Below are 205122 nucleotides of genomic sequence, written 5' to 3' on the forward strand. Positions count from 1 at the left end.
GCTTGTCCTTATTTTATCCTAACAGGTGAACTGGAACCTATGTAGTGAGGAGGGGTACACAGTGGATTGGTCACAAGCAAAGCATGTGGAATCTAGAGACAAACATTTTCCGTCATTCACACCTTTGCACAATTCTCACTATGACTGTGGTTAGTGTCTTTCAACAAGAAAAAATGGAGACACAAAGGCAGCTGTTGAGGCTGTTGGTTGTAAATAGAACTGTAAAAGACTGCGTCCCGCTGTCTTGCTGAGGCTGAACAGCAGCGTCTATTCGCAGGCGCGATCCTACTAGCGAGCGGCACGGGGGCTTTGACCTGCTCCGTTCCCGACCTGGGCCGGTGCACCCCTCCTTAGGTGACCTGGCGGTCCCGAGCTCCCCCGGGATCACCATATCCATACCGAATTTAGCGCGGACACCCGCTCCACATAGTCCGCTGCAGCCCAGAACTCCTGAGCTCAAACGATCCGCCAGCCTGGGCCTCCCGGTGACTTGGACTACAGGTACGCGCCACCGCACCCGGCGACTGCAGAGGACATCACTGACCGCTTTGACTTCGACGAAACTGACGTCATCCGTTATACGGCAACATCGAGCGGTCCTTACAGAGCAAGCCCGAAAAAATAAGTAGCTTCCGTCAGGAAGAACGTACAGTATTGCAAATCTTATTCATTCACTTTTCTTTCTTTGTTTTTTTTTTTTATTATTTTTAACGAAGGACCCCTCCCCCCAAAAAACAAACAAAAAAAAAACTGCCAAACAAATGTTAGTTACTCGCTAGTGACTCCTATGTGACGTTTAAGTCAAAGCTGTCAGTGGTGTCCTCTGCAAATGCCGGGTACGGTGGCGCGTGCCTGTAATCCAAGTCACCGGGAGGCCGAGGCTGGCGGATCGTTTGAGCTCAGGAGTTCTGGGCTTCAGCGGACTATGTGGAGCGGGTGTCCACGCTAAATTCGGTATGGATATGGTGATCCCGGGGGAGCTCGAGACCGCCAGATCACCTAAGGAGGGGTACACCGGCCCAGGTCGGAAACGGAGCCGGTCAAAGCCACCGCTCCGCTCGCTAGAGGGATCGCACCTGCGAATAGACGCTGCAGTTCAGCCTCAGCAAGACAGCGAGACGCAGTCTTTTAGACTACAGCTTTATTTACAACAATGCACACAGTTTCTTACTATCAAAAACCTTCGTATAATTTACTCCGTATCTTCCTTCACAACATCAATGTTTGTTCTAAACTTGGAGGAAGTAAGTAACTCCAAAATGTCAGACACTCCAGTACAGTGAACTCTATCTCTCCATTTTTCACCCCGCTTACCCTCACTTTAATAAACAATAAAGTGCCTTGCCAACGTTTTTAATATTTAATGTATCAAGCCTGGCAAAATGACCTTTCAATTAGGCAAAAGGTATTCATCACTTTTTCATCTATGAAACAACAACAACTAGTGTGGAGAGGCATGTCAGTTCAGGCATGTTTTTTGCTGGCATCAAGCATGGAAAACAATAGTGTTGCAACTACTGCTGAGGGGGGCCAACTAGCTTCTGACAAACTGGCCAGAGGCTTCACAGAAGCTGATGTCTTTCAGGGGCTGTTCAACACTGAAGCCTCACGCCCCCCACCCGTTCAACTTCAAATTGTTGGGGCCAAGTCGTCGCTTTGCAAGTGTCAAGTGTTTGCCCTCTAGTCCGGAGTCAAGTCCAAAGCCAAGACATGCAAATCCTACGCTTTTGAGTTTCATGTCCTTTCAAGTCATTTGAATACAAAATGCAAAATATGTTTGTATTGCATTTACATGTCTGCTATATATTACATGCTGCATTTATAAATGTGATGTATTTTAAAATACACATTTAGTTATGAAGACAAATGTGATAACCAAGTGCATTGAAAATCAAACTTTATGCACCTTCAAAGCCAATCGTCAAGGAGGGGGCTTTGTTTATTGTTGTATGAACATCTACTTTGGACATGTTGATGTTCTTCTGAGAGGGACAGACTGCCCATAAATACTCCCAGGAAGACAGTGTGAATAATAATCAAGATAATACCAGAAGTCAGTGTAGAACAAGCAGACATTCAAAAATGACACCAGAGAAAGTGCTACTGAGAAACAATGAAGTAACTAAAATGCAACATTTAATGTTAAGTGTACATTTACTGCTTTGGCCTGGAAATGCATCAGAAACGAAAAGTGGAAAAGGATTGGTGATGTCAGTGTGTCAACAACCGGGTACAATTTGCCCCACCGTTCAACTTCAGGAGAGGGTAACCCAATGTTGAAAATGTGCTCCAAACTAGCAGCCATGAGTTGTGTTTTAGGCAAATTGCAACATAGGTTGCGACTATGTGAACAACGTTCTAGCAATCAACAAAGGCAATGTGCACTTACCACCATGTTTGGGGAAGTTTTCAGAACAGGTGAGAGTTTCCTGTGGTTCTGTCAAAGATAAAAATGTTCCTCAGAAGAAATTGATGCAGTTTGAACTGTTTAGTAGTGCAATAATCTGGGATAATGTCAACCGTACAAATGGTGCAGATGCTACTCCGGTACATGAGTGGCCAGTATTGGTCAGCAAGTCTGAAGTCACCAAGATTGCTCTCAGTTTGGCCAGGAAAATCGAGCGGATTCCGCGATTGAAAAATCTGAAAATGGGCTCTTTATACATTATTTGTTCAACTAATACGACTAACGGATGGGCTTTTGGATACTAGTTTTGGAATCAAATCAAGCGGAATGGCTTCTTTAATCATTGTTTATGTTTGGCAACACAAAAAAATGTATACAATATCGCAATGTTATCGTTCATGATACATGGTAATTTGAAATTTTGGCACAGATTTTCACAAGAATCATGGAAATTGACAGATGATTTGCCTTCACTGGCAACATGAAATTATGTGGTGGGCCAGATCTGGCCCCGGGCCTTCAGTTTGACACCGTGTCTATAGCAATGCCAACGACATTGAGTGAAAGGCCAAACAATTAAAGGCTCTTCCACGAGATGGCAGAAGTTACATCGTCAATCCCTTTCCCCTTTTTGACTTTTGTGCGCTTTTGCTTGTTGGGCAGTGTTTTGTTTTTTGTTTTTTTTTTTTACCCCCCCATCGCTCATGTAAAATAGGTACCTTGGCCCGATGAATGTAGGGAAACACTGGACTACGCTACGGCTGACTGCGGAAACAATTCTTAATGACTTAAATGGGGCTCTTTTCACTCCAAAGCAAAGTTGGATAATCTTTCAAACGGTAAAACGGTGTTCTCTGTGACGGACGACAAAATAAACAAGAATGCTCCGTCCAGAGTTTAACTGTGCTTTGGGACGCTTTTGACCTAGATCTAAAAAGAACATGGATGCAAATTTGATGTGGACGAACTTTGATCCAGTGCGTTGAGGTGTCTGCACATATGCAACGCGTGCGCAGGCCCTTGCCTACTTCCGGAATCCGCGTTAGCTTGCAGCTGTGTTGTGTTGTGTTGTCGATATTAGCATAGCGTGTAGATGACAAGAGAGCCGAGACGTCAAGCAGGCGCTTTGGAGGTCACTTTCCTTTGTCCTGGCTCAAAAAACAAGTTTGTCGCTGCCAAAACGTCGTGACAACATGGATTACTGGGTATGTTGTATTTCCTTTCTCGCTTTTTCTGTACATTTAGACTCTGTTAGTCTGGCAGTTTCTCAGTATTGACTGAGCTATTGATCTCATGTCTTTTTATATCGAGGATACTCTTAAGTCTACCGGCTGTGTTTAGCTGAGAACTGTGACGTAAAAAGTATCAGGGTTCGATTTATTGCTAGTTGCGAAACCCTTTGCACGAACACTTTGAGTGAACTGTTGCCATACTCAAGACAATGAGACAACCGTGCTGGGCAGCGCATGCACTCCAATATTGAATCCAGTATTTCTCATTTTAAACTTTAACATCTGTGATTCTACAGTCGACCCTTCCTCTGTAAAAAGCTGCATTCATTCAAACAATCGTTTATTGTGGCACCCGTAGCTTAAAATGAGAGTTCCTGTTCAGCTTGAGCCCGCAGGAAGTTTTAAACAAAGCTTTGGCGACATGAGCGATGTGAAGAAAGTGTATGTGTTAATGCGGACAATGAACTCGCGACAAAATACGCAAGTACACTGTACAGAGATAAAACTAAGCACCAGAGGGTAGATCCTCTGACACAGATCTGCCATGGGGACACAGTTGACCATAGCCTGACCTCATCTACTTACTGTACATCAGCCGCTCAATGACGATTGTTCAATCATTTTATGACACAGTGAATTAAACGACTTATTTAACAAAGTTTGTGAACTTTTGATCAGCATCTATCTATGTGATCAGTATCTTTTCACGACTTCACAAACAGTTGATTTCCTTGAGAACCCGGCCTCCCCTTTGAGCTAACAAAAAGCGTGTACATTGTTCAGCGAGGGGGAGCAGCAGTGTGTAAGACAATACTGGCAGTCTTAGGTATACAGTCCCCTCCGAATGTATTAGAACAGCAAGGTCACTTCCATTGTTTTTGTTGTACACTGAAGACATTTGGGTTTCAGTGAGATGTTAAACAACTGAGTGCGGGGCACCTTTTGTTTGAAGCCACACACTTTTCAAGTGAGCAGGCTAGATTGGATTTTGCAAAGAAAAATACTGAGAAGAGTCATAAAAGTTTTGGAACAAAGTTTTATGGGCTCATGAGACCAAGATTAACTGCTAACAAAGTGATGGAAAGGCCAAAGTAGGGAGAAAGGATCTGCTTATGATCCAAAACGCACAAGCTCATCTGAGAAGCATGGTGGAGTTAATTTCATGGTTTGGTCTTGCATAGCTGCTTATGGAACAGCTCACCAGTCTTTATTGATTTATTAATGGTAGCAGCACAATGAATTCTGAATTCTTCAAAAATATTTTGTCTGGCAATTTTGTCTTTTATTCAGATTCGGGCATTACTACGTGTCTGTCTGAGATGGGTTGTCTGCCTCACAAGGCTGCAGTTTTTTTTTTTTTTTTAATAACTTTTGGGCAGTCAGGTATTTACAGTTCTACATCAAAAGATGTGAGAAGGCTAAAAATAAACTTGTTTTTATATGGATGTTTGAATCCAAATATTTACATATAAAACTATTGTTCTATTTTGATTTCTTGTAGTATCTGTTAAAAGTAGGGCGAAATGATTTTGGGACAGACTTAAAAATGGAATTAAAAAACACTGGCAAGAAAATCAAAGTCAACAAATGTTATTATAGTCTCTTGATGGAGCACATAAAATGATGTTTTTGGCTGGATTTGGCCCCTGCACCTCCTGTCTGATTATAGTTTAGTGCAGTGGTTCCCAAAGTGGGGTCCACGGACCCCCAGGGGGTGACAAACGTCTTTCCAGGGGGTCCGAAACACAATGTCTGAGACAGAGTAATAATCAAATATTTTTCTGAAGAAAAGAACAAAAAATTTTTTTTTCTTCTGTCTCGCTATGTCTCACATCCTATCTATCCTATTTTGAGCCCAGCCCAGATGAGTGATTCAGGCATCGCCACGCCTCAGCCCTACAGTGCCGGTAGCTTAGTGGAGAGAGAGAGAGAAATGATAACTTTGCTTATTTCCCAGCACTTAACAGCCTCGATCTAAGAGAAGCTGATATCAAAGAAGAAATCCAGCAGCATTTGAAAACACTGTGGGGAAGTTTTGACCACTATTTTACACCTGATAAATTGTCCGGAAAAGAAGAATCACAGGTTCAAGATCCTTTTGGCTTGAATCTTGACACGATGCAGGACGACGATGACGACGACGACAGAAAGGAAGAACTCATCGAACTCCGTCATTCAGAAGCCATCCGTCAACAATTTGAGAACAAGTCAAACAGCACCTTTTGGTGTGAGGGGTTGGAAGCGTTCCCAAATCTCGCCAAATCAGCCGTGGAATACTCTGTTCCCTTCGTTACTACGTACAAGTGTGAAGCGGGGTTTTCAACTCTATTAGATGTGACGACGGAAAAAACAAAATCGTCTGGAAGCTAATCATGATGTGAGAATTGCCCTTTCTAGTGTTGAACCACGTTTTGATTTATTGTGCAAAAATAAAAAGCAAGTGCACATGAGCCACTAAAATTGAATATTACTTTGTACCAGAATGGCATAGCTGTGTCCAGCACTACATTATTGGGCGAAAGTTGAGGTTGGGGGTCCGGGAGCTTTTTGAACGACCCACTGGGGGTCCGGGGCCAGGTTAACTTTGGGAACCACTGGTTTAGTGAATGGAACAGAGAGAAAATCGTGTGTGTAAAAGTGGAAGGAGTTGCCTTTTGAACTGACGTGAGATATGCTGTAATCTCTTTTTTTTTTTTTTTTTATGACAGAATGAGCTCTGATGTGCAGGACATGCACCTCTATCTTTATAGACTTAAACAATGATTCTCAACTGGTTGGTCGGACCCAAAATGAGTTGGAGGCAAGTGCTAAAAATTTCCTCTGTTTTCGAAAGTACTGACGTATGATGTTTTGACCTTACCAACGGCGTGTAATGAACTAGTCTGCAGAGTGGCACCAAGCATATGTGGTCACGTAGTACAAGATGGCATGCACAGTTCGTCCCACACTTACTGTTTTCATTGTTTTCTTTTATATTAGTTGTCCACGTCCATTTTCCAAGGTGTTTACCGGGCATTTTAGAGTCTCCAAGTAATGCATATTCTGGGATGTGGGAGGAAAGTGGAGTGCCCACGCAGGCACGGGGAGAACATGCAAACTCTACACAGGTGGGGCTGGGATTGAATAATTATGGTAGTCTAATTTTGGGTGGAAAAAATACCCAATTAGAATGTGTTTTTTTTTTTTTTTTTTTCACTATATATATATATATATATATATATATATATAAAAGCATAAAAAGACCTCATGTAAGAAGAATGTTTTTTGTGCATTTTCCTTATGCTAAGTTGATTTAAGTAGGTGTTTTTATCTAACTTTAAAATTTCATTTTTACTTTTGTACTAATATACATTTCCAAATGTTTTTAGTTTTTTAACTTAAGTGAATGACTAGAATTAGTAATTCTACTGTTTTTAAGTGTATGGACCTCTAATTAAGTATAGACTACAGAGTGCGACTACTCCCACCTGTGCCTGAAACAATGTGAACTCTCTTGTCAACGTGGTCTCTGTTAGCAGCTCATCTCCTTCTTGATGAGGCTGATCTTGCCAAACCTGTCTGTTATCTAAATAGACAAGTGTGACAGCAGCATTTTGTTGGGAGCCCTCTACTCTTTATTTGTTCAAACTCCATCTGCTTTTAATATAAGAATTGTCATCACTTGTAGCTGATGCATCACTGACTTTAAGATAAGAAAATAAATATACAACTTGCCCAAAGTGCGCCGTTGTGGAGTGTTCTTACCGTTGAGCAGTTTGTGATTAGTTAAGATGTTATCTTTTGAACCTTAAGCTTTCCTCTGTTAGTAGTTGAACTGGATGCACAAGCATGTATGCTATCAAACCTATTGCGGTACAAAATCTGTACTGATTTGACAAATGACATACGGAATCTTACATTGTTTTTTATTAGTCACTTTTTACTTTGAGAACGTTTTGCGGTCTTGGGCAGGTAGATTAAGTCTCACTATGCCATTGGGCGGCTGCATGTATCGATTGGCAGTAGGACTGCAGGGAGGAGTCTGTGCTGGTAGAAGTTGAGTCAGCTGACAAAATAGCTCACTCTTCTGTCTGGAGAAAGAAACGTAGGGCTGAGCGTGAGCCTTGAGCAACTCGGCAAAGTGCTGACGGTGTTTGTGTGAAGGAGAAAACTGATCTCTCGAGCGAATGATGCCTAGCGACGTAAGTACATCAGCAGCCATTGCATTCATGAGTCATTATGTATTTACATCTGTGTGAATGGAAAAAAAAAAAATCTTCTGGAGCTCTTTGTACTGTATAATAACTGGATCGCTCATTGAAGAAATGTATATCTGACTGGCAGAGGAGGGGTTATTAATAAAATGTGATCTTGATTTCTTGGGCTACTTAGGTGTATTGCTTTATATGAGTGAACCATTATGCTTGGATGGATATATACGATACAGAATGATGAAACAATCCAAGGCACTGGTCAACCAACAAATGGTTTCTACACTAGTTTTCCTAAAGGAAATAAAAGCGATAGAATAATCCATGGCTAGTTCGGATATACGCCAATACAAAAATCCTTATTAACATCAAGGCAACATTTTAGCATTTCACATTTTATAACTGTCTTGCAAGTATAAACTTAACCACTGTTAATATTCAGACATAAATTGTTGAAGTAATCTAAACTACAATGGTGAATCACAAAGTTGGAATGCGAAGATAAGAGAAGTTGCACGCGATATCCCCTTGTTGTGTAACATCATGCATGACGGGGCTTTGTTCAAGAGTATTGCAAATGTTTGGTCGGATTCTGAATTGTATGATCTTGGCAGTTCTACCTTTTAAGAAGCCTGTGACAGAGACATTTCTCAACCTGTTCTGATTCAATCTTCAAACACATTAACACTGTCTGTGTTAGTGTTACTGATACTGCCTGACACGGTGTGCTGCCTTTCTGCATTGTGCAGTGCGATAATAGGGAAAAAAAAAAAAAACAAAGCTTTTGTTGAAAGAAATTAGAGGATGTTGGGGAAAAGTGGTGTTGTCCCCTCACCCTCAAAGGTACTGCTTCTGTGCACTTGACCTATGAGTTACTGATACAGAACTTCTGTCTCGAGAAAAGGTGCACACGGTTACCTTGGAATTCTAAAACGTGTCAATTACAATTTTAGGACAGGGATGGAGTCCTATTGTACAAATATTTCTAGTACCGCATTGTGACCTTGAAACCAGAACTAAGTTGATATGTCTGTGCCTGTATGTTAATCCAGAGTGCCTCGGAGGTGTACAAGGAGATGGTGGTCCTCTACCTGGAGGAGGGCCGGCAGCAGGTCAACTCGTACTGCAGGGACTTGGAGCCATGGCAGATTATCGCAGTGACACTTGTCACCACACTTGGAGCAGTCTGGCTTAAAGGATTCCTCTTCCAACAAGAAAGTGAGCACAGAGTAACATAAATGATGTTCGAACTGCAGTCAGTGTTGTACCTTCACCAGTACCTTTCGCATTGATTTTGAATAATAATGCACCTGAATTTGTTTGTAGCAAACTCGATTACGACCATCGTATTGCTGAGTGAAAGTGAAAGAAATAAACCAGTTGGGGTTCTGTTTTTTCTTGACACGTGATTAAGTGTCATAGTCATCTCTCAAAGGTTTGTGGTTGTTGAGGTGCCAGCATTCACCAAAGCTCCTTGTCTCCTTCTTTTTGGTTTTAGGTCTCCTTTCCAGAATGAAGAAGCAGTTCTTTCGACTCATCAGAAAAATACCCTTTGTCGGCGGGGCGGTATGTCCAGACTGACTGTCATCTGATTCTCTTATGAGTCATGACTGACTGAGCGCGGAGGTGGAGCCCTTTGGCACACTTAACCTTGTGCACTGCCGATAACATTAACACATTTCTTGTCATTATCTTAACAACAAATTGAGATGAAGCTTTGAAACACTGGACATGATATCAAATCAGCTACTCTGATGAAGGCCTTTTATCTGTCACCCAGACAATGTTCTAAATGCAGTTCTTCTGCTCTCATCATAGATCCAGAGCCAACTGAACAAGGCTTTAGATGACATGTCTGCTAGTCTGTGCACTCTGAAGAATGGCATGAGTTACACTAAAAAGCTGCCTTCAAAAGGCCTCTCGCAGAGCCAAGTCCTTGACAAGATCAGCGAGTATCAAACTCTGAGTAAGTCCCTGAAATGTTACTAATTTGGCCATCAGTCTTTCAAAATGACTGTGGACTGCTGGTCTGAAGCAATGATGTGTTGTTGTTGCAGACGAAGTGCAGTGGCAGACTGGCTGTGTTTCAGGTGCAGTGTACTGGGGTGATGAAACACTGACTAAACTCCTGGTGAAGGTATGAATCAGGGCTCCACTGCCTGAGGAGTCACATTTTGTTTGTCACAATCAAAGGAGCTCAGTTATTTGCAAGGAAAACTTTTGTGGTGGGGAAAAAGTTAGTGTTAAATTGTGAAACTTAATGGAGCAAATGGACTGGCACAATGTGTTTGTCATAAATGCCAGCCAAGGTGGTGAAACCTGAGCATCTGTGTTTGGTTGAAATGGCGCGAAATAAATGGTGACTACACATTAAAGACAACAAATGGAGAATATGGCTACGACGTCAGAGGGGATAAATGGGTAAAAAAGAAGAAACGTCCGAAAGCGTCAGACGGCCGTAGTTAAAAAGGTGAACACTGGTGTTGCAACATGTCTCTTAGTCAAGACAGACACAGTGAGGTGGAAGAGTCAAGATTGATGTCGCGCAAATCATTTAGTTTCACTTTGATGCAGTACAGTAATGCGACGGGTTAAGGGTTGTAATGTGGAGGGCTAAGGCTTTTGTTAATTATGACTGTTGTCATATTAATGGCCATTTTATTACAATGCTGACAAGTAGAGTATGTGTATGACTATAGGGTGACTTCATTCATGGTGCTTGTCATAAGGGACAGTTTTGCTCATCAATTCAAGCACAGTAAGACACATGACCAGTGTGGTAGCATCGTATCTATAAATGGCTACATTTTGAGTCAAGTACTGTCGGGGGAAAAACATAATTATTGTGAGTAGCTAAGTTTGTCAAATGTTATTGAGGTAATACAACATAGGTGTCAAACTCTGGCCTGCGGTGTAATTATATTTGGTCCGAGACAATTTCAAATTAATATTGGTTCCATATTAACAGGTTCATTTGTTCAAACTTGGTCCACGCTTTCTTCAATTTAAAATTTTGGCCCACTGTGAATTTGAGTGTGACACCCCTTTAATACAGTATTCATCGCTTCTATTTTATTATGTTTTGGTTAGTCTGGCCTAAGATCTAATTGCTCTTCAAATAAGTCTTCTTCTTTTTCTTTCGGTTTGTCCCGGTAGGGGTCGCCACAGTGTGTCATTTTTTCCATTTAAGCCTATCTCGTGCTTCCTCCTCTCTAACGCCCACTGTCCTCATGTCCTCCCTCACAACATCCATCTGGTCTTCCTCTCGCTCTTTTGCCTAGCAGGTCCATCCTCAGCACCCTTCTACCAATATAGTCACTCTCTCGCCTCTGAATATGTCCAAACCATCGAAGTCTGCTCTCTCTCACCTTGTTTCCAAAACATCCAACTTTGGCTGTCCCTCTAATAAGCTCATTTCTAATCCTATCCAACCTGTTCACACCAAGCGAGAACTTCAGCTTCTTCATTTCTGCTACCTCAAGTTCTGCTTCCTGTTGTTTCTTCAGGGCCACCGCCTCAAATCCGTACATCATGGCCGACCTCACCACTGTTTTATAAACTTTGCCCTTAAACCTGGCGGATACTGTTCTGTCACATAGAACATGCTCTTCAAATAAGTAAAAAATGTAATTGATCTGAATTCAAGAAAAAATTAATATGATACTCTCATGAAAATATTTGACAGCAGTAAAGTAGAGAGAATCCTTTGCTGGCTAACACGAGCTCTTTGTGAGGTACACTTGAGTCTTGGATAATATGCTGCTGTGTTGTGTGACATTATACATAATGGTGGTACATCTTTTTTAGTACCGATACGTGTACCCCCCCCCCCCCCCCAAAAAAAAGCAAATGACATTTCATTGATTCAAGCTGAACAAAATAGCCTCATATCTCATGTGACCTCATGGTAGCAGTGCATACTTTGAAATTTGTTTATGAGGCTTAATATGTTTTGTACCAAACACTTCCAAATTATTTTACCCATGTTAGTGGCTTACTCAAATCTGACCATTCCTCACAAGAAATGACCATTTTCTCAGTGTCCAACTCACGCTTCCTTTTGTTCAAAGGTGTATGGAGATTTTGCATGGAGCAACCCACTTCACCCAGACATCTTTCCTGGTGTAAGAAAGATGGAGGCAGAGGTCGTCAGAATGGCTTGCACGCTTTTCCACGGTGGACCCAACTCGTGTGGCACGGTAAGATCATTCATCATTTTCTTCATGTATTGTGTTACATGGATCAACACAAAGCAGGACTTATTGCCTTTTTTGTTTAGGTAACTTCAGGAGGAACGGAGAGCATACTGATGGCCTGCAAGGCATACAGAGACATGGCGTATGAACGAGGTGTCAAATACCCAGAAATGTAAGATGACCTTCATTAGACTTCATGGAGCAGTGATTTCCTTTTCTCCAAGTAAATTGCTATTTCTTCTTTAAAAAAAGTACTGTGTGCGCAAGTAAAAGCTCTGAAATAATTTTAATATTACGCTGACTTACAAGTAGTGCTAGGTGATATGGCCTAAATTTGATATTTATTGTAATAAACTTTAGAAATCTATAAAAATGGACCAGGCCAAAAAAATATTCACATTTTGAAGCTGCTGTATTTAACTAATCGTAAACATCACAAAGAACTAAATTACTTTTAAATCTAAAGATTAGTGCAAGAGTCACTGTCAAACTGTTTGCATGATCGCCCATCGCTCTCGGAACCGAGCTAACCGTTCGCTGCTCGTGCTAATGTAAACGAACCCCGTGAGCTCTATTTATAGTATTTTGTCCAGGAAAGTAAAATGATCTATGATCTTTCTGCCTTGTTCACGAAATGAAAACAAAAACACAAGCACTTCAGCTGCCAACATAATCACGCCACAGCGTTGTTTAGTTTACCGTACAGGTAGAGGAAGGGCATGGAGTCAGGAATCTGAATTTCATGCATGCATCGCACGTTTTACATACTATGGTTGTTTCCAAATGATATACGTGCCCTTTATTGGAGACTATCTATGGCTTACTTGCTACCCTCTTCTCCTCCATCCTGGTGGAAGTATTGCAGAGTAGCAAAAAATATGGAAAATAAAATCAATGATCCCCTTTTATCCTTATCAATCAATAATAAAATACAGATCGAATCGATATTTTCAATGTTTCCTGCACGACTTATAAGTCACAAGCGGTGTCTGTCACTTCCATTGCAATCCCACATTTTGCATGCTACTATATGTGCCGCTAACACGTCTTACTCTATACAGTGCCATGAAAAAATACTGGCGCCCTTGATAAATTCTCATATTTTTGTATAGTGTCCTCACTATGTTTAAGATCATCAAACATAGTCTGAAAATATCAGACAAATATAGCCCAAGTGAATTTAAAATGTTTTTAAATGGCGGTGTACTCCCATATTAAAGGAGGACTTTGTCGAAAATAATAGGAATGGGAGCACACATTAAAAGTTAGCAGATGAAGGTTCAGTGTTTCTTTTAATGCCAAAATTATCCACAGATTTCAACTATAAACATCTCTAAATTGGAAACTATTATCAAAATTCTTCTCTCGCTCAGATATTTCAATGACACCGGCTGGAAAACTGACTGTCTGCAGTGCTTCCTGTTCTGACCCCATTGTTTTTGGATATGGGGTCACCGAACAGAGAACATCACTATCAGGCATTTTGTGGCTGATTTTTGTGAAAAATAATTACAAACAAACAAAACAAAAATAATTATATTAATTAATAATTATATTAATAATAATGAAATTACCCCACGGGAGGTTAAAGAATGACAAATTTGGGTGCGTTTTATCATTGTTGTTACACTTTGGGGCACAGCACGTTGGCATCTTGGTCTAGCTAGAATGAATGGTATGGAATGCTAAGCCCCGGGGGTCAAGGACGTTTCTTCTGGCTCTGAAAGCTGCCACATATCCAGATATTGCTTGGATTTAAAAAATGTTCTTTATTTTGAAATTTTTTTTCAATTAATGTCCAAAATATATGTAATAAGAATATGACTTCAGATTGGAGGGTTTATTGTACATGGAAATTTTGGACAAAGTCCTCCTTTAATTCATGATTAAATTGTGGCTAATTGCAATTTTTGGTTAGTTTTCAGTCATCACACCAAAGGCTGATTACCCCCAGACTTGTTCAATCAAGAAATCACTTAAATGTGATTTTATCACAACAAAATCAAGTTGGACAAAACATCTAAAAAAGCTGCAACAAAATGACACAATCCAAATAATTTCCACAACAGTTGATCTTGAGATGTTCTTCATTAAAGGGGGGAAATTGCAAAAATCTAAGAATTTCAGAAGGGGGGCCAATACTTTTTTCCACATTATATAGTAACAGTACCAGTAATTACAATTTGAAACAGTCATGCTCATCATCTGAAAACACTTGTTTATTGATAAACCGTAAACAATTTTCTCCCCCAGGTGTTTATAGCACTTGGCTGTTTGAAAACTGTTTCTTGACTGACATTGTGTTTTCTGATCATTTCTGTAGTCTCGCGCCAGTTAGTGTCCATGCAGCCTTCGACAAAGCGGCACATTACTTTGGGATGAAGCTTGTTCACATTCCCCTCAATACAAAAACAATGCAAGTTGATGTGAAGGTGAGGGGGGGGGGGGTATATTTGTCACTTGACATGTTTAGTTGTACGGTTATTCCATCTTGTTTCTCCTATTTCATCCCAACCAGGCTATGAAGAGAGCCATCAATAAGAACACAGCCATGCTTGTATGCTCAGCCCCCCAATTTCCACACGGGATTATGGACCCGATTGAAGACGTCGCAAAGGTCAGAAGCATTTCACCTTTAATTCTGTTCTGTATTGAAACTAGGCACATGACTCGCCCCCGTTGACGTGTTTTCCAGCTGGCTGTGCACTACAACCTGCCACTGCATGTGGATGCCTGTCTGGGCGGTTTTCTGATCGTCTTCATGGCCAAGGCTGGCTACTCCCTTGCACCGTTTGACTTCAGAGTAAAAGGTATTACCAGCATCTCTGCAGACACTCACAAGGTGAGCAGATGTTTCACTCTTTCGTTGCTTTTTTTTTTTTTTTTAAACGATGATGTCCAACTGTCCAAAGTGTCTTTAAAGGTCTAAAAACCTAAACGTTTCAAATATGAACATTACTAAAATGGTCAGGGTTTTTGTTTGCTGGATTGATATCAGTGCTTTGCCGTGTCACATTGTCATAATGTACAGTTTTTTTTTAGTTTTGAAGGCACTCAAGGTAATCAAGTCAGAAAACAGCCTTATGTTTCATATGGCAAATGACCTCCATTGCACTTAAATATTGTTAGAACAATGAAAACAAGTTGTCAGGCAGAAAGAAAGACTAAATAAATAATATTTTATGCAAGCTCAGTCTGCTAAGACGTCTTTACCTTAAATACTTATTTCAGCCACTGTACTGGTAATTGTTCAAATACATTTTTGTCAGAATAGACACCGTGACTTGGATACATTAAAAAAAAAAAAAACTCTGATTCTTACAATCTGTAGCAGTGTGAAAAGATTAATCAAGATCTTCTCCTTACTGTGCACAAAACATTATATTTAAAAAAAATTACATTGTTCTGTGGGTGGTTTTCCAAATGGATGCAAGAAATCTTGTTATTTTGACATTCCTCTCCAGTATGGCTACGCCCCCAAAGGTTCTTCAGTGATTCTCTACAGTGATAAAAAGTACCGGCACTATCAGTACTTTGTGGCTCCAGACTGGCAGGGTGGAATTTATGCCTCACCCTCCATAGCGGGCTCCAGGCCTGGTGGAATTGTTGCAGCCTGCTGGGCAACTATGATGCATATGGGAGAGAATGGATATGTGGACGCCACTCGGAAAATCATCCATGTAGCACGCAAAATCAAAACAGAGTAAGAGCTTCGCTGTTATGGATTTACGATAGCTTTGTGTAATTCCCGCACCAGATAGTACAGTATTAACATGCTACATTTATTTCCTGATTGAAAGGGTTAGAAAGATGAAAGGTGTGTTTGTCTTCGGGGATCCACAAGTGTCAGTAGTGGCAATCGGGTCAAACGATTTCGATATTTTCCGTCTGTCTAACGCACTGACGTCAAAGGGCTGGAATCTGAACACACTTCAGTATCCATCCAGGTAATGTAGAATAGAAGCCATTTAGCAGCACGTCCAACATTGGTCCACAGTGCAGTTCTCACCAGCTTTGATGTTATCCTCTCTTTACAGCATCCACATTTGTTGCACAGTTCTGCACACCCAGCCGGGTGTTGTAGAACGCTTTGTTTGTGATGTCAGGGAACAAGTTGCCATCATTATGAAAAACCCCAGAGAGAAAACCACAGGAATGGTGAGATGATTCTCCACACGCACCTTATTCAAATGAGTACTGCATACAGTCACTGTAATTTCACAGGAGCGTTTGCACCCATGTGCCATCGCACTCCCAAATCTGCACAGTTGAGCATGAAAAATCAGGCGCCTAAAATTTGTTACATGTAGAAATACATAGATATTGAAAGACGTCGCTTTTGTGTAGTCTTGCGCCACTGCGCATTTGCGGACTTGTCGAACACTCTCAGTGCACATGAAAACCGATCCTGTACATTTTTCAAATGTGAATGATTGCCGTATATGCATTCACATTCATGTAGAACACAAGTGTCAAACTCGAGGCCCACCACATGATTTTATGTGGCCCGCGACACCAAATCTCAGGTGTGAATTTCCACGATTCTTGTAAAAATATGTACCAAAATTTCAAATTGTCATATAAATGATAAAGTTGAGATATTACAAGCATTTTTGTGTTTCGTGAATAGTTGAAAAACCCATTACCCTTTATTTCTGATTCCAAAACCAGTTCATAAATTGATGATGTAAATATGATGAGCAGTGATGAAAGTCCTCCGGATATTCCCGGAATTCGGGGTTTCTAAATTTTCATGAAAATAGCTCCAGAAAATTTGAGGAAAAATTGCCTAAAATTAATCCAGATATTAGTTGACAACATTGGACGAACATGCGTTTGAGTTCGTTGTTTTGCTTTCATAAGCGTAGCCATGTTGAAGCACTAACACGATTAAGAGTAATGCCCCTCCCCTCGCATTCTCTCAAGTCGTCGCTTATTTTGTGTGGTCTTGACAATAATTTACGTTTATTTCATAAACATTGTTAACCAAAGAAGCCTGCTCCAACTGGTATTCCTCCGGAAACAGGAAATGCAAGTTAACCGTTTTGAGCATGTTCAGAACTGCTTCGCGTAATGCGAGTGCATTTACGTCGAAAGTCATCAACATCATGAGCCATGTCTAAGGAAATTCAGTTACACTAGGAGTGCTCATTGCGTCGATCGAGAGGCAGTGTGACTGCGTTTAAAAAAAAACAAAAACACATTAGACTATCATCCACCTCGTCGCTTGATTCAGGTGTGGCCAATACCTTGACCGCATGCACATAAAGGCGCGTTCTAGCAAGCCGGCCTCCTATTTATGGCAGTCTCGTGGTGCGTGTCCCCCCCCCCCCCCAAACAATACGTCACGATTGCCAACAGGAATGTTTGTTCAAATGTATCGCCAGCTTGTTGCCACTAACACCGATCATGTTGAAGTAAACTTTCAGCATCTTCAAAACATTGCGAGTACAGACCGTTCGTGTTTATTCCTTGACAGGCCAGTGCATTTAACTTTTCTTCAGATAGTTTGTCAAATCAAGAATTTTTATTGATGAAAAATTTTAAACACCGTTTTATATCATATCATGTTCTACTAATATCAGTTGAAATTGGAAATTATCATTTCTGAGTTTGAAATTTAGTTTTCTATTTGTTATATATTTGCTTATTTTATTTTTAATTTACAGTTATGTTATATTAATCCAGTAAGTTATTTTAAGGCCATCCCTAATCACACCCGCAACTTTATCTGCCAGCATGACTGACCACACCTGTACATTTTTCAAATGTGCGTGTGTGTGGTCGAGTGTATCAGTACAACGCGACATAAGAAGTTTGAGACTTAAACGTTAATAGTAATTACTACAGATCAACTTCTTTAACATGTTTTGCTGTACGGTGTAGAAATTCTAGGATATATTTTCTTGTATATTCTGTATCTATACTATAATGTGGGGGAGAAAGGACAATTTTAGATGTCTTTTTACTGAATACTTCAGTTAATTAATTTGTCTTGAGATAAGATGTCATATTTTAATGACAAATGTGATTTTGTGCTATCCAGTGATAGGAGGATGGGGGGCAAAAAAATCTGGGCTTGGCCCTTGGGGAACTTCTGCCCAATTTTTTTTTTTTTTTTGGTCAGGACTTAGAAATTTTACTTTCAATTTTTGTCTGTATTTTGTTCACAGATATCACCAGAATGCATCACAGCCATCCATTTTTTTCAAAATTTTCCCAGGGGGGCATGCCGCCGGACCCCCCTTGTACTCACATTTGTTTTTTCAGGAATTTTCACAAAAGTCCACTTTCATCTCTAGATGAGACAAATATTTTTGTTCCACAGTCATAACAGCCATCTGAGGGAAACTCAACAAAAATATGGCCCGTGAGAAAAATGAGTTTGACACCCCTGATGTAGAACATTGATGCGCTGTCTTTGAGAGTCAAAATATAACAAATATTCATGATTAGCTGGAATTCACAGATTATATGAATAGTTGTTTAGCGATGTAAAGGTTCTCTTCAAAATATAGTACTTTAGGAAAAGTAGAGATAAGATGACACTTTAAGCAGTATGCTGACGTGTTCCTGTTCCCCTTCCTTTCTGTTCCAAGGGAGCGATCTATGGCATGGCCCAGTCCATCCCAGACCGGTCCATGGTAACTGAGATCTCCCAAGGCTTCCTGGACTGTCTCTACAGCACAGAGGTGGCCAATTCCAGCACCAGCCACATGAACGGTAACGGCAAAGCTCACTAAAAGGATCAGGGTTGTTCTGATCCCACTGCAGATGCGGAAACTTGCTCACCTCCTCCCATTATTCCGAGTTCATCGCTGAATGGTTGCCTTACCCTGCATCGCTGCAGATAAAACGCCTGCAAAGATTTTTGTCAAAGCACAAGACATCGTTGTAATCATCCCAGAGGCAAATCACTCAAGGACTGGCTCTCTTAAATGTGTTTTGATGTTTAATTAGTTCTATAATATAGTGAATGTATTTGTCATTAGTTTCATTTCAAAATTAGGCAATCTGCATAGCCAGCATTTTTTTAAAAAGCCACAACATTTCAGTTTGCTGCTGTCATTTTCTCAATCTCTGACTCAGCGCAAAAAAAAAAAGCAACCCAACAAAAAAGAAAAAGACCACTGAGAGCTTCATGTTTTTCTGCGCTTGTGAAACAGGATCCAACTGCATGACATCAGTTCTGTACATCATGAAAACGGTTCTCTATTAGCATTTTTAACTTTAAAAGCACTTCAATGGCCAGGCAGGAACAAATCCAGTTCCTGTTTAAACCACTCAATCATCCTCTCCACTTTTAAGTCCTCCTTTGATAGCACTTAATGTCATTACTTTCATTTGTTATGCATTTGTTGTACATTTGTAGTTGGACTTGTAAACGGGGGTGGGGGGGATTATTTCAAATGTGAAAGTGTTTTACATCACATTGTCGGACACATTTTTGAAATTGAACAGCTAGTGTAACCCAAAGCATAACAGCTACAGTGTATTAGTTGTCTTACTCATGTGATAACAAGACTATAACTACAGGTAAATCACATTTAAAAGCTCAATGAAGCAATTGTAGCTGTTTTCTAACAGCATGTGGTCAAGTGTATGACTTCCATATTTTAATAACTGTCCTAATTCAATCTACCTCACTTTGTACTTCTACTTTCAGAGAAAACCTACAGAGCAACTATTTGCTTTTATTTTCTAAGTCACCTGTTAAACTTTAACACCGTCAGGGCATTAGTTATCTTTTAATGCAGGAAAAAAAAATGATAGTGCTCCACCATGATTGAGACTATTGATTGACAAGATGGCACAATTTCACTTCTGCATTCAAAGGACCATGTTTTATATTCATGGCATTGTTTCTTTGTGCAATACCATTTTTTTCATTAAATGATAGAAAGGGGGTGGTATGTCATAATGGTTATCAAAATGTAATCATTTATTGATAGCTTAGCAGGCTAGTGGGCGTTTGTATTTTTACAAATGAGTCGTTTTCAAAAGATGGTAATATGAATGTTTTTACAAGCCTGAGCTGCACTCCTATCAGGGTTTTAATTTTAATTCCAATTCAGAGTTCCTGATTCAAAAACTGATAGCAACAGTGCTCCCCCATCAATATATCTTCCAAGGCTGAATATTCCCAATTGAATCATGCAAGTCTGTCTGTCCAGTTTGGGGGGGAGGCAGTGCTCTGAGTGACTTAGTGTATGTTGTAATGTCTTTTTTTTTTTAATGAATGAATGTTTATAATGACCATTTAACTCTGCGCCATCAGAGGTTCATACTGCTTTTATTTCCTTTGACATCCTCAGGGATTCAGTTATGTATCAGAAGTCATTCGGGTCCAATGCGCATATCGGGGGTGGACACTGTAGTCAGCCTTTCAACGCCTCAAATTGTCACACACAGATTTTCCTCAATCTTGTCGAAGGTCTGAAGTTTGTCTACACTGAGACAATATCCTTAAAATCTGCTGTCTACTTGTGGTATTCATCAGACTTCCATCAAAAAGCCCCCATGGTTGCCACGATCGGGAAATCAAAATTTACCAGCATTAATGAACTATTTAGTTTTGAAAATTACTTACTGTATGTTTTCAATAAAATACATATGCTGTGTTTTTTGTTTTTGCTGGGGCTGGGGTGCCATCTTTGTTAAAACAAGAAGGGATGAAAGTTTTGCAATAAAGTATTTTAGTACAAGAAAAGTTTTGTAGTGACAGTTGTAAACAATACTAGTGTTTGTAGCCCCAAAAAATTACACTATATCCAGATGTTTTCCTCACCAGTACACTACTAGTTAATGAATTATAAGGGAACATTTGTGGTGAATTTGGTTTTCTTCTAATACCTTCAATTAGGTGGTTTTTCTATTTTTGTGAGCTAAAATCTTGAAATTATATACACACACACAGTTGAAGCCAGAAGTTTACATCCAGTCCAAAAACACATTTACTTGTTTTGTCTCACTGTCTGAAGTCAAATCAGACCAAATCTCTCCTGTTTCATGTCCGTCAGGATCACCAAAATTAATTAAATGCCACAATAATTAATTTCTTTGAGAATTCTCTCATGAGTGTGGTATTAAAATTTTAAAATGTTGGTGATGCTGACTGATCTGAAACAGGAGAGGTTTAGTCTGATTTGACTTCAGACAGTGAGAGAAAAAATTAGATGTTTTTCCCCACGGTGCATGCAAACAACTGACTTCAAATGTATACGAAAATAATTCCTGAAAGATTAACATTCCACAATGACAATTCCTATAAGCTACCTCAATGTGTGCAAAACACCAACAGACAGCTGCATAAGCACACACTGACACTACACACCACAGCATTATGCAACACAATTGGAAGTACCGCAGAATGTCACTCTGGGTATTTTAGGCACGCAGTGTAGAGATAACAGTAAAATTAACATTATGTCGGGGTTCTCCATCTTTTGGTTACATCAGAGAGGCTTGGTCAATGAAGGTGGCCAAAGTGATGTCGCGCTGGGAGAGCCCCCCACAGTCGTGTGTGCTCAGTGTGATCTGCACCTGGGTGGTCACAATACAGGGACAATTGTGTCACTAACATAACTCGCAAAGGGATACATGAAAATGTCAAATGAAACATTTCTCACGTATGTACAATAAGTTTTAAGAAAGTTAATATTTGTCCATTCATCCCATAAAATGTCTCAAAATTCCAATTCTTGTGCAAAAATTACAGACGTGTGATACAGTATATTTATTAAGACATCTACACATACTAAAATGTGATATTAATGCGCCGCTTTGGGTAAAACAATTCTTATCCACCTGTCCATTATCGACACCACTTTCTGTATTCTTTTTGGGGTCATGTGACTTTGACCCTGAAGTGGTAATTAGCCAATTACAGTGTACATATACAGGCACCCATTCACACCTACGAGCCGTTTACAGTAGTCTTAAGTAAACCTTGCATGTTTTTGCGATCACGGGAAGAAGCCTGAGTACTCTTAAGAAAACATGGAGTATGACAACACACAGACTACATAAGAAAGGTCCTGGAACAGTGAGGCAAATGTTATAAACACTCTGTGTTGCCTATATTAATTCCTAAATTTACCCTTTCTTGTTTGCCTTGTGGGTTAATAATAGTGTTTTTATTCTGTATGGATCTAGGTAAAATATTTCCAATTAACTACCTTTACACAAAACATATTTGAAAAATGTGAGCGTGAATGCTTGTCTCTCTATACGCTATTTGCAAGTGTCAGGAAACCAGTCCAAGCTGGACCCTGCTTATTGCACAGTCCGGTAGCTTGGTTCGGCTCCAGTTTAGCCACAATCTTAGTAGGGACGGAGAAGTGCTGTATAAAAACATGTTTGGATGTCGTCTACCCCCCCCCCCTCCAGCCCCAAATTGCATCCGACCTGCATTGTGTATACCAGGCGTCAGCAATATGGTGCCTAGGGGCTCTAGATAGCCCTAAAGGACCACGTGAGGATCACTTAAAAAAAAAATAAATAAATAAACTGTAGGATGTTGTAGAAGTTATCATTTGAAAATGCAAACAATCGCATAGATTTAGTGGACTTCCAAAATACAAATGCGAGCACCGAAGGTGTGAAGTCCTGCTAGAGGCGTCTGTGAACAAAATTCAGACAAATGTTGAAAGTAAAATTCCCAAGTCCTGACCAAAAAAAAAATTGGGCAGAAGTTCCCCAAGGGCCAAGACCAGATGTTTTTTTGTCTCCCATCCCCCTATCACTGGATAGCACAAAATCACATTTGTCATTAAAATATGCCATCTTATCTCAAGACAAATGAATTTATTGAGTAAGTTAAGTGAACTATTCAGTAAAAAGACATCTAAAATTGTCCTTTTCCCCACATTATATAGAATATACATGAAAATATATCATATAACTTTTACAACGTACAGCAACACGTTAAAGAAATTGATCTGTAGTAATTACTATTAACGTTTAAGTCTCAAACTTGTTACGTCGCATTGTACTGATACACTCAACCAGATTGCTCACCATCTTAGATATAGATCTAGTAACTCTAAAAGTATAATGAGTTGCATCTTTTATATATATATATATATATATATATATACACACACACACACACATACATGTGATTTTAACTGACTTACCAGGTTTGTCGACCTTTCTAATGTAGTCGGACAAAAAAATCTTCATCTCCATTCCTAACACTCGCGTCTTTTGCACGTATGTCAGCTTGCCTGTCCTACCTGTTTGAACATTGCGCTGGGGCCGTACCTGGCCGATCACGCATGAATTAGTTTACACAAAACGCTATTCAAATACTCGACATTCAATGATTAATCTGCCTTTTGTGTGCACACGTCCACCCTTCGTGGCTTCCGATCTCGCTGAAATTTTGAAATCTCCGACTTACAGTATGGCAAGGTCATAACTGTACTAGTAACTAGTACTACTACCTCAACATGGCTATGCCCGTGAAAGCAAAACAACAAACTCAAAACGTGCGTTCGTTCAATGTTGTCAACTAATATCCGGATTAATTTTAGGCAATTTTACCTCAGAATTTTCACGAAAATTTGAAAATCTGGAATTACGAGAAAATCCGGAGGACTTTCATCACTGTTTATATTATGTTCATTGTGGGCCTACTGCTCAAACATAGCTGATATTGGCTCCAGCACGCCTGTGACTCCAGTGAGGATAAGTGGTGTAGAAGATGGATGGATGGACGGATATTAACTGTGAGAACACATTGTGTGATCAGTGTTTTCACATGATGAACATGATTATTAACAACATAATTAAAGGAAATTTAAAAATAGCTCTTTCACAAAGTTTGGTGACTTGCTGTATATTGTGTTCCCCTGCAATCCGTGTTGTATAGCAGGGGTGTCAAACTCATTTTTCTCACAGGCCATATTATAGTTCCAGTTTTCAGAGGGCCGTTATGGCTGTGAAACAAAAATATTGAATCGTCTCATCATATACAGATCAATTTATGAACTAGTTTTGGAATCAGAAATCATGGGTAATGTGTATTATTAACTATTCATGTTTGGGAACAAAAATGCTTGTAATATCTCAACTTTATCATTTATTATAATATATAACAACCAGTTCAGGGTGTACACGCCTCCTGCCCGTTGACAGGTGGGATAGGCTCCAGCACTCCCCGCGACCAACATGAGGATAAGTGACAAAGAAAATGGATGGATGGATGGATGGATGGATACATAATTTGAAATTTTGGTACAGATTTTTACATGAATCATGGAAATAGTCTAGATTCGGCTTCGCGGGTCATATAAAATCATGTTGTGGGCCAGATCTGGCCCCCGGGCCTTGAGTTTGACACCTGTGTTGTATAGGGACGGAGCCCTGGCAGCAATAGCAAAGTGGGTAGTTGAGGGCCCCCTAAAAAGCAATAATTTCCTATAGATACCAAAACACGGCTGCAAAGCACTACTTCTAAGTTACACCCATCAACTCACCCACAAGATGGCAGCAAAGCACTGTCTGAATTACGCTTTGAACTCACAGCATACCATGTTGTCCCAGTAAAGATTTAATCAAATTATTCAAATATGACAACTTGCAAGTGTTGGACTGCAAATATGTGGGGGTACACTGTACCTTATTGTAAACATTGAACCACTCGGGATGATGGTCCATCTTCTCCGCTTGAAGTGCAACTCTGGACATGAAGCCAAAGGCCTCGGTGAGGGAAAACTGATTTTAATCATCTTGCTTATTGACTGTGTACAACATGTTTCTATGCATGATGCATAAAAAACCTGGTTGAAATCTTTAAAAAGAAACTCTTTGTAGATGGCGTCCCGCCCCACCACCTCCACCCATTGGGCGCTCTGCAGCAGTGGGAGAAGGTGAGCCCTCTCCTCTTCGGTCAAACTTTGGATTTTAGCAGCCTGAATTGACACGATAGGGAGAGAGAGGGGCAGTTACACCAGCAGAAATTCTGATTGGCTACGCAGGAATCCCATCTGGAAACAATGAGAAGTTGCATTCTTTGCTTTAAAATAGGCTGGTACAAAGGTATGTGTAACTGGTAGTCATGAGAGGGGAGCACAAGGGGGATTATTTGCTCTCCCTCTGTTCACTGGGCACATGATGCGGAATCACATGAATCACTCAGAGGATGCTAATTTATGTCACATATTTCCCGACGTCTGTAATGTGTTTTTGCAAACGAGGGGCCTTTTAAAAAAAGGCTGCTCGTGAGGAGAACACGTGAGAGCCTACAAGAGAGCAATGACATCAACAGGTATCATGGCAACGCGAATCTGCTGATCCTTGGCAGCAGAAAAGAGACAATAAGCAAAGACTGAAGCTACTTCCGCTACTTAAGTCACACACCAGCGTCATACATGCATAGCGTCATACATAGATGTACATCTAAAGGTTCCAATCGTTGTGTATTAGCGGTTGTGCACTCACCATGTTTGCAGAGTAGGTTTCTTTCATGCACGCAAGCTTCTTCCTGCGCTCTGACAGCAACTGCAACGAATCAACACTTTAGCTACACACGAAGTCCTCATTTTTAGCTGCCCTGGTAGAAGCCTGAGTATAAATCCATCCATTCACAGTGGTTTAAATTATCACCCAGGCACTGCTGAAGGCTACCTCTGTGCAAAAATAAGACCAGTCTATTGTCATGCATTTATTAGACATATTGTTGAACTTCCATGTGACAGTTGACTGAGCATAAGGCACTCTGTGCAACAAATGGCCACGCTGCTCCTTGGCGGGGTGGGGGTGGGGTAATGTCAAAGGTCAATGAGCTGCTCCTTTGAGGAGCCCCTCATGAACTCATCTGTCACAATGACTGCTCAGGAAAAGGACGCGCTTCACGCAATGCAACAAGGCACAGGACGTGACAAGTGGCTGGCTTTTAATGCTCCACTGGATCTGGAAATGAGAACTTTTCCTCAGAGGATGTAATTTAGTTTGCAGTGCTATAAAACTACCATCCTAGCAAAAGTTGTTTCTAGTACTGTATTCTAATAGTCAGTCAGAGATTCAAAATATTAGAAACAACGCAGTATGATGCACCTGTTTATGAGGGATCTTATAGGCCATAAATAGCATTTACCTCACACATGTGCCCCCCCAAAAAATCTATAAATAAACCACGAAAAAAGCTCTGACACGGTCCAAAAACTTATACTTCTACAGATACTCAATCACATCAGGAGCAAAAACACCAAAAAAACAGCTCGAACCAATCAAAATGTTCTCGTCTACACCAAAACCCCTCATCCTCAAATTACCATTACACAGATTTGGAGCAGTGTTTTCTGTCTGAGATCTTTTTTGTTTAAGAGTCAATTTTACCAGAAACAGAATTTTAAGATGGTGTCCGTTTTCATTTTTGAGCTTCCTTTCATGCCTACAATTTTGTCTCCCAGGATTTTTTTTTTTAATCCCTCTGAGGATTTTGAGGTTGAATAAGTGGACCTTTTTAATGTCTGTCTGATGGATGTTTTATTTTTATTTTTTTTTGCAAAAATGAAGAGAGAAAAAAAGGAAAAGCCGTTAAAGCATCTGAACTTTATTTGGGGGTAATCAGATGCACTGACTTGTTTGTTTTGCCCAATTTAAAAACAGTTTAAGGAGAAAATGAAGCTGAGAGGTCTCTTACAGATTTCCAGTCCTTTTAGAAAATCATTTCAAATATAAATGACTGGATGACTTTAAATGGTGCAACCACAATCATAAACCTAAACTGTTAAATGGATTGTAACTGAAAACAGAGCAGTAGTACATTAAAAAATAGTAAAATCTTATTCAGTCCACCCATTGATTTAGGTTTTGTTCCAAATTGTGGTTAGCGTGAATTCCAAACATCACCAACCATTTGACAGGTGTTGCAAACCTCATACGCAAGTCGCCCTTTGACCATTTTTTATATCGGAGTTATAAAGATGAGCACTTCAAGTGGCGACATGAAGCGGACGACACTCAAGCGAGCATTTGTGACTTTATTTGTTCTTTTCGCCACTGGCTGTGGAGCTCACGTCGTATCGGGTGAGTCCAGTCTTCCTCGATGACTGCTCTTGCAGGCCTCAGTAAACAAGCTGTGCACCATACTTGCTGTGTTATTCCATTCACTTTAAAATAATGTACGGAACAGCTTTCCTGTGTCAAGAAAACCAAAACATTGTTCTGTAGTGTATTCTCTTCCATAACTGTAGGTTCTTTTGATTATATTCTTCTTAGCTTTGGTGGAAGTTGTACTGTTTTAAGCGATAACACAATACTGTAGTACAGCATTACAATGTAGTAGAGGAGTGGTGATCATGATCTTGAAGAAGATCTGATGTCATATATTTATGATGAGCATAAAGTGTCACGAGCAGGTTGTAAATCAGTGTTATTTGTCTCTGCAGCGCCCACTCTGAAAATGGACCAAGCTTTGTTAATATTTCATAACCAGCTCCCCCTCGAAGTGGAAGTCTTGTACACTTCAGATTATTGCTACAAGGTAAACATCCCCGCTAAATTGCTTTGTTAATAATCAATTATGTTTTTTATGGTCTTGGTGAAGGAATAAGGTAGATTTTTAGGTTTTTTGTTCAACCAGTGTCTCCATTACCTTTCAACCAAAATGTTTGTATTTGTTTGCAAAAACATGATGACAGTTCATTATCCCTGCCAGGATGGTTATGCTTTATTTATTTATTTATTTGTATTTTATGTAATTCTTTGTATGTATGTACTATTCCTAACGATGAACAATATAATGATGACAATGTCATTCAAGTATAGAATAAATCATACTGTTTAATAAAAACATTTGTACACCATGCTATGTGTTATAACACGGTAATAATCCATTTTATATTGCATAATTAATTAAAGTAACCATGTACGACCAGCTGAATTGTTAGTTAAAGTGTGTGTGTAATTGTTGATACAGCATCTTTTTCTGGCTAGATACCTAAACAGGAGAATTCTGTCCTGTAAAGTACCCGTCCACCAAATGAAAGAATCACTCAGACAGAAAATTTGACCAGTTTATGAATCATTTTGGCCTTCACTATATTTTGGTTCACATGGACTTGCATTTTATATGACCCAAGATCTCTTCAGCCAGGTTCAGGAACCAAACTGTGTCTCTCTCCAGAAAATACTAAAACAATATATCTCTCCTAATCCCATCTTCATATAATTGGTTGCACTTGCATGAATGGAACATCTTTCGATCAAAAAAATTGTCATCTTTGGTCAGTTTACTGTGTATGCAGAGTGTTGTTGGAAATTTTCTATGTTCTGATTCTCAACTCTATTGATCTTTAACCTGAGGACTATTGCTTAAAATAATGTCCAAAAACATTTTGACCTTTCTTGTGTTTTGTTTCAGATTGGTGGTGGAGCGGGTTGGCATTTTATATCCTGTGTTTAATTTTAGCATTTGTACTTTCATTTTTTTTCAGTGTGTGTACCAGAGGTTGGTCCGTGTGAAAGGCAGCTACAGCAACGCGTCTACAGTCATCAGCACCAAATTCACGTTGAGTATGCAAGTGGAGTCGAAAGAGAAGAATGCAATTCTTTGCAGGTAAAAAGTTTCATTTGTAATCAAGGGAGCATCACTCATTTCAAAACAATCTGAAGAAAACTGATATGTTTGTCGTTTTGAGGTGTTTGCAATGTCTCCCGACACAATCTAGCCAACTGGCATCCCATGATTGCATCACAGGTCAGATAGATTATTTACAATGCTGGGGGAGTATTTCTGACTGTCTTTCTGCAGCTGAATGATGCTTTCGCTGAAACCACTACCTCAGTAGATATTGATCAGGAGCCTTTTTGGGGTTAATAAGACCTGACATTTCAGTATTGACGGAAAAGGATCATTAAAGCTACAGAGCCCTAAGTCCTGATCAAACCCCAGAGCAGAGGCTAAAATAGAGACGACGGCTGAAATAAATAAACGGTCAGGTCTGACAAGAAGTCAGCGGTGCTTTCTCTGAGGAGGTCACCTGAAAACACAGTGCTCAAGGGTCAAGTGTCACATTTAAAGCGCTCTCTCTTTGAGGCCTGGAGATGGGCTTCACCTCGTCAATCATGAGGTCTATAACCAGACTTTGCTGTTATTGATTTCCTTTCTCGTTTGAAAAAACACTCCAAGTGATAGCTAGTATGTCATTCCAACGGTGGATCAATGTGAGCACGCAATGTACGTTATTCGGGGTCTGGAAATTGGACTTACAGTGAGGGGACGAATGGTTGCACTTCGGAGGGATGACCCCTAGATGGCAATCCAGGGCTTCACTAGTGTTCATCAAGGAGGTTCATCGAAAGGCCCAGTTGTTCATAACCAGGAAAAAAAAAGGAACGATGCAGAGTTAACCTAGTAATTTTCTAGATTGAATGGTGGTGCAGCTGTAGAGGGTTGGCCTCACAGTTCTGAGGACCGGGGTTCAAATCTCGGCCCCGCCTGTGTGGAGTTTGCATGTTCTCCCCGTGCCTGCATGGATTTCCTCCGGGCACTCCGGTTTCATCCCACATCCCAAAAACATGCAACATTAATTGGACACTCTAAATTGACCCTAGGTGTGATTGTGAGTTCGGCTGTTGTCTGTCCCCATGTCCCCTGGGATTGGCTGGCAACCAGTTCAGGGTGTACCCCACCTCCTGCCTGTTGACAGCTGGAATAGGCTTCAGCACTCCCGCGACCCTTGTGAGGATAAGCGGCAAAAATGGATGGATGGATGCAACACGCTTTAAAAAGAAAGAGAGAAAAAATGAAAGAGACTCTGTAATAGCAAAAGTGGAGGTCCGTCCATATTTCATACCACTTGTCCTCATTGGGATATCATTTGAGCTGGAGCCTAACCCAGCTGACTTTGGGTCTGAGGCCCGGTATCCCCTGGACTGGTCACCAGCCAATTATCAGACATGTAAAGACATAAATTTTTACACTCACATTCCCACAATTGGACAATTTAGTCTTCACTGAACCGAGCATGCTTGTTTTTAAAATGTGGTAGAAACCTGGAGTAAACCCACGTAAAAACAGAGTCTCAGAGTGCGACAACTCCACAAAGAAAGGCCAGAAATAACCAGAATTTTTTTTTTTTTTTTTTTTTTTGGGAGGGGTGGGCGGGTAGGGGGTTCTCCTGCTCTGTAAGGTCTTACACATCACACATGCCAATTTCTGCCATTGAGGATATCATGATATGTAACTCCTATGCATACTGTATGATCACTATTAATCTGTTGAATGCAGATGGAATCAGACATATGAGGAGGGCGGTCACTATTTGGTTTGGATTCTAAAGTCAGACAATGCCAGCAACACCACCTGCCTTCATGCTGTGGAAAGAAAACCTCACAATTCCTACCTGCGTAAGTGTCCGACAACACTGCTGAAGAAGAATTTCTTCAATGGTGACAGTCGTCATACAAAGGAAAAACAGAAACGAAACATTTGGTGGCCACACCAGACACTGACTGGCTTTCTGATCTCAGCCAAGGATTAAAGGGTTCACTCACGTTTGTGTTAACCTGCATAGACCTTTTTTGTAACTAAAGAATAGTCTTAGATCTTGGAGTTCAGCTCATGAAAAATGGGAGCAAAAACAAAAATGATGCTGCTATATTTTCGTTCTGTGCAAATAGATATCTGCGGCTGGAAGGAAACCTAGTTGCCTTTGATCCACTTTCTTATTCATGAAGTCAGCATGCAGGTGCATCACTTATTTTGTTTGCATTTAGTGGACAGCATTTTCCTTCATCCCTTGGGATATTCTGTGTATTGATCACACGAGACATGCTTTCTGAAAAAAGGGATAAAAAGAAAAGCTTTTCCGACTGTTTTGAAGGCCCGGACCTGTGCGTACAGGGCTGCGGGTAATACATTAGGGAGGCTGGAAGGATTAGGGCATAATGGGATTTTGAAAGCGTCTCTGTCCATAATGTACACCCTACTTAACAATATTGCAGATTATGTTGTGGATCCGACTTTTAAGGCCGGTGAGCCATTATCCGAACAGATATACGATTAGTGGAACTGCACCCCTCACAGTATGATGAGCTTCCATTAGCTACACACACTGGTGATTATACAAACTCCCCACAGGGTATGTTCATCTTAAATAATGGTCTGGTCAGCAGCTGAAACCGTGCTCGGGAATGTTCAAGTTTAGCTCCGCGTATCCCATTGATTGGCCACATTGTGAGCTCATTTGTTAGGTGTGGTCTTCCTCCGACGATGCATCTGCACGGTTTCACCTAATGTTAGTGCCATGACTGCGCCCAAACCGCAACATCAAGTTAAATACCCATCCCTTTTGAGTGTCGGGCTTACGCAAATGTATTGATGAACTTAATCTAGTTGTTTCAAAGTGCCTCTATTCATCTTGCATTCATCTTGACGGTAATAGAGCGAGCCCAACCACTGGAAAGTGTGTTTCACATCATGCGCTGAGAGCTTTATGGTGGTTTTTTTTTTTTTTTTTTATGAGGACACACCAAGGATGCCATGACTTTCCAGAGGCGATGGAGTGACCACTCCGTGTTCAGAGAGACTGTCAGTGTGGCTATTGGCTCAGGTTCAAATGGCTTCTTATTTGTTCTTCCACGAAAAAAGCAAACACATCATCCATTGCCTCCTTTTCTGGCCCGCTTTGGCATCGCTTGCTCATATCTCCTGAACCTGTTTGTTCTACTTTTATAGACTGCTTCACAGCTGTAAAATACGTCACTGCCATATGAATATTGCTGTTGATGATGATTTATTTTTTTAATTTGATTTATTTTTGAATGGGATTACATATACTCAACATTGCACTTTTGTTTTACCGTTTACTGTTTGATACGGGGTACACTTGAACATTTTGGCTCTAGGGACAATTTAATGTGAAATTTTCCTTCATAGTCCTGATGCCAGTTAAGGATCTATAAATATAAATTCCTAACAGGGACAAAGGTTTTTATTGACACTTTCAGACAGATATTCATTTAGCAATATGTTTATCATTGGTGGCATGGCGCAAAAAGTGGTTAGAAAGTCGCTTTGGAGTTCTAAGGTTGGCTGTTGTGACTATTTGTATAACTGCAACTTTCATTAGATTGTGCAAGTGGCCATCATACATGGCCAATAACCTATTTAATGATTTATTTTGTGTATAATATTTCTAACTAAACTGTTCATCGTATATCTCCTTTGTTTGTGTGTACGTATTCTTTTTGTATGTCTCTCTCGGGTTACATTACCCATGGAATGTGATGGCTCAGCGATGGATCGCCCAAGAATTAGGTTCATTAGGTTTACTTCAACAATCACCTTCGGCACTGATTGGCAGACTTTGAACTCTGGGGAATTAGTAACATTGAACTGTTTGTACCAGATATGACGCTAGATCAGAGGTCGGGCTCACCTTGGGACCGACATTTTACCGTGGTCATTCAGCCACCACTCTTTTTATGAAGTCAAATCAAGCAAATGGATTTGTATTTTGGCTCCCACCCATCAATCACTGAACTTGTAGTTTGCATCCACACTGGAGTTCTCTAATATTCGGGCTGTGTTGATGATCTAACCCAGTGTGTCTTTTCTATCTTGTGTTTTCTAGCTATTTTGGTGGCAGCTCTCATCCTGGCTATAACTGCTCTCTTATTTGTTGTTGCACCCTACGTAAACAGGTATCCACGTACCTTTTAATCTTCCGTGTGCATTCTCTTGTATTCACCTATTACAGTCAACAATAATTTTTGCTTTGATTTTGGTGTGTCTTTTACAGAAAGTGTCGCACGTCGAAATTGATAAAAAACGCCTGTTGCCGAAATCCCCAGTACTCGCTTGATCATGTAAGTCAAATACGTCTTTCACACTTTTTAAAATGGCAAATGTGCTATGTATTTGAAAGTCTTGCAACTGTTTCCATACTTTCGACAACTAGGGCACCATCTTGATCCAACGGTTCCACTACATTGTTTGGCTCGACCAAATTGACAGCGTCCTGCCTGGTAAAATTTCCCAGAGCCTCAAGTCATCAAGCTGTGGAGACACTAATAGAAAGATTGATACAAATGTTAGCAGAGCCAATTGTGCAGTAGACGGTCATGGAAGCCTTCAGACAAACATCTTAGTTCATGTGATGCACTTTTTGTGAGCATGAATGGCTCCTCTTATTCTTTCAACCAAGATGTCTTAGTCTCCCGCATGCTGTGTAGATGGCATGAAGATCCATCATTTCTTATTAGTGATGGTGTCTTCCTGCTCTGCAGTTTTCAAGTGCTGCATGGTGGCCAACAAGTCCGGCTAATCCAATGCTGAGAGAGCAGCATCAGAGTGTTAAGAATCAGGTGCCCAACATCATTGGAAGATAGAATGTTTCATAAAATGTTACTTCAAAGTTGGACAAAAGAAACACATGTTGCAAAACTGATCTTTTATTACCGGTGAATAATTGCGTTGTTGTCTGGATTTCTAAATGCATAAATTTCAACCCTTTAAAACAAGCAAAAATCCGTTTATATACATAATATCGTTAACTCATGAGCGTTAACATGAGAATGGTAAAGTACAATCTACTGTCTTTTGGTCTGATGCCCTGTTTTTAAAATTCAAAGAATAAGACTAGAAAGAGCACGTGAATCAAACTTTTTGGGGTAAGAGCTGTTCCTGTGATTAACAATATGTTCCTGATATTCACACGTGAGTGTACTGTTGTTTTTTTCCTGTGTCCCTAAGAGGGTGAAAATCAATGCATACTTGGTTAATATTGTATGTGTAATTGAACATACAGTGTATTGCAGAAGAAACAGCTTCTTTGTTGAGATGACAAATGTTGGTGCACAGGTTGCAATGCATTTATTGCAGTATTTCTGTGTGACATGATTCTCTCTCTCTGTCTCTCTCTCTCTCTCTCTCTCTATCTATCTATCTATCTATCTCTCTCTCTCTCTCTCTCTCTGCCTGCAGGACGAAGTGCATGCTGCACAAGCTGACGGCAGTGCCACCAAAGTGAAATATAAACGTTTGCGTTCGCTGGATGCTTTTCGAGGGTATGTACATGATCTGCAACCACATTTTTCAATCTATCACCACACGAGTATCTCTTTGCAGCAGTACGATGAAAATCTACAGGCCCAGCATAATGAATAATTAGAAGGGTCACAGTCTGGCCATGAGCTCCCCCAAGCTTTTGCTATCGGGGGGGGGGGGGGTACTTTCGGGCACAATGTCTGGTATCAACGCGTCTCGGCTTGGCGCTCCGTGTGCTTTCCTATTGGACAGGGTGGACATGTGTGATTGAATCTGGACTCCCTGCTCGCCTTAATTGTGGCCTGGGGGAGACACAAGGCACGCCTCTCTGGGAACAGGACGCTGGTGTGGCCCTGACCTCCCACATGCCAAATAATTGATGTAATAATACAGTCAACATATCAGCACACATGCACATGGTCATAGATATCCTGTCAAAATGGAGACAGGGAGGCAATCCAGCAGCACAAAGGCAGCATCCAGCAGATGACTAACATCTTCTCCATCTGTGGCTTGCATGAAGATACTCACTTGTGTGGAACCATAGCACAGAATCATCCAATCCAAAAACATTATTTACATTCATTTATTTTGGGGAATTGAGATGGTTAAGTGGATTCACACAACCGTTTGTAACAGGTCAAGGAAAGGATGTGTGATATCTAGTTTCCCTTCAGTGGTGCTTTGAGCCACCCACCTGTTTTTAATTTAGGTTTCAAATAAATTAACATTGGGACGGACTTCTTAATGCATTCATAATTCAGAGACTGGTACTCCTTAGTTTGCTTTTCCATCTTAATTCTTCATTTTATCTAATTTCTGCACAATTCTATGCTTATAACTTGGGATTTATATCGAGACGGACGTTTTCAGTTGCTGTTATGCCCCAGTGCACGAAATAAGTCTCCAAACCCATGGCTGGATGACTTTGGGGGCGGAGGAACTTGACCTCAACCCCATTAAACGCTTTTGAGATTAACTAGTACAGAGATTGTCAGTGAGGACCTCTCAGAGTTAACATCAGTGACATTTCTCGGGATGTGTCGATAAAAATGAACAAAGGAACACTCCTTATCCAATCTTGTCTTGTAGAAGTCTTCTGGGTACAAAGGCAGAGGTGACAAAACTACTCATACTCTTAAGAAGCTGTAGATATTTGCCCCCCCTCCAAAAAAAAAAAAAAAAACGACTCTTAAATGTAGTATTGACTCACCTCCTGTTCTTAAGCAGAGGTAAAGAAAAGTACGGGATAAAATGTATTTAAGTAGGCTACAAAAAAAGAAATCCAATACCCACTTTTACAATTTATAAACTGAAAAAACATTTTACTCTAAAACTTCACAAAATAGTTTCTTTCGTTTCTTAATTTCTATAGTACTAGTACGAAAAAGGAGAAAAAAAACGTTTGCCTTTGCTAACTGTGTGAACTAAGGGAAACCAATGCTACATTAGCTAATGATAACAACTGCATAAAAACACTTTTTACAAATTTTTTCACAATTTGGCAGACGATTTATGAACACTTTTTTTTTCCAGGCTGGGGAAGATCGCATTTGCCACAAATTATTCTTGGACTTCACAACATGAGTCAATACAATAAATAAGGCCATGGGCTCTCTATCAAAATATTAACTGGGATTAATTTGACCTCTTCTTAATTATTTTTTCAGCGCATCATCATCCGCAGAGGTTAAAATAAAGCAGTCATCCCATTTTTAGGTAATGAGTAGAAAGTGGAGACGTATGTTTTCAAATGTAGCGAGTAAATGTAAAAGGCCAAAAAATATTCAAGTAACGTAGCTGACAAATCCACTTCAGCCCAACACTGGGAAAGGGGGTCCAATTACTCTTGAAGTGTCTCAAAACATTTGTGCGTCTCGCTTCCAGTATAAATGTCCTGACTTGTAAAAATGTGAAACACCCGGCAGAGCTATTTAATCAAACTTCATCTCTGCCTTTTGACTTATGATCTGATAAGTAACGAGCTCTCGCCTCAGCAAACACATCCATCAGCCGTTTTACCGTAAACGTTGATTCATTCTCCATGGCAAAAGTTGTTTGTTGGGAGCAAATGGGGTTTCTAATAATTGGTCCACTATCATGATATAGTGTGCCATGACACTTACATGTTAATTTTTGAGAAAGGATTCCGGTTTTCATTGTGGGCTTCACAACTAAAAGCTTGCCGCCAAGTTTGCATGGAAGAAATTGCCCTGTCAGTGTTTTAGTGGAACAGGAGAACAAATAATGAAGCAGACCAGAGGACTGCAAGCTCGTCACCAGATGGCTGACTCATACATTTCACCCCCAGTTTTGATTGAGCTCCAGGTTTTTCTCTGATTGGGTTTCAGAAATGTCAGAAGTGAATCTTGGCCACAGAGGAACAACCAAAACAATGTACTGTATGCAATCAAAAACACATTAATAATAATAATTGGGTGAAATCTCGAATTTTATAAGGAGTCAATTAATATATTAATTGATTTAGGTGTGTCCCGATATATTTGGTAAGACAGTACAACGTTATCAGATGTTGATTTGTGAAATTGTGCAAGTACACATTTACTGCATGGAACTGCAAGGGTGAAGGTGTGAGTAAAATTGCTAATGCATATGCAATACTTCATACCAAAGAGGTCTGTAAGTGAGCCGTAACCACTCACGACAGCCGCTTGATCCTTCTATAAGTAATCTCTTAGCTGTAAATCATTGGTGCTATGTGGCTCTCACCAAATCAATCAATTACTGACGTGATAAATATTCAGACCAATGGATGATGAAGTTTGAAATGGATTAAGACTCGTGGTATAACCTAATTCAACCAGAAAGAGATCTTTATTCATTTATAGAGGAAAGTGTTTTTCAGGGGAAACATTTAATGATTATTTGCAGCCGCAAGTGTCAGGTATGTGATGGTTGCATTTTAATCGGCCTAAAATGGAGCATTTTCATTAGAGAGATGGCCCATAAAACCTCATATTGAAGTCATTTCTTTAACCAGGACTCGCCTAGTCACTTATTTAACCTTTGTCTCTGTCACTATGGCGACTAATGGATATGCTGCTCAAAACTTCAGTGATATACGTGAGCATCAGATAGAGTACACGCTCACGTGCGCATAGTTGACTTTGATGGACCTTTAGAGAAGATAGTGGCTGATTAAAATCTCGTATCTGCAGTTTGAAGCTAAAAGAGCAGTAATGGCTCTTGGGCCCCTTAATCGAATGGAGGCAGTGCATCTTATCAGACTGAATGGAACTTTGACTGATTTCATTATGACACTTAAAGGCAATCTTTTTCTTATTGAATGGGACTTAAATCCCAACAATAGGCGATGTATTTAGGACAGTGAGAGGATACAATCTGCCCCGGAGCAAAGTGACAAGATACCACAACAGTAGACTTTCCAGTGTGAGTTTGCAGCATGTAATGCTATACGCCGCAGACTTATCGTATGCAACACTTTTTTCCTGCCAGGGTGCATGATTCAGTGAAGTCTTCCATCAAGTGTGCAGCGTTTCAGCAGCCTTCTTCGCTGCGCATTATAACGTGTATCATATGTTAAACAAGAAAGCCTTTAGTCAGCAGTCCTGCTCGAGGAGATCCAGAGGACAAGTGTTCATTTCCTGAGTGATTCATACTGCTCAGGTTGCAGTATCCTGCATGCAAGATATGCGTAGCAGAACTTTCAAATTTTTTTGTATATTAAAAAATATATAGATTGTCCAACTGTTATTGCCCGGTTACTTAGTTTAAATGGTTGTTTTGTTAGAAATATATTTTAATTCCTGCTTCTAGTTTTGTCCCTTCAAATCCAGCATTTTTATTTCTTATTATCTGACAGTGCTTACTGATGCTATTTTTGTAGGTTTGCCCTCACAGTGATGGTATTTGTCAACTACGGCGGAGGAGGCTACTGGTTCTTTCAACATGCACCGTGGAATGGTGAAGTAAAGTCTGATTTATTCACAACAAAACTACACAGTAAAGCAACAATGGAATGTTATTTTTTATCGTAGCCTGTCACAACTCAAGCTGTAGACCTCACCTTGTAGCAGTAGCTGAAATAAACAAAGAAAGAAGGAAAGAAAGATGGTTCCAAATGTGGGCTGATAAATATGATCCCTTTTTAGCAGCACTCTGGGCTGGATGATTGTAAATCTAATACAGTATCTACTGAATTCTGTCTTTATCCTAAGCCCCGAGAGGTCAATTGATGTTATGATTGTTCGGTATTTGTGTTGGCTGATCTGTTCGCTGTATGGGGCCTATGAATGCATGTACTGGCACACTAAATTGTGAAAGAGGATCAGTGTGTTCTAATTTTTGATCTTTGGGTTATTTTGAACAAAGGGAGTCAATGTGATCATTGATTGATGACTCCTTCTTGTCAGCCCTTTGGTCATTCAAAAGCTCCAAAATTGTGACTCTTGCTTATTGTAATCCCGGAACCCACAAACGTGAAGTGCACTCCAATTATGCCCTTCATGCAGACGCGATCCAGTGAGCACTAATTTCATAGGTCAGCTTTCGCAGCTTTTTGTGTCAGAAATCAAGTATGCACCCATTTTAGCACACAAAAACCTCTTTAAAATCAGGCCCTATGTGGTATTAAACTTTTCTCTCAACCTCTGTTGGTGGATTCTTGTTTTGCAACTGTTAAAAAAATGGTGTAGCATAGCGTTTCACAGGCTGAATTTCTTTCCATGTATCTGCCACAGGCTCAATTCGCTGTCAATTCCATACTGAGCCGGCTGGGATTGGTTTCAGCTTTCCCCTGACCCTGAACGGGACAAATGCTGGAGAAAATGTAAATACATGAATGACTGCAGTTAACTAATACTCTCATTTCCGTTCAAGCGCTACAGTTCAGTTAGCCACAACCGTTAAACCTTGACCAGGCTTGCGTTTCCAATGGAGGGTGTGTCGCCCATATCCATGATAGTTTCATCAGTTCCAAAGTCTTAAATTGGAAGGGAAGAAAATAGTGTGGATTACAAGGAAGTATATATAATTTGTCAGTGTAATTATTAAGCAAACCACACAAATGAGATCTTTTTTTCACCAAACGGCTGACTGTTAAACCCATGAAACTCATATTATGACAAACTTCCCAATTACCAACACTGTGACCATAATCACTAATTATGATGAATGTAATAAAAAAGAAAAAAAGAGGGCATATCTATTACCGTAATTCATGGCCTACAGAGCGGACCTGGTTATAAGCCTCACCCAGTACATTTGTAAAGGAAATACCATTTAGTACGTACATACGCTGCAGTTGTGTATGTTGATATTTACAAAGAAAGACAGTACACAGAATTTAATGTTAGCGCCATGCTAACAGGGCCGGTTAAAAAAAAAAAAACATCCTGATAAAAATCACTGAGACACGGCACTGGTAAAAGTCACTTCCTCGGCACATATATTCCACCAGTCTCACTCTTACCATTTCCGCTCAAGTACCCCGTTGCGGCAGTTAGAAAAAAATGCACAAATTAGCTGCAGGATTGAAAGCGTGTGAAAAAAGTTGCAGTTTATAGGATAGAAATTACGGTATATACAATTGATCGCCCACATCTCATCGCAGATGAAATCCATCAATCCGTCCATTATCTCAGCCATTTATCCTCACAAGGGTCACAGGAATGTTGGAGCCCATCCCAGTCATTCTTGGCCAGGTGGCGGGGTAGACCCTGAACTGGTTGCCAGCCAATCACAGTGCACATAAAGACAGCCAACAGTCGCTCTCAGAATCACACCTCGGGGCAATTTAGAGTCCCCATTTAATGCATATTTTTGGGATGTGTGAGGAAACCGGAGTGCCCGGAGAAAATCCACGCAGGCACAGGGAGAACATGCAAACTCCACACAGGCGGGGCTGGGATTTGAACCCCAGTCCTCACAACTGTGAGACAGGCGCTTCAACAAGTTGCTACACTAGTTGTCCTACCGTGCCGGCCAGATGAAATCCATCTTTGTAGATCAATGTTAACAATTATGGATGAGAAAGAAGAGCATATTTAAAGGGTGGATGGAACTGTGTGGACAAGTACAAAATTAATGAGTAAAAAGTGAAGCACAGAATTAATCAAATATGTTTTTTTTTTAATTTCATTTTTGCCATGAGGTGTGCAAACTTCAAGTTCTGTAATAGCGTTTTTTTTTTGCCAAATCTATAACACTGTATTGATTTTACAGGTGATGTAATGAATCCTTTTTGTGCTGCAAGGCCCAGTACTGTCACAGGACTCTAGCTGTTTATTAATCATGTTAATAACAAATATTTTACTTTTAGGGAGAAAGTATCATTATTCTTTTTGTTTTGTAGAACTTTTTGGATTGCAGGAATTATATGAGGCCAGAAGCTGTGTATGAATAATAAAACAAATATGCAGTGTAATGATACAATACTTTCTCTAGGTCTGACTGTGGCAGATCTTGTCATGCCATGGTAGGTCATGTTATTGTTTTGTTTCCTCACTTTTTTCCAACTAAAGAAACAAAAAGTGCTGTCTTACCAACATTAGTTGTTGTGTCTTCGAGGTTCGTCTTCATCATCGGGACCTCAGTGGTGTTGGCGTTCAGATCCATGCAGAGAAGAGGCGTGGGCTGCCTGCAGCTGCTGCGAAAGATCACGTGGCGAACTGCAGTCCTGCTGATGCTCGGCTTCTGCTTCCTCAACTACTCCCCGCGTGATGGACCACGTAGGTGCAAAATTAGCGTTTGCTGCTAATGGAACAAGTACATCCTGTTTGCGTACAGGTTTGTTATTTACCTCAGTTCTGTGCTGGGAACGTCATTAAAGCATAATAGCTCGTCCACTCGCCACATAAATAATGTACCTGTTCCTAAGAAAAACAAGACTCAGCCATACAAGATGTTATACAAACTGGACCCATTGAAGACCTGCAACGTTTCTTTCTGATTCTGTAGCAAAGCATTGCCAAGTGAGCATCCATTTTTATGTTATCCTATATTTGGATATGGTGCACTAAAAGCATTGCAATTAGTCTGTTTGCAGTTTGTGTTGTGATCTAAGGATATGATTTACACTAAAAACTATAGCGGTGTGTCAGGGTTAATGCAGAGAGAGCAGGTAGACTCCTGGTTTCATCGACCACCTGGGCTTTCACAGGGCACCCCTTCACACATCAGCCAGATGCTAATGGACTATTTCATGGGTGCATGTCTGTGTAACCAGGTTAACAAAAATATTGTTATCGTGTGCGTGCGTGTGTGTGTGTTTGTGTAGTCCCAATCCAGCACCGGGGGACATTTAACAGGGGAAGAGTGAGCAAAAACAAGCAACGCGGTAATGGACGATTACAAAGAGATAGAATTACAGACCCTAAGCTCCATGCAGCTGCTCCTGTAGCCTCTCTCAACAATATGACTTTTACCATAAACTGAAGCGTCACCCTCAGTCTCCAAGGACGGCCTCGCTTGTTTCGTGCTCTATTTTGATCTAATAAGAGAAAGCAGTCACATTATCTTTGTGTGTGTGTGTGTGTGTGTGTGTGTGTGTGTGTGTCAATGTCAGACGAGGCAAAGGAACCCGTCATAAACATCGAAATCAACTCTGAGTCACCTCATATAAACATTAAAACATTTTGATAATGTCCTTTGAGTGCTTTGGGTATTGATTAAAGTAAAGCACTAGCTTGTTGGGGAAGGAGAATCAGCACTATGAGGTCTTTTCATCATAATGTTGAGTCTACGCTGGCTTGTAACAAAAAGTAATGATTCTCTGGTAGCCACCTAATGTCATTAATTTTAATATCGGGGGAGCAGCCAGGGTATTACATTTTTTTGTCGTTGTGTTAGCATCTGTGCTCCTTATGTCACACTTTAAAATGGTTAGCAGTGTACATAATTTATTACAACAAAAACTGCTTAATATTTGGCTGCAATAGAGGACACACCACTTGGAGCATTGTTCGTGTCCAAAAGACCAAAATAAATTAGTACATGCCTGCCTTCTTTTTGAATGACAAACTAGGAGTTGTGCCACTAGGCATAGGCAACAGGAACAAGGAACATAGCTGTCGGGCGCTGGCCTCACAGTTCTAAGGACCAGAGTTCTAACCCTGGCCCTGCCTGTGTGGAGTTTGCATGTTCTCCCCGTGCCTGCGTGGGTTTCCTCCGGGCACTCCAGTTTCCTCCCACATCCCAAAAACATGCAACATTAATTGGACACTCTAAATTGCCCCAAGGTGTTTTTGTGAGTGCGACTGTTTGTTTCGATGTGCCCTGCGATTGGCTGGCAACCAGTTCAAGGTGTACATCACCTCCTGCCCGTTGACACCTGGGGTAGGCTCCAGCACTCCCACAACCCTTCTGAGGATAAGCGGCTAAGAAAATGGATGGATGTGATTGTGAGTGTGACTGTTGTTTGTCTACTATTATCACTATTGGGTGGCAACCAGTTCTCCTGCGCAAAGATATCTGGGATAGACTCCAGCACCCCTGCGACTCTCATGAGGATAAGCGGCTTAGATAATGGATGGATTTTAGCTCTTTTGAATATCTGTGTTTTTTAGTTAAAGATGACCCAAAGTCTGTTGTTTCAATAATTTATAGACCTCCAAGATACAGTAGAAAGTTTCTGGAGTATTTTTCCGAACTGCTGTCAGTTATTTGGCCTGACTACAACTACTTTGTCATAATGGGAGACTTTAACATTCATGTTGAGAATAACATGGGAAAAAAATCCAAAGAACTCTCTGCTATACTAGACAAATTTGACCTATCTCAACATATTAAGAGTACAAGTCACACTCAATGTCACATCATACACCTCAATGTTAAGGATGTTGAAATTCTATCAAGTGACAGAAAGGATGTGATATTTCTTGTAGTGTACGCTGTTTTAATTGTACTTTTGTTTGAATTTTTAAAAATGTTTTCTCTGTTTTGAATGTTTTAGTCCTTTGTATTTAAATTTAAATTTAAATCATTTAAAGCACATTGAGTTACCTTAAATGAAATGCACTATACAAATACATTTGCTTTGGAAAACTAAGAGTTAATTGCGCTGCACTGTAACGTGCACATTAAGAAATGTGAGATTAGTTTCCCCCTTCTGAGAGTTCCTCATCTTATTGGATGTGACCTGATTGATGATTGGGATTTCATTGTTTTTATGAGACTTTTTTTTTTTTTTTTGCAGCAGCAGCAAAGAGCTTTTCAATGAATATGTAGATTACCACCAATTTCTCAACAATGAGTCGATCTCATCCTACTCAATTTGCATCGATGAACAGATAACTTGGAACCTTCAATGCATTTTGAAACAGTCATCCCCGGCATGCTGACGTTCCGCACTGACTTGTGCTGTATTGCAGTTTTGTCTGCAAAGTAACGTGTGGATTGGTGGCATGGTTGAAAAGATCCCATTCCCAACATGATTAGTTCAATGATTTGTAATATGATGAGATCAGCAGGAATAACTTCAAGTGTAGTCACTTGTGTGTGTGTGTGTTTATGTATTCATCCCTTACTTTTGGGTCATGTGTTGCAGTGTCCTGGTCCTGGCTGAGGATCCCAGGGGTACTGCAGCGCTTGGGCTTCACCTACTTTGTTTTGGGTCTGCTGCAGATTCTGTGGGGACACAAAGACAGTCAACAAAAAGCAGTAAGCAGTTCCACGGGTTTTTTTTTTTGCTGTCTTTGTCTTGTTTGTTTAATGTATATCTAATTTATTGGTCTATTTTGGTAACTATTTTGGACAAAGTTAAAATCTTAAAATGTATATTTTTTTGTTTGATATTGCAAATAACCTTGCATTGCTTTTCAACATTATAGACAAACTGTCGGAATAATATACACCCTACAATATATTTTGTTTTTAAAGAAAAATATTCCCCAACTTTTCCCATTTGTCAATCATTGTGGTGACCTTAACAAGTTGTCTTCAGATAGTTAATATATATGTCCATCATTTCAATACTGTACAGTAAGTATTTTGGGGTTGTCCCTTTGTAGGTTAATCACTGTACTATTTGAATATTCACAATTGAGAATTGAGACAGATTGGATAACCTTTAAAGGCTATTTACCTTTTAACTCATTTTCAAGTATTTGGAGTCCTCTTTATAATTAGGGTAAATTCATAATGGGTTAATTTTGTAAATATTATTACACCACAATTGCATTGTAAAAATAATATATATTGTTCCATTCTAAAATCATATTTTTTCTCCAAATTTATAATCATTATCCTACTTTATTTTTATTTGTTTTCTGGTGAACCTGTACCGCTGTCTTGTTTTGAAAACCCCATTACAGGTGACCAAATATAGTTTCTGGAATCAATGTTTGAATGTGAGTTATCGGCTCATCAATTCAGAACTCCAAAATTGAGTCGCTTAAAAACACTGGACAAATTTAATTGATTTGTATTTTTTGTCAACTATTCCACTTTCGTATGAAGAGGGGTTTTTTTGCTTTTTTTTAAACCACAGGGTCACTGGTGGTCCCCCCTCCAGGATGTGCTGTTGTATTGGCCCCAGTGGCTGACCATCATCCTCTTAGAGACTCTCTGGCTGTGCGTCACCTTCCTCCTCCCTGTGCCCAACTGTCCCACGTATGTACAGTAGTTCCAAGCCTGCTCTCATGTAAATGATTCATTCTTTCATCTTAGTGTAAAGCGCACAGAGCTCTCCGTGATGGTGTGAGTTTGTGGTTGTTGTGTCACATCAGTTAGTGTGCCTCTTGTGTTGCTGCTGTGATGAACTACAGTGATGTATGGGCGCGTGCTGAATGCTTCGGAGGGTGTAATTAGACTATCTGGCTCCTTCCTGTGCAGTATAGGAGGGGAGGCAAAGGATCCATCTTCTTCGCTCTGACTCCTTTGCTAAGTGCTGCTTTTTGTGTCGCTCCTGACACACACAATTAGCAAATATTGTCTGTTTCACCTGCTCTATCGTGCGGGTGTGTATGTATACGTGTGTTTGCACTGATGAGATATTTTCATCTGTGCTGAGATAATCTTGTCAACAACAAACTAAAAAGCAATTTTTGCATGCATATTTATAGTTTTCAATTCCTCACATTTACTTTCAGAAAGCGCAAATTCAATGTTATTTTTTTTTTCATAATGTCAGAGGGTATCTGGGAGCTGGTGGTATTGGGGAAGAGGGTCTTTACCCGAACTGCACTGGAGGGGCGGCGGGATACATTGACAGGTGGATATTTGGTGACAACATGTACAGGTATCCTACTTGCAAAGTAAGTGTCTTTGAAATGTAATCACATTTTATTTAGATTTAGTGGGACATTTCAAAACGGCATCTTCTTTTTTCCTCTTCTCCAGGAAATCTATCTCACCACTCAACCGTTCGACCCCGAGGGGATTCTGGGTACAATCAACTCCATTGTGATGGGATTTCTGGGAATGCAGGTAAGACACATCATGCGCAGGAAGTGTTCCATCGCCTGCATTAAATAGTGTGAGGGTTTTACTATAATTTCATACGTACTGGATAAAATTGCCAACTCACTCACTCAAATGCAAAATGTCACAGTGCTTCTGCGGATCTATTCTGCTGAAGATGTCCATCCAATAAATGCACGGTAGAAACTTGTCCAAAACCAATATGTTTTGTTTCTTTTCTACAACTGCTTGGATGCATCCATCCATCCATTCTCTTTGCCGCTTACCCTCACGAGGGTTGCGGGGAGTGCCGGACCCTAACCCAGCTGTCAACGGGGAGGAGGCGGGGTACACACTGAACTGGTTGCCAGCCAATTGCAGGGCACATCGAGACAAACAGCCTCACGCACAATCACACCTAGGGGTAATTTAGAGTGTCCAATTAATCTTGCATTTTTTTGGGATGTGGGAGGAAACCGGAGTGCCCGGAGAAAACCCACGCAGGCACAGCGAGAACATGCAAACTCCACACAGGCGGGTCTGGGATTGAACCCGGGACCTCAGAACTGTGAGGCCAACACTTTACCAGCTGATCCACTGTCCCACTGCTTGGATTCATCCATCAAATCTTTCTCCCGACTCATTAAAGAGCCATGTAAAATGTGTACCTCTTTCATTCATGAAAGGTCGAAATGTTGTCAAAGAAGACAGCAAAGTCTTTTGCCATAGAATTTGAGCACCAACAGAGTCTGTTTAAACTGCTGTGTGGTGAGAATCTGCCCTCCAGAATCCAACATTTTTCTTTCCCCGATGGACTATTGAGACTAAGCACATCAGTCACTGGGTGTTAGATGCCACACCAGGTGTCCACCGGCCTCCTCCGTGTTGCCTGTGATGATGTCCTCAGTTGAAATGTATTCATCATCACCAAATTAAAGGGAGGCTGCAGATGATTTACAGGGCGCATCTGGCTCCATGAGATGGGAGAAATATGACCACCACATCAGGGACACCTCCCAGGCCTATTTGGTTACTCAAGGCCAAATAAATGAATACAGTATGTTGCTTGTGCCCGTTGATTTGTTTATAGTGTGTATTCAAATGAATTTCGGTATCTGCCCTTGTCGCTCTGCAGGCAGGGAAAATAATTGTTTTCTACAAGGAGAAGAACGTCCACATCATGTGCAAGTTCTTAGCGTGGGCAACCGTCTTGGTAGGTCATCTGCAAGTTATCATACATTGTTAGATAACAAATCCCTCATTTAAGAACACTTCATCTTTCAGGTAAATGGTGCACTGTTTTTGGGGGGGGGGAGGTTGTAAGGCCGCCTGGATGTTATCATTGTCATCGCTGTTGAATCCATTCATTAGCAGGGCTGAGTGAGGACGAGTGTGTGATCTCAGTACAATCCAACAACATCTACTTGTGGTAGATTTCCGGGCAGATATGACTAGCCTGTGCCACATGGGGATACGCGCTGTCTCTCATGAGTGCCCCATGTGGAGCTCTGGATTGTTAAGTAAAACATAGGCCATAATATTAGGTACACCTGCACAATTTGATGCACCCAATACAAAGGTTGTATCAAAAAAATCTGACTGTACAAGAGAATTATTAGCCAAAACATATTTTTATGATTTCATTTTATTATTTTAAGGTGTTTTCCTACATAATATTGGAAGGTGTTTTTTCATATGGTTACCCGATATTGCTACATAGGAGTGGAAAAATGTGTTCCTGCAGTTGTAATAACAACACTATCAAAATACTTTTTGACAGTTGTAATGAAATCTAAACATTTTTGTTATTTTAATTGCTTTAAGGCATTTTTAGATTTTTTTTTTTTTTTTTTTAAGCAAATATTGCCCGGTGTATTGCATGGAGAGGAAGGTTGCATTGCCCACCTGCATGCCAAGTCTCTGCAAATATTTGCAGTCCAAATACATGGCAGTAATGATGAACTGGTATAACAGAGAGAGAGAGAGAGAGAGAGAGAGAGACAGAGACAGAGAGACTAAAGTCATTAAAAAATGCATTTTCATAGTTAACATAGTACTTTGTAGTTAATATTTATTTTGGCGCTTCACTCAGTTCTGGGTGGTCTCCAAGCACAAAAAGGCCAAATAGAGGCAAGCTGGCATCTGTTTGACTGAGAGGGCGAATGCGTCCCACAGGGAGAGGCCGGGGTTACATGAGATGTTCTGTTTTGCATCTCAAAACGTGACACCAGGCTGTCAGCCCACTCTAATGAGATTGAGTGTTGTCCAAGCCTACGCTGGTGATTGGCCATTATTTTTCTAATCAGCGTGAGATGCTGCAGAAATATTTTATGTCATCTTTAAAATGAGGTTAAGAGCTGCCTGCGCTCTGCAGAGGCAAATGTCCTTAAGTGGTAGTCATGTGACTGCACATGATGATGGAGCTGGATGGGCTGCCTGCATTGCCGCCTTTGAAATTAAACGGAAGAGGCCAAGCCATGTTGGCCGGGGGCATCACACAAAGGTTGTGCCCAAACTCACTTGCTAACCACGATATAGACCATTATATATCGTGGTTACGTCATTTTGTAGTGTTATCTGAATAGTTTAAATTCTGTGCTCTACTCTAAATTCCCCAGAAACCATAGCTTTGCCAATCAAGCTAATTCTGATTATAATCAATGTGGCAAAACGCAATGCAGTTCATCACCATTAAAAACAGTAATATTGTAACTGTATCACATGATCTGTCATAATGAGAAAATACTTTGGATTTCAGCGAGTGCTCAAAAATGTGCCGTTTTGAACAGGAATTCGGAATTTCAAATTCAAGCGATCATTAAACCATTATCACTTTGTCTTCTTTATAGTAATGACATCTTCACTGAGAAATACTTACTACAGTTTTTTTTCTTTCAGGTAAAACAGTGAATTGGAAAATTCCTTTTATTGTAGCATTAGAATTTGATTTAATTTAAAGAACAACTATTTACTGGCATGTTTACTATTCCAAAAACATAAATGGGCGGGGGGATAGACATTATTTTTATTCTATAACAAAATGATGGGCGTCTCAAGTAAATGTTTGTATAGTAGGGAACATTGCAGCATATTTTTTTTATTGAAGACTTTTCTGATCATGTTCATATGTTCAATAATTTTTGGATTACTTTTACTGCCATGTTCTACTTTCTTGAGTCATGTCTCGTCATGCAATTTTGGTTTGATTTGTCTCAAGTAAATACCCGAGACTTCAGTCCAACTCACTTACGGTACGTTATCATGTTTATGAGTTCTGCTTGTAATGTATGAAAATCAATTGAAATTCCACCGTGAAAATTTCACATCGTTGACCTGAATCTCTGACAAATGTCGGCATTATGTCTCCTGGTGGTGAATATTACAGACCTGTTATTGTGAAGCGTAGGCTGGAGGGAAGTGAAACAAATGAGATCCATTTAGTTTCTCCCAGTGGCACCAAGTGATAAAGTAACACACAACGAGATAAATAAACATTAGACTTTTGTGATTCCCCGCACACCAGTTCATGACGTGGATGCTACTCACCATAATCATGGTGGCAAAAAGTTGTTGGTGTAGGGATCCAGAGGGAAAGTAAATGAAATGACTGACAAAAATGAAGAGTTGGGCATGTTTTACAACTTTTAATTTGAATTCGAAATGGTTGACTTTATGTAGATCATACTTTGAGCATCCTGCTCTTGCTCCAACCCCAATTGTGTGGGGGCAGGAAACGTAGATGTTTTACACATTAGCGGGTCACTGTGTTCATTCTTGCAGGAAGCCAACCACAAGACCACAAAACGTTTCCATACAACCACAAAATCCAAACCCACTTTCCACCACAGCGGGCTTTAGTCTGATTTCTATGGCAGATTGTTATTCATGGGAAGCCGAACGTCTTCCCCGACCAAAAAACAAAAAAAAAAACCGAGGAAGGAGAACAACAAGCTGGGTTAATTAAATCCCAATGATCAGGCTCCAGAAGTGAGAGATTGAAATTGAGCGATTGGCCCACATACCAGCCTCATCCCACATCCTGCAGCCTGGAGATCCCCGAGGCTGAATCCAGCCCCGGCTAGTCTATTTCCACACCATCGATTTTGTCATCTATACAGTCCATAAATGATGGATATCCACCTAACGAGCACTGATTCTGATCTCTGCCCCCACTTGCTTTCTCACTTGTGTGCAAAATGTTTCTTCTAATATCTAAATCATATCCAAACGGCAACAGATTAAACACACTTAGTCTTTTTTTTTTTATTGATGCCACATTCATCTGATCGTATATACTGTGTATGAAGACCATGAGGTCAACTGGGCACTAAATAAATTCCCATCTTGCATCTGTTACTATCAAGGCTCTCTTTGAAGATACATCACTATCTTGGTGCTCATACTAGTGCGTTTGTAGTTTGATCCGTATGCCTGGATTGTCCCTGATTGTGTAATCTGCAGAATTTGCCTGAATCTGTTGCCTCACGTTTTACTGGCCCTCTACAACTCGCTTTATTCCCCTTCATCGATTTGAAATCCGTTTCATTTCCCTCCTCAGGGAATCTCGGCAGCCATCCTTTCTAAGTGCACGCGAGACGAAGGATTTATACCTGTCAATAAAAACCTTTGGTAAGTGCTTTCAGACCCTCTAAATCCAGCTACTTTCCTCACGAAAAAAAAACATGTCTTTTCCAAATGGCACAAATCACAGCTACTAAAACACACGTTTAGTTACCCCTAATGACAGCGTGGACTGTAAATAATCACCCAGGATTGTGAGAAGTGTGAGGCAGAGCACTCATATCCGTCCCCTCAACATGATCACTCCTCCTTATGAGGTGCAAAATTGGGATCCCCCATCCTTTCTGAGCCCCATTGGCAGTCTTGACAGAAACGCTGGCTCCGTAGTTTCACAGTGACGAAATGGAAGCAGGATCTGGGAAAAGCATCAACGTGACCACAGCGCAGCCTTTTCCCAAACGATCATGTGACCATTTGGAGTAAAAGACGAAAGCACAACGTCGTTCCGATCCCACTGGACACCCGAATCAAAACAAAGAAATGACCTCACTCAGAGGGGAGACCGAGATTGCATTTGAAATCATTGGATGACCGAAAGCGGGCTGTGCACGAGAAATGCCCTTCAAAACTGACAATGTTGGAGCAATTTTGCAAGAAAAATTGAGTTGCCAAGATTGATATTGCTAAGTCAAGATGAAAAAGACTGAACTCTGTCATTAAAGCAAAAGTTGAGTCATCCAACTGCATGAACCTGAACCTTAAAAGTCAAACACAAGGCTTATGCAAGTCATTCACCAACTTTTCATATGAAGAAAAATCCATAGTAGTTCTTCAAATACCAAAAATTATTCTCTAATCTTGACTTTACTGATTTCAAAACTCTGTTTTAATATTAAAACATACAACAACACCAATTTAAAAAAAAGTTTTAAAAAAAAACAAAAGAGACTTGCAAATAACTGATTCCATGGTTATCCTGGGAGGATCGCGGGAAGCATTCTTCACAATGAAATGCACATGTATTGTACTTCTCTCATTCAATTTAAGTGAGGCCCTAGAAGCAATGTACCACCAGTGGTACTAGTACTATACTTTAAGAATCACTGGTTTATCCCAAGTGGTGGCTCAGCTGGTAAAGTGTTGGCCTCACAGTTCTGAAGTCCCGGGTTCAATGCCAGACCTGCCTGTGTGGAGTTTGCATGTTCTCCCTGCACCTGCGTGGGTTTTCTCCGGGCACTCCGGTTTCCTCCCACATTCCAAAAACATGCAACATTAATTGGACACTCTAAATTGCCCCTAGGTGTGATTGTGAGTGCGGCTGTTTGTCTCTATGTGCCCTGCCATTTCAGGGTGTACCCTGTCTTCTGCCCGTTGATAGCTGGGATAGGCACCAGCACTCCCCATGACCCTTGTGAGGATAAGCAGCAAAGAAAATGGATGGATGGATGGATGGATGGTTTATCTTATTCAGTGGAGTTCAAGCCTATTCTACTATTCTGACTTTGAGTGAAAGGTGAACTACAATGTGGACTGTTTGCCAGTCAGTCACAGGGAACACAGAGAGACATCTTACATTGTCACTAAGTGGGATCTGGACCCAAACTGCCTGCTTCATCCTCATGTTGTCATTTATTTATTTATTTTTACAGCAAGACGAATGTTGTTCTAATAGGGGTGTGTTCACTTTATATAGCCACTTGCTCACATGCTGGCCACTGTTCGGCTTCCACATTCCCACTCATATGATGAGTACCTCTTAATGTTGCCGCGAGGATGGACGCCGTTTCATCTGTTATGTGTAAGCAAAATCCCCACGACGCTCCACAGGACCTCCCCCCTCACGAGACCTGTGCTCATCCCTTGCCATTACCTGCCTGGGCTTTTATAGGCAGTTCATCACACACAGGTTATTGAGCTCTTGAGTATGAGTCCCTGCCTGGATGTCGAGCAGTAATTAACTCTCAGCCAAGAGTCCTTCCTGGCCCCACTTCAGCTGAGATTAAAAAAAAAAAAAAAAAAGCCATCTCGGAGACTGTAGGAGGCAGCCACTTTGCATTAGAGGATATTGCATCAAACATTCTTGCACTTAGGAACAGACGGGACACGGCTGGCTGGCAGGAGGCCGTGGGGCTCGCGCCAAGGATCTGCCGCTCCTGCTTGATATGCTAGATGGACAAAAGTGTTTGTGTAGCAGTCCATTACAGCCACTGTACAGTCAGTGCCGGATCCATCTTCTGGATGCAGTGGGACGCATGATCGCCGATACAATCTTGTGGGTCTTGGAACAGCTGAGACCGTCACCCAGGTCACCCAGGTCACCCAGGTCACCCAGCCAAGGTTGATCAAGCCCTGACTTGTGACCCAGCGCCACCCGTCCATGTATCGGCCTCCAGTTGGATTTGTCCCCGGCGTCTCTCCACGACTGAATGCTTCTTTTGTTTAATGCCCAATTGGTTGAAGACTCATGAAAAGAAATAAAAAAAGATGGCCCCTTTGAAGTTGTAAGAGCTTCCAGTCTTCTGCGAAGTCGTTCTGCAAGATGTTGGACTGGGCCTGGGAGAATAATTCTCCACCCATGCAGAAGAGCTTTAGTGACCATATGTATTATGAATGTCAGTGTTTGACTGAATGAAGTGAAGTTCTTGCCCCTAAACTGTCCCCACATTGTTCTTCCCCAACCCCTGACTGATTCCCGTCTTGTATTCTCCAGTCGAGTAATTCTGATTAAAAGTGCTGTTGTAGTGAAGTGTTTCTGTGGATCTATTTCATCAGGTCATTGTCCTACGTGACGTGTATGGGCTGTCTCTCTTTCCTGTTGCTGGCGGCCTTGTACTTTATCACTGACGTAATGAGCTGGTGGGGCGGACAACCATTCATATACCCAGGTACCAGAGGGCTCATGCTGTTCAAAATATAAAAAGTGCATTTTCTTTCAAAACAACGCTAATTGTTTGCCACCCTCAGGGATGAACTCCATCTTTGTTTACGTCGGTCACTCCCTCCTGGGTTTCTACTTCCCGTTCAGCTGGGAGATGCGCTTCCGGGAAAGCCACTGGGAGTGGCTCTTCCAAAGCCTGTGGGGAACTGCATTGTGGGTGATCATTGCCTACTTTTTGTACAGGAAAAAATTCTTCCTCAAAATTTGAAGAAAAGTCTCGTGCTACATTTACAGTACAGGGAGCCCTCAGGTTAAGACGGTCGCGACCTAAGACGTTTCGACTTTACAGCGCCTGTCCCCCGTCCGCCATTTTGTCTGGCTAATGCTTGTCCGTTTTTATGCTCCGGGAGTATCTTCGCATTTTTCGTCTCCTTTTTAGACATTATCGCCCCCAAAGAAGAAAGCTGTCTTTTACAATGCTTCTGTAACCATAAGAAAATCCATTACCATGGAAACGAAGCTCAAGATTGGAGAAAGGAGAGACACCAACACCACCAAGGCTTCAGTTGGTCGACTGTGGTGACAATTATTAAAGACAAAGCCTGTTTTTTAGCACATGTGACGGGTTCCGTTCCTATGTCAGATACAATGATCACGAAACAAGGTTCTCTGATACTTGTCGAGATGGAGAGGATTGAGGACCAGGTTCCTTCGCAATAGCTAAGCACAGCCTCCCCTTCTTCTTCTCCATCCACCTCTCTGCAGTCATTCTCATTACATCATCTTGTTGATTTCAATGTATTTATTTTTTATACAAAGTATTTTGATGTAAATTCTGACTTTAATGGTGGAATCCGACTTGAGTCGAAATTTGAGTTAAGTCACTCACTACTGTAGGAACAGATTTCAGTCTTAGACCGAGGACTCCCTGTATATTTACTTCTCTATTTTGTTTTTCTTTGCCTCTGTGCAAGTCAAAACCTGAAGTCGACGTGTCTATTATGCACTCGATGTGTATCTTACCTGCATAAATACTTGTTTATATTTCCAATGTTGTCCATAGTGATCAGAAACATTCTGTTCTGTTCTGTTTGTCATATAAAAACAGCAAACATTTTTCAGTAATTTATGAATTCCTTATTTACTTGAATTAAAGACTTGCACTTGTGGTAGTACATTGCCCAACTATTTTAATATAATGCCCTTTTTAATAATTATGATTATATTTAGTGACATCAGCAAAATATCTCTTTCATTATGTTGAAGTGTTTTTACGATTTTGATCAAATCACGCAATCCTAGGGAGCATTCCGAATGAAGTTGAAGCTACCAAGTATGCTTCCATTGTGAATCATTCTTGAATTAAATTTAAGCTGCTGTTCAGTGAGTGCAAGAAATGTAAGTAACTCGCTTTGTGAATAATTTACAGTGATTAAATCAAACGGTGGTACTTAACAAATTAGAGCGATTCCACCACACACCGGGTCACAGTCATTATGGTTCTGTTGCCATGGCCACTCCTCTTTTCCATTGTGTGCCATCTGTTGTGTGAGTGACAAAACTTTAATAGGGGTCAAGATGCACAACTCACATTAATGGGACCGGCACCTCTCACCTCAAACACATCCTTTTGGAGACTCAAGGAAATTAAATGCAATAGATCAGAGGACATCGGCGAACGCATCGATGAGCCCCTGCATCCATGAAAGGCGTCGGGACACCTGCTGACATGACATGACGCCTTCAGGAAGAGGAATATGAATTTTATTAGCTCTTTCAGGTTCTTCCACACCTAACCATGCTTTTTTGAGAAAGCAGAGAAAGACCTATCCTACCGTACTATTTGCTACTTTTATTACTATATTACTATTATTTATACTATATGAGAAATAGTGTCCCGGATAACCCCTTCAATAATTGCATAGGCAGACTTTTACCAGTAAATTGTGTTAGCGAACATCCACTAACCACCAGCTGTGCCACTTGAATATCCACGCATCCATTTTTTGAGCCGCTTATTCTCACAAGGGTCGCGGGAGTGCTGAAGCCTATCCCGGCTGTCATCGGGCAGGAGGCGAGGTACACCCTGGGCTGGTTGCCAGTCAATCACAGGGCACATGGAGACAGACAACAGTCGCACTCACATCTCCAATTAATGCATGTTTTGGGGGTGTGGGAAGAAACCGGAGAAAACGCAGGCAGGCACGGAAAGAACATGCAGACTCCACACAGCCGGGGCTGGGATTCTAACCCCGGGTCTCAAAACTGTGAGGCCACCGTGCCGCCCCACTTGAGTATTGACGAAGATATACATACTTCAGAAGCAAGTGTGACTGTGTCATGATTTTGTGCTCTCCATAATGGAGTCAAAATGTAAAACAAGATACAGATTTGTTTTGAATATAGACCAAATATTCTGGGTAATTGAAAAGACTACTCAAACTGCATCAGGCATACTGCCAAAAAAGGAATTTTGAAATTGAGGGGATAATTTCATTCCGTCTACTTGGTCACAGGCCCAGTTTAGTTTCAAATACTGTTTGTGCTATCAGAGGTTTAAAGGATATCTTTTGTTGCATCATGAGATTTATGGATGACATTTGATGAGAATTTCAGCAAAATTCTGTGCCTTTCATTTAAAAAATGGCATACCCTGACTTTTATTTTTGCCATTCTTAAAAAAAAAAAATCTGTTCTAATGCCAAATTTTTTAACGTAATGCAGAGAGTCCAAATCACTAAGATTAAAATTTGCACTTTTTACTTCCTTAAAAAAAACTTTATTTTGACAAGTAGCGAGTGTAAACATTCATTTTGAATATCCATTAATCCATCCATCCATCCATTTCTTTACCGCTTATCCTCACGAGGGTCGCGGGGAGTGTTGGAGCCTATCCCAGCTGTCAACGGGCAGGAGAGGCAGGGTACACCCTGAACTGATTGCCAGCCAATGGCAGGGCAGATTGAGACAAACAGCCGCACTCACAATCACACCGAGGGGCAATGTAGAGTGTCCAATTAATGTTGCGTGCTTTGGGGGTGTGCGAGGAAACCGGAGTGCCCGGAGGTAACCCACGCAGGCTCGGGGAGAACATGCCAACTCCACACAGGCGGGTCCAGGATTGAACCCGGGACCTCAGAACTGCGAGGCCAATGCTCTAACCAGTTGCCCTACCATGCCACCAGTCAAAAACAGTATGATGGAATTCAGTCACGTACAATTGCAAATTACAATGAGGATAATGCATTGTTAAATTACTAGCTTTCCCACCACGGCAATCAAAATTGGGCATCTTTTTGATGCATTTTTGTATTGTTTCATTAGTGCAAGTGGTCATAACTTTGCAGCCAGCCAGTGGATTATATTATTTTTGGGTCATGAAAATCGCTCCTTGTTAAATACTACCTTTAGGCTGCATGGGTGAGAAACTGTGAGTTTGGGACCTGTTCCTGCTCAGGAGGCTCTTTGTGTGTGTGTGTGTGTGTGTGGGGGGGGGGGGTTCGTGTGTGCGTGTGTGTGTGTGTGTGTGTGTGTGTGTGTGTGTGTGTGTGTGTGTGTGTGTAAGTGTTAAAACTGTGTTAAAGTGTGTGCCTGGACAGTGTGGAGTGATGCATTGCTGCTGCCCAAAGGCAGGACACCAGTCACTCACTCACACAATGTTTGCTTTGCAAGGAATGTCTGCATGCAGCAAAAAATGTCACAACTTCTCAGTAGATTCCCTTACATTCCACTCATTAATGTTTTAGTTTATCAAACATGGAAATGACTACTAACGTGGAACCAAAACAGTATCTTTGTGCAAGATTGTGTCATTTAGAATCAAGATCAGGACCTGCTGAGACCCATCAGTGTTTTAATATGTATATTCCATACATCCTGCTCTCTCTCTATCAAGGGACATAATAGAGCATAAGATATCGGAGTCGGAGAAGACACCATTAGAACAATATATCCAGGATAAAGTTTCCACATGACAGACTATAGCTGTCTTGAGACATATGCTTAACAAGAATCAATAGGCGCAGGGGAGTGCGGTAGTTTAGACATGCGATGTCAAACCGCAATCGCCTTCAAGAAGCATCTTATTTAATGCTGGGAGGATGCATCAAATCTGGAAACCGTGAAACGTTTCTTCAGCATGTTGGCACTCTCCAATATCAGTCCAGAGTGACATGCTAAGTGATTCTTTCATTCTTCAAATGCAACTACCATCAGTACACAAAAAAAAAAAAAAAAAAATTTTCAACTTCAACGGCGTAGAAATGATGTTCACCTTCATTTCCTTCCCAGTCACAACAATTGACAATATGTTGCATTTCCAATGCCGGCAGAGTAGTTTAGGAAAAGGCTAATGGGTTTGAGTCTTCGTCAAGAACCCGGCGTGCGCCTCCTGGGAATGGAAAACTCAGGAGAATCACCTCACCATATTTATTATTAAAGCTTCTTCTATGCATGTGCAATATGATTTCTGCAACAATAAAGGCACAAGCTGATGTCATTTAATTTCCTTTAACAATGTACACACCACCAAAATCAGTGCAAAATCGGTCCGTGCACCATATTTGTCTCAACCAGTGAAGGACTTAACCCGAAGCCAGCGAAAACAGGTTGTTATGGAGTATCATAATTCTTATGGAAAGTGAAAATGATTGCTTGTGAACCCTGTTTGAATATGTTCACAGATTTGTGTGGTGAGGGAACAAATACACACAATAGATACTAAAACATAAACTCTTGGGGTCAAATGGTAGATTTTAGCTTTAAAAATAATCTACCAGGGGGTAAATGTTAGTTATCTTCAAAACGGGGCGGGACGGTGAATCAGCTGGTAAAGCGTTGGCCTCAGAGTTGTGAGGTCCCGGGTTCAATGGTTCCCGTTCAATCCCAGACCCGCCCGTGTGGAGTTGGCATGTTCTCCCCGTGCCTGTGTGGGTTTTCTCCGGTTTCCTCCCACATCCCAAAAACATGCAACATTAATTGGGCACTCTAAATTGCCCTTAGGTGTGATTGTGAGTGTTGTTTGTCTCCATGTCCTCGTGAGGATAAGCGTCTTGGAAAATGAATGAATGAGTGTTTTTGACAATAGATAAATAATACTGAAACTGCAGGTTTGGAGAGTAGTAGAATACATTCAACATTGTGCATTTGGGATACAAAAAAAAGGGAATTATATTTCCCTACATTTTGAGAATAATACTGGAACTAAGCAGAATACCTTTATTACCATTATTTTACATTTGGTAAAAAAAATATGATTATTCTGTAGGGTTAAAATTAATCTCAGAGCAGGTGTGGTCAACCTTGAATATTTAAACTAAAACCATTTGGACCTTCTCCACACAAACAAACAACACCATTAGCCACAAAACCCTTTGAACACCTGAAATGAGGATAACATTGTATACATTGGACTCCCACATACTTGCAACTTGACACCTGCAAATTCACCTATTTGCAGATCTTTTTTTTTTTTAAATTCTCTTTGAGGGGGTAGCAAAATTGTGTTTCTGTGCAATTATAATAGCCCTCAATTAATTATCCACTCAGTTTTGCCAGTCACAGTGCAGCAAATGGTGGGGTCATACTGTCTTGTTGGCCTGTGAGGCCATGAAAGTATCTGAGTGAAATTTGTGACTGGGCTAGCGAGTCGGGGGTGTGGGGGCAAGTGCAAGGGGAAGGAGAGCGATGTGTGGAGGCTAAAGGACACAGTTAGGTGGGAAACTAGATGAATGTTATATATTTTTTTCCTTTAGTATTTCCTTTAAGCCACGTGATGATGAGTTTTCCATCACTTCACACCTAGAATTTTAAACAAATATTGTTGAATACCCCGTGACAATACGGTCAGTCGTCAAAGGAGCTTTATTTTCCTCTTTTTTCATGCAACTAGACTTTTCCTATTCAGTCTTGCAGGCCCAAGAGGGAGGGTTCTGCAAGTGACTTCAACTTTTTGTACTGAATGGAAGTGGGGGAGACAGCAGCAGCTGTCAAAATAAAGTGTCAATCATAAAAATGGTCATTCTTTCTTCAGGTTGTGCCCACTCAGTTTACATCACCAATTTTCACAAGTTCTACATATATTTTAAATCCACTGTATTCAAATGTATTTAAACCTTTAAAAACAACTATTACCACATGTAATGGTTATTGTTAATTATTTCCTCCCTGGAGCGTGTGAATGAGATGATTGAGCTGCTGTCAAATGGTGCTTTTCCATTTCCTGCAGATGCTTTGTCGCCCGTTGAGGGCAATGAGGCGCTGATCTGCACCCCCCACCCCCGACCATGCAGCGCACATACCCGCCTCCCCCACCCCCTACGCCCCGTGCAGCCGGTCCGCCCAGCAGCCAGAGCAGCCACTCGGAGCCACCGCGCACCGCACCGCGGCATCCACGGGACGCGGAGAACTCGGAGTGGGGGGCCACGCGGGCCACCCGCAGCGCTTTGTTTTCATCGTTGCCTTCAATGGTTCCGCCGAGTGTCTGAATTGCATTTTCATGCATCAACTTTCACTTATGCTTGGCGAAGATGGGGTCAAGTTGTGCTTTCTCGTGCGGAAGCGCCGCCTCGGTGCTGCTGCTGCTACTGTGGATGCTGCTGCCAGGTGAGATTCAGCATCACTGCTATTTTGTCCCCCAGGATATTAAAAGTTTACCATTAAGGAGGGAAGATTATTTGAAGGAGAAACAGATTTATTTCTCACGGAAGACTTCAGCAGACATTCAAATCTGTTCCAGTCTTTATATCGAATCAAGTACTTGCAGAATAATTTGTTTAAAAAACACTTTGACAAAACGTTTTCTTTAAAAAAGGGAGCTTCACTTGAAAGTGAAAGACATTTTTTTTCTCTTGCATAAGACTGGCTAACATCCAAATGTGCTGTTCCTCCTCAAATATAACAAAGTACTTGCAGCATAATTTGTTTAAAAAGACACATTGTATTTACAAATGTCATTTAGAACGTTAATTTGAGTATTTTGTGTGGAATTAAGAGGGATGGGTGTACAATATGTACTATAGAGCTGCGTTTTTTTTTTTTTTTTGTGTGTATAAAGGGAAGAACACTTGCCTAAGCGGGGGTTGTATTTCAAAATACATTGTGTATAATGTGCACAGTTACTTTTCAGGTCAATATACGAAAATGATGCGTATAATTTGTAAATATTTCAGACTGCGTTTCTTGGTGCTTAATCTCTTTAAGGGCTTGATAACAGATTAGATAACTTCTTCCTGTTTGTTTTTGGAGCTGCAATACATGGTGTTTTAGCACAGTTCCAAACATATAGTTCTCACTTCAATGGTTCATTACCCTGCATGTTTATAAAAAAGAAAAAAACTAAACAACCAGTAAATATTGCCATATTGTAGTTGTTTCTCCGAACAATGCTTAGAGTGTGACGTGACATTGAGATGGTGTGTATGGTATGTTATGTGAGTTATGGCATGTCGGTGTACCGGTCGAATGAATAAAGCTATATGTCATAATATCATAAGCCCATTCACAATCCCACAGCCCAACTGTACCAACACGGTCGTCCCAAACGGTCTATATTTAAAGTGGCGCTCATAGCTCAGGAGCATGGACGTCCTTGTGGGGACACAAACTACCGGTCGGTATATGTTCTTTGGACGAAAGTCCTGTGATGAACACTTTAACAGTTAAATAACTCACTCAGGGGGTGGGCGAGAACCTTTGTCAGACAATTCTGTGTTTTCAGTTTGGGGAAAACCTTTTCATGGTGACTGTGGCCCAGTACACAAAGCAAGGTCAAGAAAAAGGTGTTTGGTATCGACTGTTCTTAGTCCAGTACTTAGTGCTGTATTAGAACAGAGTTTGTAAAGGAGGCCAACATTAGTAACCGGACTATAAATTGGATTAATAACAACTCCAATTAATACATAAGCGTCTTCCATAAATGATTTGACGGAAGGAATTAAAATTTGTGTGTAAGTGGAAGGTGTCCTAATACTGTCGCCTGGCCAAATGTTATGTGGATTTGCTGATTTTCTATGGGGGGCCTGGGGCCACTCCAATGCAGTCTTATCCAGCAAAAAATAGAGCACTTCAATCATACAGTCAGTCTTTCCAATCAAGATGAGATGGTCGTCCTCCAATGAATTGTCTTCAGTTCCTTTTCTGCAAAAGTGGCGTGACCAGTAAACGTAATTCCCCAGAGAGAGAAAAAAAAACGTCTTCTTGCCGGGTCGTTCAAATGATTGATGATCATTTTTGAGGTGATGTGGCCGTATGTAATGTCCTCTGATTATTTGTCATGTTGACGGCAGTTCTCAGGGCAGGCAAAGGTTGATTGATGTTACTTTGCATCACACATCCTGCACACACGACCCGTACATATTTTTGCGTCTCACTCCCGATTGGCTTCACACGTCTTCCATTAGAAGTTATTTCTTCTCACGCTTGCTGCTGCTTTGGTTTGCATGAGAAAGTGAAGGCTGCGATCCTAATTAGCTGACGGCTACGTGATCCGCTCACCTGACTGATTGCCACGACAAAGGTGAAAGAGGAAAAAAGGAGGGCAGCAGCAGCAGGCAGGTGTGGAGCAGCTGCTCACATCTCCGGGCAAACACCGCCTGTTTGTTTTCTTTGGGAAAATATTGTCAGAACACAGCGGCCACTTTGTTATCTGTTGCCCAAATGACGGATCACATTGATTTCATTGTACTCTCGACCCCTTCACGACAATGACACAGACTCTTTGTTGGAGCTAATGATGTAAGATGCATCTCAGTGCATTTAAATAATTTACATGCAGTACATAGTCCTTATTATGTCATGTGTGTAATATATGTATGTCCTGTTCCAAAATAACAACAAATGAGACATCCACTTGAACCAGAAAGGGAATACTCTCGCTCAGTTTCACTTTATTGTTTACTTTAAAGGTCTAGTGTCATCCCTATAAACATTCTAAAATAGATATTGAAATGAAAAATGCATATAAGATTATTCACTTCAATGTCTACATGAAAAAATAAATATGAGCGGAGAGCGCGTCATCAATGTGCAAAGTTGCGAAAGTCTCATTCGACGTCCAAGTGGTCGCCATATTGGCTGCGTTTGCTGTCCGTGACATCAACCCGTACATTCGCCATTGAAAATACGCTGTGGCCCCTACTGTGGGAGACGCCCCTTCAGACATGGAAGCTCTTTATGAAGAAAACATCTCACAACCGAGTGAAGTGTCCGGGGCAATATTACCCTATTGTTTCGAACCATATTTAGATGATATGCGGATCACGGCCAAACCACCTCCACACCCTATCCACCTCCGCGTGGCGGTGATAAATGCCCACTTCCGCAGCGGACATGAGCGACCGCGCGACGAGCCACCCTGGCCGACAAGGCCAGCGGCAGGCTCGGCCTTGTCAACCTTCCGATGCACACATCGACACATTTATCAACCCTGATTTATGGATTACGCCCCCCCCCCCCCTATTGTTTAGTCTTTGTAGCTGTATACACACCTACCTGTCATTTGGAACCAACGAAGCTCTCGTCATTTGCACCCGTGGAATCCATTTTCAAGATGAACTGGGTCACTGGCAAACGTATGAAGGGTAAATCCATCCTCCCGGGTGTTCAGCAATGTCCAGCAATGCAACGAGCTGGCATTTTGGCTAACATGAAGGAACAACGAGCTACCTTCCCGGAGGTTAAACTAATAGAAACAAATGAGTCCACTTGAGGCCGTTCCTGCCATGTACGTCACTTCCTGCTTCTTCTCGAAAACAAATCCCTCGAGAGGATTTTCATGGCGGGAGTTACAAAAGGCTGTATACTTCAAAATCATGTTTTGTGGTGAAAAAACGCATGGGTCCATGTCAGCTGCCGTTTTTTCTTTAATAACACACTAAAAATCATGTATTTCATGACAGTGGCACTTTAACGAGGATACTTTTCTGTACTGCAACCAAAGTGAGAGCCCGGCTTGGTTTTGCACCTGTCGGTACTGTAAATGACCAGCTGGCTCCTTTCTAGGTATCTGCTGTACCTATTAGTCTGGCTAGTCACATGTCTCGTTCACTTCCATTCGTTCTGGCATGGTTGCCGTCACCCTTTAGCCTTTCCGACACTGATTTTGGGTCTTGGTGGAGGGATGTACTCAAATGATGTATGTGCAGATAGTCAAAATGGCATCACCACATAAATGGGCTAGAAAATGTGGATTTTTTGTTGTTGTTGTTCTGGCATAGAAAGGAGAGGTGTTTCTAATATTTTGGCAACCTTTCTCAGCTGGATAAGAAGGAAAATCTTGTTAGGCTGCACATTGATTGACTGGTTAGCACTCCCATTTCTGAGGACTGGGGTTCAAATCGGGCCTCGTGGTGTTTGTATGTTCTTTCAGTTTTTTTTTTTGTTTTTTTTTTGTGGGAACATGAGCGCGAATGGTTGTTTGTTTCTATGTGCCCTGTGATTGGGTGGCGACCAGTTTGTACCCCTCACCTCGCTTAAAGAAAGTCGGGATGGGCCCCAGTCCCCCCGTGACACTAGTGAGGAAAATGGATGGATGGATAAATCCTGTTAAACTGCGTAGCTGTCCTTAAAGTTGTGTATGTTTAAGGCACTAATGGCATAAGAGTGAAAATAAATTGAGCGTGCCTCATTTTGGGGTCTTTAATGTTTTAAACATTTGTCTAATGCATTCGGAGGCCATCCCCATCCTTCCCACTCCAGGTCGCGTGTTACTGATTGCTGAAGTGTTTCTTGCCGAGGTGATGAATCAGAGGAAATGGCCAATTAGCGCTCAGCAGCTAATAGTGGCCGCAGGCTACACCTTTAGATAACGGAAAGGGACGTGAAAGATCTAAAGATTGTCACAGTTGTTGGAAAGCAACAACAAAAAAAATATTATAACGCTTTATCCAGTTAACAATTGATTTAGGCCAACGTAATCAGTCACAAGCTGCGCTGTGGAGTCCAGACAAACCTCATGACAGGCTTTTTCAGAATCCTTTTTAATAGTGCACACTCAAATATAATCCATCACCTCCGCCAAACCGTTTCTATTCCTCCGAGTTGTGTTTCCCTACCTTTGACCCTCTTTGCCCTTTGGTAACCTTAGCAAAGTGTTAACTTCCAGCAATGTCTTGTCCATCCCAGACACGCCGATAACCACAACCTCTCTCAAATCTCCTCCCCATCTGGCTTGCATCATTTTCATCAGCATCTTTCTCTTTGAGCAGCACCATAACAATAAATCTCATTTGGTGCATTCTGGTATTTGATTTAGCTCTTTATTGCATTACATGATTTAGTAAAGCTTCTGTTTTGTGTTGCCAACATGGAAGTGTCATTAATCTTTTCAATTTGTCTCTCTTCCTGTCACTATGCCTCTTTGAATATAATTTGAAAACATGATGGTCAAAGTTATTTGGTGAAGATTTTCTTGACATATTTGATCTCAGTGTGTGTGGAACGTGTTCCTTCTCATTATACAGTAGTGTACAAAATAATAGCAGTCCAATGTGACTAACCGGATGAATCCACGTTTTCGGTATACTTCTTTGTGATATGTTAAACCAGTTACCAGAGGGTCCAGTAGATCCTCAGAAAACCAACAAGAATGGTGTGTGTTCATTTTGCAAACTCAAAACTCAACTTGTGACACATTTCAGTTGTCATTCCACTCCAAGATTCCTTCATGACATTCCACAATTCGTTTACATTTATTGATTTTGCTTCAGAAACAGCATTTTGTATGTCACCCCACAAGTTCTCGATTGGTTTAAGGTCTGGGGATTGGGCTGGCCACTCCATGACATTAACGTTTTTGATTTGGAATCAAGACTTTGCATGTTTACTCGTGTGTTTGGGGTCATTGTCTTGTTGAAACACCCATTTCAAGTGTCCTCAGCACAAGGCAACATAACCTCTTCAAGTATTTTGATGTATGCAAACCAATCCACGATCCCTGGGAGGCGATAAATACGCCCAACACCGCAGCAGGAGAGACATGACTGTTTCATGATGCTTGCACCACCATGCTTCACTGTCTTCTTCATTGTGGACTGTGGCTTCAATTCACTTTGCGGGTCGTCTCACAAACTGTCTGGGGCCGCTGCTGAACACAAAAAGAGCACTTTTACTCTCATCAGTCTGCAAAATGTTCCTCCACTTCTCTTTGGGCCTGTTGATGTGTCCTTTGGCAAATTGTAGCCTCTTCTGCACATGTTTTTTTTGTTTGTTTGTTTTAACATAGGGACTTTGCGGGGGTTTCTTGTATATAGATCCGCTTCACACAGGCATGTTCTCACTGTCACAGTACTTACAGGTAATGCCAGACTGTCTTTGATCATCCCGTAGCTGATTATTGGCTGAGCCTCTTGCCATTCTAGTTATTCTGCCATTTATATTGATGGTTGTCTTCCGTTTTCTGCCACGCGTCTCTGATTTTGCTCTCCATTTTAAGGCATGGCTGTATATGCATGTCCTGTATTTAGTTGTTTATTACAGTAATTTTTTCATCTTTTCTTTAGTCATGCTCAACATCATGACCATCTTCCTATTGGCAAATGTAGTTGGTGGTTTTAAAAAGTGGCTATTGATATTCAGATTTGAGATGTCTGTAAAGCACTTTCGATCATTTTCTCCCTTTTCTGGGAATCCAAAAAAAGAAGCCAACAATAATAACAATAATGTACATACAAGCACAATCCCAGGAAAGTAATGTTTGTGTTTTTCTCTCTTTTTTTTTTTGCCAAGGTTTAACATCCCCCTCTGAACTTCCCCAGCTCTCCGCATGATCCTTTAGTCAGTTATGGGTCATGCTTCCTCCTCATGCTTGGTTAGAATCTAATTTGCTGCGATGAAAGGACAAGGAGACGTTGATTGAAATCTTGCCCTTCGGGAATTTGGGCCTTTTGTTTCGCATCGGTCTTGACAAGTTATTTTCCAGTTCCCCAGTGGTGCCCACTGTGTTTTACATCGTCTTTCCAACTATGAGACATTTGTGTGCTCATAGTCTGTATGGCTGTACTGCAGATCAAGATGGGAGGAGTAATAGTATGTTATTATTGCATTAGTGTACTGCAATCATGTTGTATTCTGCGTTTTCTCCATCCATCCATCCATCCATCCATCCATCCATTTCCTATGCAACAATATGCAAACTCCACACAGGGAAGCTGGACCCCGACTCAAGCATCCAAGCGCTAAACTATGAGGCGGCTGTACTAACCACTTTTCCACAGAGTCCCTTCATTTAAGTCTTTTATTTTTGTATGTTTGACCTCTCTGTTGCCTGTAAACCTCCCTGAGCATATATTGAACCCTTTACTTCACTTGGAAATTCATTTTCCGCCAGCCATTGCCAGAAACCTTGAGAGCTTTAATTCCATTTATGATGGGGGATCCACACCTCCACCTCCCATAAGGCAGAATCTGTCTTTTTGTTCCATCATGCGCTCCATATTCAAGATAGATGTAGGAGATGGTGCAATGTCACTAAAACGTGAACAGATATGGAACCAAAAAAGGCCACAAAGTAGCACTAGAAATGTTTTGTCAAGTTGAAGTAAAGTACGGTAAAGTTTCATGATCCAAGTTTAATAATCCAGGAAATCACGTTAACTGTCAAATACGTGGCGTTGCTCTATAGTTTTAATATATAAATATGGTGTTCCTACTCCATTGGCAACTGGAATGAAATTTTTTTTTAAGTTTAAGTTTTTTAAGCAGACTCTGGTTCCCCAAAGGATATAGAAGTGCAAAAACTTCATAGGGCACCATTAACTTTTTTTTAAAAATCATTTTCAAGTAAGAGCAAGCAGCTCAACAAGAAACATTTACAGGGTAGCCCAAATGTTGACGATTATCAGGATAAAGTATGGAGGGAGGGTTTATTTTCACCATTTTGAGTCAACGTGGTATCACCCAAACCAACCACCCCCAGAATTATTATAATGGACCATCTGCCTGCAAACTAGCAAGTGGCCTTCTTACTAACCCCAGAATGGACTTATTTGCACTTTTGATAACAGGGAGGTCTTCACTTTTGTGACATTCACATTATACTTAAAACGGTCAAAGAGCAAATTGTACGGTACGTAAAATTAGAAGCGATCTCGTGCAATTTCCGCTGCTGCGTACATTTGCGTGCTGCCGATCGCTTCATCGGTGCTGCTCTTCAGAGACCTTCTGTCAAAGCAGGATTGTGAGTGACTTTGCGCATCACGCAAAGAATCCATTGACAGACCCCAGGGAGTTCTGAAAACTTCATTTGTACTCGCATCTGACCCCTGAGGAGATGTTCTATTAGATTTGTGGATGACTGATGAACACGGTACGTTGGCTCTCATGCTCTTCTCATCTCTTTGAGCTAATTGGATTACATGATTTGGTGTAATGGATTATTATGTTAAGGTATGCAGCGCAGTAAAGTGAGCAAAAGGCCTGATTAACTTTTGCTGGAAAGTGACCAGATACATCGTCAGGCTTCCCGTGTGACAGGAAATGGCTTTATTTCCTACTTACAGCTTATTCCTTTTAAAGTATGATCTTTATTCAATGCTTCTAGTGTGATGTGATGAAACAACACGAGCAAAGGAGTCAGTCTTTACAAGCGATCTTGTCATGATATCTGATGATTAAGTAGGAGGGTAATTGTAATGATTTATCCTTGGATGAATAGGACAGAGTGAATTGGATTATAACACCACAGACCTCCGTGTGAAGCTACAAAAATGATCCCGTTTTATATTGCAAGTAACGCTTCACTGAGCGGGTCCATTATGATTTCACACGTGCCGCCATCATCTTCTCTCCATGTCTGCCTCATCAGGGGAAAACAATGATCATCACTGTTGATTACCACGGCTATTGATTGGTCTGCTGCCTTTCCAATGAGTCGTTTCCAAGGACACATGCAGCGCATTGTTGACCTTGGCAAACAAAGGCCGCTGTGTTCGCACCAACCGAGCGGAAAGAGGGAGGATATCATCTACCTCTACTGCTCTTCGGTGCTTTCTATCAAGTGTGATGTTGAGCTGGTGGCTCTTGAAATGATTTCCTCGAGATCTCCAAAGCATGTGGGCCGAGTGAATCTTAGCACGTGCATTGCATGAGCTCATTGCTGGTAAATCTATCAGTCAAAGCGTGCATTGAGCTAATTGAGTTCCCGTCTTTGTCTAGGACAACAGAAAGGGCGTCTCACCCAATCAGGCCTGTCTGAGGACCGCTAGACAGACTTTGGTTTGCGACGGCCTCTCATAGATATTGTGATGAGCCTCCGTCCACTTTGTCCTTCCGCGGATAATATACGAGACAAAATGGACACGTGGGTCGTTATTACCTCCTGGCCTCTCGACAAGGTCGAGCAAAGAGTGTGTCGTCATTGTGGCTGTTTTTGAAAAGTGTTTCTCGCATCCACTCAGAGGTAGAAAATAGCTATTGAAAACATGGAGGATGGATGCAAGAGGCCTCTTGTTCAAACACAATGCCTGTTTGCAAAATTACATATTCCTGTCTTTTAAGAGAATATGTTGACTATGTGCAAAAGGCGCAGCTCGGCATCAGCTTTTATAGCTGTCCGTAGTTGTAAAAGGTAATGTTTGCTTTGCTATAACACGCTAATGCGCTCCCCGAAATAATTTACTCATATTCCAATTCCTGGAAGAACCTTGTTTGCAGTGTTATGTACGTTAACGTTACATGGTCTGAAGAACTGAAATGTCACATTTGTATCATTCTCACGGGGGATGTAATGAGTCAACATGTTCTTACAGACCGAAAATATCATTTGCCTTGAGAGGTCTGCTGGATCCATTCAATTCATTAAGTCTGATCACTTGCCTGCCGTTAGCTTCAGTCCTGGTTGAATTTTGACTGATACGAATAAGTTGTCTTGCATGGCCACCGTGGCGTCAAGCCAACATTTGCTTTCATAAGTATCTTTTGCTCCCCTCTCCTGGGACCTTCTAGATGCTGAACCGAAGAGCTTGGTGCTTGCTTTTTGTATTATTTATCTTTTCTCATCTTGAAATAAATCACTATTAGTCATTATTATCAATTGTCTGCTGATTGATGAAAATGATTTAACTACCGCATTCCACTGTGACAAGCACGAGTCTCGCTTAGCAAGATAATAGTGCCCTCTAAAGGCTATAATTGGTATAATTAGAGGCCAGCGCCCCCACCCCTCCGTCCCCAGAATTTTTCCCCTACATAGCCCACAACCAAAAGCATCCTCACCAAAACTGTATAACCCTCACGCAAATCCTAAAAGGCAACAATAATAATAATAATAATAATAATAAGCACCCACCCAAACCATTTAGTTCATCAGAGGGCAAATTTAGAATCATGTCTTTTCCTCCGGTCCCAATAATGATTGTCTCTGGCCACATTTAAGCAGAAGGGTTAACAATGCAATTGATCAAAAGCATATCCATTGTCATATGACTAAATCCATTTTGCACAAAATGCTGAAAATAAACAAACAGCGTTGTAGTAGGGCTACTTATGCCATTCTGGTATGTAAAGTATTTTGTTTGTTTGGTATTTATCAATGTTTTGAACTGCTGTGACTGAAAATGTACTTTCTGGTGTTGTAGAATTAATTTAAATTCAATTGTTATAATTTCTCCTACAGGAGGAACAAGCAAGAGTACTGCTGGGTTTTTTTGTCTGTTTGTTTGTCTTTTGTATTTTTAATGTCGCAGCTACACTGAGTGAATCACAATCTTTCAGGAAGGAACATTTTATCCATCAATCCAGCCTCCTGTCATCCAGGTCCTGTGAAATTAAATCAATGTCTGAAACCAGAGCCGAGGCCTGAATTGCACCAACAGAAATAGAAAATCTAGTTTTGCTGTCTGCTAATGACATTAGCGCGCTCCCTAAATGGTTGCCCACTGTCGTCAAAGAGGATCATAGCAGGGATGTAATTACAGGCCCGACACTCGCATCTCAGTTTTCCTGTAAAACATATAGCCGATGGGATGCAGCGCCTTATGGATTCGCCTTACAAGCACATATACAGTACCGCTTCCTCTGGCAGGTAATGATTCATTTCTCCTCTGTGTCATGTGACCTGGCGTAATTAAACTTCTCAAGGTTTATACAAGGACGATTGGAAACCACATGGTATCGACCACATGAGAAATTCATTAAAAGAGCTGCACAAATGCCATTTGAGCCCTCCTTTCAATTTCCGCTCACTGAACAGAGGAAGAGGATTGAATGAATGGAGCATGTCACGTTCCATTTTTCTGCTCTTTAGCAATAAATTAAATATATACTGTACATTTCATGTTATTAGTATTTTATTTTATGCGATCTAAACGGTATGGAAAATGTAGGGATGGGTGGATAGTTGTTTTACATCCATGTTTGTGAGGATAAATGGTACGGAAAGAGATTATAATCCCCGCAGCCCAATCAAAGTGAAAGCTGTGCCCAAACTCTCCTACACCACAAGTGATTTCTTCATCAAAGCTCATGTTAGTCTTCTTTTTCAAAAACCATTATTATTTGTGTGTTAACAGGTGCTAAAGGATTGTACTTCCCTCAGAATGAGTACAAAGAGACCATTTATGTGGGTCAGGCAGCTGGGAGCCTGCTCCTCCAGGTCCACGCCATGCCGGACAGCGAGTCAGAGAAGGCGCACTTCTACCTGTGCTGGCTGAGCTCGACCAAGCGGCCTGCCTACAGCTCCTGGTTTAATATGGATACCGACACCGGGGTGCTGTCCTTGAGCAAAACCCTGGACGAGAGTGACTTCAGCTCGCTGTGTGAGCGACATACAAGCAGTTCACATACATCTAGAGGCTTTTGGAACCGTGCCGTCAGCTATCTTCTACTTTAAGATTCAATTAGATGGCCTCCTCTCTTCCCATACTGATAAAGGAATTGCATCATCAGGAAGAGTTCTGTTTGAGATTAAAATGCTTCTGTTTTTCTCTCTCTCTCTGCATTTTTATCAGATAAACCTTCGTGGTCGGTGAAGAAGTTGTCCCTCTATGTTATGGTGCTGCCAACGCTCACCAAGCCATTCTTGTGCAGTACAAATACCCCTCGGATTATCCTGGACTTTGTCAATGCGACAATGCCACAGTGTGCGGAGACGACTCTGAAAGAGCTATGTTTCCCTCATCGGGGCACCCCCAGACCTCACATCATGGAGAACAGGTTCCCCGGGACCGTAATGCAGCTGCGACGACTCTCGAGACTTAATGTGTGCCCCAACTACACCATCTCTTACAGTGTGGAATCAGGTTAGAGACCAAAAAAGTCTAAAATTGGACTTGCACAAGTGACTTTTTTGTGTGTGTTGATATAGCCCTGAATATGGTGCAGGTTTTCACCAAGTTAAGGTCGCAGCTAAGCATCAAACTTCTGACACCATTTATCTCAGGAGGCTGAGATTATGTGTCCACTGACCACATCACCAAGGATCTCGGCATTAATATAGGGAGTAAAGAAAAAAGCTTGCCCAAAAAAATAAACCCTCAAGTAAAGTATAGAGACCTCATGAAAAAAAAGTATTACAGTAGTATTTGTACTTCCTGAACCAAAGACCCAATTCAACATATTGTTCATGGACTACATTAACCTGATGATGATATCCAGATTTTTTTTTTTCCTGGCAGATGTCCCATTCCAACTGTCACAAAGTTCCTTGTAACCCCCATTTTGCGTAACACTTGGGTCATGTGTCCCAAGACTTCTGCAAACTGGCCACAACATAGATGACCTGGTAGCAAAACATTCCATTTTCGAAAAGTCCGTTTGCTAAACTGCCACTGCACAACCGTGATGTCCGTACCGTCACGTCACATTAAATTAAAAATAATGGAGGTTGTTGTTGAAGATGTTACACGCTTTCTTTCAGAAGAGTGCTTTTGAATATTTTTAAGTTAATTCCTGTTGTCACAGTGGACCAGTTGGACTTCACAATCTTTGAGAATGAAAACGCCAAATATTGAAGCATTTATACCGGCCAATACTGCTTAGGACAACTGTTTTGGGAGTAGGGGCTACTTCTCGGGTATTAATTACTGAGAGATCATACGTGATTCTGAAAGAACATATTTGCCCAGATTACCTTCAATTACATTATTATTAATAACGAATTGTTCATCAATTTCAAGACATCGATAATGGTACCATAATTCCCGGCCGAGAGAGCACACCCGGTTATAGTGCTGCTCTAGCGCTAAACCCTTTCTGTGTACCGAGGCTTATAACCAGGAGCATTAATACTAGCGCCGTGCTAACGCTAGCGCCGCATCACCGCATAAACCGCAGGGTTGAAAGCGTGTGAAAAAAGTCGCAGCTTGTAGGCCGGAAATTACGGTAATTACAATAATTATCAGCAGATCTGAAGGAATCAACTCAGTATCAATAAATAACACTTTATTTCAATATATATGAAGGTGTCACACTATCAGAATTGTGACTTTGATTCTACGCCTGCGTAAAGCACCAAATTTGTTGGTGTTGGTGACCCCCTTATTTGCATCGTATCTTGAAGCACACTCTGGCTGACCACCCCCCCTCCTCCCCCCAAATTGACAGAGCACATTTTCATCAGTGTGCTCTAAACAGTGGTGATTTTTCTCCTTTTTGTTATAACAGAGACGCCTGCACCATTTGCTGTGAATCAGAACACCTCAGAGATGGTCGTGACTGCTCCTCTAGACCGAGAAGAAGGTGAACGTTATAAGCTCCTGCTAGTTTGCACAGTCCGGACGGAGAGCGCCGTCACAACGCTGGACACCCCTCTGGATGTTTTTGTCAACGACGAGGACGACAATGCGCCATATGTGAATGGAACAGACAGGGCAGATATTGTCATCAGCTTCAATCGGACTAAAGTAAGAAATCAAAACTTCAAAATCAATCTGAAATGATCTCCACAGAAACACTGACTGATCTCACTTGTTTCTTTCCAGGGTGGTACTTATGGGACATTGTCAGTTTTTGACAGGGACTTGACCTCTATTTATTCTATAGACCAGAGTCACAATAGGTATGTTGAGACCCTGCTCAACACCGACCAATGGACAAGGAAAACATTTGACGTAAAACGCACCTTCAGTGAAATGAAAGCTGCTCACAACGGCGTCAGAGAAACCGTTCATAACTATCGTATGGAATCCTATCTGTTGAACGTCAAGTTTTTATGAACAGGTGAACAGAACTTTTCACCATGCCCTTTCAGAGCTGGTCCTCAAGAGGAACCTGCTTGTGACGGAGAATCGCAGCATGCAGCTGAACTACCTAGTCAATGACACCACCTACCCGGGTCAACAGGGAGCTGTGGCGCTCCACTTCAACGTCACCATCTTACCAGTCCACATCCGCTTTGAGAACGTCACACACATCTTCAAGCTCACACGCAGAGCTTCCATCTATGCTCAGGTAGTCGAAAATTTGGAAACCAATCTTCTGGTGTGTGTGTGTGTGTGTGTATGTCCAGATTCTCACTTAGACATCATCAATTTTCTCACCATGGCATCATTTTGAGACACAAGACCAACATAAATGGTGAAAACTCTAGTTGCCTGTTGAACAATCTTTTTGTCTAAAATCTGCCTGCGCGCTATCTGAAGCCCCCACATGCGTCATCCTCTGCTGTGAAGTCACCGGTGGCACAGCTTTATTAGTGAGAGAGTTTGACTTCCTGTCAAGCCTGTCAAGCTGACTCAATAGCAACTGACTAAAAGTCCATCCATCCATTGGTTTTCTTGTCACCAGAGGCGGGGTACGCCGCGGACTGGTTGTCAGGCAATTGCAGAGGCACAAAAATCTGAAAACGACATCAAATCCCCGCTCCCTCCTTTTCAGGTCGGCAGAGTCTGCGTGGAAAACTGCCAAGAATTTGATGGCTTCAGTGTCACATACCAGCTCAAGGTTCCTGATAAAAACATCTCTGCCGACGAGCTGTCCTGCTATGCAGCCATAAGCATCGCTCAGGCACCTGACGAAATGTGGGGACTCCTCTACGTCAACGACTCCGAGTCTCTACGAAGACCCGAGTGCCAGGATCTGCAGTACATTGTTGTAGCTCAGGAGGGGCACGCACAGTTGGAGGCCAGCACTCACATCCAAATCATTCTAGATACTGAAGGTGGAATACCTGCAAATGCTATCTTTAATGCAGCAAAGTCAATTCTTAAGCGAAAGACAAGAAGGGTTTCTTTATCACTGCATGTCATTTCATCTCAATCCATTTTTTCCGTTGTTTAGAATGAAGTGCAGTTTTGTGTGCTGTTCCTCTCCCTTCCCGGTGCATTTCGTCATGTATGCTTTGTTTGGTGTCTGTGTTAAATAGTAAACCAGGACAGTCAAGCGAATCCGCAGTTTCTTTCCTGCGCAGAAAACAGACGCCGAGGAGATTGTGAGTCCACCAGAGGGCTTGGGGCCACCACTGGGAGATGCCAGTGGAGGCAAGGCACTGAAAAAGGTCATTTTCAGTGTGTTTTTAAAAACAAAAACCCGAACTAACAGTTGTCATTTTTAAATATTTAGAATGTTCATAGGGATGAAACATTTAAATCATGCTCATATTCCAATTTTTCATTCAGGAATTACAGAAAACTACTCAACCTGCTCCCCTGACCTGCGCACATGTCCAGATAGCTTTTGTGATGCAATTGAAAGCAAAGATACATCAATATGCCCGCAAGACTGTACGAGTAAGTCGTGGCATCGTTCGTGGCAGATTCCGACTGCAGTATTCACAATGTTGTACGTGTTTGGGTACGTGTCTATGTGGCTGTGTGTGTGCTCGTGTGTGAAGAGGAAACTGTCACTGGCGGTCACGAACTGGGCCTAAGGAACGGAATCCAGGCTGGCTACGGGACCTGCTACTGCTTGACTGAGAGATGCTTCTGTGAAAAGGAAGATATCGAGGGTGAGTTGTCACACAACTGACTGGAACTCGTGGATGTCCAATGAAGAAACTGCACGAGAACGCTGAAAACGGCTGGCTCGGGTCAAAATGGCCCACGGCCCCAAAGTTATAAGAAATTGGGGACTGCAACTTTGAAAAAGAAAACCTTGTGCAGCATTTGCCATTTGGGGGCCCAAGGCAAAGCCAGATGTGGCGGCGTTTCACATCTGTCTGCCCAAGTTACTAAATAATAATTTGTTTAAACTAAAAATTATAATAATTTGCAGATTTTAATGCAGTTTAACATTTCAACTTCGTGATGAAAAGGAGCACTTGTGTCACTTCATCTCAGTTGAATCCTCCCTCCTCCGAGAGCGGCTTTTGCTTTGTTGGTTACAATCATTTGGTGTCACTGTGAAAAGATTTAAAAATCTTGGAATGTTTTCATGAAGACAATGTTTTCTTTTAGCTTTCACCTCATCTCCACTTTATTGTGATCGCTGTGATTCGTTGTCCTCACAACGCCCCAACAAGTTTGTTTCCTTGAATCGAGTGCACACGCTGTAAGAAGGTGGAAGAAAGCCATCCATTTTTCTAGCCGCTTATTCTCACTAGGGGCCTGTAACCTATCCCAGTTATCTTCAGGCAATTGGCGGGGCATACCTTGAACCGGTTGCCAGCCAATCACGGGCAAGTATAAGCAAACAACCATTTGCACTTACTTTCACAACTACAGGCAATTTAGAGTCTCCAATTAGCCTACCTTGCATGTTTGGGGGATGTAGGAGGAAACACATGTTGACACGGGGAGAACATGCAAACAGGCGGGGCTGGGATTTGAACCCCGGTCCTCAAAACTGTGAGGCAGATGCTCTATCCAGGCCCCACCATGCAGCCCGGACCGTTAAAGTTTGTCAAAAAAAAAGCAATGCTAAAATATTTGATAGCTGCAGCTGTAGTCAAAACAGTCAAGATAGATTCAGCGTTTTCGATGAACTTATAAGCGTGTGAAAAAAAAAAAAAAACAAAAACTGGTCTAAATCAAATAACTAATCAGTTTTTATTAGATGTCTGGGGGGGCCCCCGGAAATCTCAAAGTAATTTTACTAACGGTAACTGCGGACCTGTCAGCACAGCAATGACCGATCAATCCGATTGGATACATAGTAAACACTTTGCTCTTCCGCCACTAACGTGACATCGTTGCATAAATGCGATTGTGTCACTGATCTTGAACCTTGGATTTTAAATCCAAGATTTTGGAAAAAGAGAATACATCATCATACGATCCTGATATTTTACATTTTTTTTTTATTATTGCTTCAAGCCAAATGTAATTCCACACAGTTAAAATATTGCCCTTTTTTTTGTTTGATTTTTTTTTTACTGTGTTCACCAGAGGTGCTATGTGACGACATGTGTAAGACAGTCATCGCCACGGCTCTGCTCCTCTCCTTCATCATCTCCATCCTCCTTTCTTCATACTTCCTCCACCGGTACCACAAGAACTCCCCCAAGGCCCCAATAGCGTCCGCCGAGATGACGTTTCGCCGGCCGGCACAGGCCTATCCCATCAGCTTCCCGGCAAACAACCTACGTAGAGGCTCGCAGGAATCCATCGAGGCCGACACCTTTAAAATACCCGTGAGCTGCTCCCGACGTCACACCTTTTGACGCTGACGCTTTGAGATATCAAACGGGACATTGTGGTCATTTTCTTCCAACAGGAAGATCCCAAATGGGAATTCCCTCGTAAGAACCTAGTGCTTGGCAAGACTTTGGGAGAGGGAGAGTTTGGGAAAGTTGTCAAAGCGACAGCATTCAGGTTGAAAGGAAAAGCCGGTTACACTACTGTGGCTGTGAAAATGCTTAAAGGTAAGAAAGGCCAAACCACAGCAAACGCAACTAACACTTCACTGGGTACACCTACACACAGCTTTCCATCCGTCCATTTTCCGTACCGCCTACACTGTAAAAAAAAAAAAAAAAAAAAAAAAAAAAAAGTTGGGCAAACCTAAAATTGTAAGGCAAGAAACTTCCGTAAAATTTTAAGTTGGGCACCTAAACTTAATCTTTTAAGTTTTGGTTTTGAGTTTCATCAACTTTTCATTTTATTTGTTGTCAACGCATCTGTAAGTCGCAATAACTTGTCATTTTATATTGTGATTACATAAAACCTTTACTAAAGTTGACGAACTTCTATTTGCGCTAACTTACAGTTTTACTTTGTGATAACCTGAAGTGCTTTCTCCAATTAACTACTATAAAATGCAGAAGATTGTAATTTTAAGTTCTGTCCATTTGAAATTCTTACTTTATTGAATAAACAGTTAGCTGCTCAAATTTCTTCTGTCAGACTAGAAAGCAGTTGATTTTCTGAAAATAAAACAGCAATAAATTCAATTCAATACAACCGGTGGATTGATTTAAAAATAATCTAATAATGCACCCTGCAATAGTTAAAGCAATCAAAAATTATGAATTAATTAGCCACGGTCACTAAAACTGTCAATTTATCAATAATTAACCATAAAAGATAAAAAAAATAACCACAGAGGTATCATCTGCACTAAAAACTTGTGCTTTATTGTAACTATATCCTCACAATGGTCGTGGGTGTGCTGCCTGCCGCCGACTCCGGCCGAGAGGCGGTGTACACGCTGAACTGGTTGCCAGCCAATTGCAGCGTACATATTGACGAAAAAAAAACTATTCACACACACATTCACACCTTAGGGCCAATTTAGAGTCTTCAATCAACCAACCGTGCATGTTTTGGGGGGATGTGGGAGGAAACCAGAGAATCCAGGAAAAAATAAATCCACACGGTTACTGGGAGAAGATGCAAACTAGCAACAGCAACAGTTAACTTTGTAGTGGAGTCAGACAAAAGTGCATCCATACTGAGTGTTGTTCATTATATTATGCTTTTCTTATATAGAATCGGGAAAAGGATGTGCATGTGTACCTAGTGGTCTGAGTTAAAGACTGGTTTCTTCCTATAAAATTATTTTTATTCTCCCTGATAGAAAATGCCTCCCATAGTGAGCTCCGTGACCTGTTGTCAGAATTCACTTTGCTCAAGCAAGTAAACCACCCTCACGTCATAAAGATGTACGGCGCATGCAGCCAGGACGGTAGGACCTCAGCATAGCTCCTCGCTCTGTCAGTCTGGGTTGTGCACAGAGTCTGAAGAGTGTGTTCCGCCGACTAGGTCCATTATATCTGATCGTCGAATACGCCAAGTTCGGGTCGCTTCGCAACTTCCTTCGGGAGAGCCGGAAAGTTGGCCCGAGCTTCATGGGAATGGACGCTAACCGAAACTCCAGCTACTTGGAGAACCCAGACGATAGGGCCCTCACGATGGGTGACCTGATCTCCTTTGCGTGGCAGATCTCCAGAGGCATGCAGTATTTAGCTGAAATGAAGGTTTGCAGGGTTGTTGTTGTTGTTGTTTTTTTTAATGTTCATATCATCATGATACATATTGTGATGAAGATTTCTGAGAATCTTTTTTGAACAGCTTGTTCACAGGGACCTTGCGGCACGAAATGTACTTGTAGCAGAGGGAAGAAAGATGAAAATCTCTGACTTTGGGCTCTCCAGAGATGTGTACGAGGAGGACTCTTATGTTAAGAGGAGCAAGGTTACAAAAAAAAAAAACAAAAGTTCAAATGTTTCCTCATCATCTTTGATTTCACAATCAAAACCTTGTGTTATCTTCTGTGAAGGGTCGAATACCTGTTAAATGGATGGCAATAGAGTCCCTTTTTGATCACATTTACACAACACAAAGTGACGTGTGAGTGCAGTCGACTGAATTTTTCCAAGCAATAATTCAACACCCCTTGTTTATGATATTACAGCAAATGTTGTTTTACAAGAATGTTTGCTCTTTCATCTGGATTACAGCTGGTCCTTTGGAGTGCTCTTATGGGAAATTATGACATTAGGAGGTAATCCATACCCGGGTATTGCACCTGAACGCCTCTTTAACCTGTTGAAGACCGGCTACAGGATGGAGAGACCGGAGAACTGCTCTGAGGAAATGTGAGCTCTCATCTTTGTAATGTCGTCCAAGTACCATGTGTCACACACCTGCTGGTGCAACGCGGGTAATATTTACTCAAGCAACTGCAAAAACATGTCGCGCAGGTATCACCTCATGGGCCGATGCTGGAAACAAGAATCAGACAAGAGGCCGACATTTTCTGACATCAGCAAAGAACTGGAAAAGATGATGGTTAAAAGTCGGGTATGGTGAAGCAATTTGCATTATTAGCGCTACCTTTCTTCACCGATTGGCTGCTGATATGGTTCAACTACCTTTTCATGAGAAGGGTTATGTCCATTTCTTCTTAAGATTCCTCGGCTTATAAATTGCTACATTTATGAAGAAATGGAAAGAAATCATTCATTATCTGTATTTTTGACAAACAAATCCATCTCATGGGTGGATGCATTTGACACATTTTCTTGACATTTAGACTCCACGCATGTGAAATGACAGCCGTGTTGCAAACGGGACACGTGTACTCTTGCAGCTGCGCGAACGACAGCGCGTTGAAGCGTTAGTCCACTTCCCGTAAATGCCTGTTTCCCTTTTCTGATCTAAAACCTTTGGAACCTATAATTTAGCTTTTGAAGAGCAAAGAATGTGGGCCTTGGCAAGGCTGCATTTACACAAAGAAAAACTGCACCCTGAGTCCCTCTTGTTCCTAGAGGGTTGCGGCCTGATCAAACAAGGGAGTTTGTTAATGTGCCGAGATTAAAAAAAAAAAAAAAAGAAAAAAAAAAAAGACAAAGTCAGGCCGGCCCACATGATCAGCCTAATCACACCTTGATCTGCTTTTGTCAGGATTACCTGGACCTGGCGGCGTCCACGCCTGCTGATGCCCTGCTGTACGATGACGCGCTCTCTGAAGAGGACACACCACTTGTGGACTGTAATAACGCCCCTATCCCTCGAACCCTCCCCTCCACATGGATTGAAAACAAGCTCTATGGTAGAATTTCCCATGCATTTACTAGATTTTAGAAACAGGACAAGCAGGCTCTGTGTTTTCAGCAAGTTATGAGCGTGTGTGACTGTGACCTGGGCATGCCTTTTGCTGATTATTCCTGACCATTTCATCGTAAATTAGATGCTCTGAGAAAAAACAATACAGTACTATCTGTTGTCTTGCGTTCTGTTTGATATGGACCTGCTTCTAATGTACAGAAAAGCTTACCAAAAAGTCTTCATTTGTAAATAACACTCACTATACTCATCGTTATAATTTATTTATGCACAGCCACTCTCTCTTCATTAACATTTTATTTGTGTATATCAATTTTTTTCTCCACTTTTTTTGGTCATAATGTTCTCATTTGTTGGCACTGAAGGAAACAGGTGACATTTGAAACAGGTCCTCGCCACATCAGTCACTACTTGTGCTTTGAATTTCCGATTGTCTTGAATCATTCTCACTTTCCTTCTTTCCTCACTGTGTGCAGCTGTTTAGCTAGAATGATTCCATAATAGTGAACGGAGAAAACAGTAAGGCTTTTGAGCGCAACTCTTTGGTGACGTCACTTGGATAAACAGAATGTACAGGTCGCAAATGCAATATTACCTGATGCCTTGATTTATGACAAAGATTCTCGTCGATACAGATTACAAAAGTCACGACTTGGCACGTCTGTCGAGCACGTCTGCCACTACAGAGTTTGATCGAAAAGCCTTGCTGTCTGCACGCTGCTTACCTTTCAACTGAGTGCAGAAAAATCATGTGTTCTCATTTTTAGGCATGTCATACCCGAACTGGCCCGAGAAGAGCCCGGTACCGCTCGACAGACATGATGCCACTAATCCAGTCTTTACAAGATATGCCAATGATAGTGTTTATGCAAACTGGATGGCTTTGCCTACACCCGCAAAAACTGTGGACAAGCTCGATAGCTAGACGTGACAAGACAAAAGTTGTGTTGCTCGATGTGAATATTTCTAGAAGACTGTACAGATACACTCTGATGCTAAAGTTGGTTCCCTTTTATTTCTGTTGCACTGGTATTAAAAGTGGGGTCTCTCTTTGCTGCAAAACTAGCTGGATCAAAGTAGGCCATGTTTCATTCAGCTCTTACGTACTTTTCTTGAATTATTACCTCACAGTCATGTTGGCCACATTGTATCACTGCATGACTGTTGTACCGGATTGTACTTTATGTCAGTGTCAGTGTCTTTTAAGTGCCTGTGCAGCTTGGACAGTAGCCTCCAAACATTGCGACTGTGAAGATCACGTTCCAGCCCAGGAATTAAAAGGGGACACCTTTACCATCATCTGCTGTAGACAACTGGGATTGAATGGACTAAAAAAAAAAAAAAAAAGAAGGAAAGTTTTCACTTTGGAGGACTGCATTCATTATCATGTCCAAAGACCAGTTTTCTGTTCTACCCACATGACCTTACAGAAACAAACAGGTTAAACTAAATATGAAAATTTGAAAAAAATTGTGAGAAATGTCAATAAATTAGTGCTAGTTAAGGCAAACTGTGGGCATTTTCAACATTCAGTGGAAAAACAAACGTCAAGGGAAAAACATGTAAACTAATGAGTGCTATGATTGCTATGTTGTTTTGTTTTTTTGGATTATGTTACACTTAACAATAAAAATGTACATTATGTTCACATCTTTCGTTATTGTTGTACAGTTGTATTGAATTCACATTCTGTTCAGAGTCGCAGAGCTTATACCAGGCAAAAGGCTGACAACGGCTTCAGTTTTCTTCCCTAAACAATCACGAGGCACGTATACACAAACAACAACCCACAATCACATTAACTTAGCAGGAACTGAACCTTCCCCGTCGACACAGAAGTCAAGCAAGTACCACTATCATCAGTGAGCTATTTGAATTGCAGAGGTGGGAAAAAATCACGTACGACGGAACTGTATCTGCCCAAAAAAAAAAAAAAAAAAAATGGAGTCCCCCACTACTACATTTCAAGCATGTCAAGTCAAGTCATTGCTTGGTTTTAGTGAGTTGCAAGTCAAGTCATACAATCTTGGTCCAGTCGCAACATCCATCCATCCATTATCTGAACCACTTATCCTCACAAGGGTCACAAGAGTGCTGGAGCCTATCCCAGCTATCGTCGGGCTGGAGTGGAGTACACCCTGACTGGTCAATAGGGCACATACAGACAGACAGCCATCCATTCATCCATCCATCCGGTAGTGCACCATGTAGTGCATCTATCCATTTATTTTCTATACTCCTCATCCTCACAGGGGTCACGGGGAGTGCTGGAGCCTATCCCAGCTGTCAATGGCCAGGAGGCGGGGTACACCCTGAACTGGTTGCCAGCCAATCGCAGGGCACATCGAGACAAACAGCCGCACTCACCATCAGACCTCAGGGCAATTTAGAGTGTCCAATTAGCGTTGCATGTTTTTGGGATGTGGGAAGAAACTGGAGTGCCCCGAGTAAACCCACCCAGGCACGGGGAGAACATGCAAACTGGCCCAGGCGGGGCCGGGATTTGAAACCCGGTTCTCAGAACTGTAAGGCCAATGTGCTAACCAGTTTTCCATCGTTCCACCTCACAACGTATAGTAGTGTGGTCATGTATTTTTTGCATTTTTCTTTTCCCCACAAAATCATAACACTGAAAAAAAATGATCACACATGAAAGTGAAATGAAGTAAAACTGAGATTATGATTGATTACATTGATTGCACTGAATTGTTCTAAGGTTGTATTTCAAACACAATTCCACTGAACTTTATTTCTGAACAAACTACACTGTGTTCTTTGCGATGACAGCATCGTAACTCCTACGTTTCTTAAGTGAACACATGTAAGCAAAAGCCAAGACTCGTTTCTGTCAGTCAAATATAATTAGATATGTAGGCTAATGGAAAATGAAAGGGATTCACAACTAATAGAATATTGTAATATGTACATGACATAAATATGTTGCCGTGTGAACATTATCTGCCTTCGTCTTTTGTCCACTTCAAATAAATCACTCAGGTGAGTTTGTTTATTTAGAAGCATTGAATTTGGCCATAATCTTTTTATGTTTCATACCCAGATGTCTCAATTTCTGATACTAAATCATTTTGAACATCACTGCATGATTATATAATTTTTATAAATCACATCTCCAGACAGCAGTACGTTCAGCTCTTGATTTCACACTTGTAATTAAAAACGGGCTGTTTTCGAATATTAAAATAAACCAATCACACAAATCCATTAAAATAGCTTTGATGCGTTAATCTGTGCCAGTCTAATTAAATGTTGTCAATAGAAACAATATCAATCAATGCTCGCCTCGCGTGCTGAATGGTTACGTAAGACATCGAGTGGAAATTCAACTTGTTAATAAGACAAAAGCTTCAAATGTTACATTAGGAGTCTAATATAATTACGGTAAATATTTCACTGACATATGGAGGGTTTGGTGTGGAATCTTTGCGTAATTCAATTATATTTTTGTTATCATCCGAGGGTCCAACGTGTGCAGTGACGTCAAGTAGTTGCAAGGCTTTTATTGGCCAGTGCGGACCGGAAGTGGATGGCGAGCCACTCTTCTTTTTGCTCCGTGGCATTTTGCAACACAGGCTGTTCTGTTGCTGTGGGCTACGCTCCTCACCTACAGCCTCAAGAACAAACGGCGAGGGAAACGCGCATGATAAAGTAAGTAACTGGGCCACAACGACATACTTGCGTCGCGGTAGGTTTCAATAGACAGACAAATAACGGGAAACCACTGAAGAGAACGCTACCCGCTAAACTGGCAGCAAAAAACTGGTCGACTTCCGGTTGAGCGTGTTCAGAATAAATGTTGACAGAACAATGATTGCTACTTTGATTTTTATGGAACAGAGATGTTAACCGGAGTAGGTGTCATTAATTTAATTTCATGCAAATGCAAACCTATCAAGCTTACACCTAATGACAATTTAAAGTTAAATTAATGCTTTCTGAGCGTGTGAAAAGGTCGCAGCATCCTGAGAAAAGCGGCGCAAGTCTTTTTTTTTTCTTTTTTTAAAGTTTTGTGAAATTTCTCAAAAATGTCATTTTGTGGCATCACATTCTGAGGTTCGTAGTTCAAGTCTCCTTGCTGTGTGGCATTTGTATGTTCTCATCATTTTGATGGAATGGTATTTTTGACTGCTTCCCACATTCCGGTAATTGAAGACTCTAAATTGTCCAGCTCTGTGATTATAAGTGTGAATGTTTTTTTTTTTTTTTTTTTTTTTGGGTTTTTTTTTTTGCGTGTGTGTGTGTGTGTGTGTGGTGTGTGTGTGTGTGTGTCCTGAAATTGCGTGGCGACCAGTCAGCCCTGCCTTTCACCCAAAGTCAGGCCAACAACTTGAGTTAAATTCACACACACAAAAAGTTTCCCACATGGTTAAATTACACTCAACTGTTTTTCCTCTTCATTTTTATTTTTTTGCGTTAAAGAAAAAAAAAACAATTTTGAAGGACATTCAAGATGATTGTATTATTCAGCTACAGATGCAAATTATTTATAGCAAGTAGTCAAATGCTGCTGTCTCCCTGCTGCTTTTCATTGTAACCGTACTAGTGATTTAGTCGCGTCTCGGAAAGGCCAGGTAATGACCCAACTGTCAGGTTAAAACGAATTGCACCGCTCGCTGTTTGAATGACCTTTAAGCTTAACTTTTAAGCAATTTTAAATTAAGAGAAAAGCTGATTAGAGGACTTGTAAAAAAAAAAAAAAAAAAGTTGTTTTGAGAGCTATGTCCAATAATGGAAACAAATATTTTCCCATTATTTTGAGACTTTTATGTAATGAATCGATGCGCAGCAGTCAAAATATGACACAGGTCACTTTATGACACAGAAGCAATCTACTGAAAACTACTCCTGCTCCAGCACTTTGGATTCAAACTGCATTATTATTTTTGTAATGGCCAAATATTTGATAGATCTCTTTACTTGGATGTCATGATATTACAAGTATTCATTATGTTGTATCATCAAGTTTTCTGGTGCTTTTATTTTGTAAAGACTAATTTGTTAAACAGGAAGTAGCTTGGTGCATGCTTTTCCTGAGTAAACCGATCATAGCAGGACACTTGAGTCTGTTTGAGAGAACTGTTTTTATGTTAATTGTGGAGCCTTGTGGTGGAGTTTGACTGTGGCGTTACATAACTGGCGTCAGCCTGGTTGTGTCTGCCTCAGTAGGTGACAAATCGTCCCCTCTTTTAAAAAGATTCCATACAAACAGAACATTGTACTAATCATGGAGGTGTTTATTCTCTCCTGATGTGCCTAAGAATTGGTCAGGAAATGTGCTAAATCACATTACGGTCTTCATTTGGATTTTTCTTTTCTCCTACGTAGGTGACGATCGCATGGATTTACACGGCAATATTTTACCGAATGATACAGGGAGTTTTAGACTGGACTCACCAGAACTGATTTGTCCCACATTTCTCTTGAAACATGTGTAGCAGAAAAAAAGCTAAAAATGTTCCATGTGGAATCTGTGTGGCGAATTATGTCCTGAGTGTGTGTCAGAGAGGAAAGGGAATGCAGACTGGTGAGCTTGAGCTTGTCTGAGAGCGTGATGCCCAGAAGGGGGTTGCTGCTCCACGGCCGGGTCCGCTGGCTCTTCCTGGGCCTCTTACTGCTGCTGGTACTGCTGTTTTTCGCCTACCTGCTGGAGTGCACCCCTCAAGCTGACGTCAGCCTGGTCCTGCCCGGCATAGCGGGGGAGCCTTACGGAAAGGAGTACTACCAGGCCCTGCTTCAGGAGCAGGAGGACCGCCACCTAAATCGCGCCTCCAGTCTGAAGCGGCAAATTTCACAGCTCAAGCAGGAGCTGCAGGAAATGAGCGAGAAGCTGAAGCTCCTGCAGGACAAGAAGGAGCTCCCCGAGGTGCAGGGCTTGGCCGAGAACAAGGACCAAGAGCCGGGAGATCTGCTGGATTATTTGCACTCCCAAATCGACAAGGCTGAGGTGAACACGGGGGCGCGCCTGCCCAGCGAGTATGCCCTGGTACCCTTTGAGAGCTTCACCTCGTCCAAGGTTTACCAGCTGGAGATGGGACTGACACGACACCCGGAGGAGAAACCTGTTCGCAAAGATCGCCGAGACGAACTGGTGGAGGTCATCGAGGCCGCGCTGGAAATAATCAACAACCCTGACGAGGAGGACGGCGTGGAGGACGACGTGCCGATGCAGAGGCAAACCTACAAGGAGGGCCACTTCATAGAAGGTAATATCTGATGTAGTTTCCATGCTGACAGATACATTTTCTTTAGGTAAGATGCAAATTGTGGGCTAGAACAACACTTGCTGATATTCTGACCGGAAAGACATGCACAAAGCTCTTCCTCCACAGCTCTTGCTCTCTCTCTGGTTTTACTTTTTATCGTAGTCAGGCTTGTGGAAAATGGGAGCAATGTCAAAATAGATCTGGCAGAATGGGGTACTCCTTGTCAGTCGCCAACCAAAAAACTGTCTGAAGGTATATCAGCAAAGCTTGTCCTTAAAGTACCATGTTGTCTCAGTTCAATTAGTTCCTTCTGTTCCTGTAAAATCACGTCCTTTCCACCAACCGATCCTGAACTTTATGGGGCCCTCACCCAGTCAAGGGATTGCATAGAGGCTGAAGACAAATAAAATGACATATTCTCCTCAAGTGATTTGAAATGTTTCACTATTATCTCGCATAATGCTGCTGTGTAGACATTTTGCCATTCCTTGGTGAGTATGAACATTTCAAGATTTCCATTTTCCATGTTGTTTGCAGCTTGGAGCGGAATCCATTTATTTTATGTGTGCTTCTAAGCAGGTTTTCATTTCAGCCTTGCATACATGTGGTCTATTTCATCAGTTGCAAGCAGTTTTGCATAATCAGACCTCTCATTTGTCAGAAACACTTATTTCTTCCACTAATTCAGAAACAGGGGCCAGTACCTTGCCGCTGGACAAAATGCGTATGAAACAAGGCTTTAAGTTCCTCACATAAGGATGCAACTTTTAAGAAGTTGTGGTTCTGCAAAGTTCACCATGTGCACAGCATCATCCAACACAGGAAAAAGTTCTCCTGGTAAGGTCTTGGCCATGAGGGCTTCACGGTGTAAAAAGCAGTGCGTAACAATCATGTCTTCGTGTTTTTCTTTCACTCTGCTTACAAAGCCTTCGGTGCGTCCGACCATCAGTCCAGTTTTCCCATTTAAATCCACTTTGTTCAATATATTCAGGCGGAACCTAAATATTTTCCTCTCCTGTTGTTTTTTTTTTTTGTTGCAGTGGCTGGAAAAAAAGTTTTTTTCCTCCATCCACAAACCGAACATTGGCCTGGAGTTGGGCCTGTCCACAATTATCAATGGACTCATCTTGTTGCAATGCCAACTTAGTACTAATACGGACTTTTTCTAAAACTAAACTTTCCATGTTTGCAGACATGTCACCACCGCGTCTGGAAATGGTGTGAAGTGAAAGAGGGACTTTGACTGTTTCTTTAGCCGCTTTAAGTCCAATAATCTCATTCAAATAGATGAATTTGCAGGTGCCAAAACATGAGTATGGAGGGTCCACTGTAGATATTATATAGCATTTTCATTAAACTATCGTCATTTCCATTCTTAACTAATTGAATCATAGCTCTGCTCTCTACAGTGTGTTGTTTAGTTGTAAGTAACCAAATGTGGCTGTGTTTCCTAATGAAGGAAATGGCAACCAAAATTTTGAAGCCCCGAAGTGTTTGTTGCACAGTCACTGTTATTAAGGAAGATCAAAGTGAGGATTGGGAATATTTTTGGAGACATGCATGAATGCGTCAGTCACATCCACACAATAACTGTGTGGTATCATCTTGTGTTTTGGCAGGCATGTACAGGACTGAGCGGGACAAAGGGTCACTTTACGAGCTCTTCTTTGCGAAAAAGGAGTCTCGCACCTTCCGCCACGTCACCCTCTTCAGGCCTTTCGGTCCGCTGATGAAAGTCAGAAGCACAACTGTCGACGCGTCTGGAATAATTATCAACATCATTGTGCCATTGGCGGGCAGAGTAGAAACCTTTTTACAGTTCTTGCATAACTTCAGGTGAGAACATTTTGTTTCTTCCTGACGTGTTGCTGCTTGTACATTTGAGACACACCACACTGCTTTTTTTTTTCTTTTCTTTTTTTTTTAACATTGTTGTTATAGAAAAAAAATCTACTGTAACTGACTGCTCTTAGGGAGGTGTGTGTACAGCAGGACAAGCGAGTTCATCTCACGGTGGTTTATTTCGGGCAAGAGGGGCTTCGAGATGTCAAATCATCTCTGGAAACAATGTCAAGGTTCGTCCTTTTTGCTTACGACCTTGTCATTCAGATGTTTCATTAAAATGATAATGTACCTATCACTTTTTTTTTTTAATGTCAGGGAGGAGAGTTTCTCTAATTACACTCTGATCCCAGTGGATGAGGAGTTTTCCCGAGGTCGGGGGCTGGATATTGGAGCACACGCTTGGAGCAAAGGCGACGTGCTCATGTTTTTCTGTGACGTCGACATCCATTTCACGTCGGACTTCCTTAATACGTGTCGTCTCCATGCAGATCCAAGTATGCTTGAACATCTGTCATTTTAATATCGAGAATCATTTCAGTTCATTTTTTTCATTAATGTACATACAGCACCCAGTGTTGACAGAAAAAAAATGATTGTTGAAATGTTTGCAGGTTTATTAAAAGAGAAAAACTGAAATATCACACAGGCATACGTATTCAGACACTTTACTCAATATTTGGGAGAATCACCCTTTTGAGCTCATACAGCCACAAGTTTAATTGGGAACAAAGTTTTCAGACCTGGATTTGAGGATTCTCGACCATTCCTCCTTACAAATCCTCTCCAGTTCTGTCAGGTTAGATGTTCGATGTTTGTGGACAGCCATTTTCAGGTCTCCCCAGAGTTGCTCAATTGGGTTTAATTCAGGGCTCTGGCTGGGCCATTCAAGAACAGTCGAGGACTTGTTCTGAAGCCACTCCTTTGTTTTGGCTATGTGCTGAGGGTCATTGTCTTGTGAGAAATTGAGTCTTGAACCCAGTCTGAGGTCCTGAAAACTCTGGAGAAGGTTTTTGTCCAGGATAACCTTGTACTTGGTCGCATTCATCTAACCCTTGAAACCAGTTGTCCTGTCCCTGCAGCTGAAAAAAAAACCTCCACAGGATGATGCTTCCACCACCATGCTTCACTGTTGGGACTGTACTGGACAGGTGATGAGCAGTCTCTGGTTTTCTCCACACATACCACTTAGAATGAAAACCAAAAAGTTCTATCTTTTGTCTCATCGGGCCAAAGAATCTTATTTGTCACCATTTTGGAGTCCTTCAAGTGTTTTTAGCAAATTATCTTGAGTTTTCATGGCTCCTTCACTGAGGACAGGATTCTGTACGGCCACTGTACCATAAAGGCCCGACTTGTGGAAGGCTACAGTGATGATTGACTTTTTAGAACTTTCTCCCATCTCCCAATTGCATCTCTGGAGCTCAGCCACTATGATCTTTGGGTTCTTCTTTACCGCTAACACCAAGGCTCTTCTCAACCAAATGCTCAGATTGACTGGACAGCCACCTCGAGGAAGGCTGTGGTCATCCCAAACATCTTCCATTTAGTAATTATGGCAGTCACAATGCTCTTAGGACCCTTAAGTGCAGCAGAATTTGTTTATTTTTTTTGTAACCTCAGCCAGATCTGTACCATGCCATATATTTCAGTTTCGCCTTTTTTTAATTAATCCAAATACATATAATGTATACATCATATTCTTCTTTGCAGACAAAAAAGTATTCTATCCAGTGGTGTTTAGTCTGTACAATCCTGCCATAGTTTATGGAAATATGGAGCTGGCTCCACCTGTTGAACTTCAGCTGGTAAGAACTTTGGTAAATGACTGAAGACAAATTAATCCCGCCATCTTTAGTTACATAAAACAGTGAATGCTTGTTTGAAATAGGTTCACAAAAAGGATGCTGGTTTTTGGAGAGATTTCGGCTTCGGTATGACGTGTCAGTATCGCTCAGACTTCCTAAATATTGGTAAGGACAGCTCTTTCATTTATTTACTTACTTGCACGTTTTATCCAGAACGTCACTATTCATCATGTATTACTCATTTGTTTACTCAGTTTGTCCAGAACTTGACGGCTCATTTTCCTCTCTCCAAGGGGGTTTCGATCTTGACGTGAAAGGCTGGGGTGTAGAAGACGTCCACTTGTACAGGAAATATCTTCGGAGTGACCTCGTAGTGATCCGGACGCCGGTGTCCAGTCTATTCCACCTGTGGCATGAGAAGCAGTGCGCAGACGAGCTGACTCCAGAACAGTACCGCATGTGCATCCAGTCCAAAGCCATGAATGAGGCCTCCCACTCCCACCTCGGAATGCTGGTGTTCCGGGAGGAGATTGAGGCTCACCTCCGCAAGCAGGCCTTCAAGCCTCAGAGCAAAGCAGCGGACTGAGCTGCTCTCTGCGTGTCGGTGTCGCATCAGCATAAAGTCTGTGAAATGCTGACATTATCAATGCACAGCTGTAGACAAATGAATGTACAAAAAAAGAACAATGTGGCTCGTTGAGCTACAGCAATCTAAAAAGAGCAGGTGATCACGACTTAGCCTGCTGCGTTTCTTATACATTTCCTCAAAATAGTCATTTTGCTTGGAGGTATTGACCATTTACCTGCTGTGAAAGGGGCCAATCTAAGTATCATTTTGCTCAGTCCCGGTGTGCGACCTTTCAAGTGTGACCCGTCAATAGATTTCAGCAGTTTGCCATTTCTTAAATCAAGGTGAAATTCCACTTCTTGGATTACAAACCGAGTTACGTTACTTTTGCAAATGAGGGGTAATCAACCTTGTAAGTCTTTTGGAGCCATATTGTTCAGTTAGTATTCTATTTATTAGCTGTTTGATAAAAGGGACCTTTTTTTAATTTTCTGTGAGAGTCGCTGTCTTAATAGAGAAGCATGTTAATGTGATTGGTGGTGCAAGGATCTAATGTGGGCATGCAGAACTAATATTGGGTATGATTGTCCTGTATTTTTGTTTTCTGAAGTGTGGCGTTCATGCCCAGCAAAGCTTATTGGCACTATTTATTCTCAGTACTGGACTGTGTTTGAATGGTACGCTTGTAAATAATTTTACAAAATGTCTTTTATTCATGTGAACCAATTATTTTGATCTCGTACCCACGTTCTGATGTTTTGACGCTGGGAGACTCCTTCACCTTTGTTCCAGAGGCCATCTTACTGCTAAGGTTAGAAGGATAAAAGTCATCAGTTGACCCCAGAAACTGTTTCAGGGCAGGTGAGGAGTAGTTTTATGTCTAAAGATCAGTCTCACAATGCTGTGTGGTCTTCATGAATGTTAACTACAGCTATTAAAGCTTTTGGTAGAACAGTTGGTTCATTTTGTCAGTCTATAGTCTTCCTCTCCACCAAAGAACTCAACACAAATAACATGCAAGCAAATGGTTTATTGTTCAATTTGCCTGTTGAACACAGGAGGCTAAAATGACTGCTGCTACGTAATTCTTTTGGCATTTTATCGAATGATCCACTCCTTTCCTTATCCAGCTGTACAATTTATAAAATATTGTTGCACTCGTCAAGACTTTTAATCTACAAGGAATTCAATTTTATTATTATTTATTCAGTTAATTTAAGACAAATAGTGTAATACGGTGATGTTATAAATTTGCATACAGTACATCACGTATGGAAATGAAAAGAATGAAATTGAAAATATAATCCAGGAAAATGGGACCAAATGGAAAAGTCTTTCATGATGTGGGCCTTTACTGTGCTAATGCACCATGTGTTCTGGCTGGACTCCCATGCTTTTGTAGATCTCCTTGAGGATAAGCAGAGCTGTGTCTTCAGATTGCCTACAAAACACAAATTGAATATTAAGGATTGATATAAATGTTAATACTAGGGAAGGTTTCTTTTTTTCTTTCATTTAAACTGCTCCTCGGTGTCTTGATGAAATGTCACTGAGGCCCTCTTGAATTTAATTTGTTCTGGGGACACACAAATCACTGACATCCCACCTTCTTCTAATGTGGGGTGTGAGAATGAGAATGTCAGGGGCAGTGCTGTTCCGTAAGCCTCCGCGTCCCCCTCGTCACAAACAATTTGTTTGACAGTTTGAACTGTCCCCAAGAAGGATTGTATTTTACCAGAGGAGACGGCACTTCACCACCAAGCTGCCTAATTACACTCATCAATTAGTCTGGGGATCTGTGCATGTAGTGTACACAGTGGACATATTGGTAAACATGAATAAATGAGTCTGGTACCAGTAGCAGAGATGACTCTGGAGGGCAAACAGGTACTCATTAAAACTCTCAATGGGCTTCTCCTGCAGGACAAAGTCGATCCGATTCCCTCCATTCAACATCCCGATCCGAACCTGAGGCTCCTCCTCTTTGTGTGGTTCGGGGATCTCTGATGGTCTTTGCTCTGAAACTAAAGCAAAGCATGAATATTGTGAAAAAAGAACTGCACACATATCCAAATGGCAACTATGAGAGAGACGCTCACGATCTTGCGCTCTTTTCTCCTGCTCTTCAATCTGATTGGCCACCATAGCCAACTCTGCCTGAAGTTGAGCAGACGACGTGTGGGCGCGAGCAAAGTCGTTGAGTGTCTGCCACGCGCTCCTCAACGAACTGATAAAACCGTGCTTCAGGTCTGAGCCCATCCGAGACAGACTCTCCTTCAGCTCTGAAACACCAAGATACATTCCCAAGGACTACTGGGACCACAACTATGAAATGTCAATATTAAATATTCAACATAAACACATTCTTAACGTTTCTTTTGCTTACCAAGATGCAGCCTTTTCCTTCCTTTGTGATGCGGTATCAAAACTGGCTTCAGCTCCAAGTCCGATATTATCATGGGCTCAATCCTGTATGCCACTGGGTCCAACTGAACCAGAGATGAGTGACATTAATAAGTTTGCCATGAAGATTGCTATCTAAATCAGATGTGGGCTACTGCTTTAGACAATCGTATTCCCTAAAAATGCGATGTCTGTTACACCTTTCAATTTCCAACCATTCTATTTGGAATGATACATCATTCTGTCAAACAACGTAAAATTTGTCTTGCTGACAATGAGTAACAGTCTTTTATTTTCAGTATGAACTCATAATTTACCATTTGCATTACTTGCAGGGGTGCTCAGACTTTTTTACCCCATGATTTACTTTTCAAGCAGTCAGCCTCTCGCAAGCTACCGACGACAGCGGGGGTGGGAGTGGGGGGAAGATGATGATGATGATGATGAAGAGGAGGTTAATGTTATGTTGCCTCCTATATTTAAAATACAGAAGTAGCTTTTTGTGCACTGCATTGTCTGTGCTTTCATCCTGGATCAGGTTATGCCAAGGTGGAATTTTAAAATTACACACCATCTCATCCTGCATTTTCTACTTTTTCTTCAGACCAGACCTTACCCACTCGGAAAACAGAAAATCTCGTCCAGTTTAACCACTTTTTCTTCAATTATTCACAAACTCCGACAGTCATTGCATCTTAAAACAACAGCATTTCTTTTTTAACTTTCTCCATTAATGTCAAAAGTAAACATAAGCAGGATGTCTAGCTAGTCTTTGCTCTACGTTGCCCAGACTGTGTTGCTAACTAAAGCAGCGGTGGTAGACGCTGTCATTATAGAACATGTTGATGGGCTGCATAAATACTGTAACATTTGTAATTATGAGTGTACATCTTTAAGAGTCGGGGGGGAGTGCAAGGTAAATTAGGAGCAGTGGTCATTGTTAGAGAAAGTTCCGTGTGCTGCCTAAAAGAAACCAGTGGCTTCTTTTAATTTTTATAACAGTACATATGTGAATTGTGCCAAACCAGTCATCCCTCACTCGATCGACGCATTGAGCACCCATGATTAGTGTATATTTATCCTGAATAAAACAGTGTTGCAACATCAACCAATATGATACTCCCAAGTAGTTTACATGCATTTACAAAGTCATGAATGATCAATTTTAACAATTCGGATTTGAAGTGATCTTCATGGAAGTCCATAATTAATGTCATATACTGGTACTTCCAATTTTCAATGACAGTACTTATTTGAACAAATTAAACATAGAAGCTTTTATCCCCTTTTGAAATTGTTTTTTTAAATAGCCTTGAGTGATCAATAACATCCAAAGCTTTTGCTAAATGAATACAAAATACGTATATAGTTTTTGTTGTCTATTGCTATAGAAATTTTTTCCAATAAACGTCATGATTGCCATTGCTGTTGAATGTTTTGTTCTAAACCCATACTGACCACTATTTAACACGTACAGTATTTTTAAATAATTTTACTCAACATTGTGAATACTTTTTCTATTATTTGTTTTCACCGGTACAAGCAATCAAACAGGCCTGTAGTTTGAGAAACTGCTTATCACCCTTTTTAAAAAAGGGCTTACTTTTGCTCTTTCCATTGAGTATGGAAAGACTCCGGTTGATAGTGACATATTGTATCAATGGGTCAATACAGTTACGGATTCTATTAGTTTTCCTGTTCGCCGCCATGTCTTTGCTATCAAGGGTGCGTCAACAGGCTATGGAAACTGCTGAGGGGAAATAATTCCATCCATCCATCCATCTTCTACATCTCTGATCCTCATTATGGTCGCGGCGAGAGGCGGTTGCCAGCTATTCGAAAGGCACATATAGACGAATAACCATTCGCAAGCAGATTCACACCTACGGGCAAATTCAATTGGCCAACAATGCGTGTTTTTGGGATGTGGAAGGAGACCAGAGTACCCAGCGAAAACACACGTAGGCACAGGGAGAACATGCAAACTCCACACAGTCAAGGCCGGATTTGACCCCGGTTGCTCAGAACTGTGAGGCGGATGTGCTAACCAGCTGACCACTTTACTGTGGGGAATCCATTTTTGAGGGAAAAAAAAAAATACCAAGCCTCCATGTTTCACTTAAGATGCCTCAGACACACTTTGAGGTGGAACGCCTACCGGATGGTAAATATTAAAGAATCCTTTGCACGTTGGCAGCTGATAGTTCTCTTCAATCTTCTCCAGGCCTCTGACAGTCAAGAACATGCCGATTGGAGATCCCAGGGCAAAGAAATTAACTGGACTGAAGTTTAGATTGTGATAGACCACTGACACCTGTAAAGCATGGCAGTGATGTGTTTAGGCAGACATTTAGACACCCAGTCAAAAAGGACAATCTGCTTCAAGTGCTTCAACACGACTACACGTACCTGTCCGGTGCCAACTTCAAAGTAGTTGTAGTCAACGTGGATGGAGGAGACACCTGGCGGCAGATTCTTCTCAGTACCAGTCTGAGCAGCTTGTGTGGGCTCTGCAACTAGACTGACCACCCGGACGTCATCTTTTTTCTCCTGAGCAGCCATCAATTTACACAAGAGCAGGTCAGACAACTGTTTAAAGGGTCACGTTTTTCTGAAACTTGCCTCTTTAGTCACTCTTTCTTTGACAAATTTGGCCATTTTCTTCCGCGGGCCAAGTGGAATACCCATATCCTTCAAGTCCTCAATGGTGCACATGAGCTAAAAGAAGAGCACAAAGACACAAATCAGTCGAGTCTAATCAGCATTAATAATCACGAAAACATCCATCCACTTCCTATGGTGCTTGTACACTTATTAGGGCCGCAAGTGAGCTGGGGGCTATACCAGCTAACTGGCGAGAGTCTGAGTACACCCTGGATAGGTGAAAAACCTATCACCCTTGATTTCGGACTCAAAACCAGTTCATAAATTTCGTGTGGATATATGATGAGGCGATTAAAGACTTTTATGGTTTTGCAGTTTTAATGGCCCTTTGATGGAAACCATAACTACAATGTGGGCCGTGACAAAAATGAGTTTGACACGCCTGCAGGAGATGAAAGCACAATTACAGGAGCTGCTGCACTTAGTGGGGAAACTATATATAGTAATCCCTCATTTAAAGCGGGGGCTAGGTTCTCCACCGCAATATGTGAAATCTTAAAAGGAAAGTCTTTTTTTTTGTTTGAGGGGGGTTAATTTCTACATATTTTAAAGCTGTATGAACCTCCTCAGACTCTTAATCATTCCCACACTCTCGTTTAACCTGTAGCATACTCTTGTAAAGACTTGCAATACTTAACATCTTTTAAATTCTTGAACATACAGTACTGCACAGTATTACTGTTCGATGCACAGATTTACTCTATGTACATTTTATTCTTTATGTCCATGTCCATTTTCCAAGCCGGTTACACAAGGGTCACAGAAGTGCTGGAGCCTATCCCAGCTAACTCCGGACAAAAGGCGGACTACACCCTGAACTGGTCGCCAGTTAGTTTCACGGCACATATCAACACCATCACTGAGTGGGAATCAATCACCCGCTGCCTTCCCTTATGTGTTTTAGTTATTATATTGTATTATTTATTTATTACAGTTTTAATGTTTTAGGCTTAGAACCATTTATTTTACCATCCAAATACAGCATACACTAAAAATTCCAAAATATAACAAATGAAGCTGCAGTAGGTTAATGGTGATATAGCAAGGGAGCGCTGAAACTAGCCTGATCCATCCATCTATCCATTTTCTGAGCCGCTTCTCTTCACAAGGGTCGCGGGAGTGCTGGAGCCTATACCAGCTATTTTTGGGCAGGAGGCAGGATACACCCTAAACTGGTTGCCAGCCAATCGCAGGCCACGTAGAAACAAAAAAATCAGTATCACACCTAAGAGCAATTTAAAGTCTCCATTTCTAGAAAAAAAATGTCACAGAATTTTGGGGGATTTTTGTGGAGACACACACACAAGAAAAAGCTATTCCATTTGAAGCACGGTCTCGTCAGCAGACCATGACTTGAACTTTCACTTACAAAAGATTCAAGGTCAATCTTTTCCTCGTCAAAGGTATTCTTGTACTCTGACAGGCCAAGATGTTCAAGCACATTGGAAAGATCCTCGAGCTCCTCTTCTTTGGGCTGCTCCTCAGCATCTGGAGGGATGACTGCCTGTGGAACCTGGGCTGCCACCTTGATTTTGGAAACAAACTTTATAACTGCTTTGAAGCATATGAGGTTACAATTGTAATTTTTATACCATTCCCTGCTGGTTCTGAAGGATTACAAAAAATAACATAATTCAGAATTTAATGTAAGAAAACAATATTGAATAGTGAATATCACCTCTTTGGCTTCTCCGTTGACGGTGGGCATCACAGGAGGTGTCACATCAGTCTTTTGATTTGACAGCAGGTCAAAGAGGATAAGAGACCCTAAAATGACAGTTACATTTATGACGACAAAAGCATCACAAAACAAGAAAATGAGCTGGTTTCTAAAACCTCTGGTAAAATGATAATTCTGTTAAGTATTACATAGACTGACCAGCTACATTATGAGCACTTGTACAGTACGAGTTGTAAAATGTAACACATTGAAAAGTAAAAACCTGTTGGACCCTGTCAGTATCATTGTCTCTTGAAGAAGATAATTGATACAACCATTGTATTGTATATAATATTGGATATCGGGTCATAAAGTTGTGACTGATTAATGTCCATCCACCTATTTTCTCAGAACGTGCTAACTAAAATATCAACATGGTGGTCAATGGATTACAGTGAATTATATTTAGGCAAACCACTATAACACTAATATATTTTAGATAGAAGGTACAGAGTTATCCTCCTTTACAGCTAAAGATAAAAAGTAGCGCAGTACCCAAGCTGTGCCCGGAAACAGACACTGTTCCTTTATAATCAGGGTTCCTCTTCAAGAACAGGGTATGAAGTCTGTTAATCTCGAAGGCAACGGTGTCCATGATGGTCTGGCAGTAAGTAGGACTGTTGTAGAATAGTACATCTAACAATGTCTCATTTGTAAAGTGACGTAATCGTCCAGTGCTGGGTAATGTGATTTTCTTTATTCTCCTGCAAAGAGAAATATTTGATGTTACGTTATAAATTTACAATCTTACGTGTGTGTGTGTGTGTTTATATATAAAATTTTCTTTTTTTGTGCAACATGTGGGACACAATTGTGAAGTGGAACGAAATTTATTGGATATTTTATACTTATTGAAAAAATAAAAAACTGAAAAGTGGGGTGTACAATATTATTTGGCCACTTTACTTTCCTTTCAGTGCAGCAAACTCACTCCATAAGTTCAGTGAGGATCTCTGAATGATCCAATGTTGACTGATGATGATAAATAGAATCCACCTGTGTGTAATCAAGTCTCCGTATAAATGCACCTGCTCTGTGATAGTCTCAGGGTTTTGTTTAAAGTGCAGAGCGCATCATGAAGACCAAGGAATACAGCAGGCAGATCCGAGATACTGTTGTGGAGAAGTTTAAAGCCGGATTTGGATACAAAAAGATTTCCCAAGCTTTAAACATCTCAATGAGCACTGTCATTATTATTTATCATATTGAAATGGAAGGAGTATCAGACCACTGCAAATCTACCAAGACCCGGCCGTCCCTCTAAACTTTCACCTCGAATAAGGAGAAGACTAATCAGAGATGCAGCCAAAAGGCCCATGATCACTCTGGATGGACTGCAGAGATCTACAGCTGAGGTGGGAGAGTCTGTCCATAGGACAACAATCAGATCAACAATCACTGCACAAATCTGGCCTTTATCAAAGAGTGGGAAGAAGAAAGCCATTTCCCAAAGATATCCATAAAAAGTCTCATTTAAAGTTTGCCACAAGCCACCTTGGAGACACACCAAACATGTGGAAGAAGGTGCTCTGGTCAGATGAAAGCAAAATCGAACATTTTGGCCACAATGCAAAACGACAAGTTTGGCGTAAAAGCAACACAGCTCATCACCCTGAACACACCATCCCCTCTGTAAAAGATGGTGGTGGCACCCTCGTGGTTTGGGCCTCTTTTTCTTCAGCAGGGACAGGGAAAATGGTTAAAATTGATGGGAAGATGAATGCAGCCAAATACAGGACCATTCGGGAAGAAAACCTGTTGGAGTCTGCAAAAGACCTGAGACTGGGATGGAGATTTATCTTCCAACAGGACAATGATACAAAACATAAAGCCAATTCTACAATGGAATGGTTCACAAATAAACGTATCCAGGTCTTAGAATGGCCAAGTCAAAGTCCAGATCTGAATACAATCGAGAATCTGTGGGCAGAGTTGAAGACTGTTGTTCACAAACGTTCTCCATCCAACCGCACTGAGCTCGAGCTGTTTTGCCAGGAAGATTGGGCAAGAATTTCAATTTCTCGATGTGCAAAACTGATAGAGACATACCCCAAGTGGCTTGCAGCTGTAATTGCAGCAAAAGGTGGTGCTACAAAGTATTAATGCAAGGGGGGCAAATAATATTGCATGCCCCACTTTTCGGGTTTTTATCTGTTAAAAAAAAGTTTAAAATATCCAATGAATTTCATTCCACTTCACGAATGTGTCCCAATTGTTGTTGATTCTTGACAATTTTTTTTTTAGGGAAAAGGTTGAAAGGTTCAAGTGGGCCGAATATTTTCACAAGGCACACACTATATATATATATATATATATATTATATATATATATATATATATATATATAGACACATACCCATACACCCAGCCAGCTGCTGTAATAAGATTTTAACACGTCACCATTTTTCCTCACCAAATATACTTCCAAAAGTGATCAGTGATGAAGTTGTGTGTAAAAATGTGAAATGACAGAGTGAAAAAGCATTGAACACCAAAGAAAGGGAGGTGCAAAAGGGCATGGAAATCCTAAAAACATCTTAAATTGATCAATAAACAATAATTCAGCCCCTTGTCAGCACAAATGAATATCAGCTGGTTCAGTCCAAATTGATGTATAGTGACAATAGTGGCATTGCCAAAATGTGAGTCAAGACACATCTCATGATGGGTACCAGCACAGAGCTGTCACAAGACCATTATCGCAAGTGATTGCTGCAAACCATCACAACGGCATTGGTAACATGGTGAATATCTAAGCTTCGGAGCGTTCCAGTGAGCACAGTTGGGGCCATAATACTTAAACGAAAAGCCACCATACCACCATAGATGTGCCTCAATCAGGTGCTCCTTACAAGATTTCTGACAGGAGTGAAAAGAATAATCAGAAGAGTTGTCCTGGAGCCAAAGACCACCTGTGGAGACCTTCAAAAAGACCTGGACTTAGCAGGTACTGTTTTCAAAAGGAAAAGAGTGTCTAATTCACTTTGCCATGATGGGCTATATGCACGCTTAACACGTAAGACTCTATTTCTAAAACAAAAGCATGTCAAAGCTTGTCTAAAGTGTGCTGAACAACATTTGGACAGGCCAGTTAAATACTGGAACAATATAGTCTGGTCGGATGAGAGCAAAATTGAACTCTTTGGATGTCAGAATGCACACCACATTTGGAGGAGAACTGCACATCACACTGAGAACTCGATAATAACAGTGACGTTAGGAGGTGGGAACATGAAGGTGTGGGGCTTCTTTTCAACAAATGGCACTGCTAAAATGTTCCGAGACATTCTTGACAGAAACCTGCTGCTATCTACGAGAATGATGAAGATGAAGATGAAAAGAGGGTGGATATTTCATCAGGAATATGTCTAAAAAAATACTGCCAAGGAAACACTTATATGGTTTCAAAGGGGGGAAAAATACAGCTGCTAGAATGCTTCATACAATCACCTGACTTAAAACCAATGGAAAATCTCTGGAAAGAAGTGAAACTCAATGTCCATAAAAGAAGCCCGTGAGACCTTCAAGATTTGAAGATTGCTTGTGTTGAGCAATGTGCCAAACTCGCACCAGAGCAATGCATGTGATCACTTTCTTCATAAAGGCTGCGTCATGAAGCTGTCATTGCAAACAAAGGCTTTTGTAAAAAGTATTAAATACGATTTGCCGTATTCAATACTTTTTCTCTGTGTCATTTCATGTTATTACACATAACTTATTTTCCGATCGTATTTATTTTCGTTTCTTTGCCAGTATGAATTACTTTGGTTCTTCCTAACATCTGGTGAAATTTTAATCTCAATAGCAGTTTTGGAGATACATTTAGTGAGAAAATTGTGACAAGTTCAATAAATATTTGAGCTGCTGTCAATCTAGCACAGCATGTCAAGGGTGTCAGGTCTCCTCACCTGTCCACCCCTGTGGCATCTCCATGAAGAGCCGTGTGCCACTGGACCGGCAGGAACTCCACCCGACTGATGGCGTGATTGTCCAAGGGTTTCTTAAAGTGACTCTGCAGCAGCTTCAACGACACACTGCGGAAGTCATCCACTGAAAGATGATATCGAGCAAATGTGGTCATGATATTCTACATTTACAGTCCTCAACATACTGTAAATAAAAGAAATCTGTGAAGAGTCAGCGACAGAATTTGTTAGAGAACTCAAGAGCAACTTTTGGAATTTGGTGATTTTGACTTTGGAGGTAGAATTATTTTAATTTGAAAGAACATTTTTGATTTACTAGAATTTCAATGGTATCTGTTCATTCTTGTAACAATTTGTTGGAAAAATTACATTTTTGTGAACACATTTACAAATTTCACTTGCAATCAATGGACCACATTTGAGGGAGTATTTTACCAATGTAGTATGCTATAAAAAAAAAAACGAGACTAAGAGGTTGTGTCGTGTTTTCTAACTAACATGTTGGGGTGTACTGTACTAGTGGAACACTGCTTATACATTTTCAACTCTTTATACCATATGTAACTCACCTTACTTTTACACTACTGTTTTTATTGTAACTGCAACCTATTAGCTATGCACCCTACGATATGTGACCACGTGCGGTGCAGCATAATATAGGCTGCAGAAATACTGCCATTCATTTAAACTCACCACACTCAACCATGCTCCGAAACCTCAGGTCACATACGGGACCAATTCCATGAACCATGAAAACAAGATGGTCAACTTTAGGGAGCTCGCCTGGAAAAGGTGCAGAGAATGGATATGGTCTTAGTTATCAAATTAATCATCAAAGTTATTTATGGTTTTTATCAACAGTTTCATCATCATGCACTAAGAGGTATCTCACATTGTAAGTGTCTGTTTCTATGACGATGGCTGGCACTTTTCCATCCTGGTTTATAAATCAGAATCTTAAATCTTGGGGTTTCTTTGTTCATATTAATGAGCAAGAAATACCTTCCACAAAAAGAGCCCAAGTCCATGCTTAAATTTAGATCTGCATTTCATATCCATACATGAAATGATATTTTCATGATTACATACTCTTATGTTTTGGCTTTTTTTCAATTAACATAGCATGCATGTTTCCTGATGGGAAAAAGAAAAACAACACAAGCACTGAGAGAAGATACAAACTCCTCACACGAAGGCTTGACCTGAGATTCTAACCCCAAAACTCTCAAGTGTGAGCTTTATATCAGTCTACGTTTGTACACAGTCTAAGTCAGCTACGTCAAGAACAACTTGTCTACCATCAGGAACTTGATCATGGTCATCATCAATCCCTCTCTTCACCACTCTGGGCCTGGTTTGTCCATCCTGATTCGTGCCCCACTCATCAGGTATGGAGGAGGACTGGAACTGCACTATCACCTACAGAAACATTGACAACAAAGCTGTGTCACTCACCAAATCACGGCTACTACTTCCCTGATTTGAGGGCTTGACCCACTTCCAAGGTTCAATGCAAACACTTTTTCAAACTTTCAGTGAATTTTCCAGATGTTATGTGGTAAATACAAAATGATGTGCAAAATTATTTTTTTTGCATTTCAACACAAAGAGACAAAACAATAAAATAATCTCAATTTCCAGCACTTTTCCAGGAAACAAGAGAAACTTGGAATTGGTTTACCTTTGGATTGTGCATGACAATGGTTTCTCCAGATGGGAACTCCAGTCTACGGTGCCATTGGTTGGTAGATACAGCTTTCTTGTATTCTGCCTGTAGAAAGAATGACAAGATATGAATGGCAATTACAAGTTCAAACATAAGAGTGGACACCATAAATTAGTACATTTAAATTATACCCATGTAGCAGCAAGCAAAAGAACAATTTTCAGAATTCTTATACTGTATTAGACTCACATCTGGTTCATTTGTGAATTTTTGTTCATTTGTGAATTTGTATTACCTCCAATGTAGTTTTGCTAGAATTTCATTGGTGTGTACTTTTTTTTTTTTTTTTTTTCAAAATTACATGAATATCCATCATTTACTGAGCTGCTTATCCTTACGAAGATCCGAGGGTCGTGGGAGTGCTGCAGCCAATCCCAGCTATCTTTGGACAGGAGGCGGGATACACCCTGAACTGGCTGCCAGCTAATTGCAGAACACATGGAGACAGACAACAGTCACACTCACAATCAAACCAAATTTAGAGTGTCCAATTAATGCATGTTTTTGGGCTGTGGGAGGAAACCGGAGGTCCCGGAGAAAAACCACACAGGCACGGGGAGAACATCCAAAATCCACACAGGCAGGGCTGGGATTAGAACTCCGGTCGTCAGAACTGTGAGGCCAACACTCTACAGCTGCGCCACCATGCCGCCTTACATGAATATGTCCACAAAATTACATTTTTCTGTGTTGTACTATACCAACCACATTTGAGTGACTATTTTTGGGTGGCTATTTATGACCATTTCTACTCTGAGATGAACAGTCGTGAATTTTATGTACATCAATTGAGACTCTAAATTGCCTATATGTGTGAATGTGAGTGCGAATGGTTGTTTTTTTAAGTCCTCTGCAATTGGCTGGCAACCAGTTCAGGATGTACCCCCTCTTCTCCCCCAAGGAGGGTTTAGCGTAAGGGTAGCTGGGATAAGGCTCCAGCGCTCCCGCGACCCGTGCGAGTATAAGCGACTCAGATAATGGATCGATGGCTTTTTAAGTCGCTCTGCTTCCGTTCAAATGAAGTTGGATGACAAACCTCTAGTTTCTCGCTGAATTCCTCAGAGTATGGGATGAAGCGACTATCTGTATCCCCTTTGTAAAACCAGGTGCAGCGGCGAACCTCTGAATCCTCCTCCTCCCAGTAAACAGCTGACCGTGTTCGGTCGTAGAGGTGTACATCAAAACGACCTCCGTCTGTGCGCACGATCACATTTTCTGGATCTGGTTGAACTAGAGGAACAAAACGTCTCGCATGTTATCTCTTTTTAGTACAATATATGATTTTCTAGATTAAAAGTAGTGAGAATAAGTAACATTCAGGAAAACTCTTTATACTGGTAGTACCAGAGTTATACGTCTCCTCGAGCTGGAGGGAGTCAATGATGCTGAAAGGAAGCCACAGGCTTTTGGACTCCACTAGCTTGCAAAAGAACCAGTGAGGCTGAATCGGTTCATATACATTGTAGTTGTACTGCATCATGGGACCAGCGGGCACGACTGCACCAGCAGGGTTGGCTGGAGGTTGTGGTGCTGGTGGTGCCTGCATGTGATTGGGAGGAGGCTGAGCAGAGGAAAAGAGAAAATGACTTTATGTTTTGCTGAAGAGTTATCTTTCAGGCATTTATCATCACCAATACAATCCAGCACAGTTTACCTTTGTGAATGTGGGTCCTGACAGCGGGAATGATTGTGACCCCGAGGTAACAGAGTAGGGATTGCGAGGGGATGTGTGGCTCGGCGGCAGGACCTCTGGAGCGGGAATATAAGGACTGGTTTTGCTGCTGGTGGCTGTGTGTCTATAAGGATTATGACTGTGTGGTTGCATCTGCGGCGGTGGTGGCGGGGTCACTGTACTAGGGGGAGGAGTATGGCGTCCCATTGGGCTCTGATACACTGTGCTGCCGAAAACAGCAGAGGTTGTGTTCAACTGTGAGCTAGGAGGCAACGTAGAGGCCACATTAGCACTGCAAGGAAGAGATGCCGTGACAGCACACATGGCTGCTGCTGAAAGCGGTGGGCATGGTGGTTGGCCAATAGATGCAAACGGGTCACTGCTGGTTACTGGGTTGGAGAAGTAGCTGAAGGTAGAAGGAGCTTGTACATTTCCAGAACACTGACCCAAAAAGCTGTCTTCCTCACCAACGTCAGTAGAATCCTCTGATGGGCATCATAGTGCGCAATCAAAAGCATGAACTGGTTTTAAAATGCACTGTTATTAATCTATTACAGCCCAATTACAATATGTTGACACATTTCCAAAGGACTGGTCGATTACAAGATAATTGCTGTAAAATATCTTGAAACTGAAAACAATCATCACAGAATTTGATCCAACACAGACAATAAATACGAGACCATACTGTGAGTAACTTTAACAGAACTACAAACTGTATGTAGATGGATATCAATCATTTTAGAATAAAGTCTGACCATATGACACAGGTAAAAATCAGGCTAAAGTCTGATAAGACAACTCATGATATAAATCATACGTTTCATTCCTATTTCCCAGATGGGAATGAATAACAATTGACATTCCAAGAGGAAATCTGCTAACTAGTTAGCTTGTATGCTAACGTTTCATTTCATTTTTTCTTACCCCCCGACAGCACCGCCGGACCAGAGGCCTGACTCACTGGCATAAAAGGCAAATTGAAGTTAAACTCCGGAGCCCCACTAAATAACAGATTTGCGCCGGGGTTAGGAACATTATTGTTTTTTCTATCTGCCATTTTCCTCTAAATTACACGTAGCCACTACCGGAGAAGGCAGTCAGTACGCATGATGCATTCAAGTCTACTGGGAAAAAGATGACTTCTTTAATTAACGGACTGACGTGATTCGGTGTTTCAAATGATATCCCATAGTCCTGTCTTTCAGTAGAATGTAAAAATAACTTTTGAAATAATCATAAAATAATAATAAAATAAAAAAATGTCGCCTGATGTCTCACGATACATGTAAAATTATATTGCAGATTGATGGTGCTGAACTCTCAGAAATTCATGTTGGTCGTTATATTCGTGTGTTAGTTGACAAATTTGAGTTTGGTTACGTCATGTCAAAATACGGATATTTCAAGTGTTATCACAGAATGACAGTACTCTATAATTCAAATTCTAGCCAGTAAAATACAAGAGCAATTTGAGCCCTGGGGCAATAATAATATAATGTTCCTCTTCTTCAAAATTTTATAGGTTCTGATTATAATGACAAATAAACTCTCGTAATTCTAAACACGAAAGGTCCAATTCCGTCGCTTGCGAAGTTCCGAAATAAGTGCAACCCAGAATTCTCAGACGGATATCACATGCTCCACGGATTTAGCTTGATTTCTATAACATTGTGTTTATTCGACGTCTGTACAAAACAGCAACAGATATGAAATAGAGATCTACTAAAATTCAACATTTTTTTAACAAAGATCACGGCTTGTTTTGTCTACAATTTATAGGCGGGAGGTAGTCTTGGCACGGTAATAGTTTTAGTTTTCTCTTCGTTTTCGTAATAGGATTTATTCAGCGTGTATTTTTGTCAGTGTGGCATAGTTGGCGTTTATACAACAACAACATAAAATAAACAAAACAAACACTTAACATAGTAGTGATAGATTTATCGCTTTAGCGCCGCTAGATCTTTAAATTTGAATCAAACGCATCCCCGCCTTCTCCGAGTGACGTTTGTTTCCCGCCCTAGCTTCTTCTGGCATCCGTTGAAGTGAACTCAAGTACTAATTGTTGGCTTATTTTACCTTGTTTTTTGTGACACACGTCCAGTATTCGTCTATGGCAACGATGCCCTCCACACATGACTGGATTAACAACCCATTGGGTGTTGTCGAGGATATGTTCGGTAAGACCCTCCGGCGAACTTCACATTCAACATTAAAGCTCAGCTCGTCAGTGTACTTGGCTAGCTTGGGGGCTCGTGGCCATGATGTACCGTGACGTTCCATTTTTCGGAGGCAGCAAACTGCATGTTTTCCGCCGCCCAACAAGCAACAACGTTGCGACTCACGCTCGGGTCCAGCTACGCGAGTTCAACTTTTTTTTTGTGGAAGAAACGCGTCGACTGGTTAGAAGCTTTCGCCAGCGTGCACACGCGTGAAGTGACTAAACTGGACACAACGAGGGGACATGGAAACTCCAAATTTGTCTTTGTTTTTTTTATTTGTTTTCGCAAACATTCTGAAGCTAGTGAAAAGACATCCACGTGTTGAGAATGACTTTCTGTAGAGGTGGTATCGGCCAATATTTATCGAGTACCAGTGGAGGCTGCCTATATGATACAAAAAAAAAATGAAGTTAGTAAATTCTCTTTGCTAGTAATTGGGACTACACTCCTGCCAATTGCTCATTTGGCGCATCAAACAAAAATGGAGGTAGTAGTGCTGGTATGAGTCTAAAAAAAAGTGGGATCGAACATCCCTAATTTTTCAATTCTGTACTACACCATAGTGTAGTATTGAACTAATCTCACTAAAGGAGATGTTCATTTCCATGTGGATGTTTTATGGTAATTATGCATTTATTAGATTTGCACTACTATTCCACAGGTGTCTTTCCTGGTAGTACATTACATTGTGTCAACTGTTGTTCCATGTTTTAATGGAAACTATTATATTGCTAATATAAGCTTGTTGATATTTCAGCCGGATCTCAGAATAACCCATATCCTGGTTGGGAAGCAGGAGTGGTTGAATTTTTCAAAGAGCATTTAACAGAGAAAGATGCTCACACCTGGGTAACACTGAGATCGTTTTTTTTTTTTTTTTTTTTTTTTTTTTTTTTTTGTCTGTTTATAATGAATCCAATCTAATACCTGTCAGAGCATACTTTCTCTTTAAAATATTGTTTGTATTGTTTCAGGTTCCATCTATGAATGACGTACCACTGCACTACCTAAAGCCTGACAGCCTTGTCAAGTTCCGCTGTTTAATTCAGGACATGTTTGATCCAGAGTTTTACATGAGAGTGTATGAAACTGTTGATCCCTCATCACAAGCAAAAGTGAGCATTTCCATCCCTTTCTGAGGCCATTTTAACACATTCACTGCATATTTGACAGTACTCTTTATATATTACTGTCTTTACTTTGTCTAACCAACACCAGGTTTTAAGGTGTGGGAAGTACAAAGATATGACAGAAAGCGGGGTAAGTCCACCACAGGGACAACATTCCAGATTCATTTGTATCCTAATAAATGACTCCTTTGTTCATCTTCAGGTGGATTTTAACTCCAAAAACATAGTCACTTCAGAAAGACAAACTTTCTACTGTGTACCTGTTCCTGGTGAAAACTCGTGGGTGAAAGATATATCCTCATCGTGTCTGAATTACTGTGTGTAGCAAAATGTAAAGGCTTATCGAGCAATTTGTATGTCTAATTACATGTGTCTAGTTTCCCCTTAACTCTGTTACACTGTTATGCTGACGTGAGTCAAGCAAGAGTGCTGCCATCCACCTCATACGTGCCAAACAGACAAAAGCGCAGCTATGAAGACGACGACATGGACGGCATGGACGCTCAGCCACAGAAACAGAGGGAACCTCATGCGGGTATGACAGCGTTCCAGACTGCATTTGTCGTTTTGGCAGTTGATGTAATGAACTTTGATTACGACAGTGTCTCTGTTAGAGCACAGACCGACTGAACCATTAACAATATGTGAGGGGAGAAATGTGTTTCTGATTCTGATGCGATTACTCCTGTCGCTAATCTGCAGGTCTTCAGATTCCCCTTGATCAACAGGGCAAGGGTGACGCTCAGCGGCAGGAGACAGAAGCTGCTCCCACCCGCATGGCCTCTACCTCACATCTCGACCTCAACTTCCCGCTACCAAACGAGAAAGGCCCGTCTTGCTTAATGAAGGTTCATGATCCCTCACTGGGTATTTGCTCAAGGCTTGTTATCAATGACTTAGGCCATAAACCAAGGTCTCTTTGTGCCAGGTCTATGAGGACTGGGAGAGTTTCAAACTGAATGACATAATAGAAGTCTATGGGATCCTCTCTGTGAGCCCTGCTCTTACCGCTCTGGCAGAAGACAAGTAAGACACTATCAGGGATGAGAACTTTCCGCCAATCTGCGGATTTCCGACTTTTTCAGACCAAAATGACCATTCTCGAGATAAGCGCAAATCCGTTGAGAAAATTTGGCAGGGGGTATCGTGCGCCTGCCTCTCTGTGGTGGGCTCCGAGCTGCAAGTTCAGCTTAGTGCTAGCACAAGCATGACTATCATATGCTGTTCTAACTTGCTCGGGAGTGTAAATATTTGTATTTTGCGACATAAACATTAAAACTTGTTTGCGGCAGATTACTCGATTGGACAACAGAGTTGTACAGTATAACGATCCAATCGTGTTAGTGGTTAATCAAGTTTCACCATTGCCATGTACGTGTTCTCGGTTCTCAGAAATCGCAGTGTAACTTGTTAGCCAATAATGGCACGTGGGACTTAGCGCAAACTGAGCGACGGTGTTATCAAAGTTTTACGATGGCAAAAGTGTTATAAAAAAAGGATGAAGATCGAGCGAGGGCAATTGACAAGGATGCTGGAATCAAAAACTGTTTCAGACGGGCATGGCTTGAAAAAAAGTCTAACCGTGCAGATAGCACCGAAAACGGTATCAACGTGTCTAACCGAACACATACAAAAAGTGGACATTCCCGGCAAAGTGCTGTGCACTCTGTGTTCCGACAGGAGCAAAAAATATCCAGGAGGAAACTCAAACACCCCCCCCCAATCGACAGACATTTTCAGTGTTTTTCCAAATTGGTGATTCTCATCCCTGCACTATTCAGAGTGGTTTGACATTCCTCATATGGGGACCTGGATGTCTGTCATCGGGCTTTGTACATCCACACAGGGACGCAATCTCCTCCCTCATCGATGCTTCGGATTCAATGGAGACAGCAGAGGAGCAGAGAGTGCACAGCCCACCGGCTTCGCTGGTTCCTCGCCTCCACATGCTCTTTGTCAAAACACTGGCACAAAACAACCCTCTGCTGCCCTGTGGCATCCTGCAAGACAACCATGCCTGTGAGTAAAGTCCTTTTCTTTGGCCACTGATCGCAAGACATGCTGTGCTATTTTTTTTTCCCTCAAATTGAATCTCTGTTGAACATGCCTGTGTATGAACTAAACCACAGCTACATTTATCTCACCCTATCACACGCATAAATAAGAGAGAATAAAAACTTCCTGTTGTGTAAGTTCACACTAAATATTTGGCCAAGCTCTTCGCCAACCCAACTATATGATCTGATCATGTGATAATCAGGGTCAATCACGTGATTTTCTAGTGATCATGATTTGTTTTAGCCATTTTCTGTCCTCTCTCCAGCTTACTAAGGGACACACTAATACAACAGATCTTGCTGGATGGAAAAATAATAGGTTTGTTTTAATGCCAGTAGTGTTTATAACAAACGCATGCTGTTTGTGTGTGGGCATGGGGATGTCACGCAGATAGCGCACGCACACATTGCCCTCTGCAACACAATAAAAAAAAAATCATAATTGTTTATTTTGACTAATATTGAAATAGTGATTCATAAACAATACTCAACAGACTTAGTATTTATTTAACTACCTAAACTCAACTTTAACTAACTTTAAACTAAACTTATAACAGCCACCAAAATAAATGACTAACAAGTAAAATAATCATGTAAAAACTTTTGTATAAAAAAAAAAAATACAACCATGGCTAAAAACATTGGCAGTCCTGGGGTTCACTGCATTCTCTATTATGTATGTTTGACTAAAAAAAATACTTTTCTCAATATTTTGTCATTTCGCAAATACAAATAATCTTAACTGACCTAAAACAGAAAAAATGTTGTCTGATTTTATGTCAAGATGGACAGGCGGGTGAAAACCATTTTGTCTTTTTAAACAAAGTCCTGACTGTTTGCTGTTGGTGCATCTTGGCCTCTTAGGGGCAGTGTGGTGCTATTCTCACATGGAGCTGTATTTTAAAAAGAGATAAAAGTTGCATTTAAACTAATGCTAATATTATCTAACCAGTCAATGGGGTTTACCCTTTACTGTTGGCATAAATTGATGTCTACAACAACGTATTGTATTCAAAAATATGTATGTAGTTCTTTTTGTTGTGTGTTTAGTTTTGCAGTACATTTGAACTAGGTTGTGAATAAACAGAATAAAGCCCACTCGGGGAAGGCAGTTGAACATGCATTCAACACTTATGACACAGAACACAGTGTGTGTACTGAGTGCATACACAACCCACACCACAGCACATTAATTGTTTTTCTTTGATTCTAACACATTTTATGATAATGAGAAGCCAAAATTGAAATCCCATTTAAATTTTGTTTAGTCGCCCATTTTTCGTATCTATTTGCGTATGTGTAACTATACACATGGCGGCATGGTGTGTGCATGTTGAGCATATTTCCCTCACAGTTCTGAGAACCCGGGTTTAAATTCGGCCTGGCCTGCGTGGAGTTTGCATGCTCTCCCTGTGCCTGTGTGGGTTTTCTCCAGGTAATCCGGTTTCCTCACAAATCTCAAAAACATGCATGATAGGTTAATTGAAGACTTTAAATTGCCTGTAAGTGCGACAAAAGCGCAAAATACTTAATATGTGCCCTGATTGGCTGGTGACCACTTGAGGGTTTACCCTGCCTCTTGCCCAAAGTTTGTTGGGCCAGACCTCAGCATACCCGCAACCCCAGTGGGAATAAGCGCTACATATACTGTATATTCATTTGAGAAAATTTGGAGGTGCACTTTTTTTAACGCAAATTATCTGATTGGGACCCAGTGTCAGGAGATCCTTAAAATCAAAGATTCAGCCCCTGGTGCAAAAACTAAATCTGTTTGTTACATGTCTGTCTTCTTTTGATCGTTAAACCTAATTATTACTTGTCCCACCTCTTCAGTTCTGTCTTCAACTCTGAGTGAGATGGCGTCCGTCAGACGAGACTTGCACATGTATCTCACTCACATCCTTCTGGGGGATTCCCTAGCTGCCGAGTACCTCATCCTGCATCTTGTTTCCAGTGTGTATGTGTCACGTGTTAGCGTTGTTCCCTGGCTGAAATCCAAAGACTCTGATTTCAATCCAGGCTTGGTGTTTTTGTAGGTATGCCAGGCGTGATGTGCTACCACTGGGCAAGTTCACACTGAACCTGAGTGGATGTCCCACCAGCTCTTCATACACTGAACGCCTCTACCAGGTCATTCAACAACTTGTTCCTTCTGTAAGTAAAAGCTGAGATTCATTTCTTTGTGGTATGTTACCCCCGTGCTATCTCCACTTAGCCATTCAATTTCTATGGTGTTTGTCACCTTGACGTCATGGGTGAGCTCTGGCGTCATTCCTACCTGACCTGGCAAGATCCGGGCTACGACCTGGACTTGTGGCCTGTCATTTGCAACGCACATATTGACAAACGACCGTTTGTGTTCACACCTATTGTTAAACATAGTGAGGGAGCAACAGGAACGAGAACATGCTGCCACCACACAGAAAGGCCAGAGCTAAGATTAGAACCCCAAATCTGCCATATTTATTAATTACAAAAATATATGTTCCATGTAGCGCATCTCTATCCCAATCTTGAGTTGGCTATTCTTTGGTGTCTAAGTATTAAAGTTTGGTTCAATTTCAAAAGAGAAACACGTACCTGGTATTTGACATTAGAGATGTAAGTTGAACAGCAAACACTTGTTGTAAATCTTTGTAATGAAGTTCCCCAAAAAGACAAAATATTTTCTGAAATTGTGAGGAGTATATTTCTTAAAAATGACTTCTGTCATCTCATCTAGGCTTTACATGATTAGGATTTTTGGGGCCATTCACTGATCATAGTTTGGAAAAATCAATAACTGATACTAAGTACCTTCAGAAGTATTCTCTATTCAGGTCATGTAGTCTAATCAGTCAGGTCGAAACATTAGCAATCCTTGAATGAAAGTCTTCTCCCAAGCACCACATTTTGTTCTTATAACACGGAGGATGCGATCCACTGTCGCTGTCATCGCTATGGTAACAAGTGTATCCGGTCGCGTTTGAGCTGACACGATAAAGCTCAGCGATCTGAAATGTGCTGCCGCTGACATAATGCAACCATGAAACACCAAATATGTCGTGGAATCTAATCCACACATTAAATGTTGCCTCCCTCCAATGTAAAGTCGAATCACAACCTCACTTCTATCCCAACACTGTAGTCATTCTTTCTGGGCATGAGCCTTGAAAACATGAATCAGATGCATCTGGTGCCAAAGAAGGACTACGTGGCCAACCGACTTGTGAGCGGAGCCTTGCAGCTGGCCAAAAACACTTCCCTCTTCCTTGATGAAACCCAACTGGAGCAAGGACAGCTGGACACGACAGGTGAAACTTGTACATGCCACAAGGGGTCGACCCTAGTTGGCGACTTCAGAAGGCGTGATTGGGCATTTAACAAGGCTGTCTTTTTGTTTTTGTTTCATGCGTGTGTGTGGTGCTGTAGGTGTTCACAATGTTACAGCTCTGGGGAATGTGATCTCATGGCAGAAGGTTGATTATGACTTTAACTACCACCAGATGGAATTCCCCTGCAATATTAACGTGCTTGTCACATCAGAGGGCCGCTCACTTCTGCCGGTGAGGACTCGCAGCCACACTGATCTCACTTACGCCTACGCCACAAGCAAGTCTTTCTCCAGCCAGGCCTCGGAGGTGTTAAGTTTCTGTCAGCCTCTCCTGAGACTGGATCTTGTCCGACGCTGGAGGTTGTTTCCAGCCAGCATCGCGCTTCTGTCTCGGCTGCCATTGGCTAGACACAGAAACCCCCTCCAGCTCGAGGCTTTAGCCTGGGTCTCATTCTGTTGTGAACAGTGCAAGGAATGTGCTGTGTGCTATTCTTGTGTGCTGGACTGATATGTTGCCATGGCGGCCGCTATGTGCCACAGGAACAATCCAGGGAGAGGCGTCAGTCTGCAGAGAAGGGCAGCGCACTGTAAACAACCTCAAGCGTTGGTCAGAGGTCCAGTTGTGTTTGTATTGGACTCTGAGGGCTGGTCAAGCTTTACTTCTTGCGAGTGCGCAGTGATGCAATGACAGCGATTGCATTCCATCATCTGTAATCAAAAGTGTCAAACATTTACCACATTTCTTTCTCCGACCCCACAGTCAGACTGTCAATTACACCTGCAGCATCAGGTGGCTCCGGAGCACATGGATGAATATCTCCGTAGCATCCCCATACATCTTCAGACCTCCTCACAGTTCAACAAGTTCCGACTCTACCTTGGTGTAGCCCGGCAGCTGGACTACAATATCTCAGACGAAGTGACCAAGGTGAGGCCTTTTTCCACCTCTCTTACATCTCCTACATGCTCGAAAACTTGGCAGGAGCCCAAAGTCTACAAGCCCAATGGACAAAACATTTTACATAGGCTGCAGTTTATATTAATATATTGAACAGTCCTTTATGATTCCAACTGTTTGAAATGCTTCTTTTCGTACTGTCCTCAGTCCGTTGAGGATGATTTTGTAGATATGAGGAAAGACGACCCCCAGAGCATCAGTGCTGAGGACCTCCATCGAATGCTTGTTGTGGCAAGGTGGGCTCTAATTTATTTTTCATTTTTGATAAAATTGGGGTAAATTACACAGGTCACCTGAAGAAATAAAAAAATCGGAAATTTTAAGCAAACAGTACTACTGCACCCCAGACGACTGGTTTAGCACCTGCCTCACAGTTCTGAGGATCAGGGTTCAAATTCCTGTTTCGCCTGTGTTGCCCTGTGCCTGCATGGGTTTTCTCCCACATCCCAAAAACATGCATGGTAGATTACCTGAAGACTCTAAATTGTCCGTGGGTCTCGAATGTTTTTTTTTTATGTGCTCAGAGGTTGGCTGGTGACTACTTCAGGGTGTACCCTGCCTCACACTTCAAAGTTTGTTGGGATAGTCTCCACCACACCTGTGACCATATCAAGAAGCATTATAGAAAATGAATGGAAAGTTTAACCAAACAGTACTAGCTTTGACTGCATTATAATTCCCAACCAGTGTGCCACAGATAGTGTTGGAATTTAACATATCTGTACCAGTAATGCATAGACAGCCAGAAGAATTAAATGCTCTTCCACTAAATAGTCAAAAATACATGATTGAGCACTTTTTGTTAAATGTTTGTGGGGTGCCTAGAGATTATTTTCAGAAGTGTAACATGTATTATGAGGGACATTGTGATGTATTCAAATGATGCGATGGGACACTCTTGACTGGGTTTTCTTTTGTCAGGTTGCTGTCACTGAGCCTGGGACACACTTCTCTGTCCAGAGACATCTGGCTCAGGGCCAAACACTTGGAGATTCAGCGTAGTTACAGGATGGAACAGCACAAGACTGTCAACGGAAATGAGCTGTAATTTTTGGAGAGCGTTATCCTTTTGATACTTTATATGATTTAAAAAAAAAAAAAAGGTTCTTGTTTCATCTTTGTTGATTTTGAAGCTGTGGCTACAGGCCAGGAGTTCACAACTGTACCCAGTTTAGTGTTTATAATTGTTTCCAAATGTAAATAAAGTTGTAGAAAACATATTTCCATGGCATCCTGGCATTCCCATGAGCTGAGATTATTCAATAACTCGTGAAACATATTCACTCGAGGCTTTTTATTCCAGTGGAATAGTGGACATGAAGTGTACAATGCACTTTGCCATTAAATCACCCAAAGAGGATGAGAATAAATAGACTAATATACTATAATACAATGTCAACACTGGAAGAGGGTTGATAAAGAGGTGCACCCACAAACAGATGAGTTAGTGAAACAGTGCTAAATAAATGCTTTAAGACCTATTTGGATGATGTCGTGCTGTGGGGTCCTTGTGGGAGGGCCGGGACAAGTGCAACAAACATAAAATAATGATTGCTAAAGCACTTGTCAAAATCAAAGGACAAAAATATCAACCAGCATGGCAGGATTACATTGAACACCAACTCTTATATAAAACATTGGGGTTTCTATTAGGAATGTTGAGGTGCCCTATTGTTTTTACACTTATCCCAATGCATCATTTCAATACAATTGCATGAAAACTGTCTTCCAGCAATATCTTAAATCTTTTGGCATCTCCACTCCACTAAATAATAATTCAGTAACCACAAAGAAAACTATCACACTTGGTGTGTTAATTATCAAGCTGACCGCAGGAAACAGCCAAATTTAACAAATATGAAACGTGAGCAATTTTCTTGGGATATTCCATTTCTAAACACACCACATTATAGCAGGGTTCAGTTTAGAAGTAGAAAGATTGAAATCAATACATGACTGATGGTGACTCAAATTCTATATCTAGTTGTGTAGCTGAATTTAACATCATAAAGCAATGAGGTGAACCCTCAGATCATGACATTAACATGAAAAAAATATTGGAAAAACATCTTGAATTCTTTATCAAATATGCTTTTACCTTCAAGATTGCAGACATAACATCATTTTAAAGAGCACCCCTATAAACCTGCCGTGTGCCTCAAAATAAGGAATGAAAGTGTCAGCTGATAAAATATCCAAGATGAAACCCTGAACATTCTTTTTTATACAGTACACATGTCACATGAAAGAACAGATTGAAATGTAGCTCTTAACCATAAATACCTGATATACAAATACACTCCCACTTTAATTCCCCATTAAGGCAAGTAAGCTTTCCATTTTAGGAGTGTGACTATCTAATTAAACTGGTGAATTTGCATACATACCTACAATGTGCTACTCCGCTGTCTTGGACAACTACAATAATCTATAATGTGAGTTCAAATTCCAGTGAATCAGCCAAACCATTCAAAGACACCTTTCGTATTCATGATACAACTTTTGAAATTATTTACACATATATTATATACATACACACACACGCTTATCTCCATTTAGCTGCCACCCAACCATCCATACAAAAAAATCAAAACTACACTTACTAAGGTCTTGTGGAGTCAACACCGTTACAAAGGCTAACTACGTATGGTTTGTTGTTGTTAGTTTCTGACTTCTCTACAAAGTCTAATAACACTAGAACATCATTTTGGGTCCACACGTTATCTGGTAAGACACTCAGACAGCTGTTACAAAAAGGTATTAATATCTATCACAAATAGCAATAGGTGGCCCGCACATACCATGTAGTACATTTTCAATCCAGAGTTGGTCTGTCACCATGCAGCAAATAATAATCTGCCATGTCAAAGTCGGCCATTAGCACCAACCTGTCATCCAAGCATTAAAATCAATTGGAGACAGTGACATGTTTACATGAACGATAAACTGCACATCATTCAAATTACATAAGATCTCCAAATTAAAATCTGCCTACTTATACTGTAGCTTTTCTCCTGGAATAGCCACTCAAACGTCAATTAAGTTGAATCTCATTGAAGATTTAAAAAAAAAAAAAAGTCTTAATTTACAGATACAGCATCTGTGCGAAATTCTTCTGTAGAAGGATTTGCTTGGATTTCTGCTGCACATCTTTTTACAAAAATGTGCCTCTGATGCGGGAGTAGTGGAAGTGAATTTTCTGGAACAAGGATTTCACCTTTTTGAATAGAATAAATTGCACATATTCTCAGGAGTGAGTTTAAAAGTTGAGCTATCCCATACTGATGGCAACTGAGATCCTCACAAATTAACATGACATGCATTTGTAGATTTGCGAACATAATGTGCAAAATGTTCTTGTGTGGATGTAAACATTCACTGCCACATGTTAGGACTGGCTATACGTCTAGGTCTCTCTTTGCAACACTGTCAACTTGGGACTAAAGGGCATACATAACTGAGGGCACATATGTCGGCCAAGGAACGAGGCTTAGGACAAGCCGTTGCTACTACTAGTTCAAAACACGTTTCTACATAACGTCCTCCAAAAATGCCACAACAAGCAAAGCACTAGATCTGAATGATCCTGGTCTGGCACTGCGTAAACATTGCCTTCCACTCATTGTCCTGAGCCTCATTGACGGTATCTGGCTCGGGGCTTTTGTGCACCTTCGCCACAGCAAAGTTGATACCCTGAGTGAGCCCCGCCTGGGTGAGGCTGGCCACCTGGACCATGGAGCTCCTGATCTTGGCAAAGGGAGACACGACCCGGCTGCCGTTACTGTCAGCGGGCGAAGGGGCGAGGCTGCTCTCCAGTTGTGAGCCCAGACTCCGTTGCGAGCCACCTGAAAGGGCAGAGGTGGGCCTCTGGATGCTGAGGTTGGAAGCGGAGGTAGTAGCCTGGACGTCAAGCTGGGATGGCCTGGGGAGGTTCAACTCCTCTTGCTGATGCTGTGGCTTTGTGCTTGGCTGCTTGGGGTCTGCCAGGCTTTTATTCAGCACAGGCACTGTGGGCTTGAGTGGATGGGCAGACGTGGGCGGGCGCTCTCCAAAGACCTCGACGGGTTTGGTCTGTGCGTCCTGGACAAACTGCTGGCAGTAGGCATCGAAGGGAGTGCCGAAGTCTATTAGGATGGCTTCTTCAGCCACTGAGGCAGCCCCTGGGGACTTGTCTTCACAGACCCGAGAAGCACTGTCCTGCTGTCCTTCACCGCCACTGACCTGGCTAACAGAGGGAACATTTAGCTCCACGCTACCGATGGACTGGGAGCGACTGCCCAGTCTTGGGTTGGATGCAACGATACCACAGCTGGGAAGCACATAGTCCACATTCTCAAAGGAGCTGGCGCACGGGTGCTCTGGATCAGAATTATAAGAGTCAGAGTCATCAGAAATATCAAAATTCACATCACTGATATCTTTTGAGGCTCCTGTGCCAGGTTTCCCATCTGATGTGTCCAAGCTGCTGTCTGACTTCCACAGATTCACGTGCATAGTTGGCTTCAGGAAATTAACTTTGACTTCAGGCTTAGAGAAATTTCCCAGCTTCCCGAGGGGCTTGAAGGTGCTGATGTTCACGCTCGTTTTGGTCTGCTTTACTTTCTGATTTAGAGAAGAGAACTTATTGAGGAGGAAACTTTTGCCTTGAGCCAGACCAGAAGTGCCTTGCGCCTGCTCACATGTTTTGTTCTGAATCCCCATAATATCTTCATGAGGTCTGCTTTGGCGCCTGGAGCACACAGACAGACAGAACCTTAGCAACAGAGATGTTTTGAGACTGTATAATGAATATATATCCTAATGACCTCTCGAGCTTCTTTTCAACCACCAGTAGGTCCAGCCCCCTGGCCTGTTTTGTAATGCGAAGCATTTCAGCAATGCATTGTAGTGTATCTGAAACATAACAAGATTCATTCATTCATTACCTCATGAGGTGAAATTAATGTTAAAGCAGTAGAATGTAATGGGAGGCCACAGCATATTGTTCAAGAATAAAAAATAAAATATGGTAAGAAGTGGCTGTATGAAAAACTCTTGAGCGAGAAAAGCAGCATGTGATTTTTCTTTGAGCAGAAGAGAAAATATAATAAGATAAAAATAACATGAGGTTATCTTTTTGAAATGATTCACTTCAAGCCCCACTAATTATTCAAAGGTATACCTTTTCCATCATCCTCAGGGTTTCGGCTGGCAGCTCGTAATGTGTGAAAGTATCCACTCGTTTCTTCACTTCTGTAATGCAGCCGCATACAACAGAACTTTGGCTTGCCAAACAGTGTCGGTTCTGGACCTGCAGGGGGGGGGGGGGGACAACTTCCATTTTGGGTTGATTTTCACTTCCTTGAATGAATCACATTCTGCTACAATGTTACGACAAGAGTCCAAAGAAACTGTTAAACACTCTTTTAAAGAAGTGTTGGGTGACTCAGTCCACGTCACTTCTGCTTTGAATGAAACTGAATACTTACCAATTTCGATTTTTTCCAAACCCTCTAAGTTGAGACGCTGGTACTGGTTGACTTTATCTGCCTCTTCGTCATAGCTATGGATGAACAAAAGCAGCGAATGATTCATCGGAACAGATTTCACTTCATAGATTGGAATATATAGTTGGACTTACTAAGCAATGTAGTAGGCTTTGTCGGACAGAAGCAGAAGTACATCCACATCTTTATTAGTGGCATCAACAAGGCTGAAAATTAGAAGACGCGTTATGCAAAAAAAAAAAAAAAAAAAACACTTAAATCCTTTTTGGCCACAGTGTCCATGTCAAAAGCCTGCTAAGTCGTAAAAATGTCACAATAGTGATTGGTTTGTATATGAAAATGCCCATAAATGAATTGAAAATAAAATGAGGCGCGAACCTCATATCACAGTTAATGAGAGCCCAACCACCGTGAAACCTCTCATCATCGAGCAAGAGAAGCTGCATGTATGTCTGCAATAGGAGGCTGACTTGCTCCTGAGCTCCTCTTTGGCTTTCCTGCTCTTTCGCTTCATGCTCCTTCTCCTTACTGAAAATTGAGTAGAGGTCTTCAGTCACTGGAAGACCCATCATGAGGTCTGCAAGGAAATTGAGAGGGCACGGTGAAGAAGGTTTTGAAGCGCAGACACATTGTCAGCAGATCGTGTTGTTTTTCTACCAATTACGGCTTGTCTATAAGCATCTCTGAAGCGGTTCAAATAGTAGCGGTTGGCAGAGTTCACTCCATCCTTCATCACGCCAGCCAGTTTCCTCTCACCTGTCCTCGTAAAATCTCCCTAAAAACAAAATTTCTTCACTGATGCATTGAGTAGAAAACAGGCTCTGTTGGATGTGCGAAAAGGCAGTAAGTGGTAAGTAACGTACCTTAAGTGCTGCTGTGCCAGCGTACTGTCTGCTGATGGTGTCACCATTGTTAGCCCACATTATTTGATAGATCCTGTAACATTTGAGAGGCAGGGGCTGCTCTGGAGGCATTACACCCAACTTCTTTAGCTGAAACATGAATATTTGAATTTTCAAGATGCTGATTGCTACATTCTCTAGGTGATTAGAGATCACCTAAGTTTCTTTGTAAATGATCCACAAAATACCACATTCAAATATAGCTGCTGAAATACATTTGGAGAAAAGAAATTATCTTGTTCTTTGAACTGATGATAAAAAGATTGTACCTGCTGTTCCATAACCACCCTAGCAATGGCAGCCTGGACTACATTGGTCCTGTCCAGACAATCCATGCAATTGACTCGGAAGATTCCCTCTTGCTTGCAGATGACTCCAGCTTGGTCCACCCTTGCAGAGAAACCCAATTGCGACAGGATGCACTTTTTGGATAAATGACAAACTAACCTGATGAGAGTAACTCTACCATATGACTATACGTTATCCGTAATGTCAAAAATATCAAATCAAAATGACAAAACTGAATAATAGTTTCTTTTAAATACAAACTACTGAATGACACTTACCAGGCCCATTTCATGTCAGTGATGATGTCAAAGATGGCATCAGTTAGTATTTGCACATTTTCGAATTTCATCCCTCGACTAAGATACATCACACAAGGCAGATAAAAGGGAAGGAAATGCATTGTGTTATCTATCAAAAATAGAATTGCAAATATCATACCGAAAGCATGTCTCTCACCAGTGCTCATGGAAATCAAATGACACGTAGGTGAGATTTGGATTGTTGTAAAGAAGCACTTGCTTTAGATAGGCATCACCTATCAACTTCTCTCGTCCACTTTGGTCAACTAAGTTAATGATGACCTGAAGTTTGGAACAAAGAGTGATATAAATTAACACACCATATAGCATTTAGGACTTTTTCGGCCACTTCCGTGTGTACAAAATTTGGTATTAAATGGGACATATTTGCAAGGGCTGACAGGTAGGATAGGCTCCAGCACTTTCGCAAACTTTGTGAGGATAAACAGCTCGTAAAATGAATGGATGGATTAATAAAAATATGTACAACATACTGGACTACATTTTTTTCTATGCAGCTAACCATACAGCCTGCAATACACAGAAGACATTATCCAGTCTCTGACCTGCCCACAAGAGGTCATTCTGACTTTTTTTGTCCATAGTCTCTTCTATATATGCCAATTTCATGTGCAATGCGTGTCCCAAATTTTGTGAGATTTTGTTCACTTATAGTGCCTCAAAAATGGCTTTGTTTGTGATGACTAAAATAATAATGGGAATTTCTACACATACAATAGGGACCTCACAGGTCACCTGCTTGGGTCCTAAAAAGCATTTATTTATTTTGTTTTAAATCTCAAAGTGTCTCCTCATGCGTCACCATAGGGAGTAATGTGAGGGTTGTTTTGAGTGTTAGTGCATGTGCACATGTGTGGGCAGTACAGGCGAAACCGCGCCATAGCAGTACAATCACTCTTGGCAACATTTTGTATGGTGAAGGGAAGAGGGGATTTGCACTAGCACAATTCAGGTGTTCGAACTAGGAACAGCTAATGTGTGTGGACGCTCAAAATTAGAGGATGCTTTCATTAAAATATTTCGTGCAAGTTGATCAAATAGTGATCTAATCTTAATGTGTATTACACTGCGTGAAATGACTGCTTCTAATTTTATTGAACATTTTTATTTTGTAACTTTAACAATATTTATTGGTGCAAGTACCATCTTATTGAAACGATAATTTAAAGTTTACACTGTAAATTACAATGCTGTGACAAACACACAGAGAACTTTCATACCAAATGCAACTGAGGGAGGTGTAATAAGTTATTTTTAAATTCCATATACGCCCATCCACACCTGCAAGCCTACCTCTTTCTTGTAGAGTTTTAGCTGCTCTTCAAAATGGGCAGCAAAGTATGGCATGGTCTCCTTCTCTTCTGAAATGTCAGAAATATAAATAAATGAAAACGTGTCAAAATTTGACAAACTCACCACAGTACATAGTTTTGTCTTTGTGGACTTTTTTTATTTCACATAGTATTGATAGGACTTTGTATTGTATAATCATAAAAATTGTACAGAAAATTAGGATGATTAAAACCGTGTCTCACTGGAACACTGCTGAATTTAACACCACAAATCAGAGTCTTGCAATCAAGCCTGAGAAAAGTGAAGAGGTTCCACTGACCTTTCTCCAAGCGTGGCCGGGGATTGTAGCGGTATCCTGCCTGACTCCAGAAGACAGGCACGGATCCACGGGTCAGCACAAACGACAAAGTGTGGCTGTGCACGTGGATCAACTGCTCTGTCTCCACATAGTTAGCCACATGGCCGTCTGAATCCACTCCTCGCCGTTTGTACCGCATCCCTTTGGGCCAAAATAATGGATGAAGACTATTGAAAGACTGTTTTATGCCAAGAGAATAAATCCATTGTTTGTTATATTATTTAAATGTTCTCAAAGTAATCAGTTAATTGAAGACGGTTCAAAATTAGTTCCAATCTCTTTTGCAGTTGGGCTTCGTTCCCAGTGATGAGGAAATTTATGAGCGCACCCGTCATAAAGTCCATCCACTGCCAACAAGCGCTTGCATTCACTTTTTCCAATTTGAATGAGCTCTTATTTGAGTTTGAACAGGAATTTGGAATTTAAAAAGTGAATACACCTTTTTAATACCCACATTTGAGTTTTGCCTGTTTTATTTTAAAGTATATTAAAATTTGATTTTATATCTTTATATTACTGGCTATTTTACACTTAAACCTGTCAATTCAGTTATATAGTTTCCAACCAATACAGGGAAGTATAAATGATTATTGGTCATGGTAAATGCTGGTAATTGAGGATAGCTGTGGCATAATCTTGGTATCGTGGGACCTTTTTTTCCCCCCTCAAGGCAGTATAGCTTCTTGGCACTGTACCTGCACGATGGCGGCTACGTCTGGAGATGAGAGCAACAGTGAAGCGGGGATGTATGTCGTCAACACAGGTCACCTCCTGCGGTGAAGTTTCAGGACTGCTCCGCTCTTCATCAGACGTCTCGTTGTAATTCACTACAAGTTCTTCAACTTGGACAAAGCCCTGGATGATGGGCATCACCCAGAAGTCTACCTCAGGGGTCTGAGATATCAAAAATATTTATTGTTTAGTAAAGTCTTTATCAGGTCCATTACAGGTATAATAGAATGCAGACCTTAACCAAGGTAAAATAATAAAAAATGAGTCTGTCCAACCTTTATTGACCCAAGGGTCCATTTCACATTAGGATAATCTCATTACCAAACAAAACTAGTGAAATGATTATCTTTTCTCAATTTACTTATAATGGATTTAAGTGTGAAAACATACTGTAATATAAGTGGTCAGCATGGTGGATGACTGGTTAGCACATCTGCCTCACATTTCTGGAGGACCCAAGATGAAATCCCATCCCACCCTGTGTGAAGTTTGGATGTTCTCTCTGTGCCTCCGTGGGTTGTCTCCGGGTACCTCCCTTTCCTCGCACATGCCCAAAAACCTGCATGGCAGGTTAACTGAAGACTCTAAATTGCCCTTAGGTGAGAATGTGAGTGTGAATGCTTCTTTGTTCCTACGTGCCCTGCAGTTGACTGGCAACCAGTTCAGGGTGTATCCCGGCTCTTGTCTGAAGAAATTTGAGATAGGGATGGATGAATGAATGGATGGATGGACAGACATCTAAGTGGGTGCGTGTTCCTTAACACTACAGGGTAGGTCATAGCAACAATCTCAGTGGACTAAAATATTTGTTCAGTAGGGAAAAAAAATAATTCTCCCTCTGGATGATTTTTGCTTAGCTGATAAGATCATTTTTAATTCACACTTTTATAACTGTAACTTTGTTCCAAGAGAAATATCAATGAGTCACGATTCTAACAACTGTGGTATACTGTTCCTATGTATTTTTTTTTTTTGGCCATGGCAATTGGGAAAATAGAATGACACAATAGAGTAGGTGTGTGTCTCACTGTAACAACACAAGGGAGAGGCAGTTATGATGCCACACAAGGGAGGATCATTTTGTCCTTAGGTGTAAAGGTGAGTGTGAATAGTTGCTTCTTTATATGTGCCAAAGCAATTGGCTGGCAACCAGTTCAGGGTGTATCCCGTCTCCCACCCAAAGATAGCTGGAATAGGCTCCAGTACACCCTCTACCCTTGTGAGAATAAGGAGTATAGAAAATAAATGGATGGATGCACGACATTACCAAAGGTAATTGCTCACCTGCTTTGACTCTGATAGGAGTTGAACTGACATCCTATTCTTAATCCATAGCTCTTAACATGACACCGGACCCCCCATTGCAGCATAACAGTTTAAACTCTTCTGGGAAGATTTTGCAAAAGGTTTAGGAGTGTGTTTATGGGAATTTACGATTTTTCCAGAAGCGCCTTTGTCAGGTTACACACTGATATTGGACAAGAAGGCCTGGCTCTCAGTCTCTGCTGTAATTCATTGAAAAGTGTTCTAAGGTGTTGAGGTCCGGATTGTGTCAGGACCGTACAAAATCTCTTGGTATGGTGAAATATTCAGAGTTCTTTTCATTGGACCTCACGGGATAATAATTTTGGATGTCCACAGTTTCGATCGGGTCCCCCACTGTTCCAACATGACTTAAAGTCATATCCAAGTCAAGGCAGGTGAGCAAATATTTTTGGCAATGTTAGTGTACTAGCTAATATCGTCACTGCATTATTTCATTTGCTTTGTCACTAATACTTTGCTCATGTCAACAAGCGTTGTAGTGACCACATTACTGAATGAAGAAAAAACAATGTGGAAAAACAATTACCTGTAGGTCTATAAGATCTTGAATCATGTGTTTGTTCCAGAAGAACCGGTCGTCCACCTTTGACAAAAGAAAAATTCTCAGTCATGCAACCAATATTTGCATTTGAGACATTCACATATAAATTAGGACCACAGCCACACATTGTTTCCCTCCACACCTGTTTCCAAAGCGGTAAATTAGACCTTTGCAAGTCTCCTTGGCGCTGCACCGTGTTTGTGAGGTCATAAGTGGGGCTATAGTAGAAGGAATCCGAATCCATGAATATTTTGTATAACTCATCAAGCAGCCGCCTCTCTAGACGTTCCTTCTCTTTGTTCTCCTTTACCTGTAAGGCAGGGGAATACTGCATTGGGTAGGTTGTTGGGTCAGATTGTTGGGCCAGATGGAGGGAGGGAGGGAGTGAAGGAATGGATCGATGATAGATCAAATGATGGATAGGTGGGTAGTTGGGTGGGTAAGTGAATCGGTAGATAGGTAAGTAAAAAGAGGTGTTAAACTAGTAAAGCAAAGTAAGCATCTACGATACCAATATCATTATATGAGTGACAAAATGAATTAAAACGTACCTTTTTCTTAATGGGAACGGCCACATTCGATTTTATCTGGCTAAAGGTTTTCATTAAAAACTTGGACTCATCTGGGGACTGAACCAGTTTCTCTGATTTGTCAATTCCAAAGTGATGCTTTTTGCAGAGCTGAAAAAGAAAAGCTTCTGTCATTTTAGTGTACATGTAATTTACAGAATGTCACCCAAATAGACCTGATATTACAATGAGTGTTAACTTGAAAAAAAAAATACAATACACTAACCCTACTTGTACTGTAAAATAAATTGGCCAAACAGCCTAACAGCTATGTGGAACAACACGACAGCAAAAGGAATTCTGTACATAGAGCTGTTGGAGTGAGTTTGCGGGGAAGTAATTATGCTGCAGCACAATGGACAACAGGGTGGAGTCTAATAAGAGTCTCTACAGGAGCAATTTAGTTACCGTCACTCTTACTTACTTGAAAATATTGTGCCTCACCATCCACGAAGCTCCCCTGAAAGACTGAAATCTTAGCGATACCAATCCTGCTCTTGAGATTATATACAATCTTTTTATTTGCACCTTTAAGTGGAGTTTTCAACAAAACAAAGCTACACAAATATATTGTAGGAGCCGATGGACCGATTATTATTCATACACTGACACAGCCATGGTATTCTTGGCAACCCGCAATAAAGGTCAAGCATCATACACATTGCCACGTGTCTCATTACAGACTAAGGATGCACACCTCCAACTCCAGCTCCTGTGGCTCTTCATCAGACAGAGGAATGACGGCTATCTTGATGATCTTGTAGACTTTGTGGTTGCCTGGCAAATGGCCAACAAGCGCTTTCTGGCGGATTAATACAAGCCCAAGAGGAAGATCTGGCAACAGGAGCAGAAGAAGGAGAGGTGCATAACAGGGGCAGATTTCCTCAGATTTTGAAAGGTGTGAAGAAACCATCCTCACAGCCTCTATGAATTTGGTATAATACAGTAGTAAAAAAAAAAAAAAGGTAAATAAATATTGAACAAAACACTATTAGCTGATGTTACATTCCCAAGTCTGCAAGACTATAATTAAACCTGCTTTGATGTTCAGCAAAAATAACTCGTGCTCTCTGCTTCTGAGACGAAAAACGTGGGTAATCATCAATTATATCATCACCACCATATCACTCCTCTTCGTCACTCCATGCATTTCGAAGTGTATTTGTGCTCATTTTCACACCTCCTCTTGCGAATGTGAAACAAGTCAGAGCAGCAGAAGATCTGCCATATCAAGTACCGAAAGACAGATCAATTCTCTTTTCAAACATTTTAAGGAGAAATGTCAAATGAGCACTCCATCTTCTTACCTGTGTGAAGCTGTATCTTTCCGATGATGCCTTCCACCAGGCCAAGGCATACCGGGTTCCAAGCAAGCAGCAGGTCTGTTGCTGAAAAATTTTTAAGACAGAGATGGGAGTGTCTGTGCAAGTGTGACTGAATGTCAGGGAATAAATATCAGTCCCAAAAGTAATCATATTTGTAACAACTGCATTACAATTTCAGACCTTGTACTCTTCAACATGTGACAGCAAATCAAATTTCAGTAGTCTGTCATTCATCACACCCACAGCATTTATACCAAAAGAAACATTCTGTCAAAACACTGCCGCTATGTTTGCTAACATGCATAAATCCCAGACCAAGCATGACATCACTTGAGGCCCTGCAGTGGTAAGACTGAGTCAAAGGAAAACTGCACTGCAGGATTCGCCATCATAATGGGAGAAAATTGGAAACATGTGAAGGGTGTGGCAAAGGGACCAGAATGTTGGCTTTAGAATCACACAACATGGCTAATATTTATTTGAACAGACACCACAAATTAGATGGGAAATCTTGAAGAAACACAAACCCAACATTACTTCAAATGTTTTCAAGAAATGCTTCCCTGTCTCCACGAGAGTAGAGTGGAAAGCTTTGTTCCAATTAAATTATGAAACAGTGGTGCAACTGTAAACCTGCTCTGGATGATTACACAGCCGTTGGACTTCAAGTTTCACCATCCTCGGTAGTTTGTGTAGGCTCTATTACTTCATAAGTCCTTTCATTGTCACTTATATGATGAGAAACCCAAAGTCAACTCTACTCAACATTACGAAAATCAATTCTTCGTCACACCCTTAAACTCTCATACCATTATGTGACACAGATGAAATTGAATGTGTAACTGAATCATAAACACAAAACACTCCATTGGTTAAGTGTTACCCCCAAAAACTCAATTTAGTCAACGAAGTTGTAGTAAATTAAATGTACGATTGAACCCTCTTCCAACCACGTTGACACATTCAAATAATGGGTTTGTTTAACTAAGAACTTGAATGTCTGGTTTTCTGTTGTGTACAAGAAAACTCGCCAGCCTGGCTGTGGTCTCGCAGGTACGAGAACCCGTAAAGTAGATAACATGGCACAAATCCTCCTTTATACGAGGCGTATTGTGAGTGAAGTTGCCACTTTAATCGCCAAAACATTTCAAAGACATTTATTATTTTCATAAGGTTAGCACATTGCGGGGGAGTCTGGTACCTTTGAGGCAATCATCCCCAGTTCTCTTACATGTACAGTATCTTTTCAGGAGTGACTCATCGGGGGTTTCATTTAAACTCAAAAAGAAAACGAGGAGTGTTTGTTCATTTGAAGCAAAAGACTAAGTACAGGAATGTTACGTACCAGGTTTAACTGTCATGGTACCGTCTTTTCGGCTACACCAAAGAGCGCGGTCCCCGTCCTGAAGAATATAATCGTTTTTGGCTTGGAACAACTCCATTTTGCCTGTAAACGTTACACAAAATGAGTGTCTAGGTCCAGGAACAGCCTTGGGACGACGACCGTCAACTCGGGAGGATGACAGTAGTTAGCCAATCCGCCAACTGCTAACTCTGGTTAGCTCCTCGTTCCCCTCCGGCTGGAAGGACGCTGAGCTACAGCTACAAGCTAGCAGCAGCTGGATGCTTGTCCGACGGCATTGCTCCACTTGTACGCATACAGGCGACTGCGCTCCATCATCACCGGAGACACGTTCCTCCTCATTGTTAGACTGAACACAAACGTAAGGCATCTATAAATGGGGACTTGCCTCGGTGAGCCAGCCAGGAGGTGCCCGTTTCCTGCTCCAAACAATAACACGTGACCTGCGATGGCCTCAGTAAAGCAGGTAGCCTGTAGTATAAATCAGCCCCAAATTGTTAGTGTGGTTTCACGGGAATTATTGGCGTCGTGTCGGCATAAAAGGGGTAACTTTCACCCTAATCTATTTTTATCGTAGCGTAGAAATTCCGTGTAAATGTTTCTTAGGAGTTGTTTTTGTGTTCCCACCCACACAGAAAGCAACTGAGGGGTTAACCCTGTTGAACTAACCCCGATGACTCAGAAGCGTCCTTCGGGGGAAATACAGAGAGCAGCACACCAAGCACACAAACACGCTTCTTAATCCTAGTATCAGGAGATTTTAAATGCACTTAGATTAAAACATAAACCTGTTCTATAGTTCAGTTTTATTACATTTTAATTTTATTAAATTATATTGGGCTTTCATGAACGAATGCTTTTAGAATCAATTATTCCACCATTGAATCTTTGCTGCGTGACGTCAGAATAGAGGAAAATGTTCATCACCATTTCCAAAGTCAAAGTGGATGTTTGCAAATGTCTTATGTTGATTGAAGACAAACAAACATCAATCCACTTTCATCAAGTGCTATAGAATTCAGAATATTTACTGTTGAGAGGGTGAAATCAAAGGATTTTGGCAATTGGGCTCTAAATGATGAATCAATTGTCAAAATAATTGTTGAATTTGATGCTTGATTAGTTGTCGATAAATCGATTAATTGTTGGGACGGTATTCTATACTCTATTCAGTACCAGTGGATGTAGGTCTACAATTAAAGTACTTGTTGTTTCTGTATTTAAAGGGGAAATCCAGTGGTTTGCATGAACAATGTATCTAATAGGTCATGTAATATGTACTCTATTTTGACAATGTCATGTTAAATCCCCTCTCATTTAATAGTTTTGAAAAGATTTTTATCGACAATTACGAATTTTCAGGGGCGCTGCCATTTTCACGAGTCACATGACTTACGTGCGCGGATGTGACATGTAAGGTGCCACACCAAAGACTCGATTACATTGTGACAAGCGGTGATTTCTCGGATGTATCCTCATCTGTTGAAGAAATAGCCGTACCAGTTGATCGGGGAAGACGGAGGAATACTTCCATACAGATTTGAACCTGTGGCTGTAAATATTGTTGAATATTCAGATGGTTCTTCGGGTGTAGTGAGGCGGAGTCAGACGACTAAGCTCTGCCGAGTGGCAGAGCCGTGAGCTGTGCTCCACCGAGCGCAGCTCCCCAGCGAGTGAGCTCCGGGGCTCGGAGACCGAGCTCATGGCTCCAGTGATCGGCGGAGCTCAGCTCACGGTTCCGCCGCCCGGCAGAGCTCGCTCGTCAGACTCTGCGTCATTCCACCCTAAGAACCACCCAAATATTCAACATTCTTTACAGCCACAGGTTCAAATCTGTATGTAAATATTCCTCCGTCTTCCCGATCAACCTATGCTGCTATTTCTTCATCAGATGAGGATAAATCCGAGACATCAGCGCTGGGCATAAATGGTGTCCCATATAATCGAGCGTTTGGAACCCCACGTAACACGTCACATCCACGCACGTAGGTCATGTAACTCGCAAAAATGGCGCACCTGAAAATTTGTAATTGTCGAAAAAAATCTTCTTAAAAACACTATTAAATGAGAGAGAATTTAACATCACATTATCAAGATAGAGTACATATTACATGACGTATTGGGTACATTGTTCCTCCAAACCACCGGAATTTTCCTTTAGGTTGATTTTACCGCTGTCTGTAATTTACTTGAGTGTTTATTTTTCTAACAATATCTTAATTTTACCCCCTACATATGGAAACAGATTATCTTCATTTCTACACTTTTTTAGGGGGGTCAAGATAGGCCCATTAATTTTTTCAACCTCTATGAATCCCGACACAGTTTAAAAAATACACAAATCGAGAGATGAATTTTGAGATTGACTGATTAACTGATTGAGCTCTTTAGGAAGCAGAAAAACGGGTCCAGCAGGCAGCAGCCATAGGGCATTCAGGAACAGTAACTAAGGAGTCTTAATGAATATGATGCAACAGATTCGGAAAAGCGAGCAATTCCATGATGAGTATTTTATATTATTAACAGTAAAAAAAATAAATCTTTACTTTTGTGCAATAAGTACAATGGTGGGTCAGAAGGCACATCTTTGGAAAAACTCACAAAATGATAAATGTTAACTGCAAACATATACAGTGTGTTTGTATTGAAATAGCACTTGACCCAATCAAGTTTGGAATACATCATCTATTATGTGGTGTCCCGTTTTCATTGATGGATTCCTAAAGAAATAATTGTTTTGTGCTTGAACTGTAACATAGACACGTACCTATCCCATGTCCTTTTTTTTTTCCATTTTCCAACCGATGCCACCTAATTTCCCGGTTTTCTGACAGTTTGGTCAGTCCCATGATTTGTAATTATTTTTTGTGGGCACGTGTGTATCCGCATCGATCCTGTATACTGAAGGAGTTGAAGTAAGCAATAAATGGTACCGCCAAACAAACTTTATTAACATCATTGTGTTTGTATTAAAATACCAGTTGACGTAATCAAGTGTGGAAAACAACAATTGCCATGTGGTATCCACTTTCATTGTTGGATTTTTGAAGGTGTTTATGGAAGTTTGCTTTCACGCTGTCCAACATTGCTCTGTTGATTTGGGTGACTTGCAAGTGAATAGATTTTGTGATTGTTTTTCAAAAACATTTGTGCTTTCTACCCCCAACCAGTACTTATCGTACAAAAGGAAAAAAAATAAGAATTACTGTCAATTATCGACAATACTCTTTCTTCCCCACCCTGTATATTTCAGAGCCTGTACTTTTTTTACTTTTAATGAAGTAAATGAGTTGAATTAGGACTTCTGCTCTTAGTATTTTCGTGATGGGGTCTGTATTTGGACTCGTGAGTACTTTTGCCACCTTTGTTTAGTGGAGCAAAATATTGGGCAAAAATATATTCAAAACCAATTTATTTCAACTAAACCAATTTGACTTTTCTGCCACCCATTAACTGTCCAATCCATAATTCGTGAGGGTTATAAGGCATTACAGAGGGTTTACTTTGGTGACAAATCATTACACAAATTGTGCGAGGCTAATCATAAAAAAATGTTGACATTTTACAAGTGATAGCTTTGTGTCGTATTGCACTCATAAGGCAGTTTTTCTACGTGGTATTATAGATTGTGGCTTTGGTGGTTCTGTAAAGAACATTCTAACAATCAATAATGCTTGATTCCTTATTAGCACCAAGTGCTGATTGTCAGACATCACAAATCCATTTGTCTAAACACATTCATAAATGTAGTAAAATACTATGTGGTGAAATATAAATACCTTTGATAGATTGCATTGAAATTATGAGTTAACCGATGTCTATACAAGTGCTCAAATCACATTAGAATTGGTGGAACAAATGTTTCAAAAATGGTGTGGATCACATCAGTGTGATACATTTCCATGAAGTGCAAAGATGACAAAATACAGTAACTCATGTAACAAAAAGCAGCCTCCTAAATGACAATTCATTCTGGTTTTGTCACAAAACAGCTCCAACATTGTCATAAGGTGTGTTGACACAATTTTTGAGTGACTTCAGCTTTAAAGCCCCAAATGTTTGCACTCTTCATGCACTGTATACAAACAAATGTTCTGATTGGGTTGAGGAAAGCGCCATACAATATTGAATCCAGACAAAAGGCAACTACATGTAACATTCAATACGAAAATACTTGTTTTCTTTATTTTATCATAAAGGCCTCTTCATCAAACTCTGAATCTGACTGAAACTTCACATCAACAACACCTTGCTCGTTACAGCTGTCTTATTATGAAGACACTGGCACAATACTGAAGGCAACATTTTTTTTTTTTTTGAAAAGCATGACAGCACAGAGCTCCCATCAGCTAAGTTGGGACTGGCAAAAAAAAAATACCCACACAGTTATGAATGCATGCATCTTTCACAAATATTGTGCAGTGCGTGAGCTGGAGCAGCTGCACGCTTGTTCACTATCAAATAAACACTTCCAGCTTGTAGTTAGGATATCTCCTTTGCCATCTCAACAGTCTCCTTGGTGATCATGCTGGGGTCTCCTTTCTGTGTCAGCCTATCCCCCTCCGCCGAGGCCTCGCTGGCAGGCCTTGTTGATGGTTCCTCCAGTTGTTCCAGTCCCTCCAGTATGGTCTGAACCCGACGGACTCCATCCCGTCTTGCCTGCCGTACATCCGCGCGACCTTCTGGATCGACTGAGTCCAACGCTAAGAGCTCTTTGGTCAGAAGTTCCTCGAGCAACAAGTATTTTTTATCATTCTTTTTACCTTCAAAACTTTTCACCTCTTCTTCCAGTTTCGTAACCCGCTCAACTATCTTCTGTACTTTGGCCAAACCCGGGTGGACAGGACACTGGGCCTCCTGTTCTGCCTCGACCTTTGCAGGTGGTGCCTCTGCGGCAACAGCCGCCGCTTCATGTGCTTCTGGTTCTGACTGCATTTCAACAGTGATGTCGTCAATATTTTGCTCCGCTTGATGGGGCTGCGGGAAGTGTTGTGGTAATTGCTCGGACTGCGGAGATGCCTGAAGGGGGGCCTCCTCGAACTGCTGTGGTTGCTGAGGTGGAGGCTGTTGGAAGTGTTGATGTTGCTGAGGTGGAGGCTGTTGAAAAGGAGGCTTTTGGCCATCAGCGTCTGTGCACGAAGGCTGAGAGACCTGGACATTCTCTGTTTTTTGCAGAGGGCTCATTCGTTCCTGTTCCACTTTTGGAGGTGTCTCTCTCATGATGACATGCTGTGGAAATTCAGAGGTTTAATTACTCCTACCTGGATCCACGTGAACTTCAAAACTGTGTGTATGTCATCAGTATTTACCTGAGGTCTTTCACCCACCACCTGTGTCACAATAGGTGACTGGCTTCTGATACCATGCGGTAGGTGACCAGCGGAGTTATCTCGGTGCTGCGGATACAAAATGGGAGAAGCCCTTTCCCGAGGAGGCTGCATTGCTGCCGAATAGCTGGGCCATTCGTTTTGCTGATGGCGGTGGAAGGGTTGCTGATGCTCTGTATAGGGGACGCGCTGACAGTGGACGGATGGATTCAACTGAGGCGGTGCTTGCATTTGGCCTCCTCCGCCCTCATGAATTACTGGTATGGGGATGTAACCTGCTTGAAGACCAGTGCTGCTGGGCCGTGGGAGTTGGTGATGCGGGCCAGTATAAATCTGGAAAACATTTCAACAGGATATTGGGAAAGCTTAATGCTCATTTATTTTCAGTCCAATGCCCAACTACTTTATTGCAATTTAAACTTTAAAGCACTTTGCAGACCAACCTCTGCTGTTTGCGTTGCAGGTGAGCTGACTTTTCCTGGCCCCGAGAAGCAGCTCTCAACTGGTCCGTGTACAGGGGATCGAGGCCTACAATGAAATCCTGGTGTGGGCGACGGTATCCGCCCCTCTGTGCGGATATTCTGTGCAGTGGTTGGTTGGATGAAAGAATAGCACGGGTGCTGTTGCTGTTTGAGATCTGCACCCTCGTGGAAGACTGGGATTGGGACATAACCAGGGCGAAGGATGGGGTGCTTCATCTCTTTCACAAAGGTCTTCTGTGTCTCCTGAGGGCTTGGTTCTGGAGGTATGTTGGGTCCGTTTGTTGACACTTCTCTCACCTGATGTAAACATGAATTGAAATATAATAGCAATGTAAGTATCAAACCTGACAATCCTCTCATTAAAGTACATTAGATACATCCATCCATTTTGTTTACCGCTCATCCTCACTAGTTGCAAGTGCCCTTGAGCTGGGATTCGAACCCCGGTCCTTATAACTGCGAGGCAGATATGCTAACCAGTCATCCATGTGCCGCCTACATTACAAACATCATAGTAAATCATATAAACTCAGTTTCAACTATCCATGAAGCTTAACTTTAAGAAGGATTTTTTTCTCAGGTGTTTTGACAAATAATGGAGCAATTATTATCTATAATACAAAAATGAGTTCATTTTGTATTTACGTAAGAGCAGAGGCAGTACTGCTTGGACCTCGTAAATTATTCAACCCCCTTACTCTTCTGTAAAGATATTTAAATTTAAATTGAGTCAATCCAAAATACAGTGCAAACAGATATTCACCCATCCATTTTCTGGACTGCTTGTCCTCCCGAGGGGTCACGCATGAGCTGGAGCATACCTCAGGAGACGTTGGACGAGATCGCGACGATCGCAAGGGACTTATAGGCAAACAACCATTAACAGTCATGTACGCATTCACACCTATGGACAATTAAGTCATCAATCCATCTAAGAAATCATGCATGTTTTGGGAATGCGTGAGGAAGCCCCAGTAGCCTGAGAAAACGCACACAAGCAATGGGGACAACATGTAAATGCCCCTCACACAATAGTCGCCCACCCCCATTCAAACCCCTGACCTCAAAAATGTGAGGAAGATGTGCTAACCACTTATTCCTTATTCCATGCCTCCTATCGATAAACATGTAATATTTTTTTAAGTGTAAAAATGTATCTAGAAAACCAAATCCTTAATATGAGTTGTCTGAATCCTGACAAATGTTCTTCCCTCGTTTATCAGGGGTTGCTTTCCAAACCACCTCCAAGATAGATGAAATCCTCAAAGTAATGAAATTAAGTCAAGACTTGTGTATTTCTGAACAGATTTTCAAATGTACTTTTTTGTCAATGCAAAAATGTGTGCTCTCGGTACATAACATTTGAAAAAGAGTAACAACAATATTTTTCCGTGTGAAAGTTTACTCCTAGTTCCCTTGTCGTAATTGTGCATCATTCTACACAAGCATATGCAATTTATTGGCATCCTTGGTCTTTTTTCTTCTTGCTCTTTACGCACATTAAACACACTGATTACTTTGACATTCCTAGCTTTGTGTCGCTATATGCACGCCGCTCAAAAGGGGCATGTTGTATCTACCTTTTCATATCTGTTGGCCATTCTGTGTTGAGTGATTTGGTGTCAGTTTCGGCAAGCCACAAATCCTTTGTGAGTATGAGGTTGTGTTTATTCTGTCATTGTTTGCAAATGAAAATGCACCAGGGGTTCTGTCTGTCCTTGAACACCTGTGGAAGGATTACAATTTGTTCAAGTGGTAGGCTATATTCACTTAGCTCACAATGTTTTCTTTATTGTGGCCGTCCAGTTGTGTCATGTCAGCTAATTGGCTTTCACTGCAATTGTTATTTTATGAGGTTTAAAATAATCCCAACGTTTGGACATCCTGTCTTTTATGTACTCTTTCCTCTTAGCTCGTCCTGAATACTCTGCAGTAGCTGTACACATGAAAAAATAAGTAATGCAAATTTCTGGGATATAGTGAAAGTCTGATAAAAATATATATATATATATGCTACATAAAATTTGATGGGGATAAAACAAAACTGCAATACAGTGAAGTGAAAAAGTGAAGTGTAATTTGGCAAGGGAAGACTATAAATGCAAAGGTATTTATAGATTAAAGATGAAAATATAGCCTACAGAGCATAGGATTTTGTATTTCATAAATGTATATCTCTGCCAGGAAGATTCTGCCATGTGTGGCCTATATTCATGTTATTATAAATGTTGTTTCTTTACTCAGTTGTTCAGACAGTTTGCTCTTGCTCTAACGACAATAACAAAGATATATGCAAACAGAATATTATCATACACAGGAACACCAGTAAATGCCCGTTGCTCATCATGCTGCTCATGTGAATTTGCAGTGAAAAAGTACTTTGCATTGTTGTCAACGTGACACAAGTGTTTCAACACAACTGCCAGTGACAGCCGAGAAGGAATACAAGCAACGGGTTTATTCATAGTTCATTGACAACAACCTTCAAAGACGTAAATGAGAAAATTACATTTTCTGTAAAACTACCATTAATGAGTTTTTTCTCCCCACTGAAACAAAAATTGTGAAATTTCCAGGAGTGACCCTTTGCCCTCTACCATTTGAGTATGGGACTGCACACACTACGCAGCAGCGTTGCACCCATTTTATCCACTGACAGCTGTCTTCTTTCTAGCAGCTTCTGCATTCCACGGCGAAGTCTCGCCGAAGATTAACAAGTGGCAGCATGCGAGCCCATTTGCAGTCTCTCGTCAGTCCATCACTACTTCCCTTTTTTTTCTGCCGTGCTTCTAATGAATGTGATATATACTGTTCTGTAATGTGCCGTAACATACAGACGACACACTATCTGGCTCCAGTACGGGTCCCACGTCAAAGCCTTGTAAGGGAAAAGTTTAATATGAGGACGTCGCGGTGTTTGTCGCCATAAAAGAGCTGATATTATAAGTCAAAGGTGGTCTTTACATATACTGCAGGATGAGTCACCGAGTAATTATGTAGTTAGATCAGCACTCGGGGACAAAACGGGGTTGGTGAGCCGTCCTAAAAGGCTCGTTAGGAGAATGTGCGTGAGTGTACGTGTGTGCGCGTGTGTGTGAGGGGGAGTAAAGGGGCAAACATGGCCTGTAGTCAACACCGTTCACGGCATATACACTAAGAAGCGAACTGCGCACCTCGGAGCGTTTCACGGGTCGCAACAGTCGGTGGCGTAATGTGTGTAATGATGGTGACATAATAACACACGCGCCCCAAAACAACAACTTGATCGCGTCGCCGTTACCTTTTTCGTGTCGTGTCTCGGGTCATTCCACGTTGTCGTGCGGTTGTTGTGATCCACGAAGAAGGGCCAGCCGGTCTGAGGGTCAATTTTGACTTCCCATCCGAGGGGCAAAGGGTCGTTGTCGTTATTGGCCATTGTCGGTGTCGGCGGCGACTGCGTCTTCATGCCGTTCATAGCTTCTGGCTGCCCAGCACTGAGACATTTAATACCAGCGACGGAGGCTTTAAAGATTCCTCCAAGTGACGTGGAAAAGTGGGCTGGAAGTTTCTGGAAATAGCCAGGGTAATGTCGGGGGCGGACAGCGCTGGATCCAGAGGCATGGCTTCGCTAACCGATGTCGCAGCACACAGCCAAACCCCAAGCACACTAGCACACGCGCAGTAAACACCTTTCGCCATTTCAATGGTGGTCTCGCTCGGTGTTTTACAACACCACACATTTCAAACTTGGATTTACCCTCTCCAAAGTTGTCTTTGCAAAGGGTCCAAATTAGGAGGAGGGTATTTGCCGAACCATCAAGATCTGCGCACTAAATAAGCTTTGCCGTGACTTCTACTTGTGGCGTGATCAACGTGACCGCAACATGGTGACATTTATTAATAACTCCTATACGACGGATTTTTTTTTTTCAAGTGTATACCTGCGATATCGTCCGCAGGTCAAATAACGTTGCACGGTGATCATAACTAGCTTACTGTGTGCAAATACAGTAAACCTGTTTACAAATATCTCTACATTATCCACCAGCGACATACGGTGCCAGGCAGAACAATTAAATGAAGTGGATGATGGTACGATTTGTATCCCACCTGTTGCCCTTACCAGAATAGTTGTGTGCAAAGGTGGGGGTTGGGGGGGGGGGCAGACAGGGCACTGCTAACCAACAAAACACTCCCACACCACCCACAGCACGATCACCATCATCAATTTATCACCCTACCAAAGTAATTGCCATGGACACTGTAATAAACAATCTGACGAGAAGATTGTTCCACCAGACCAAAGATTTCATTTGATGTCAGGAGATTTTGTGATGAAGTTTACATAGTTTGCTACTGCCTTTTGACAGCCTGATCAACCAACAGGGTGGGAAACACACGTCTCCAGCAAGGACGCTTCTCTGCGTTGGCCCATCCCCAAGTTGTATTTGTTGGAAGTAAACATTTGAGGTGGAACCAATGAGCACTCGTTTAAAAAGGCTTCTTAAAGCGCAGTTACCTAAGGTCAACTTACATTTTTTTCAAAGTACGCCTTCTCATGTCAAAATAATGAAACCCAGAATTAATTCAAAACCTTTTGTAAAACAACGATTCTTAATGAGATATAGGCTATAAATATAAGCGTTTACCCATTTTGTAGCGCACTCAATTACATTTTTGCACATAAACATTCACAGTTGTCAATACAGTAAGTAATGTTTGTGCAGATAGATTTATTTAATATTTTGGTAATAAGTAAATTTCATTCGGCTTATCTCGTTAGGGGTCGCCACAGCGTGTCATCTCAGATGAACGCACATATTTGTTTGGCACTGTTTATAATAATAATAATTAGTTAATTTTGTTGATAGCTGTATTTTTCTGCCATCCCCAGAGGCCCGTGGGATTCATGAATAGATTTGGAGTCTGTCTAGTCTGGTTTGGCTATGACTACTATTAGTAATGACCGTAACTAATAAAATGCTCTACAATGTGGAGCCTTAATACATGGAGAAAGGTCTCTTAGATTCCAAACTAGACACTGATAGTTAAAACAATGGTTCATTTTTAGGGTTGGAGTTTAAAGTTTGATTTTTTTTTTCCTTTAAATAATAAATTTCGTAAGTTTAACTGTCGTTCACGCTGTCGACTAAGCACGCATGCGCTCTCGATACTCGTGACGTTTCATGTGACGTAAGGTTAGTGTCTGGTTAGCTAGCTTGTGGCTAGTTAGCAACTTGTTAAGACGTACCCAGGAGTCGAGAAACTCGAGCTTTCCAGCAAATAGATAACTTTTTAAAATTGCCTTTGGTGACTGTCAACATCGACCATGGACGATGATTGCTACCCCAAAACACTGTAAGTTGTAAGTTTTATCAAGCTCGGTAACGTATGTTGTGCTAATTTCGGAAAAGAGTTTGCTAACTTGACTCGTGGTGGCAACGTGAAAGCTGATGTTTACTGGTTTATATTTAAATGAGTAGCGAAGTTCAAGACAACAGTGTTTGCCAAAATGTGAGTTAACGGCCATTGTTGTTCGTAGAATAATGTGCCGTCATCGTGAGTGGCGTCAACCCACGCAAATGTCATTAGCGGATAAGTTAGCATGTTAGCCCATGGTTCGTGTTAAGCGAACGTAACTAAAAGTTACATGGACAAACAAGGTGATATTTGTTCGTAAAATGCACATAAAGTCTTTGTATAGTGTCGATGGTTCTTTCATTGTCGTCGTTGTTGAGTTGTTTGCGTACTCTCACGTCCGGTAATTTCTGTCCAGGTACGTGGGAAACCTCTCCAGAGATGTGACAGAAATTCTGATTCTACAGCTCTTTGCACAAATAGGGCCTTGTAAAAGCTGTAAAATGATCACAGAGGTAAGTAAGCACAGGCTGTGCCTACTTGGATAATGGAGTATAAATGGACAAAATACATGTAAATAAATTTTGTAAAAGACTGTAGAGTTTACTGTATGTTATGTGGAGTGTTGACAAAGAAAGTTACTGTGATTGAATATAATAGTCTAATTTAATCCTCAAGATCCCTTGCCCTAAATCTAATGGCTGGAATTTTAGTCTGTCATTTACCTTATACAGTACAACATATCGGAATGCTGAACTATTAGTAACTATCTGCCCTATTTTCTGTTACAGCATACAACCAATGACCCCTATTGCTTTGTAGAATTCTATGAGCACAGAGATGCTGCAGCAGCACTAGCAGCTATGAATGGAAGAAAAATACTTGGAAAGGTGGGATACATATCTGGAACACATTTAGTCTTTGATGCCTGCCTGGTTGCTTGAAATGTAATGTTTTCTGCCTTCTTTAGGAGGTCAAAGTAAATTGGGCCACCACTCCCAGTAGCCAAAAGAAAGACACATCCAGTAAGTATTATGAGTTATGAGTGTACTGAAATTGAAAGGCAAGATATTTTTCAAATTGGTTTTGTCATTGTAGATCATTTCCATGTGTTTGTTGGTGACCTCAGCCCTGAGATTACCACTGAAGATGTGAGAGCTGCATTTGCACCATTTGGGAAAATCTCGTAAGGTTTTTTTCTTTTCTCTTTTTCAGCCTTAACATTATTAGTAAGTAAGAACCATGTTTTTGTTACCTGTTTTCAAACACTTGTATGACTACAGTACAACATAGTTATATTATGAAACGTTTTATAAGAGTTTAATGTGCCACTTCATTAGGATGACTAAAGAATGACATTTTTAGCTGTTTCCAAGCCATAAATAATAACAATAATGAAAAAAAAAAACTATGTGTGTTGTCCACAGGTAAAACACATTTGAAAAAAATGAGTTGGAAGGAAGACAAAGGCATACCGCCGCAGAGTTATGAAAGGGTTGTCTCATTTTTCTGACATTTTAAATTGCTAATTCAGGATTACAGTTGGAGCTTTGCCAGTATTTTTGTTTATTGCCTTCATGGGCCACCAAAAGATTTGAGGAGAAACCATTGAGATGTGATTGAAGTGTATACGCTTAGTTTTTAGAGTGTTCCCACAAATATGGCATTTACCATTTAGGAAATAATGGCAGATTATTCAGTTAACCCTTTTTTCCATGGGCTCGTATGACATATTTGTAAATAGAGCCATCTTCTTTGATACTTAAGATACAATTTTTTGGGGGGGGGTCCATATTAGGCAGATGACCTGGCCATTGTAGAGTAATTAATATATTACCATCAAAAAATTGAGTTGTTATTATGGAGGACAAAGTAGGTGGCTTCTGGTATTTATTCATAATGGGGATTCCGAACTTTCAGAATTGTGGTTTTTGCATAGTGTCTTTATTTCCGTAATTGTAAATGCTATTTTTGTGAAATCTTAAATTCAAAATAAACATCTAACTACACTTAAATCGCATCTCAGTTAGATCTGACTGATTGGTCACAAATCCATTGTGGTAGTTTATGTTCCTAAATCCTCAGTCAGTGTCCAAATACTTATTCTTCATCACAGTGTGCATGTAAACATAGCTGTAGCGCTGTCAACATAATTTGAGCCATCACGTGACGCAAGCATTTGATCGTGTAATCATAGACTCGTGCACACTGAAGTCTATGAAAAAATACTGTCTGAAAGAAATGTACTGACCCGGTCCAAAGTTGTTGTTTGCCAATCACCTAATGAAGTACTCTCTTCCAGTTGTTCACGTGTTTTATGCTTTGTGTCAGCTAGTGTTGCTCTTCTTTGCATATTTAGTATTTGGTAAGTGTCAGCACATTGTAAGCTGTGTTTATGAACCTGAATAGCCTTTAGATGTGGGTCTCAGTGAAGTAATAGCATTTTGGTTATTTTACAGAAATGCTCATAGGATTGGACAGGAGCTTGAAGGCTAACAGCAAGGAACTGTGCACTCTGGAGACTCAGATGTAGTTTTTTCTCTATTTATTCCATTTTTCCTGTCTTTATTTGGAGATGCTCTGTATTTAGGTGATGCAGCATAGGTTATCACAGTCAATATCAAATGTATTCATCTAAATTTATATTCAAGTGTTTGATTTGTAAATTGCATATTGAATTTTGTCACATGAAGCTCTTCATCCAAAAATTCTGAAAATTGTCCATTTCTCAAAATTTCCAGCTCCCCAAATCCCATACTCCACATTGGTGGCTAAGAATTGACCAAGGAAAATAAAGAAATCTGGCCATGTATGCCATTTAATTCCTTTTTTCTTCTTCTGTATTCTATCCATTTTTAATTGGTAGGAGATGAGGCTAATTTAAGAATGCATGGTAGTGTACAGCATATCTTTCGTGAGAGTCAAAGTGGTGCTCTTGTGGCATTCATTTAATACATCTGAAGATGTGTAAAACCTATCTGTAGACTGCATGTACACCTACTTCATTCCTGCTTTTGAGTCAGTGAGTCAGCTCTCAGTCCAGGGTCCTGATAGCTACCAGTAATATCGGACAGCGTAGATGATACACCGTTCAGTCTGTCTTTTGTGTGGCTCCTTTTATATGATTTGCAGTATTTTAGTTTTGTATGATGCAGTGTTACTGGAATACTCACTAAAAATGTGTTGCCGTTTCACTCCAGAGATGCTCGAGTTGTGAAGGACATGGCGACAGGCAAATCAAAGGGGTATGGATTTGTGTCCTTCTACAACAAACTGGTAAGGCTCCAGTGCCACAACACAGATGAAAGGTTATTTATTTTCCTGTTTATTACTCCTTTTTTTTCTGGCAAATACTGTATATTTAGACAATTAGAATGGAATAGTTACACACACACATACACACAGTCGTATGAACCTACATAACTTCCTACTCTAACATTGTTGAGAATGCCAGGCATAGAATCATTTGTATTTATTAGCTTTAACTTGATTACTCAATTTCCTCAAATAGTGGCCGTTTTCCAATTGACCCCTCCGTACAGGGCACTTAACCACGCTTCCTGAAGTGACGTCACGCCACGTGCGCTGACGTCAGACAAACAATTAGCAAAAATAGAAAGGAATAGAGCGAAACTGTCCGATTTACCGGCTGATTTCTCACTCGCATTCTTAGCTAACAGTGAAATATCGTTGAAAAGCAGACAGCAGGGCTTCAAGTATTTCAGCGAGTGGTATTTACATGCATATCGACGGAGAAACCATTGATATTAGCGCGAGATCTTTCCAGAGTCAGAGGAAGACCGAGAAGCCACATAATATAATCTATTATAACCCAAAGAAGTTGTTTCTCTCGTTTTCTTTGTGTAACGTCACGCGCTCCCCTCAATAATTATTCTTGAATTAGTGCCGAAGCTACGTAAGTCCCGACCGAGTACGACAATCACTACTTTAGTGTCCTCAAACATCCTTCCTTCAGTCTTGGTGTCTCGGTGCACGTCGAAGGCTTTTAGGACTGCTAGTCCGGTTTAGCTTAGCTCATTAGCCGCGAACAATGGGACATGTTTGTGCAGTCAGATCATCGCAAAATATCGCTCAACACAGATCAAGTGTGACAATCATTCACACGTAGCTGTATTATGAAAGCGAAGAACTGCTAATTCATTTATATGAGACATGTATTGAAAATCAAATATGGGGCATACATTAGTGCTAATCCATCAGAGACATTTTCCGTACTCGGTCTTCTGTTCCGGTTGATTTATATGGATTCAGTTGATGATGCGGTCCTCCACAAAGTTTGATCCATCAAAGACATTTTTCGTACTGGGTCTTCGGTTTTGGAAAAGGTACAAATTGAACTCCACCAACTAGCCTTTCAGGATACCTGTCGTCACTATTATAAAGTCTGTGACTACACCTCTTAACCATATCTATTGTTAAAGAACCCAAATACGCGATAAAACGCCAACAGAAGCTATACTGGACCATGCAGCGTTGTCTGAGTCTGAGATTATGCAGATCTCTGGCCTCTGATTGGTCAGTGACGCGGATTTCTACGGGGGGGTCAATTACTCATTGGCCGTGTAATCCGCACACAGAAACGTGGCCGAAGGCGACGGATGTGGACCATCATAAAAAAGTATCATTGGCAACTAGGGCTGTCACTATTGACATTTTTTATTACATTGAATCACTTATTAATCCTTAATTGAATAGTAAACCCATACACTATCACTAAAGCTATGTCTGCGTGCGTGTGTGTATATATTACATTTGAAATGATAAATGTATAAAAAAAAAATAAGTGAAGTATTATTATTATTGATTGGCTGGCAACCACTTAAGGATGTACATTACCTTTTGTGTGTGTGTGTGTGTGTGTGTGTTGTGCTCTGTGAGTGACAGGGAGAAAAAGGCAGACACACAAACACAAAATTTGCGTCCAATGGGTCGTTCACTCGTGAAAACTAGTTGCAGAACCCTGCATGGTTCAGCCACACTTCTGTGTGTGTGGCAGGTTTAAGACCTGTAAACATCTTCCTTTTCTCGGAGGGAACTGCTGAGCCAATTTGAACTATATTCCTTGTCACCAAAACAGCAACGCCAAGCATGTGCTTCAAGTGTGGATGATTAGCGCGTGTTGTAAACGACTTCCCCAGCACTATTCAAGAAGATCATACTTGATGGGACAGTAATCTTAATCAGCGTTCCAATAGACTCAAATGAGTTTACCGTGATATTGTCTCGATCCATTTGTTCTGGGCCATTAGTTTTCATTTTTTATAGGCGTTTCGCTACATTCTGCAGAATGGTCCTTTTATCATAATACTTTATAAACATGTACGTAGAGCTAAATATCTCCTCCCTTCTGCGGTTAAGTAAACCTGGTCACTATTTGTGGAAATTAAGCATGTTAATTTATTGAGTGCTAATATTACTAATCAATATAGTTTAGACACTTTTTATTAATAAGTAATTTCAGGATGGGAGCAGGTTCAACTTTTTGGATTTGTTCCTTTAGGATGCTGAGAACGCCATCGTTCACATGGGCGGGCAGTGGCTGGGAGGACGCCAAATCAGGACCAATTGGGCAACACGAAAGCCACCTGCTCCCAAAAACACTCAGGACAGTAAGTTTTGAATTCAAATGGTCTGCTTAACCCAAGAGAACCCAAGACTTCCAAATCCTCTTTTAAAATTGCGACCCCATGGGTTCTCTAGAGTTAAAATAATCTTTGCGGAAATGGAGTGTGAAGGTTTTCTTCGTTTGTTTGTTTCAATTGTTTTTTTCTTTTTAATCAATTTCAGATGGCTCAAAACAATTGAGGTTCGAGGATGTTGTGAGCCAGTCCAGTCCACAGAACTGTACTGTGTATTGTGGAGGGATCCAGTCTGGACTGTCTGGCAAGTTGCCCTCATCTGTAGTAGTACTAATAATAGTTTTGCTGGATTTCTGTCAGTTTTGAAAAATGTACAATAAATTGCTTTTTTGTTTTGTTAATCATCCCAGATCAATTAATGCGGCAGACCTTCTCACCATTTGGTCAGATCATGGAAATCAGAGTCTTCCCAGAGAAGGGATATTCTTTCATCAGGTATTTGGAACTTTGGCCTCTAACAACTCTCAACCAAGTTCTGTGTTGAATAAAAATGGCTGACACACGCCTCTCCTCGAAAGGTTTTCCTCCCATGACAGTGCAGCCCACGCCATTGTGTCAGTAAATGGCACAGGCATTGAAGGGCATATAGTGAAGTGCTTCTGGGGAAAAGAATCTCCTGATATGACCAAAGGTTCACAGCAGGTACTTTGATTTTGATATTGTACTCGCGTACATCATTTGGACTCAAGTCTACTATTTTCTCCTGATTGATTGATGTTTAAATCACAGGTTGAATATGGTCAGTGGGGGCAGTGGAATCAGGTTTACGGAAGTCCGCAGCAGCAATATGGGCAGCAGTATGTGACTAATGGATGGCAAGTTCCCTCCTACAGCATGTATGGCCAGTCATGGAATCAGCAAGGATTCGGAGTAGAGTATGTACCCAAGTCGTGCAGCCCAAAACTGACATGATACTCCCTCAAATTTAGAGCAATTTTGCAAACTATTCCTTGTATGCAATGAACATGCTTATTGATGATACTTATCATCATGGATTTCGCAGGCAATCCCAGTCGCCCGGCTGGGTCGGAGGATTCGGCTCTCAATCAACTCAGGCTTCAGCGTCAGCGAGTCCAGTCGTATCCAACCTGAGCAACTTCAACATGACTGGTTATCAGACACAGTGAGCCGGTCCTAACGCAAGCCTATTACCGGTCAAACCATATTCTTCAAGCCTCGATTTACCTCATAGGAAAAATAACAGTTGAATCGATAGTGCCCATTTCTCCAAGAATGTTTAAAATGTTTTGTTTTTTTTTCTAAAATGAAAAGTTCACCTACAGTTTATGGTTATGCTCCAAACTACAAAATTAAGTCTAGCCAACATCAAATTAATCCTCTTCTCACTCCTGTGTTGCACATTGGCCCCTTTGTGTGATTCATTTTAGCAGGAATTAAAAAGTAATAATTGCGCACAGGTTATATGACCTTCATGAGACACATAATCTCCTGCTCGCCTACATTCTGGCACGTGACATCCAATGCATCTTGTAATACACAGGTAGGAAACTTGCCTTTTTACTGATGTGAACCAGAGCAAAGGGACAGTAGGTGACAGTAAATGCAGTAGTCCTACGGAACAGGTGCAGTAGCTGTGGGTGAAACCCTCAAGATCACCCCCCCCCCCAAAAAAAAAAAAAAAAACCTAATCACATCTAAAATCTGAGTAAAGCTTTAACAAATTAAAATGAGTCCTCATTCTACATGCAAAACTATGATTTGTTTTTGCTGGAATCTCACTAAGATGTTGTTTCGAGCAATATATACTTTGCAATGTTCTTCGTAGTTCCAAAACAAATGTATGATATTTTCTAATTGTTAGTTGCAGTCCTTTCAGAATGTTAATGTACTACATTTGTTTGGCGCATTTTCCATTTTATACAGCGGGTAAGAAGTCAGAGTTGCAATTTGAGTACAAGTCTGTGCAAATCCAAAAGAGTCTCATTGCGGCAGTTTCAATGAGCCACGGCCACCTTGCAGCGTTGGTGCGCGTTCAGCTGACAGCCATAGTCACTGCATTTTTTATATGAATGAAAAGTGCTTTGTAAATAGAACTCCTGAAATAGTTTGCAGCGCACAACAATTTCTAGAGTGCTGTGGCTTTAAAAAGCATTACAACAGTGGAGGTATCTCTGTTTACTTTTATAAGTAAGGGTAATGTTATTTACACTGCTTGTCCCCCACCCCCTTCCTCTTCTGAGTGATCAACAGCATGTTCTTAGTAAGGTTTTGATATGTTATGTTTGTGAGCCTTTCTCGTAGCAAAGGGAAAAACTCCAGGATAGGCTCACTGTTGCATTTAATTCAAGCGTTTAAATTAAACAAACCAATTGATCGTCTTTTCACGGATAATCTTTATGCTGAGTCTGGGCTGGTTTCCTAGAGGAATCTCAAGTCTTCTGCCTTTTTCTTTATTCCTTGCAGACCAATCCCGTTTAGAGCATTTTCTAATCCCCCCCACCTTTGTAAAGATAAATAGATCTTACATCCTTGAAGATGTGATTGCCTAATTTATTTTATGCTTATCACGTTATGGAAAGGATCTGTAAATATGGCAACTTTTTTAAAAAAGACTGCAAGCACTACTTTTGCCCCTCGGTGCACTCTGAAGGGTAATCCCAGGCACCCTTCCATTTGGCTTGAAACGATGTGCCATTTGTTTTATCACGTGTAAAAGTAAACATACTTAATTTATTTTTAGTTTTATTTTTTGGTAAGGGGGGGGGCTTTGTTTGAGCTGGTTAGATTAACAGTAATAACAGGATAATTGAAAAGCATCCTGCAAACTCCAGTAATCTTGTACATAACTAAGGGTAGGATATGAAAAATGTCATCCGTAAATATCAGCAATGTCATCCAGGGGTGCCTCTTCATTGATTTTTCCCAATTGTAAATTGTCCACTGAGGAATCAGCATTTTTCTTGAAATAGCAGGAAACCGACGTTTTCGCTTGAACTGCACGATTGTGGCGTGTCGTTATTTGTTGCATAAGATATTGAATGTAACGACAACTTGCTTTCATGACTAATAATAAGTGATATTAAATAAAAGCTGGGAATGGTTTTCATTAGAAAATAGAAAACACAAGTCACTTGAAATAAAGATGTTCAAACCAGATGTTTTAGTATTTTTATTGAGTTGCATTTATATTTTCATCTAACCAACACATTTTACTCTTCTACTGTCTTTGAGCTTTTGCGGCTCTTAGCTGGACCGATATGGTAGATTATTTAACCTTTTATTGCATATTAACATTTTTAAAAAAAACTGCCACTCTACGCAAACTTTTGAGTAAATGGTGGAACAATTCATAAACCATTTAGCAACAATAACTTAGCCAGATTTGAGTCATTTATTAATTACAGTATACTGTATTGCACAAGCCTATTTTCGATATCTTACACATAGTTTTATATTTAGGCAGAATCTACACTACCTTAGTTGATCATTTTATCTATAGCTCATGTGCTGATGTGTAGAAAGCAAATTAAATAATGCAGATATTTACATATTTCAATGAAGCATGACCGACCGAAGCGTAAATACATGAGTGTTGCTTGTTGAAATGATTCGTGTTTATCTCGGAAGATTTTTATTTTTAGGAAAGAGATCTTTTAAAGCAGTAAAAGTACTGTATCCCCAATCCCTGCTAAAGCCACTGCCCCCTATGACCTGACCTCGGATAGGCAGTATAGAAGATGGATGCATGGATGGATGGAATACATGCGTCATATTGTCACTTCTGAAGGTTTTATCACATATGACAGTCATATGTGGGGATGGCGGAAATTCTCCCCGATAGCATCGCAGCCTTCGTCCCTCGATCCGCACAAACCAGGATAGTCCCGTCTGAGGCATTTTTATCCGCCTGCATGTGGTAAGTAGAAAAAGGTAGTCACATACATTGCCAGTCATACTTCCAGTACCGTGAAAATGTAATGGCGCCTTCTTAAACTCTTATATTGTGGCATAGCTTCCCCACGTTAAGACCGTAAAGCCATTGTAAATATTACACAAACGTAAACCAAGTGAATTATAAGACAATGATATCATTTACTAAAAAAAAAAAAAACAAAAAAAAACGATTGGCCACACTTACCTCATGATTTAACAAGAAGATAATTACTTTTCCACACGGGCATTTTTTTCCTTCGTAAATGAGATGCACATTTTAAAACAGCATTTTAACTTCACTTGGGTTTTATATTTGTGCGAATATTTACATTTGTTAATGATCTTAAACTAAATGGGAGAACTGCAAAAATGTAAGAATTTCAGAAACGGGGCAGTACTTTTTCACAGGACTGTACATCATGATACATGAACGTCTTTATGCTGATTGTGGTAAACTTTTAGTGTTTATTAGTTAAAGTTGAAGTCATGTTGTCAACGACTTTATCGTCGTTTTTCTAACCTTCAAAACATCTTCAGGTGTTTACAGAGGCGACTCGCCCATGATGCAATACGATATAACCGCTATGGCCTCAAGAGGGTGCCACCAAATCAGGAGAAAACACCTTCAACGTTGTACTGTAATTATGATAACTAGTTATTACCAATAACATGGTGATGAATGGAAACCGTAATTCAAATGTTTTTTTTTTTTTTTGGGGGGGGGAGGGTTGCATTTATTTACATTTGAACAAAAAGTGTCAAGTCACAAATTATTCATACCCTTTGCCAAGTCCATGGGAAAATGAAGACCATCCCTACTGTCAAACATGGTGGCGGGAACTTTTTAACCAATGGACAAAGGAACCCAGTCACAGATAAGTGAACAGCCCCATGAAAAAGAGGAATACATTAACATTCCCAATAACAACATTGGTCCGTCTGCAGAGAAACTTGGCTCTGTGCCGCAGTGGACATTAAAGTATGAGGACAATTCCAAACGCACAGTAAAAGTAGCTAAGAAATGGTCATCTGACAAAAACGACGTTTTGCAGTGGTTCAGCCAGAGTTCTGACTTGAATCCAATTAACATTGTGTGGATGGGTCTCGAAAACAGAGCCTCCAACCAGAAGGATTTGGAGCTTGTTGCTATGGACAGATGGGCAAAAATTCAGTTTCAGTCAAGACGTGCAAAAATTTGCTCAGCAATTATAGGAAGCGTTTGATTCCTCTAACAGCCAATAAAGGCTTTTGTGGTGAGATTTACAGAAGGGTATGAATACTTTTGCATATGCCACTTTTTGTTCAAACGTATGCATAAGATGATAAATGGTCCTTCTCCGCAATGATACCTCTTGTGCATTAGGTGTTATCTTCTGTGTATGTCATGACTGAGCAAGATTGTATGACTTGACTGGCAACTTCTTTAGACCAAGTAACGACTGGACTAGCTTGAAATTTAGTGGGGACTCTGCTTGCTTGGTTTTTGCCACAGTAACATGGGACTCGGTCGGATCTGGAAGTTGAACACGACTTGAACTCGCGACTTGCTCCCAGTTCTGCAAATTAGGGTCGGCTCTGGGCGATTATACTCACAATGTGATTGGTGTTTGATTTCTCATTGTTTTTGTTTACATCACATAAGTCCTCGATCCCAATCTTCTTCAAAATCAACTCAATCTTCACTGCTAGGTCAGACATGGTACATTCAAGGTGGAGAACCTGCCTGGCCAGTCTGCAATTAAGAAGGGGAGAAGATGACTCAACTTGAATAATGTTAGATGAACTTTACACTTTTTTTTTTTTCTTCCAGAAATATGACCTTAGAAACTGTTCCCGGTTCATAAAGATGTGACCAGAGTGGCTCTTTTGGTCACTTAAGATCACTGGAGGCTTTCCGCCAAAATCGTTCCCATAATTCATTCCGAGATTGTTGAGTTCAGCAGTAAGGGCATCCTGAAAATGGAAAAATGAAAAAGCCTGATTGAACTTTGTTTGGAAATCATCACATTAGGATATTCTGCATTTTATTTAGTTCCTCTCCAAACCCTCTTTTCCTCCAATTCTGTTTTCATCTTTTCCTGTTCATCCTCATCGAGAATGTGGTTCCCATCCCGGTCGAAGTGTGAGAAAGCGGCTGAAATTTCATGATCGGCATGTCCCATCCTGCAAGATCAGCGGTAAGGATTTTGTTTCCAACTTTGGGATGAAAAGGTGCAGTGTTTTTTTTTTTTTTTTTGAGACTCACTCTTTCAAAGTATCTCTAAAATCCTTGAATTCAATTTCACCAGATCCAGCGCGTAGAGCCCTCTGGACATCCGATATTTTCTCATTTTTAAGTTTTAGCTTCATGAACGTCTTCATGTAGCTCTGATTGGAAGATCATCCAAAGCATATGTGTGGATCATGTATGAATCTTCAACATACATTTTTACATGAGAGTGATTCCTGTTACCTGTTTGATGATGTCAGTAATCTGGAGCTCATCTTTGTGGGATGATAACTCCTCTTTGACCTCCGAATATGTGTCATTTATGATGGCAAGAAACATGTTCTGAAGAGATACCAAACGGTAAGCTTTAGATATGCAGTTTGATTTTACTTTCAAAGCAAAGTCAAGTTGGGGGTGGGGGGGGGGGTGGCTTACTAGCAGGACGAAGAAAACGAAGAAAACGTAGGTGACAAAATACATTGGTCCGAGAACTCTGTTTGCACGATCAATAGCATCATAATCGAAGTCTCCTAGAATAATTCGGAATTGGGTGAAGCTGCAGGGAAAAGATGGGCAGACAGCGGTGAGACCAAGCAAAACACACTTTCAGGTTATGCGGCTCTTTTGGATCACTCTTACATGCACTTGACAAAGGTGCTGAAGGATTCCACTTCTGTACCAAACAGCAAGTATCCGAGCTGAGCGTACGCGAAGAACACAATGAAGAACATTATAGCGAACCCGACAATGTCTTTGGCACAGCGGCCCAGTGTGGAGGACAGCTGGGTCATTGTCTTATTGAAACTGATGTACTTGAAGACCTGCATCGAGAAGAGAGCACACGCTGTTTGGGAATCGTGGCAAATGTCAAAGTCGAGAGTGGAATGAAGTAGCGTTTGACCTTGATCCATGCAAAGAACAGGTTGACTGCATTCATGTTGTTGTATTGGGTTTGCCAGAATGCCAGAAATTCAAAGTCAGCATAGATTTGTGGTTGGTCCAACAATTTGCCAAGCAACTTGTCCACTTTAACCGTACGGAAAATGTTGAATACAATGGCAACGATGGCGAGCTGCAGATGAGAGGCAGGTGAATTGATTCAAGCTTCTTGAAACATGGAATAATTGCGCCTTAACACCCGCTTACATATTCTTACCAGTATGACCACGACGTCAAGTATGTTCCAGATGCTTTTGAAATAGGAAAACTTGTGTATTCGAAGCTCCAGTACCTCCTCCACAATATAATAGAGGATGAACAAACAGAAGACCATCTCACAACCCAGGATGAAGTAATCCCAGTAGTTAATGTAGCGAATCAACTTGACTGTTCGGATCTGGTAGGAAGGGACTGCGCCACCAGTTGCCGGGAACTCCACTACCAACCTGTCAACAGACGGATGTCAAACACAAATGGGGATGCTAATCAAGTCATTTGGATTTCAATCTGTACCTGATGACACAGAACATGTTGATGTTTGCATTGTAAGTGGAGAAGTCGATGAAAATAGCCCTGGTTCCTCGGTCCAGCCAAAGGTTCTCCTCCAGCTCCTTCAGTACAACGATGCTTTCCTCCTTGGTTCGACCCAGGTCCTGGTAGTATCCTGCTCCACTGTAGGTGGTCAGCATACCCCAATGTGAGGAACCCTTGATCACTTTTTCAGTGTGGTAGCGCCATCTGCAGAGGCACAGCGCACAAATATCTAAAAAAAAAAGCAGTAGTGGGTCGTAGAGTTCTCAGTCACAATCTGTCAGACAGACAGAGGAAACAAACAAAAAAACTTTATTCGTCAATTATTTATCTTATTAATGTCAAATTATCTTATTATTTAGTCATATTCTGGATTCAGTCATTTCAGTGGTGGGGCGGAGCCCTAGAGCCCTCTAGTGGCCAGCCGCCACCGAGAACGTGACAAGGAATAACTTACGCTGTGCCGTTGAGTAGACCAAAGTTGAGATCATCCTCTTTCTTCTCAGTGTAGACATCATAACATCCTGTGATCTCATCCTGGAAGTCTTTGTGAACTTTGCAGGAGTTGTTCTTAATCTTGATCTGTCTCATCCTCGGAACTCCCAGCAACATGTTCTCATAGTAGATGAATGACTGATCTCCACTGTCCAGGGTCTGGTTGTTGTACCATTTTGTCCAGTAGAGGCCATCTAATAAAGGTTCCTGTGCAAACTTGTCATACAGAACCAAATTGAAATCTCCATGTCTTCCACTGATTCCCACTGTGATGAAAATGGAAGAAATACAAAAGGAGAAATACTCACAGTCCAGAAGTCCCCCATGGTGCTGATGGACTGAAACTTAACCCCACTTTCCCCAGCTGTATTGACAAACAGGTCAGTCATGGCTTTGGTGTAATAGTACGTGCTCGAGCTCGTCATACCGTAAGTCACTGAAAGACAACGTCATGACATTGTTAAACCTTAACGCCGATCCTTATCTGGCTTTGCTCAGGCTGGGCTTAAAACGTTGCTCCATTCAGCGCTCCCAAGATAAGGAACGCCAAAGGCGGGACACACACAGACCCTCATTGAACACTTGTCCTTTGGACGCATTTTATGTTGTACCCATCATTTGGATCCAGATTAGCGGCTGTAAGTTGTTTGAGGAGCGAGCAAGCCAGACTGATACAAATAGCCTCATCAAACAATGCCAAGAGACAATGGACGAGGCCAAATGCTCTTATCGCTAAATGGCAAGAGGGTTGCGGTCATGTCCCTCGCACAGCTAATGGTTGGCTTGACAAAAGCTCTCAGGTGGAGGGATGGGGAGGTCATTTGTGGTCGGGACAAGAGCAGGAGACTGGTGGAGGACTCTTTCATGTTTAGCCAACTGTCCTAATTTCCTGATGAGTTCGATTCTTCTTTACTACCAATTCATAAATAATTTCACAGCACTTCAATCTTTTACTAATAATCAACGGGTCTTATTTGGTAATACGTTTTCTACTGTCTCACAACACGTTTAGCTACATCATACCCTCGTGATGATATAGTAATTACAATTTATAATGAAATGTATACTGACCAACACAATAAAATGGTCACCTGAAAGATCAAGACTTTGACTCAATTATGTAGTATATTTAGGCAGCAACTGTGACTACGAACAGCAATATAATGCATTACTAACAGTAACCCTAGTTCAACATCACTGCAAACAACAACCACCGTCATTTTCTTTATGCTTGATAAGTTGTTGCATTAGGGTACAGGTTGAGTCCAAATTTTGGACACATTTGCTGATGCTAAAACTCAGAGGATTTGCTGCAAATTAGATTTGTTCACAATTGTTATTAAAAAAAAACATACTTGTAATTTTGGGGAGAAAAGTGACAACTTTTGTAATTGTTTTAATTACTTGATTGAAATTTTGAATGTATAAACAATTCACCACATTCCCTATAAAAGGTTAATGGATACATTGCATATCTGCTTTTTTTTTTTTTTTTGGGGGGGGGGGACATTTGTTCTGATGATTGGATTACTTACAAAGACAAATATCCACTAAAAAGACCAGATAGACCATTAGCTCCCGTAGAGTAGTGCGGACAAACAGTTCCCGGTTATCCGAGGTGTTTTCAGTCAGCGTTGTACCCCACAAACCTACCAAGAAAAAAAAAAAAAATACACAAGAAAAATCTTCTGTTGTTCAACCAATAAAACTATAGACATCATGATTGGCATGCAATTTGGATTATTATCTTGGTAAGAATCTTTGCAATGTGTATTCCAAGACGAGTGTTGCCGTTGGTATCGCCAAATTAAGAATATTCCTACCTTTGATGAAAGAACAGCAGCCTCTGCGCTCCTTCGCCATGATTTTATCAGCCGAGTGTGGCCCCCCCGAGAACGGGCTGGCGGGGTCGACATTGTACAGGCCCTCCATGGAGCCCGGGAATTGGGGCTCCGGGTTGTAGACTGCGCTCACAACTCGGGGCAAGGGGGGTGAGTTGCCAATGTAAGCCCGGTTCACCCATGAACCCACCTTTTCCAACTCGCATTCCACCTGGCCAGACAGGTGGCTGTCAGCACGGTTGTTCAGACTCTTCATGGCGCAGCGTCAAAGAAGAAAGTGAAGCAGAGCGCTCGTGGGCGGCTTTTCAACACCTGCGCAGTCAGATGGTTGCGTGGACGAGGTGACATCAGCGTTGTGGAGGGAGGAGCTGCCGGTCCTCTGGTAGATCATCTCTTCCCATCTGACTTGAACCTGTTAGGAAAACGAGGTGAGAGCATGGTGATGCCTTTATATGGATTTCACTTCTTCTTTTCCTTTCGGCTTGTCCCGTTAGGGGTCGCCACAGCGTGTCATCTTTTGCCATCTTAGCCTATCTCCTGCATCTTCCTCTCTAACCCCAACTGCCCTCATGTCTTCCCTCACCACATCCATAAACCTTCTCTTTGGTCTTCCTCTCGCTCTTTTGCCTGGCAGCTCCATCCTCAGCATCCTTCTACCAATATACTCACTCTCTCGCCTCTGAACATGTCCAAACCATCGAAGTCTGCTCTCTCGAATCTTGTCTCCAAAACATCCAGCTTTGGCCGTCCCTCGAATGAGCTCATTTCTAATCCTATCCAACCTGGTCACTCCGAGCGAGAACCTCAACATCTTCATTTCTGCCACCTCCAGTTCTGCTTCCTGTTGTTTCTTCAGTGCCACCGTCTCTAATCCGTACATCATGGCCGGCCTCACCACTGTTTTGTAAACTTTGCCCTTCATCCTAGCAGACACTCTTCTGTCACATAACACAGCAGACACCTTTCGCCAGCTGTTCCAACCTGCTTGGACCCGTTTCTTCACTTCCTGACCACACTCTCCATTGCTCTGTATTGTTGACCCCAAGTATTTGAAGTCGTCCACCCTCGCTATCTCTTCTCCCTGTAGCCTCACTCTTCCCCCTCTACTTTTCTCATTCACGCACATATATTCTGTTTTACTTCGGCTAATCTTTATTCCTCTCCTTTCCAGTGCATGTCTCCATCTTTCCAATTGTTCCTCTGCATGCTCCCTGCTTTCACTGCATATGACAATATCATCTGCGAACATCATGGTCCAAGGGGATTCCAGTCTAACCTCATCTGTCAGCCTATCCATTACCACTGCAAACAGGAAGGGGCTCAGAGCTGATCCCTGATGCAGTCCCACCTCCACCTTAAATTCCTCTGTCACACCTAAGGCACACCTCACCATTGTTCTGCTGCCATCATACATGTCCTGTACTATTTTAACATACTTCTCTGCCACACCAGACTTACGCATGCAGTACCACAGTTCCTCTCTTGGTACTCTGTCATAGGCTTTCTCTAGATTCACAAAGACACAATGTAGCTCCTTCTGACCTTCTCTGTACTTTTCCACGAGCATCCTCAAGGCAAATAATGCATCTGTGGTACTCTTTCTAGGCATAAAACCATACTGTTGCTCGCAGATACTTACTTCTGTCCTGAGTCTAGCCTCCACTACTCTTTCCCATAACTTCTTTGTGTGGCTCATCAACTTTATTCCTCTATAGTTCCCACAGCTCTGAACATCCCCTTTGTTCTTAAAAATGGGAACTAGAACACTTTTCCTCCATTCTTCAGGCATCTTTTCGCCCGCTAGTATTCTGTTGAATAAGTTGGTCAAAAACTCCACAGCCATCTCTCCAAATTGCTTCCATACCTCTACCGGTATGTCATCAGGACCAACTGCCTTTCCATTTTTCATCCTTTGTAGTGCCTTTCTGACTTCCCCCTTAGTAATCATTGCCACTTCCTGGTCCTTCACTCTTGCCTCTTCAACTCTTCCTTCTCTCTCATTTTCTTCATTCATCAACTTCTCAAAGTATTCTTTCCATCTATTTAGCACACTACTCGCACCAGTCAACACATTTCCATCTCTATCCTTAATCACCCTTGGGTGCTGCACATCCTTCCCATCTCTATCCCTCTGTCTGGCCAACCTGTGGAGATCCTTTTCTCCTTCTTTCGTGTCCAACCTGGTGTACATGTCTTCATATGCCTCTTGTTTAGCCTTTGCCACCTCTACCTTTGCCCTACGTCGCATCTCGATGTGCTCCTTTCGCCTCTCCTCAGTCCTCTCAGTATCCCACTTCTTCTTCGCTAATCTCTTTCCTTGTATGACTCCCTGTATTTTGGGGTTCCACCACCAAGTCTCCTTCTCCCCTTTCCTACCAGATGACACACCAAGTACTCTCCTTCCTGTCTCTCTGATCACCTTGGCTGTCGTCGTCCAGTCTTCCGGGAGCTTCGGTTTGCCATCGAGAGCCTGTCTCACCTCTTTCCGGAAGGCCGCAGAACATTCTTCCTTTCTCAGCTTCCACCACATGGTTCTCTGCTCTACCTTTGTCTTCTTAATCTTCCTACCCACCACCAGAATCATCCTACATACTACCATCCTATGCTGTCAAGCTACACTCTCCCCTACCACTACTTTACAGTCAGTAACCTCCTTCAGATTACATCGTCTGCACAAAATATAATCTACCTGCGTGGTTCTACCTCTGCTCTTGTAGGTCAATACAAGTTCCTCCCTCTTCTGGAAATAAGTGTTCACTACAGCCATCTCCATCCTTTTTGCAAAGTCCACCACCATCTGCCCTTCAAAGTTCCTTTCCTGGATGCTGTACTTACCCATCACTTCTTCATCGCCCCTGTTTCCTTTACCAATATGTCCATTACAATCTGCACCAATCACAACTCTCTCGCTGTCTGGGATGCTCAGAACTACTTCATCTAGTTCCTTCCAGAATTTCTCTTTCAACTCTAGGTCACTTCCTACCTGTGGGGCGTAGCCGCTAATCACATTATACATAACACCCTCAATTTCAAATTTTAGTCTCATCACTCGATCTGATACTCTTTTCACCTCCAAGACATTCTTAGCCAGCTCTTCCTTTAAAATAACCCCTACTCCATTTCTCTTCCCATCTACTCCGTGGTAGAATAATTTAAACCCTGCTCCCAAACTTCTAGCCTTACTACCTTTCCACCTGCTCTCTTGGATGCACAGAATATCAACCTTTCTCCTAATCATCATGTCAACCAACTCCTGAGCTTTTCCTGTCATAGTCCCAACATTCAAAGTCCCTACACTCAGTTGTAGGCTCTGTGCATTCCTCTTTTTCTTCTGACGCTGGATCCGGTTTCCTCCTCTCCTTTGTCTTCGACCCACAGTAGCTGAATTTCCACCGACGCCCTGCAGGTTAGCAGTGCCGGGGGCGGGCGTTGTTAACCCGGGCCACGACCGATCCGGTATGGGATTCTTTAGATGAACGCTCATATTTGTTTGGCACAGTTTTTACGCCGGATGCCCTTCCTGACGCAACCCTCTGCATTTATCCGGGCTTGGGACCGGCCTACAGATTGCACTGGTTTGTGCCCCCATAGGGCTGCATTCTTTATATGGATTTCACTTATCTTTCCAAATTCAAAATGTGCAGAACTTTGCGCCTCATCGTGGAAAACAGCAAAAATAAACTTCTGTAGGACTGACTGACTTTAATAGAATGAATTGTGTTAAACGGTTCTTACATAAGGTCACTGATGATGTAGTGGTACACGTGCAAGCAATTCCTGCTCTGTCCCCTCCGACTGACTGGCGACCAGTTGAGGGTGTAGTCTGCTTTTTGACCGAAGTTAGCTGGGATAGGCTCCAGCACTCCCGCAACAACACTTGTGAGGATGAGCACCTTGGAAAATGACCAATATTTTCAATTGCACAATTTTTGATTGATCACGATTGTGCAGGTAATCACTTATCTGATTTGTCATTAAGTGAAATTATTTAAATTGTACACATTTCTCTTTAAGTCAACATGGGCATGGTTTAAGCACCATGGTTAACATGGTGGTTTTCAACATTTTTATCACCTCTTTACATTATTATTGTTTATTTTTTCATCAGTTTATTAATTTGTGTAAAGAAAACTATGGTTAATTCGAAAATAATGATTATGGTTTTAATCCATTTTTTTCAGAGGGAACATCCAAAGACCTTTTGATGCATAAATCCAAAATTTGTAAAGTTAATGAAAATGTAATCAAGTGTAATTAGTCATATGACATTGAGAAAAGTAAGTGACCGTTTCATTTTCAACATGGTTGCTTGTAATTGACCCCTCCGTAGAAATTACGTCATCCGCGTCGCTGACCAATCAGAGGCCAGAGATCTGCATAAACCACGCCCCTTTTGGACCCGCAGTTTCCTCAGACAACGTTGTATGGTCCAGTATAGCTTTTGTTAGCGTTTTATCGCGTATTTGGGTTCTTTAACAATAGATATGGTTAAGAGGTGTAGTCACGGACTTTGTAATAGTGGCGACAGGTATCCTGAAAGGCTAGTTGGTGGAGTTCAATTCGTACCCTTTCCAAAATCGAAGAACCAGTACGAAAAATGGCATGATCAACTGAATCCATCTAAAATCAACCGGAACAGATATGTTTGCACGAAGGTAAGCCCTATATTTGATTTTCAATACGTGTCTCATATAAATGAATTAGCAGTTCTTCACTTGGATAACAGGTACATGTGAATGATTGACACACTTGATTTGTGTTGAGCGATATTTTGCGATGATCTGACTGCACAAACGTGTTTCTTTGTTCCCGGCTAGCGAGCTAAGCTAAACCGGACTATGTTTGCATGAAGGTATGCCCTATATTTGATTTTCAATACGTGTCTCATATAAATGAATTAGCAGTTCTTCGCTTGCATAACATAGCTACGTTTGAATGATTGACACACTTGATCTGTGTTGAGCGATATTTTGCGATGATCTGACTGCACAAACGTGTTCCTTTGTTCGCGGCTAATGAGCTAAGCTAAACCGGACTAGCAGTCCTAAAAGCCTTTGACGTGCACCGAGACACAAAGACTGAAGGAAGGATGTCTGAGGACACTAAAATAGTGATTGTCGTACTCGGTCGGGACTTACGTAGGTTCGGCACTAATTCAAAAATAATTATTGAGGGGAGCGTGTGACGTTACACAAAGAAAACGAGAGGAACAACTCGTAAATCAAGCCTCGCCTTCTTCTTTTCCTTCATACGGCGGTTCACAAACGGCTATACAGATACACATACAGATTCTGCATACAAGTGTGATATGTAACACGAAAATAGGAAACTGTCAATGAGGAATTCGTCTTTGGGTTATAATATATTATATTATGTGGCTTCTCGGTCTTCCTCTGACTCCGGAAAGATCTCGCGCTAATATCAATGGTTTCTCCGTCGATATGCATGTAAATACCATTGAAATGTCCCTCGCTGAAATACTTGAAGCCCTGCTGTCTGCTTTTCAACGATATTTCACTGTTAGCTAAGAATGCGAGTGAGAAATCAGCCGGTAAATCGGACAGTTTCGCTCTAATCTTTTCTTGCTGCGGCGGCTTTTTTGCTAATTGTTTGTCTGACGTAGGCGCACGTGGCGTGACGTCACTTCAGGAGGCGTGGTTAAGTGCCCTGTACGGAGGGGTCAATTGTAACCAACTACATCGTAACCGACGTAATCTCCCCAACACTGCAATCTGTACAATGTGACGTACACAAAACAACACAAGTAATCAAAAGATAAATTAATCGTGACACTTCAGTCATGAACAGCGATAGAAAATCTTCCCAACCCAACATCGGCACTTTGCGTGCAGGAAGCTGCGGGAAATTATTTGATGTTGTTGCAAATGTCCGTTGAAGCTTCGCTGTATGGAAGTAAATATGTCCCACCAGGATTTGAATTTGAAATGTAAAGTGGCCACATTTTCAATAGTTGTATTTCAGTGTAACTTTTCAATGTTAACAATTCAACTGGCTACAATTCGCTGTCTAAAATTCACCATCTGTGGAACAGCCAAACGCAGTTATGCTTTCTTAGTATGTGACGTCACGTGACTAAGAAAGCATAACTTCTGACCTGAGCTAACCCTGTCTGGTGCCACAGACGGTGAATTTCAGACAGTGAATTGAATCAACTATTGAAAATGTGATCACTTTACATTTCAGATTCAAATCCTGTTTTCTGTAGCATTTCAAATTCAAATCCTCGTGGCACTTATTTACTTCCGTACGCTCTAAATAGATGCAAAGACATTCAGCAGTTTCAAACGCAACATAGTCTGGCTTAGCCCTCTCAATTACTGTCCCGCTGAGCTGATTGTTGTCATCACTCATTACCAACTCCTGCAATAATTTGCCTCTCACGAGGAAATCAATGAATTATACGTTGATTCATTATTTTTTTGTGCTTCTGCCAACTGTTCGCTGCTTGTGACTGAATTAATAAAGAGTGTAATTGGAGTGTCACTGACACGCACCTTTAACTCTACCATCTATTCATTTTTGACATGCCAACTGTCAGAAAGCATTTATTAGGTACGCAAACATTCACTGTGGCCAATGAGTCATTATGACCATCTGTATGAATGTTTGCGACCTCCAACCAAAATGCAATCCCCCTCGCAGCTCACGTGATGTGTCATTTGTGTGCCCTCGCCGTAGTCCAGCAATCGCTTACCATGCTGTTTTGGACCTTTTCTCCAAGGCCCAATAGTTGAGGGTCGGTTGAGCGTCACTGTTAAACCTCTGCTGTATCTTATTTTTCAAGCTGATTGTGTTTGGGTTCAGCTCTGGATGGTCACGCTTCAGTGGCTCTGAACGAAGCGATTACGCACGGCCATTAGCACACAATGGAGTTTAATTTCTGCTTCCCCGCTGAAGCCAGACCGGGATCTTGCTCAGCGGCTTCCTGTATCTGCTCTGGCTTGTGCCACCGTTCAAACTTTTCAAATTTGTGACAATCATTCCCAGTGGGGCGTGATTGCCATTGAAATCTGTAGCGCCGCTTCGGCACTAAACAGTCGTGCCACTCTCCTCGTGGGAGACGTCAAGTAACAAATCCAAGATACACTTTATTTCAAATAACAATGAAAACTAGGAATACTATTGTGATTTGAATTTTGACGCATAATTTGGTGGGTTTTTTTTGTCGCTGCTGACGTCAGATTCTGTTATCTCAGCACACAGAAGCTGTGAACAAAAGGAGGATTTACACGTCAGGGTGCAGAGTTAGCGGACAAGGCCTGCCCTGACTGCCAAGGCCTGAACTCATCACACGTCCACAATAAAGACCGTTCTATATATATGTATATAGATGACCATCTCCTCCATAAGTACACAAATACATGATTGCAGATGCATGATTTTACTCCAGAGAGAAATTCCGATTCCAGTGCTAGCCGATAAAAATAAAAATCAGACATCCATCATTATCCCTGAAACTGTTACATAACAATTGTTTGGCTCTCTATCCTGTCAAACAATTATTTTCAGGATAATGTTGAACATTAAACTATCAATGGCTCAACCTCAAAATGTTTTCCCAAATGTAGATTTGTAATTGGAGCCAGTAAATAGTATAAATAGTCCCGAGAAGACGATGAATAAAAAACAGCATGTGTCTGATACAAAATATTCTTTATTCTCAGTCGAAAACTATGGTTTTAGCGTGTGAAAAAAAACATCTTGCATGTTCATTTTTAACTCAACGACAGTTCCATATTAGCAACTAATACATGTGATTCTCTGAATTCCTTGAAAATTGCACCAAATTTCAGGGCCGTATATTCAACACCAGCTATAAACACAATGTTCAATAAACAATCTAACGGTTATTTTAATCTCGCTACGTGTTTCTGTGGAGTGCACAACCTGCTCAATATCCTATCCAAAATAAAACCACGACTTAAAAAAGAAGCCTCTTGAATGCGAAATAAATATAATTCAAAGAAATAAATCAATACAAATGTATTTACTGTCTCCTTAATTGGAGAGAAAGAAGGTTGACATTGCAACTTCCAACATGCCAGCGGGCAGATGATTTTTTTTTTTTTTCTTTTTTATACATGGAGCTGATGTCCATCAAACTGGTAAGAGAAAGAAGAGTTGATATAGTCCTGCCCCATGGATTCCAACCTTGTGAGGCACTGGTAGCTATCAGGCTGCACAGAGTCAAACTGCAAGTCCACCCACTGCCTGTGGGCACTGTTGTGCCTTTTGGTGTCCGTCAGGATCCGGTTGAGTGCCATGATGTAGCTGAGAGCCATCTGCAGGGTTTCATACTTGGACAGTTTCTTGTCCTGCCCCCACTGCGGGACCACCTTCCGTAAGCGGTCGAAGGCCGTGTTCAACCCCTGCATCCTCTTCCTCTCTCTGGCGTTGGCAGCCATCCTCCGACGCGTGGTGGACTCGTACTTCTCCGGGCTCTTGCAGTCCACTTCTGAGGACTCAGATCCTGAGTCCGTGGAGCTCGACCGGCGAGGCTTCATGTTTTTTTTTGTTTTTTTTTTGGGGTTGAACTGAGCCAGAGAAAAAGGTTACAAACACGAGAGTTGGGGAGTAGATCTCTTATAACGGCCACGGGGGTCCGAGGCAGTCTCCGCTCGTCTGACCTCTGAGCAATTTGTCCAAAATGTGAAACCTCCAGGAAGTGGACAGGCTGAAGAGTCCAAGGTGTCTGTGCTGCAGAGAAGGGCGCAGCTTTTATAAGGCACACAGCAGATGAACAGGTGGCAGCAGGTGGAGCCCTTGCCCTCTGCCACCCCCTCGCACCCATGCAGCCGACTCCTTAACACACTCTCAGCACATACACACTCGTGCATATAAAGTATGTATGCACACTCAACACACACCCACACACACACAAACAAAAAAACCTTAATGAAATTCCAATTATCTTGGGCTGGTCTCTCTGACCGAGCTCAAGCTTGGAAGCATGTGTCACAAACACCAAAGTCTACCATCTGCTTGCACAACTCATCATAACTGATGCTGCTGCTACAGAAAATAAATAAATAAATAAAATAAAATAAAACATTTGATAACGATGACAAAATAACAAACGAGATTAGAGCCAGTAATATTTATATGTTCGATTGATGGAAAGCAGTTTCAGTTCGGTTCAAGTTGATCCCATAGCTGCTTTCTATTTAAAGATGTCAAAGTCAATTCTAAATCGGGCTCAATTACATTTAAAATGAAATTTATTTGGTCATCAGGATATTATTCCAAGTGACCAAATATGGTTCCTATCTCAAGGAAGAGTTGATTTTTACAAATAAAGTCCAGCAAGTTTTCGAAAACCTTTGTCGACACGGCTGTTAAGTAGTACTGTATCATGCTATAAATGCCCCCAAATCTCCTTTCATGACTCATGTTGTTGATTTTCCACGTGGTGAGATGAAGCATAATCTGAGATTAGCCCGAGGCAACATAAGTGTAAGTGCGCTGTGTAACCTGGGGGGGTTTCACTGAAAATCTGGGGATTAAACATCTTCAACAAAATGGACAAGATGGGGCCTGCATTCTTGAAAATGATCTTTAACACATGTATTCACAGTATGAGTTGTAAGAGTTGATGTTCCATGTTGTGACCTTAATGACTGAACAGTATGTTGGACGCATACACGTCCTTGAGTTCAGATGGAGGTGGGAAATAAATAATTGATCTGTCTACCGAGCCGAGAAAAAAAAGGGGGACGGACAGAATAATTTGTCTGGCTCATCTTTCCCATCTGGTTACACAAAATTTGGCCTTCAGGGCCACAGTAAAGTACATTAATTACATCTACAACATCATTTTCTTGTCTACAAAGATGCAACACGCTTCCGTGTCAGTGTCTTCGCCAGGCTATTCCCATGAACCCACGTGGCCTCATAAAAGCAGGACTTGACTTGCAATCTAAATTGGATTTCACTGGGCCCGGTGTGGTTACGGAGTAATGCTGTGTGATTTGGGCCGACTCCACTCCGGGTTGAGCAACTCCAAGCTTGGCTGGAGAGGCAGGCTATGAATGATTAATCAGTGCAGAGGCCGAGTATAATGGCTGCCTCTGCTATTGGGTCATGGACACAAGCTGATGCTGTCTGCTCATTTTGGGTTGGACTGGTTTGCTGTGCAATTAGGCATATAATCCCATCTACCAGTTGGTTCATTGATTACAGATTGATGTAGTTTGCCAGCTGCTGCTTGTCTTGTCTGCAGACAAGGCCCTGCCCTTCCGTGTCTTCCGCCCTTTTTCTCCACCCCCTAAATGTTATGTGATTGGTTGATTTGAACACCTACAACTCAGCTGCGGCCTGTTGTCAAAAGCCATATGTCACAACGGAGGAGTGACCCGTCAGCCCCAAGAGAAACACATATCGCACTAAATCTGGCTCCCCTTATGGAGAGAGGGAGATTAGGTCACAGAAGCGTATGTTTTAGGATTTACTTTCATAAATCCCATAATCATAATTTCCAGAATATTTAAAAAAAAAAAAAGAGAGAGCGCATCATCATGCATGTCATGAAGGAAAACACATTTGTTCTCATTGATCTGAATTAGCACAGTGAGGCCTTTTGTTTTGGACAATAGCGTTCGTCAAGTTGACAATGTTGAAAAACAAACCAACAGAAAATGACAAAATGAATGACATTAATCTGCTGCATCCTGCATATGTAATTAAAAAAAAATCGAATTCAATGTATTCTTACATTCCCATTACACATTTATGACTTTGCAACACACACGCACAAGCGACCTGGCAGCTGGTCAAATGAGGCTCACAATCTAATTGGGTCAAGTAAGGTGAATGTAATTTTATGCTTATTTGAACCTTCTTCCCCTCTAATTGGACTAATTAGCTATGCTCTTGGGATCTGCTATTTGTTTTGAATTCAGGAGAAGAAGCATAAAACGATTTTTCAAAAATCAGCAGAAATTAATTTAAACAAAAGAAGCTTTTCGTGTTTTATGGAGGATAAAATGAGTACAGATTTACACAAACATCACTCACGTGAATAAATATTTTTATTCTCAGGACAAAACTATATTACAGTGTGCAATGTTACGGAAGTAGAGCTTCCATCAATATATTTCCAAAGTCACATAAAAAGTTTTTAAAGTCTAATTAAAGGTAATCAACGGGAGCGTTGAAACTGCGCCATTGACTTCAATTTTGCCACTAGAACATAAAACAATTTGGAGTCCCAATCCGACGCTCCACGAGCATCCACAGTTTCAGCTACTAACAAAATGCTAACTGTGAGCAAATGCTACGAGCCCTCAACATGCTGCATAAACATGGTGCAAAAAGGTGGTTCGGTGATAGATTCCGATCCAGTGTTAGCTGTAGTACAGTGTACTTCCAAATTCCTTCACATAACTTAGTTGAGCTTCATTCGAACATAAATTAGTAGTTGCATGGGAAAATAAAGGGCCCCAACTTTGAGAAAAGATTAATGTATTCAGCTCCATTAATGGCTCATGAAATAAGACTTTGCAATTTTTTTTTTTCTTCTGGATGTGAAATACTCATGATATGACCAAAGTCAACCGGAATGGTGACAGCGTGCTAGCGAGTGGCCCAACCATTTCACAATCACTCTATGCTCCGAGTGTCTCCCTTCAAGCCCGTCACACGAATCCTGCGACGACGCGCGCAGGTCAACATTCTTCCGTCCCTGTCAAGGGAGGTGCCTTCTTCTTACAGCTCCTCGCTCTCCAGCGAGGCCTCGGGAGGGCAGCTGGAGAACAGGAAGGGGCCCGTCTCCGATGTGGGGAAGGTCGATTTGATGTCGAGTCCTTGGCCCGTGAGGGCCGCGTAACGGCTGCCCGCGCTCGCCGTCTTCTTCATGGGTGCCGGCACGCTCTGATGCCACTGCGCTGGAGGTCAGAATACACAGTGACATGTATAGTCGTCCGTCACTAAAGCTGCCGACAGTTTATCTGGGCACTGCTCACTTTCGTACCGTAGATGTCGAGCCTGCAGGTACAAGCCGCAATCCCGGCCTCGTTTTTGGCTGATACCGTGTACCAGCCAGCATCCTCTTTAGTTGTTGGCTGGATGTGGAGGCCCACGTAGCCCGTGGCATCCTGTTGCATGCTGAAAAAGAAGCAAGAGGACTTTGAAAGAGGACACCGTTTTTGGAGGAACGTATGGAAGGTATGTCTCTCACTTTTTTCTTTCTTTTTTTTTAAAACTTTGTGCAGTGATAGTGCACGCTTCAGCATTAAGGGAAAAAAAAAAGTAAACCTCATGGAAATCAGTTGAGAAATGAGCAAGTTTTGACTTGAAGGGAACATCAACCATCCCAACAAGGCCACCATGCAGGCCACGTCGGTAAGCCAAGCAGCTGCAGCACGCTGCAATATCATCTTCATATCTACATATGTGTATCTATAGTATGTCTGATACGTAGGAAGTTTCTCCCAAACGAGGATGTGTTCATACGTATTTTTTCTTTTTTTTAACAAGCGTAAGAGGCAGAAAATGACAAAATCTCAACAAGAATATCTTATTTCTAGTGAAAACTAAAATTAGATGCATCATGTAGAACATTTATCCATCCATCCATTTTCTTCGCCGCTTATCCTCATGAGAGTCGCGGGGGAGTGCTGGAGACTATCCGAGCTGTCAACGGGCAGGAGGCGATGTACACCTTGAACTGGTTGCCAGCCAATCGCAGGGCACATCGAGCCAAACAGCCACATTCACAATCACACCTAGGGGCAATTTAGAATGTCCAATTAATGTTGCATGTTTTTGGGATGTGGGAGGAAACCGGAGTGCTCGAAGAAAACCCACGCAGACACGTGGAGAACATGCAAACTCCATACAGGCGGGTCCAGGATTGAACCTGGGACCTCAGAACTGTGAGGCCAACGTGCTAACCAGCAGAACCACCGTGCCGCCGAGAACCTTTAAAAATGTAAAACAGCCAATGGTATGTTAAAAAAATAATAAATAAAACGTACTCCCTTGACAAACTTTTGGACTACTTGTTCAATAATTGTCTAAAAACCAGCTGAGATAAGTCATATTTTCTAAAGATTTTGAGTTTTTGCAGTGTGGGTGTTTATTTTCAGTTAAAAAAAAAAAAAAAGAAACCCTGGTCTTATCAGGTCATGTGCATTGCCACAACTACGTGTGCAGTCTAGTTTACGTCAGAAGATGTTATGAAACAGCCAACCAATTTCTGAGCCGCTTATCCTCACTAAGGTCGTGGGACTGCTGGAGCCTATCCCAGCTATCAAAACGTACCTGAAGCCTGAACCCCCAACCCTGAACTGGTTGCCAGCCAATGGCAGGGCACATGGAGACAAACAACCCTTTGTACTCACAATCAGACCTATGGGCAATTTAGAGTCTTCAATTAACTTACCGCGCATGTTTTGGGTTGTGTGTGTTGGCGGGGCCGAGATCCGCAGAACTGTGAGGCCAACGCTCTAACCAGTTAATCCACCATGCTGCCTGCTATCAAACACCGTTTGCAAATATTTGCTTTTCAATAGATGGATATTTTTATTTGATCTCTTCTATCTGTATTATCTATATGCATTTTTCTAAAACATGTCAGCCAAGTGCAGGTTAAGGGACTTGAAAAAACACATCATTGCATGATAATGACTTTGTCTTTGTTTCTTTTTGTGTAGTTGTTATAATGCATGTATAACATTTCCAGCCAGGGGTGAGTTGAGGTGGATGGAGTACTTTGGATGGACTGAGCCCATGACCTAATTTGGGAAAGTACCTTGATTTGGTAGATGACCCAAAGTAAGGTCATTATTATTATCTATTTACTCAATATACTATAAAAAAACAGATTTGTTGTGAAAAAACACAATACATTACAATACAAAAATTTCAAATCAGAGGAACAAAATATTAAAAACATTTTGGCTCATCTCTCACTCTGTTAAGGAAGAAATAAATTATTGTAAGGTCACTTTTTGATTTGAGTCACGGACAACAATGTTGGACCAATTTTGATTTTGATTAAAAAAGAAAAATATTGAAAAATTGTCCCCCCAAAATCATTCTCTCATTATTCTGGCATTTAGCAAATAGAAATTATTTTTGTTCTCATAAATGATAAGTTAGGTAGATTTCATGTCAGACCGTGGGGAAAAAAAATGTTTTATTATAGAGTGTACGTAATCTGGTTTCAGCAGTATTTCCAGTGTTTTTCTCTCTCGTTGCATTTTAAATTCAACTGAATAATTAAATGTAAAGATAACCTTGTCTCATAATCCCGATGATTAATGTCATTACTATGTGCCGTAATACTTTTGTCTATATTTTTTGTGACAGTTGCTGTATGCCAATTTTTCCTTGGTGATCAAGTCCGATAAAATCAACAAGTTGCCGCTGATACAGAATCTATTACTAGTAGCTACAGTTTCTATATTTATTAGACAAAACTAAGAAATACACATACAAATACACTCTTCCAAATATTGCTGAGCATGCTCATCAACATCTTTTCACACATTATGTTTCATAAAGGGGGAATGTCTGACTGACCTCATTCTGCTTTTGGTTTTGGCAATGGTCTCGTTGTCTTTTTTCCAGAATATAACTGGGTGGGGCACCCCCACCACCCGGCACTCCATCCTGGCGAGGCTCCCCTCAGGGATTCCCATGTTCTGCAACTTCTCCACAAACTGGGGAGGACGTTTCACCTCTTTCTCTGGAGGGAAAATTCAAATAGTGCCGAACCCCCCCAAAAAACCCAGACCTCATTAAACTCCTAAATGCTTGATTTGCTCCGAACCACTTGAGTGCAAATCTGCTCACCGACAACTTTGAGTTCCAGACTGAAGGAGCTCTGCCCCGCTTTGTTGCTGGCAATGCAGGTGTATGTGCCAGCGTCTTTCTGCGTCAGGGGGTCAATGACCAGAGAGTGGATGCCGTTTTCCCGCACCAGCATCTTGTGGTTGTGATCCGGATAAACAGGCCGACCGCTGACCAACCACATGAGCTCGGGATTGGGCAGACCACTCACCTAGAAGACAAACAGGGACTGTTCTATTTGTGGAAGGCAACCATTACGTAAAAGTCATGCACAGAACATGCCCACCTACCTTACAGTCTAGTCTGCATACCCTCCCCTCGTGTGCCAGCATGTCTCCTGGAGCCTGGACGAAGTGAGGCCGGAAGAATCCCTCCTGGGTTTGCTCTCCCTCAACTTCCTGTACACGAGTTCGTACCCTAAAATGCAGAAAGGTCCATGTATATCGAGATAATGTGTAGTTAGTTAGTTAGTTAGTTAGTTCCAAAGTAGTAAAAAGGAACCCAAACCTATGATGTACTGCAGTAGAATTAACTTCATTTCTCCAACTTAACATTCAGCACTCCTCTCAATCTTTATTACCACACTGGGTTTAAAATGTACTTTTAATTGTATTATTTTGGAAGTTGCTTGGTATTTTAAGCTCATTTAGGACAGTAGTGCATTGCTAAATGCGGACTTGACATCTGATTCTCTTGTTCAGGTCAATCAGGATCTGAAAGCCAGCTAATACCCACAACCTTCCGACACTTAAGACTATTTGATTTCCTACAAAGAAGAACTCAAGGCCCGCAGGTCAAGAACTCCCGATGCATTATAAAGCAAAATTATGTGTATATGTTAACAAGGATGAAAAAAAAAGCCACAGTTCAAATTGTTGACCTAATTGGACACTCAGCACATCAATATCACCTAAAATATTTTGGAAAAAAATTAGTTTTTGATAGTGTCATAATGCAGTATCATTACTTCCCTTAATCAGGTAACTATTTTATAGTTTATTTTGTGTCAATCTTTCTGTACAACAATTTTCTCTCCTTGTTCTCGTTTGCATGAACAATGAAAATGTTTCCAAACAGTGGGTACAAAAAGTCTGCACACCCCTGTTTGAATTTTAATTGTATGGGAAAATAAAGGGCCCCTAACTTTGCTATGCTGAGGGGCGTGGGGGGCTGCCATGCAGACAGAGCCCTTGTTTGATGCCCCTGTGTGTTAGCATAAAACACAGGTGTCAAACTCAAGGCGGGCCATATCTGGGCTGCCACATCATATTTTTGGGCCCACGAAACCAAATCATGTGCTTGAACCACCATGATTCTTGCTAAAATCTGTACACCGCCCCACCCCAAAAAAAAAAAAAAGAACTTATCGTATAGAATGGAATACATAATTACAGTTATGTTTTTTTTTTTTAATGAAACCCCTTTTAACAATACAGTAACTTCAACAACAGTTTCAAAGTATTACCCATGACATTTGAGTTTGTTGTTGTCTATGTAAAAATATAAGGCGCGGATTCATTATTTATGTGATTTGACAGTCATAACAGCCCTCTGAAAGAAACTGTAACTACAATGTGGCCCACGACAAAAATGAGTTTGACACTCGTGTCATATAATCTTCAGAAACCCCCTAGGAACCATAGCATCACTTTTCTGTCAGTCAAGAAAAGAAGTCTACTAGAACACCCAAAACTTGTTTAGGGTTTATCACAGGCCAGTTCTGGCAGGTTGTGCTGTCTCGGTTAATTCTGAACACAGCCACATCCCAGTTAGACTTGTGGACCCTCATTATTTATGTCATTTATTTTGACTTCACCTTTCAAAAAACATTTTTATAAAATTCATTTCAGTTGTACAGACCACATTAATGATGGGAATGAGTTATCAATGTATCCCCCCCCCCCCCCACACACACACACACACACAAAATAACTGCATTCAAACAGGGCTATGGAGAACCTTTATTTATTTATTTTTCTTTTTGGGTCAACTGTAGGATACATCGCCATTCCTGCTTACCTCTGAGAGCTAATTGGGGCAAGTCGATTTCTGGGTGGTCCTGTTTGGACTATCAAATGACCCGAACAGCTCATTCGTCCCTGTTTGTTTTCAAACGGTTAATGAGAATTTGTGCAGACGGATGGGCTCATGATGAGGATGCTCAGGGCGAGGTGTTACCTGTGGGTTTGCTGCCATGATGGTGTAGTTTCCGTCATCATCAGCAGTTGTAGATTCTATGTGTAAAGCACATGTCCCATCACCCTCTCTTATCTTCTTATAATGGACGTTTTTCTTCAAGATCTGCTTCCCATCTTTAAACCAGTACACCTGATGTCATATAATGAACAGATATGGTATCAGATATGAATGTAAAAGTATTGTGCTCTTTTGCACCACTCGAGGACTCACCTTCGGAACGGGGATGCCGACAACTTTACAGGAGAACGTCACAGGGACGCCCTCCACGGCCTTGAAGTTCTTGAGTTTCCTATCAAAAATGGGCGCGATGCATTTGCCCGAGGGGATGTCATCGTGTTGCACGTCATCGTCTGACTCCTCCACCGGCGTTCGCTCCAAGCGAAACTCGATCTCACTCATTAACCTTTGCTCAAAGTTGGAAATTTTGTACTCCTGGAAAAAGAAGGGAAAAGGGCTTACATAAAAGGAAACTTAATGCAACTTTTGTCGTTTTACCAGCGAGATACTTTTTACGTACTATAATGTACGTAATAACGCACATGGGCTTTTTAAATGTATGTATTAATCTGACATAACAGGTGTTGAAGTCAAAAGTTCACTTTGAGCAAAATCCCATTATGTTATGACTATGCAGTTACAGCTGTTAACAAAATGGCAGCTAGATAGCCCAAAAAAAAAAAGTGCTCATGCAACAAAAAACAGAGGGTAAAACAGAGAACAGAAATTAAATAAGAAGCCTGTTTCTTGAATATTTGGGATGTTTCCCCAATATATTTTAGATGGTTATGTTTTGTTGAGGTTGCCTGAACAGCTCTGACAACTGATTGAAAATTCAAGTAATTATTTCATTCGAGTGTATATGCATATGTATTTGATATACAGTATATCTGTGAGAACACAGACGGAACACAAGCTTAAAAGGGGAAATGAGTGAAATTGTAGTGAACCAGCAGTAAGTCATGAGCACAATGAAGTAGAATTTCTTTGTGGAGGTAATATATTAGTTAATGGATACTTGAATGGAATTTGATACCAGTCAAATATTGGAATAAACAAATCTATTACATGAGAAATTGTGTCGAAACGTGACTGGCATCGTATGCTCTATGAAGTGAAGTGTCGTAATGCTAGCGTTTCGAATCAGTGATTTGCAACGAGATGATCCTTGTACCTCATCATAGTTAATGACAGTAGCTGGAATGTTTGGTCCGACATGGGCTCTGCTCGCTGTTTTCCCCTCAATACTCCGCTTCTACGAGAGGATAGGGATGGATGACGAACGGCTGATAAAAAAGCGCACAAACAAGCTAAGGAATGTTACACACGTCCTTGGTTGCTGTAAATGGACAAAATGACTGATGGTCATGAATGAGGAGCGATAAATGTTTTGCTGATAGTCCACTCGTTAGAGAAATTAAAATGATTACAGAATATGCGTCACAAAGTCAAAAGTGAATTGTGAATTCCGGGGAATGAAAGAGCAGGGACTTCCAACTGTCCGGGTGTGCTGGTGGACACTTGAAAGGGTCGATTTGAATGTTTGGTGTCGAAAACCAGACAAAACAGCAGATATTGGTTAGTTTAAAATTAGTGATTAGATATACTCACTAACATGTCAATCATCCAACTAACTGAAGGCGTGTTTGATACCTGTTGATGGGCGAAAATGGGAAGATCATCGTTAAATTGCAGTTTTTTCTCAATGTCACGAAGGAGAGCATCTTTGCTCTCGCGAATGTTTTCATTTGATTGGAGGCGTGTCTTTGGGGCCTTCTTATGCAACCTTAAGAGACAAAAGAAATATTTTAGAATAAGTGATAATCCTTCCACCTTTTCAGTAGTGCAACCAGTCACATGTCAAGTACCCGAAAGGTGCTCCTCTGGGAAGGCCCATGGAGTTAGTCGGCTGAGATGGGGTCAAGGAAGGCAGGATGGCGCTCAGGAAAGCTACTGGGTTTTGGATGGGGCTCGGCGTGGAGCTGCTGGAGGTGGGAGAGGAAGCCTGGGGAGGTGACTGTGCTCTGATGGCGAACGCATTGTTGAAGGCTGGTGCTGAACCCGGCGTGGGGGAGGATATGAGCGAAGGCGGGCTAGTAGGCGACTGAAGCACTCTTGTGGGGAAGGTCCTGGTCGGTGGTGAGAACGGCGGGAGCGTTGGCGAGCTGGTGGCCGAGAAGTTGAGCTCAGCTGCTAGTTCCTGGAGAAGCGGAACTGGGGATTCTGTTGGGGAGGGACTCCGGACGGGTGACATAGTTTGGGCTGTGAGGAACTCTTTAGGCCGAGTGTAGTTGAAAGCCTGTGAGGTCGCGGTCAGATTCATGAGGGAGGCGTGGGTGCTTCTCAGCAAAGCAGCTGGAGACGTGACGTGATGTGAGGCTGCGATTGAATCTGTTGAGCTTGAACTGAAATCTATCACTGGCTGAGATGAAAACTGCGGGGTAGGTGCAGTTCTGGCAAGAACCGCTGCTGATAGGCTGAGGTGTGAGGCATGGATGGTGTTCATCTGGGTCGAAGGTGCTACGCTGAGAGGCAGAGCTGTATTTAGCTGTGGCGTAGGTGGAGGGACCGTCATCAGGGAGGAGGTCTTAACCTGAGCGGTGGATGGAAAGAATATTTGAGGAGGTGGAGCAGTGTTGATTGCAGGAGCAGAACTCGGTAAAGGTGCAGGAGGCATCGCAGTGTGGGTAGATGCAGATTTGGGTGTCATCTGCGAGGTGTTGTTCAGGTAGGCTGACTCGGAATCACGGTTTGCTCTGAGGGACCAGACTGAACGTTCACGAGGGTTTGTGGCCTCTGGCTTAACATGGAATGAAAGCTGGTTGTGGGTCTGTGCAGGGGGTTCACTCTCCTGCTGCTGCTCCATAAGAACTTGGTTGTGAAGGAGCTGGAGCTGTGCTGGGTCCCTGTGGGTCAAGTAAAAGCAACATCAGAGATGAGGTGAGCTGGAAAGACTCTATACATGGTGAGCATGAGGGAGGCTCAGTGTTGTCTTCCAATGAATTACAGCTGGTCAGCCCCATAAAGTCCAAAAGGACTGGGCCAAAATCAGCATGAAGATTATCTGCCCTTTTATGGACCACCACCAAGTTGTCCACAAAACAACACTGCTTAACCTTGAGGTAGAACTCTTTCAATATGCACCCTAAATGGAGTCTGACAGTCACAGTTTACATCATATTCGCCTACTATTGATTAAAACAACAGAACAAAGGAAAATCTATCACCCTCTTACTTTCTCTTGACCAACCTCCAAAGTGATCCTAATCTAGGAGCCGTAATAAATCTTTAGAAAGTGAAAACAAGGACAATTGGAAAACAACTGATTAGTGAACATTTGCAGTTAACATGTAAAAAGCAAAACCTAAATATATTAAACGCAAGTGAACTTACAAGTAGAAAATGCCATCCTTTGTTTTGGAGAGCCTGAAGGTCCACATTGGAGGTCTGCTCGCATGGATTAGTGAATTGCGACTAATAGTTGAGCTGAACGAGGATCATTTATATTTGGACTTGAAGAGGAGGGGGAGGATCACATGGTGATGTGTGAACTGAAAATGTGGTTTGGGTTGTGAAATCGTTGTAGGTATTTTTCTGTACAGTATACCAGGGTTTCCCATACATTTTCATCTCAAGAGTGGTCCCTCATTACTTTTTGACTGATCCTCATAGAACATCATGTTACCATAAAATGATGATGATGAACATGATTTAAAACTGTAAGCTTGTTTGATTGTCAACATTTCTTTTAGGGTCAAGACCGGAACTCTGAGAGGTTCAAGATCAATGGTTGCTTTCCAACTTTAGTTGGTTATCAAGAATCTGATTTATCAACTCTACTTACAGTTTGGGTTTTGCCAGCACTGGTGGTGGTCCTCTGTTGACCAGTGTTTCAGAAGTATCTTCGTCAGGTGGTGCAGATGTGTAAATTTGCTCACCGTCCTCCTTCTCAGGCAGTTTGAAATGTACTCGAAGACCGACTCTGGAGCCGGAGCGTGAGTCTTTGTGGTTTGTTAGGACACCAGACTTTAGACAGGAGTTAGGAGGTGGGCTGGGGAGGGGCAGCAAAACCGATGTCTCATTCTGGTGGTGAGAGGCTGCCTGATGATTGGCGCTAATATCCGGTGGAGTCAACACCTGTCCAGAAACTTCCTGCTCAGCTACAGCTGGAGCAGCGAAGGATTTTGGATGTGGAGCCAGCTGTCCTGTGTCCTCTGTAGGTTCCTGGTGAAGGGTCAGCGGGAGTAAATTGGGGGTGCTCAGACCCCGGGGATTGAGATTTGGGCTACTGGACATGCTGCCGGGGTCAAACCCGTGAAGGCTGGTACGTAAGGAGTCTGGACAGAGCATGCTGGAGCTGTTAGGGTGCAGATGAAAGGTGCTGGTGTTTAAAAGGTCCAAACGTAAGGTGCTATTGAGCAAAGGATCGAGGCGGATGGTGCTGGAGTGAGGTTTGATGCTACTGGTCAGAGGAATCTCTGTGTGGGGTTTTACAGGAGGGATGGCGAGATCTGATATGGAAGGGTCTTGGACTCGGCTGGGCTCCACAGTTAAAGTGTAAAAAGGCCTAAATGTATGCTTGTTTCCCCTATTACCTGCAATAAATCAGAGAAAGTCACATGCTGCATATTGACATAACACTAACATTATGCTGGAGTTCTTTTTTTAATGTAAAACAGAAGTATTACCTTTGACATTAAGTGCCGCGCTACTGGATGTTATTCCGTAAGTGTTGCTTGCAGTGCAACTAAACATCCCAGAATCTTCAGGAAAGACCTCAGCAATGACCAGCGTACATATTTCCTCTGGGGAAAGAAAAGTGATACTCACGTGATTAAATTGCTCTCCTGTGATTGCTGTCGAGAGTCTTGTGAGAGAGAAGGGACATGTCTTGTGTTGATAAAGTAGCACTGTGCGTTGTCTTGTACATGGAGCTGAGTCTATTTGAAGCTAAGGCAGGTTGAAAGTATCTGCCGTGGTGGTTTGACACAGGATGAGAGACTGCCTTATAAGGTGCACAGGCAAAGGAAAGCAGCCCTGGTTTGTGTACAGAAGAGGAACTGAAGTCTTCACCAAGGACTAAACACTTCAGAGCATTATGTATGCACACAGCATCATACATACCAAGGCAATAATAATATTTTTACACAAATAAGGAATTCAAAAACAGTTACCTGATTCAGCTGGAGATCGAGGTTCTGAAAACCCCCCAAAAAGAAAGAGCACAATCATCAATATGCAGTAATACTGAACAACAGTTAAAATTTGGAGGGAATAGATTATATTGACTCCCTGTGTCTCACTAGACTAGAGGCCTGTAGAACTTTAGATTTCTATCAGGAATTCATCAAATAACGGAATAATAGTGATGAAAATCAAAAAATACTGATACAACCTTGCGTATGTCTTCAACGAGGGCACAGCAGAAGAATTATTAACTTTTTTTAAACGTCACTTGCTGTTCTTGCTAGACTTACAGCAAAGTGTTGAAGTAATTATTAGCAAGTGTATAAATACTTTATAAACATTTCATAAGAGTATCACAAGAACTATAATAATCTTCTAGTGTTCAGTAATTTTCTGTTGTTTGTGACATGTATTCAACATCTTTTTATCTTATTCTCGCATTATGGTCTTGCATATGGTTTGTGCTTACTTTTTTGCAGAATCCTAAAGTCAGGCGAGTCTTCTATGATTTTTCCCTCTTTGTACCAGTCCACTCGAGGGGACGGCACCCCTTTCACACGACACTCTAGCACCACCAGCTGCCCTTCTGAGGCCTCCAGGTCGTGCAGACCCTGGAGTTGTAAGAAAAGGGGTTATGTGACATACAGTCACAACAGAATATACTACTGTACATATCCTTTTAGGTTCTACCTTTGTAAAAACGGGGGCAGCCATAATGGCTTGCCCGTTGAAGCCTTGTGGGAGGTTGAAGCTAGATGATTGATTCTGGACACACCCAAAAATGTTAGGAGGAGAAAAACAACAATCATGACCAGTAGTGTGTCTGCTGTTCTACCTCAGGTTGGGATGTTGGAGCTGCGTTGGGGAGCGGTGGCACAGAGGTGAAAAGCTGAGATGTTGGTGTGAGCGAAGCAGCCACTGACACCAGATGAGCCTCTGCCGGCGGAGACGTCAGAAGCGTTTGCACAGGTAGGAGGATCGTTTCAGTCCCCTCAGAGTCAGGTGTTGATGCTCCCAAAGATTTAGAGGGCTCTGGACTTGGAGGTGAAGTGGTTGTCGTCTGGACTGGAATTGGACTTGAGATTTTATGGCTCACAAGAGTGTTGAGCTCCTCTGGTGGCTCCCCTGTTGTTTGATTTACTGAAGGCTCTTTTACGTCTGTGGCGAGTTGGCTTGAGAGCGGGGCAGACTTTGGCTGTTTTGCCTGCAGGCTTTCCAAATCGGAAAAGATGAAGACTTACCATTACCAATAAAGTGTTTTCGATACCTCAAAATCTAAATGGCGAGAGGAGGAGAACTTACTGGGCTACATGCTCAAAGTGCAGTTCCCCCTCAGAGTCTGAAGAGGATGCACCTGTTGGATCACGTGTGCATTTGAGTATTTTAGAAGCTCTGTAAAGCAGGGGTTCGCAAGATTTTTGGAACCCCTACCAGGGAAACATTTTTCCAAGGTGCCCCTCATAAGCCTAATGCCAACGAATCATACAGTCATTATCATATGCAGCACGAAATGCCATGGGAATTATTAGCCTGCTTTTAAAATATTTCAATCTAAATATTAATGGCTTATTCAATAAGCAGGAACTTAACCAAATGTAAATACATTTACTTGATGTTCGCCTTTGTGCAATGCTTTGACGAACAACAAAGGCGTGCACAGGGAGGAGGTAGATTGCAAAAGCAGTCAGTGTTGCCACTTTAAGGATTCGATCGCTTTAAGTGAATTTTTGACCTTTCTTATGACAATTTTCCCAAAAAGAGGAAACATTTTCGCATTGTCTTCCATGTAACAATGCTGAGGCTGCCCTTTACAGTTTGTAAAATTTATCGTGAGCAACAACTTTTGAGTCAAGGTATGTGCTGTAAATATTTTGCTGTACAAATCTACTTAAGTGTGATATCAGCTAGAAATGCTGCACATGTGTCTGATCTGTGATATGTCAAAAATAATATCAGAGCTTTTGACGTCCCAAAGCTAAGGTAGGGAGTAACAAGAGTAAGGACTGAGTAATTGGTTCAATATCTTTTGTTTTATTGGTGCATATATATATATATATATATATATACATATATATATATATATATATATATATAAAATTTCAGACCACTCATATTACCGCTCCAGACCCCAAGAGGGTTCCCAGACCAGATTGAGAACCACTGCTTTAAAAAGAAAGAAAGAATCACCTTCGATGTAGATCTCGGCCGAGGTCGAGTCAGTTCCGTAGAAATTGGATGCGAAGCAGGAGTAACGTCCAGTGTCCTCCTCAAAAGCTTCTGTGATGATCAACGAATGCAGCTCGCTATTGGTGAGGATCTGAATGTCAGGGCTGTTCTCCAACTCTTTGCCCTCACAGAACCACCTGCAATTCAGAAAATCAACACCTTCAATGACCATTCATTAGCTATTGGTATAATCGGTTTATGGTATTAAATAAATGCATACACTTCTTATTGTTGCTAATATTGTAGGCTCAGAACATCATCTATCATAGTAGAGTGCTACAATCTACAACCAAGAGGGGATTTTTGACTGAGTTACGAGTCCATCATACAGTATAAATATCAATGAGTAAAAACTGTCCCTTTCGCCTATAAAGTACAGCAGTGAGCTTTACTAGTTTAGACAAAACTCCCGAGATACAGTCCACTTGGAACACAATGACATGTTGCAAATTGCAACATACTGCATGTTTAAACTCCGAACACATTTTACCTTTTCGTACCCAATGACAAGGGGTTAGATGAGATTTGCATTAATCAGTACTCATACTTTCCACGTGAGCAACCATAATTATGGAAAGAAATTCATGTGAGTGCGAGAAAATAACTGCTCTGCAATCAATGGTTCTTTTTTGTGTTTGTTTGTTTGTTCTTTTTTTTTTTTTTTTAAATCATAATTTTCCTGCATCCAGAATTGGTCTAACTCTCCTCATCTTAGAAAAACATCAACAAAGGTTAATTCAAATCTTTTGTCTCCAAATTCTAATATGAAAATAAAACTTCCTATAGTTTTTAAGGGCATCTAGCTGACTATTGAGGTATATATATTGTTTTGTCAGTCTATTTCTTTTTTATGAAACTCTAACAGTAAACTGACTTCCAATGCACTATGCAGCAACATGAGCTAGCAGAGCATCTATTTTGAGTTGATGAGTCTTTGATGCGTTTGAAAAATCCAGCCAATCATCAAAAAGGAATGAGGTGAGTTGTGCCTGTAGCCAGATGTCGGTTTTATGTTGGCAAATCCCATTCAGTTCTGTCATCAATGTCAGCTGATTCGAACATGCACGCTCAATGTGTCCATTTGCGATTTGTCAGTGAAGGGACAGTGGAATTCATTTTGCAGGCCTCACTGAAATGGACTCACCGCAGGATGTTCTTTTAAAAGAGTCATTTGTCATGAGTAAGAGTCTAAATTAAAAGCATGAGTAGTAAAGAGGATGGTTGGTGTGCCTCCTCACTGCACCTGTCAGAGCTATTTTCCCTCTGCGGCTCAAAACTCACAAGGAGATTCCCTCTGGAGTCCGACGGCTCTGAATTAAACTCGACACACGTTGTGCTAAAGTTCTCGCACATAGATACAACCAAGCTTTTCACCTAAACATGACAAATGAGAAACTAAAACAATCCTTGAAAAAAAAAAAAAAGTTCATACAAAGGAGAAGGTTTACAATGAAATTAAGGTCGGGGAATAATTTTTTGACCATCTTTTAAAAACAACCTGTGCAAAGGATTAAAATGACTAAGAATGTGAGGTTTCCTCTAAAGAGCAAATAAACCATCTTACCAAAGTGCTGCGTGTGTTCACACGACTGCCAAGAGCTCAGTTGGTTCCATTATCAGACGAGACTACAGCTCGCAGTGCCAGTCGGGTCTAAAAATGGCAGAGCGCTTACATTCTTCCAGCACAAGTATACGTTAGTGCCTCAACAATGCTCGGTTGGACTAACAAGACCATGCCCCCTCCTCTACTGCTCCTATACCCGTCTTCATATTAGCCTGCCTGGAATGTCTTCAAGTGACCACTTTTTACATACTAATACATACAATTTCTTTGGCAACATTTTCCAAATGAGCAACTATTTTCTCCCAAGTCAACACTTCCCCTTGAAAAACAAAAAAAAAAACAAATGGAGGCGGCACAGCAGAAGAGAATACTTTTTTTTCCAACAATGGTTTGTACTGCAAACCCAAGTGCCTAATTCTAATTCAATGCCCATGTTTTTTTTTCCCATTTAGACATGTTATCAACATATTGACACATATCTACATAAATAACTACACACGTGTCAACACTGGCCAGCGACAATACAGAAGGCAACAACAAATAATACATTCAAATATTAATCTTTGCATTTTTGCTACACTCACACTGGCAGATATCCAATAAGTATCAGAGTTTAACCCAATATTAAGTTGTCTTCTTCATTGGTCTGCCATGATGCATGTTGAAATTGTGCCACTTGAGACTAAGAAATCGGATTGACACACAGCGCAAATCCAGATTTGGTGGTTCTACCCTGTATTGAGATTAAGGACTGAATGAATTCTCACTAAAGCATTCTTATTCAAAGACATTAAATAGACCCATCCATTCATTCATTCTCAATACAGAAGATCTTGGTTAGGGATGCCGGGTGCTGCCTATCCCCGCTGACTTTGGGCAAAAGACGGACGACACCCTGAACTGGTCGCCAGTCAGCCGCAGGGCACATATAGACAAGGACAAGCATTCATACCGAGTGTGGGGGGGGGGACGACCCATACTGCTCGTGGCAAAGTCAGGCGAGTGTACCACTTCACCATCAGTCACCTGATATTAGATAGATGGGAAACAGCAACGTTAGACATCTTATCTGTAGTCACGACAATTTCCAGGGTTCTCAAGTTCATCCGCACCAAATTCATTGAAGAATGTCTTTCTTTTGCTTGCTTTGGCCATTGCAGAACAAACAAGGAAGTTTCACAATCTGTTCTCACAAGGTTGGAGCCATATTATTACCGAGGTAAGATAAAAAAAATAAAAAAAAAAGATTCAGGAGGAACCACTGCTTGTTGTGTATGCCCTGTCGGCTATATCGCTGTTTTATTTTGGTCCTTAATTATGTAGCAATACTCTCCAGACTTCCAAATTGCCCATGCATCGCTTGATCCACTCTGAACTCTTCACTGTCACTTAACCCTGTGTCTAGTTTTTTTCCCCTTTCTCGAATAAAAGGACTCAACACATTGCTGACAGTCCTCAACTAGCTTTTCAGCTTGGTAATATGACACAATGAAATAAATGCAGCTGCAAACCTATCCTCTGCTAGCTAATATTAGATCTGCTGTCAGAATGGACTGCCTTGCAGATTTCTGGCTCCTTACCGGACTTCAGGTACAGGGTGTCCTCTGACAATGCAGTCTAACTGGACTTTGCTTCCCTCGGGAACTTCTCTGCTTTTCAGTTTTTGGATAAAATGAGGAGGCTCACAGACTGTCTCCTCTGCAGATGATGGAGGTTGTGTCAGGATGTAGCTTTCTGCCGCCTCCACCTCTTCAGAGTCACACTGCTCCTCAGTAATCCTACCATCCTCTAACTCCACATGACCAATCCCAGAGTCCAGACGGATGTCGGGCTGGTGGTTGACGGCCGAACCCGGTTCGTCGTCCGCCACCTCTGTAGACGTGGCCGAGCGCTCCCTGTTGTCTGAGCCATCTAGATAAAGTTTTCCGTCGTTGTGGTTCTTGTTCTGGTTCCGATTCCGATGGGCTTTGCACGCTCTCGGTCGTATCCGTTTGGAGGTGTTCGCCTTGAAGAGAGAGGAGAGCTCCTCGATGAAGTCGGCTGCCTTGTTGAGGAACTCCTTCTTGGACTGGGTCTCCGCACCAAACGGGGAGTTCATTGGCGACTTGTTCAAGTGGTTTAGACCTTCACTATTGTTCCTCATCATGTCGTCTTGCCGGACAGAGTTGATTTTTGGCTTTCTGTCGGGTGTGAAGTTTGGTTGTGCTGCTGGCGGTTCAACTGGCATAATGGGGGGCATGTCCAGAACAGCAGAGGGCTTTGCCAGGTGAACAGACGAAGAAATGGAAGCCGTGGCAGATGGAGTGACAACGGCTTTGAGCTCGGCCCTCTCCTCGCGCCCATCGTGTACGATGGCCTGGCGGGCCAAGTTAACGCTCTTATCCAGCTCTTCCTGGCTGAGGAACGCTGATAAGTCTGGCAGTTGGCTTTCATGGAGACCTGCTGAGTCCTCAGCCTTTCCTTTAAGGGAGCCAAAAATATGAATGCGTGACGATGAGGCGTCGGAGCGGCTCATCTCGCCGCGAAGCTGCTGGGCTCGGGCCTCGGCCAGGTAGCTCTCCCTTAAGAGCTGAGAGAGTGATGCCGGCGGCTCAGCTGTGTTCTCTTGCATGCTGAGAGAAGAATCAAAAAAGCATCTATTAGATTCCTGTGCTGCACATGTAGATCTCGTCACTAGTCTTGTGGATGACAATTGACATACACAAGTAAACACATACAGTAGATGGCCCTTTACGAAGGGTTGTCAGGGACATAATCGGTAGATACCAAACTAAACTGTGATTTTGGCGTAACGTTACAGCTTACCAATTACACAATTATGTGGTTACACCATTATAACCCCCACCTGATGATCACCATGACAAGGATGTGACCCAAAACAAAAAAGTAATCGCCCCTGATCATAATAACAGGTTGAGGCACCCTTGGAAGCAATAACTGAAATCAAGCATTTGCAATAATCGGTGATGAGTCTTTCACATCGCTCTGGAGGAATTTTGCCAGCACTCTTCTTTGTAGAATTGTTTCAACTCCGCCATATTGGAGGGTATTCTAGCTTGAACTGCTCATTTAAGGTAACACCACAGGATCGTAATTGGATTTAAATGTGGACTTTGACTTGTCCACTCCAAAATCTCATTATTTTTTTTAGCCATTAAGAGGTGGAAATGATAGATATAAAAAAAATAAAAATAAAAAAACTGAAATCAGGAGGGGTAAATACTTTTTTACAGCACTCTGTTCTTTTTCATTAATTGGCTACCAAATCTGGGTGTACCTTGCCTCTCACCCAAAGTCGCATGTGATAGGCTCCCGCTCACCTGGGACTCTGGTGGAGTGGCGTATAAAAGGAGTGGGTGGATTGAGACTAATGAAGTAGCCTCTGTTGTCAATATGAATACAGAAGCTGAAGCTAAAAAATCTCATTAAAATAAGTTGATTCATGTCGAATTGCCGGCGAGTTTTAACAGGGTGCCACGTTCGATAGCATTTAGACTCCCTCACACCCTTCCGAACGTCTGCAAAGTTTCCTCCTTGCATAATTTTGTGACACATAGCACGAGCAAATTCTGGATACAGACACGAGATAGGGTTCACATATGCTACTGACACTCAAATCAGCACGATTAAGTGTACTGGAATGCCCTTCGAGCAGACCTGAAAGTGCAGCTGTTGTGTACATTAATCCTTTGCAAACAAACTCCAAGCCCACGAAGTCATAGTTAATAATAGCCAGAGCTCAGTTTACATGAAGAAAATCAACAAAGGAAAGCAGCTTCACTCATCTTACGTGACCTTGTGATCATGAGCTTGAGCACAAGCACAACAATCACTAATCAAATCAAAACAAAAACAAGGGTCGCGAATGACCATGAATCCTGGCTGCTGGGTGAAGTGAAAAGTTGTTTTTATGACGCGGCCCCTGGTGAACAAACCCAGCAACGCAGAACTGGGGCGGGGTACAAGTAATTGAATTAAGAAGTCAGCTTTCCCAGTCGACAGCTAAAAGTAGACTGAAGTCCATAATGTCAGAGATTTTCTGAGACTGTATGCAGCGTGAGGCTGATGCCAAAGGATGCCATGCAGGAATAATGAATTGAAGGGATGTTGTGGTTTTTTACCTTCAGAGTAAGCCCAGCTGGCCTCTGGAAATGGACTGGGGTTCCTCAGGGTGCACGTGTGCTCAAAGTGGGAGATTCCAGTCTTCCACTTGCTGCCGCCTGGGACAATCTTGGGAGAGAGGCAGCTGCCCAGCTTTCCTGCTTTTCTCGCAGTTACCTTTGGCGTTTACAGGCAAATATGAAGGCGAGTAGCTGGGGTAACCTGTCAGCTGTAAAAGTAGCAACATTTGTCAGCGCCACGGTCGCAGGTTATTTTGGGGAGGCCTGGCCCATACGTTTGGGAGGCGTCCGTGCTCATTGGCCGGCGGGAGCATGCTGTAAAGGGATTCCACCTTCGCTGCTCTGCCAGAGAGCACCATCATACGGATTTAGAAGCCCCTCACCCAGCCTCTCACACCCCCGCACCGTCAACACTGCAGGTCAAGAACAGTCAAAGTTTTCAAAACATTTTGATAGTTTCCTGCAAAACGTTTCCTGGTGGATTCAGTTTCTTGATTAGTTTGAGTGCACCTTTAGAGCAGAGTACACTTTATTTGAATGTATCATTGATAAATATAAGCAATGCATATACAGTGCAATGATACTCTACTTACAGAACCTAAATATTCTATTCATTCTTCATTTTCGGAACCACTTATCCACACAAGGGTTGCGGGAGTGCTAGAGCCAATCCCAGCTATCATCAGGCAGGAGGCGGGGTACACCCTGAATTGGTTGCCAGCCAATCGCAGGGCACACATAGAGCCAGACATCAGTCGCACTCAAAATCACACCTAGGGGCAATTTACAGTGTACAATTAATGCATGTTTTTTGGGGGGAAAGGACAACAGACAATTTTGAGCTTTCAGTTTACCTACAAGGCATGTTTTGGACTGTAGGAAGAAAGCGGAGTACCCAGAGAAAACCCACACAGGCACTGGGAGAACTTGCAAACTCCATTCACATGAGGCCGGATTTGAACTCTGGCTTCAGAACTGTGAGACAGATGTGCTAACCAGTCCCACACCGTGCAATCAGGAAAAAAAATATACTGTCCAAACTTCTAACAATTTAAAGTTAAATATAACATTTTTAGGGATATGAATGAAAAGGGGATGTGACAGTTTTCAAGTGTTCACAAGTCTTATTTTTTTATTTTTATTATTATTTTCCAACTTGTCTGTCTGATTTTTTGTTTGTTTTGTTATTGTTTAGTTTCTTAATGTCACCTTGTAATTTTTATGTTATTGTTTGGTTCCTTTGTCATCTTCTAATTATTATATATATACACACCTATGTATCATTGCATTGTTGTTCATCAATATTATTTTAATAAAGGCAGAATAGATATATAAATGTAAAAAATAGAGAAGTGGGGAATTTCCAGCAAGTTGGACACAAACACGAGTCCGTGTGTTGTACCCTAAAAGTGTTGGTCTTGCATAAATGGGCAAATACACTTGTGTTTAGTTTCTAAAATGTGTATGTCTCTTTCAAAATGACATTTTAAAATATTTGCCATTCATGGCTCTCTCAGTCAAAAAGGTTCCCGACCCCTGCACTAGCAGTATGTAGTCTCCCTCTAGTGGTAAATGAAACAAACACTGCCCAAGTACAATTCCGTGTATGTATTTCACTTGGGCCTGGTACCCACAAGGTTTAAAAAAAATTATATATATATATATATATATATATATATATATATATATATATATATATATATAAAATCAAATATTGACGAATAACTTGAAGATACCACAAACTCATAAAAAGTTTGAGAATCAACTACCGGTACTTCCTCCCACTTTTTCAACATGGAAAAGGAATGTAGAGTTTTGGTCCTATTTGTATTCTTTTGTTAAAAATAAACATTCAATGATATCGTAGGTTTTCAGTTTTGATTGGCAGAGTTTAGGTGTTATTCATTTAATAATAGATTTATTTTGGTTGTAGTTCAGTGTATTGCATAATCAGATGCAAACATACAGCTTATAAAGGAAAGTATACTCCTTCATGTCTGACAATTACAGGTTTATTCTCCAGAGAAATCCTCTTAATGACAATTTTGAAAATAAAGGAATAGTAATAATGCTCAGTGGTGTAGAGCTGTCATCATACTGAGAACTGTCATTTTCAAATAATTTTGATGTTAAATGGCCTTGGTTTGTTTATTTGTCCTTTTTCCCCGATAATTCTAAATTTTGGCACCATGGTAGATGACTGGTCATCATTTGTGTCACAATTCTGAGGAACAGGGTTCAAATCTGGCCACACTTATGTACACGTACTCTGCGGTTTCCTGCCATATCCAAAAAAGATGCATCGTAGGTTGAATGAAGACTCAAAATTGCTTGTAGGTGTGACTAAAGCCCTTGTTTATTTGTGCCTTGTGATTGGCTGGCAAACACTTCAGGGTGTACTCACTCAAAGATAGCAGGGATGGACTGCAGGATGCAGTTGACTGTGAGGATGAGTGGTACAGAATATGCATGTATGGCACCTTAAACAAAGAAATAAAACATTTTAAGAGAGCATACAATGAAATCAATATTTAAAGATGAAAATAAAACACCTAAATTGCTGCTTCACCATATTTGCTTTGGACTCTGCGCGCCGCTATTTGACCTGAATCCATTGATCTCAGTCAGAGCCCTATCAGGTTTGTATTCCAGTAGCAATTCTTTCATGTATTCACGACCTAAATCATTTAGTGATTTATAAACCAGTAGCAGAACTTTAAAATCTATTTTAAAGCAGACTGGAAGCCAGTGTAAAGACTTAAGAATTGGAGCGACATGCTCTGACCTCTTTGTTCTGGTCACAAACTGAGCTGCAGCATTCTGCATGACCTGCAGCTGTGAAATCCTCTTTTTGGGGAAAAGAATATTACAACTGTCAAGGCTACTTGCGATGAAAGTGTAGATGAGCCTCTCCTGGTCGGCTTGACACATCTGGATAAGTTTTTAAGATGGTAAAGGCAGTTTTAGTAATTGATTTGATATGACCGCTGACAAGTCGGAATTTATCAGAACACTAAGGTTTCAGACTTGGTCCTTGGTTTTTAAAGATAGTGAGTCCAGGTATGTACTACCAGCAACCTTTTTTATTTAGAAAATAATTAACTCGGGTTTGCTGTGGTTAAGTTGAAAATTTTGGCTCATCCAGTTAATGTGCTTTCGACAGCGACACAACACCTCAATTTAACTGTAATCATCTGGAGACGCTCCTAAATATAACTGTCATCTGCATAGCTATGGTACTAAAAATTAAAGTTTTAAGGAATTCGACCCAAGGGTAGCATATGCAGGCTAAACAGGAGGGGTCCAAGAACTCACCCTTGAGGGACCCCATAGCTTATTGCCATTTGTTGAGCATTTCCATTGTTTACAAAATACCTCTTTCTTCCAGGTTGGCCCTAAACCATTTAAGGACTGTTCTATTTTGGCCTACCTACATTTCCAACGTGTTCAGCAGTATCTTATAAATATCGTATGAAATGCCACATGGAGATACAAGAGAAAAAAAGGACACCTTTTCCTGAGTGACCATTCAACCTTATGTACTGATTGTCATTTAGCACGTCGATAGAGCAGATTCTGTTTGGTGATGAGTTTGGAAACCTGATTGAAACGTCAAAAAAGTCGATTTAAATTCAAGAAATTTCCAAGTTGATTAAAAATAACTCAACAATCTTGGGTATGAAAATGGAGATTAAGACATGAGTCTATAGCTTGCTAACATGGAATCGTCCGCCGCTTTCTTAAGAGCTTTAGGAAACTTGCCAGACTAAAATGAGCAATTGATTCTTTGCGTAAATAATTTAGAAGAGACTTCGCAATAGTTTTGAAAAAGTTAGATGGTATTGAGTCAAGACACCTCGTTGATGGTTTCAGCTGCTAAACAGTTTTCTCTATTTTTTTGGTCAACTGTATCAAATTCTGACAAGGTAATAGAGTTTTCCCTGGGTGGCTTCAGATGTAGTTCCATTTTATCATTTTGCTGATTTGAGCCGATAGTTAACATGATGAATTCTATTTTTTCTTCAAAATAAGTAAATTCATTGGATTTATCAAGCTGTTGGGTGTTCAGGAGCAATCTAATTGGGGGGGGGGTGTGACTTTGTCAAACACAGCAAATAGAGTTGTCAGTATTGTTGAAGTTCTTATTGATGATTTCAGAAAAGTGTTGTTTAGCCCTGACTAACACTTGATCAAACCTACCAAGACTATCTGTAGAGGTCGTAGTCACTATGGAGTTTACGTTTTCACTACTTTTGTGCTGCTTTCCTACACTTTGATTGAGAGCTCTTGACCATTATTGTGCTCCTCCACGATATTCTAGTTCGCCTCAGGATGGTCTTACTTTTAACAGGAGCCACAGTCTTCATGACATTTTCCAGGTAAAACTGGCCAAAGGTTCATCAACTGTCTCAGAAATCACTGTTTGTGGCATAGCTACTTCCATGAACTTAGTGGCAGTACTCTCATCTATGTATCTTTTCTTAATAGACAGAGGCTGTCAGAACTTTTGAATAAGTCTGTAATTCAAAGAAAACACAAAAATGGTCAGAAATAGCCATATTGTTTTTATCAATTGATGGAATTTCAACATCTTTAGAGATGACCAGGTCTAAGATGTGACCTTGAGTGTGAGTTGGACTCTGTTGAGGTCAAAAATGTGTCGAATAGGGCTGAGTTCATTAGATGTTTTTGTCCATGTTATTGTCAATACGTTTAAGTCTCCTGTTATGCAAAATAGTTGTAGTCAGTAAGAATAGCTTACAGCAGTTTTGAAAAATCCTCCATACATTTTCTGTTCTGTTGGAGGTCTATAAATTACCAAAACAATAACCCGTGGCTCACCTTTAAAAAAACAGAAATCCAAGAGAGCTAAAATCACCCAGAATAATTTCTTTACACATAAATGAACTAAAAATGACAGCAATAGCCCTTTTTTTTCCTTGTTAGCATGAACAGACCCTTATCATGGAAAAAGCAAGAAAAAAATGCATATGATGTAGCTTTCAAGTTAAAAGCAAAAGAGTTGGCCACCAGAGAAGGAAGAGACCTCCTGCACGTAAACTTGGCATAAATGAATTGATCGTGAGACACTGGAAACGGCAGTGGGAAGAACTGGAGCAATGTAAAAAGACAAAAATAGCTTTCAGAGTAATAAAAGCAGGTAGCCTGAACCGTGTTGCTGCCGCGTCTCAGTGACTTTTACCGGTATGTTTATTTACGCAGCCCTGTTGCTGCTGTGTTACTACCGTATTGCTGCTGTGTTACTGCCGCATCACAGGCACTGTTTGGAAAGAAAAGATAAGGTATATTATTAAAACTTTGAAAGCTCTTTCTGTGTACAGTCTGTCTTTGTTTCAATGTGGGCCCATGCTGATTATAAACAGGTGCATCTTATGTATGTACAAAATGTTTTTTCCTTTAAAAATGTACTGGGTGAGGCTTAGAATCAGGTGCCGCTTATACTCCAGAAATTACGGTAATAAAAAGTTCAGAGCATAGATAGTAATGATGTCATTGGTTTCTTTCAGCTTGTCCCTTTCGGGGTCGCCACAGCGTATCATCTCAGATGAACGCACATATGTTTGGCACAGTTTTTAAGCCGGATGCCCTTCCTGACGCAACCCTTCTCAGGGAGTGGAGGCCCCAGTGGGATACGAATCCACAACCCACGGTTTATCAAACCAGTGCTCTAACCACTGAGCTACGGGGCCTCCATAGTAGCCCTGATTAATTAGTGACCTGATATTGAGAAGATATAGCAAAGATAACAGGAGACACCGGTCTGATAGATTGGGGTTTTATCCTGACTAAGTTTACTCTACTTTTTTGTGCTATATTTCTTTGACCAACTTTGTGTCTCTTGTAATTACAGGGTTAAAAAATGGCTGATCTCAATCGGGGTTGGACATATTAAGAAAAAGACCATGCAGATATCAGTCAGATTCATATGTAAGATTCTTTATGGGTGAAGGAGGGGCCCTTCCCATTTTAGTGGACGGATGGGAGGAAGATCTTGGCGTGGTGTGAGCTGGACTCCCAACTTTGACAATATACTTCAACGTATCAGTCAGACCTAACATTGCATTTAGGCTTGTAGAGAGTGACTTTTGCATTGCGCTTGGCGCCAAGGGGCTAGGGTGAGGTGTGGGAGATTGGAAGTGCTGAATAATCTCATTTGCCATTTGCTCCTCAGATTGTTTGGATAACGCTGATGATGAAAAGGCGTATAAAGAAACAAGAGAAAAATTCCCATGAATGGAATTCATATTTTCATCAAATGTTTTAAATCATGAAAAACCTCATTTCAGACACCTTACAATAAAGACATTTGGCATTAAACGGTTAAAAAAAAAACTTTTTTGTTCCTAATTGCCAATAATTCAAATACTGTACTCAGTAAAGTTAATTTATTTTAAAGGGAATTCAGTGAGCCATGTCTTTACCGTTATTGATCAAATCATATGAAAATGACCCATATGTACTCTTTGATTGACTGGTAATCGGTCCAAATTGTATGTCGCCTCATTTCCAAAGTCTGTTGTGGTACCCCCCAGCGGACCCATAACCCTAATAAAGAGAAGCGCTTTGGAGAATGGATGGAAGGTTTAAGTCACTTTTTTTTTTTTTTCTTCACAAAAACTTTACAGTGGTGTATTGATTTTCAAGATCCAGAGGTACATACACTTTTCATTTTTAGAAGAATTCACAGTACAGTATGATGACATTTTTACTAAATCATTTTGTTGGTAAATAAAAAGCTGTGTGCCATCAGTAATTAAAATCTTTAGCTGAGTGACAGTGACATCCATTCTTAGGACAAAGATCAAAACAAAAACCAGGCCTCAGATTCTAGATTACACTTAAAACAGTGTAAAAGACACAAAGCCAAGTGAATAATTACACGAAAATGCCTTTGACAAATAGCTTAGTGAATGTTAATGTACAAACATGAAGCTTTGTATTAAACCTTTCATGTAGACCTGCGCATTATAAAATTTGCATATTTGTTGTATGAAGATTCAGACTTGATACATTTACACATCAGGAACAAGGCAGAAATGGGCTTTATGGCACTCTGACTCAAAAGTCCTACAAGCAAGGCTGCAACACACAATCAAGTTCTGATTTCAAAAACAAGAACCCTAAAATTGTTAGTATCAAAAAATAAATATAGAAGACAAGTAAACATGCATAAGTAATAATGTTAGCTTGAATACATACCAAATCAATACTAAGTGCTGTACTGCAAATCGTCTTTGGTATCAGTGGCAACACATTTCCATTTCCCAACACAATAAAGGCATCAATATAGATGGACAATCACAGTTTAGTTCCAATTTCTCGATACACTCTCATGTTGAAACTGCTCACTTCGGTCGCAAATAGTGATATCAAGGGATTGGTATACAAACATACTGTGTGGGTAATTAGCAGCGCAAGTCTTTGTTAATCCACTGTTTTGCAAGAAATTTTAATGAGAAATGTTAGGAATGCAATATAGCATTATCAGCCTCGCATCTGTTTGAAATTTTATCACAATAGACACCGTGAAAGCACTCCGCCAAAGACAGAAAACATAGATATGGCCGCTAACACCAGAGTGATCGCTTTACATTTACCTGTGACATACTGACTGACATAAGCCCCCTTTCACCCAGTGTGACGCAGTAACAGTAGAGCTGGCCGGCATTAATGAGCATCCTTTCACAACCCATCCAACCAAGAAATATCTGCATGTTTACTCGACAACAGGACATCGTCCACCGCAGCCTCTGGTCTAACGCGAAAGAATTGAGTGACACGCTGGCCCCGACATACCGCCATTCCTTTTACACAGCCTCAGTCCCGATTCTGTTCGGTTAGTCCTGTGATGCTGCCTCAGAAGCTGGCAAGTCCCGACCTATTCAGCGTCTGTGCCTTTCACTTAGAACAGCGAAGACATGGGGCCATATAAATGCTGATGCGCACCGTCCACTCAAGAGTCATCGTTGGCCCGCTTGCGAGACTGATCACCTCTGAAAAAGAGCAACAGTAGAAAAACCACTTCAACTTGAGCTTTTTTAAAAAATTTACACGCGTTAGCCTGAATTTGCTCTACAGTGATACCTTGACTTCCAAGAGGTTAAACGCGTGTGTGTGTGTTGTTGCTGGGTCGAAATTGAAGTGAAATCAATCACCATCCTTCATTCTAAGAATGGGTTTCTCTTGGTGATGAACAATGTCAAGTTTGAGCCGAAAATACATTTTGAAATGATGGCTTAAATGTTTGGGATACAAAGAACTTTAACATGTCCCCTCAGTGTGCCTTTGCAGATCTGCTTAAATGTTTTTTTCTTTGTAAGATACGGCTCCTGTCTTGTTACCCTGACCCATTGTAAATCTTAAGACTGACAAACCTCTTCGTAGACTCCCTGACCATTTCCCCCGCTCATTTTTGCATCAATTTTGAAGGGATATGCAGTTCTTGGCAATGTCACTGTTGTGTCATATATTCTCCACCTAATGACTGTCTTCACCATATTCCATGGTATATTTAACGCCTGTCTCTGACAGATACATTAGAACAATAACATTCTTCCAATTCTGTGGAAGCTCTGCAGTGCATAGCGTGAATTGCAAGATGTCACAATCAGCTTTATTGGTACAAATATATTACAAAACATAATAAATTTTCCTTTGGAAGTTAGAGCCAATCTAGTATGACAACAAACATGCACCATGACAAAACATACATTTAGGACATACTTGATGGAGGCCAGGTGGTGCTTCGTTAGAAGCCACAGAAACAAATCCTCTGCTGGGCCTTTTTTAGGATGGAGTTGATGTTGGTCTCCAACTTCAGGTCCTGAGAGACTGGAGTTCTGAAGAACTTGGAGGTCGCAACAGTTCACACAGGGCAGTTGGACAGTGTTAGGGGCAGCTGTGGCGAAGGATATTTCGTAAAATCCACGATTATCTCTACAGTCTTGATCACTTTCAGCTGGAGGTTGTGTCGCACACTACAGATCCAGCTACTCCACTTCCTATCAAAACACAGAATCCTAAATGTCTTTGAAGCTGATGGCCGTGCCTTCGACAGCAAACTTCAGAAGTTTGACAGCCAGGTGCTTTGAGGCACAGTTATTCGTGTAGCGAGAGAAGAGCAGTGGAGATATGACATATCCTTGGGGAGCCCCTGTTGGGAAGCTGTAAACCAACTGGCAGAAGGCATGAGATGTTGAGTTGGAGAAGTTTGGTGGCGTTTGGGGGTTATGACATTGAACGCAGAACTGAACTTTTAGAATGAAGTGCAATCGCATGTTGAATGTGTCATCCACAGGCCCGTTTGCTCAATAGGAAAATTGCAGGGGGTTCAGCAGGGTTCCTGTGACACGCTTGAGGTGGCCCAGCATGGCGCGTTTTAAGGACTTCATGATAACTGATGTTAGATCGACATGCCTGTAGTCCTGTGCTGAAATTTCAGGTTTCATGGGGACCAGTATGATGGTGGGGCATTTGAGACAGGATGGGATTTCATACAATTCAAAAGATCTATCGAAGATCTTTGTGGCGCGAGCTGGTCCCTGCAGACTTTCAAGCAGGAGGAGACACTGTCCAGGGCTGCCACTTTGTTGATCTTTTTGTTTAGGGACATGTTTCATGTCCCGTTTATGAATGAGCAATGCAGAAGTAGGAGTCAGAAGTGTAATGGTGGTCGTCGGTAGTTCGGCTGGGTAGGTGTCTTTGCAGCAGAAGGTATTCAAGCAGACAGCTAATTCTTCATTGTTCTCCACTTGGGGGGATGATGATTGGTCACTACTACTTACTGATTGTAATCCTCTCCAGACTGACAGTGTCGAGCAGCAAAGTGGATGTCCAGCTATCTGTATAACTTCTTTGTGATGCATATTTCTTTTGTGAGCAGGTTTATGGCCCGATTGTATAGGACTCTGTGGCCTCTATGATTGGAATCCTTTTTTGCTTGGCGAAGGTTTGGGGGTGAACCACAGCCCATTATTTAATGTGCGAAACGTCTTTGTTGGTACACACATCTTCACACAAGGTGATAGAGTATGTAACTGTGTCTGTATAGTCATACAAGTTGCCAGTTTAAGTTTCAAAACACGTCAACCTGTGGAGTCTAAAGAGTCAAAGATCTATCATGGCCTTATTAGTCCACTTCACTGTCTTGACCACAGACTTCGGACAAAAACTTTTGTACTTGCATGTTGGTTTTAAGTCAATTAACAGTGATCAGACAAGCCTAAAACTGCACAGGGAAAAGCAGTGTATGAGTCCTTCAGCACGGATTAGCAGCGGTCTGGAATCTCATTTTCCCTGGTAAGACAGTCAATGTGCTTCTTGTATTTAGAGAGTTCGTGGTTGAGTTTTGGTTTCGAGATTGGCGTTCTGGGAGGAATGTAAACACTGGTGACGATGACTGAAGCAAACTTGCCTGGCGAGTAGAATGACTTGCAGTTAAAAAACAGCGACTCCAAGTCAATTCTGCAGTGTGTGTTGACATCAGTACACCATTTTCCTTGATGTTGAAGGATATTCCTCCACCTTTTTGTTTTCTCTGATAGCTTGTGTCGGAGTCTGCTCGGTGTAGTTGGAACAACAGTACATTGCTGTCGCGGATGCATTCACAAAGCCAAGACCTTCTGAACCCGGGGGTAGCACAATGCCCAAAGTTTTTATAGGACTTTGTGAAGAGAGGAAGCTCATCCATTTTGTTGGGTATAACGTGCAGATTTGCAAGGTGAATCGATGGAAGTGGCATTTCAAATCATGACTATCAGAACTGGCATTCTGGGAAGCTTCCCTCTTTGGCCCCATCCTCGCCTCCACCGTGCACCAAAAAGCACAGCCACTGTTCTGGTAAATAATGTTGAGAAAAAAAAACTTGAGGATTTGTGAAAGTTGGGGAAACCCTAACCCTAAGACAAAATCAAGGACAATATCAGAGAGCACAATACCGAGATGACCACCGGAAGAGGTCCCAACATTTCTTGACTATAAAAGTGTCAGGTAAACCCTATTAAAACATATTAACTTTATTTGGGGTTAATCAAATGGAGTTGTAATGGTGGCGCCTGTGTGGTGTCTATTTACCGTTTGAATGTAGTTGGATAATACTGAACACAGCCACATGTTCACTTTAAAGTCCCACCGACACATAACTGCATGATTTTTAGTATGTTTTTAATTAAAAAAAAAAAAGCAGCCGGAATGGACCCATCCGTTTTTCACCACACATCAGGTTCTCGTCACATATGGATTTTTGTATCTCCCGCCATTAAAATCCTCTCGGGGCATGTTTTGAGAAGCAGGAAGTGACGTTTGTTCCAGACGCCCACACTGGTGGGTTCGTGTTGATACCTGTTTTAGCGGTGTGAAAGTAGCTGTTTTTTTACTGTGTGTTAGCCAAAATGCCGTCTCGTATTGCTAGATGTTGCTCGAACACTCGGGAGGACGGATTCACTTTTTCAAAAGACCCGGTTCGTCGTGAAAATTGGATTGGACAGCCGCAAAGGACGAGAGCATTGTGAGTTCCAAATGACAGGTAGGTGTGTATAGAGCTATTAAAAAAATAATAGTTGGGGGGGAGGGGGCACCGTGCCGTTGTTCATCGCCACCGCTGGAATTGTTGTTCATTACCGACGGCGTCTGCGTTGTTCACCGCCGCAGAGGTGGATTGGGTGGGGAGGTGGTTTGGCCGCACATGGGTCCTCCTGAGTACACTTCTTACCGTCATACATACTGTCGGGGAGTCTATTGTTAGTTAGAAGTGATCTGCATATCATCTAAATATGGCACAAACTGATATGGTAATACTGCCCTGGTCACTTCACTTGATTGTGAGATGTTGTCTTGTTCGAAATGAGCTAAAGTCTCAGAAGGGGCATCAGAAAAATCCAAAAATCTCTCATGTTCGTCTCCCACAGCAGGTGGCATGGTGTTTTCTCAATGGCGACTGTCCCAGTGTGAAATCTGGAAATGACGCTGCAGGCAATAAGGCTGCCACTGGGATGTTGAGTGAGACTTCCGCAACTTTGAATGAATGACAAATCTCCGCCCACTTTTTTTTTCTTCGTATACACATTGAAGTGAATATTATATGTAGTTTTCATCACAATATCCATTTTAAAATGTATATAGGCATGTCGGTGGCACTTTAAGAACCCTGTCCACAGTTGTGAAACCAAATTATCTCCGTTTATTTTAACTTTTCTTCTCAAAGTTTTTTTTTTTTTGCCGTTGATGATAAGAGTTGAACATCTCATAGTTCACATTAGTGATGGAAAAGAATGCTTTACCTTGGTCTCAATGTTACATAAACACCTGGCTTTGTTACAGGGGTGATGGTAAAAGGAGTACAGTAATATGCAAATTATAAATGGGGGTCAGGTGGAGTCAGCCTCAGGCCAAGGAAACCGTATGAAACTTTTGATCTTTTATGCATTATTGATGATACCTATGTTGTCACTGTCCAGTGTTAAAACTTTCAATTAATTCTATGTGAGCATCAGTGCATGCGGGTTGTGTCATCTGTTCTGTCAATATAAACATCCCCGGGATGCATTCACTTGAAATATTCACAGAAATTTGATCGACTTTGAATTTAACATAACAAATTGGGATTGAGCTCTTAACTCAAAGACATCACACTGTGCGTTTCTACAACTTGCCACGAGCCGATGATCGTAAACTAACCGTGGAAAGCCGTTCATGGAAAGCTCCATCTGGAGCTCCTGGTCATGAGCAGCGTAGTCCAGTAGCAGAGACTCCATAGCGGGGGGGTTGATTTGAGGAATAAAGTTAGAGAAGAGAGCAGGTGCCAACTGGGCCCACTCTATAAAGGGAAAAAAAATAAAATGGAAAGTTATTCAAATACAAATGTACAGATGCTCATATATATGTATATATATATAATTTATTTATATTTTTCAGCTCTAGTTATTAAAAAAGTCCTTGGTTTCCAATTAGGTTTCGTTCATTTGGCAGCGGTGTGACCCAAAATTGATTCAAGTTGTAATGTGCTGTAGTCTATCCCTAACCTACACTAACTCGGTAGTGAACTCATAAGTACAGGTATTATAAATGTGTGAAAACACTTCTAGTTCATGAATATCAATCAATGAAAAGCAGTCAGTCTGAGTTACTTTGCATGTCTTTTTTCTTTTCCAACGTGAGGGCATATTATGCTGCCGTGCAAACTATAGCAGTTCATTGTGTGCTTAAAATGCACTAAAACCTTTACAGGTGAACTTAGTTTGACTTAAAAAAAACACTCAATTAGCTAGTTAGAAATTCTTGTCCGTACCACGACTCCCGTCGATGAATGGTTGCCGGTCTGGCAATAATATGTACTGTACTTGCATGAACCGGTCCATGGCGGCAAAAAGGTTCTGGACCACTGCTCTAAAAGTTTGAATGCAGACGTCCAACTGTTCAACTGCACTAAAAATCTTTGTTGGGTTTTTAAAAGTTTAGAGATTGTCAAATTCAGTTGACCGATAAAGGGTATAGTCCATTTTACGTTCAGCGTAAAATATGAATAAAGAACACAGCAGATAACTTATTATTAGGAAAGTTAAAAAGCCAGAAATGTGTGGATGGTTGATGATGAAAAAAAATAGCTTCAGTCTTTTAATTTACTACAACAAAAACTGAGCGATAGTCCATTTTGGACCCCAACTCTTAAATTGTTGAAACTCTAGTATATATGGCAGGGGTGCCCAGACTTTTTTTTTTTACCCCAAGATCTACTTTTCAAGCAGCCAGCCTCTCGCAATCTACCGAGGGGGGGCATCGTCGCGACTGCCGTGGAGAAAGCAAAAGAGAGACAGTAAAAAGGAGGCCAGCTTGCCATCTGCCACACCGGAATCAAGTGACGAGATGAGTGATAGGCTGACGTCTTTTTTTTTTTTTTTTGGGGGGGGGGGGGGTACGCCGTCACGCGATCGACCAAAACTGCCTCGCGATCGACACATTGAGCACCCCTGATATACGGTGTAGTTTTTTTTCCAGTGGCACACCTGGTCGGAGGCTGTGAAGGCCTTTAACCACACTGGCCATGGTCGACGGCTGTACTTCGAAGGGCACCGCGTGAGCTTTAATGAGAAGAGCTGCAAGAAAAATGGTTGTCAATAACTCCTGTTTCACCTCAATAATGACCAAGTTAGAGCAGCAACAGCAGCGTTAAAATCACTTTGGTCTGAGTCACATCTTTCCAGATTTCACATTCACGACGGTTAATTTACCGTGCGTTCAGAAAGTATTCACGCCGTTCGGTTTTTCCACATTTTGTCATGTTACAGCCTTTCTCCAAAATGGATTATTTACTCCCCCCTCTCAAAATTATACCTGATGATGACTATTAAACTAAAAAAAAAAAAAAAAGAGAGAGAAACGACTTTTATTTTCATATTCAGTCTTAATGTTTTTGTTAATTCACCTTTGGCAGCAATTACAGTCTCATGTAATATTGAGCATGATGCCACAAGGTTGGCACACCATGATGGAGAGCATTGGTGCACATAAATGTATTTATTCCACTTTGAAATGAGGCTGTAATATCTGAAGCGTAGTGAAGACTTGCCAGAGTCACTTTAGGGGTGTTGTGGGAGTCAAACAAAAAGAGCAAGGTACTCACGCATGAGTGTGTCGACATATTTGTCCGCAACATGATCAGCAAACAGGTTCATCAGATCCTGTTTCAGGTCACGGTTCAGCTTCGACTCGATGTAGAACTTGTTCTGAAAACAATCTCCATGAGAAAGCTGCATGTATTGTACGTACTCCTTTTTGTATGCTTGTGTGTGCATGCACGCCGCAAAATTAAATGATTGTCATTCTTCAACTGAGTGAAAGAAATACTGCATTCTCTCCAAGCGTCAATTTTAAAGGGGACTTACCAAATACATAAATACTGGAACAATACACTGAAGAGATGTTATGTATCGTGTCAAGGCGGTGTTGAAGCTTTCTATCAGGTTTTCAAGTGGGACGGCCTAAAAACAAAATACTATGTTGTCGTAATCTCGCAAATACATTGGACCCGCTGAAAATCGAACACTTCTGAGGGCGTATAATGCATTTTGACAATCACTTTGGTGGGGGGGATTCACACAGAACATCTGAGATCAAAAATCTATCAAGAATGTGCGAAACCCTCCAGAGAGCCGACTAATGTATATTTGTATATAACTGCTTAACATAGCTTACATGCAGATCTGTGGATACCCGTTGGAGATGATTTGCTATTTTGGATTTCAGGTCATTGTAGAGTAGCTCGGAGTGTTGTTGGCAAACACACTTGTAGACGCAACTGCGAAAACAAAAACAAACAAAAAAAGACAATGGTAGGAACGAGCCAACCAAAACCACTACAAAGCCCAAACAATAATTCAATATCGGGGCACCCTATTTCTGTCATCATCTTCATAAATTAAGGTATCACTATACCTATATGATGTCACGAAACTGAGGACCCTAATACAAAGTGACAAAAATGACTTAAGTATAAATTTGAATAATTACCTCTTGAACCTCATTAAATGTGCAAAAAGTTATGTAAAAAAATAATAATAATATAACACTATCTCAATCCACACATTGCACTTCTTCCTCCAATGCAGTACTAAAATTAAATAATGCCATAATAATAATAAAGGAACAAATTACAATCCTACACTGGGCTCTTGTTTGTCTTTGGGGGGCAAGGAGTCACAGAGCCCTATGCAGGTGCTTAGTTCATGTATGGATTTGGACGGTGTTATGAAAGTCTTCAACCTGTCAGAATTTGTGACCTCAGTAGGTGATGTTACCCATGGTCTGCATTTGACTTCAACTGCAAAAGACATGTTAAAAGCATGAGCTATGTTTTATCGGAATTTGGACATTATCGACTGTTGTACTGATACAGACAGAGAGATATCTATTTCCAAGTATTATGGCGGCTTAAAGCCATCCGCCCCTTGTGGTTACAGATCCTTTCAGGTTTCAGTTCCCAATAACCAAGGGACGAAAGCATACGCACCTAGTTCATGCTCTTAAAAGTCCCATATTTTGGCCATTTAGACCTACATAAAGTGACTCTCTTTTCAATGGAATTTGTATCAAGTTTAATTAGAAAAAAAAATATTTCAGCCATCTAAACAGAAAAAACATCTCAAACTCAGGATAAAGTGGACGATTTTGATACATAATGCACAGATTTACTGAGGCACCATAAGGCCAATATTACATCCCAAATACTAAAAAATAAATAAAAAGTTGGTTTGGTAAAATATGGCATAATTAATGCAAGTACTCCTTTTTTGCTGTCAAACATTGAAATGCATGCCACATGATCAGACGAGTCGTAGATATTCCCATAACACTGCCTGTGTCTCTGAGACATTAGGTGTACAAGCAGGAGTCGCCCAGCTTTTGAAAACTAAAAGCAACTTCTTTTAATAGGGATTAATGTGACGGGTACCAGTTTCATTCCTAAAGAAAGATATTTAATCAAACTACCTTCAAACATGTTATTACTAACAAATCTAATTGCAATGTAAATCTAATCATTAGAAATAATTTAACAAGGTAGCAAACTGATGAAAATGATTCTGCAAAACATTACTATAAATCGCATTTACTTCTCCACATAACTGACCAATTCACTTCTACTATATTCCTAAGAAATCTCAAGGTCCCATCACTTGTGAGCACCTTGTTGGACACCCTGTTGACACCATCCCACCCCCACTTTGTTTGTGTGAGAGGTTACCTGTATATCTGAGCATATGAAACAGAGATGTGGTCTGTGGGATTCTGTATTAGCAGGCGCTCTATGGCCTTCTCCAGGCTTGGCCAGTGGTTGTTCCGGTACTCTTCCACGGCGATTGCATTGAGAACTAGGAAGGAAAGGGGACGTCGGAGGGTTTACCCTTAAGACGGGTGTTTTGTGAGGGTGTGCGGGTGTTCGTTCACTTACGCAACTTGGAAGTCGACTCCAGAGTGAATTTGTCTTGGGCAGAGCCGGCCGCCGGGCTCGCGCATTCGGTCTCGCCGCACTCGCTGCCTGAGTCCGAGTCCATGAACTTTGAAACCGGTGCGCTGTGACACAGCAAACTCCCCCGACCAGACCCTCCTTCCACTGCCGGGACCGCCGAACAGACGGGCTGATGGAGCCTTGTTACATTGGAGAGGGGGCTGCTAGTAGAAGACTGGACCTGAGCGCTTCTGCTCGCACAATAGTTGTGATTGTGGTCATCTTTGACGTCCGAGCCGTCATCTTCCATAGCTTCCATTCCAACCGCTCCCTTGTGTTGAGAGCTGGCATTTAAAAGTGTAAACGTACAGTGGGGGGAAAAATTGACATAGTCGAACAACTGAAGCTTGTTTTTAGCTTGGCGTTGTGGATGACGGCGTTTTCACGACATTGTCGTAACGTTCTTCTTCTTCGGAACGTCATTTGTGTTAAAAAAAAAAAAAAAAACACGATGAGACGGCACGTCGCCAGTGATAAGTGAATCTTTGCAAGCTCGCCTCTCCAAATCAGCAGCATTGTCTCCATAAAATCCATACAGTGGAACAGATGTGTTCCGCAAGCAAAAAAAAAACATTCACACATATGTTGTAATTCTTGCATAAAAATAACTTCTATGAAAGCACCCTTATCAGAGGAGGCAGGCCTCCGATATATGTAAAAATATAAAGTTAGAAGTACTGGTTCAACACTTTGAGTAATTGGAAACAGGAAGAAACTGAAATGTCTTGCGGACAATTTTTTTTTCTAAATTAATCAATTCTGAGGTCCCGTATTAAATCCCGGCCCCGCTTGTGTGGAGTTTGCATGTTCACCCCGTGCCTGCGCGGGTTTTCTCCCTGCACTCCGGTTTCCTCCCGCATCCCAAAAACATGCAGCATTAATTGGAGACTCTAAATTGCCCCTAGGTGTGATTGTGAGTGCGACTGTTGTCTGTTTCCATGTGCCCGGCGATTGGCTGGCAACCAGTTCAGGGTGTACCCTGCCTCCTGCTCGTTGACAGCTGGAATAGGCTCCAGCACTCCCGTGACCCTTGTGAGGATAAATAGCTAATAAAATGGATGGATAAGTGATCCTTTGTGTTTCATTATTTTTACCGAGAATCTCAGAAGAAACTTGCAGTGCATGGGTACAAAACATATACAGACCCCCTTAAAAATTTTTGTTATATTGCAGCCATTTACTGAATTTTTTCCCCGTGCATTTATAGACTGTTTTCCACCACGTGACTACATCCAAGGCACGCAGCCATGTTGAATGGGTTCACTCTACTGACACGCCGTTCATTCTATCGCTTTTGCATACAGACCGGAGGTACACAAATGTTCGTATGACTGTTAAAAGTGACACATGATGGCTAAAAAGACTTTGGAAAGTTATTGGGGCTCATTAGATGATGTTTCAAGAAACCATTACAACAAGAAGGGTGCTTTGATCGACAATATCGACCCATATGCTTTAGAGAAACACAAATGGAGCAAGAATTTCAAACTGTGGGCGTCGGTAACCGATCCAAACATCGTCAACTATCTCCTCTTCTCAACAAGAGCTGATACCATGGCTCAGCAGTAGTATTCCAAAGGTCTGGAGGCCTACAACCAATTCATCGATGGCAAGGTTCGTCATGCGATGGTATCCATTGTAGGCAACCTGTGTCTCCACACTGCTAAGGTTAGTGTACTGCACAATGCAATTTAAATATGTACCGCCAGTCAGCGTTGTGGTAAATTATGTTGATTATACCAACGGAAGCGGTGTGCATTATTATTTTCGTTTTTGTTACCGAGAAGGAGAGACAGAGGTTCGACCGGGACGAGTCCCAAGCCCGCACCTCTTTCTCCACTTCCACGATTTCATTTTTAACTCACACAAAACAGCTAGTGTTGCGGTAACTCGTTTTTGCAAACTTATTATAATAAAACAGAAAATACAGATTTTATAGACATGCATTGCATTCACACACGAGTATTGTGTAGGCCCTTGCCCCTAAAGAATACTTCTCCTTCACAGAACGTAGTTATTGCTAAGTAGGTGTGAAATTCTAAAAGGTATCCAATACTTATCAAGAGCAAAATGCTCTGAGCAAACTCGGCCAGAAGGGAATGATTTGGCTGTTAAATCGGCTCTGCTGATACGAGACAGCCACAGTTGTCGCTGTTTGGTTGATAACTGCTCCGATTTCTTGCACTGGTTCTTGGTCACAGCAAGCAGTCGAAAGAAAGACTCTTTACAACGCCCACTTTGGTTTGAGCAACCGATAAAATAGCTGTGCGCCTCCATTCATACGCCTATCTGAAATGATTCCTGCTTTGTTATGGTTTGTTTACTAGAATTCACCCCACCAAAATGGCAATCGCGCTCAAAACTGGAAGGTGTGTGATGTCAGTCGAAAACAGTGTATACGCCCAGCACCCCAAGACAGAAAATAATGGAATATTTGTAATGTTTGCAATTGATTAAAAACAAAAAAAATATCACACAACCATAAGTATTTAGACCCTTTTCTCAGTATTTCATAGAAGCAGCGTTTTGAGCTAATTGTCTTTTTGAGAATGATGCAACAAGATTTTCATACCTGGATTTGGGGATCCTCTCCAGTTGTCAGGTTGGATGGTGAATGTTGATGGACAGCCATTTCCAGGTCTCCCCTGAGACGCTCAATTGGGTTTCAGACAGGGCTTTGGCTGTGCCATACAAGAACGGTCACAGAGTTGTTCTGAAGCATCTCCTTTGTTATTTTAGCTGTGCACTTAGTCATTCTTTTGTTGGAAGGTGAACCTTCATCCCAGTCTGAGGTCCTGAGCACTCTGGAAAAGGTTTTTGTCCAGTATATTCCTGCAGTTAACCGTTTTCATCTTTCCTTTGATT

General features: G+C 41.4%; 13 protein-coding genes across 19 annotated transcripts; 5 read left to right on the top strand and 8 right to left on the bottom strand.

Moving 5' to 3' along the window:
* The first annotated feature begins 3035 nt into the window (after window positions 1-3035).
* On the top strand, window positions 3036-19722 carry sgpl1 (sphingosine-1-phosphate lyase 1). The gene is made up of 14 exons (XM_061836730.1): window positions 3036-3612; window positions 8882-9047; window positions 9328-9395; window positions 9648-9795; window positions 9887-9966; window positions 11900-12028; window positions 12109-12197; window positions 14349-14457; window positions 14544-14642; window positions 14721-14867; window positions 15490-15728; window positions 15826-15972; window positions 16063-16183; window positions 18625-19722. Exons 1-14 carry the CDS (start codon window positions 3601-3603, stop codon window positions 18766-18768), a joined length of 1698 nt encoding a protein of 565 aa, XP_061692714.1. The 5' UTR covers window positions 3036-3600; the 3' UTR covers window positions 18769-19722.
* Window positions 19723-21344: 1622 nt separating this feature from the next.
* pcbd1 (pterin-4 alpha-carbinolamine dehydratase/dimerization cofactor of hepatocyte nuclear factor 1 alpha) lies at window positions 21345-25626 on the bottom strand. Its single transcript, XM_061836734.1, has 4 exons — window positions 25472-25626; window positions 24811-24942; window positions 24650-24730; window positions 21345-21568 (listed from the first exon to the last, which is right to left on the bottom strand). The coding sequence occupies exons 1-4, from the start codon at window positions 25496-25498 to the stop codon at window positions 21476-21478; spliced, it is 333 nt and encodes a 110-aa protein (XP_061692718.1). The 5' UTR covers window positions 25499-25626; the 3' UTR covers window positions 21345-21475.
* A 1348-nt stretch (window positions 25627-26974) lies between these two features.
* ret (ret proto-oncogene receptor tyrosine kinase) lies at window positions 26975-81254 on the top strand. Its single transcript, XM_061836782.1, has 23 exons — window positions 26975-27061; window positions 27424-27518; window positions 28471-28592; window positions 30267-30385; window positions 70311-70609; window positions 70772-71039; window positions 72403-72641; window positions 72720-72915; window positions 72989-73188; window positions 73615-73897; window positions 74102-74233; window positions 74355-74465; window positions 74570-74683; window positions 76062-76306; window positions 76390-76537; window positions 77692-77799; window positions 77877-78091; window positions 78186-78308; window positions 78394-78464; window positions 78575-78712; window positions 78818-78917; window positions 79521-79668; window positions 80450-81254. Exons 1-23 carry the CDS (start codon window positions 26980-26982, stop codon window positions 80605-80607), a joined length of 3714 nt encoding a protein of 1237 aa, XP_061692766.1. The 5' UTR covers window positions 26975-26979; the 3' UTR covers window positions 80608-81254.
* Window positions 81255-83203: 1949 nt separating this feature from the next.
* On the top strand, window positions 83204-91078 carry csgalnact2 (chondroitin sulfate N-acetylgalactosaminyltransferase 2). The gene is made up of 8 exons (XM_061837207.1): window positions 83204-83348; window positions 85026-85903; window positions 87523-87739; window positions 87877-87978; window positions 88064-88242; window positions 89459-89553; window positions 89637-89718; window positions 89847-91078. The coding sequence occupies exons 2-8, from the start codon at window positions 85252-85254 to the stop codon at window positions 90137-90139; spliced, it is 1620 nt and encodes a 539-aa protein (XP_061693191.1). The 5' UTR covers window positions 83204-83348; window positions 85026-85251; the 3' UTR covers window positions 90140-91078.
* Window positions 91079-91131: 53 nt separating this feature from the next.
* On the bottom strand, window positions 91132-105370 carry sec23ip (SEC23 interacting protein). Its single transcript, XM_061837205.1, has 18 exons — window positions 105159-105370; window positions 104214-104716; window positions 103904-104120; window positions 103596-103789; window positions 102515-102604; window positions 102132-102252; window positions 101527-101616; window positions 100816-100957; window positions 97404-97612; window positions 96867-96955; window positions 96558-96713; window positions 95147-95242; window positions 94934-95074; window positions 94683-94838; window positions 92508-92610; window positions 92221-92403; window positions 91977-92145; window positions 91132-91562 (listed from the first exon to the last, which is right to left on the bottom strand). The coding sequence occupies exons 1-18, from the start codon at window positions 105289-105291 to the stop codon at window positions 91481-91483; spliced, it is 2874 nt and encodes a 957-aa protein (XP_061693189.1). The 5' UTR covers window positions 105292-105370; the 3' UTR covers window positions 91132-91480.
* Window positions 105371-106216: 846 nt separating this feature from the next.
* Window positions 106217-115142, top strand: mcmbp (minichromosome maintenance complex binding protein). Its single transcript, XM_061837206.1, has 16 exons — window positions 106217-106411; window positions 107211-107302; window positions 107428-107568; window positions 107672-107713; window positions 107786-107875; window positions 107983-108118; window positions 108286-108431; window positions 108512-108609; window positions 109430-109602; window positions 111474-111597; window positions 111677-111794; window positions 112768-112933; window positions 113052-113185; window positions 113714-113881; window positions 114059-114147; window positions 114833-115142. Exons 1-16 carry the CDS (start codon window positions 106345-106347, stop codon window positions 114957-114959), a joined length of 1911 nt encoding a protein of 636 aa, XP_061693190.1. The 5' UTR covers window positions 106217-106344; the 3' UTR covers window positions 114960-115142.
* A 50-nt stretch (window positions 115143-115192) lies between these two features.
* On the bottom strand, window positions 115193-129086 carry inpp5f (inositol polyphosphate-5-phosphatase F). Of its 2 annotated transcripts, XM_061837204.1 has the most exons (21): window positions 128397-129086; window positions 127034-127114; window positions 126424-126560; window positions 125709-125837; window positions 125300-125467; window positions 125143-125199; window positions 123254-123452; window positions 122520-122699; window positions 122201-122268; window positions 121044-121168; window positions 120866-120943; window positions 120569-120689; window positions 120261-120389; window positions 120055-120172; window positions 119776-119974; window positions 119532-119603; window positions 119380-119453; window positions 119073-119201; window positions 118717-118804; window positions 118591-118640; window positions 118375-118513 (listed from the first exon to the last, which is right to left on the bottom strand). In XM_061837204.1, coding segments are annotated over exons 1-21 (2301 nt in total). In that variant the 5' UTR covers window positions 128494-129086; the 3' UTR covers window positions 118375-118511. The 2 variants fall into 2 exon arrangements, with proteins under 2 accessions (XP_061693187.1, XP_061693188.1); XM_061837203.1 differs by having other exon boundaries at window positions 115193-118640.
* A 1448-nt stretch (window positions 129087-130534) lies between these two features.
* bag3 (BCL2 associated athanogene 3) lies at window positions 130535-138322 on the bottom strand. The gene is made up of 4 exons (XM_061837208.1): window positions 137504-138322; window positions 134185-134520; window positions 133724-134074; window positions 130535-133643 (listed from the first exon to the last, which is right to left on the bottom strand). Exons 1-4 carry the CDS (start codon window positions 137675-137677, stop codon window positions 132897-132899), a joined length of 1608 nt encoding a protein of 535 aa, XP_061693192.1. The 5' UTR covers window positions 137678-138322; the 3' UTR covers window positions 130535-132896.
* A 1043-nt stretch (window positions 138323-139365) lies between these two features.
* tial1 (TIA1 cytotoxic granule-associated RNA binding protein-like 1) lies at window positions 139366-148337 on the top strand. 4 transcript variants are annotated; one of them, XM_061837209.1, is made up of 12 exons: window positions 139366-139560; window positions 139979-140075; window positions 140352-140450; window positions 140531-140585; window positions 140659-140746; window positions 142761-142836; window positions 145082-145190; window positions 145369-145464; window positions 145571-145655; window positions 145739-145862; window positions 145950-146095; window positions 146224-148337. In XM_061837209.1, the coding sequence occupies exons 1-12, from the start codon at window positions 139532-139534 to the stop codon at window positions 146345-146347; spliced, it is 1128 nt and encodes a 375-aa protein (XP_061693193.1). In that variant the 5' UTR covers window positions 139366-139531; the 3' UTR covers window positions 146348-148337. The 4 variants fall into 4 exon arrangements, with proteins under 4 accessions (XP_061693193.1, XP_061693194.1, XP_061693195.1 ...); XM_061837210.1 differs by lacking the exons at window positions 139366-139560; window positions 139979-140075; window positions 140352-140450 and adding exons at window positions 140988-141925; window positions 142020-142089 and having other exon boundaries at window positions 140567-140585; XM_061837211.1 differs by lacking the exons at window positions 139366-139560; window positions 139979-140075; window positions 140352-140450 and adding exons at window positions 140988-142089; window positions 142302-142369 and having other exon boundaries at window positions 140571-140585.
* A 357-nt stretch (window positions 148338-148694) lies between these two features.
* Window positions 148695-155385, bottom strand: pkd2l1 (polycystic kidney disease 2-like 1). The gene is made up of 15 exons (XM_061837184.1): window positions 155112-155385; window positions 154824-154937; window positions 153597-153724; window positions 153251-153504; window positions 152776-153000; window positions 152480-152708; window positions 152225-152395; window positions 151963-152144; window positions 151759-151879; window positions 151567-151665; window positions 151360-151481; window positions 151160-151277; window positions 150934-151067; window positions 150708-150846; window positions 148695-149088 (listed from the first exon to the last, which is right to left on the bottom strand). The coding sequence occupies exons 1-15, from the start codon at window positions 155383-155385 to the stop codon at window positions 148975-148977; spliced, it is 2424 nt and encodes an 807-aa protein (XP_061693168.1). The 3' UTR covers window positions 148695-148974.
* Window positions 155386-163225: 7840 nt separating this feature from the next.
* atoh7 (atonal bHLH transcription factor 7) lies at window positions 163226-163654 on the bottom strand. Its single transcript, XM_061838013.1, has one exon. The coding sequence runs from the start codon at window positions 163652-163654 to the stop codon at window positions 163226-163228; it is 429 nt and encodes a 142-aa protein (XP_061693997.1).
* A 2505-nt stretch (window positions 163655-166159) lies between these two features.
* mypn (myopalladin) lies at window positions 166160-183727 on the bottom strand. 3 transcript variants are annotated; one of them, XM_061837722.1, is made up of 20 exons: window positions 182697-183727; window positions 179514-179689; window positions 178629-178680; window positions 178162-178537; window positions 178017-178091; window positions 177796-177937; window positions 177314-177337; window positions 176828-176944; window positions 175984-176734; window positions 174008-175045; window positions 173793-173925; window positions 173314-173394; window positions 172353-172574; window positions 172122-172271; window positions 171963-172042; window positions 170234-170360; window positions 169947-170154; window positions 169674-169839; window positions 167119-167252; window positions 166160-167032 (listed from the first exon to the last, which is right to left on the bottom strand). In XM_061837722.1, exons 1-20 carry the CDS (start codon window positions 183725-183727, stop codon window positions 166854-166856), a joined length of 5262 nt encoding a protein of 1753 aa, XP_061693706.1. In that variant the 3' UTR covers window positions 166160-166853. The 3 variants fall into 3 exon arrangements, with proteins under 3 accessions (XP_061693706.1, XP_061693707.1, XP_061693708.1); XM_061837724.1 differs by having other exon boundaries at window positions 166868-167032; window positions 167111-167252; XM_061837723.1 differs by lacking the exon at window positions 173314-173394.
* An 8224-nt stretch (window positions 183728-191951) lies between these two features.
* Window positions 191952-203143, bottom strand: cacul1 (CDK2 associated cullin domain 1). Its single transcript, XM_061837785.1, has 8 exons — window positions 202201-203143; window positions 201994-202120; window positions 200448-200550; window positions 200138-200233; window positions 199876-199978; window positions 199259-199348; window positions 197934-198072; window positions 191952-193252 (listed from the first exon to the last, which is right to left on the bottom strand). The coding sequence occupies exons 1-8, from the start codon at window positions 202514-202516 to the stop codon at window positions 193213-193215; spliced, it is 1014 nt and encodes a 337-aa protein (XP_061693769.1). The 5' UTR covers window positions 202517-203143; the 3' UTR covers window positions 191952-193212.
* Window positions 203144-205122: the final 1979 nt, after the last annotated feature.

Source organism: Syngnathoides biaculeatus, chromosome 12 (assembly GCF_019802595.1).
Source record: "Syngnathoides biaculeatus isolate LvHL_M chromosome 12, ASM1980259v1, whole genome shotgun sequence".
In the NCBI taxonomy this organism is placed as follows: domain Eukaryota; kingdom Metazoa; phylum Chordata; class Actinopteri; order Syngnathiformes; family Syngnathidae; genus Syngnathoides; species Syngnathoides biaculeatus.

Coding starts and splice junctions, on each gene's coding strand:
- sgpl1 (XM_061836730.1), top strand. Junction 9,048..9,327: donor ATTCCTCTTCCAACAAGAAA/GTGAGCACAGAG, acceptor TTTTGGTTTTAG/GTCTCCTTTCCAGAATGAAG. Junction 12,198..14,348: donor GGTGTCAAATACCCAGAAAT/GTAAGATGACCT, acceptor TCATTTCTGTAG/TCTCGCGCCAGTTAGTGTCC.
- pcbd1 (XM_061836734.1), bottom strand. CDS start 25,498: ATGAAAGAAACCTACTCTGCAAACATG. Junction 24,943..25,471: donor AAACCTACTCTGCAAACATG/GTGAGTGCACAA, acceptor GTGTCAATTCAG/GCTGCTAAAATCCAAAGTTT. Junction 21,569..24,649: donor GGTTCAATGTTTACAATAAG/GTACAGTGTACC, acceptor GTGACCACCCAG/GTGCAGATCACACTGAGCAC.
- ret (XM_061836782.1), top strand. CDS start 26,980: ATGAAGCGGACGACACTCAAGCGAGCATTTGTGACTTTATTTGTTCTT. Junction 72,642..72,719: donor TCAGCTTCAATCGGACTAAA/GTAAGAAATCAA, acceptor GTTTCTTTCCAG/GGTGGTACTTATGGGACATT. Junction 76,538..77,691: donor GGCTGTGAAAATGCTTAAAG/GTAAGAAAGGCC, acceptor TCTCCCTGATAG/AAAATGCCTCCCATAGTGAG.
- csgalnact2 (XM_061837207.1), top strand. CDS start 85,252: ATGCCCAGAAGGGGGTTGCTGCTCCACGGCCGGGTCCGCTGGCTCTTC. Junction 85,904..87,522: donor GGAGGGCCACTTCATAGAAG/GTAATATCTGAT, acceptor GTGTTTTGGCAG/GCATGTACAGGACTGAGCGG. Junction 89,554..89,636: donor CACCTGTTGAACTTCAGCTG/GTAAGAACTTTG, acceptor TGTTTGAAATAG/GTTCACAAAAAGGATGCTGG.
- sec23ip (XM_061837205.1), bottom strand. CDS start 105,291: ATGGCAGATAGAAAAAACAATAATGTTCCTAACCCCGGCGCAAATCTG. Junction 92,146..92,220: donor GGAGAAAAGAGCGCAAGATC/GTGAGCGTCTCT, acceptor GCTTTGCTTTAG/TTTCAGAGCAAAGACCATCA. Junction 91,563..91,976: donor CAGAGTCATCTCTGCTACTG/GTACCAGACTCA, acceptor TGTGTTTTGTAG/GCAATCTGAAGACACAGCTC.
- mcmbp (XM_061837206.1), top strand. CDS start 106,345: ATGGCAACGATGCCCTCCACACATGACTGGATTAACAACCCATTGGGT. Junction 109,603..111,473: donor CCTGCAAGACAACCATGCCT/GTGAGTAAAGTC, acceptor CCACCTCTTCAG/TTCTGTCTTCAACTCTGAGT. Junction 111,795..112,767: donor TTCAACAACTTGTTCCTTCT/GTAAGTAAAAGC, acceptor CCAACACTGTAG/TCATTCTTTCTGGGCATGAG.
- inpp5f (XM_061837203.1), bottom strand. CDS start 128,493: ATGGAGTTGTTCCAAGCCAAAAACGATTATATTCTTCAGGACGGGGAC. Junction 121,169..122,200: donor TAAAACTCTACAAGAAAGAG/GTAGGCTTGCAG, acceptor TCCAAACTTCAG/GTCATCATTAACTTAGTTGA. Junction 120,390..120,568: donor GGGTGGTTATGGAACAGCAG/GTACAATCTTTT, acceptor TTCATGTTTCAG/CTAAAGAAGTTGGGTGTAAT.
- bag3 (XM_061837208.1), bottom strand. CDS start 137,677: ATGAACGGCATGAAGACGCAGTCGCCGCCGACACCGACAATGGCCAAT. Junction 134,075..134,184: donor CTGCAACGCAAACAGCAGAG/GTTGGTCTGCAA, acceptor AATGTTTTCCAG/ATTTATACTGGCCCGCATCA. Junction 133,644..133,723: donor TGGTGGGTGAAAGACCTCAG/GTAAATACTGAT, acceptor GAATTTCCACAG/CATGTCATCATGAGAGAGAC.
- tial1 (XM_061837209.1), top strand. CDS start 139,532: ATGGACGATGATTGCTACCCCAAAACACT. Junction 142,837..145,081: donor TGTCCTTCTACAACAAACTG/GTAAGGCTCCAG, acceptor TTGTTCCTTTAG/GATGCTGAGAACGCCATCGT. Junction 145,656..145,738: donor AAGGGATATTCTTTCATCAG/GTATTTGGAACT, acceptor TCTCCTCGAAAG/GTTTTCCTCCCATGACAGTG.
- pkd2l1 (XM_061837184.1), bottom strand. CDS start 155,385: ATGAAGAGTCTGAACAACCGTGCTGACAGCCACCTGTCTGGCCAGGTG. Junction 151,880..151,962: donor AGCACCTTTGTCAAGTGCAT/GTAAGAGTGATC, acceptor TTTTCCCTGCAG/CTTCACCCAATTCCGAATTA. Junction 151,278..151,359: donor TTTAGAGATACTTTGAAAGA/GTGAGTCTCAAA, acceptor CTGATCTTGCAG/GATGGGACATGCCGATCATG.
- atoh7 (XM_061838013.1), bottom strand. CDS start 163,654: ATGAAGCCTCGCCGGTCGAGCTCCACGGACTCAGGATCTGAGTCCTCA.
- mypn (XM_061837722.1), bottom strand. CDS start 183,727: ATGCAAGAGAACACAGCTGAGCCGCCGGCATCACTCTCTCAGCTCTTA. Junction 179,690..182,696: donor CACCCTGTACCTGAAGTCCG/GTAAGGAGCCAG, acceptor TCTGAATTGCAG/GTGGTTCTGTGAGGGCAAAG. Junction 176,735..176,827: donor CGCGGCACTTAATGTCAAAG/GTAATACTTCTG, acceptor GATTTATTGCAG/GTAATAGGGGAAACAAGCAT.
- cacul1 (XM_061837785.1), bottom strand. CDS start 202,516: ATGGAAGCTATGGAAGATGACGGCTCGGACGTCAAAGATGACCACAAT. Junction 200,551..201,993: donor TCATATGCTCAGATATACAG/GTAACCTCTCAC, acceptor TTGTTTTCGCAG/TTGCGTCTACAAGTGTGTTT. Junction 199,979..200,137: donor TTCCAGTATTTATGTATTTG/GTAAGTCCCCTT, acceptor GATTGTTTTCAG/AACAAGTTCTACATCGAGTC.